The sequence below is a fragment of the Rhinopithecus roxellana genome, chromosome 1 (assembly GCF_007565055.1).
Source record: "Rhinopithecus roxellana isolate Shanxi Qingling chromosome 1, ASM756505v1, whole genome shotgun sequence".
Lineage (NCBI taxonomy): Eukaryota > Metazoa > Chordata > Mammalia > Primates > Cercopithecidae > Rhinopithecus > Rhinopithecus roxellana.
In genome coordinates, this window is record NC_044549.1 from 60,811,483 (window position 1) to 61,099,840 (window position 288,358).

General features: G+C 37.4%; 1 protein-coding gene and 1 pseudogene across 2 annotated transcripts; both read right to left on the reverse strand.

Annotated features, from left to right (window-relative positions):
* Positions 1–32,625: 32,625 nt before the first annotated feature.
* Positions 32,626–34,140, reverse strand: LOC104677456 (annotated as a pseudogene).
* An 80,052-nt stretch (positions 34,141–114,192) lies between these two features.
* On the reverse strand, positions 114,193–231,367 carry MDFIC2 (MyoD family inhibitor domain containing 2). 2 transcript variants are annotated; one of them, XM_030940467.1, is made up of 5 exons: positions 231,286–231,367; positions 230,627–230,714; positions 157,931–157,969; positions 126,348–126,569; positions 114,193–116,912 (listed from the first exon to the last, which is right to left on the reverse strand). In XM_030940467.1, the coding sequence occupies exons 2-5, from the start codon at positions 230,712–230,714 to the stop codon at positions 116,653–116,655; spliced, it is 609 nt and encodes a 202-aa protein (XP_030796327.1). In that variant the 5' UTR covers positions 231,286–231,367; the 3' UTR covers positions 114,193–116,652. The 2 variants fall into 2 exon arrangements, with proteins under 2 accessions (XP_030796327.1, XP_030796333.1); XM_030940473.1 differs by lacking the exon at positions 157,931–157,969.
* Between the last annotated feature and the right edge of the window lie 56,991 nt (positions 231,368–288,358).

Sequence of the window (288,358 nt, forward strand, 5' to 3'; positions counted from 1 at the left end):
CTCATTACATTGCTCAGCACATAGTCAGAGCTTAATAGACACTGGATGCTTAATTTTTTACTTACCTCTTCACTTGGCATCTCATTTTATCCTGTCATAAATGGAAATGTACTTTTGTGTATAGATGTGTGTGACCATGATTCCTTTTATTTGTGGAAGAGGTACCTGAGACAGACAAGTTTAGTGATTTGCTTGATAAAGTTCTAAGGGAGGGTCTCCAGATGTGTTGTCTAGTGTGTTTTGTTTTTGTTTTGTTTTGTTTTTGTTGTTGTTTTTTGCCACCAAATTAATATTCTCCATATTTTCTCCTGCAGATCAGTGCCAGAGATCCTCAGGGGGCTCTCCTGGGGTGGGAGTAGTGAGAACCATGGGAGGAGCAAGGGAGTGGAGTGATCTGAGGCATGGCTGGGTATCTTTGCTGATCCTCATATTACAAGCCCTTGCTTGTTTCATGTCTCTTCCACAGCTTTGTGAGCTTCCATAGCTAAAAGGTTGTCTTTTCTCTGCCTTCAATGTTCTTGCCTTCTTCTCCGAATAGCATGGGACAGGGCATAATCAGAATAATGAGCACTGACAGAGAGCACACTCTATGTCAGGCAGTGTGTCAAACATCTTTTATGATAAGTTGACTTAATTCCCACAGCAAGTTTATCGGCAACTGTTGTTATGCCCATTTTGTAGATAAGAAAATTGAGGCTACCAAAAACTAAACAAGAGCTGGAGAAATGATCTGGACCAGCTGTTAAGACTTTTGAGGATGATGCTATCTTAGATTGTCAATGGCTTGGATTGTAGATCTTTCTGCCTCAAGAAAAGGCAACTTGGTTGTTTGTAGATGACTAAATGACTTGCTCTGTGTTAGACCTCTGCCATAACCATCTTCTGAATTTAAAAAACTGTCTTTAAGATAATTTCTTATTTACATGGTGCACACGGGGCTCCTCTTTGGAGCCTTACATTTAGTAATGTCCTTCCAGCTGGATGCAAGGGTGGGGTTTGGGTATGGTGCACAGAGATCCCTGAATAGCTTTGCAAAGGAGTCGAGATTGTGAAATTCCATGTATCCCATGTGGCGGGGCAGAGTGGGCAGATCTCTTTGGTTCTTTAGTTTACAGATACAAACTGAGACTCAGAAATACTTCTGAAGAAAGTGTTTGAAATGATGCCTGGAGCAAAACCATATTGGCCCGTTCATTAAAAAAAATCTGTTTTCTAAAACCAAAGCTTTTTGATTCTTAAATGGGCGATTGAAGTCCTCAGTCAAAGCCCTTAGGTGCCTTTGGGGGATGTTTTGCAACCCCTAACCTTCTGTAGTAAGTTTTCAATGTTTTATGTTGTGATATATGGGAAACCACAAACCTGACTCTGGGGGCCAACTTTCCTGAGGCGCTGCCTTTGACTTTGGAAATCAGGAACCATCAGCCTGAAATTGGTGCAAATTATATAAAATTCAGATTGTGCACGGCTGAAATCTTTGAATCCTCCTTGAACTCTCTCCTCACCTTCCCTTACCCAATCACTGATTTCATCTCCAAAATATCTCTTGATCATGCCTGCTGCTCCCCATCCCTATCGGCTCCACCGTTTAGGCCACCACCAGGATCTCATCTAATAGCCTCATGACATCTGTTCTGAACTCATTAATAGCCTCAGACATCTGTTATTGACTCCTTACAGTGTATTCTACTCCAGAGTTCTGAGTGATGTTCTCAAAATGTAAATATGCTCATGTGAGCCTCCCACTCCCCCATCCCCACTAAATACCTTTGATGACATTCCACTCCATTGCTCTTAAGATAAAGACAAAATTACTCAATATGCTCTAAAATTCTCTGCATTGTCTGGCTCTTCTGATCTCTCTCACCTCTCCCCAGTGTCTCAGTCCCGCCCTAAATGGCCTTTTTCCATCCTGTCTGATTTAAATTGTCCCTTCCTGCCACAGAGCCTTTGTGTTTGCTATTCTCACAGCCTGCAATGCCTATCTCTCTTTAATAAAGTTTTACTTAAATTTCATATTTCAGCTTAAGTGGCCCTTACTCCCTACTTGGCTAAATGTTACCGAACTGAAGGTGGGTCCACCTATCCTGTGCAGCAAAGCCAGACACTGACATTGAGATGGCAGAAAGAGTGAGGCATTTATTGCAGGGTGCCAACCAAGGAGAATCAGCAGCTAATGCTGAAGTCTTGAGCTTTTTAAAGGGTTTTTAAAGGTGGGGAGTGAGAGGTTACAGGCAAAGTCATACATCAATACATAGAGGCTGTACATTTATTTCACCTAAAAAGGCAGGGCATCTTAAAGCAGGATCCCACAGGAGTCACAGGTGGATTCAAAGATTTTCTAATATGCAGTTGGTTAAGGAGGTGAAACTTTGTTTAAAATTTTGGGATCAGCAGAAAACAATGTTAACTCTGGCTGGTAAGCATCATCACCTCCAGGCCCCTCAGGAAGAGATTTAGAGCAAAGAATGGAGGTCAGCGTTCAGTCCTCAGTTTTCCCTTATCTTAGGTCTATGTGCCAGTGGATCCATTTAGTGGAGGTCCGGGTTTCTGAAAAACCACACGAGGATATACGTTAAGAGGTTATCTTTAGTTCCTGTAGGGAACAAGCCATCTCTTTACTCAAACTTCCTTGGCTGTGTTTTTAAGCTACTATTGCCTTCTTGCTTATCAAGCTGCTCATTTGCTTCTCAGGGCTAGCTAGGTGCGTGGAATTTCCCTTAAAGAAACTCAAGAATTACCTTTATTTCCATGCTTGATGGGAGAGGGAGGTGCCTGACAGGCTCCTAAGAGAGGTCCCTGCTCCATCTCAAATCCTCTATAAGAGACTCTTGTGGAATCGTAGACTTTTCTTTGTAGGACTCATCACAGTGTATATTTCACATTTGTTAGCATGATTTTAGCATTATGTTTAAAAAGTAGGCTCAGCACCCAGCTCTGCTAATTGCCAGGAAGGGGAACCTGAGCACTCAATTTCTCTTGGCCTCAGTTTCCTCACCTATGAAATATAGACAGTAATGGTTCTTAGGAGTTGTTTCGAGGGTTAAATAAGAAAATACATAGAAAGCGCTTAGACTATTTAATATGTGCCACAGATAAGTGCTATATAAGGTTAACTATAATATTCTTGTTAACTATAATATGTCAGTGCTTATCTACCCCACTGCACTAGAAGTTCTGTGGGGTCTGAGAAAGTAACTAATTTGATGTACGGCTGCATCTCAATGCATATCACTGACACATATAAGATTATTAATCAATAATTAACTACTTAATTGCACTAGTTATCTGTTGCTGCATTACCACAAACTTAGAGTCTGAATCTAACACATGTTTATTATTCCACAGTTTCTGTGGACATGAGTCCAGCATGACTGAGCTGAGCTTTCTGCCTTAGGGTCTCTGACAAGTGACCTTGTTACCAGAATGAAGAGCTACATGGACAGTAACAACATGTTGCTGTTAATTAACTGATTCTGTTAATTATCTCATGCCAGTAATCCCAGCACTTTGGGAGGCCAAGGTGGAAGGATAGCTTGAGGCCAGGAGTTTGAGATCAGCCTGGGCAACATAGTGGGACCTCCTCTCTATAAAAATTACAAAAGTTAGCTTGGTGCGGTAGTGCATACCTGTAGTTCTAGCTACTCAGGAGACTGAGATGAGAGGATTGTTGAGCCCAGGAAGTTGAAGCTGCAGTGAGCTATGATTGCACCACTGCACTCCAGCCTGGGCCACAGAGTGAGCCCTTCTCTCAAAGAGAGAGAGAGCCTGCTAACAAGACAAAAGTCACATCTATGAGTAATCCTGGAAGTGACATACTATGACTTTTTGGTTACAAGTAGGTTACAGGCCCTATTTATACTCAAAGGAAGGAGACTACACAAGGCCATAAATACCAAGAGATGAAGACCATTGGGGGATCATCTTAGAAGCTGCCCACAGAATCAGTTAATTAACAGCAACATGTTGTTATTGTCCACGTAGCTCCTCATTCTGGTAAGAAGGTCACAGAATGTATGTCTAGAACAGTGTTGATCAAACCCTGTTCTGTGTAACCCTAAAGTGCTATGAGATGTTGAGAGATGTCTATGGCCTGGTGAATTTGAGAAACACTGGATTGAACCATGTAAAACTAGCTTGTGAGATTTTCTGAATTGAAAATACAAATACGACCTGTGATCTTCCTGGAAGAAGACATGATCATATGACTAATGAATCATAAGAGTTGTTTTTCTCCCCTTGCAGATCACATATAAGCATCTCATAACATAATCTGGGAAATGCTGACCCAGGCACGAATGAGTATCGGGTGCCACCCCAAACACTTGTTTTAACAGCTGGTAAAAGAGAACTGTGAAAAGCCGTAACTCTGGTAGATAATTGTGAGATGAATGAATGAATTTGGAATTTACACAAAATAGTCAGAATTGTTGTTCAAACAAAGAAAAAACAAAGCCAAGGTCAGGAGAGATGTGGGCCCTAGATGGCACTCATGATTCTGTTTCTTGGCCATGAGGCCTACTGTCCTTTGAAAGCAGGACATCCTTATTCCAAGTGTTGGTTCTTTCTCCAAAGGAGGCGAGGCACAAAATTGTGGATGAACCGGTATAAACCATTACCTGCTATTAGGAAAACTACTTGAATAAACTTCTTTTGCTATTTTCATAAAGCCTATAGTCTACATATTTCCATTAAATTTTATAACTTGATATGTTGCCTCTAGCCCAAACCCTAGCTTATTCCTAAGAGGCCCCAAATCAGTATGTCTTTGTATTGGCAGACATTGGGTGCCAAGACTGAAGTCACTGACTCTAAAGGGCTCAGAATTATTATGGCAAATTGAAACTCCAATACGATTTGTATCATTAACCTTTTAGGGATTATATTTTTGACTTTCTCCTATGTGACATATATCTGGTCACATATTCATTGTGAATCAGTGCTTAAAATGCATAATCCTCAAAGGTTACTCACAATCATTTAAAAGACCCTATATTCATCTCAAAACCCAGAACTGGGAGATAAGGTTTGAGAAATGGCTGAATGGGATACTGGAATAAACAAACCATTTCATAGTTCTTAAAATAAAGCACTTATGGCGCATATTTTTATCTACAAAGTTTGAGAAATGAATGTATTAATCCTCACAACATTCTTCATATTATTCTCACCACATAATAAATAGGGAGCAAGGGGTTGAAAGGTTAAATTAGCTTTTTCCCCCCTCCTTGGGGAATGTGATATTACTTTTGAATTAGAATTAAGTCATTTGTGTTTTCCAGCTTTAAGTTTGTGCTGCCTTTGCCAAATTTACCCACTTGTGGGTTTTGGGGGGAGATATAGAAATTATTGCGGGGCAGTTTTGCCTCTAGAGTCCAGGGTTTTTTGAGACTAGAGTCCAGATAAAGTCAGCATCTTGTCCAAACCTTCTTGGGAAATACAGGGTTTGTGTGTGGTTTCATCAATGGCAGGAATCCCTGCAAATTGAAAGTGGTCTCACACATCTTGCCTCTCTCTCTTCCCTCCCATCCTGTTCCATTCTCCCTACTGCCACCTGAGTGAGCTGTCTTTTTCTTTCTTTCTTTTCTTTTCTTTTTTTTTTTTGAGATGGAGTCTTGCTCGTAGCCCAGGCTGGAGTGCAGTAGCACGATCTTGGCTCACTGCAACCTCCGCCTCCCGGGTTCAAGCACTTCTCCTGCCTCAGTCTCCCGAGTAGCTGGGACTACATGCGCCCGCCACCAGTCCAGGTTAATTTGTGTATTTTTAGTAGAGATGGGTTTTCACCATCTTGGCCAGGCTGGTCTTAAACTCCTGACCTTGTGATCCACCCACCTCGGCCTCCCAAAGTGCTGGGATTACAGGCATGAGCTACCGTGCCCGGTCTCCTTTTCATTTCTAAAATTTTACTTTGAAGTGTAAAGTGTACAAAAAGGTACAAAGGATAGTACAATGTATTCCTATGTCCCTATCACCCTGCTTAAGAAATAAAATATTATCAGAATGAGGAGAAACTCCCAGGGTTTTTGTGCCCCTGTAGTAAAAAACCCTTCTCTTAAGTGTGGCGATTGTTGTTTTCATTTACCTTGCTTTTCTTTCCGTTTTACTGTATCTATGTGTGTCTTGAAGCAATATAGATTATTACACCCCCTGTTTTCAGACTTTATATGACTGGCATGATAAGGTTTATAGCTTTCTGCAGCTAGTTTTTTCTCTATGTCACTTAATATTAAATTTAAGAGATTCACCTTTGGTATGTGCAGCTCTAGTTTATTTTTAATGCAATTTAATGTTTCGCTGTATGAATAGATCACGCTTTTTTGTGCTATTTCCTTTTGTTAGACATTTACGTTATTTATATATATTTCAAATATAAACACTACTTCTATTGAGATTTTTGCACACGTATATTTACACACACATATTATAGTTATTTCCAAGGTCTATTACAAAAAGGTGAATTGTTGGATCAAAGGTATTGGCATTTTAAACTTTTATTGACCATTGCCACATAGTTCTCTTGAGTGATTATACCAATTTGCTCTCCCATTAGCAGTGTATAGTAGTTCTGGTTGTTCCACATTTTGATTGCACTCAGTATTGTCAGATTTGTGTATCTGATGGGTTTTAAATGACACCTCATTGTGTTTTGACTTCCATTTTTTCCCATTCTTACCACAAGTATACGTCTTCTAAAATGTTTCTGTGGTCATTTAGGGTTTGTGTTCTAGAAATTTGTCTAAAATTTTTCATCCGTTTTTCAACTGGATAGGCTTTTTATTGATTTATAATTGTTGTTTATATATTCTGGATATCAATTGTTTGTCAATTATATGTTTTGCCAAAATTATTAATATTTTCTTAAAGCTTGTGCTTTGTTGCCTTCAGTTTGGCCTTGATTTCTCCTGCAGTCTTGTTTCTAAACATTCTCCATCTCCTACTTAAGTTTTGGCAAATATGTCTCATTCCTCCAAGTTCTTGCTCACATGGTCCCCTCTGCAGTTACCTGCTCTTTGCCTGGTTAACATAGATTACTCTTTCACAACCCAATCTTCTGGGGAGTTTTTGCTCCCCCGCACCATCCCTCTCTCTGTATTTGCGTGCTCATTGTGCACACCTGTGAAGACCTCTCAGCTTATCTCCTCCCAGAAGTAACTGTCCTGAAGAAGAACATAGTACCACATGAGTTTTGCCAACTTCACATATGGCTTTGGTGAAGCCTTCCCGAATGGCCTACCAGAAATGGCTGGTGAAATGGTCTTCTAAGGAAATTTTCAGCCAAGGCTCAGCTACAAAGTCCAGGTCCTATATCAACACTCTGATTAATTTAGTTTTGGCCGTATTTTCATCGGGAGTGCATATTGTCATCCTCTTTATTTTTTTGAGACACGGTCTTGCTCTATCACTCAGGCTGGAGTGCAGTGGCACCATCACAGCTCACTGCAGCCTCGACCTCCCAGGCTCAAGCAATCCTCCCACCTCAGCCCTCTGAGTAACTGGAACTACAGATACAAGCCATAACGTCTGGCTGATTTTTGTATTTTTTTGTAGAGACAAGGTTTCACCATATTGCTCAGGCTGGTCTCGAACTCTTGAGCTCAAGCAATCTGCTTATCTTGGCCTCCCAAAGTGCTGGGATTGCGGGCCTGAGCCACCACACCCGGCCCATCATCGTCTTTCAAACCAGCAGCATTTTATTCCAGTTTTCAAAGGCAGTTATCCACTTGAGAGAGTGAAAGAAAAAAAGACACCAAATGTAGTTTTCTGAAGTCTAGAAAAAAATTTCATAGAAAATTTTCCCTAATTCTTTCCCAAGACTCTCTTCCAAATGGAACTCATCGATGAACTTCCAATTTCCTGCCTAGAGTGAATGTGAATCTGAGCGATATGTTAATTTACTCTGTTATCTCGTGTGAGTGACAAGGACATGCATTGGGACATCTATTATTTTGAAGCTGGGATCTAGCCCAACTAAGGGGGGAAAAAATCAACATACCAAACTGTGTATTATTTACACATTTCAATATTTAATTTCCTGTCTCCATTACACATATTTTAGTATGCAGATTATTTGCCCAACATAATTTATCAGTTCCTTGTTAGATAATATTCTCCTCAGGGTACATATTGTTCATATTTAGAAATTCTTATTAATCTCGAGAATCACATTGTTTATCCAACAAAATTATTACAGCTTTGATGAAGCTTTTAAAGTGTAACATGTAAATCACTATTTTCTCACTTTCATAAGCAGCTGAATTTTTGATCTGGTGGATTATTATGGTTTAGAAGATATTTAGTCTTAGACAGGGAAAATGCACAAGATGGTGTAGTAATGTGTAGATGAGGCTATATAATTACAACTGCTGTTAATGACAAATTGCTATCACTGTAGCTACTCCCTCCTCCAAATTGCCTTTCTTCAACAGATAAATGAGTAGCGCTATCCAATGTTGTTATAAATAAGATGGGTCCAATATTTAAAACCGTACATGTTATAATAACAAATGACAGGATGGAAGAAGTAAACACATATTTAGGTACTTATAATTACTTATTTTCTAAATTTTATGTTGATTATTTTACCTGGAAAATATTAGGGACATTCTTTATGAAAAAAAAAAACTTAGAAGAATTGCATTATAAGAGGCATAATTATTATTTGATAATTTACCTCGTTGTTTACATATAGGTTTATTTTGATGCTGGATGAGGCCATCCCAAGTACATTAATTGTATAGATTAAAGAGTGAGAAAATAAACATGTCTTTTAATTTTGTAGTGTTTTTGAGAAAACAAAGTAACTTCTTTCATTGTGAATTATGATTTTACATGAGAGAATAAGCGCTATTTACATTACATGCTAATGTATTTAAAATACCTTACATCTGGAGAGCCTTTTACCTCTTGCAAGCATATTTATATCTATGGCTGCATTTTGTCCTTCCAGTATCCCTGGAATGATAGAATTCCTCATTTGACTCATAAGGAAAGAGACCAGAAAGATTAAGTGGCTTAAATAAAGCTGAAAAATCAATTAATAACAAAACTAAAATTATAATCCCCTGACTTCACAGATAATGGCTTCTTGCAAACATAGATGAAATATAGATGGTTGAACAATGATTATAAGTTATGAGGTTTTATAATACAAGTTATGAAGGTTTGGTGGAGTCCCAATATTGGAAACAAATGATCGATTCCCTGATTATATCCACTGGTTTCTGTCTTTAATATATTTTCAACATTTCCTTTGTGTTCTTGACTTAGGTCTTTTCCTTCATAGTTAACATATAGCTAAAGTCCGGTGAGCATTCAGCTGAGGAAACACGCTTGCCATTTTCAGGATGTTTAGAGATTCCATCTTAGTCTTATCTGAATAAAGTTTATAAGCTCTACACATTTTTTTTTTTTTACTAAAATCAGCAATTTCTTCTTTTCCTCCTTTTCTCTATTCTTAGCAATAATAATACAATTTTCAAACAAATTCCCATAAGCTGCTACCCAGATGAAATATAACAAAGCCATCATGAAACTGTGAGGAATATCTGTTCATCAGCTGATGTAAAAATACTTCAATTTGGCATCAAAAAACTGTTTTAACTGTGAACATATAACATACTGAAGTATGATTCTTATCAAATTTGAAGACCATCTGTAGTAATTTTTCTAGGGACGTCTGGGATCTTTCTGAGGATCCCACTTTGTAGTTGAATGGAAAGACCATTGGAGGAGCATCTCTAGTCTCTAGTTCAGGCCCCTTCTTTCCCAGATTTTTCATTTCTCTTTCACCAATGAGCTGGGTGGCAGGGGTGATATCAGGTCTATTCTGCAAGGTAAACTGGGTAAAGGAGGAAGAATTCATCACTGATCTTGTACGAACAGCTCCAAGTTCAAGCTCACAGTCAGTGAGCTTAGAGAGTCAGCTCCTGATTCAAAGAATTGCATCTTGTCCCTGGTCTCTAAATACATGCAAACTGGGTCTCTGTAGTCATTAGGAGAGAACGGACATAGAGAGCGAAAGTTAATGAATGTGTTTGGTTGTTCCTTGGGCTTTGATTGCTCTGCTCTGCTCTTTGCTTTGGCCCAGCTTAATCCCAAGCTGAACGGTTTCCTGCGATATAGACATGGCAGAGCGAACGTCTTATCCCAGTGTATGCAAAATTTGCACATCTATACATTTTTATGGTGAAAACGTCAATGGCTTTTATTAGATTCTCAAAAAGTATGTCACCCTAAAAGATTATGAATCTCTTCGGTTACATCCTTGACAAGTTGTCATCTAGTTTCTACTTGAATTCTCCTGGGAGCAGGAAACTTACTACTGCACAAGATAGCCCACTCCTAATTTCGACAGCTCTGAAGATAGAAAACTTCTTATTGGCGAAAATTCTTACTCAACTCTTTTGTTATTGGCAGCTAAAAAAGGCATGTAATCTTTAACTAGGAAAATGCACTTGAAACAATCATCTTAGAAATTAAGAGGTTGCTATAATTTCCTGTAACTATCACCCATTCTTACAAAAAATGAGTGTCATTAAATTGTGATAGTTACTAATGGAATTTCTAATTCTTTTACAATTAAGGTCATTGAATCTTTATGTCTTGCCCTTCATCCTGAGACTATTTGCATGAAAATAAAGTCTCCAAGTTTCAGCATGTTCTATTGATTCATTTAAGCTTTTTTTTTTTTTTTTTTTTTTTTTTTTTCCTATCATAGATTTCTAGAAATGTAGACTTGGAAATGATCTAGGCTTCTGTGGTAGAACGGAAAACCCAACGGTGTTCGAGTCAGAAGATCCTGGATTGTTTTTTCTGCTATTTATTAATTGTATGATGTTAAGCTGGGAGTCTTGGTTTCCTCTTCTGAATGTGAGAGTCCAATAAAGTCTTCACAGGACTTTTATATTTGTTAAAAGCAAATATGAATAGGCAGTTTAGTGTAGCAATGAGCAAAACCTCATTTTTTTTCTATGCTGCAATACTGTGAACTAGTAACTTAACTTCTCCAAGTCTCAGTTTCCACATCTGTAACATGGAGCTACCAGTTCCTGCCTCCAGGAATATTTTAACCAGTGAGTGAACTCATATATGCAAAGGATTCGCAGAGTGCCTGACAAGCAGTAGATGTGTAATTAATATTTGCTATTTGATGATGCTAATAGAAGTAAAAACCCTAGGTAATACGTAAAGTTTAAAACTATTATGGTCACTGGAACCCTTAATTCTGAACATGGAGAGGAGGATGCGAACACCCCCAAGGGAAAAGGAGCTGGATCAAGGTGTACCCCAAACCATGTCAGACCAGGAGCTTAAAACTCCTGAGTGACAGGAGCTTAAAACTATTTTAAAACATCTTTCAAATGAACATGCAAAACTGTTACAAATTTTTAGGACACCTCAAGAGATTCCACAGAAACTTGCTTTTGTGGCAGTCCATGTAAGCTGGGTGTCAAGGCTTGGGGTATGTATCTCTATGTATGGGTATGTTGGAAAGTTAGAAGCTCAATTACTTCCAGACCTTCGTTTTTCACATATGGATCTCCCATGGGAAATAATCTGACAAATTTTAGGATTCTGTTCCTTTCAATGTGAACTTCTGAACAGAAAGACTCCTTCTAATGTAGGTTCTCAGTAGCCTCAACTATTCTATTTAAAGTAGTAATTATGTGTAAATTCAGGGGGAAAGCAGTAAAAAAAAAAAAAAACAACATTGGGAAAGGAAACAAACATGCCTAACACAAGCACCTTTCTCAAAGATTGCCATAAGATATAGAACCTTATTCAGGGAGAGATTTTTTTTTTTTCTCCTTCCATAGTCTCCAGACAGAATCAAGGGAAATGTAACCCCAATTTTAAAGGACAGGCTGAAATTATAGGAAAGTAATCTTTCCATTGACTAATTCACTTTGCTTTCCTATTGTTAAAGAAAAAGTTGTTAGTTTTATACTTTGCTAAGAGCAAAAGAGACGTAAAATAGCAATTATTTTTCACCATTAGTCTGCTTTTCTTTGTGTTGGGGCATACCGCCACACAATAACCGTCTGTGATTCAGAAATAATGAGCAGGGAGAAGCTGGAGGTGGAGTTTATACATCAGTACTTTTACAGTGAGTACATAGAACAGTTTTATTTGGGAATTGAATATTTGAGGGCTAGGGGCCCCTCCCTCTGAAAGTGCAAAGACCCTGAAGCGTGACTGCTCCCTCCGTTTCAGTATTTGAGTGGCATGTCGAGATCTTTCCAGCACGAGGTGCATAATGTATTGTGCAGGCTGACTCCCATGTGGAAGAGAGCACAAAACTTCCTTATGCATGAGGCATTTTTAGCAAATTGGACCCCATTTCAATCTTGATGAAACTTGATGACATTTCCAACTTGCAAGTGCACAAAATGAAAAAGCAAATTTTTAGCTATTTATGTGTCAGAACATCAAAAGCTCAAAAGCCATAATTAAGGGTGTCAGCGTGGCAGGGAGACTATATTTCTAGTCTTCTCAGGGGTCTTTTGGGCCTCTCCTTAGAGGTGAGAGAAGCTCTGTTTCTCCTTGAAGACTCGACTCAAACAATTTGGATTTCATGAGCCCCACCTTGGAAACCTCCTCTTCATTCCAACCCTGTCATGTTGATATTTAGTGTTTTTCATTTCTTTCATGAAAAGAGAAATTTCAGGAATAACGATATAGTTGGTGCTCCCTACTCCTTAACACTTTCTCTTGGCTGCTTTCTGGAAGTCTGAGGGCAAAATGCAAGAAACAGTGATTTGAGATGTTATTTTAATTCCTTTTAATTCTTGTTTTCATATAATATGCAATTAACTTCTTGACTTTAAATTCTACTAAATATACTGAACAAGCTCTTCTGATATATCCACTGAATAAAATATATGGACAGAATATATTTGGACCCAAATATATGCCCAAATAAATGGACACTAAAAATTTAGTAAATTTCCTTTTAAACACTTAAACCAGAGCTTCTAAACTTTGTGTGTATTTGTTAAAATGCAGGCCTAATCCCACAGGTCTGGAGGGCAGCCTGAGAATCTGCCTTTTTTTTTTTTTTTTTTTTTTTTTTTTTAAAGAGAGAGGGTCTAGCTCTGTTTCCCAGGCTGGAGTGCAGTGGCATGATCATAGAACACTGTAGTTTCAAACTCCTGGGCTCAAGCATTCCTCCCACCCCAGTCTCCTGAGTAGCTGGGACCACAGGCACACGCCACCACACCTGGCTATTTTTTTTTTTTTTTTTTCTAGAGATAGGGTGTTGGTATGTTACCCAGGCTGGTCTCGAACTCCTGGCCTCAACCTATCCTCCCAACTCAGCCTCCCAAAGTATTGGATTACAAGTGTGAGCCACAGTGCCTAGCCAGATTTTGCATTTCTAACAAGCTCCCAGGTGGACCCCATGCTGACAGTCTCTGGACCACACTTGGGGAGGCAAGGCTTTACAAAGCTTTTAAACTAAGGGACGACTCTTAAAATTCAGCTGTGGTCATTGCAATCATCAACAGGTGCACTTGTCTGGGATATACATGTTTTGGTTAAGATAGCCTTTGAATTTTGTAACAGAAATATTATTAAAATTAATCCCCAGTACTGCTGCTGCCTGTTAATGATTCATAAAAGCCACTGCCTAATAAGAGCTATTTTCTGAAGAGCTCACATTGAATTGCAAATATTACTTCCAATTTGAGTGACATCCACAACTCACTTACATTGCTAGAGCTGGGGACAGAGCAGCTTCTGCAAGTATTGGACACCCAGTGTATGTAATGCATTGTCTTGAGAGCTATGTGGAAATAGAATGTTGAATAAGGCATAGATATGCCATCAAGAAGTTTAAACTACATAGAGGGGGACCGGGTAAAATGGAGACTAAAGTGATAAAAGACAGAACCAAATTAAATGTTATTTGGATTCAAAAGAAAGGAAGGGAAAGCTCATTTGATGGCAGAGCGCAAAGAGAGTCTTAACAGAGAAGACAGCATTTGAATTAGGCCTTGAATTAATTACCAGGATTGGGCATGTAGAAATGAGGCTGTAGGGTATGGAACAAGGTAAGAAAATATAAAAGGGAGGGAATGTTTGAGAAAATATATGAAATAGGAAAACTAGCTTATGTGTCAGAAATTGGGAGTGGTCTCGATTTGGCTGAAATGAAGATTTCATACAGGGAAATGGTTGCCAATAACCCTAGAAAGGAAAGTTGGGATTACAACAGGAATGACGTCAAGAGCTGGGGAAAGGTGTTGGGACTTAATTTAGTAGAGAGCAGGGAGCTGTTCTTTACTCAACCCTGTTGTTCTCAGTTCTACTTTCAGAATTTCTTCCTTAGTTTTTTTTTTTAATTTGAATTATTTGTGTGTAAATTGACATTTTAATCCTTCTCAAATTTCTTTTGGTAGTCTATAAAAGAGATCATAAAAGAAAAATGTATTTGTCACATGAATTAATAGGATATAGAGAATGAGGGGGAAAGAGGATTCTACATACCAACCTCTGAAAGGTGATTCTGTCTTACAAATTGCAATGAAGGGACCCAGATACATGGAGAATTTTACCTACCATGTATTTGGATTCATGCTTCTTAAATTGAAGTCATCCTGCAATGTGTTAGGTGAGATGGGAAGGATACACCTGGTACATCTTCCTAGATCATCAGTCTCATTCAATCATAGTTTCACTCTATGGTGTATAATTTAAAGACTTTAAAAATATAATTAGAAACAATTATATTTAATCTTCAAGTTAATTTACACAGTAATTAATAATCATCTAAAGTCAGTCAGAGGTACCATTTTGGATTTAGTTGTGTTTTCCCCTTGTTCTTTAAACATGAATGTTTAACCAATGTTGATTGTGTGGACTGGTTTCTTGAAGAGCTCTTTCTCATTTTTTTTTAAGAGCTATAATGAAATGTAAAAATCATATCTCTGTTAATGGGAAGCCCAGCTGCTCAAGCCACATGGCTCTAATAGCAACAAGGCACCCTGGTGGCCGCCTCTGGAATTGCAGGTATAAGAACATGGGGAAAAGGATGAATTGTGGAAGGCTGGATTTACGCAGGCAGGCAATGTAAGTGCTACAAATGAGGTCAGCCAATAGCAAGCCTGGCATAGCTTATCCATGTTAGTGTTTCACAACTCTTACGGGTTTTTTTTTTTTTTTTTTTATTATAACTCACCTAAGAAGCTGATTTAGACTTGTTTTTCCCTAATTGCTACTTTTCACCTATTATATTTTAAAACCACATCGTACAGGCTGAATGTTTGTGTTCCCCTCCACCACCCAAATTCATATGTTGAAGCTCCAATGTGATGATAGTTGGAGATGGGGCCTTTGGGATATAATTGGGGTTAGATGAGGTCTTGAGGGTGGGGCTTTCACAATGAGATTAGTGCTTTTGTAAGAAAGGACACTGGAGAGCTTGCTCACGCCCTCCCTGCATGCACACAAAGAAGACATCCTGTCAGCATGCAGTGAGATGATGGCTGCCCACAAGCCAAGAGAAGATGCTCCAGAATGAAACCCACATTGCTGGCATTTTGATCTTGAACTTTTCAGTTTCCAGACCAATGAAAAGCAATTTTTTGCTGTTTAAGCCATCCTTGCTATGGATGTTTGTTATGGCAGCCTGAATTGAATAATATACCACAGATATACTATGTATCTGCTTACGTTCTGTGGCCAATTGGATGGCTAAAAATCATTATAGTATCTAAGATTTTAAACCCTTAAGGAACAATTTTTGTCCCCTTGGAGTGATATTGGCCCCATTGATGATGCATGAACAAGAGTTTTGCAGCCTCTCTTTCTCTTAGGGTAAGATCTTATTCTCATACCCCTGTAGCAGTTCTAAATTGAATCCTCTGGAACCACCCTTCTATCAACCAGATATTTGTCAGAGTCACTTATTGAGACATCTGCTATTGAAATCACATGTTCCTTTACTGCGTACTCACATAAACACAAGTCTACCTGTGTCACCAAAATAACTTGTCCTGGTAATTGATTGACCCTTTAGTCACTCTCCTAGACTGGACTCCTACCATTCCCAGAGCTCTCCTTTAGTCATTTCCCGTAAGCCCCCAATTGTGTGGAACCCACTTCCATCCCGGCTACAAGTCCTTGAGTTCTGCATGCTAAAGTTGGCAAAGAGCAGATACAGAGGTGCTTAAAGCTGCATTCTTAATCCCACCAGTCAATTTAAAAATGGCACAGAGAGAACGTGCAGGAGAAGAGCTTGGCCTCTGAGGTTCTGCAGTTTCATCCTCTTTTCTTTCCCTGAAAACCAGACTCTACCTGGTATGAGTGTGTGTGTCCTTTTGGATACTCTCCTGTACATCATCTTCACAATAGCTCTGTGAGATATTGATCAAGAGCATCTCCACATTTCAGATGAAGAAAAGATCGTGTCGCTAATATACGTGGGATCCATTCCGTGCTTTCAGGCATCTCTGGCTCCAAAATCAGTGCTCTTATCTTGTACATTATACTGCCTCCTTGAAAGATCCTCTAAGTCCTTTCCAGATAAAATTAATTACTTATTCTTTCTTCTATCCTATTTGTGTACAGGTACCTTCATTTGTTTTTTCATGTAGTCATTTGTTTAGCAAATATTTATTGTGCAACTGCTATTTCATAGAAACTTTGCAATTTATTTGGAATACTGTGGTGAAAAGCACCATTTCTGTTTCCAAAGAGCTCACAGTTTACAAAAGAGGTGCTCCAGTGAATAGATAACTTATATACAGTGTCTGATATATTAGTGATCATGATAACCACAGGGTGCTGTAGGAGAGGCACCCAACCTAGTCTGGCTAGTGGTGTGGAAGTGGAGAAACACAGAAAACTTTCTTTGAGGTGGTGAATTATTTTGTATTGCATCATATGTTCATGTGTCTTTCTCTCTACTCTTTTACTCTGTAAGATACTCCAGGGCTGGAACTGTCTTTTTAGTATTTGATTTTTCAGCACCAGCCATTGTTTGGCACATTGTCAGTGCTGGACAAATGCTGGTTGTCCTAGAGCTCAGAGTATTTCCCTTGCTATCTGCCACAGATTCTATTTGTATCCCCAGGATAATGTCTTAGGATTTTTCTTGTTGCAAGACATGGCAGCCAATTCGATCTAACTCAAGTGAAAATGGGTGATTTATTATAAGGATGTAGTGTGGAAATCAGTGTAGAAATGCAGCTGGTCCTCAGGAGAAAACTAGAATCAGAAACTGGTCCAATGTCAGAATTCTGTTTCATCCCTATCTCTCTTTCAGAGCTGCTGTATCCTTCTCTCTCTCCATGGTGTGGAATCCAGTCACCTTACACCTTGCAGGTTTAGATACTGTAGGTCCAGCCACAACTTGAATTCTGTCTCAATTCTAAATACCCTGAAGGGAAAATGAGATTGGCCCAACTTGGGTTAGTGAAAATACGGCTGTGGGTGACCCACTGTTGTGGAGATGAGGGCGGTGGTAAAAAGCAGTTTCCAGAGAAAGGGTAAATTATTGTGAAGTGAGTAGACACCTGAAGGTATGCCGCCTACTTGAAAAATTGAGAAGACAGTCCTTAGGATGATCTTAAGTATGACAAGACACTTCTCCCAGGACACAAGAAATTAGAAACCAGGGAGAAATATTTCTCTGATCAAATTTAAGACCCTGTATCTAAAGTCATTTGCTCAAGATGCTCCAGGCTTGCCTGGGAGCCTCTGTTCCTCATTAGGTCAATTATTAGCCAAATGATGGGAAGGCCAGGTTATCAATAAAGGCATGCCTCTTGGTCCATTGAAAAATGATGTCCAAATCCATTGGTAAATGATGATTCTTCCCTAAGACTAGCATGTTATATTGTTCTTAAACATTCACATAATGACACGGTGGTGGGATGTCTAGCTCTTGCAATGCAATGAACAGTTAGTGAAGGTGCTTTCTGACCCTGCATAAGAACACATGGTAGACTAGATAAGAAAGAAACAAATAAAACACTTTTTAAAACCAATTTGTGGTTGGGTTCAAAGGAAATAAAAATAAATATCCAAGTGATTTATAAATACAGGGAATCATATCCAGAATAATTATCAGGATAGCAGACATATGCATAGTTTTTAAAGACAAAAGACTGAATTCTTTTTTTTTTTTTTTTTTTTTTTTTTTTGAGACGGAGTCTTGCTCTGCCGCCCAGGCTGGAGTGCAGTGGCCGGATCTCAGCTCACTGCAAGCTCCGCCTCCCGGGTTCACGCCATTCTCCTGTCTCAGCCTCCCGAGTAGCTGGGACTACAGGCGCCCGCCTCGTCGCCCGGCTGGTTTTTTGTATTTTTTAGTAGAGACGGGGTTTCACCGTATTAGCCAGGATGGTCTCGATCTCCTGACCTCGTGATCCACCCGTCTCGGCCTCCCAAAGTGCTGGGATTACAGGCTTGAGCCACCGCGCCCGGCAAAAGACTGAATTCTTAACACTGACGTGGAAACTTAAGACACAGGATAGATCACCTATCAGACCAAATAAAAAACTGTAAAATAGAATTGTTTCCGTAATTCATAGTGCATAGGACTCCCATATGAAAAAATAACCTCAGCTGATGATGTGTCCACAATATAAAAATTACAAAGTACGTGAGGAAGTGATTCACTATTAGGGAGAATCAACTAAGTTTACAAGTAAGAGAACTGATACTGAAATGAACTTGAGCTTATAAAGAGGATATTACGTAAGTAGTTTTAAATTTACTGAAGACTTCATAAATGAGGAAAGAGAGTATAAATAAAAGAACTGGCAATTTTGGTTCCAAAATCAGGAGTTCCAGAAACAAAAAACGTTGTAATATAAACCTCAATGGATAGGTCAAATAGCAGATTAGCTATACAGAGGGGAGAGAGGGAAGGGAGAGACAGAGAAAGAGAAAGAGAGACGATCTAAAGAAATAATATCGATTGCTGCCCAGAGTCATAGAGAATTGGAAAATAAGAAAGGGACATTAAAAGTCTTGAAAGGTAGAATGAGAAAGTCCAAATAATTTGCTAGATTTTTCCTGAAAGATAGAATGAATGACAGAAAAGCTATATTATAGTTGATAATGTGAACTATTAATGAAAGATACGAATCTTCAGATTGAAGAATTACATTGACTCTGAAGCAGGGTAAGCAAGAATAAATAAACAACTAGAAATACCACAAATAAACTGTAGAACACCAAAGATAAAGCAAAAACCTTAAAGACGGCTAGAGAAAAAAGACAGATTACATATAAAGGAGCAGTAATTCCTCCAAGAGTAGAATTCTCATTAGTAATAGCAGGTGTCAGAAGACAATGGAATATCTGTACAACGCTGGGAGAAATAACGATCAATGTACAGTTACATACCTTACAAATCTACTATGCGGCAGTAAAGGGTGAAGCCAGAGAGCGTGTTTCTCTCATAGAACCCTGCTAAAATAATCACTAAAGGAGGGGCTTCAGGGAAAGAGAAAAATGGAAACCTTGGAAGGAAAGAAAGATGGGACAGAAGAAGCAATTGTGAGTCAAGAAATTGGAAATTATATGAGTTAACCTGAAAGGATATTGATATGGGAGAAAAGACTAATGGCAGAAGGTAGAAAATAGGATAGAAGAGCAATAGTCCACCCTGGTGCCATGGATGTATAGGATGCAAGTGCTCTTGGGTACATGTAGAAGTTTTCTTTTTACATTGCTGAGAAAGCATGGTAAAAATCAATTAATAAATGCAAAATAAATTGAAATATTTAAATAATCACAGTAAATATGAATGAATAAACTTGCCACTTAGAAGTCTGATATTTAAATTCATTTTCAAAAATCCAATGACATACTCTTTCAAAAGACGGATTTTAAATACAAAGACACTTGCTGATATAGCAGACTTGGTTTTCTTTTTATCTCTTGAGAACCCAGAGTTCTTCAAATGAGGTCACTAAAACTCCATTCTCACAATAGATGCCAAAACTCACAGGAACATATTCTGGCGTATTGAGTGCTTTCTATGAACAAGATATAATAGCAATTGAACATGTCTGGATCTAGGATCCCAAGTATTTTAACGCTTTATAACATCAAATTGAAGAACTGCTGATCCATGTTTGCCACAGGATTAGTTTCACAGATGGCTGAGAATAAAACATATGAAAGGACATATATATATCTCCTTTCAGAATAAAATGGGCATATATAACAACATATGGTATAGTTATTTTAATTATGAAGTTTTATCACACCATAATTAATGATAAAATAGAAATTTAAAAGACATGAAAGCATTAATTTGCGTTGTAATGCTATGATATAAATCTCTTTCTCTCTTATTTTCCCCAAATCAATTTTTCCATGTTATTAGGCCATTGATATTTTGATCATGCACATAGTTTTTAAAAGCGAGAGTAAATAATGGGCTGGGTCATGTTCATGTAACCGCACGTAAACAAATGTTACAAATAATTATATACAAGCAGTCTATTTACAAAGGCAAAATTAGATGGCTTTAAAAATTTTAGATAATCAAATCTCACTACGTATTTGTCTAAAGACACTATTATTTATATTTTATTTGTCCACTGATTTAAATAGTAAAGGCAGAGCTTGCCTCAAGGGACTTAGTCCAGCATACTCATAAATGTAAAGTGATGTGTACAAGTTTATCTCCTGCTATGAATTTTGGAAGTCATATTTGGTACACTGACACATTGAAACAAGTATTGTGGACTGTATTTTTATGTTCCCTTGACCCCTGCCCCAAATTCATGTATTGAAGCCGTAACCCTCAGTTGATGGCATTTGGAGGTGGGACCTTTGGGAAATAATTAGGTTTAGATGAGGTCTTGCCAGTGGGACCCCCATGATGGGATTCCTGTCATTTTAAAAAGAGGATAAGACTAGGGCTGTCTCTCAGCCACATGAGTACACAGGGAGAAGTCAGCTGTCTGTAAGCAGGAAGAGGGCCCTCACTAGGAACCAAATCAAATGGCACCTGGATCTTGAACTTCCAGTCTCCATAACTGTGAGATATAAATATCTGTTGTTTAAGCCATCCAATCTGTAATATTTTGTTACAGGAGCCTGAGCTGACTAATGCAATAGGGTTCCCTGACAAGGTTGGAATTGACAAGTGGGTCAAATTGGAGACACGATTCATTCTTCTCAGTTTTGTGCCCTCCAGAGGAGCAGGTCAGAAGGAAGTTTGGACCTTGAGTAGCCTCTGAATCACATGAGCCTAAATCTCTGGTGTGTGCCAGTTTCCTTATGTGTGTTTATAATGAGAATGTTTAAAATCAAATCTTACTTTACGTTTTGTGGAACATTGCAATGAGTAGATTACCCTGTGTGTACAAGGGTCTAGATCTTGTACTCTTGCCAGATGTTTCTTTTGGCTTTTGGTAGAAAATATTTGATAAGTTTCTTCCTCAACGAAATCTCTTTGTCGATAGAGTAAAATATAAATCAACATTGAAAGTGAAGTAGACACACATAAGTTGTTTATGTAAATAGGCAATAAAACACACCACTCAAAGGCATTTTTAGTAAGTTTTCTATTTACAGTATTTGTCAGGAGACTCATTATGCTAAAGTAGGGTAGAAATCATTTAGTTTTACACAACAGTGCTTACATTTTGCTGCACCTTTGTGCCTCTCTCTTTTTTTTTTTTTTTTTTTTTGAGACGGAGTCTTGCTCTGTCGCCCAGGCTGGAGTGCAGTGGCCGGATCTCAGCTCACTGCAAGCTCTGCCTCCTGGGTTCACGCTATTCTCCTGCCTCAGCCTCTGGAGTAGCTGGGACTATAGGCGCCCACCACCTCGCCCGGCTAGTTTTTTGTATTTTTTAGCAGAGACGAGGTTTCACCATGTTAGCCAGGATGGTCTCGATCTCCTGACCTCGTGATCCGCCCGTCTCGGCCTCCCAAAGTGCTGGGATTACAGGCTTGAGCCACCGCGCCCGGCCTGTGCCTCTCTTTAGTCCATTCTTGTGATCTCTGGACCAAAAAATAAAATTATGGAAAAGTAGAATTTTTGAGAAATGAAGACTTTGGGGAAAGATTTTAAAGAAAACGTCTTCAACAAAGGCCAAGTAGAGATGATACACAGTGAATCTCTGTGAGAAAAATATCCCGTGATGATTCAATTATAATATAGGATTCAAAGTATTACTATATATGAAGATCTCAATTATTCAAGTGAGATTTCTAAACAAATTCAAGTTTTATTTAAGATATAGCTTCCATTGGGACATTCTTTTAGCAATGCAGGAAGTACTTATTTTCATTTTCTTTTGCTGAGCATTTTATAATCACTTGGAGGAAATTGTAGAATCATGTATATGATGCTGGATTTAAAAGGGACCAAATTTTACATCAGACCACAATTTCTCTTGACTTAGGTAAACTTTGACAAGATTGCAGAATACACCTTATTACTTCAGATTATTCATTAGAATAATTCACTATTCATTAGCACATATTCATTAAGTGCCTGGTCTGAAAATTTTGATGTTTATTTCCTTTGGCCATCTCAATAATCCATGAGGTAGCTATTATTATTGTCTCCATTTTCAAAAAAAAAAAAAAAAAGAAAGAAAGAAAAAAAGCAGAAGACTAGAGAGGTTAAGTTAAAGCTTTCTAGTAATTGGCTGAGTCAGAATTTGAACCCATGCCTCTTAGATCTTAAGGACTATGTGTATATTCACTACATGAGGCCTACTTTAATTTTCTCAGTAAAGAGATTTTCAAAAAGGATTCTAAAACAAAAGTTACCTCTTCAAAGATGTTTCATGAGTATTTTCACAGAAAAGATCATTTCCCCAATATTCATGTCTTAGACATACTTACCTATGTAGCTTAAATTAAGCTAATTAGGATACAAGCATTCACATCTTGTTTAGAGAGTCAGAGATACTGATTAAGGGCCAGTGTGGATTCTCTTTCTTTTGTTTTGTAATTAAAATCTTTGTCATTGTAATAAACTCAAAGTACTTTGTAAAGTGGAATGAGGGAAATTAGTAGATGAAGGCATTTGTAAGAATTTTCTTCTTGCCTCTATTCTATAAGTCTACAGATATAGGAATTTATTCCCTTATTCTTGTCCCAACCTAGTTTCTCATTGAAATGGATAAACAAATGCTTTCTTAAACAACATTTGAAAAAACAAACAAAAAGACACATTGACTCTAAAATAATATTCAAAAGAAATCACTGACTGAATTTGACCCCTCAGGGTCTTAAGTTGCCCATGGTGTTGACATCTCAACCATGTCAGCTTTGATTTGTGAGTTAAGTTGATGATATTTATTGGATGGGGACTTTCAGTTTATCTGTTACTGAACTCAGGAACACATCCCATAAGTCTTGTGTAAGTTTGGAATATGTACCAGAATTCTACATGTAAAGTCTTCCAGTCAAAAGTTTCATTGCAAAAGTTTTGCACAAATCTAATCACTAGGTTAAATTTGTGACACCCTCTTCAATTTTAAGGTTGGAAGATTTAACGAAAGTAACTAAATTCATGGCAAGAGAAAAGAGAGCAGGGAGATATAAAGAATCTAGCATTTCTCTGAGTACAAATACTGGAAATTATTGCAAAGGGGATATAGAAAATGACTAAGTTAATGACTTGTTTTCAAGTTCTAGGAGAAGGGCGATGCTTTCTTTTTTTTTTTTTAAAGGAAATAGTCTGCATTGCCCTTTTTCATTTTGTCGTATTTTATTTGGATTTAAAATATTTTCTGGGTTTCTATAGTTTTGCTGTATTCTGTACACTTTCCAATAAATGATCTATTTATTTACATGAAAGGCAAGATTCCGCAATGCAAAGGCAACACGAGAGACTTTTTCCTACCAATTTTCTAATGAAAGCCAATGACAGTTTTTTTTTTTATTTGGTTCTAAGTTTCATTTGGTTAAAATGAAAATGTATTCTTAAAACTAAATAAAAAAATATCATACTATCAGTATTTCTGGCTGCAAGTGAATTAATACTTATTCTGAATAGTCCCGGCTGAATGGCCACTCTATAACTACCGTGTTTTGTTAGAAAAGTATATTAAAAAGTAGAAACAGCATCATGAATGAAGAAAGGGGATAGAAACAAAGTATAAAATATGTAATCTTTTAAAAGGGCCTTATCAAGGAGAATCTTAGTGAAACTTTAAATGGGAGATTCATACAATCCCAAAGCTTTCTTATTTCCTATTCAATGAATAATTTACTTTTTAGATGAGATTCACTAACATTATTGCAGAATAACTGTAATTGAAAATTATTAAAGCTCTATCTTTATTGCATTTTAAAACTCGTGCATTTGGTGTTTGACCAGGTCTGCCTCATCATTAAGAGTTTTGAAGAAACGCAAAATCTCTGTCTCCCGAAGAATAAAGAGCAAAACCCTTAATTGCTTTCTTGTTTCCCACAAAGATGCTAATACGATGAACTGAATGTCAGGAATAATAAGATAAAATGATGGTGTACACCCTGGGAAGAGAAAATAAAACATCTTTTTATGTAAACTGTCACCAGAACCTCAAGGAAACTCTTTGCTCTTTCTCTGCCCTGATTTTGAACTGCTTCATTAAAAGTAATTTTGTTTTTCAGAAGGATAACACCCACATTATTCTATTAAAAATTTTAAGAGAAATCTTCAATTAAGACGTTATTGTTGTCTGAAAGATTTTTCCATAGTTGGTTGGTAGCTGAAAATGTGATCTTCCCAAATTTGAATGGAAATATGACATTCATCATAGTTTAAAATAGATAAATGTCTTGTCTGTTTGAAATGCCAATGAACTTGATATTATTTATCAGATCCTTTGAAAATGTTGTAATTTTCAGAGGAGAGAATTTTAAAAAGAAGAGAAATGAATCATCAATTCTTCTTGCCTTCAATTGATTGAAAAGTTAAATTATACAGAGATATTTATAGAGCCCTTGTTCCATGCAGTATTTTGGCTTTTAAGAGTTGAAAATAAATAAGAATCATGGGCCTCAGTATAACCCCTTGAAAATCTTCCTTGGGGTTGGTCTGGCGAGAAAGAACGTAAAACCCACCTAATTGGCCACCAATATCTTACCCAAGGCTGGTCCTGATCTCAACTTAGATACCTACTTGACATATGTTTAGGTACATAAATACATTTAAACCACTTATAATGAAATCTAATTTAAATAATTAACAAATTCTGTCTATGAAAAACATTTCTAGCCATTTATTTACCTAATACTTTTTTTTTTTTTGAGACGGAGTCTCGCGTCTCGCTCTGTTGCCCAGCCTATGGCGCGATCTCGGCGCACTGCAAGCTCCGCCTCCCGGGTTCACGTCCTTCTTCTGCCTCAGCCTCCCAAGTAGCTGGGCACTACAGGCGCCCTCCACCATGCCCAGCTAATTTTTATTTTTATTTTTAGTAGAGGTGGGGTTTCACCATGTGAGCCAAGATGGTCTCGATCTACTCACCTTGTGATCCGCCCGCCTTGGCCTACCAAAGTGATGGGATTACAGGCGTGAGCCACGGCGCCCAGCTAGATACTTTTTTTCTTAATATGCGCGGATAAATACACTTGGTTGCCAATTTAGACCATGAAAAGCCCTTTGCAACTGAGGCAATAGTGACCTGAATTACCAGATAGTTTCTCCATTGTTGTTACATTGTCTTTATGCCAGCAAGTTCAAATGTACCATTAAAAAGTTTCTGTTGACCTGAGATGTCTGTTAGAATCGTTTTTTTCCCCAACCTTTTATTTTGCACCCAAAATGTGTTCTGAGAAACATTAATCCCCAGAAACACTCATCATAAAAGGGTTTCAGGTCAAATAATTCTGTGGAAATCTGAATACTGAATTATATTTGTGACTAAAAGGATCTGTGAGCATGGCCCTGCATTATGTTCTGTAAAAGAGAAATCTGTTCTGCATTGTTCAATGTCCCACCTCTCAAATGGATTTAACCGTGGCACCCAGAGCCGTTTTTTGGCACCCAACATCTACTTGCTTCCTTTCAAACTCACGTTGTGGGGAGCTTGCTGTGGTAAATATGTCTCAATTAAACAATCTTTGTGAGGTAGCTGTTACCCCTGTTTTACAGGCGAAGAAACTGAGGCTCAGAAGTAACCTGCCCACAGACGTACAACTCTTAAATGATATAGCTAAGATGTGAAGCCTCAAGTCTGAAGCTTATCCTATAATCTGGCAATGTGACTGGAAAATATGAGGAGATAGATTTGTTTGAATATATGGACTATTTCCAGCTATGCTTAGCAATTTTATCGATTCTGCTTTTCTGTGCACTCCCTCCTAGATTTCTTTTCTCCTCATGTTCATGTCATGGGGTTTTGTAAGAAAACTACTCTTATTTATTTATTTATCTTTTGAGATGGAGTTTCACTCTTGTTGCCCAAGCTGGAGTGCAATGGCGCGATGACAGCTCACTGAAACCTTCGCCTCTTGGGTTCAAGCGATTCTCCTACCTCAGCCTCCTGAGTAGCTGGGATTACAGGTGCCTACCACCACACCTGGCTAATTTTTATAATTTTAGTAGAGGCAGGATTTCATCATGTTAGCCAGGCTGCTCTTGAACTCCTGACCTCAGGTGATCCACCTGCCTTGGCCTCCCAAAGTGCTGGGATTACAAGTGTGAGCCACCGCCCCCCGGCCACTACTCTTATTACATACAGTATATTTACTTAGAAAAAGATAATTGAATTCCATGTAATACAGTAATTAGGACTGGGCTGAAATAGCACATAGAACAGAAAATTTTATAATAAATATATAATGGCATAGAGGGAAGAAAAACATGTATGTATCTCAAAGCTGGGAATGACATTCAGGAAAATATTGTGAGTCCATTGAGCAACTGTGAAATGCAGGAATCCACTTTCCTGGACAGACCATTTAAGCAAATTTCAGAAATATTTAAAAGCTTCCATTTTACATGTAATACTAAAATAAAGTTTATGTCAAGAAAAAAGTTTAAACACATTAAAAGATTCCTCTCATAGTGAAAAAATGTTTTTAATTTGTGTGTAAACACATTATGTATATATCTTTATTCTCTATATATACATGTGTATTTTTGTGGTAAGAAAGCATGCACAGGAATATACAAATATGCATCTATATATGTAACTAATAAAAACAACCTTGTATTTGAATTGTTAAAATATCCATTTTGGTTATTTTAAATGTAATATAATTTTAGATTCCTTTAATAAATGCCCAGTGGATAGATTTATTATTATTATTATTTTTAATTTCCTGCATCAGATCTAGGTCTTTGATAAATACCACAGACAACCCCAGAACTGTAGGATGGGCTTGACAGTTCTTCAATAAAGGGCTGTGTGGTTTTTTTTGTCAGTGTCTTCCTTCCAGTGACAGCTGCTTTGTTCTTTTCTAGTCAGATTTTCTAGTTAACACATCAAAAGTGTATCTGTGTACACGAAGTACGAAGAAAACAGTTCAAAGAGGTAAGAGATTCACTTTTAACTCTTCACCACATTTTCCCCACACTTGTCACGAGAGACATTTCATATGGGGGCTTTGGAATAAGGTGAGGAGTTCAGAATGGAACCCAGGGATGTATGGCATTTGGTGATTAGCATTTTAGAAGGCGAGTTGGTCAGCCAATGCGCTGAGAGAACCCCAAATTAGTTAGAGCTAATCTAGGATGAAGAATTTGAATTTTTTTCAAGACAGTCAAGTCATGCATTTGATTGGATGCAGGTTTTTATATTCAATTCATGTCAAAGGTTGGTTTCTTCTTGCCATACCATGATGGCACGCCATGATGACAGAAGCTGCCTGCTTCACGCATGTACTCTGGAGTGTTGCTCTCACCTCTGCCAGCAGGAGGAGCTCTTGCACTCATGTGAGAACTGAAGTCAACCATGCCTGCATGCTCAAGCAAATGTCCCTGGAGGTGAGAATCCAAGATTGTTTTTGACTGAGGCGACTAAACCTGAATTGGTAGTGAAATATTAAAACCTTAGGAGAGTATCCTCTAGCACCCATTCTTCTCTTGCAGCTCTCTCAAGTGTCTGCTGAGTCAGGGATGCACTGAAGCAATGATCATGTAGAACAGTGGTCCCCAAACTTTCTGGCACCAGGGACTAGTTTTATGAAAGACAATTTTTCCACGGACTGGCAGTGTGGGGGGATGGTTTTGGGATGATTCAAGTGCATTATATGTATTGTGCAATTCATTTCTATTATTTCACTGTAATACACAATGAAATAATTATGCAACTCACTGTTATGTAGAATCAGAGGGTACTCTAAGCTTGTTTTCCTGCAACTGAATGGTCGGCCCCATGTGGGGGTGATGAGAGACAGTGACAGATCATCAGGCATTAGATTCTTATAAGGAGCACGCAATCTAGATCCCTTGCATGTGCAGTTCACAGTAGGGTTCACACTCCTATAAGAATCTAATGCCACTGCTGATCCGACAGGAGGCGGAGCTCAGGTGGTGATGGAAGCCATGGGGAGCAGCTGTAAACACAGATGAAGCTTCCCTTGCCAGCTTACCTCCTGCTGTGCAGCCCGATTCCTAACAGGTCACAGATCAGTACTGGTCCTGGCCCGCGGGTTGAGGACCCCTGATGTAGAAGGCAACCTTTCGTCTCCTCCTCTCAGTCATACCTAGCATAAGCTCTGAGTAGGGGGATGTCTAGAAAGAACCCTCCATCATTTGAAATTGGCCCACACTGTATTGTATCATGTGTATGTTTATAGTGCACTAAGCAAGGCCAAAAAAAAAAATACACATTTACTTTAAAGAATTTTTACATTTGACCTTTTAATAAAGCATCAGAAGAGTCATCATGAGAAAAAGACTTTGTTGGACTTTCTTCAGCTTCCTTTATAGTTGAGCATGGTTTTAAAATTTGAATTATGTGAGCTTTTCAGTAACTCGGGGCTTTGAAAGTCTTAAGCTGGCCCAAGCAAAAGCCAATACACACAGCAAACAAATAAAATAGTGCTGCATTTCCTGAGCATCCACTGTTGTTTCTAGTGCTGCCTTAGGCGTGATGGGGACAGGACAGTGACAGGGCAGGGACGAAGACTGGTGGCCGATTGCCTGGAGTCAGCCGAGTCAGCTACATGGCTTAACTACTTTACGCTTGCATTCTCCCATTTGAAAGTGTGGATTCTAAGGTTCCCACCTGCACAATGCTGTTGTTGTGTTTGAAGGAGGGTGTTACTTGGCACAGTCCAGGCACTTGGCATGAATCTCGTAAGAGACTCAGAGGGACAACACCATTGACCAGGGTCTCGACAGACCTGGGATATGATAACAAGTATCGATTTGGTGCCAAAAATTATCCTATTACAGTGTTTGTGTGGGACATTTACTTTGGAATTAATAATAAGAGAAAAAAAATTTTAGTTGTTGAGAATTTTATTTTCACTAATACTATGCAGTCTATAATCAGGAATGTGATGGTCTTTATCATTTTATCTCTTTCCTATTAATTTTCCTTTTTTCTCCTTTGTAAGACAAAATCTCTCTCTGTCACCCAGACTGGAGTGTAGTGGTGTAAGCCTGGCTCAGTGCAGCCTTTACCTCCTGGGTTCAAGCAATCCTCTTACCTCAGCCTCCTGAGTAGCTGGAACTACAGGCGTGTCCACTAGGCCCAGCTAATTATTATATATTTTCTTTGTGTGTCTGGAGACGGGGTTTGGGGTTTCACCATGTTGCCCAGGCTGGTCTCAAACTCCTGGGCTCCAGCAATCTACCTGCCTCGCCCTCCCAAATTGTTAGGATTACAGGCCTGTGCCATTGCACTCAGCCCAATTTTCAATTATTAAAGAACATAAAGAATATAGATATGCTTTTTTTTTTTTTTTTTTTTGAGACGGAGTCTTGCTCTGTCGCCCGGGCTGGAGTGCAGTGGCTGGATCTCAGCTCACTGCAAGCTCCGCCTCCCGGGTTTATGCCATTCTCCTGCCTCAGCCTCCGGAGTAGCTGGGACAACAGGTGTCCGCCACCTCGCCGGGCTAGTTTTTTGTATTTTTAGTAGAGACAGGGTTTCACCGGGTTAGCCAGGATGGTCTCGATCTCCTGACCTCGTGATCCGCCCATCTCGGCCTCCCAAAGTGCTGGGATTACAGGCTTGAGCCACTGCGCCCGGCCTAGATATGCTTATTAGCAAATATAAAATAACATTATGAACATTTAAAACAGCAATAATTGAAACTAACATTAACTGTCAATAGGAAAACAAATAGTGAAAAAAAAACCATGTTTTTTATTCAAGATAAAAACTGTGAAACAGAACATTTTTCTCTATTTCAGGAATGTGTTCCTTAAATTGTTTCTAGAGTAGATAACTTTGAAAGATTAGTTTTCTAGGTCTCAAAATAGGATTGTTTTGCAAAATAAGTTTTTTATCCTATAGTGTAACTTTTGCATGTACTGTAATTAATAGCAATGATTTTCAATTTTTAAATTGTCTGCCAAAGTTTTCCAACCTTACTGTTCTTGAAAGTTTTCTCCAATGTTTTCTTTTGTATAGCATTTACCACACTGCCCTAGGACATTCCAAAGTGTGTTTTTTTTTGCAGTGAGGAATGCTCTCCTTGTGGTTCCCAACTCTCTAGACTTCTAAATTACCTGAAATACTTAAAAATAGTCTCTAGCCCTTACCTGATAACTCCTAGATAAATAGTTACAGCCTCAGAACCATTCAGAGGGCTTGTTAGAGCACAGATGGTAGGGCTACCCACAGACTTCTCATTCGGTGGGGTTGGGGAAGGGGCCCAAGACTCTGCATTTCTACCAAGTTCAAAGATTCTACTGATGCTGCTGGACTGGGGGCATACTTTGGTAACCTCTATATTAGATCATGCCTTGCTGGTAAGCTAGTTTGTTTTGTTTTGCATTTTTTGAGATGAAGTCTTGCTCTGTTGCCTAGGTTAGAGTACAGTGGTTTGATCTTGGCTCACTGAAACCTCTGCCTCCCAAGCTCAAGCGACTGATTCTTGTGCCTCAGTCTCCCAAGTAGCGGGGATTACAGATGCCTGCCACCACACCTGGCTAATTTTTGTATTTTTGTGAAGATGAGGTTTTGCCATGTTGACCAGGCTGGTCTCGAACTCTTGAGCTTAAGTGATCCACTTGCCTCAGCCTCCCAAAGTGCTGGGATTACAGGCGTCAGCCTCCATGCCCAGCCTGGTAAGCTAGTTTTAAAGCACATTCCCTCTCCCCCCACCCCTGACCAGGTTATTATGGCATTCAGCCATGCTTGAAAACCAGTGTTCTGGGAATAGTTTCCATGGCTTTGTAACTGCTCACATGTCACCTGGGCAGGGAACTGAGCCAGGGAGCAGAAAGCCTTTAAGGCGCTTTCAAGTTTGTAGGGAGGAGTAGATCCCCTCTCAGAGATGTGCAGATGTGTTGGGGGCAGGGAGAATGCAGGAAGGTAAAGCCTTCAGGCTTTTGCAGGGCCTTTGAGGATTCCCTTTCCAGAATCATTTTAAGGTATCAGAATGAAATGGAGTCATCATGTGTGAGGATAAATGAGCACCCAGCACAGGAAGTAGCATAGCGGGAATGCAGGGAGTGACAGCCATTGTCAATGTTGTCACCTCTGAACAGATTGGGAGGATGCCTGGAAGACAGATTCTAGGTCCAGCTTCCTCTCTGACTAACTGGGTACCCTGGGAAAGTCACAATCTCTCCTGGCCTTGGTTTCCTGAACATTCTCTTGCCTCTTGAATTGGTCACTGTGATTATTTGATTGTCTATCTCCCAGGTTGTACTTTGTCTTATCCACTACCATATCTCTAGCATGTAGCACAGAGCCTACCTCACAGAATGTATTAGATGAATGAGTGAAGTTAATGAATATGTTTCCCTTCAATGTTCTATGAGAGTACTTGGCTCAGAGTAGGTATTCTATAAGTAACTACTGAATGAACTAATGAATAAACTTGCAAGTTACAGGTGTGACTAATCACAGGTTTTTTTAATCATTTGTGGGAGAAGCGTGTATTTTTTAAAAGCTTGTCCAGTAATTAGGTACTAGGGAATCACATATACAAAAAATTTCCAGATGTTCTAATTGTTAGTTGATAACATTTTTATCTGACATGTAAGCATTCTTTCATTATTAGACTTAAAATACTGTACCCGCGGCTGGGCCCAGTGGCTCACACCTGTAATCCCAGCACTTTGGGAGGCTGAGGTGGGCAGATCACGAGGTCAAGAGATCACGACCATCCTGGCTAACACGGTGAAACCCTGTCTCTACTAAAAATACAGAAAAAAAATTAGCCAGGCGTGGTGGTGGATGCCTGTAGTCCCAGCTACTTGGGAGGCTGGGGCAGGAAAATGGCATAAACTCAGGAGGCGAAGCTTGCAGTGAGCTGAGATGGTGCCACTGCACTCCAGTCTGGGCAACAGAGCAAGACTTCACCCCACCAAAAGAAAAAGAAAAAGAAAATAATTGATTATATTTGAAGAAAGTCATTAAAATACATGTAATATAGTTCCAATACACTGATTTAAAGGCATATATATTTAATTTTTAAATATACTTTCAAAGCTGTTATGCACAGTTCCATAGTCCAGGTAGTCAATTTCTTCCTATCCAAGTTGGAAAGCACTTGAAAGATACAGGATTCAAAAGAAACGTTTACTAATTTTTAACACTTTCTTTTTCCTTCCGTAGGATCTTGTTTTGGCCTAGGAGATTGAGCAAATTGAACCACCATGGGTTTTCCAAAAAGCATGTATCCATTACCTTCCTTTAAGGCTTTTGCTGCTGCTTTTTCCTTAGGAAGTCCAGTGAAAGCTTGTCCTTTCATATGATCTTCCTTCATCAAACGTATATCAAACGTGATTCACTGTGTTTCTGATGAAAAGTCAACATATCTTCCAAAAATATACTTAAGGTCCTTTTCTTGAACATGTCTAGCTAAATTCTTTACATAAATTCTACAGTTTGGTTCACCAGGTTCATAACTTCTGGAAACTGAAAGTGTTTTCATTTCTTCTCTGGAAATTCTGTCCTTTTCCAAATCCCTTCTAGAAACACATTCTGATGGCATTTCATCAGAGTCTTCTTTAATCTCCTCTGTGATGTTCAAATTAGGTTTGGGAAAGATTTTTCCAAATCCTGTATTGGATGCATCCACTTCAGTAGCAGGTAAATCATGGTTTTTTTCTCACAATTTTGTTTCTTCTCTAAATCTTTCTTAAATGCAGCTGGCATGTCGGTAGATATATGGAATTCAATTCTTTTATTACCTACAGGTTGTGGTTGGTCAAATACATCTGAAGGTAACAGCACTAGATGTAAACTGCTGTGTGAAGGCACAAAAGTGTGCTCAACATATCCTTTAATTTTCTCTTTTTTTCTCACATGGTGCTGCTTTATTGTTTTGGGTCTTTTGGGCTGAAGATTTGCTAGTTCCATTGGTTTGTTCATTCTCTGTCAGTCCTCATCATCACTGCTTTCATCTTCTAATTCTTCTCTAGATAATTCCTTATCATCATCTGGCCAAGGAGGTTCCTCAGGTGGCTGAGGAGATGTGGGTGGAAGAGGTGCATGCAATGGCATATGGTCTTCATACATGGGAGGTCGCACAGTAATTGGTCTCAAAGGTGTGGGCAAATTCATTTTATTCATAAGATGAAGGACCTGTACATAGAACTTAGGCATGCTTGCCAAAGCATTTACTCTGTTTGCTAGGATTGTGCTGGAAGGTAGTGGATACATATATCTGAGGCATGAATTAGGAAAAGTCAGCCCATGGTTTGGTGCAATTCCATTTTCTACTGTTAAATAACCAAGTTCATCTTTGACAGGGTCATCAGAATTTTTTTTTTTTTTTTTTTTTTTTGAGACTGAAGTGGGACATGGGGAGTGAGCTTGATCTTTCTCTTTTGCAAATTCAACGACTGATGGAGTCTTGTCAATGCCTTTATAGCTGCTTTTTAGAGAATGTGGCAAAAGCTGCATGTTTCAGCTGCCCCTTATCTGACAGGACATGCACCAACTGTGCCTTGAAGTACTTCAGCAAGTCCTCTTTCTCCTCAGTGGTCAGCTCAGCTGGCAGGTGCCTCACCAGAAGGGTTTGGTCGCCCCGAGGTAGGGAAAGTGAGGAGGAGCTTGTGCATCCCCTTGATATTGCAAACAGCTGCTAGAGGGCTGCCATTTTCAAGCAAAAATTGGCCCAGAGATGTGTGGGACTCACTGTTTTATATGTCAAGATTAATTGTGGAAAGCTGGGCAAAGCTAAAAAGTTAGGTTTTGTTTTGTTTTGTTTTTTTTTTGAGATGGAATCTTGCTCTGTTGCCTAGGCTGGAATGCAGTGGCACAGTCTCTGCTCACAGCAACCTCTGCCTCCTGGGTTCAAGTGATCCTCCCGCCTCAGCCTCCCTAGTAGCTGGGATTACAAGCATGTGCCAGAATGCTGACTAATTTTTGTATTTTTAGTAGAGACGAGGTTTCACCATGTTGGCCAGGCTGGTCTTGAACTCCTGACTTCACCTGATCCACCTGCCTCAGCCTTCCAAAGTACTGGGATTATAGAAGTTAGCCACTGTGCCTGGCCAAAATCAGGCTTTTAATCAAATAAAATTAAGTGTAACATTTTGAACTGTCCAAGATGGATAGCATATATTATACTTATGTGAATGAATGTTTTAAATTATGACAAAGGCTGTACCACTTAAGAGTGTGGGCTTCTGTGTTTCAGAGAAATTGATATCTAATGCAAAGCTTCCCAAATAATGATATAAGATGTCATTTATTTTTACTCCAAAAGGAAGAATAACATGTTTATATCCATACTTTATCGTCACTATTATTATTTTCAACTTTCAGGATCCTCTTACTACATTCTTCCTTCTAGGGAAGACATCGGTACAATCCCCAGCAAACAGCAGCCCAAGGGTTGCTTATCAGGGTCAGGATCATAAACTGTCAGAACTTAATGAGTCCCTGGTGCTGGATGGCAGACAAGAGGCCATATGTTTTCATTCTCCACACCTAAACTCTAGGCAGACCAGGGAAGTTGATAATGGCTCAATTTCCTATCCTACTACCAATGAGATATAGGATCTCATGTCTTCGAAAAAATTATTTTTATTAACAAATATGGATGGAAGCTACTAGGACTGATCAGCATCTGTAAGTGGAATGACTTCTATTTGCCATAACTAAATTAGTCCATGCTCCACATTTTGTTTTATTTTTTTGAGACAAAGTCTTGCTCTGTCGCCCAGGCTGGAATGCAGCGGTGTGATCTTGGCTCACTGCAACCTCTGCCTCCCGGGTTAAAGCTATTCTTGTGCCTCAGCCTCCCAAGTAGCTGGGACTACAGGCACATGCTGGCATGCTCGGCTAATTTTTGTATTTTTAGCAGAGATGAGATTTCACCATGTTGGCCAAACTGGTGGCTAACGCCTGACCTAAAGTAATCTGCCTGCCTTGGCGTCCCAAAGTGCTGGGATTACCTCATGAGCCACTGTGCCCAACCATGCCCCATATTTTGTAAATGATAGTTCATACTCTGGAGTACAAGGATTAGTAAGGACCAGAATAAGGATAACGTTCCTGGGTCGGGCATCATTTTACAGTTCACATGTTGAATGAATGGAATAGCCCGCAGAAGTTGGTAGCGTAAAGTGATTTAAATGTATCTGGGGGAACATCCCTCTTCCTGTTCCCAGTTTCTAGGCATTCTTGCCTTCCTGCTGATCCTGACATTTGGAGTGCTGCAGTAAGTCACTCCATCTAAGACTGTCTACCCAAGAAGTGCCTCAATTCCCCTTATTCCTCTCCCAAACCAAAACTACCATTTCTCTGTCAGAATAACTGCCAAGAATGTGTATATTACTGATAAGTTCACCTTGAAAGTCCCTGAATGTTCCAATAAATATAGTCCAATAAGAAAAATAAAAATGAGTTTCAAGGTTAAATATATACTTCACAGACCCTTCTTGGAGATTCCCAACAAATATTAGCTCTGAAAAGTACCAGGGCAAGTTGAGTATTTTAAACCATTTCATATTTTAAAAGGTAGCCTGATAATTCAAAAGACAACAATTGAAATAGGGACTCTCATGATTGGAATAAAGACATCATATGATTAGGGGAGATTTCCCTATCTCTCCTCTTTCAGGAATTTTTTTTCTCTTATTTTAGAAACTCTTATTTGAAAGGTTGCCCTTTCTTATTCATCTTTCGATTGTCCGACTCTTTAAGAAAGGGAACCAGTCAATCCTTGGCTATGCTTTGGGGGTGACATGAGGCTGAGAGGTCCAGACAAGGAATTCTTTTCAATTAGGAGCAAGATAAGAAGCATTTGGGGCATGAAATTAACATTGTGGTTTATTACTAATGATGTCTATTAATAACCCTCAGTATCTCTCAAATATTTTCGCCTGGTATATCTGGTAGTGCAGGAAAGTGAAAAGTATTAAAAATGTAGAGAATTCATAGCAGTGTAGAAAGTAATATTTCATGGGGTAGGTAAATATAGTAATTTTCAATTCTAAAAACTGCCTTATAAGGTTATGTAAGCATCAAATGCATATAAATCTGTAACACCCGGTCTGGCACCAATAAATATTTTCTATTAAAAATAACAGAAAAGAGCAATTTCTTTTCACATTTATTGGATACTGGGATTATATGTATCTGGCCTGTGTCTCTATCTACTGATTTAACATTTTGATAAAAGTAACCTCTTTTGTAACTGATAAGCTTTCCAGTGTTCAAACTGTGTGGTTATCAAATGTGACTGAATTTTCTGTTAAATAATGGACATTTATTAAGTACTTACTGTGTTCCAGGTTTCATTTTAAGCTTTTTGACATATATAATTTCATTTCCATAATGACCTTAAAAGATAAACATTGTTATGATTGTACTCATTTCCCAGATGAGGATACTGATGTTTAAGCAAAATTAAGTAAACATCAGATAAACAGCAATTGGTGGAAAACATCTGAGCATCTTTTAAAATAAATGAGTGATAGTATATTTTTGACATGGAAACAACCTTAGGGATGGCCTGTTTTAAATATATCTTTCATAAATAAGAGTAATGAGGCCTACAAAGGGATTGAATCTTATTCTTGATGACCCAGTTGGTGGTCAGACTCAGATCTTTCATCCAGCGAGTGCATTTTATGCAATGATCCTGGGACTGCTTATAGATTATAGTCTATAGATATGAAACTCACCCTAATTAAACATATCTCTGAGCTAGTTGCAGCAGATTGTATTTTCCATAATGAATGAATCTATAGCTATAGCTATATATTCCATCCCACATTCTCTTTTTAAAATATGATATGGACACTGTTCCATCAAGAGATGGGGTCTTTGTTCTGCCACTTTGAAAATGATTAGACTTTATTTTATTTTACTTTAAAACATTATTTATTTAATGTTACATATTTAAGCTGGACAACATGATGTTTTGATATACTTTATACATAGAGAAATGGTTACTATACTCTAGCAAATTAACGCATCCATTATGTTACAGAGAAGTAACCCTTTGTGTGTGTGTGGTAAGAGCCCCTCTAATCAATGGAATGGCAATATACACCTGTTTGAATTTTAGAACTGTGGTGAAACAGTGATGACAGTCTGTCTCCCATGCCCCCTCTTTATGAAGAGGGCTGTTCTTAGCAGGGAGTCTATGGCCATCCCACCATTAAATGTTGAATGTTTCTGAAATAGATAAATTGTCTCATTGATTAACAGTCTTAAGATGGAGAGGAATATAGTTGAGCAGCTATAAGTCAAAGAATTTCATCTGAAGAGCCACATCTGTACCTGGATTTGAGGTGATTGTGGCAACAAGATCGTGGACTTTGAGCTGATTCTGCAATAAGACTTGAGGGTTTCAAGAGAGGAATGGTATATTTTGCATGTGCTAGGGTTGTGAATTACTGTGGCCAGAAGCAAACTGTGGCAGATGGCATTTCCAAAGTTGGCCATACAAATATACATCCCATGCTGTATGCTATTCTTACAACGTGATAATGACATTTCTTTGTTCCCTCTGCTTGAAACTGGATGTAACTTGGTAACTGTCCTGAACTATAGAATGCAATGGAGGTGGCACTGGGTGACTTCTGAAGTTAGCACATCAAAGGTGATGTGGCTTCTGCTTGGCTCTCACTCCCTCTTGGGATGTAGACCTGTGGAACCAAACCCAGTTATCATGTTTTGAGGAAGCCCAGGCCACATGGAGAAGCTAGGTGAACATGTTCTAGCCAACACCTTCAACTAGGTTCTCAGCCAATAGCTAACAAAACCATGCGGGTAGATGAACTTTTAGATGATCAAGCCCTCAGTCTTCAAGGACTCTAAAGACTTCAAAGATTTTTAGGCCTCCATCTCAGACCTCAGATATCATGGAGCATAGACATGCTATTCTCTCTGGGCTCTGTCCAAGTTCCTGACCTACAGAACCTGTGAGTACAATAACTGGTTGTTTTATGCCACTAGGTTTGGGGATAGTTTATTACTCAACTATATTAAATGAAACTCTGGTCAGTTAAGAATGATATTGACTGCCCAAGTAAGTATATAACCATTGTTTGGTTAGCACTGGTATAAAATAGGGTCTTTTGACTGCAAGTAACAGAAACTTAACTCAAGGCAATTTTAAAGATAGAAGATATATTATCTCACTTAGCCCAGAAGTCAGAGCTTTATATCTGGTATTCTGAGTGGCTCAGCGATACCATTGAGGAAATCAGACTCTTTGAATTCATAGAGCATTCTCAGGATAGCATTATTTTAGTCTAAAAGCAGGATGCTTTTGAAAGTTGCAAGTTTCCTATACAGTCACAATTATGTCTAGAAGAAAGAGTCTTCTGTGGTTCTCTCTTAGGAGTAGGAAATTTGCTTAGAAGCAACCCCCCACCCCATGAGGTTTTCCCTGCTATCTCATTGTCAGCTTGAAAATTCTTATTTACTAGACTATGAAATGAACATGATTGGCTCAACCAGTTGTCTGGGGCAGGGTGAATACTGGGAAGTTACCTTCATATCCATTATTTCCTTCTCTTATTCATCTTACTCCAATCATGAACAGGAAGAACGGGGTTTGGTTAATGCAAGGCAATAGAATTTGCAATTAAAAAAATTAGAGAGAGGGTCTCGCTCTGTTGCTGGAGCTCAGTGGCATGATCATGGCTCATTGCAGCCTCAACCTCCTCAAAATGATTCTCCCACCTCTGCCTCCCGAGGACCTGGGACTATAGGCATACCCCACCACACCCAGCTAAGTTTTTTGATTTTATTTTTAGTAGAGGTAGGGTCTCACTAAATTGCTGGTCTCAAACTCCTGAGCCCAATTGATCCACCTACCTCAGCCTCCCGAAGTGTTGGGATTACAGGCATGAGACGCTATGCACGGTCAGGATTTGCAATTCTTGACCATGCTTACAAGTAGCCTACCTATAATCAGATCTAGAGAATAAATAGGAGATGACATTGAGAAATAAAAATAAAATTCCGAGCTTCCCAGCGAACTGAAAGGACCCCCTCTTGGCCAAGGGGACCCTAGAGAAATCTTAAAAACTGAGTTCTTAGCCATGGCAGGGTGGGAAGTCAGACACACCTCATTATATCCCCTCCCTCACTAAACACCATTAGGCTTTCTTCCCTAAGGGTTAAACAAAACCAGTCCTTTTGAAAGACTGGGTCCTACACTGATATCAACCAACTGCCTGATGCTGCCCCTCCTTTTTGTGACTTCAGTACAGCAGCCAACCAGCATTTCTTCCTGATAAAAGACCGTTGACCATGGGGTGGTTCTGGACAGTCTTTGAAGGCTATGCACAGAGGGCCTTTGTGTCCTCTGCTTCACATTTGGCTTTATAGGGCCTAACTGTAATACATTTAAATGTTAAGTCTCCACCCCAAAGTGAACATGAGCTACATGTTATATACATGTTAGCCTACTACACATGCCCATGCCTCCCCTTCACAAATGTTCACAGCTCCTCCTATAATCTGTGGAATATGTGTATTTGGCCACTCCTATCAACATATATCCTTGTCTTATTCCTCCCAACCTCAAGGTGCGTGTTTTTGGCTTCTGGTGGGAAGCTACATTTTCCAGCCTGTCAGAATGGTCATCCTGCAGGCTGCAACCCTTTATGAGAAACAAAACTCTTCTTTCCAAATATAGGAACCTTGGGTTGGGTGTGGTGGCTCATGCCTATAATTCCAGCACTTTCAGAGGCCAAGGCAGGTGGATCCATTGAGCTCAGGAGTTCGAGATCAGCCTGGGCAACATGATGAGACCCTGTCTCTAAAACAAACAAACAAACAAAGAAAAACAACAATGTATGAACCTTGTCATTCTTCAGTTGACAATGTGCAATGTTTGAAATTTCTTTAAAGATGAGCTTTGTAAGGCAGATCTTATAAAGGCAAATGTACATTCCCGTCGCTGACTTAGGCATGAGAGTTTGCTACCAGGTGAATGGTGTCTGTTAATGGTCTCACCTGTGAATAAGTGAGAGAAACAAGTATATAGGGCACTGTGATATTGTGATTACAATATTATATTATAAGAAATATATCCTCCCAACCCCCATTTTCTAGTACACAGCTTCTACAACCTCTGGAATCTCTGAAGTGATATGTCCTTTTACATGCTGATGAGATGACTAATGACTGGTGGCCCCTAGATAGCCTCAAAGTAGAGGCTGGTTTCTAGGGGAACCAATCATGTGATTAGAAAGTTGTAACTTTCAGCCCCACTTCCTGACTGAAGGTTGAGTTGATTACCGATGGCTGATGATTTAATCAATCGCACCTGCATAAGGAAGACTTGACAGGGTTCAGAGAGCTTCGGAGCTGCTGAACACATGCAGGATGACCTGCTGGAGAAGGTATGGACACTCTGCCCCCGTCTCCCATGTCTTGCCCTAAGTATCTCTTCTGTTTGGCTATTTCTGAGTTGCATCCTTTTATAATAGATCATAAATGTAAGTAACATGTTTCCCAGAGTTCAATGAGCCATCTGACAAATGATTGAGCCCAAGGGGAGGTTTTGGGAATCCTTCAATTTATAGCTGACCAGTTAGAAGCACAGGTCACAGTCTGGAGCTTGTGACTGGTATCTGAAGTGAGGGCAGTCTTGTGGGACTGAGCTTTTAACCTGTGGGGTCTGACACTGTCTCCATATAGATAGTCTCAAAATTGACTTAAGTTGTAGGGCACAATTGAGTTAAATTTTAGGCAGTTGGTGTCTGTCAAAGAATTGATGTGTACTGAGGGAGTGTGAGTAAAGAGAGGAAAAACAGTTGTTTTTTCCTTACTCAGTCATAAATATATGATCCACATGTTAATTGATTTTCTGAGATATAGCAGGTAGGAATCCAGGCTTTGGGTTCAGACCAATGTGAGTTTCCTCATCTGTAAAGTGAAGATAGTATTTTCCTACCTTGCTAGGTGGTTGTAAGATTAAATGAAATGGGCCAGGTGCAGGGGCTCACACCCAGCACTTTGTGAGGCTGAGGTGGGCGGATGACGAGGCCAGGAGTTCAAGACCAGTCTGGCCAACATGGCGAAACCTCGTCTCTACTAAAAATACACACACAAACACACACACACACACACACAGACACACACAATTAGCTGGGCATGGTGGCGGGTGCCTGTAATCCCAGCTACTTGGGAGGCTGAGGCAGGAGAATTGTTTGAATCCGGGAGGCGGAGGTTGCAGTGAACTGAGATTGTGCCATTGCACTCCAGCCTGGGTGACAGGGCGAGACTCCATCTCAAAAAAAAAAAGATTAAATGAAATGATGTATGTGAAGAAGTGTGTGCCCAGTAGTGTTCCTGATATGTAGAAAATACTCAATAAATAAATTTTTTTACCTTTTTTTTTTTTTAATAAAAAATACTCATCATTACCTATGAATTGGAAAAAAGTTTTAAGTACTACATGGAGGTGTCCTTGCATTTCAAGTGTTTTTGTTGACTGCAGTTGCAATGATACAATATTTGCCAACCAAATAAAATATTTCCCAATGGATATATACTGAAAGTAACAAACTAATAAAATGTAAACATATGACTTAACTTGCATGCTTTACATACAAGCATAGTTATATTTAGCTTAAGACATAATAAGGTATTTCATTCTTTAAATGTATATGACCTAACAATATATGACAGTGTATAATTTAATCTCAATAAAATAGAAAAGCATTTTTATGACATATTTCTAATTCATTGTTATTTTATTACTTATACATATGATACATATTTATTTCTAAAACAAATATATCTCTTTGGCCACCTATTTTATTTTCTTAGGATACAGGCGGTACATTACTCATGAATGGCAGTGTGTGTCAGTTATTTATCTTTCCAAAGTATCTAAAAGTGAATGAAGCTTGAATTGGGCAAGGAAGTATCATAAATTAAAAAGTGAATCTCTAAGAAATGCTGGAAAAAGGTTTGAATAAAATTAAAGTACATTTTGCCATAAAATGTAACTGTCAAAGTGGCATGAACCCAAATATGAATTAGAATTGAATTGAATTTGTATTTTTATCTGCACTAAAGAATCATTTTGAAATCATTGATCTTGGCCAGCTTAAATCTTTATTTTTCTGATAACATGTCAATCAGGTGTAAAGGTGGTGTTTAAGCCTGTGCATTTATTTGTCAATAAAATGTGTGCTCTATTGGTTTTTTCTCAGTTGCATTGTTTTATCATGTCAGTATTTCATAAGATTATATGATTGACTAATGGGAATAGCTATTACCACTGTTGATGTACTTTGAAAATAGCAATCTATATTTTATGGACCAGAAAGAGACAAAATCTGTATGTTTGACCTTATTGAGCATAAAAGTAAGTTAATGTAAATGAAATTTATCTATTATTTCACCTATTCACAATTAGCTTCTTATAGCCTCAGGAATAAACATTAGAATGGGTTACTTACCCTTTTTGGGTTTGTAAGGATGACTTATGAATCTCAAAATTCTTCGAAAGGCAATTTAGGGAACAGAAATACCTTAATGCAAGCCAGAAGAAAACAGACAATGGGCATTTTTGCATAAGTCTTTTTCTCATTAAAGTGACTGATTCATATTTGCTGTGGACATCCCAGATAAAAATACATAAGCCAAAGGAAAGCAATCCTGTTCAATCTAAATGTCCAGAGACACCCACGGTTAGTATCAGTGCATATCCTTCTAGTCTTTTTTCCATACCTAAAATTCCTTTTCCAAAAATAGATTCTATATGTTATGTAATAACCTGATATTTTACCAAATGAAATTCTGTACTTTCTATGTTATGTATACACTTTGTCAAGAAACTAATAAGTTAAAACAGTTCATTTTTACTATACCATTTTTCTCCATCTAATGCTTTGCTTCTTGTGTTTAATCACTTGAGCATGTGGCTTATGCAGCTAGGTAATTTGCTTTTATAAAATATCCTGTGTTCTCTAAGTGTTTTGTTTTTTTTTTTTGCACTGATTTGTCAGTTGTTATAGTTGAGTTGTAGTTTAAATATACTTTCAATATAATGTAAAGGTTTTTTCCTGCAATACATCTCCACACCAAATTGGAATATTTTAATCAGATTTTTATTTGTAAAATATGGTTAATTGTTAGATTTAAGGCCATGCCCATAGCTATCTTGGTGAATATGTCTGGGAACGTGTGCAGTAGCCAGCTTCCAAGATGGTGCCCAATGATTCTTGCTTCCTGGTATTCACACCCACGTGTAGTCCCCTCCCACGCTGAATAGAACTGAGCTGTTCACCAGAAAGTTATTGTGGATGTGTGACTCCCAAGTCTAGGCTATGAAAGGCATTATAGCTTGCTTCTACCTTCCTCTCTTTTGTACCCTCATCGTGGGGGAAGCCAGCTTCTATGACATGAGTACACTGAGTGGATCTATGGAGGGGTCCATGTGTCAAGGAACTGAGGCCTTTGCCAATAGCCATCTGAGTGAACTACTTGGAAATGAATCCTCTGGCCCCAGTCAAGCCTTCAAATGATTGCAGCCCTGGCTGACAGCTTGTCTGTGCCTCTTGAGAGACTGTGAGCCAGAACCAACAGCTGAACGGCTCCTGAATTCTTGATGTACAGAAATTGTGTGAGATAGTAAATGTTTACTTTTTGCTTCAGGCCTTTAAATTTTGGGGGAGTAATTGGCCATGCAGTAATAGATAGCTGGTATAAACTGAAAGTAGAGACATGTATTAAGTATTTTCTGAAATAAAAATAGCTTAGGAGAATATTGTATTTTATCAAGAGCTCAGATAAGGTTTAACTATTTATGCTTACTAATGCAAAGTGTAGAATTTGAAGGGTAACAAAAAATATCTTCAACTTAAGACATTTTATGTCATTGAAATTTTGTTTTGATCTAAGTTTTTCTCATTAGTTTTTATAGTTATGATAACAGAAATCATATTCAAAGGAAATAAACAATACTATCAATATTTCAGTAAGTCTTTATGTGTACATGATACAACTTTTTTGAAATTTATGTACCTTTTATTTCATCACAGTATTATGAGCCATACATAATTGCTGTGATCCAGGAAACCCATAGACAAAAAACCAAAAGCTACAAATTTTTATTTTTTGTCTCCCATCTTATGTCCATTGGTAACAGGTTAGATAAACAGTTTGGTGTGTATCCTTCCATAGCCCTTTGGTCATATAGAATTAGGTAAACATATAAACTTAATAATTTTGCCTTTTTTACAAATGCAAAATAATGCTCTACATACTACTCAGCAATATATTGTTTAGAGAAAGTATGTATAGTACAGATAGGTCTAATTTATTTTAAAATAACTCCTTGATAGTTTATAGCAGGGGTTAGCAAACTATGGCTTATGGACTGAGTTTGTCCTGTTGCCTATTTTTGTATATTATGAGCTAAGAATGGTGTTTACATTTTTGAATGATTGGGGGAAAATTAGAAGAATAGTATTTCTTGATGTGAAAATTATATGAAATTGAAATCACAGTGTCCATACAAAAAGTCTTATTGGGACACAATCATGCTCATTTTTTTACATACTGTCTCAACTGACTCGAGTAGCTGCAACAGGAATATTGCAAAACCTAAAATATTTCCTTTCTGGCTCTTTACAGAAAACATTTGCCAATTCCCAGTCTACACTTGCACTGTCCAATAGAAATACAATGCAAACCACAAGTGTAATTCTAAGTTCGCTAATGGCCACAGTTTTAAAAAAGTAAAATAAATAGGAATAATTAATTTTGACATTTTTGTTTTAGTTAACTAGAGCATTATCATTTCAGCATGTGCTTAATATAAAATATCATTGAAATTTTTTTTGCACACTTATTTTTTTACCATAAGTCTCTAATCTCCAGTATAGATTTTGCACTTCTAGCACATCTGGGATAGCTACATTTCAGATGTGACTAGTGACTACTGTATTGGGCACTGTAGTTCTGTAGTGCAGATATGTCACAACTTTTTAATATATAGCTTGCTAATATACATTCATGTTGTTCTGAGTTGCTGTTATCATTATAAGCATGGCTATCCTTATAAATATTTATTTCTAAGAAATATAGAGTCCCAGAAGAGGAGTTACTGAATAAAAGACATGCACTATTAATTTTAATAGATACAAGACATTTGTTTTGGGAATGAGATTCAAATGCAAAAGCATGCTGGCTGTAGTTTGTCATAAAAAGTTGTTTGTTTTGTGTTCTCTATAGAAGAAATAACATTTTCATTGGCACTTTAAAATCTGTATTAAATGAAATCCCCATTTTTTGTTTGTTTGTTTGGTAACTAGCTTAGTCTGTGCTGGCTGCTATAACAAAGATGTCATAAAACTGGGTAATGTATAAACAACAGAAATTGGTTTCTCACAGTTCTGGAGGCTGGGAAGTCCAAGATCAAGGCACTGGCAGATTCAGAGACCCACTTCTTAGGTAGCTGTTTTTTCCCTGTAACCTCACATGGCAGAAGGGGTGAGAGATGTCTCTAGAGTCTTTTTTGTAATCCCATTCATGAGGGCTTTGCTCTTATGTTCTAATCACTTAGCAAAGGCCCTATGTTTTAATACTATCACCTAGGTGGCTAGAATTTTAATATATGAAATCACAGGGGGAAATAAAAATTTAGTTCATTGCATTCTGCTCTTGTTCCCCCCAAATACATGTCTTTCTCACACACAAGATACATTCAGGTCATATCAATAGCCCCCAAAGTCTTATCTTATTCTAGCATCAACTTAAATGTTTAAAGTCCAAAGTCTTATCTAAATATCATCTAAATTAGATATGAGTGAGACTCAAGGTAAGTCTCATTCTGAATCATATTGCTCTTTGGCTGTGAATCCGTGAAATCAAACATATGATGTGCTTCCAAAATATAATGGTGGGAGAGCAAACAACATTAAACCTAGAGTCTTTTTAATTGAAAAAATTTTTTAGAGACAGGGTCTCACAGTGTCACCCAGGCTGGAGTGAAGTGGTGCAATCATAGCTCACTATAACTTCAAATTCCTAGGCTCAAGTGACCCTCCTGCCTTATTTGAAATTGTGTATATTAATACATTTTGATATATCTTCATTACAGAACTATGCTGTTCAATACAGTAGTCACTAATCACACTTGAAATGTGCTATTCCAGATGTTCTGTAAGTATAAAATCTATGCTGGATATCAGAGACTTAGTAAGAAAAATAAAATCTGAGTAGCTAGGACTACAGACACATGACACCACTAACTTTTAAATTTTTTGTAGAGATAGGGTGTTGCTATATTGTCCAGGCTGGTCTTGAACTCCTGGCCTCAAGTTATCCTCCCACCTTGGCCTCCTAAGGTGTTGGGATTATAGGTATGAGCTACCACACCCAACCAAACCTTGAGTCTTGAGAATAATTTTCTTTGGCTTAATACTCTGCACTCCAGAACCACTGAGACAGTGGTACTGTCTTCAGGACCCACTGTGGTTGCAGCCCCATGCCCATGACTCTAGGTATACCTACCCTGTGGCTTTGCTGGGCATTGTCCTTGTTGGGGCTCCTTGCAATGGCTTTTCCCCACAGACAGCCCTCTGTCTGGGTCCTGTGGCTCTTTGGGGCATAATTTGAAATCCAGGCGGAAGCAGCCATGCCTCTACAGCTTTGCTGGGTGCAGCACATGGAGTGATTGAGGAGCATGGTTATGGAGTTTGGGATAAGGAAGCCCGTGATGTGATGTGCTAAACAGTAGTGGCCCCTCATTTGAAATTGCTCGCCCCCCTGCGCATTTGAATTCTTGTCCTGTGATTGTAAGTATAGCCTTGATGTTCTCCAAAATGTCTTTGCGGTCATTCTTCCATTGTATTGGACGATAGAGTGTGCAATACATCTTATTTGGACTTCTATTTAGATGACTGACTAATCTCCCCGTTGTCGTGATGAATAGCACCTGGTTCCCATTGAGATAGCCGATCCGTGCTAATTTCTTTATCAGATTTGGTCACACCCTTCATGTTCTCTTCCATACAGGCTTTCTCATTTTTTTTCTAATATGGATAGGCTGAGAATTGTCTAAATCTTTAAGTTCTGCTTCCCTTTTGATTAATAATTGTTCTGTAAGTCATTTCTCTCTGCTCACACTTCACAAGAAGCAGTCAAGAGAAGCCAACTGCACTTTCAACACTGCTTAAAACTTTCCTCAGCTGACAAGTCCTTCCTGATTCTGAAGTGGATTAGGTGCCGCTGTTGTAGGTTGAGTGTGTTGAATTCAAAACCATAGCCAGACATGGAACTGGAAGATGAGTGAAAGATGCTGACCAGGTCCGAAGATCTCATGGAGGAGGAAGAGCAAGAGGAGGAATTACTGAATCCCCTAACAACAGAAAGAGAGCAGCTGGAGAAATGTGTAAAAGCCAGGAGTGGCTAGAGCTCTGTGATGAGTGTGTATCCTTTCAGTCACAAAGAAGAGGATGGTATGGAGGAGCTCTTGGACTTTTTGCATGCAAGGGACCACTGAGTGACCCACAAACCCTTTAACAGCTTGAAATAAATGTGCAGACATATTTACTTCAGCCTTCATCACCTCAGCATAAGGATCTTTCCTTATGGTTTTGAATATGCCATTTGCTTCTAATTTGTGTAACTGTAAGTTTATATGAACCTCATGGATTTTGGCTTAGACAAGTAACTTCTATGTAATTAGTAGTGATTCTATCTTAATAAAGTTCTGTGATCTACGAAAACAAGATTTCCTCAACCAAATATACAATTTCATTGCTCACAAATTCTACCTTCCACAAAACACTAGAACATGAACACAATTCAACCAAGTTGTCTTCCAGTTTATAATGAGAATTGCCTTTCCTCCATTGCCCAATAACACATTCCTCATTTCCATCTGAGTCCTCATCGGAATGGCCTTTATTGTCCGTATTTCAACCAACGTTCTGTTCATGACTACTTGGGAATTCTCTAAGAAGACTGAGGTTTTCTCTACAGCAAACTTTCCTCCTTTCTCTCTGGGACCTCATCAGAATTGCCTTTCATGGGACATTCATGGCAATGTAGGCTTTTTAAAATTTTTTTATTTTTAAATTTTTTTTCTAGCATGAACCTTGAAACTCTTCCAGCCTATACCCATTACCCAATTCCAAAGCTGCTTCCACATTTCTAGGCATTTGTTACAGCAACATGCCCACTTCTTGATACAAAAATCTGTATTAGGGTTCTTCAGAGAAAAAGAACTAATAAGATATATGTATATATAAAATATTTATTATGAAAATTGGCTCACACTATCATGAGGCTGAGGAGTCCCACGACCTGCCATCTGCAAGCTGTAGGCCCAAGGAAGTCAATGGTATAAGTCCCAGTTTGAGCCTGAGGGTCTGAGATCCCAGAGTACCAATGTCCAAGGGCAGGAGAAGATGAATGTCCCAGCTCTAACAAAGACAGCAAATTTGCCTTTCCCCCAGCTTTGTGTTCTATTTGGGCCCTCAACAGATTGGATGATGCCCACCCATGTTGATAAGTGATCTTTACTCATTCTAGTGATTCAAATGCTAATCTCTTCTGAAAACACTCTCCTAGATACCCCCAGAAATAATGTTTACCTGCCACCATTCATCCCTTATTAGTTCAGTCAAGTTGACACATAAAGTTAACCATCACAGTAACCGATTTCAGTAGTAAAAATAGTGTATATTTTTAAATGCCTTATGTTTCCCAAACAGTTTCAAACATATTATTTCCCATGATCTTTTGTCAACCTTGTGTAGGATTGTTTTCTGTTTTTTTCCCCTTATTTCATAGCTGAAGACACTGAAACTCAGAGATGTTAAGTGACCTCCCTGAAGACAATACACAGCTAAAAAGATAGAGCCAGGACACAGGATAAGTTCTGCATTAGAGTAAGATGTCCTTCCTAGTGATATGTTGCCTGTCTAGTTCATTTGTTAAACTATTAAAAAAGTAAACATATGAAAAAATGCTCAACATCACTAATGATCAGGGAAATGCAAATCAAAACCACAAGGTGATACCACCTTACTCCTGCAAGAATGGCCATAATAAAAAAATGAAAAAATAATAGATGTTGGTGCGGATGCTGTGAATAGGGAACACTTCTACACTGCTAGTGGGAATGTAAACCAGTACAACCACTATGGAAAACAGTGTGGAGGTTCCCTAAATAACTAAAAGTAGAACTACCATTTGATCCAGCAATCCCACTACTGGGCATCTACCCAGAAGAAAAGAAGTCATTATACGAAAAAGATACTTGCATATGCATGTTTGTAGCAGCACAATTCACAATTGCAAAAACGTGGAACCAACCCAAATGGCCATCAATCAACGAGTGGATAAAGAAACTGTGGTGTATATATATATGATGGAATACTACTCAGACATAAAAAGGAATGAATTAACGGCATTTGCAGTGACCTGAATGAGACTGGAGACTATCAATCTTTTTTTTTTTCTTCATTTTTTAATTATACTTTAAGTTCTAGGGTACATGTGCATAATGTGCAGGTTTGTTACATATGTATATTTGTGCCATGTTGGTGTGCTGCACCCATCAACTCGTCAGCACCCATCAATTCATCATTTATTCTAAGTGAAGTAACTCAGGAATGGAAAACCAAATATCGTACGTTCTCATTCATAAGTGGGAGCTAAACTATGAGGATGCAAAAGCATAAGAATGACACAATGGACTTTGAGGACTCAGGGAGAAAGGGTGGGAAAGGGGTGAAGGATAAAAGACTACAAATTGGGTGCAGTGTATACTGCTTGGGTGATGGGTGCACTAAAATCTCACAAATCACCACTAAAGAACTTACTCGTGTAACCAAACACCACCAGTTCCCCAATAACCTATGGGAAAAAATCTGATTAAAAAATAAATGTATTAATTTCATCAATCAAAAAATTTCTTCTTGGTATCTGTTGTGTGGGAAGCACTGTGCTCATTCTCAGGGTTTCAGAGTGAATAAGACCAGTGAGCTCCTGCCCCAGCCAAATCCTGAGGGATATAAAAGGTGGCAAATCTATGAAGCACCTGTACAAACGAAACATAATTCAATTGCTCTAAGCATACTTGAGTCCCTATTTCACAGAGAAGAAGCCTTTCATCTCATTAGAGGGATTGTGATCAAGTGATGATAAAAAAAGACAAGGACTCAGAATGATCTCAGTTTGCCTTCTGAATGAACCACTTAAAGTTTGAAGCACTTTAAATCATTGAGACATTTAGCTTCTTTCAGGGATGCATGGTCAGATGTATTTATGGGATTTCAGAATTTTAGACTTGTTGCTTGACCATTTGCTTTCCCAACTCCAAGCCCAATCAGTTAAAATAATGGTCAAATGCAAGTATAGTTCTTGTAACTATACTTGTTAGAAGGTAACATAATTTCTCCATATGATGAAACATCTGGGCTTGGAATGCTAATGTACAACATCAGTCTTTCAACTGGCACTAGGAGAATCAAAGGCTTGAATTTCAGTAAAAAAAAAAAAAAAAAAAAAAAAAAAAAAAAAAGCACACATGAGACTTATAACTATCTTCTCCATAAGAAGAATCAGGGTATATGTGTGTGTGATGGCCAGTGGAGGTGGAATTATTTCAATTATGAAATGCCCAATAAGAATTGTTTTTTTCATGTACCCATTCTCAATGCTTTCAGTTGTCTGGCCATCCCTCACCCTGCCAATCTACTCTCTATTCTTCTCTACCCTGTTCCTGGCTCCAGGAGGTTCACCTTTGTGGGTCAATGCATCTCATCCTGTTGGGTTTGGCCAATGGGGGTTGCCAGCAGAGAGTAAGAGGGTGGAAGGAGAGTGAAGTAACACCACAGAAGTTTGCTGGGTGAGAGAGTAGAGGGTGTTCTCTTCTTCAACTACAGCTACTTTGGAAATCATTCCTTCCCTGTAGTCCTTCAAGTCCAAGAGTGAGCTCCCTGCAGTTACTAGCATTGGTGTGTCTCACCATTCTTTGTTGATTTCCCTGAACCCTGACCACATCTTTGTAAATAATTTCTTTTCAACTCCTCTCAACATTCCTTTGATGTAGCAACTGCTTTCTGCTGTCCTGTCAGGACAGCATATGATAAATCTCTTATTTTGTGAGAAGTTATTGTTTATTATTATTTGTAGACCTTTATAAGTACACAAGTGGCAGACCATCATTATGACTCTTGGAAAACATTTTTGAAGACAACATTGGATTCCTATCAAAGTACACTTAGATATTCTTAAGCTGCTGGAGTATGCATTGTATGCTAACTATGCTTTCCTTGGTAGAAGAACTCATCAAAAAATATTTGGAAAGGGCAATGACCTTTTGTAAAGACATCCCATTTAAATGTTTTATATTTTTACCTTGACTTTTTTTTCATTAAACAATATGCATTATTTATTAATAAGGCCATTCACAGGGACAGGCAGCAAATTGGCAAATTGGCCTTTCCATCAAACTTTTAATGTTAACTTTATAATGAGTATGCTGAGCTGCTATATATAAAATAATTCTCTCTCCCCTCTTTACCCATACAAAGAAAAACTATAGTAGGTCCCAGTGCTAGTGTGTATATATAAGGTATATTTCTTTCTGAATGCTTTTCTCATCTAAATTAATAAAATTCACCCCTTCCAATGCTGCTGTCATCAGATTCCCAAGTCCATTCATTAGAATTATGTATTTATGTATTTCAAGTTCATGTCTCCCCCTGTGGAATCCTGAACTTTATCTACAATGTCCTCCAAAATATACTTAAGAAATAAAAATCTGATTATGTTACTGATATGGTTTGGCTCTGTGTCCCCACCCAAATCTCATCTTGTAGCTCCCATAATTCCCATGTGTTGTGGGAGGAACACAGTGGGAGATGACTGAATCATGGGGATAGGTCTTTCCCCTGCTGTTCCTGTGATAATGAATGGGTCTCACAAGATCTAAATGGTTTTTAAAATGGGAGTTTCCATGTACAAGCTCTCTCTTCGCCTGCTGCCATCCATGTAAGATGTGACTTGCTCCTTCTTGCCTCAGCCATGATTGTGAGACCTCCCCAGCTATGTGGAACTGTAAGTCCACTTAACCTCTTTCTTTTGTAAATTGCCCAGTCTCGGGTAAGTCTTTATCAGTAGTATGAAAACAGACTAATACAGTTACTGTCTGCTTAAATGTCTCTTTTTGCTCCCCATTGCCCACCAACTAATTCTTGGGGCCACACAAGTATGTTTAGAATCTGTTACCTATCTTTCTCCCTTTACCCCCTGCTTCGCTCCCTTCTTCTTCATTCTTACCCAGGACTGCTGCAGCCATAGAAAATCTCAGGTCACAGAAAATCCAGTGCTCTTATTATCCTCCAGATGCCCTCACATGCTGAATTCACCTAACAACAGAATTTCAAAATTCCTGAAACAAAAACTGACAGAAATGAAAGGTGACAGACAAGTCCACAATTGTAGCTGGAGATTTTAAACCTCCTCTTTAAGTAATTGACAGACCTAGCAGACAGCAAATCAGTAAGGCTGCAGAACTGAACAACACCATTAACCAACTGGAAACAAATTGATGTTTTTAAAACCCTCCATCAAAAATCAATGGAATAATAGCCTTTTCAAAGTATGTAGAGCATCTTCAGGACAGATCATATCCTGGGACATAAAACAAATCTTAGCACATTTAAAATAGTTGAAATCATTAAAAATGCTCTCTGAATACAATGTATAAAACCAGAAATCAATAAGATAAAGATAACAGAAAAAACTCCAAACGCTTGGAAATTAAGCAACACACTTCCAGATAATCCATGGGCCAAAGAGGAAATCTCAGGGAATTTGGAATATATTATGAACTAAACAAAAATAAAAACAAAACATAACAAAATTTGTGAGTTGTAGTTAAAACAGTACTTAAATGAAAATTTATAGCATTAGCTGCTTATGTTAGAAAAGAAGAAAGATCTCAAAGAAGTTATCTTACCTTCCACCTTAAGAAACTAGAAAAAAAAGAGAAATGTTAACGAAAATAAGCACGAATAAGGAAATAATAAAGATATGAGAAATCAATGAAATTTAAAAAAAGAAATAAAATTTAAAAATAAAAATATCAAATGAAACTAAAAGTGGATTCCTTGAAACTATCAATAAAATTGATAATCCTGTAACAAAATTGACAAAAAAAGAGAAAAGACACAAATTCTTAACACCAGGAGTAAAATAGAGAGCATCACTATAGACATTAAAAGGATAATAAAGGGGGAGCAAGATGGCCGAATAGGAACAGCTCCAGTCTCCAACTCCCAGTGCAAGTGACACAGAAGACCGGTGATTTCTGCATTTTCAACTGAGGTACTGGGGTCATCTCACTGGGGAGTGCTGGACAATCGGTGCTGGTCAGCTGCTGCAGCCGGACCAGCGAGAGCTGAAGCAGGGTGAGGCATCGCCTCACCTGGGAAGCGCAAGGGGGAGGGGAATCCCTTTTCCTAGCCAGGGGAACTGAGACACACAACACCTGGAAAATCGGGTAACTCCCACCCCAATACTGCGCTTTAAGCAAACGGGCACACCAGGAGAATATATCCCACACCTGGCCGGGAGGGTCCCACGCCCACGGAGCCTCCCTCATTGCTAACACAGCAGTCTGCGGCAATCTAACCGCAAGGCAGCAGTGAGGCTGGGGGAGGGGCGCCCGCCATTGCTGAGGCTTAAGTAGGTAAACAAAGCCGCTGGGAAGCTCGAACTGGGTGGAGCTCACAGCAGCTCAAGGAAACCTGCCTGTCTCTGTAGACTCCACCTCTGGGGACAGGGCACAGCTAAACAACAAAAGGGGAAGCAGCAGAGGCCTGTGCAGACGCGAACGACTCTGTCTGACAGCTTTGAAGAGAGCAGTGGATCTCCCAACACGGAGGTTGAGATCTGAGAATGGACAGACTGCCTGCTCAAGTGGGTCCCTGACCCCTGAATAGCCTAACTGGGAGACATCCCCCACTAGGGGCAGTCTGACACCCCACACCTCACAGGGTGGAGTACACCCCTGAGAGGAAGCTTCCAAAGGAAGAATCAGACAGGTACACTTGCTGTTCAGCAATATTCTATCTTCTGCAACCTCTGCTGCTGATACCCAGGCAAACAGGGTCTGGAGTGGACCTCAAGCAATCTCCAACAGACCTATAGCTGAGGGTCTTGACTGTCAGAAGGAAAACTATCAAACAGGAAGGACACCTATACCAAAACCCCATCAGTATGTCACCATCATCAAAGACCAGAGACAGATAAAACCATAAAGATGGGGAAAAAGCAGGGTAGAAAAGCTGGAAATTCAAAAAATAAGAGTGCATCTCCCCCTGCAAAGGAGCGCAGCCCATCGCCAGCAATGGATCAAAGCTGGTCGGAGAATGACTTTGATGAGATGAGAGAAGAAGGCTTCAGTCCATCAAACTTCTGAGAGCTAAAGGAGGAATTACGTACTCAGCGCAAAGAAATTAAAAATCTTGAAAAAAGAGTGGAAGAATTGACAGCTAGACTAATTAATGCAGAGAAGTTCATAAACGAAATGACAGAGATGAAAACCATGACATGAGAAATACGTGACAAATGCACAAGCTTCAGTAACCGACTCGATCAATTGGAAGAAAGAGTATCAGCGATTGAGGATCAAATGAATGAAATGAAGTGAGAAGAGAAACCAAAAGAAAAAAGAAGAAAAAGAAATGAACAAAGCCTGCAAGAAGTATGGGATTATGTAAAAAGACCAAATCTACGTCTGATTGGGGTGCCTGAAAGTGAGGGGGAAAATGGAACCAAGTTGGAAAACACTCTTCAGGATATCATCCAGGAGAACTTCCCCAACCTAGTAGGGCAGGCCAACATTCAAATTCAGGAAATACAGAGAACACCACAAAGATACTCCTCCAGAAGAGCAACTCCAAGACACATAATTGCCAGATTCACCAAAGTTGAAATGAAGGAAAAAGTCTTAAGGGCAGCCAGAGAGAAAGGTCGGGTTACCCACAAAGGGAAGCCCATCAGACTAATAGCAGATCTCTCGGCAGAAACTCTACAAGCCAGAAGAGAGTAGGGGCCAATATTCAACATTATTAAAGAAAAGAATTTTAAACCCAGAATTTCATATCCAGCCAAACTAAGTTTCATAAGTGAAGGAGAAATAAAATCCTTTACAGATAAGCAAATGCTTAGAGATTTTGTCACCACCAGGCCTGCCTTACAAGAGACCCTGAAGGAAGCCCTAAACATGGAAAGGAACAACCGGTAGCAGCCATTGCAAAAACATGCCAAAATGTAAAGACCATTGAGTCTAGGAAGAAACTGCATCAATAACGAGCAAAATAACCAGTTAATATCATAATGGCAGGATCAAGTTCACACATAACAATATTAACCTTAAATGTTAATGGACTAAATGCTCCAATTAAAAGACACAGACTGGCAAACTGGATAAAGAGTCAAGACCCATCAGTCTGCTGTATTCAGGAGACCCATCTCACATGCAGAGACATACATAGGCTCAAAATAAAGGGATGGAGAAAGATCTACCAAGCAAATGGAGAACAAAAAAAAGCAGGGGTTGCAATCCTCGTCTCTGATAAAACAGGCTTTAAACCATCAAAGATCAAAAGAGACAAAGAAGGCCATTACATAATGGTAAAGGGATCAATTCAACAGGAAGAGCTAACTATCCTAAATATATATACACCCAATACAGGAGCACCCAGATTCATAAAGCAAGTCCTTAGAGACTTACAAAGAGACTTAGATTCCCATACAATAATAATGGGAGACTTCAACACTCCACTGTCAACATTAGACAGATCAACGAGACAGAAAGTTAACAAGGATATCCAGGAATTGAACTCATCTCTGCACCAAGCGGACCTAATAGACATCTATAGAAATCTCCACCCCAAATCAACAGAATATACATTCTTCTCAGCACCACATCGCACTTATTTCAAAATTGACCACATAATTGGAAGTCAAGCACTCCTCAGCAAATGTAAAAGAACAGAAATTATAACAAACTGTCTCTCAGACCACAGTGCAATCAAACTAGAACTCAGGACTAAGAAACTCAATCAAAACCGCTCAACTACATGGAAACTGAACAACCTGCTCCTGAATGACTACTGGGTACATAACGAAATGAAAGCAGAAATAAAGATGTTCTTTGAAATCAATGAGAACAAAGATACAACATACCAGAATCTCTGGGTCACATTTAAAGCAGTGTGTAGAGGGAAATTTATAGCACTAAATGCCCACAAGAGAAAGCAGGAAAGATCTAAAATTGACACTCTAACATCACAATTAAAAGAACTAGAGAGGCAAGAGCAAACACATTCAAAAACTAGCAGAAGGCAAGAAATGACTAAGATCAGAGCAGAACTGAAGGAGATAGAGACACAAAAAACCCTCCAAAAAATCAATGAATCCAGGAGTTGGTTTTTTGAAAAGATCAACAAAATTGACAGACTGCTAGCAAGACTAATAAAGAAGAAAAGAGAGAGGAATCAAATAGATGCAATAAAAAATGATAAAGGGGATATCACCACCGCCCCAACAGAAATACAAACTACCATCAGAGAATACTATAAACACATCTACGCAAATCAACTAGAAAAAATGGATAATTTCCTGGACACTTACACTCTCCCAAGACTAAACCAGGAAGAAGTTGAATCCCTGAATAGACCAATAGCAGGCTCTGAAATTGAGGCAACAATTAATAGCCTACCCACCAAAAAAAGTCCAGGACCAGATGGATTCACAGCTGAATTCTACCAGAGGTACAAGGAGGAGCTGGTACCATTCCTTCTGAAACGATTCCAATCAATAGAAAAAGAGGGAATCCTCCCTAACTCATTTTATGAGGCCAACATCATCCTGATACCAAAGCCTGGCAGAGACACAACAAAAAAAGAGAATTTTAGACCAATATCCCTGATGAACATTGATGCAAAAATCCTCAATAAAATACTGGGAAACCAGATTCAGCAGCACATCAAAAAGCTTATCCACCATGATCAAGTGGGCTTCATCCCTGTGATGCAAGGCTGGTTCAACATTTGCAAATCAATAAACATAATCCAGCATATAAACAGAACCAAAGACAAGAACCACATGATTATCTCAATAGATGCAGAAAAGGCTTTTGACAACATTCAACAGCCCTTCATGCTAAAAACGCTCAATAAATTCGGTATTGATGGAACGTACCTCAAAATAATAAGAGCTATTTATGACAAACCCACAGCTAATATCATACTGAATGGGCAAAAACTGGAAAATTTCCCTTTGAAAACTGGCACAAGACAGTGATGCCCTCTCTCACCACTCCTATTCAACATAGTGTTGGAAGTTCTGGCTAGGGCAATCAGGCAAGAGAAAGAAATCAAGGGTATCCAGTTAGGAAAAGAAGAAGTCAAATTGTCCCTGTTTGCAGATGACATGATTGTATATTTAGAAAACCTCATTGTCTCAGCCCAGAATCTCCTTAAGCTGATAAGCAACTTCAGCAAAGTCTCAGGATACAAAATTAATGTGCAAAAATCACAAGCATTCTTATACACCAGTAACAGACAAGCAGAGAGCCAAATCATGAATGAACTTCCATTCACAATTGCTTCAAAGAGAATAAAATACCTAGGAATCCAACTTACAAGGGATGTCAAGGACCTCTTCAAGGAGAACTGCAAACCACTGCTCAGTGAAATAAAAGAGGACACAAACAAATGGAAGAACATACCATGCTCATGGATAGGAAGAATCAATATCGTGAAAATGGCCATACTGCCCAAGGTTATTTATAGATTCAATGCCATCCCCATCAAGCTACCAATGAGTTTCTTCACAGAATTGGAAAAAACTACTTTAAAGTTCATATGGAACCAAAAAAGAGCCCTCATTGCCAAGACAATCCTAAGTCAAAAGGACAAAGCTGGAGGCGTCACGTTACCTGACTTCAAACTATACTACAAGGCTACGGTAACCAAAACAGCATGGTACTGGTACCAAAACAGAGATATAGACCAATGGAACAGAACAGAGTCCTCAGAAATAATACCACACATCTACAGCCATCGGATCTTTGACAAACCTGAGAGAAACAAGAAATGGGGAAAGGATTCCCTATTTAATAAATGGTGCTGGGAAAACTGGCTAGCCATAAGTAGAAAGCTGAAACTGGATCCTTTCCTTACTCCTTATACGAAGATTAATTCAAGATGGATTAGAGACTTAAATGTTAGACCTAATACCATAAAAACCCTAGAAGAAAATCTAGGTAGTACCATTCAGGACATAGGCATGGGCAAGGACTTCATGTCTAAAACACCAAAAGCAACGGCAGCAAAAGCCAAAATTGACAAATGGGATCTAATTAAACTAAAGAGCTTCTGCACAGCAAAAGAAACTACCATCAGAGTGAACAGGCAACCTACAGAATGGGAGAAAATTTTTGCAATCTACTCATCTGACAAAGGGCTAATATCCAGAATCTACAAAGAACTCAAACAAATATACAAGAAAAAAACAAACAACCCCATCAAAAAGTGGGCAAAGGATATGAACAGACATTTCTCAAAAGAAGACATTCATACAGCCAACAGACACATGAAAAAATGCTCATCATCACTCGCCATCAGAGAAATGCAAATCAAAACCACAATGAGATACCATCTCACACCAGTTAGAACAGCAATCATTAAAAAATCAGGAAACAACAGGTGTTGGAGAGGATGTGGAGAAATAGGAACACTTTTACACTGTTGGTTGGTGTAAACTAGTTCAACCATTATGGAAAACAGTATGGCAATTCCTCAAGGATCTAGAACTAGATGTACCATATGACCCAGCCATCCCACTACTGGGTATATACCCAAAGGATTATAAATTATTCTACTACAAAGACGCATGCACACGTATGTTTATTGCGGCACTATTCACAATAGCAAAGACTTGGAATCAACCCAAATGTCCATCTGTGACAGACTGGATTAAGAAAATGTGGCACATATACACCATGGAATACTATGCAGCCATAAAAAAGGATGAGTTTGCGTCCTTTGTAGGGACATGGATGCAGCTGGAAACCATCATTCTTAGCAAACTATCACAAGAAGAGAAAACCAAACACCGCATGTTCTCACTCATAGGTGGGAACTGAACAATGAGATCACTTGGACTCGAGAAGGGGAGCATCACACACTGGGGCCTATTATGGGGAGGGGGCAGGGGGGAGGGATTGCATTGGGGAGTTATACATGATATAAATGATGAATTGATGGGTGCTGACGAGTTGATGGGTGCAGCACACCAACATGGCACATGTATACATATGTAACAAACCTGCACGTTATGCACATGTACCCTAGAACTTGAAGTATAATAAAAATAAATAAATAAAAAAGGATAATAAAGGATTACTACAAACAAAGCATACCAATTCAGCAAAATAATTTACCTTTTCCCCAAAAACTATAAACTGCCAAAGCTCACCCAGTACAAAGTGAGTAATTTCAATAATCTTCTACTATTAAAGATATTGAATTGATAGCTAAAAACTTTCTGAAAAAGAACTCTTCAGACCCAAATAATTTCACTGGATAATTCCACTAAACATTTAGAGGAGAAATAATCCTAATTATACCCAATCTTGAGAAGAGGAGAAAATACCTCCCAACATGTTTTGTGACACCAGAATACCCCAATGTTAAAATCAAAGACAGTACAAAAATAGAAAACAATAGGCAAATATCTGTCATGAACATAGACACAAAAATCCTCAGAAAATACTAGCTAATCATATCCAGCAGTTTATAAAAATTAATACACCATGACCAAGTGGGATTTATTCTGGTACTGCAAGGCTGGTTCAATATTTAAAAGCCAATCAATGTAATCCACTAAATTAATAGCCTAAATAAGAAAATCCACATGAATATATCAATTGATGCAGACAAATGATTCCACAAATTTCAAAACTATTAATGACAAAATCTCCCAGCAAACTAGAAATGTGAGAAAATTTCTTCAACCTGATAAAGAAAATATATTTTTTAAAAAACCTACAGCTAAAAACATACTTAACAGGTGGTCTTATAGAGGAATGTTGTCCCTTTAAGACGGGGAACAAAGCAAAGATGTACACTTTCCTCACTCTTATTCAACATCACACTGCAAACCAAGCTAGGAAAAGCCAGTAAAACCAAGCTAGAAAAAAGAAATAAAAGACACTCATATTGGAAAAGAAGAAATAAAACCGTCACCTATTCATAGACGATATAATTATTTATGTACAAAATCCCAAGGAATATTTAAGATATTCTCAGAAATGAATGAGTCTATCAAAGACAGGATCCACAATCAACACAAAAATTAATAGTATTTCTAGATACTATCATTGAAAAATAGGAAACCAAAATTTGAAAAATTACTATTTACGATAGCTGCTGCAAAATGAAGTACTTGGTTACAAATGTGACAAAACATCCTTGAAATCCATTTGCTGAAAATTATAAAACACTGATGAAAGAAATAAAAAATGAACTAAATAAATGGAGATACATCTGGTGTTCATGAATTGGAAGATCTATACATAGGGAAGATACCAGTTCTTTCCTAATTGATCTATAGATTTAATACAATTTCATTTGAAATTCAAGAATAATTTTTTTTTAAGAATAGAATATCTGATTCTAAAATTTGTATGACAAGACAAGAGATTTACAATGGTCAAAATCAATTTTGAAAAATGAATAAATCGAGAAGAATCGCTCTACTCAATTTTTGGACTTACTGTATAGCTACAGTCATCAAGACTGTGTGTTATTGTCAAGGGATCACTCATAGATGACTGGAATACAGTCCAGAAATAGACCCACATGAGTATACCAACTGAGTTTTTTAATAGATGAAGCAATTATTTGGAGAAAGGATAGTCTTTTCAACAAATAGTCTTGGAACAATGGAACATCCATATGCAAGAAAATAAACCTTGACCTAGTCTCACACCTTATATAAACATTAACTCAAAACAGATCTTTCATCTAAGCATAAAATTATAAAACTTTTAGAAGAAAACATGGAGGAAAACTTTGTGATCTGTGGTTAAGTGAAGAATTCTTAGGTATGGCACCAAAAGATAATCAGTCCCTAAAAGAAAATAATTTTATATTGAGCATCATCAAAATTAAAATCTTACGCTCTTCAAAACACATTGTTAAGAAAATGAAAATCAAACTGCAGCCTGGGATAAAAATAATTAAAAATTGCATTTCCAACAAAGGACTTATAACCTGAATTTATAAAAAACCCTCAGTGTGGCACCAAGATGGCCGAATAGGAACAGGTCTTCAGCTCCCAGCATGAGAGACACAGAAGACGGGTGATTTCTGCATTTCCAACTGAGGTACCGGGTTCATCTCACTGGGGCATGTTGGACAGTGGGCACAGGACAGTGGGTGCAGCCCAATGAGTGAGAGCCGAAGCAGGGCAAGGCATCGCCTCACCAGGGAAGTGCAAGGGGGAAGGGAATTCCCTTTCCTAGCCAAGGGAAACCATGACACACAACACCTGGAAAATCAGGTCACTCCCACCCTAATACTGTGCTTTACCAAGGGTCTTAGCAAACGGCACACCAGGAGATTATATCCCACTCCTGGCTTGGAGGGCCCTACGCCCACGGAGCCTCCCTCATTGCTAGCACAGCAGTCTGAGATTTAACTGCAAGGTGGCAGCGAGACTAGGGGAGGGGCGCCCACCATTGCTGAGGCTTACGTAGGTAAATAAAGCAGTCAAGAAGCTCGAACTGGGTGGAGCCCACCACAGCTCAAGGAGGCCTGCCTGCCTCTGTAGACTCCACCTCTGGGGACAGGGCATAGCCAAAGAAAAGGCAGCAGAAACCTCTACAGATGTAAATGTCCCTGTCTGACAGCTTTGAAGAGAGTGGTGGTTCTCCCAGCACAGAGTTTGAGATCTGAGAACGGACAGACTGTCTGCTCAAGTGGGTCCCTGACTCCTGAGTAGCCTAACTGGGACACATCCCCCACTAGGGACAGACTGACACGTCACACCTCACACGGCCAGGTACACCTCTGAGATGACGCTTCCAGAGGAACAATCAGACAACAACATTTGCTGTTCAGTAATATTCACTCTTCTGCAGCCTCCGTTGCTGATACCCAGGCAAACAGAGTCTGGAGTGGACCTCCAGCAAACTCCAACAGACCTGCAGCTGAGGGTCCTGACTGGTAGAAGGAAAAATAGCATACAGAAAGGACATCCACACCAAAACCCCATCTGTACGTCACCATTATCAAAGACCAAAGGTAGGTAAAACCACAAAGATAGGGAAAAAGCAGTGCAGAGAAGCTGGAAATTCTAAAAATCAGAGCGCCTCTCCCCCTCCAAAAGAACAGAGCTTCTCGTCAGCAGCGGAACAAAGCTGGATGGAGAATGACTTTGACAAGTTGAGAGAAGAAGGCTTCAGACAATCAAATTTCTCTGAGCTAAAGGAGGAACTACGAACCCAGCGCAAAGAAACTAAAACTCTTGAAAAAAGATTTAATGAATGGCTAACTAGAATAACCAAGGTAGAGAAGTCCTTAAATGACTTGATAGAGATGAAAACCATGACACAAGAACTACATGACAAATGCACAAGCTTCAGTAACTGACTCGATCAACTGGAAGAAAGGGTATCAGTGAGTGAAGATCAAATGAATGAAATGAAGTGAGAAGAGAAGCTTAGAGAAAAAAAGAGTAAAAAGAAATGAACAAAGCCTCCAAGAAATATGGGACTATGTGAAAAGGCCAAATCTACATCTGATTGGTGTACCTGAAAGTGACGGAGAGAATGGAACCAAGTTGGAAAACACTCTGCGGGATATTATCCAGGAGAACTTCCCCAACCTAGCAAGGCAGGCCAACATTCAAATTCAGAAAATACAGAGAATGCCATAAAGATACTCTTCGAGAAGAGCAACTCCAAGACACGTAATTGTCAGGTTCACCAAAGTTGAAATGAAGGAAAAAATGTTAAGGGTAGCCAGAGAGAAAGGTCGGGTTACCCACAAAGGGAAGCCCATCAGACTAACAGTGGATCTCTGGGCAGGAACTCTATAAGCCAGAAGAGAGTGGGGGCCAATATTCAACATTCTAAAGGAAAAGAATTCTCAACCCAGAATTTCATATCCAGCAAAACTAAGTTTCATAAGTGAAGGAGAAATAAAATCCTTTACAGACAAGCAAATGCTGAGAGATTTTGTCACCACCACGCCTGCCCTACAAGAGCTCCTGAAGGCACCACTAAACATGGAAAGGAACAACTGGTACCAGCTACTGCAAAAACATGCCAAAATGTAAAGACCATCGGTGCTAGGAAGAAACTGCATTGACTAATGAGCAAAATAATTAGCTTACATCATAATGACAGGATCAAGTTCACACATAACAATATTAACCTTAAATGTAAATGGACTAAATGCTCCAATTAAAAGACACAGACTGGCAAATTGGATAAAGAGTCAAGACGCATCACTTTGCTGTATTCAGGAGACCCATCTCATGTGCAGAGACACACATAGGCTCAAAATAAAGGGATGGAGGAAGATCTACCAAGCAAGTGGAAAACAAAAAAAGGCAGGGGTTACAATCCTACTCTCTGATAAAACAGACTTTAAACCAACAAAGATCAAAAGAGACAAAGAAGGTCATTACATAATGGTAAATGAATCAATTCAACAAGAAGAACTAACTATTCTAAATATATACGCACCCAATACAGGAACACCCAGATTCAAAAAGCAAGTCCTTAGAGACTTACAAAGAGACTTAGACTCCCACACAATGATAATGGGAGACTTTAATACCCCACTGTCAACATTAGACAGATCAACGAGACAGAAAGTTAACAAGGATATTCAGGAATTGACCTCAACTCTGCACCAAGTTGACCTAATAGACATCTACAGAACTCTCCACCCCAAATCAACAGAATATACATTCTTCTCAGCACCACATCACACTTATTCCAAAACTGACCACATACTTGGAAGTAAAGCACTCCTCAGCAAATGTAAAAGAACAGAAATTATAACAACCTGTCTCTCAGACCACAGTGCAATCAAACTAGAACTCAGGATTAAGAAACTCACTCAAAGCTGCTCAACTACATGGAAACTGAACAACCTGCTCCTGAATGACTACTGGGTACATAACGAAATGAAGGCAGAAATAAAGATGTTTTTTGAAACCAATGAGAATGAAGATACAACATACCAGAATCTCTGGGACACATTTAAAGCAGTGTGTAGAGGGAAATTTATAGCACTAAATGCCCACAAGAGAAAGCAGGAAAGATCTAAAATTGACACCCTAACATCACAATTAAAAGAACTAGAGAAGCAAGAGCAAACACATTCAAAAACTAGCAGAAGGCAAGAAATAACTAAGATCAGAGCAGAACTGAAGAAGATAGAGACACAAAAAACCCTTCAAAAAATCAATGAATCCAGAAGCTGGTTTTTTGAAAAAATCAACAAAATTGATAGACCACTAGCCAGATTAATAAAGAAGAAAAGGGAGAAGAATCAAGCAGATGCAATAAAAAATGAGAAAGGGGATATCACCAGCGACCCGACAGAAATACAAACTACCATCAGAGAATACTATAAACACCTCTGCACAAATAAACTAGAAAACCTTGAAGAAATGGATAAATTCCTGGACACGTACACTCTCCCAAGACTAAACCAGGAAGAACTTGAATCCTTGAATAGACCAATAACAGGCTCTGAAATCGAGGCAATAATTAATAGCCTACCAACCAAAAAAAAGTCCAGGACCAGATGGATTCACAGCCGAATTCTACCAGAGGTACAAGGAGGAGCTGGTACCATTCCTTCTGAAATTATTCTAATCAATAGAAAAAGAAGGAATCCTCCCTAACTCATTTTATGAGGCCAACATCATCCTGATACCAAAGCCTGGCAGAGATACAACAAAAAAGAATTTTAGACCAATGTCCCTGATGAACATCGATGCAAAAATCCTCAATAAAATACTGGCAAAACGAATCCAGCAGCACATCAAAAAGCTTATCCACCATGATCAAGTGGGCTTCATCCCTGGGATGCAAGGCTGGTTCAACATGCACAAATCAATAAATGTAATCCAGCATATAAACAGAACCAAAGACAAGAACCACATGATTATCTCAATAGATGCAGAAAAGGCCTTTGACAAAATTCAACAGACCTTCATGCTAAAAACTCTCAATAAATTCGGTATTGATGGAACATATCTCAAAATAATAAGAGCTATTTATGACAAACCCACAGCCAATATCATACTGAATGGGCAAAAACTGGAAACATTTCCCTTGAAAACTGGCACAAGACAGGGATGCCCTTTCTCACCACTCCTATTTATCATAGTGTTGGAAGTTCTGGCCAGGGCAATCAGGCAAGAGAAAGAAATAAAGGCTATTCAATTAGGAAAAGAGGAAGTCAAATTGTCCCTGTTTGCAGATGACATGATTGTATATTTATAAAATCCCATCGTCTCAGCCCCAAATCTCCTTAAGCTGATAAGCAACTTCAGCAAAGTCTCAGGATACAAAATCAATGTGCAAAAATCACAAGCATTCTTATACACCAATAACAGACAAGCAGAGAGCCAAATCATGAATGAACTCCCATTCACAATTGCTTCAAAAAGAGTAAAATACCTAGGACTCCAACTTACAAGGGATGTAAAGGACCTCTTCAAGAACTACAAACCACTGCTCAATGAAATAAAAGAGGACACAAACAAATGGAAGAACAGTCCATGCTCATGGATAGGAAGAATCAATATCGTGAAAATGGCCATACTGCCCAAGGTAGTTTATAGATTCAATGCCACCCCCATTAAGCTACCAATGACTTTCTTCACATAATTGGAAAAAACTACTTTAAAGTTCATATGGAACCAAAAAAGAGCCCGCATTGCCAAGATAATCCTAAGCCAAAAGAACAAACCTGGAGGCTCCACGCTACCTGACTTCAAACTATACTACAAGGCTACAGTAACCAAAACAGCACGGTACTGGTACCAAAACAGAGATGTAAACCAACGGAACAGAACAGAGCCCTCAGAAATAATACCACACATCTACAACCATCTGATCTTTGACAAACCTGACAAAAACAAGAAATGGGGAAAGGATTCCCTATTTAATAAATGGTGCTGGGAAAACTGGCTAGCCATAAGTAGAAAGCTGAAAATGTATCCCTTCCTTACACCTTATACAAAAATTAATTCAAGATGGATTAGAGACTTAAATGTTAGACCTAAAACCATAAAAACCCTTGAAGAAAACCTAGGCAATACCATTCAGGACATCGGCATGGGCAAGGACTTCATGTCTAAAACACCAAAAGCAATGGCAACAAAAGCCAAAATTGACAAATGGGTTCTAATTAAACTGAAGAGCTTCTGACAGCAAAAGAAACTACCATCAGAGTGAACAGGCAACCTACAGAATGGGAGAAAATTTTTGCAATCTACTCATCTGACAAAGGGCTAATATCCAGAACTTATGAAGAACTCAAACAAATATACAAGAAAAAAACAACCCCATCAAGAAGTGGGCAAAGTATATGAACAGACATTTCTCAAAAGAAGACATTTATGCAGCCAACAGACACATGAAAAAAATGCTCATCATCACTCACCATCAGAGAAATGCAAATCAAAACCACAATGAGATACCATCTCACACCAGTTAGAATGGCAATCATTCAAAAGTCAGGAAACAACAGATGCTGGAGAGAATGTGGAGAAATAGGAACACTTTTACACTGTTGGTGGGACTGTAAACTAGTTCAACCACTGTGGAAGACAGTGTGGCAATTCCTCAAGGATCTAAAACTAGAAATACCATTTGACCCAGCCATCCCATTACTGGGTATATACCCAAAGGTTTATAAATCATGCTGTTATAAAGACACATGTACACGTATGTTTACTGTGGCACTATTCACAATAGCAAAGACTTGGAACCAACCCAAATATCCATCAATGACAGACTGGATTAAGACAATGTGGCACACATACACCATGGAATACTATGCAGCCATAAAAAAGGATGAGTTCATGTCCTTTGTAAGGACATGGATGCAGCTGGAAACCATCATTCTCAGCAAACTATTGCAAGAACAGAAAACCAAACACTGCATGTTCTCACTCATAGGTGGAAATTGAACAATAAGAACACCTGGACACAGGAAGGGGAACATCATACACCAGGGCCTGTTGTGGGGTGTGGGGAGAGGGGAGGGATAGCATTAGGAGATATATCTAATGTAAATGATGAGTTAATGGATGCAGCACACCAACATGCGACATGTATACATATGTAACAAACCTGCACATTGTGCACATATACCCTAGAACATAAAGTATAATAAGAAAAAAAGAAAGGTTAAAAAAACCCCTCAAAACTCAATAGTGAGAAATTTTAAAATGGGCAAAATTTGGACAATTTACCAAAGAGGATACACAGAAGGCAGATAAGCACAATGAAAGAGGCTCAATATCATTAAGGAAATGCAAATCAAACCCAAGGTCAGATGCCAATATACACTTTTTGGAAAGACTATAATTAAATATACTAATTATACCAAGCACTGGTGAGAATGTGGAGCAACTGGAATTTTCAAACATTACTGATGTGAATGCCAAATTACATAGCCACTCTGGAAAATAGTTCAGTGGTTTCCAGTAAAGTTAAATACACACTTACATAACCTAGCTATTCCTTAGTAGGTATTTACCTTAGAGGAATAAAAAGAAGTTCACACAAAAATACTATACATGAATTATTACCCTCAGAATGAAAGTATGTTTTGTCATGAAAGGTAATTGGTTTCTTATTCTTGCAGATATTCAATTACAGAATTAAAAAACTTGTGCAATAGCTTGTAGAAGTAATTTGTCTTAGCCTGTTTGTCTTCCTATAAAGGAATACCTGAGACTGAGTAATTGATAAAGAAAAGAGATTTATTTGGCTCACTGTTCTGCAGACTGTGCAAGAAGCACAGTGCTGGTATCTTGTGAAGGCCTCAGGCTGCTTCCACTCATGGCAGAAGGTCAAGGGGAGCTGGTGTGTGCACAGATCGCATGGCCAGAGAGGAATCAAGAGACAGAGAAGGGAGAGGTACTAACCTCTTCTTAACAACCAGCTCTCAAGGGACCTAGTAAAGCAAAAACTCACTCACTACCTGGAGGGCAGCACCAAGTCATTCATGAGGGATTCATTTCCCTGACCCAAACACCTCCCACTAGAACCCATCTCCAACACTGGGTATCAAATTTCAACTTGAGGACGGGGGAACAAATATCCAAATGATAACATGATTCCTGCAGAAAGCGTGATGTTTTGGATTGGATTTCTGAGATTACGCGATCTGAGATTTGGTGAAGTACCAGGAGCCAGAGGGATGTGAATCCATCTATTATGGAAGGCGAGGAAGAATGCTGCTTGGCTAAGTTGTGCAGTACACTGGGTCTCTCACAAGGAACAAGTTCCATCAAAATTATTCTAAAGACACCAGTTTTGGACCTTGATCTATTAGGCTAGTAACTTCTGTCTGAAAATTGTTCCTCAGCAGAAGGTCAAATGTGGTGAAAAGAATGACTCCAGGTTTATTTTTAAAATCTTTCTTATAGCTATTTCTAATAGGTGTTTAGTTTACAAAGCATTTATGTTGATTTTGATGTAAAGCTGTTAGTCTCTTTACATTCCAGGAAATTCCTTAAGCTTGTCTGGTCTGTTAGGGGACAAAGCAGACCTAGTAACCCTGAAGCCCTTTTCTAGTTTGCTAATGTAAAGACGCACACCTGCTTCTACAGTTAGCAGTAGCTTAGAACAGTCCTTAACCATGCGTTTGAACCAGTGGTTCTTACTTGATGTCTCAGAACAGCAGCATCAGCTTCAGCTGGGAGCTCATTAAAGATGCAAATTCTCAAGACCCACCCCAGACCTACTGAATCAGAAACTTGGCAGGGGGTAGCAGGTGGGGCAGGCAGAGATCCATGTTTTAATAAGCTTTCTAGATGATTCTGATGCAAGCTAAGGTTTGGCTGATGGATGCTAAGATTTGACAACTATCATGCAGTTAACTTTGTTTTTGATTTATTTCAAGCAGGGCGCTGGACAAGCACCCACAGGTGATTTTTAAGCCACTGGGAATTTGCATTATGCTGTCCCAAGCTGTCTTGTGATAGAAGTTCCACTTGGCCCACTACTGGCTTACTTCAACATTAGGCATCAGAGAAATCAAAATTCCATCACAAGTCCGTCCATTTCCTACTTACAAGCTATCTTGGTTTGCAGCTCCAAATTACAACCCCTGATCAGAAAGAAGAAACCAAACATACACTACTCTTCAGCTTCTTATGTGATTGGCTCATTATTAGCCCATTTAAGAAGGCATACTCTCTAAATTGTATGTCCAGCTCTTTCTTTCCAAACTTAATCATTACACTCTCACCACTCCTTTTTTCCTTTTTTAAATTTCCAATTGGTAGTTATTGTCTCGTGGTGCTTGCCAGACTGAGTTTAAAACTTCACTGTCTGTTTTAATATCTCAGTTGGTTGCCATAATATGACTGTAGAGGTTTTTCGAACCAGAAGTATGTCTGCCAAGTAAAGCTTTCTGTCTGAAACTTGAATGTGACATGTTTCCTCATCATTTAAAGCACTGTTATAATTAAGGATTGGTGAACCCTTTTTCAGTTTCAGTTAGTTGAATGTCTAATGTTTATTCAAACATCCTGGTTTCAATAAAAGCTCTAAATGTGAGTTGCCAGCACTTTTTCCATTAACTTTTAAATCCCTGTGTGTTTCAAGAGAAATACAGTTCGTATGTTTCTGATTCATTTACACTTAACTCATCAGAATATTATTTTGCTAGAACTAGGTCTTATCCAAGTATCACGTACCTCTTGAAATCTTTAGAAATATGGTGTTAGTTAAAATACTGCAAAATACAGACCAAGCTGAAGCTTAAAGGTGTTGAACCATAGTTGGCTTTGTTTCTGAATTTGGCCCCAAATGCCATATGTTTAACTTTGAAATAGATGAGCAGAATTCATTCTATTATTCTAGAAAAAAAATATAGCTATTTACTTTGTACCCTGGATGTAATCACATGCAGAGTATTATTAGAGGTAACTGTAAGATTACATGAGTGACAATAAACTACATGTAATACCATTGTTTTAGCTTCAGTGATGAGGATGCCTCATTTTCTAAAATGTACATACGAAGAGAAGCCATGTGCCCATTTAACACTGGAGCCTGGGAAATGTGGAGGGAAAACAATTGGCTAGCTGGATCCCCTTAAAGGCTACAAATAACAAATATCCAGGAATGCAGTATTGTGTGAATAAATGTTCAGTTTTTTGAGTCAGGCTATACTAAAAAATGTGACATTCTGGGTTATCAGATTAACAGAACTGTACATATCTATATAGAGATATACACAAAAATAAATGTTTTTAAAAATATATTGTTTACATGTTTCTATTAGCGTCCAGACAGGAAAACAGACCCACTTTATTTCAACAGGGAGAATTTAATGGAGAGAACTCATTAAACAGGTATGAGAAGTCTCAAAAAGCAAAAGGAGAAAACTGAGGTAATGAAAAGCTAATGACTGCAGGAAGCAGCTATCATGCCTAAGAGTAGAAGAAAAAAGGGAAGAAGTTGGGGTTATCACACCAGGAAGTTGGGAAGAGACTGCTTGGTGCTGGAGCTCAGACCTCTGAGGATGGTGTGGGGGTGTTCAGCTGGTGGAAGTACTTTTGGGTTCTGCTCCATGAGGCTGGTTCTGGGAGTGCTGAACAAAGCTGATGCTAGAAATGATTCTTTGCTACTGCCAGCATAAAGAGCTCTATTATTATGAGTTACAATCCCATCTGGATTTCTGTTGATTTATGTGTATTTGTCATCCTTCAAGTTGAGATGCTATAAGGCTATGTTTTCCTCCTTTCTTTGCCTCAGTCTCTAAGAACATTATCCTTAACCATAAAACAGAACCAATAGTCTTTGCACTACCCCTCTTGATGGTGTCTTGGGAAAATAAAGAAATGTTAAAACACTTGGTAAATGATAAAACACTGATACATTTTAGCATTTTTTTACTTCAAAATACAGTATTCAAATAAGATAAATGTAAGACAAAAATTGCTTATAGTACCATCATCTTATCATGTAAATGGGTTGTTTTTCTTTTTTTACATAATCGTTCAGTTTTATTTACTTTCTGCTTTTATTGTCATTTTAAACTTGAAGCTCTAGAATTTTTGACTAAGTGAACTGTTTCTCAATCTCTCTAAAATAAGTCTAAAATTTTTAAACATAAGTTTGTTTTTTAATAGAAATACATGTATAGAGGAAGCAAGCAATTTTAAATAAAATCATATTATTAAAAAATTGTGTTAAGGATATTTTACAGCTGCAGATCACAGCACTGCAAGGAAAGCATAGCTGTGTTTATAAAATTCTAAACAGAAATATAATTCCATGTTCCTTGATCCTTTTTCTTAATTATGCTGCTTTTATGCAGGTTAGAGTAAAAATATTTATAAAATGAGATACAGTTCTGGCACCTGTTGCAGAAATATGTTTATCCTTCAAATTTTAAAATATTTCTCTATTGAAATTGAACACTCAGTTTGCAATACCATTAAGAAAAAAAATCATCAAACAATTGGGAGGATTTCAAGTCGCCATATCAAGTATATGGCTTTGAGCATTGACAGTCCTTAAAATATGAATAGGTGATATTTTCTGAATAACAAAATGTCATTTCGATGCCCCTTGCATTTTTGAATTTTCATTTAGTAAAGCAGTGTACAAATTGAGTGAAATGCCTATTACCAATGGATCTTTTTTAAACACTCTTCTAATCAAAAGTGACAGTGGGTACCTTCTTCTATATGTCCTAAACAAGTATGGTTTTTATGATTATGTTTTTTACTTTTTCCATCAAAACATATAGTATTGGCATGTTATTTTCTGCAGTCCCCAAGGTGCTTTATTCTCTAACCCTCTCTGTCACCATCACTAAAAGTGGGTGGCAATAGACTATTTTCCCCTTGAGATATTGTTGGAATAGACTGCCTTTATGTGTATTATTTTCTTAGTCAATGAGCTTTGGAAGACAAAAAGCTATCAGTCTGCTACTCAGTGACTTGCTTCAACACAAAAATACCCTTAGGGGAACCACAGTGACTGGTAGAGTAGAAGGTATTGCTTCATGTTTAGACTTTTCCATTGAAAATGAATTGGAAAGTTAGAGCCGTTGTAGCATGGGGGCGTTCCAGGGGGAGTGCCACAATCAATTGGAAAAGGGAAATGTGAATTCGAAATAGCTATTTGGTCTTCCCACTCCAGTAGCAGAAAATGTTAAAATTGTATCTGGTCTGAAACATTCACAGTCACAATTGAATTTCAGTAGAAGTGTCTCACGCGATGCGTAAATGTATGCAGTCGTCATTCCATTGGCCCTTTAATGAATCTGAAGGAATTGCAGAGCCAACACATTGTCCCTAGAAGGTATATATATTATACATACATATTTTTTTTCTCCCAAGGAAATGATCCCAAGGTGAGGGGCATTATTCTGTCAATATAAGAGCCCTTGGGATGTCAATGAAGTATTTTTTTTAATCCTCACCTCAGCCCCGCCTAAGTTTTTTAAATGACTTTACAAAGTCAAGAGCGGTCTCTAATATGGTTGCACTGACAGTATATAAGGTTTGAAAAAGCTGTCACAGCATCAATCAAATGTCAACTCTACAGAAACTTTACAATGTCAGTGAAATTTTCCCTATTAATGCTCAGGATTTTCTGTTTGGGGGAACCCTGCAAGTCACAGAGCATTCTCTATAGCTCCAGTTCACTGCAACGGATACCACTGAGGAATGTTTTTGTGGTTGGGTCAATTTCCCATTGTACCTATTAAAAGTGAGGTCATAAATTAAAAAAAAATATTATTGAAATGTGGCCTTCACCTGGGGAGCATGAAAGAGAAGAAAGAATACACGTGGGATTTTAATATACTGAAAGTAATCTTGTAATCAGGGAAAACTATATTTAACTACACCTAAACTATATTAAATATATTCTATAGTTATGTGATTTTTGAAAAACTCTCTTAACGTTCTTTTTACTGTGGTAAAATATCATAACATAAAGCATACCATTTTAATCGCACAGTTCTATGGCATTCAATACATTCACACTGTTGTGCATCCATCACCAACATTCATCTCCAGAGCTTTTTCTTTTTTCTTTTTTCTTTTTTTTTTTGAGATGGAGTCTCGCTCTGTCGCCCAGGCTGGAGTGCAGTGGCCAGATGTCGGCTCACTGCAAGCCCCAACTCCCGGGTTTACGCCATTCTCCTGCCTCAGCCTCCCGAGTAGCTGGGACTACAGGCGCCCGCCACTGCGCCCCGCTAGTTTTTTGTATTTTTAGTAGAGACGGGGTTTCACCGTGTTAGCCAGGATGGTCTCGATCTCCTGACCTCGTGATCCGCCCATCTCGGACCCCCAAAGTCCAGAGCTTTTTCATTGTCTCAAATTGAAACTGTGTACCCACTGTACTCATTGAACAATAACTCCCCATTCCCCTGAAACCCCCCATTTCAGAATACTTATTCTACTTTTTGAATTTGACTACTCTAGGTTCCTCATGTAAGTGGAATCAGACAAAATCAGTCCTTTCATGTCTGACTTATTTCACTTAGTATAATGTCATGAAGTTTCATTTATCCTGCTATTTTTTTCAGGATGTTTGTTCTCAGTATTAAATGCTAGAGCTTCTGTGATACCAAAATACTCCTTGAAACTGACTTTTTTTTTTTTTTTTCAGTGCAGTGTTAGGGACTATTTAAAGCAGCATTTAATTACATTTAAATCAGAAAAATGTATTAATCCCCATATACAAATCACTGTCCCACATCTTCAAGTATTATAATAATAGCAATACTATATAGGGCTTTCTATGTGCTAGACATAATTCTATATACTTTGCATGTACTAGTTTACTTAATTCACAGAATATTCTTACAAAAGTGGTCTATTATCTTCCTCATCTTATAGAGAGTAAACTGAGGCACAGGACGGGTAACTTGCCTATGACCATACAACAAGTAAGTGGCATAGCCAAGTTGTAAGGCCAGGCTGTCTGGTCCCAGAGGCTGTGCTCTTAAGCGCTGTATTACATTGCCTCTCATGTACCCCTCCCAGTAACAAGAGACTATACTTGAATTATTCTGAGTTTGGGTCTGAGCACTCATCAGCTCTTAAAGCTCCTCCAGTGATTCCAATTGTACAGTCAAATTGAGATTGCCTGGGCTAGAGCGTAGGCAAATAATAAAAGATGACTCTGGGTACTTGAACGAATGGCCTTGAATATCAGTTTCCTTAAAGAAGTTTGGCTTTGATTTAGTTAGCAATGGAGGAAGCCATGAAAGTTTAGGGTAGTTATATAAGCTGAAGTTGTTTTAAGAAAGTTAACCTGGTAAAGATTTTAGTAGTCACTTACAGTGGAATGTTATGGTAGGCCATGCTGCTCCTGTCGACTTTGGCTTTACCTTTGATCCCATGAAGAGAGGCATCCCCAGGGAAAATTTAAATATAAGCTGGAGAGAAAAATGCACTGGGGAGGCAATATCTAAAGGGTAGGGGTTCATGGCATGAAACAGAATAATGTTATAGAACAGCCAAGGAAAATATGAGAGGTATGGACCACTCAGATCAATTGATAACATTTCATTGTTTTTGTATTTGTTTATTTGTATGTTTAGCGGTCAATGGTTCTGGTGGATATCATATACCTATATTAGCTTACATATTGATAACATTTCATTTTTTTATATTTGTTTATTTGTATGTTTACAGTCAAATGGTTCTGCTGGATATCATATACCTATATTAGCTTACATATATTAGCTTTCTTTTCTCTCAAAATGCTATAATAGGTACCTATATCTACAACCTCAGTCATGTCACCTATCAGGGCCTCGTTTTCTTCATTTGTAAAATATGGTTTCAAGGGCCCCTAGGGGCCTTTGGGTATTGACATTATGACTCTGGGGGTTGGGGTTTATTTCTCTGGATTATGAAATCCCTCAGCCCGATGCAAAGTTCCAGGGGAGCCTAAGGCCTGAGGAAGGAAGCTCTTTCAGGAGATAATGTTATCACATTAGAATTGGGCCATAATGGAAGATGGAATCCTCATTCCTCTTCTTGTTGAGACAGTCACTGGTGATCCATCTTTTGCCTCTGTCACCCTAATTTAGGTCATTCCTATTGTGAGCCTTCTCAAACAGTACCTGTCTGGGTATAAAATTTATGTCGAAGAAGCATTAATGCAAGCTCTTAATAAGATGAAGAACTTAACAGTATGGTGTTATCTGGGGATGATATATTTTATATACTCAAGGCATGTTTAATTAGGTTTGCAGAAGTCAAATTGGCTGAGGCAGTAATGAAGCTTTCTTTTTACCCCTTTCTTTCAGATTCTGCTATAATAACATACAAAACATTTTTAACAATCTCCTTTTAGTTTTGGTGTGTTGGCAAATCAGTCTCTCTTTCTTTGTTCTTGCAAAACTGATTTGTTTTGAAAATCCAGTTTTTGCTAAGGGTGGAGGGCAGAAGAGGGAGCTTATTGAGAAATACACAATGGAACAAATAATAGAGCTAATAGGTGTTAGAGCTCCTCAAATATTGAACATGCATCTTTTTGAAATAGAGTTACTAAATATTTAATAAGCATTTACATCTGAGCAGCACTCAAGGGTTTCATAACCTTTGATCCTAGCTCCCATTTTGCAGATGAGGACACTGACTTCAGAGTTCAAGCAATTTGCTCAAAGCTTTATGTACTGGAGCCAAGACTCAAAACGAACCCTCTGCCCTGAATCCCTGCCTCCTTCCAAACAGAAAGACCCAAGTTTAATTTACTAAGTCTATTCCCCTACTTACTGAATAAAAGAAAAGATGAAATTGACTAACCCAGTGGTATCTTTGAACTTCAGGGGTCAGATGAGGATTTGTTTCGGGTGCACCCACCCAGTCAGAGCTGAAGAGGAAATATAATGAACATAATAATGAATTTGAATTTTGATCCCAATCACTGAAGTATTTTCATACTTGTGGTCTCAGTTATTCTTTCAACATGCCTGTGCAGTCAACCATTTTGAACCCAGTGTATATTTGAAAGTCTGTCTTATCCAAAGTCAGTCACACACACAGACAGTGTTCAGGCAAGGCCAGGAAAATGCTGCTCCCAGCCTCCAGCTAGAATAACCATGAAGTTTTATCAAAATTTTCAGTAACTCATATTTGATAGACACAAGACTAAAGAATAAATGAGAAAAGTGAAGACCTCATCTAAGGTGACAAATAATGGAAGGATGTAGGTCGTTATCTGTTGTAAATGTATTTTGAAAAAAAGAAGGGGACAATTTAAAAATCATTTGAAGAATGAAAACCTTAGCAAGAACAGTTACTTCCTGCGGTAAAGACAGGTCTTTTGGTTGAAATTTTGATGTCTAAACTTCTGGAAAATGTCTGATTTTTTTTTTCCTTTGGAAGAATTGTAGAAAGTGAAAGAAGGGGAATATTCTTACAAAGTATCCTTCTATTTTAAGAAATAGAATTTCTAAGTTGTTGCTAATAAGAAAGATTAATTGTATCAACTGTAGTCCATGGCTTCATTCACTAACGTGCTACTTAATGTTTGCAGTATTTTGAGAGAGTTCAATAGAGTTTAACTGAGGGGTCAGAATTTCTTTACAAGTTAGATATTTAACACACCTAAATTTATTTTCTTGCCTATTTTTACTGAGTTAATATCTACTAGTCTTGGATTCTTAACCCTTTTGAAAGCAGGGTAAAAAGATATAGTCATGGGCTTCTTTGTCTAGCAGCTAAGGAAGGATGTTAACATATACTTTACAAATAGCTTAACATGTCTTTTAAAGGACTTCTATCTTTTCCTAAACATTTTTATTTATTCCACAATCGCTGAGCATTGCTTGATGCAAATATACACCCATAAAGATTTTATCTAGATTCAGGGAGAGTAATTGTCAAATCACCTGCCACTCTGGCTATGAGAAACGGTGGTGAAGAAGGATTTAAAAGTTACACCTGAGCTGACTAGGCAAAAGTCTCATGATTTGATACGTTAGTGCCCTCAGGCAAGGGGGAGTGTGGTAGCACATGAATCAAAATATATGCTGAGGAGAAGGTAAATGGCAGTAGTGTGAGTGTGTGCTTATGATTCACATGAGTGATATGGATATAGTAATTTGCAAGAGTTTAGGAGAGAAACATCCCTAGTGGAATGAAATGCTTGGAAGGAACTTGAAAAATAAGTAGTTTTAGTGGCAGGAGAGGTAGAGACCCTTAGGTGAAGAGAGTGACAATACAATTGCCAGATTCAGAATGTCTAGGGATAATCACTGAACAAAAATGGCTGAAGCAGAATTTATTTTGCAAAAGCCTAGACATAATTTGAAAATATAGCTAATGATTTTAGCTACCAATCAGTAAGGATGTACTCTACACCTAGCATTTGCTAAATGTGTTATGAACCCTGCCTCCTTTAATTCTCATGACGATCTTGCAAGGAAACACCGTTTATTGACCCAGTTTTACAGATGAGTATTATAAATCTCAGAGAGGCAAAATCACTTGCTTCAGTCACATCACCGATCAGTAGAAGAGTCAGATTTGAAGTCCAATCTGTCTGACTCCAGACAGATTTGTACCCTCACAGTTTTTGTGTCTTGGGTAAGATAAAATCAGTGTGTATTTTATAGAACTTTCAGTTTAAATGTTAGATTGAACTTTGTATGTTTTTTATAATAACTTCATTCAGCATATTTAGCATATCAGATAATTTACCCTTTTGATGTGTACAATTCCAAATTTTTAAAGTAAATTTACCAAGTTGTGCAACCATCACTACAAACTAGTTTTAGAACATTTTTATCATCTTGGCATGATTCCTCATGTACATTTACTGTTAATCCCTCTCCCTTGTCCCTGCTCCCACCTCCAGCAACCACAAATCTATTTTCTGTGTTTATGCCTTTGCCTTTTCTGAGAATTTTATGTAAATGGAATCATACAATATATGGTCTTTTGTGTTAGACTTCTTTCACTGAGCATAATGTTTTTGAGGTTTGTCAGTGTTCTAACATGTGTCTATAGTTCATTCCTTTTTATTGTTGAATAGTATTCTATTATATGATTATACCACATTTTGAGTATTCTTTCACCAGTTGATGAATATTTAGGATGTTTCCAAATTTTAGCTATTATGGATAATGCTGCTAAGAACATTCATGTTCAAATCTTTGTATGGACACCTGTTTTCATCTCTTCAGTATATTCCTAAGAGCAGGATTGTTGGAGTTATGTGCCAACTATGTTTAGCATTTTGAGAAACTTCTAAACTGTTTTCCAAAATGATTGTACCATTTATACATTGATATCAGCAGTGTATGAGAGTACCAATTTCTCTAATCTTCGCTAGTATTTATTATTATCTGACTTTTTTTTGTTTGTTTCCTAGATAAAGTCTTGCTCTGTCACCCAGGCTGGAGTGCAGTTGTGAGATCTTGGCTCATGCAACCTCCACCTCTTGGGTGCAAGCAATTCTCCTCCCTCAGCCTCCCAAGTAGCTGGGACTACAGGCATGCACCACCACACCCAGTTAATTTTTGTATTTTTAGTAGAGACAGGGTTTCACCGTGTTGGCCAGGATGGTCTCAAACTCTTGACATTGTGATCTGCCCGCCTTGGCCTCCCAAAGTGCTGGGATTACAGATGTGAGCCACCGTGCTCAGCCCTGACTTTTTGAATTATAGCCATTCTAGTGAGTGTGAAACTGTCTCCTTGTGGTTTCTATTTTCATTTTTCTAGTAACTAACGATGTTAAAGAACTTTACAAGTGCTTCTTAGCCATCTGTCTTATTTTTTGATTAGATTGTTTGTCTTATTGAGGTGTAAGAGTGCTTTGTAAGTTCTGGATATAAATTCTTTGTTAGATACATATTTTGCAAATATTTTATCCCAATTTGTTGCTTTTATTTTTGTTTTCTTGATGTCTACTGAAGTACAAACATTTTGAATTTTGATGTGGTCCAAATTATAATGTTTTTCTTTTATGAATCAAGCTTTTCATGTTATATCTAAAAACAACTTTGCCTAATTCAAGGCCTTGAAGATTTTCTGTTTTCTTCCATAAGTTATATTGTTTTAGTTCCTACATTTAAGTCTATAGTCATATTGAGTTAATATTTGCATGTGTTGTGAGGTAAGGGCTTCCTTCTTTCCTTCCTCCCTCCCTCCCTCCCTCCCTCCTTTCCTTCCTTCCTTCCTTCCTTCCTTCCTTCCTTCCTTCCTTCCTTCCTTCTTCTTCCTTTTTTCCTTTTTTCCTTTTTTCCTTTTTTCCTTCCTTCCTTCCTTCCTTCCTTCCTTCCTTCCTTCCTTCCTTCCTTCCTTCCTTCCTTCCTTCCTTCCTTCCTTCCATCCTTCCCTCCTTCCTTCTTTGTAGCTTTTTGCAGGCAGATAGCTTATTGTACCAGTACAATTTGTTAAATCTCAAATTGTTTCTCCAGTGAATTTCTGAGGTAGGTTTGTGGAATATCGATGGACAATTGACCATTCATAGAAGGATATCTTTCTGGACTCAACTCTGTTCCTTTGATCCATATGTCTGTACTTATGACAGTATTATATTGTCTTGATGACTGTAGCTTGATAGTAAATTTTGATTTGAGGAAGTGAAAGTCCTCTAACTTGGTTCTTTTCTCAGACTCCTTTATCATTCTTGGTCTTTCCCTTTCCATGTAGATTTAATGATCAGCTTGTCAATTTCTGAAACCACCACAAGGAAAAGCCTGATGGAAATTTGAAAAGTACTGCATTGAATCCATAGATAAATTTGAGCATAATTACCATCTTAACAATTCTGACTCTTCCAATCCATAGATATAGAATATCTCTCCATTAGTTTAGATCTTCTCAGCAAAGTTTTATAATTTTCAGTATACTAGTCTAGAATTTTTAAATTTATTCATAAGTAGCTTATTCTTTTTGATGCTATTGTGAACATATCCTCAATTTTATTTTTGGATTTTGTATTCATATGTAGAAATACAATTTATTTTTGTATGTTGATCTTGTATCCTATGACCTTACTATACTTCTCAGTTCTAAACTTTGGTTTTGTTTGTGGATTTCTACACATGGTATCACGTTATCTTCAAATAAAGACAATTTTACCTCTTTTTTTCCAGTCTAGATATCTTTCTTTTATGTGCCTTTTATTTCTTCTTCCTATCTAATTGCACTGGCTTAAACTTCCAGTACATTGTTGAAAAGAAGTGGTGAGAGGGCATTCTTATCCTGTTCCCAATCTTAGGGGACTTCCTTCAGTCTTTTATGAGGAAGTATGATGTTCACTGCAGATTTTACATAGATGTGCTTTATCACATTAAAGAAATTCTTACCTATTCCAAGCTTGTTGGGAGCTTCTATCATGTATGAATGTTAGAATTTTTTTAATGCTTTTTCAGTATCTATTGAGATGATCATGTACTTTTTGTCCTTTCTCTGTTAATATGGTGTTTTATATTAATTGAGTTTTAGCTGTTAAACTATCTTTGCATTCCTAGCATAAATCCCACTTGGTTATGTTAATTATTTTTATATGTTGAATTTGGTTTGCTAATATTTTGTTGAGGATTTTTGTATCTATATTCATGAGGGATATTGGTCTGTGGTTTTTGCTTTTTTGGTGATATATTTGTTGGACTTTAGTATCAGCCTTCATAGAATGCCCTCATAAAATGATTTCAGAAATTTTTCTTCCTCCTCTATTTTCAGGGGAATTTGTAGAGTATTAACATTATTGCTCCTTTAAGTGATTTATAGGATTCACCAGTGAACCATCTTGACCTGGGCTCTTCTTCTGGCAATTACTTTATTTTCTTTATTTGTTATAGGTGTATTCAAATTTTCTATTTGAGTTAATTTGGGTAATTCATGTTTTCTTTTTTAAAGAATTTTTGTGATCTAAGTTATCCAATTTGGTGACATAATGTTGTTCTTAGTACTTTGTAATTATTTTAATTTCTAAAGATTCAGTGGTAATTCTCCTCTTTCATCTTTAATTTTTGTGATCTGTGTCATCCTTCTTTTTTTTCTTGGCTGACTTTTCGTTTTCCAATTTTGTTGGTGATTCCAAAAAACAAGGTTTTGGTTTCATTGATTTTATTTATTTATTTTTCTGTTTTCTAATTCAATGGTTTACCACTCTAATCTTTATTGTCTCCTTTCTTTTGACTGCCTTGGTCTTATTTTCTTCTTCTTTTTCAAGGATCTTAAGATGTAAGATTAGAAAATTGCTTTGAGATCATTCATCTTTTTAAATATAGACATTTAAAACTATAAATTTCTCTCCAAGTGTTGGTTTAGATGAAACCCACAAATTTTGGGATATGTGTTTTCATTTTCATTTTGCTCAAAATACTTTCTTATTTCCCTTGTGATTTCTTCTTTAACCCTTGGGTTATTAAGAAATATGTTGTTTAATTTCCAAATGTTTGTGGACTTTACTATTTTTTTCTGTTGCTGATTTCCAATTTACTTCCATTCGATTGAAGAATATACTTTGTGTGATTTCAGTTCTTTTAAATTCATTATGATTTGTAGTACGGCCTAGTTTATCTGTCTTGGAGAGTGTTCCATGTGCACTTGAAGCAAATATGTATTCTGCTGTTGTTGGGTGGAATGCTCTCTAGATGTATGATAGATCAAGTTGGTTGGCAATAGTGTCCAAGTCTTCTACATCCTTGCTGATTTTATGTCTCATTGTTCTACCAGTTTCTGAGAGTGTAATATGAAGTGACCAACTATTATTTTTGAATTGTCTCTTTTTCCTTTTATTTCTATCAGATTTCATTTAATGTATTTTGAGGCTCTGTTGTCAGATGCACATATGTTTATAATTGTTCTATATTTTCCTGTTGAATTGATTACTTTATCGTTATAAAATGTTCTTCCTCTTTGTCTCTAGAAATATTTTTTAATCTTGAAGTCTATTTTTTCTAATATTGGTATAGTTACTCCACTTGCTTTTTGGTTACTGTTTGTATGGTGTATCTATTTCTATCTTTTTACTTTTAACTTTATTTGTATCTTTGAATCTAAAGGGTATCTTTTATAGGAAGTATATAATTGAATCCTTTTTTTCATTATCTAGTCTGACAACCTCTATCTTTTGTTTGGATGCTTAATCTATTTACATTCAATGTAGTTATTGATATAGTATGATTTATTTCTATTTTGCTATTTGTTTTCTATATATCTTATGTCTTTTTTGTGTCCTTTGTGCCACCACTACTGCCTTTTTTGTGTTAAATATATATTTTTAAGTGTACCATTATATATATATAGAGAGAGAGTTATCTTTGGTTCCTCTGGGTATTACAATATGCATCTTAATTTTAAACAATCTAGTTTAGATTAATATTAGCTTACTTTCATTAGTATATAGAAACTTTCTTCCAGTATAGTTCCCTTCCCCCCTCCTCATTCGTGTTATTATTGTCATATAAATTACATAAAATACTTACTTTGTAGGATTTAAAATGCCAGATTAGGGTTTTAACTTACTCTCATAGGCACTGAGGAGACATTTTAAAGACCTTGGGCAAAAGAAAGAGAATCATAACAAAAAGCACATTTTAGGAATATTAGCCAGGCAGTGGCATGAATGCTGTGTTGGGGCTGGTGATGCGGGGAGGGATTGGAAATGAATAAAAAGAAGAAAGAGCAGTGACTTAGTAAAACAATGGCCTCTTAATTTTACTGAAGTTCCCAAATTGGGGTTGAAGTTATTCTGGAGAAAGTCAGAAAAAAATTGCCTCAAGCTTTTCCAGGGTTCCTAGCTACCAAACACTAGGTTTACTTGTGAAGGAATCCAATGGTTCAAAGCACAGATATGAAAGTTCCCAAAGTAATTGCCTTGTATAGTTTAGCCATGTGCCCTGTAAACCCATGAACCCTATTTTTAAGGGCAAATTTCTTGTGGTAACTGGCAAAGTAATCCCTTTAACTTATCCATAAGAGGTGATTAATTGGAGACACTGGTCCATTGGCCTTGCAGTGATTGTGCTGATGGATTTGGGTTCATAAAAAGCTTACTTTTTATTACTAATTCATGTGTTTGTCATTTGAGGGGGAAACAAGTAGAAAGAATCTGAGATTCTGATGCAGGCAGATGAAAGCTCATATTTTAGTTCTGCCTCTAACTAGCTGTGCCATTTTGAGACAATTGTCCAATTTTTTTTTTTTTTGAGATGGAGTCTCGCTCTGTTGCCCAGGCTGGAGTGCGATGACACGATCTCAGCTCACTGCAACTTCCACCTCCCAGGTTCAAGCGATTCTCCTGCCTCAGCTTCCAATTAGCTGGGATTACAGGCACCTGCCACCACGCCAGGCTAATTTTTGTATTTTTAGTAGAGACAGGGTTTCACCATGCTGGCCAGGCTGGTTTTGAACTCCTCACCTCAGGCAATTCACCCACCTCGGCCTCCCAAATTGCTGGGACTACAGGCGTGAGTGACCGAGCCTGGCCAACAATTGCCTAATTTTTGTGAACCACAATTTCCTCATCTACTCATGGTAATAATACTTATCCCTCTATGATGTAATATGTATAGACCCCCTAGCACAATGACAGGCATTGTTTAATTAATAATGGCTATCATCCAAAGAGGGCCCATCAGAGAATAATATAAGATTTCAAAAAAAGAGATCTCTTTTCTCTCTTTCTGTAACTTCAAGGGATTTACTGAGGTGACTAGTACTTATTGCATGAATTTTGTAAACCTTATGCCTGCACTTTTTCTGGTTAGATCATTTGAAGACCAGCAAAATTTTACCAGGTAGCTCTTGACCTCCCACCTGTGCAACAAATAAGGCTTCCAACTCAAGGTAGTATGCACAGTGTTCTGTCCATGAGCTCTGGAGCCAGACCATCTGGGCTCACTCACTCTGTGATCTTGGACAAGTTTTTTAATCTCTCTGTGGCTATACTTCCTCATCTATAAAATCCAGAGGATAATAATAGAACCTACCACAAAGAATTAAGTGAGTTATCACATATGAAGTTCTTGGAAGAGTGCTTGGCACAAAGCAAACTCTAGGTACATTTTAATGTTATTGTTCTTGGTGTTGTTATTTGAGCTTCACATAAAATTTCCTCCAGAAAAGATTTTGGGGCTTTAAAAAAGAAAACTTACAAACTGCTTCTTTGCATTATTGAATTTGGTGGCATAATATTTTGAAGACACAGTGCATTAGTATCTGCAGTTTCAAGATATGTTTCATGATATGTATAGATATATTTTCAAGATATATATAAGATATATTTTCAAGAGATGTTCTACTAAATGGTCAAGTTAACTGGAGAGCCCCAAGGAAATGAATTCTGTGGACATGTGGAGTAAGAGTTTGAGAATTTACTATGAACGATCCACCATGTGTCCAGAAAAACAAATCTCTTAATTAGGATGTAATTTGTATCAGTTATATAATCATTTTCTAGGTGATATGGAAAGAACAAGACTTGATGCAGACTTATCAGATAAGACAGGCTAATATAGTATTGCGGTCTGAATGTCTGTGTCCTCCCCAGATTCACGTTGAAAACCTATCTGTTGGTATTAGAGATGAGGCCTTTTGGAGGTGCTTAGGTCATGAGGGCAGGGCCCCATGAATGGAATTTGTATCCTTATAGAAGAGGCCCTAGAGAGCTGTCTTGGTTCTCCCACAATACAAAGACACAGAGAGAAGGCACATCTATGAACCAGATAGGCTGATGCTTTGATCTTGGACATTTCAGCCTCCAGAACCATGAGAAGCAAATTTCTGTTGTTTACAAGCTACCCATTTTATGGTATTTTGTCATAGTACTCCCAATGAACTAAGACATAGAGGAAGTTATTGTCCAGAAACACTATGGAAAGCTCATTCCTCAACACTCTGTCGTGGCTTTTCTACCAAGGATCAGAAGTTTCTCTTAGGTAAAGGATATGGAAGATGCTTCCCTGTCTATTCTTTTAAAGTTCTTGCTCATCAAATTTACCATTCTTGTAGGATGTGGTGTCATGGATATGTCTCCAAAATTCAATGCATCATATTTACAAAGTTATTGCCATGGGAAAATGTGCCATCCTGCTCTCTGGATATTTTATCCATGAGATACCATGAGGTATAAAGACTGGGAGTTGTGACGGTTCCAGATTTTGCACTAATTAATTAGGGGAAATTTAGGCAGGACATTTAATTCCTCTGAGCCTCACTTTCCTCATCTGTAAGACATGCAGACTGAATTAAAGGAACTTCAATTTTCCTTGTAGCTAGTATGGCTTCTTTATGAAGCTTCTAGAAATTTCAGGGGCAATAATTTTGATGGAACCATTGTTTTGTGTTCAATTGGTTAAGATTATAGGCCTTGGAGTCAGCCAGACCTGGGGTTGAATCCCAGCTCTGCACTATGATATTAGGAAGGTCACTTAACCTCTCTGAAACCATTTTAAAGCATATGTGAAAAAAATATCCTGACTGTTAGAGTTTTACAGTGAAAATGTATGTAGTGGAATTCTAAAAGGATGAGGCTTTATGATAACTATTGCTATAATGGTGGTTTGCCTTCTCTAGGTTGAAGAATTGCTTCCAATAGCTAGAAGAATAGCAGTTAGCCCTGGATAATTTTGCTTTCTCATATCCTATTTTAAATGTAGATCTCTAGAAGAGGTGTTCTTGAAGGTAGTATAACTTCTTCCAAAAAGAACAAGATAACAGATAACACAATAGTTTATAAACCATTTACAGCACCCATATCCTCCATGGCATTCTTTAGTAATTATTGCGCTCCTAGAAGCCACTGACCTTCAGCCTGCCCAAGAGTGGCCGGCTGCTTCCGTAGAGGTAGAGGGTGATTTAAGGAAGAGCAGAATTAAATTTGAATTCCTGTTTATAACCCCACAGGCCTATTTGGTTTTGAATACCAATGCTGAGTCCATACCTTCCAACTTAAAATTGCCTGTGACAATTTTCTTTTATAATATCAACACTGAATACTCACCTAGGACAAAAATTTAGTAAATTTGAATCATTGATGTCCACAATTGGTACAACAAGTTCAAGAGATTTTCCTTTCCTTGCCCTCCAGGGAAAGAGAATATTGGAGATAGGTGGGGCTAGACATTATTATATTTTATAGGTATTTTTCTCTTTAGTTCACCTTATTTTCTATATCAATGCTGTCCAATGGAAATATAAAGTAAGTCTCAAATGTAAGCTACACAAGGAATCTAAAATTTTCTAGTAGTTACAATAAAATGCTTTAAAAAAGGAAAAATTAATTTTAATAATACATTTCATTTAACTCATATATCCAACATATTATTCTTTCCACATGTAATCAGTATAACTCTTTTTTTAAACTTACTCTTTAAAATCCAATGTGCATTTTACACTTAAAGCACATTTCAGTTTGGGCTACCTGTATTTTAAGTGCTCATAGTCACATGTGGCTAGTGACTATGATATTGAAGAGGGAAGTTCTATATCCTTGCATGTTAAACTATAGTTGGCTAATAAAAATAAATAGATTGGTGGAAACACAAATGGCTTGTTATTTTCTACCTAGTAATGGGTACGGAATATATAGTGAGTGATTTTTGCATTTAAATAGCAGAATTCTAGCATCTTCTAATAGATGATCTTGTGAAATAATACATGTACATGAAAATAAAGATCATGCTTCAGATGCAGCATTTCTCTAAATGTAACATGATATATATTTTCACAGCCTTTGGACACATTGTATTTTGAGAAATACAAATCTAGTGATTTTTATCATTAGAAGGGAACATGGTGACTGAGAGGCTGAGCTGAGAAAAATATGGCCAGAGTACTCCTTTCAGCTGCCTCCTAAGAACTCCTGATTTCCTTCTACTGGGAGATCTTTATCTCCTGGAAATCTGGTCAAATAAATGCATCAGCTTTCTTGCTAGCACAAAGAGCGTTAGGGGAACAAATGGGCATCACAGACCCGATGAACATCAGCACCGATTGCATTATGACACCCTAGCTGCTAAATCTTTCATGGTAATGGGCCGCGCTGGAGATGACTACAGAGATAGACTTCATACTGAAGAAGCCTGTGGTCATCGCAGGTGGTGCTGATGCTGTCCTTATCACCGAATTTGAAGGATCGCTTGAACAGCTTGTAATGAGAGTGGCTAAAGTATTGATTTTGGACTACATCTGAATGTGGAAAAGGCAATGGTTTTGAATCTCAGAGAGCTGACCTCACAGGAAAAGTACCATCTTCACAGAAGCAATTTTTAGGGAGTGAAAAGTATAGCATTGTTTCCACGGCCAGAGACGTCTCCATGAAAGACCTGCATATTCTGAATTAAGGACAAAGAGTGTTTCTCCTCCAGTTTTCCTATTCCATCTTTGAGTATCTTGGTTGGAGCATTAGATAGCTGAGTTCACAAGTCAAGGGGACAGATTCAGTCATGGTGCAGACTAGTGAACTTCAATATTTTCCGGCTACAGATACCTGCCTTCTTCTAGCTGCTGTCTTGAGTGAGTGTGTAGTTGGTCCCAAGGGAATTAAGAGAGAAAGGGGTGACATATGAAAGCCATCTATCACCTCTATTGGCAAAACAACTCATAACCTATAGAGCATGGGTCAGTAGTGATGCCTTTTAAAGAAAATCAGCACATGGAGCTTATGCCACCAGGAAGAGTAATGTGCTTATAAACTGGATCATGGTAAATTTTCAATGAAAGTATGCATTGGTAGTAATGCTGAGAATGGATGCAAAGCCGGTCAACAAAGCAGCAGAAAAGATTAGCTCTTTGAAATACAGGGCTATCAGGAAAGCCTAAAAGAACACAAGCCAGTGAGATCAATGAGCACAGATAAGAATGCTGTTAGACATAGAATTGGTAGCCAACATCAGCACCAATGTTTCCATATCAATACTTATTTATGGCCCCACTTGTCAACATTAGGCTTATGTGGAGTGTTCTCAATAGATAACATCTTTTCTGCTTGTCCATCAATTTATTAGCATATATCTTGCTTATTATGTTTCTGATCATTGTAATTTCTTGTACTATTCTAAAGGGAGTTATTAGTTATTTTTTGCTAAGAAACAGTGTGTTACATGTGGAACCCACATCAATATGTTTGCTGACACTTGATTCAAATTCTCCCGCTGTTTTCTGTGTTTGTTAGTTTCCACCCAATTCAATAGCTATGTGTTGAATTACACTGACTATGCTAACGCTGCTCTCCTAGTAGAAACAAGGTGAAGACATCATGGTCGCTATCCAGAAAGGGTTCTGTATCTAGCGGGGCAGAAAGAATCATAAAACAACTGAAATATAAAAGGAAAGTTTCTATCATGGAAAGGGGTTTTGCACACGTGTGTTTAATGTCACAGATCTGGGAGAAAAAAAGATATTTTGGATAAACTTTGGTTTTGCTTATATTGCTACCTATGAATAATCTTTCAAAGCAAAAATCCTTCTCAGTTTTAAGATGGAAAATATCATTTGAAAAAGCTTAAAGTAAACATAAGTATCAAATACATTATGAAGTCATTGAGTGAAGGCTATTCAGCCACAGTTTTCAGGATATCAAAAAAGCATATGATGTTTTATCCAAGGAGAATTTGTGGCTTACGCTTCAAAACTTTATGGATCTAGGAAAATGTTTGTATTTCTTATTTGGTATGATTTAGGGTGATATTTCCTTAACATCTCCTTTTCATATTGTGCAGTTCACACTAGAAACATGTCTATGAAATATTTACACATGATTTTTATTTGAAAGGAAGTAGCTGGTTGCTGCATGAAAGCTTCATGGTGAAGATTCTTTGCTTTCAAAAGAAAATTGAAGCTAAATAAAAAGATTTCAAGGAGAGTTTAGAGGGGTTCTTTCTTTTTTCTTTTTTTTTTTTCTTCTCAAGAGGTAATTGATTTGCTCCCCAAAAGAGTCTTTCTAGAACTCTAGGTAGACAATGCTCTAACCTTGTCAGAAGAGGATAATAAATTTAGAGTTAGACTGGTTTGGAAGGAAGGACTTAGAATGAACTACATTTTATAGGAACAGAGCACCAAGGGTCTGTTGTTAGTTTATAGGCCCTTGATTAGATAGCTTATTGATTTTGGCTGCTGGTGATATGGTTCATGTTCAGAAGGTATCAAACTCATGCTGAATAAAATAGAAGCAAACGCTTTAGAAAAAATACTCCAGAAAGGAGGGGGACACTGGCTAGCAGTCTAGTTGTAGTTCTTCAAATGGAATGGGCAGCTGTGCCTTATTGCCTTTAGCCCTCTGGAAGCAGTTATGTGTATTAAATACTGGAATAACTTGATATTTTAAAAGCTCATATGCTCATCCAAGTAAAATGGTTTTAGAAGACTACCGGGAGTTTTATGATTTTATAGTTAAATCAATACCCAGATTTATGCCTTTTGGACAGAGAAACTTGAATTTAATTGAGAAAATGGATCTAATGAGGATAGACATATTTTGTGCAGATGTAGGAGAGGTTTTTTTTCACTTATTATCTGAAAAATGAAACAGGTACTTTTGTCATGAAGATGAATATAGCTTTACAGGAAAAGTGACAAATGTTCAAAAATTTTAAAAGAAGGTTTGTGATATAATATAGAGTTCCTGAATGTCTCGAATCTGGCAGAATAATTTTTTGTCTCTTAAATTCTTGAATTTAAAATTCATTAATTATAGAGAAAATCACATAATATTTTTACTTTGTACTGCACAATTAATGGCCATATGGTATTAAATTGGCAACCAGACTTTCAAGAATAACAATTTTAAACAGAATCACTTGCAGTCTAGATTTTCCATTTTTTTTTTTTGTATTTTATGATACTTTGAATAGAAATTTGTATTTTATTCACTGGCTAAATAGAGGTGAAAAATTTTAAAAAGGAAATTGTGAAGGACATTGTTAATTTTTTAAGAGATAGATATAAAGATTCTCTAGATATTATTTTCTATATTCTCGGAAGTCTTGGCATTTTCCAAATAGAAGTGAAAATCAAATAAGAAAAATTAGTGAGTGCAGAGATGTTTTGGTGATCTGCAATTTATTTTCCACTAACCCTAATTCTCCACAGTCTTTGACCACATTTTGCTGTAGGAAATATTCAAATACACTGTTCTTTCACAAACAAAATTCAATTTCATGGAGATTCTGCCTGTGTAATAACTGCGTGATTAGACCTTGAAATGCAATGAAGCAAATTCAGCTTCTAGAAACATATGGACTCAAGTAACTTTAAGAAAAATCATCGGAGGGCAGAATTTGGTTCTGTGATATTTTTATGCAATGAAAGACTTCCAGAAATAACTGACTGCTTTCCTGCTGTCCAGAAAACACTCTTAAGAAAAACACATACACAACATTTTTTTATTTTATTTTACTTTTTCCCCTAGACTTCATTTCTCACAAATTAAGAGCTCTCTTCTCTCAGGACACTTGATGAACATCAAAATTTTAAAAGTGGAATTTGTCTATCAAAGTGCCAGAGACAGGCTACCCTGTGTTTTTCATAAGTATAGAGAACTGATCACTAGTAAATCTGGGAGCACCTAAGAGTTATGTCTAGAAGGTTAGCTGAAGCTTAACTTCATTGCCATATATTTCTCCTGGAAGATGTTGTGAATATAAGTTTAAAAAAATCTTCAGACATATCAAACCCATACTGTTCAGAGAATTTATAGGTTTTATGTATAATGCTATAAATAAAAATACATTTTCAAAATGAGCACTGCAAAAAATAGAAAATCTGAGTATAGTTTTGGCTGAAATAATTTTGAAAATGCATGAAAAAAATGGACATTGATGTAACTTAAAAGGCACAGTCTTTGGGGGGGAGCTTGACTCCTAGTTTTTATTCAAATATGAATTATCCTCATTAATGAAAACATAAAAGATGTTTATACTCTTCAACTTCATTTTGTGTGTTTTGGAATTTATTCTCTTGTCCTTTAAACCTTCTCTACTCTTTTCAAAGGGCATACTCATTATCCCAGAAAATCAAAACAAGAATCACTGGATACTCAAAAATGAATGAATCTCCCACCCCTGCCACATATTTCAGGAAGACACCTGGCGTATTAGACTAGGAGAGGCATAGAATTCAGCTGAAAAAGCCTCAAGTTGCAGGTTTCTATATTTTAAGGCTATAGTGGAGTGATTTGGCTGGTGCTGATAAGTGATTTGAAAAGTAAGCAGTGATTCAGTCATTTTGTCTCTAGAAAGTAACCTGAAAAAGAGATGCTATCTGGGGAGAATCTGCTAAACAACAATGATTTTATCTAAATAGTTGATCTGATCCACTAGAACTACATTTCCTATTACAGAGAACTTTCTATTGAGCTTCGTTCAATTAAGTTTCATTTCTTACATCTTTTGCCTTTATTCAATTGGTAACCACAGGCCAGGTAAAATATTTTTAAAGGCTAGTTAGTTATTGGAACAGATTTTCCCCCCAAGTTGTTACTTTGTTTCATTAGTGGTCTTTTTCTTTTTTTTTTTTCTTTTTTAGGTGACAGTCTCATGTTGGCCATGGGGTACTCTCTGCGTCATGCTAGAAAGAGTTTATGGTCCCACCTGCATCCATGAGAAAGAGAAAACAAAGCTTCGATTTTAAGTCCTTGGAAATTCCATGCCATTAAGAAACTGCTACTGCCAGCTTTCTGGTGTTATTTAAAGGGGTAAAAAGTTCATTACACTGGTTTTTTTTATAAGCATTGGTTTTATTTCATATTATTTGAAGAGCTATTCTATTTAATAAGAATAAATTGCTTGGAAGATGTCAGACCTATGTTTGGGTTAGGGGTTGCTTTTAGCTGCAGGTAAGAACACTCACAAAAGAGGGGCTTAAATGCAACAAAAGGGGAAGGGCTAAGGGCAAAAGGCATGTGACTTCAGCATCTGTTCCTTATAGAGAAAACCCTATTTTCTCTAGATGCTCATTGAACCGAACTGTTTCTCATGGTCAATCACAACCAAAAGACAATCGGAGAAATTCAGGATTTTAACAGGGCACACTTGCTATGCTGAACAAAATCTGAGTTCTTAATTTTAAAAAAGAAGAAGGGAATGATAGAGAGATACATGTTCCATAGTAGTTATTTAACTGTTTGTGTTTAATAAACATCACTTCATATCAAATGTCAGCTTTACATCTGTTATTTTTTCTTTATTAGAACTTATCTAAGAATTTTCTACTCTTAGTCATTTGCTTCATAGCATTCTCATATTAGTTCTTTCCTACTGAGGATGCTGAAACCATTCACACAGGGTGATCCAGTGCTGTGCAGGGATTGGGAGGAGATGTAAATTATTGCTTGCATACTTGACCATTAAAAGCCCACTGCATTTTTCTTCTTGGATAAATATAAGCAGTTTAAATTTATACTGATAGAGATATCATTACCCTATCATATTAATGCATTGAGAGTTTAATAGATTGTAATACAAGTTACTGTTTCCTCAAACCATTTATTCTTCGGCAGACTATTTTACCTTTAAAATAGTCTCTGTTCTGTTTGTCGCAGGACCCATGGGAGGTACTGCATTAATCAATTCAGTTTAATTTAAAAACATTTGTTGAATGCCTACTATTTGCTGTGGCTTTTCAAAATCCATTAAAAAATAGCTTTTGGATATTTCAAATAATGATATGAAATTCATCCAAAAATTTCACAGCAGTAATAACCAAAATCTGCTTTAACTAAAAAAGCAAATATATGTTATATGTTTTGAATCCCCTCTCTGGGCATTATATTATCCTTGATCTTTACCTCATCTGCCCTCTCACGACTTTGCATGTGCTTCTCATAAGTAGGAGAATTTATATATGCTTACACTAGATAATTTTTGCAAAAATTTAAAAAACATTTTCCCCTGAACCACTAGTTGCTTACAATGACAACTATAAATAATGTTTTAGTTTTGCATACTGTGCTTTTACAGTCTTGTTAATCATATTTGCCAGGTAAAAATCATATCTCTAATTTTTTTCTATTTAATTTTTTCTATTTAATTTTTTAATCATATCTCTAACATTTTTATTAAGAGAATAAAAAATAGTATTAACAGCACTAATACTCATAAAGTTTTCTCTTTGAGATGATATTTTGTTACTTTTCATTATAAGAAACAGCTTAATGCATTTAAGTTGCAGGGAAATAATATAGATATACCAGAACATGTTACCAAGTTCCACATTTCTGCATCTGGGGAAGGTAGAATGGATAGGAATCTGAATGGCTGATAAGAAACAAGCAAACAAAACCAAAAAACCTCCCCAGGAGAGTTACTCAAGTTTGTAACTCCTAAATCACATCCTCCCTTTGGACATCTGGACATTCTTTTTACGAGGCATCTTGTCCAGCTTAATCTCTTATATAATTATTAGGTTATGAACAGATTTTGTTTTTGACTGGAATTTTATATTTTGGATAATTGCATTGATATGTATTCATCTTCAGGTTTAAACCACACCTCTGCATCTGAGTGTTTATTAAGGTGGTATGAAGCATGGTGAGAATAAAAGTTGTTCGTACTAGGAAACTGTATTATTTCATCTTTTGGAAAAAAAACTAAATGATAAACCTAATCACATATTGATATCTTTTTATGTACGCTTTAAGGGGGTATAAGTGGTTAAATAGGGAGTGAAGTGTTGGTTGCTTTATGAAGCAGTTGTATCTAAAATCCAGGCTCAGAGTCAAGCCAAAATAGAATGTGCATCATCAAACCATGCAGAAGAGCAAAGCTAAGCAAGGCATAACATAGTGATAAAGAATCCTGGAAGTGGTTGCAGATATTTAGTAACTCTAGATTTAGGTAAATTACCATTAATTATAAGAAAAAAAATATGCTAGTCAGAGGTACTTCATGGTGTCAAAGAAGAATTTTCAACTTTTCTCAATAGCATATCTATTTTTCTACAGAATTTAGTTTTATTGTATTCGTATGCCTACAAATGAAAAAATATTCTAGAAAAGGTTAATTTTCTATCCCTTCAATTATCTATTCAATTAGTGTCAATGAGGTCTAAGATTTTTTTTTAGGCTGCCGTCTATGAAGAAGTAGCCACTGAACTGGAACCACTTGTAATTATAGATCATGAATCCTAAGTGGACAATCTAATTTCAAAATCATGAACCAAGCCAATTCTAACATATTTTCATGTTACAGCTTATTTCCCAAATTCTAATAAGTATTTCCCCCCACCTTCCCACATACATTTTAATGTTTTCAAATTGAAATACATCTTAAAATCAATATGAACACTTAATGAGGTGGTTTTTCTTTTATATCACAAAAGCTGGTATTCAATTGGCTTAAGTAATAAGAAAATTTGTTATCGCAATTAATAGAAAGTCTGGAGATGAACAGGTGTGCTTTTTGATTGATACAGTAGTTTAACTATATTGGGGACTTTGGTTCTTTTCATCTGTCTTCTGCTAATGATATGAATATAGGTCTGGCATTGATTTAATCATGGCCATAAGTTGGCTGCCAATAGCAATCAAGATACCTTACTTTCTTGCTCATGCCATATGAAATAGAGAAAGAGTACTTCTCCCACTAGTCTAATATGTATGTCCTTCCTTTCAGTCTGATTGGGTCAGTTTAGGCATCTTTCAGACCAATCAGTTACCAAAGAAATGCCTTGGACTGACTGGTTTATTCTCATCAAGCCCTACCAGAGAAATGCCTGAGTCTCATGAATCACTTGAACTGTATGAGAGACAGGAAGTATAGGATTCACGTTAGGGCTCTATTAGGAGAGAAGCAGGAGTAGATCTAGATAGACAACTTGTCATGTCCACTTTTGAGAAGTGTACATATGTGAGCTGATTCAGAACCACAAATCTACTGTGCTTTAAAAAAAAGTGTTTCTGAGACTTTATAGATATCATCCAAGAATTTGGATGCATCCTTTCTCTTACCCCACTTGCTCTACAATCTCCTCCAGAAACTCTGCCAAATGACTAAATAATGAATTCCTGATAAGGTGATAATGGCTTAGAATGATTTAACGTGGTAAGATTCTCAGGACTATTGCATTATAACAAGACACTCCTAGCATAAAATTTCTCTCTAATGATGGTAAAAAGTTGAGTCCTGGGTTTCACTAGGAGAAAGCTAGTTTGAAGATGAGTTGTCTTGACCACTCATGGTTGGCTTTACATGGGGCCACCAAAACATCTTTGCACATAGTAATTAGGCTTACATTTTTATTGCTTGCCATTCAAGAGCAAACTTCATCTAGAGATATTTCTGCCTCTGCTCCAAGTCTCAGATTCAGCATACCCATGATATCTCCATGCCTTAGGGATTCATACTTCAGGTCAGAATTTGAGGTCACTAAATTCACTAAGACATGAAATATTTACAAGTGGGATGTAAAAATCCCACTTGCTCACTGTCTTCTTCATGCTTTAATATATTTCTTTTGGTGGAATTGAGGACCAGGCAAATCATGGACGTAGTGTCGAGGACCAGGAGAACTCAATTTATTTGTAGTTCACAGGGTTATACCTGCAAGAAGCCATTTAGTAAAACTGATTGGTCAGGCGAAACCCAAGAAATGTGCTTGAAGGAAACCCCATAAGCCTCTGTTATACAAAATAATTAGAGGAATTAAGAAAAACAGAAGAAGCTTCTGTGGGTGAGATAGACCCTTTTTATGAGATGACGTCACTATTTGAGAGTTTAGCTTCATCAACTTTTCATCAATGTCTTGACCTGACATGGATTACAAAATATTCTTTTGTATTGTGAAATTTGGAATTTTCTTCTTTTTCCAATGCCCCTCAAAATGATGTTCTATGAGTTGTTATTAATACAATGATAATTCAATAGGAGCTTTCATATCTGACCCCCTACTTAAACAACTTTTCAAAAGAATATTTTCTACACGGAAACAAACTCTGGTCACTTGCAATGACAAAACTACTCTAATACACCTGTCATTTAATTTGTATACTAAAAAGATAAGACTAGGTGTTCAAATTTGTTAATGCCTAATGTACTTGTTATATACATAAATGATTAAATATTATATAAACTGATTAAATAAGAGTATAAAAAGATAATCTTTTTTTCCTGAAAACTAAGTTACCTATTATGGAAATACTTGATAAAGGCTTACATTTAAAATTTCTCTTCAACCGGGTGGAGAATAGATCAAAGTCTGAAGGGTGTGAGTATCACAATTAACTAGAATTCTTCACACAGGATTTTTATTAAAGGTCTATGAGAGGTTTGCTTTAAGAGCTAAGGATGAAAACTTTGCATGGTGCATTAAAGAGTTGGTATATACAAGAAAAATGATGCAGGGTGTTGAAGATCAGATGTCCACCTATCCTTTGATGTTAATACAAATAATGAGAGAATATATATACATCTGTATGTTCTCAGTGAAAGAAAATACAGAAAGAAAGTATGTGTCTTTTTTAGGATCTTTTGCTTTATCTGCACTTTTTTGTTTAAGAGATCAGCTTTTACTGGAACAATTTACACTGGTACATACCCCTGCCTGACAAATCTGACACATCCCTGTGTGCTGAAAGATCTGCCCAGGGTGTGCCATCCATTCATAATAATCTGTTCAATCAATATTTATTGAGCACCTACCATGAACTGGTCTCTGGTCCAGAAGGTAGAAAACAAAGATAAAATATACTCTCCCTGACTTCAAGGTCATAGTCAAATGAAAGGAGAGAGATACGACAGGTTAAGTACATATGTCTGGGGTGTGGTGAGAAGCAGAGGAGAGACATTCAGTTGTGAAGGATCTAGATGGACAATGTAGAATACGCTGCCATTCATTTTGACCTCTCTTGTTTTCAAAGACCTTGGGTGGTCAAAACCTGGTATGACACCTCGTATTAATAATACTAAAATTTATTGAGAATTTACCTTGCACTGGACAATATGCTAATTGCTTTACATGCACAATCCTATGGTGTCCTCACAGCTATCCCATGAGGAAGATCCTATTATTATTCCCATTTTATAGAAGAAGTTGCACCACTGAAAAGGGTAAAACTGAAATTCAAACTGAGTTCTGTCCATCTTTAAAATATGCCTTCTCAAGTGTCCACTTATGGTACCGCCAGCAACTTTTAGTGTAAGGAGATCCTTATTCGTTCATGATATAGTTTAAAAATTGTTTGAACATATGGACAATATATGTGCGTGTTTGTATGTCTGCAAAATATACAGTTGGATGTTCTCTATATGTACTTGCTGTGAAAATGTATGGTGTATGTATATATCTATAAACACTCCCTGCCCATATGCCGAGCGTTATAGTTAGCAAGATGAACCAGTTGGCCGTTACACATGCTGGCAGGACCATCCTAGGAGCAGTTGCTGGGGATGTATATCACCCCCCTTCCCCCAGGAGGGCTGTCCTATTGTCTTATGAGGACTCTTCAAAACAGTTCCAGGCTCTTCTCTAATGCCAGCATTTCTGTAGCCAATGGATATTTTCTGCTTTTCTCTTTTGCTGGGGATGTGTGGAGGAAGGAGGGGGCATTAAAATAATTTTCTGCTCTAGGCTCTGATACACTTAAGACAGCCCTCTTCCTGGAATATATAAATGCCAGCAAATCAGCATTTCTTAAACTGCAGTATCCTTCCTGGAAATCCTGTTAAAGGACATACCCTGGCTGCTTGTCTCGGACCGAACGAGAATATAGCAAGCCTCATAATTTCCACTGCTGAGATATTAGCATAAATCTCCCACTAATGCACCTCTGTCTGTTAGTGGAAGAGTCACTGCAACCTAAGAAAATGCGTTAAATTGAGAAGGGACTAATGTTTTGCAACTGAGGCATGGCACTACGAAGGAGGCATTTGCTGGGAGTTTCCAGCCCAGCAAATACCACTTGGGAGGCGTTTAGAACTTTTTCTTGTTTGGCCCATGAAAAATGATTAGCTGCCTCACTATCAAAAATGATTTTTGAACTGCTTATGGAGCAATAATAAGAACTTTGTGCTGGGCGCAGTAGCTCATGCCTGTAATCGCAACACTCTGGGAGGCTAAGGAGGGAGGACCACTTCAAGCCAGGAGTTAGAGACCAGCTTGGGCAACATAGTGAAACCCTGTCTTTAGCAAAAATACAAGAAAATTAGCTGGGCAGATGGTATTTGCCTGTAGCCCCAGCTACTAGGGAGGCTGAGGTAGGAGAATCACTTGGGCCCAGGAGGTCGAGGCTGTATTGAGCCATGATCGTGCCACTGCACTCCAGCCTGAGTGGTAAAGCGAGGCCCTGTCTCAAAATAATAGTAATAATAATAAGAAGAACTTTACAACTGATCAGTTTCATTTTATATTTTTGCCTCTAACATCACAATAACCTCATGAGGGAGGCAAGATAATTAGTCCCATCTTAAAGACGTGGCAATTGAGACTTAAGAGGTTAAGTGACTCTGAGACTTAGAATGTCAAACTGGAAGGGCTCTCAGAATTATTCTGGGCAGCTGGAGCTCTCTTCTGTGGGTGCTGTCTCTTTTTCCGCCTCTCACTTCTTAAACCTTTGTTCCCCTTCTTTTTGAGAAGTGAAAGTTTTAGGCACTTCCACACTGCTTGGAGCATGGTGCTCAATACAGACATTTTTGGTCTTTGTTGAATGCATGTTAGGTGACTTTACACAGAATCCTATGTGGGACTGCAGTAACCAAGACAGACAGGAGCAGAGTTGCAAAGGCTGAAGGGGAAGAGAAGCCCAACACCCTGCTCACTCAGCTGCTCTTGGCTCCCACCTTGTCCTGTTGACCAGTCCAAGCACTGCACAGGGTACACCCCTAATAGAGTTCAAGATCTCATTTTACTGAGGCCTCCTTATTTGCTGAAAGCCAGTAAGTTTCTTTATGGCAGAGGTGGGTCTTAACACTAGGATCTTTATCTACCAGCCCAACACTTTGCTTCTAAGCATGTCTCTACTTGTACATGAGAATGGCTGACTGTGGCTTAGAGTTGGAAGAGAATTTAAGAGTTTTTTTAAATTGCCTCTGAACATTGGAATATCCTCTGTTCTATCTCTGAATGAGGTCAATGAACTTCTGCTTGAACTCTTGGATTATAGTGACAGGCTTATGTCCAAAGGACATTAAGGAAAAGTTCAACTGCTAAGAAGGATGTGCTTCCTGAGTGGGTGGATGTATGGGGAAAGATGCCCAGTGGATAGTGTCAACAGTCCTGTGGCCTTTATTCTCCTGCGATTCTTTTCCTCTCATCATAGGATAGGTTTTTATTATTTTACCTATGCTTCGTGTGTGTGTGTGTGTGTGTGTGTGTGTGTGTTTGAAGAGAAAAGATAGGTAGAAAGGAAGGAGTTTGTTTTCAGTTTTGAGTGATGGCATAATAAACTGAAATTCAGTTGTCCTTAAAGAATAAATGATTTTTAGTCAACTTACGTTTTAGTCTTGGGTCTGAGAAACCTCAGACAGATATAAGCAGTATTTCTTCATAGATAAAATGAGTATAGTAATATCTTTTTATGGGGTTTTGTGAAGATTGAACTAAATAATGTATATAAATTGCTTTGGCCAATGTCTAACACACAGCAAGTTTTCAGGCCAATAGAGGCTACTCTAATAATAAAAACAACATTAATACAATTATAGTCATGCTGACAGTTACTCATATATGTGTAATTGTATATACTACCTACATATATTAGATATATGTAGCATATATAATACCTAATATAGGCTTATATAGGTACACATACAAATATGTATGTATGCTTAATACTGAGGCCTTAGAAAACAGAAATCTAAGAACTGAAACCCTTTTACAAGCCTAGGTCTCTTTTATACACTGACATAAACCAGAATCTCCTTGAATTACATTACCACCCAATCAAGCAAATGTTCAAGTTCTTTGAGTCTTCAGATATGCTATACTTCACTGAGCAATCGGGACTTACAGAAGTAGACCGTGCTGCTCCGAATCCATTCAGTCTTCCAAAAATATTAAATCTGGGCCAACCATGGGCTATACAGCGGTGCACAACAGACAGACTGCTCCTGCCTTGGCCATGGAGTTACAGATTCAATTAAGTGCCGTGAAGGCAAAGAAAGATTCTATGAGTCAGAGAATAACAAAGGCCCCCTAAATTTAAATTGAGGTTTCAGTGGGGAAAGAGAACAAAGCTTTAGGCCTGAAGGGTGAAGCAAAGTTAGCCAGATGAAAGAACAGCAACAGCAAATGGACTCGGTCAGGAAAGAGCTGCTTATGCTGGGGACTAGCTGTGATAGCCAAGGCATTGCACAGGCTCAGATCTTCCTGGCCTGGAAAGTCATAGGAGCTTGGAATTTATCATGGTAACAGTGGCTCAATGTTGAGAGTATCAAGCGTGGAAGTGATAAGCTGCAGTTTGCATTCTAAAGAGACTTCTTCAGGACCATCTTCCCAGCAGTATTGCTCCTTTCCTCTCTGCAGTGGCTGAGTTTATTGCGTGAAACATGTCCACAGAAAAGGATCCAATTTTCTCACTCTTGAAAGGCAAAGTGGCCAATGAAGCTGCATATGTGGTCTTGAGAGGACATTTATATTTTAACAGAGGTTCAAGTTTTAAGCTAAAGGAATGAATCTCTAAGTGTGATATTTCTTGCATCAACAAACTCATGAGTTGAAGGGGTTTCTTTTGGAGAGGGATGTGGCCTAATAATGTGTGGCAACTCAGAGACAAGCAGACCAGGGATAAAGTCCAAGCCCTGCTTCCTACAAGTGTGACTTGTTTATACTCATTCTTCTTAACCCGCAGTTTCCTTATCTGCAAATTGGGAAGAGTCCCCACCTCATAGAGTTGTTGAACTGAGTAGAATAATGCGTGGGAATAAATACACCATTGTGAGACTGTTTATATTAAAGCCTACCGTGCAGGATGGGAAAAGGACCTCCCTTCCTTGAATTCTTCTTTTGAAAACATGATCACAAGATTCCAGGGTAATTTCAAATTGACTTTCTCATGATCTGTATCACATCATCTATGTTTAGACATTTTCACACTTTCATCTGAAAACATTTTGGGTGTTCTTCCTTTAAGAAACATATACTTACTTCCACACATATTTTTGCATGTTACAAACTGTGTCAACGTGCAAATTATTTCCTTGAAATAATTGGCAATTTGGTATCGGTGATGGGCAGGGGTGAGTCAACTGGAAGCTCAAGAAAGAGATTTCAGAAGGACTGCAGGGAAGTAGCACTGGGGAGGGAGTACTCTTCAGAATCACAGGGTTTAGAATCCTATGAGACACTGGCAGGATGAAATGAATGTCCAGGATACTCCAGTGCTCTGATTCCAGGCCCGAGATGGGCTGGAGGTCCTCATTTTGCCTTCAGAAAGGGGCCTGGATAGGAAGCAGGTGTCTAATGGTGCTAAGGAGTTTTTTTTAATTCCTATGGCATATGCCCTCAGAAAGCTTGCTTATCTCCCCAACCCCCGCCCCCACCTTCGAAAGAAAGGGGTGGGGGAGCTGAAAAACACTTGGCACAGGTGCAAGAAAGCTGAAAACGTCTGGCAGAGCTCACAGACGTCGTTTTCCACTCGGCACCAAATGTTTTACAGTCTTCGTGAGCCCATATAGATTCTGGCTTCTGCCCAGTCGTTTGTTTGAAACTGTAGGCTCTGAGAAAAGGCTCCACGCTGCAGCTGGCCTTTAAACTGTGTTTTATGGGGGAGAGTGTTCAGGGTACAATTGGAATTAGGAGAGCTTGCCTTTGACGTTGGACATAAAAGTAACAGATTGGAGCGGGGTGGAGCTCATGCTAAGGAATTGTTGGTCTGTTCGTTCCCCCCCCCCCGCCCGAAGACGAAGCTTTTGGAAATTTTACCTCAATCTCAATGATTTCACGGGCTAATTTATAGCGAGGCCCCCAAATGTGACTTTAGCCCAATTTGGCTCAATTTGACTCCAACATAAATCTAACAGTTCCAAGTAATGGAGATGGCAGAACCGTTCTTAGTGATGTAAATTTCTCACTAATTTAGGGCAATTGTGGCTTAGTTCCCACCTACATGCATGTTCATTATGAATGAACATTTAATAGTTAACTATTCGTCTTTCTCTTTCTTTGTAGCCCTTTCTGGTTCCTTATCATGCTTATGGCTCATAATTTCAAAGGACTAATGACTAATTAGATTTTTTTTGTAACCGTATATTAATGATGCAAAAGAAAAAGACTTCAACAAGAGAGTTAACGCTGAAATCTGAGCATTAAAAAGTCTTTCTTGCTCTGAAAATTTAGGGAAAAGTAGGCATTTGGGTCCTTCTCAGGTCTCTGGATTCAAATAATAACTATTCTTTGTTGAACACTCGCTACATGCCAGCTACAGGCCTAGGTGCTTCCCATGAACTGTCTCATTTTTTCTTCACTGTAACTGTGAAGTATGAAGATGAAATCTATGTTTCGGCAGAGGAAATTGAAGCTTAGAAAATTTAAGTGACTTTTCCAAAGAGATGATTATGAATGTGCATTATGGATTTACTTATTTGATCCTTTTCAGTTTTCAGGAACCATGAAGAACAAAATAGTTCACAGTTCCCAGAGTAAATATTACACCCACTTCTCTGTTCTCAGTGGTTCGTGTGGAATGACTTATCCTGGAATTTAGAGTTGAAGATAATCCTGCTGCTTCAAAGAGCAGAGTTTGAACACAGTCCTTTTTCTAAACAGAAGAATTGTTGAATATGCGACTGAACCTCTGACTTAACTAATTAGTTAATTTGGAGCAGAGTTTGAACATAGTCCTTTTTCTAAATAGAGGAATTACTGAATATGCAACTGATCCTCTGACTTAACTAATTAGTTAATTTTTTATTACTTGAGGAGCAGCTTTCTCTGAACATCAGCAAGTACAGTGTCCCCTGGGGTGTGCAAATTGTGATGGAAAAGTAGCTCCAGCTTGAAATTAGTTAGTCATCACATAGGTGGTATCATGTGAATGAAGACTCCCCCAAATCTGTGACTCTGTTCTATCCTTATGAACTAATTCAGTAAATAAATGAGCACTTTCTCAGTTCCCAAACTGAGAGCAGTTTAAAAAAATAATGAGAACACAGATATCTATTTAGAGAGATGGCGAGACAGAGGAGAGAGCAAGTTGCACACCACGAAACAAAGGGAAAGATAAGAAGAGAGAGTGTGTCACTACTTCCCCGTGGCAGAATCACAGTCTTCTTTTGGATGTCATGTTGAAAAGATTCCCAATTCGTAGTTCTGTGAGCTAAAGCAGATGGATGCTCCATGTTGGTACAAATTCCTATTTGAAGCAGTGTGGTTGCAAAGATGGGGTTTGGGTCATTTGATTTTTTCTGAAAAACAATCTTGTGTAACTGTTAAAAGAATTTATAATACCCAATGCAATGTATCATCCATGATGCTTCTTCAAAAATGTTAAATAAATGCTGAAACCAGTGATTCAAATATCTTTGCCCAGATTAATAGACAGGGTTACTTTGATTAACATATGTTTGGGAAATGCTGAATTTAACATAAATAGACAGGTTTGTTTTTCCCCTGCAGGACTTCTCAGAGCCTTTACTATTGCCCTATGATTCTCTAAGAAGGGATAATATTATACCACTTGATCTTAGAATGCTTTTTCCATAAAGTATCGGCTTGGTACTATTGTGCTGCCAAGCAACCTTAGGAAGACGCTGAAATGTTATCACTTAGGTAAAGAAGGGTTTAACTTTTTCACCCGATTTTGGGTCATTATGGCTAAGCCTCCACTTACATAGAAGTTTGTTACGAAAATTTTTAATAGTTAACACATCTCTTTAGTCCTCTTTGGTTTCTTATATGTTTGTTAGCACATAATTCCTAAAGATTGATAACTGATTAGATTGATTTTTGATAATCAGAAATTAAAGACATACACGAAGAGGTTAAAGCAGTAAGGTAAATCAGAACAGAAATTTGGAGTCTCGGTTCCCATTGAATAATTTCGTTGCCAGCCCTTGCTAAGCTAACCACATGAGGTTATGTCACCTTTCTGGGGAATCTTTGGGAAGAATGCTGAAACAGAAGGCGAGATAGCTCTCAGCACACCACATTTTACCTCTCAGGTTGTCAGGTGGAACTGATGGACTGTGTACTGTTCTTAGCATGGTGGACCAGGTTTGCAGTGACCTTTCCCTGTAAAACAGGACTATCTCCACCAAGGAGAAAGCCAGCATATGCAAAGTCCCTGCTGCAGTCCTTTCTGATTAGGTGTAAACTTAACTTATCCTATTGATGTCTAGGTCTCCATCAGTAGATTGCAGAGAAACTTGCTGTATTGTATCCCAAACAGAAGCCTTGCAACATATCCATATGTTTTTGGAAAATTACAAAATTAAGGTATTTTTGAAGTCTTGACCTTAGAGATTCTCTGAAGTTTTAAGCATCAAACCCCACAGAACACAGATCTACTCCCATCACCAAAGAAAGCCTTAACTGGATTTTGCCAGAAAAGGATAAACCATATTAAAATTTCCTCCATGGCATATATCTTATTCCATGGAAATAAGAAAAAGGCTCAGAATAACCCTTCCACTATGAAATGTGGTTGAAATGTCCACCAAAAGTTTCATATGGGTGCTCAGATGTAGCTGGGTGCTCCTTCTGTCTTTCCTTTGCTGTAATTAAGGGGGCATGTCATCTCTGGGGCACAGAACTCTCCCATGATTAAAGTTTCCTGCCCTCTTGTAGGCAGAGGATTGAAAGCCTGACATAGCATATTTGGATACTGTATAAGCTTTACAGGACAACAGAGAGCATGAATAACCCTTGGGTTGTCTTTGGCAATTGCTTTCTAGAAATTCCCTTTTCATGATGAGTAAAAGAATCAAAAACATCACCCCCAAGATTGGCAGATCCAGAAGTATCACCTAAAGTCGACTTCTACCTTCTAAACTCTTCCATGGGTCATTCAAAGAGGTTGTGCCAGTGAGGTGTGGTGGCACATGCCTGTAGATCCAGCTACCAGGAGGCTAAGGTGGGAGGATTGCTTGGGCCCAGGAGTTCAAGAGTAGCCAAAGCAGCGTAACAAGACCTTGTCTCTACAAAAATAAAAGAAAAAATTAGCTGGGCATGATGGTGTGTACCTGTAGTCCCAGCTACTTGAGAAGCTGAGGTGGGAGGATCACTTGAGTCTAGGAGATTGAGGCTGCAGTGAACCATGATTGTGCCTCTGCACTCCAGCCTGGGCAACAAAGTGAGACCTTGTCTCATAAACCGCACCCCCCCCCCCCAAAAAAAAAAAAAAAAAAAACCAACAGTTTATGCCATAGTCCTGACCCACTACTGCTAGGAGCTTCCAGTGTGACCTACAGAGATCTACTTATTCCATCTTCACCTCAACATCCTCACTTGAAACACAGAAAGAGATCCTTTCCTCATCACAATGCATGTCACACAAAGCTTTGCATACTCTAGGAACTGGAGGACTTATTAAGTTTTCTCTACTGCAGATGACTATATATGCATTCATTGTGTTTAAAAAAAAAAAAAAAATCCCAGTAATGTTCTTCTCATTTTCAATAATGGGATTTTTTTTTTTTTTTTTTGAGACAGATTATGCTCTGTTACCTGGACTCTAGTGCAGTGGCATGATCTTGGCTCACTGCAGCCTTGATCTCCTGGGCTTAAGGATCCTCCCAGCTCAGGCTGCCAAATAGTTGGGACTACAAGTGCACGCCACCATGCCTGGCTAATTTTAATTTTAATTTTTTGGTATTTTTTTTTTTTGTAGAAATGAGGTCTCAGTCTGTTGCCCAAGCTGATCTTAAACTACTGGGCTCAAGTGACCCTCCTGCCTCTGCCCCCCAAAGTTCTGGGATTACAGGCGTGAGCTACCACACTCAACCCCAGGAATTTTTATTTTGAAAGGTTACCTAATAGTTGAAAGGGATTTCATTGATGGCACCAAATTGAGGGGTGGTTAGTAGGAGAATGAGAAAAACTTTGGACCTTTCTTAGCTGAAAAAGGAGCCCCCAAGAAGCTTCCACAGTGTGATGGGAAACAAATATCACTAGCATGTAAAACAATCAGTGTTCATAAAGTGTCATTATAAAAGCAACTTCGCATTTGTCTCTTGCCATTCTTTTTTATTTGTCAGAGGGAGTCTTTTCCTAGCTCTTGGAAGTAAACTCAGGGAAGCCCCAGAACATGTCTGTTTACACTTCAGTTATAGACAGCTTTTAAGTCATAAACAGTCTCAATTCATAACATAGTTTGAGTATTAAGAATTGTAGTTCTGAATTTGATTCGGTCAATGTCTCCTCCTGTTGTAGCTGGGGACTACTGTGTGGACTGGCTGCTGGAAGAAAGGTCTGTCATGGGCCTTTCTTCCTCTCTAGCTACCATGTTTCCTTCTTGACAGGCACTGTAGCTCCTGACCCTGCCAAGGCCAAATGGGGAGTAGAGGGTTAGGAAGAGGATAAAGAGGATAGAAAGCTCCTAATTTGATTGGTATCTTTATAACATGGTGGCATATTCTCTGGATCTTGCATATGTTTAAGGCACCAATTTTATTAAGGGGTGCCTTTTGTGGTTCATCAGAGTACCCATCATGGAGAAGGGTCTCCAACGTGTATTCCTTTGACCTGGGAATACAAGCCCTATTTCTCCAGGGCTTGGTGTTGCACACATAATTTCCTTTTGCTGAAGTCTCATAGACACTTTTGGTGGCCTTACGAGACAGGGCATGAGACAGCTCTGGGACCAACTCTTTCTCAGGCCCCTCACCCATATGTAGTCCATTGGATCACACAATTCCCTGCCTGTGCTTGCTCTGCAGTGTGGTGCTTTCTTTTCTGGGCAAAAGCAACTCTCCCTCACTCTGCTGCCAAAGTAGCTCAACCCTCTGATTTCCTGGGTGGGAGTCAATGTGGTTTACCTTGTCTCCCCATAAAAAGAGGCCATGTAGCAAGCTCTCTGAGTGTTCACTTGGATATCCCTCTCACCACATTAAGGAGAAGGGCAACCACCCCACCTTTCCCCTGGGGAGGCATCACAGAGAAGGATCTCTAAGGAAATCAACACCATAAACTCATCTCTATCTGTCTGCCACTGTCCTGGGTTGGCCAACCTTGCCTTCAACCATGGCCATCTTACAGCTCTCTTTATTGTCTTTATAGTAAAGTGATGAAGAGCATGGGTTCTGAAGTCAGACAAACTCCAAAGTTCAAATATCTACTATGCCATTGTGTTGTCTTGGTGTTAGAAAACTATTTCAAGTCTCCAAGACTCACTTTTCCTCATCAGTAAAATGGGGGTCATAATACCTTTCTCAGAGATTGTTGAGGTAGTTCAGTGAGATAATGCATTAATGGCTATTCATACAGCACTGACACATAAGTGTTTATTGAAATTACCTACTACAGTAGGTATTTTCCTAATTTTGGGAGAAAAATGTACAGTATCTAAGAGAAGAAAAAATAAAGAGATGTGGGAATTAGAAGTACTCATTTCCTGGAGGAGTGAACAGGAACAATGAAAGGGATGTTATATGGAATAAGTCTCAAAAAATTGATATGATGTGGGATAATGCAGAAATAAAGAATAGACATCTCTCATATGTTATGGAAACAAATGAACTAGGTAGTGATAACAATAGTTATAACTGAAATTTAGTGAGTTTGCCATATGTACTAAGCCTACACTAAAGACTTGGCTGAATTATCTCTTTTACTCCTCACAATGACCCAGTAGGGTAGGTATTATTAACCACACTTTATCATCTAGGAACCTGAGGCTCAGAGAGGTTTAGTTACCAACTCAATGCATTTAACTGGTAAATGGTGTCGATGACTAGAACCAATGTTTGTCCGTAGTCTGCAACCTTTTCTTCTACTATTACAAAGCTAACATGACAACTTTTCATGAAATATACTTAAATTATAATGGGGCATTCTAGAGCAGGAATCTCCTAATGGTCCAAACAACCCAAAAATCAGAAGAGAGGGTGCTTGAGACCATGAACCTTTAGAATGTTTCTCCAATTTTGAGTGCCTAAATAATATACCATCCCCCAGCACAAAGAAGTATAATCCTTCTAAGATGGTTTTAAACTCAAGGATGACCTCTATTCTCTTACTTTCTTTACCCCCAGGAGGAATCTTGAATTACTAATAATTGCTGTGTTCACAAAGGATAAAGCCAGGAGAATTGACAGGGATTTTTTCGCATAGATGGTATTAGTTATAAAATTTGTGCTAGTTCTAGAGTTTCATAGGGCATCCTGGTAGCTCTCTCCCTCACGCAGAAAGCCCCAGTGAGGGCAGAGAGAAGTACATTTCAGGCATGACCAATAATATACACACTAAGTTCTAAGCCATGCAAATGTGCTGAAAGTTCATCAGTTGAGTGTTCACTGATTATTCCTACAGGACCAATCCAGCTATTGAGAAGTCAGTTTCCATTATTTTCTCCATGAAGCAGAACTTGCCAGGGCCCTGGAATACAATATAGAGTATAGTCAGATGGATTTTGCACTTCGTCCAGCCTAGCAAAGTCACTCCTTGGCTATTATTTTTCACTCTATTGTAAATAGCAAGAGGCAGATGAAAAGGTAAAAAATATGTTGCTTGGAAGATACTTATTCTCGCCTACCTAGGGTAATCAAGAATAGACATCAGCTCCAGATTTGGTAAGTAATAACTCACATTTGACTTTAATACACCATGATAAACTTTGAGGAATATATCTTTTAAAACATAAAATGCTTTACCTCTGATTTAAAGTTTGGGGGATTGGTCTTGCACCGTAGGCAGGTTAGATTTAGCATCTCTGGAAATTCCAGAGCAATTTTAAACTACTCTTTTTGATCACTTGCTGCAGCTCCAGCTTTCAAAGAGAATGAGATGTTTTGGGAATGAATTGTGATGGACTTATATGAAAATTTATATGACCAAGAATTGGATTTGTTCCCCTGGAATATTATAGATTATGTTTTATGTTGGAATTACATCAGTGTGCAGAGCAGCAGAAGGCTGGCTTAATGTAGCTAAAAATGTACCTTGACTTTCCACTTGGAATAGAACTCCCCCCTCCCCAACCCGTTTCTTCCCTAATGAAAATAATGGCTTCATGACTCATATATGTGATAGACAGTAGGGAATATTTGAGTTTTAAAATAAGAAGAGTTTGAGAAAGGACTAATGGTCCTTTTCTAATTTCTTTCCCATCCATCTCTTCCCTCCTGTTTCCCTGTCACCATCCTATTTCAAGCCTTCATCACCCCTTGCCTTATTGCAATTGCACCTTTCTCAGTCTCTACTCTCCTGGCTTTAATCTGTCCTGCATGCTGCCGCCTGGTCAATCTTCCTCCTCCACCACTTTAGTCATGTAATTCCTGCTATTCTTCAGTGGTTTTTCATTTGCTCCTTAATAAATTGCGAGCTCACTTCACAATCACCATCTTAGTCAGGTCTTACCTGAAGTTGGGCAGTAGCCTCCTACCTGGCCATCTAATTGGTCTCACTATTGCTTTGATTTGACCTAATGTTTTCCAAAAATATTATTCAAGTACCTTTTGTTACATGCAGGATGATTTTGGTGCCACACAGATACTTTTATGCACAGAATTACTTATAAATCATTGCTAATATAATATTATAAAAGTGTAACTAGGAATTTATGTATATTGTTGCTTAGAATGAAAGGTGTCAACAAAGTGAGCTAATAAATCACTTCATGGGGTGTGTACAGTCCAGGCTTTTCTACAGCCCTTAGAATACCACCTTCACCTCACCTCTCAGGGTGCAGTTTTACAAACTCACTTTATGTGCCAGGTGATTTACTGTCATGCCCACATTGGCAAGGAGAGGATCACAACAATGGCAGAGTGGCGACAACGGGACCATCCTGGCCTCTTGCCTTCATCCCTGATTACAGGGACCTGACCCTAGTATTGCAAACTACACAGCAGTGATTGGACCCATTAAAGGAGCTTTCTGAAGTCTCAACTTCAAATGATGAGTAGCTTAGCTACTGAGAGAATCTTCTTCAATATTCTTATTTTATTTTTTAAATTTTACGGGAACTCAATATTAAATGAGGAACCATAGGCAGAAAGTGCTGAAAGAGGAAACAAAGAGGATGTTGGGGAGTGCTGAATTTAATGAAAGCTCTGTATCCACAAAATAAGTTGTGGCTTTGTAAATTCACTCTAAGTACCTTTGAGGAACAATAAACCGTAAAAGAGGTTGCTGTGACCTTGGATTCTGTATAGCTTTTGAGATAAAAGGTCTAAGTATCAGAATGCATTTTTTGAGCATAGTGTTGTTGACTGATTAAAAACAATCCATGCTCCTAGAACCCTCTGGTGGAATGCTGATGAGGGGCTGGCCTGGGTGCATTGTGCATGATTGACTCTCTTAGAGCAAAGATCAAAGTTGCTTTTCTAAAATGGAACACTAAAAGGTAAGTCTTTGTAACCATAGATAAATGAAGCAAAACTACTGACATAAGGATTACATTGCAATACATTGACTTTGCGTTTATTACTTATTGGGTACGTATCTTAAAAGCATTTTGAAGATGTTCCAAATTCTAATCATTGTACAGGATAACAACTCTTAAAACATTTTCCATCAGTGAATGCTTTTCTTTGAATATAGCCATTGTATTTTTCTGAATGCTTTAAAAGGGACTACTTGAACTTTATCTTGGTTTCATAATTTTTCACACGTATAACTTTTTAGGTTTAGTGATTAAAAGCATGGGTTTTGGAATGAACAGACTTGGGCTCAAACCTTGTGATAATTGCTTATTTGCTGTGTAACCTGGGACAATTTACTTAACCTCTTTAAGACTCTTTCCCTAAAAAAAAGAAATGGAAATAATAATAAAATCTATTTTGTAGGGCTGTTTAGAGAATGTGATAATATACAAAAATACTTAAATATTTTCTATATAATATTTTTTATCATCTGTAAAATAAATTAATAAAAATAAAAGCTATGTAGAGAAGACATCCATCTTTCTGGTCCACCCCTAACTATATACTAAGAGTGTAAGGTGAAATTTGGATTTTAGTTGATGGTATTGCAATCCATGACCAAAACTTGTCTCCATCTCGCCCTCCCACTTACCCCCTTTCCCCCAAAGTGCCCTAATAGCAAAATATGGAAAGGAAAATATCTAGAGAGGAGAAAATACTCCTTTATAGCTCTTCTAGCACCTCTAATACAGGTCTTTCTGGCCAAGGATTGAATCAGAAAATGTGTTTTAGATCTGCAGACTTAAGTGGTTCTGCTTCCCACCCTTTGAATCAAGATAATCCTTTGACTGAGGATCCTCCTCAGCTGCCAATCAAGATGTGAAGCAGAGGAGATTTGGCCAGGGTAGACCAAGGCCATGGACCCTGTGTAAGCTGCGGACAGGAAGGAAAATGCCATGGAGGTGATCTTTAAGCCAAACTCCCCAAACCTGTCTTAAATTACACCACATTGTAAAATGTGGCCCAACAAATGTCCTGGTCTTCCACCAAAGAGATAAACAACCCCTACTCTCTTGGAGGCTGGGAGAAAGCTGAAGGTTCATGACTTCTGTTGACCCCTTCTCAAAATGTGGAGTCTTTAGAACTAGGGTTACCAGATTTAACAATTAGAAATAAGGAGCACCCAGCTACGTTTGCATCTCAGATAAATAAGGAATCATATTTGTAGTATAAGTAGGTCGCATGTAATGTTTGGGACATGCTTGTTTGTTGTTTTTCTGAAATTCAAAGCTGACTCAGCATCCTGTACTTTGTCTGGCAACTCTATTTTCAACAGTTTCTAAAGGTGAATTGGTGATGGATAATTGAGACTGACAGAATGCTTCAGTGAAATGCTGTTGACATTTAGATATTTGTTAGTGGGAGTCAGGGGTGGTGGCAGTCCTGTGCCTTACGGATGTTTAGCAACATTTCTGGCTTCTACCCACAAGATTCTAGTAGCAGACTCCTGCCCTCCATTGTGACATCAATTATCTCTCCAGGCTTTGCCAAATTGGGAGGGAGGGAATTGAGAACCACTGCTTTAGATGCAGTGGAAAAAGCAGAGCTGTGAAGCATATCAAGATGGTAGATCAGAAGGTGGCAAATTTATCCAAATAATGGAGCTGCTCCGGCCCCCACCTGCATTTCTTGCCCTCTCCCTACATTCTGGGTTCCTTCCCTGTAATATTTGGAGCTGTTCGGACTTCTGTTGGAGAAGCCCCACAATATAATTTTAGTCCCATATTAATTAATTAATTATTTTGAGGACAAGGTTTTGCTCTGTCACCCAGGCTGGAATGCAGTGGCGTAATCATGGCTCTCTGTATCCTCGAATTCCTGGGCTCATGCCATCCTTCCACCTCAGCCTCCTGAATAGCTAAGACTACAGGAACGTGCAACTATGCCAGTGAATTTTTTAATTTTTATTTTTTGTAGAGACGGGGTCTCACTGTGTTACCCAGGCTGGTCTCAAAGTCCTGGCCTTAAGTGATCCTCCCACCCTGGCCTCCTGAAGTGCTAGGAGCCACCACGTCCAGCCCCATGTTGATTATCACTAGAAATTTGTTGGACTCTATTCACTTTGCCTTTCTGCACAGCTCACCTGAAGATACATGTGGCAACTGTTTAGGTTTTACCCAGATCTTCTTCAAAGAACACCCAATAAACTCTTAAATCAAATATTTATATTTTATCAGAGTCTATAATTTGTGTGGACTGAGGGAGCTTAGTATTTGATGGGCAAAATTCTTAGTCAAACAATCTTAAGTGTACATATTAATATTTTTCTCCATTTTGTTGAGAGAGAGAAACTTAGAGGCACTGGGTCATGAATTCTGCCTATCAAATATTTCCATCTCTACATTTATCCTTGAAAAAATGCTAATACACCCTTCCACAGTGTTTCCTATTTGTAAAGTTTCTCTGCCTGGATGTTTTCTTACTCCTTTGGAAAAAAACTGAAGCAGCTTTTGCTCTATTACCTTTGATTGTCCAGCATTGATAATTAATTTTGTAGGCCTATCAGCTTATGTCGTGGGAAAATTTCATTAGCAAGTTAAATGTAACTTCATATCTTCATTGCTTTCCATATTTTGTCGACTTTTACAGACGCGATGGTTTTATAAAAAATCCCTTGAGCAGAGCAAAGACAATGTAGGTATGTGGTTATAATGCTGTAGGAAAAATGCTGTTCTTCATTCTATATAAAGATTGTATGTTCTTAAATCTCTTTTATTCTAGCGTCCTTCCTTAAATCAGAATACTCTGTTCCCTGAGAAGTCCCATCTTAAAGAACAACATTATCTTTATTTGTAATCACAGGCCTTCATCATTGCAGAAAATATCTGAGCCTTCTCAGATTCTGATATTTGTATTTAATCAATAACCACATCCCTTTTTGATCTGCCTTACTTCTGCAATTGTATTTTCCCAGTTGCGTATGTTTCATTGTGTAAGAATTCAATTGAAAGAGCCATTCATGTTTGCAAAAAGGATGATGTTTTATTATTGGTTATAAAGAAAAGAAATTTCACACTTTGTATAACCGACCCTTTCTGTTGTAGCACGGTGAATTCTGAAAGTGAGGAACAAAGTTAACAAACCATGGAAAGCAAGGCCACAGAAAGATCTTGTAGTGTTCTGACCACATTATCACATAAGAACTGGTGATTTTTATGTCTCTAATTGACAAGCATTCAATTCACATTTGAAATGCACAATCTTTTCATAATTTGAGGGTATGTAGAGTAGAAAGAATAAGGGAATGATAATTGAAATATTTAACACCAATATGGCATGGCCTCACCAATGATACCAGGTACCATATTATAAGAATAGGGTTCCAGAGACCCCTAGGTATTCCTCCTTTAGTGACTAGACCACGGGTAGAGGGGTAGGTGCTCAGAGAGGAGCCAGGAGGGATGGGACATAAGGAAGCACTAGGAGGTACAAGGGAACAACTGTTGATGAGTCGGTCTGCTAGTGTTTTAGTATTTTAATAACTTAACACCTGTGCCACTGTGTACCAGCTGGACTAAGAATTGAGTAGTGCAGGTAGTCAGAAAATTAGAACCCATGTTAGAGTTCCTGGCACTGCCAATAATTCACTGTGTGGTCTTGAATAAGTCAGTTCATGGGGCCTCTGTTTTCCCCTATGAAATATAAGAAGGTTGCATAAGAACAACCTTATGTTCCCTTCCTGTTCTAGGAATCTATTTTTTTTTTCTTCTAATGATCTACAAGTTCTATGCATTGAGTATAGAGCTGTTTCTTCAAGCTTCTGAAAAGCAGAAATACTGTTTCATAGAAGGTGTGGGGCACTTTCATGCTCTGTGGTTTGTGAATAACATGATCATCAAACAGGAATGAAGCCAGCATTAACCATGGATGCACTGCACTGCCAGGAGCAAGTTGAGAGTGGTTAAATGCCTTTTTAGAGGCAGTTTACAAATATTTTTAAAAGATGAATAGTTTTCAATGTTTGGGAGAATTTACTTCAAATTGGAAAAATGTGCTAATTTGCTGCAGAAATAAAGCAAATGGTGATTTTTCCTGAAATTTCCTAAGTCAGGAAAAAACAGGTATTTTGGAGTTTTCTTTTGTTATTGCTGTTGCCTTAAATCACAGACAAAAAATTCCCTCAACTCTCCATTTCACTTTTGTGTTCTTTGTTTGGTTACTCATGCATGATGCTTTTTTATATTCAATGAAAATATTAAGATATATCCATTGAAATTTAGCACAAAGTAATGAGCAATGTATTTGCCCAAGGACTATGGAATTGTTTATACAGAAAGTAAAGAAGATTCCAAACTAACTTTAACTTAGATGTGTTTTCACCACAAACTGTTTAAACTTATTTGAGACGAACATCACTTTCCAGTCTATATCACATCTTTTTCTTAAAAAAAAATAAGTAAAAGAAGTACTTGACATAATTATTGATCACTTTAATTATCAGACAAGGAAAAACATATGGTTTCTGATGCACATGCCATATTAAGAAGCTTGGTGCTGAATAAGTACCCTCAATGTGTATTTCTTTCTGGTATCTATACAAATGATAGTTTTGTAAAATGAACTGAATCTGTTTTAATATCCTGTTGCTTATTGGACCTGACAAATAAAAATGAAGAAAGTGAAGAATTGATTGGGATCTTTTTTTTTTGAAACTTGCACATAATTCTCATTTATGCTTGTTAGAATAACTAACAGCCTTTCTGTAACAAATTAAGAATATGAATAACCTGTTATGACATAGTCATAGACATACAATAATATGGTCTAGAATTATAGTACTCTCTTGAAGTACACCATATTCAAAATTCACTGGAGATGTTTTAGAGACATCTGTTGTAATTACATGAACATGGTTTCTAATTCATTTAATTCCCTTTCCTACCTAAACTGTACATATAAGTGAATTTTAAGAGACTGTATAAATAAATTTTTAATTACAAAATGATGTTATACAATACATTATTAATAATAACCAACAATACATAATGTTTATGCATGAGTCCATTAGAAAGACGAGCTAATATATGTCAATTCTAAAAGAATGCACTAATTTGTCCTGAATTTGTGAATGAGGTTGAATCCGTGATGCAAGCTGATGAGTACAATAACGCAGTGGCTTAACATGCTATTTTATAGTCAAGAAACATCTTGTACCTACGGCATTTAAGAGGTATTTAAGATTTGTTCATCACATGTGATCAAGAATCTTATTTTTCAGTCAGCCATGCGGTTGTGAAATTTGGAATAAGACCACTGAGTTGACAATACTAGCTTTCCTAGACAGGTGCAGAATAAAATGGCCTATAGCATCCAAGAAATGTGTACAGTCCTTACATCTCAGCACATGGAAATCAGTCTTGTTGTAATGGAATTTCCCACTGTGGCCAAAAGGACTGCCGGAATGTGGTTACTTCCCTGTACTAGCGGTAACAGATTTCTGAAATCTCCATGGCCAGTTCCAGACACTCGCTGGTCTCGTGGCAAGATTCAAAAAGGCTGCAGTCCATGTCACAATTGCAGTTGCAATCATTCCGAGAGTGATTTTCATCCGAGGTGTGGTGATACCGGTGAGAGGGGCAGCACACTTTGATACACACTGTTTCGCACGTGCCGGGGAGCATCAGGAGACAGTCCCAAAACTGGCAAAACAGACAGGCGAGGATAAGGGAGGCACACTCCTCTGTTTAAAGAAGAAGACCAATTAATAGTGGCACATCTGGGGGTGTCTATGAAGGGCGGGCATGTGTGCTGGGATACCTGATAACTTGATAGCCAACTCTTAATTATTTATCCACATTAGAGGTAATGTACACCGTTCTTCTCTCAAGCTCCCCCACCCCCATGCCAGTGCTGACTCTACTTAAGTAATTGCTTTATTAACTTCCTGAACATTTCCTATTGATTCGACATAATCTGGTTATTTAAAGTGCTGTCACTTTTCTAAACTCCTTTATTTACTTTGCCTGCAAGGCTCTGGGAAGCCACACAATTAGCTACCTCTTTGGAAACCTTGCAACTGTCTGAAAAATTGCAGGGACTCCCCAAATACTTGGGGCTTAAGAAGCAATTAGGACTGGGGACAAGGAGAGACTGTACAAATGCCCTGTTTCTTATCATCAGGCTTTGTTATTTTTCAACATGGATTCCCATAAATCTGCCACACCCATATTCCAGTGCAAGCAAAAAGCACATTTCAAAACTTAATATAAATGCTTTTTAAAATAATCACAGCTTTTGGGTTGTGTTTTATTTTTAATCTCTGTTTCCGTTTCCCTCCAGTTATGTAAAGCCTTGATTTTATATTCAAGTTGTTTAAGTGTAATACGTCATGATATGCCTAAAAGGTTTTAAATCTTATCAATCCTCTTTAAGAAAATTGGTTTAAAAATTTACTACGCAGACTTGTAAAAATCTGGAAAGTATCTCTAAGGCATTGAAGGCAATTGGTAATTCTAGCCAAACAGCTGTGATGGGTTATAGATTATTATGTTTTTTGTTTCCATAAAGGGAATTAGTTAGAAGATGTAGCAGTTCTCTTGTTAAAACTATAACTTTTCTTTCTTTTAAGTTAAAAAAGTCTAAAAAATGTGTGAGTGTTTTGTAAAAGGGTAGGTAAGTGTTCATGTGATATATTATCTAATTAATTAAAATCAGTAATCTGAAGATTATTGATAATTGAAAGTAACATTCTAGCATGAATTGGAGAAAAATTTCTCCTCTAGATAGGCTTATTAATTGATTTAAGTTTGACTTTCATAAGGATCTATATTTGTCCCAATAAGAATGCTAATAACTTTGGTTTCCAGACTTTAGTCAATGGGGAGTGTATAAGCATAAGGAAGAGATTTTGCCTATAGTATCAGTACTCTTATCGCCCTATTCATTTACTTTTCATTTTCCAGAAAACTCTTTTCTTTCATTATTCGTATAATTATTAGTCTGTAAGTGAAAGAAAAATATGGAAACATCTTATGAAAAGGAACAAATATTTTAAAGAAAGCCACTTTGGTTTCTTGTAAAAACACTATATAAAGTTATAAGGTGAGTCTTGAATACAGGTAAACAAAAATCTTTCTTCTTTCCTCTTTTTCTCTCCATCCCTCTTTCTCTTACCTTCCCTTCCTTTCTTCCCAGAAAGATGGTGGTAAAGAACCACATCATGACTGTTATGACTACTTTAATTGTCATATATTGTTGCAGGTGCTGTGGCCATTACTCAGTATTTATAGTTTAGGCAGCAGATTCCACAATACCTCTACAGTGTACATACTCATCTCTTTGCCAAATATGCTGCATTTTTCTTCACCTAGAGCCAGCTTTTAGCATGTGACCAACTCTCCCATATCTCATAAGTCACCACAAGCCGCCCACAAAAATGCAAGAGTAAGTTAGTAATAGTACATAGACAGTTTCAACTAAGCTTTTCTGAAAAGGAAAAGATGGTCAAAGATGAGGGACATACAACCTCACCGAGTTTCACCAATATGAAGACAGCTGCTATAGCAGCCACTGGAAAAGAAGAGGCTGTCAGCAGATCATATTCCAAGTGAATACTCTGTGATCCCTCAGGCTGAATGCTCAAGAAACTTACTCAAGCTTATGATCATATAAAAATGAGTCCACTGGATCCTGTCCTTTATACATGCAAGGTTTAAAGTTTGCTTTGGAGCTAAGTAGGGTGGGAATGCAGGTGACCTTAAGGATAGGAGCTGGTGTTTCCTATCAGAGTGTGAAGGACCTGTTTGTAAAGTGGTCTTGTAATTTCCTGAGAGTGTACAACCTTTTGGTTCAATTGCTCTTGCCAATGTCTCCTCAAGTTGGCAGACTCTGGAGGTCTCGTCTTCTGATGTATACTGTAGATTTTATTTACAAAAGAAAAAAAAACCTTTGGCTTAATCCTTTGGCCAAATTGGCACTTGTTTCCTTCTACCCACCTATTTTGCACTTGAGAATAGAGCCCATTTTTTTTTTTTTTTTTTTTTTTCTGTTTCTAAGTCAGTCCTTTTTATTTGGTTTTAAAAGGCAGAGTCTCTTGCCCAAAAACAACATGGTAACATTAATGAATTGAAAACAGATTTTTCCGAACTTTCAAGTGTGTTCCACACTTTTCCTAAAAGGCATGTTAAATAGTTCTACATGAGCAGGTAAAACTGTTTTGCATATGGCCAATTTTTGTTTGCACAAGCAGTTCAGGGGAAAATTTGCAACTGTTTGAAAAGAGTGTTGGATTTCCTCTTGTCCTGAATGAGTATATTTTTCTTTGCCTGCACTATTTCCTGGGGATTTAATGTTTAATAAATGTGATATTCAAAGTCATATCCTGTGATTTGCACCCCTTCTCAGCCCATCCAAAAATGTGTACCATATAGGCTATTGCCTGCCACACATCCCTTCTGCAACGTCTTCAAAACGTCTCACTTACCAAGGCCAAACTGCATTTTGGATCTCTCACTCCCCGGTCCTACGAATCTGTTCCTCCTCCTATTTTCTTTTATGGATGGCTCCTGAACACCCAGATGAATTCGGCAGAAACCTGGTAGTCATTCTTTGTCATTTTGCTTTTCCTCATCATACCTTTCCCATGCAATTCATTGCTGAGTGCTGCTGATTCCACCTCAAATTCGTATTCAAAATCCACAAGCTGCTCACCACCTGCAGGGCCACCATCTTAGCTCTGGCCGCCATCAGCCACCAGCAGGTCAACAGCAATAGCCTCCTGGCAAGGACACTCTGCTTCCACACCAGCCCACTTCAAATTCATCAGCTCCTTCGATAGTTTTAATTCTGAATGTAAACAACTCACTCTCCCCTTAGAGAAAAGTGCCAAATCCTTGCCTTAGCCTACAAGCCCTTGCATGATTGGATTCCTGCCTGTTTCTCTGACTTCTTGACCTACTCTACTTACTTCATACTCACAGCACTCCAGCCACACTGACTAAATTGCAGTATTTGGAATGCACCTGGCTCAGGGTCTTTGCACAAGCCCTGTTTTTGCCTGCATTGCACACCCTCCTGTTCCCCAACTTCACCCAACTCCTATTCAAACCTTTAAGTTTTTAGCTTCAAACACCTTCCCTCTAAATCACATCCTTGCTGAAACTCTCACAGCAATCTGTTTTATTTTTTCTTCATAGCACTGACCATAGGATGGCATGAAATTAGTTTGTTACCTCCTCCTACTAGAATCTACGTTGCAAGAGGCAAAAAACCATATCTCTCTCTGGTTGACTGACTAAATCAATGAATGATTCTAACAAGTAAATATTGTAGTCCTCATTTTTTAGATGCAAGGACTAAGGTTCAGAGATTGTTTCTGACTGTACTAAATCCTCCCAACTGTAAGATTGTAGAGCAGAGATTCAAATCTAAGTCTTTCTGGATCCAAAGCCTTTGGTCTCTATCCCACTGTTATATGTGTCAACTATTTTGCCAAAAGCCAGTCTATAGCCCTCTATACTTTTTTGGGGGGTGTTTATTTCTCTTCTCCTTCTTTATTTAGAACCTTTGTTTTGTAACTTTTTAAAAACTTATTTAAATTCTTTTTTTTAAAACATTTATTAAGTTCAGGGGTCATGTGCTGGTTTGCTATATAGGTAACCTTGTGTCATGGAGGTTTATTAGACAGGTTATTTCATCACCCAGGTATTAAGTCTAGTACCCAATAGTTATTTTTGCTGATCCTCTCCCTCCTCTCACCCTCCACCCTCCAATAAGCCCCAGTGTGTGTCGTTCCCCTCTCTGTGTTTATGTGTTCTCATCATTTAGCTCCCACTTATAGGTGAGAACATGTGGTATTTGGTTTTCTGTTTCTGTGCTAGTTTGCTAAGGATAATGGCATCCAGCTCCATCCATGTTCCTGCAAAGGATGTGATCTTGTTTTTGTTTACAGCTGTGTAGTTCTCTATGGTGTATATGTAGCACATTTTCTTTAACTAGTCTATCATTGATGGACATTTAGTTTGATTCCATGTCTTCACTATTACAAATTTTGTGCAGGCCTCCACATACAGCTTACGCAGGTCTCCAAATAACCCTGAGTTGAGTACTATTATGATCCCTGTTTATGGATGAGGAAACTGAGATAAAGAGTGTTTAAAGGCATGCCCCAGGAAACACAGGCTATTGTGGCACTGTAATTTGAATCCAGACTGACTCCTCCATAGTTTTTAACTAGGAAGCCAACCTGTCTTCCATAATATGCTCCCAGTTTCCTTCTGACACACTTGAGCATGGCACAGGCCACTGCCGGCTTCTTGATGGCCTGCTTCCCTCTCCATTCCCTCCTCTTGCCCTCCTCTGTGCTGGATTCCCAAGACTGGCAAAGAACATTTTCCAGTTGCCCTTAGTGGTTTCTGTCTAGATTCAGCCAATAGAAGGCAGTAAGTGGAACCTGCAAGATGGGAGGAAGAGAAAATTCAGGGTACTTCTCTTGCTCTTTGCTTTGGGTGGTGTCTTAGGCAGTGGTTTTATCTTCTCTCTGCTTTCATCTCTCTCTGAATGTATATCTTCCCTCTGTGGCTCTGGCTAATGGCAGTGACTGTGGTCTAATAGTAGTTAGTGACTAGTGGTCTATCTGATAGTGGTTAGTGACTAGTGGTCTAACAGTGGTTAGTGATTAGTGGTCTATCTGACAGTGATTGGTGACTGACTAGTAGTTTATCTGGTAATGGTTAGTGACTAGTAGTGTACTTGATAACAGTTAGTGACTAGTGGTCTATCTGCTAACGGTTAGTGACTAGTGGCCTATTTGATAGTGGTTAGTGACTAGTGGTCTTTCCAATAACGGTTAGTAACTAGTGCTCTATCTGATAGTGGTTATGACTCGTAGTCTATCTGATAACGGTTAGTAACTAGTGCTCTATCTGATAGTGGTTAGTGACTAGTAGTCTGTCTGACAACAATTAGTACTAGTGGTCTCCAAGTTCATACCAGTGCACTAGGAGTCCGGTGGGACGAAAGGAAGAGGTGGGAGAGGCTTCTTGTTGTTGCTAATGTCTGGATGGCTTACTGTTCACTGTATTTGACTTTTCTGCTCTTTGTCACAAGTTCTTTGCATATTAAATCTCCTCTATAGAACACCTGGCATCCTGGCAGAGGCTCTAATCACTGCTATTGAAGTGCCTACCTGGCTTTGCTTCCTTAAACCTGAATTAAAGAAGGTTTAAGATGGATCAGAGACCTGCAGGCTGCACAGTCAACAGTGGTGTTTCGCTGGGAGCAAAAAGCCATGACAAAAACCCCCTTGGGGTTCATTTCCTTTCTACACCCCGGGGCACCTTTAGGACATGGAGGCCATGATGTGCAGAGTGATACCCTAATGACACTGAAGAATTAACACAGCTTCCAGAGGTGTTAAATATACAACTGGGGACTGGCTAATTAGGAGGGAGAATCTCTCTCACTAGAAAGCATCATCTTTAATTAGACTGGAAAAGATGGCAATGCAATGAGGTTCCACAAGTGTATTTGAGGGGCGCCTTATGGCTGCGGTCCTGCACTCCCTGATTCTGCCCTCCCAACTTTGGATCTTGCCATCATGGTGCCCATGGTTAGGAGGTGGGAGGGATAAGAGCAACCACAGTAGTTCCAGTAGTTCCTGAAGCATTTCTGAGCTGCTGAAGCACACCTCCTGCTACCCCAGGACTCCTTATCCTAAGCGGCAAGAATCGTTCTCCCGGAAGTGACCCCAGACAAATCACAATCCTTCCTCTTCCTCCTCAAAGCAAAGAAAAAGAAAAGAGCCAACATTATACCAGCCGAAAGCCAGTATTTTAATACACTAATATGCTATCACAGAGAATTCAGCATCATAATGAGATTCATGACACAATGAATCCACTGATTACTAAAAGTTTCCAAAAGTATAAAAATCGGTTCCCACTCCCCCACATTGAGTTCTTTAAAAAAATGTCTGTAATGTAGAATGGGAATAAATAAAGAGTGATTGAATGCCTTTCTCTAGCTGGGGTATCATCCCTGATGTTATCAATTTTAATAGCTACTTAAATATGTCAAGATCTATTTAAGTTCAGACAAGCACAACTAACACTCAAGTCAGTTCTTTAGAACTAGAATGACTAGATTTCGGTGATACTAAGTAAATTTGTGCTTATGTTTTTTTCTGAGCAAATGAACTGAAATAATTATAAAATTGAAACATTTTATAAGGTGACACTAGTGCATTTAATTGTATGAAATTTACAGTGTAGAAAATGCAATCATTTTATTCAGTAGTCCATGGTGTAATTAAGACTATTCTTTTGAGGTATCTTGTATTTATGATTTTCCTCTTCCACCTGGATGAGATGCCTCAAATTCAAAATTATACATCAATTAGGTATATTCTCAGGATTATTTTTAAGGGGACTGTTTTCTAATATCATGTATATTTCTGGTTTTCTTATCCACAGAGAAGCTTTCACAATCAGAAGATTGCAGAAACAGAAGTGGGGACACGGATAGTCCTCTGGACACTTTCCATTTTATTCAGGAAAGGGACCACACATGATGAACCACAATTTAGTAATAAAGTAATGTTTCAGCACACAGTGTGTGATGTGCAGTAAAGATCCTTTTAAATTCCCATCAGAGCACACACCATGAACTGTGCTAATGGATGTAACACATTTTACAAAATCTGCATGTGTGAGGCTTTTCCATCCTGTTTTAAGTGGGGCAATGTATATAAATAATAGATATTAGCAATTAAGCATCTATTCCTATGCACTCATTTATACATTCGAAAATAAATTAGCCACAAACTACATGAAAGTGGATGCAATATTCTCTTTTCCCTTCTGTTTTCCCTGCTGTTCCTGAAAGATATTTCTGTATTTATCTCGGTACGAACAATGACCCCAGCTCTCAATTTCTGCATCCTTAAATTAATTACAATTACTATCAAAAATTCTCTAAAATGGAGTGAGTCTGACTTAACTCTTGATTTCCTTGATGTTTGCTGTTTAGGATAATAAGAGTTTTTTATCACTCTTTGGGGGTCTTAGGCTGACTTCTTTTCCTTTCTCTTTCATCCGGGTGCCAAAAGCTCTTACTTCACTGGGGAGATTTTTCACACGGGAGGAAAAAGACAAGTGGACTATCACCTATGTGGTCAGCTTACAACCTGAATTTCCTGGAAATAATCTAATTTAATTATCTTCATGGATCTCCTTTGCTCTTTGAATGAAGAGTAGTCAGCTATCTTTTTTTTTTTTTTTTTTTTTTTTTTTTTTTTTTTTTTTTTTTTTTTTTTTTGCGTGAGGCTCTTGGGTGTCAGTTGCCATTTTAATGAAGTAGTGATTTGGACCCTTTCCTGAGAATACAAGAGTTCGGGTGTCATGCTAGTTGGCTTGGCCCCTCTTATTCCTCCAGTATCCCTGATAGGTCAGATCACAGTGATTGTGGGGGGAAAGTATGTTTCACTGTAGGGATATGTACAATGGCAATTCCCAGTTCTGGGATTTAACTTAATTCAATTATTCACATGATAAGCAGCATCCACACATTCCTGGTAAAATTTGATAAAATTCTGTAGCATCAAGATGCTTTTAAAGAGGCCTCTCTGCTGTTACGTTTTCTTGACTGGGATTAATCTCTACCAAAGCTAGAGACTTGAGTATCATCCTGAATTCAGAGTCATAATCTGATAGCTACAGGTCAAAGTTGGCCCAATGATGTGTTGTTGGGAGTATCTTGAGCTTTGTAAAATAAATACAAGTAATGATCAACACTGGAAAACTTAGAAATTTTACATAACACTTCTGGTCTCTGGAATTTCTTGGAAACTTCAATATCTGGCAACTCTGGCCCTGTATTTCCTTCTGGCAACAATCAGCTGATACTGTGTTGAGGTAGTGACCTTTAGATGAGCCATGCGCTCTCCAGCTTGCCATAGTCCTCACCAATTCCTATTGTTTACTTCCAGCCTACTTAGTATCATATTATCTGCAGGCAACTACAGGCAATTAAGCCTGTAGTTTCTGTCCTAAAGCATTCATGACAACATGTGCACAAGATACCACATACATAGCATGTGTTAGAAACCTTCCTTACTTTCCAAAATTGTAATCACAATTATGGCTGAAATTGAGTACCTACTGTGTACCAACTTTTGTACTAGGTACTTTATACATGTTATTTTATTTGATCCCCAACATATCCCATGGGGGTATCATATAATCAGAGACTGAAATTCAGAGATGGTAAATTTAAAAAACATGCCCAGTACTATACAGTTAACAGACTTCAGAGGCAGAAGTGAAACTGGTGTGATTCCAAAGGTGCTGTTGTTATTCAAAGTTTATTTAATCTTTTTTCTTATTTTCAAAAAGTAAATATGAATTTAAATGTAGACCAGAAACCATACCTTATTACATTTTCCTTTGAGAAACTCCAGACTTTCTTTAAATGCAAATGTAGATACTGAACACTACAAAATTATTGAATGGTTTGTCTCCTGTAAAGGTCATTGCAAAGTTAACCTGAGTAAAATTCCATATCTTGGTGTGGAGTCCACAATTTTGAACTTTGTTTGGCTGATTGTTTATTTATCACCTAATCAATTTGAAATTGGCTTTGCAAATGAAACTTACCCTTTATATCATATATAGGGATGGTTGGGTCTAGGTTTGCACTGATCAGAATGTCTAGGGATAATACCCAGGGGAACCACTCCTTTCTCATAGATTGCTGAGGTAAGCATCTTAATTTTTTATGCTGTCTATACTTATATATTTTCAGCATTTTAATACTATTTCTCTCTGCCTTCTTCTCTCTGACTACAGGTATAGACTGAATAGTTCCATATCTGAGGAGAGAAAGAAGTTTTCCATTTTTCTTTATCCGCCTCATAGCCCCATAGCAAGAAGATTATGTCCCACCCCAGCTATTTAAAACATGCTGCCTCCGATTCCCAGCTTTGAGAGCAAACAATCTGCCAAGCGCCTCATAACTGCAAAGTGACCTTGACATATGTCATTCACCAGAGTTTTCAAATCAGTCTTCCTGTTTAATATTCATAAAGACTTTTTTTTTCCTAACAGCATATGTGATGATTTTACAGGGGATGGGGGTTGGGAGCTTTATTTAGAGATGGTTTGAATTCTGAGAAACATACCATCAGTGTCTCTGTGATGAACTGAAGTATCAGTTTGGAGGTAAGAAAATGTTGTTTGGCATTCTTCAAGGGAGGACAGTGATGTGCTGGATTCTGACAGTTTTTTCTCATTGGGGTTTTCCTTGGCTGGTCCATCTGTGATATTGAATTCAGATACTGAATTTATAATGATAGCATTAATGGGTTTCTCATCTGCATGCTTTTCATTTGTGAGTTGCGTATCTAGACGAAAAAAGAAAAAACACATACAGAAACCCACTATATGTGACCTAGTGACCTAAGAATGGACATTTGCAGAAATTTTCACATTTGACTTTTCTAAGATTAGAGTCTTAAGAAAAAGAATAAAATATTATTGAGCAAGACAATTTTGAATAAAAATATAAGAAAGAAGAGTGCAATCATTATAAAATTTTATAGACATTGCAAACTTTACTTATCATGGTAATTTGTGACACTTATTTCTACTTTTTTTTTTTTTGGTGATAAATAGGGAGAATCAAGCAATTCATTCACTTGGATCAACAAAATCTCATAGTACATTGCCAGGCTCCTCTCATAGTGTATTATTAATCTGAAGAGCAGGATAAGGATCTCATATGGTGGGCAATACTGCTGAGTTATTCATATGATCTCAATCAAGTCACTTTATTACTTTGTTTTTACAAACCTCATTTTCCTCCTCTCTAAAAAGAAAAATGCATATGAATGAATAGTCTATAAGCTCATTCCTGCTTCTGTCCTCATAACCTCACGGTGGCTTTCTCTGCCTTGGTATTTAAGTTCCTATTCAGGTGGTAACTTGTATGGCTTTGGGGGTATGCTTCTTGGGAACATGCTTTATTTCCACGTAACTGTCTGGCACAATAGTTAGAGATGTTCAGGGAATTTCCAGCAAAGTTCTTGACTGAGATTCTGGTTTGGGGAGCCATAGAGAAGGCTGAGAAACCCCAAGTGTTCCATGTATTTTACATCTCCTGTACAGTTGGCCCTCCATATCTGTGGGTTTCACATCCCCGATGCAACAAATCCTAGATACACAGATAGAAAATATTCAGAAAAATCTCCCCAAATAACAATGTAACAACAAAAATGACACAAATAAAAAACAATACAGTATAACAACCACTTACATAGCGTTTACATAGTATTAGGTATGATAAATAATCTAAAGGTCAAGTAAAGTATATGGGAGGATATGCATACGTTATATGCAAATACCACATCATTTTATGTTAGGGACTTGAGCATCTGAAAATTTCGATATCTGTAGAGTCCGGGAACCAAGTCCCCTCAGACACTGAGGGACAACTGTATGCATTCTCCTGCCACGTAATGATTGGGAGTCTGCTCTGCAACAGGCGCTGGGCTGTATACTGGGGATAGACGGATGACTAAGACAGGCACGGACCTTGACCTTCATGAGCATCAAACAAATCATCAAAGAAATAACTGTAAGTTACAGGATTGAGAAGTGTAAGCATATCATAAAATCATGTCAGAGAGGACCAGACGGGGTCATGGTGCAGTTAATTTATAACTTCCTTACAGGCTCATGCTGCCCAGGAACAACTTAAAACCTGAACAAGCAACAGTCCTCATGGTTTGGTGGCACAATTGGGAGGTGGTCAAGAGGTGTCTTTGGGAATTGCATTACCATTGTTAACACAATGCCTTGTTGGTTCGGTAATGCTCATTGAGTGACTGAAATTAATAATACAGTTGGCAACCTGGTTTGATTTTACCGTGCTTATGCAGCTCAGTGCAAGAAACATATTCTTGCCAAGTCCATCTTTATTTCCCTTCCAAGGTTGTTTCTTAGTTTAGGGCCAATGGAAATGTCTACTGTGTTCTGCCTTCTAAGGCAATGGGTTCTAGACTTTTCTGCAGAGTAGAATCACCCGGGAAATCTTTTAAAAATTCAGAATTTTTAAAGCTCTTGTATTCTCCTCTTCAGGAGACCAATTAAATCACAATCCTTGGTGGGACGGGAGAATTTTTGAAGCTCCTCAGGTGATTCTAACATGTAGACAAGTTTGGGAATCACGATGCCAGGGATCTTCTGCATTTGAGACTAGAGAAAGAGAGAGAACAGCCCGCTGACCTGTGCATCAGTGATTTTCAGAAACCGATCTTAAGATGGTTGCTTTCCGAAGACTCCTAACTGGCACCAGAACTATCAGTCTAGTATACACAACTGTCTTAGGTCATTTTTGTCTCTTTCTGATCCTCCAAACAGCCTTGGTTTTCAACAATGTTTAATTTCTATTCTCTTCCTTTTATGTGCTGGCTTTAAATTTCTTGGTTGTGGTTTCATCCACCATAAAAAGGATTGGCAGAAATAGGGATTCAAGAAAACATCTATTGTTGAAAGCAATTAATGTAGTATTGAATATTGAAGTGGAATCAGCCTTACGGATGAGAGAACACTAGGCTTCCTCTAACCCCAGAGGGATTCACCAAATTAATGATATAATGATGATGATGACGGTGATGATGAAAATCATAATTAGTTTATTTTTCTTACTTGGGTATCAAAGCATCCAGTAATCAGTTAATATTGGAGATAGATGGACATTCAAATGATGTCTTAGAACACTAAGAGCAGCATCCATATTTTGGGCCAGATATTTTTCTGGTATGGAGAGATTGTAGGATGTTTAGTGGTATCATAGTCTTTTATCCACAAGATGCTAGTAGCACCTGACCCTTTAGCTCATGACAATGAAAAATGTTTGTAGATATCGCTGCATTTCCCCTGTGGGACAAAAATCATCCTGGTTGAAAACCACTGCTTTACACACACACACACGAACACACACAGCGTGGCATGTATCTTATGTCAAGTTCTATGTTACCACTTATATGCCTTATTGAACTTAAGCATCACAAAGACTCTAGGAGGTAGATATTGTTAGCCTCCTTGAACAGATGGGAAATGTATGAATGGGTATCCCCAGTTAGCAGATGAATGAAGGTAACCAAGGCTTACAGAGTTTATTTAGGTAAATTGTCCAAGGCCTCCTCCTTATTCAGTAGTAGAACTGAGATTCAAATCTAGGCCTGGTGGATTCCAAAAGCTTTGTGCTTGTCCTTTTCCCTTTTATATTATGCAATATTTTCTCTAATCTATTCTTAGCTTTTATCCCTCCTTCCTAACTACTGAGAATGCACATCAGCAAAACCTTCTCACCCTAAATACTGCGATGTGTCACCTGCCCAAAATCGAGCCTTGCAAATAGCTGAGTTTTACACACTCGCCTTTCCCTAAGCAGTCTTTGCAAAGCAAAACTACCTTCTTTGCACACTCAGGGAATCCTGCTTGTTCTGTTACAGCTGCTTTATCCCATACATTAGAGAGCAGCTCAGAAAGAGCTGATAGATAACGAGACCTTGATGAGTATGGAGATTGCAGCAGCTATTTACTTAACAGAATTAATTAACAATCAGTTCAAATTATCACACGTAGTCAGGCTGCATGTAATTTAAATTGCTTTTGCACAAAGTAATTCAGTAACAAAAAAAAGTTGGATAGAGGTTACTGGAATGTAAGAACATGCGGAGAATACAGTATACAGCCAAGTGGTATATGATTCTCTTTTTAATTTTGTGACAATTTTAAGTATAGCATTTTCAATGTAAGTAGTGTGCTACATTAAGCAACCATTTGGAGCACACTAGGCTTGTACTGAGAGAATTTTATGGAGAAGTTAAACTGCCATTCATAAAGTTATTTTAATTCTATATCTCTGTTTATATTTTTATTTTTTTTCATTCCTCAGTGGGAACTATCTGTTGCTCATTAGAAAGTCATCTGACATGCACACATTTGAGAACCCAGTCTGTTCAAACCAGAATTCTGACATCTGAAGTGAGTCACAATTTTTGGGTGAATGTTACTGACATCTTCCATCTCTTATAGATGATGCTAACAATAATTTCATCACATTCAGATTCCTTCCTTTATGGTATCATTTGACATCGCACCCAAAGTACTACAAAGTAGCATAAGCTCAAAGGAGAAACATAAAAAAGTAGTATCACTTCTTCTGTAGAGAAAATTATTTTAGAGTTAAATAAGGAACTTGTGAAACTATATTTGGGATGTTATTCATAGTTCTTGACATTAACTTAGAGAAAATAATTTTTTTACCAATAGTTAAAAACAAACCAAAATTAGGACAAAAATAGAAGCTCATCTATATTTCTTAGAAAAAAATTAAAGTGAATCTTAAACATCAGTGAAATAGAAAATTCATGTTTGGGCTACAGGTAATTGCAAGAACGAATGGACATAAACTTAAGTCAGAGAAGAGAGAGAGAGAGACAGTTAATTAAGTTTTTATTACTGTTGAGCAAATGTTATTACTTTAATTCAGTTAACATTTATTGAGTACCCACATGCAACGGATGAATCAATGTGACAGGAGCTATTAATTTATTTACTCTAAGTTATTAAGAAAACGTTTTAATGATTTTCATTTTTGATCACTAAATGTGACTTTGTAATTTTTGCGTCCGTGTTTTCTCTCATTTGAGTCTTTATAGATAAAAGCATTCAAATGATAAATAACCACTATGTCCTCTTCTCTAGGTCCGCTGATTCTATTCTTGTTTTTTCCTTTCTTTTCCCATTTTCCTTTCCCTTCTTTTTTCTTTTCCTTTTCCTTTCTCCCTTCCCTTCCTTTCCTTTCCCTTTTTCCTTTCCCTTCCTTTCTGCCTTTCCCTTCCCTTCCCTCCCCTTTGCCCTTCCCTCCCCTTTGCCCTTCCCTTCCCTTTGCCCTTCCCTTCCCTTTGCCCTTCCCTTCCCTTCCTTTCCTTCCCTTCCCTTCCTTTCCTTCCCTTCCCTTCCTTTCCTTCCCTTCCCTTCCTTTCCTTCCCTTCCCTTCCTTTCCTTCCCTTCCCTTCCTTTCCTTTCCTTTCCTTTCCCTTTTTCCTTTTCCTTCCTTTCTGCTTTTCTTTTTCCTTTCCTTCCCTTCCCTTCCCTTTCCTTCCCTTCCCTTCCCTTCCCTTCCCTTCCCTTCCCTTCCCTTTCCTTTCCTTTCCTTTCCTTTCCTTTTCTTCCCTTCCCTTCCCTTCCCTTCCCTTCCCTTCCCTTCCCTTCCCTTTCCTTTCCCTTCCTTTTTTCCTTTTCTTTCCTTTCTGCTTTTCTTTCTCCCTTCCCTTCCCTTTGTCTTTTCTTTTACTTTGTCCTTTCCTTCTCCCTCTCTGGTGTAATTCCTTGACTGACCATTATCAGCTTCTGTTTTCTTCCAGCTCCTTCCACGTATTTGTTCCTTAAGACTTTGTCCTCTTAGTTTCTTTCTTCCTACACTACCCTTAAAGGCCATATTTGTCCACACTCACAACATCATTGATTTCTTTATGAAGTTGGCCCCTAAATCTTTAGCCAGCCAGAGATGCAGGCAATATTTGCCAAGCATAAACTACATGCCTGGCACTGCACTAACCACTGCAGAATTCAGAGAAGAACAACAAATGGTTTCAGTCCTCAAGAAGCTCATAGTCATCACAAATTACAGTTTCACACTTGTAACTGTCTATTGGACATTTTATGTGGGTAACTAGCAAAATCGTTTCAATTATTATGTCTCTTTCTACTAAGCCCCTCATATCCCCAAACTGGATAACTCTGGCTATCCCTGGAGAATTCATAATTCAATTTGTCTTTATTGTATTGTCATTTTTCCAGTTCCCTGGGCTTAAAACTATTCTTTGGCCCTATCCCTCCATCCTATCATTTACAAGTTCTTATTTATTCCTCCTACTAAACATCTCTCAAGTCCATGTCTGCTTTTTCATTTCCATTACTACCACTCAGATTTAATCCTCTCTGCCCTCACATCTGGACTCTTTTTCTGAAGTCATTGGCTCTGAATATAGTGACAACTTTCTTCAAGATATCTTATGCATTATAATCAAAATTATACTTTGGACAATATTCTTCTGATAATATTAGTCATAAAGAAAGCAAAACACACACATCATGAACACACACACACACACACACACAAATATTAATGGCTCACTATTACCTGAATATTTTCCCATTTTCTCTCTCTTTTTTTGAGACAGTGTCTCACTCTGTCACCTGTGCTGGAGTGCAGTGGTGGTGGTGCAATCACAGTTTACTGCAGCCTCAACCTCCCAGGCTCAGGTGATCCTCCCACCTCAGCCTCCTGAGTAGTTAGCACTAAAGGCATGTACCAACACGGCAAGCTTATTCTATTATTATTATTATTATTATTATTATTATTAATTTGTATTTTGTGCAGAGACTCAGTTTCACCATGCTGCCTGGGCTGGTCTTGAACTCCTGGGCTCAAGGGATTCATCCACCTTGGCCTCCCAAAGAGCTATGATTACAGGGGTGAGCCACCATGTCTGGCCTCCATTCTCTCTCCCTCCTCTCTCTCTATTTATTTTGTTTTTCTTTTTAGAGACAGATTCTTGATATGTTCCCAGGCTGGACTAGAGCTCCTGGGCTCAAATGATCCTTTCACCTCAGCCTCCTGAGTAGATCTTTTTATTCTCATTTAACCTACAAATTCTATTGCCAAGTTGCCTATGGAAACAGGTAGCTTGTTGCTAAGTTTTTCTTGTGAGCAGTAAACTCCAGAAGCCTACATGGAAATTATTACATAAGACTTTAAGGTAGGGTGATTTTAATTTTAGTTCTAGGCCAAAACATTTAAAGTGAGTGTATATTTCAAATGTATAGACCATTTTTTTAAGCTATAATGGTGAATTATGTTTTCCCTTGGATTTAAACTATACTCCAGCTTAGAATTTAGTACTGTAATTATCCGTGGCTGAAATCAGACCAAGGCAGACAAGTGACATTTCAAGGTATAAGCTACCAAACCATTAACAAATTATTGTGGTTAGTAAAAGGAGTTAATTGAAGTGACACTGTATAGAGAAAAAAAGTTTTTTCCTTTGTATGAAAATTTTGTAAAGTTCATTCAAATGTTAGAAGTGATTTTTGTTGTTAAAATATATGATTATACTCTCCACAGCTTGGTAGGTAATAATACAATATATAAAATATAGGAAATCATTCAACATGATCAAACATGGTGAAAAGTATCAGCCAGGGTCAGAATCATCATTTTTTAGATGTGTAGATCACTATTATTTTTATATTGAGTAAAATTTGAAAACATACAATGGCTGAAAACAGAACAAAATTAGGAAGATGAAGATTTCTTGACATTGAGAAAAGCATAATAAAAGGTGATTGATACTCAAAGAAGCTATGTTTTCAAGAAAAACATATTTTCTTCTTTGAAAGCTGAGTAATAAAGCTGAGTGGATAATTTTCTCCAGTTGAGGAATGAAGCCTTCTAAAATTTCCTCACCTTTTTGAAATGAATGGAAATAAGTAACTATGGAGTATTCAATTGCTACATCCTGACAGATTGGATAAGACAAAACCTTGGGTTCATTAAATCTAATTTGGGAGGGAGGATAAATAAGATAAAATATATTTGACACTTTTTCTTTAATTTTCAAATGGCAGCTCTGGTTGGAAGATGTCCTTTAAAAACTTTCAAGTTAAAGTCATAGTTGTACAAATCATTGTTTTGATTTGTCTTCTGTAGCACTTCAGCTAAAATCCTGCCTCAAGAAACGTTAGATGAAATGTTTATCAAGGGCTATGAGAAGAGGACATTTTAAGCCTTTTCAATCAGCCTTAGTAAATCTTTTTTAAAAAGAGAGAAAAGGCTAAAGTATATTATTCCTCCAGAAATAATAGAAGTGAGTGTTCAAGGTGAAAAGGATTAAAGAGTACAAAAGAACGAGGGAAGAAGGCTGAGCATGGCCCCCTCCCCACGCTTCCCTGACACCTGCAAAGCAACTTCAATTTTTGGGGGCTGAAGTGGGCTTTTTTTTTTTTTTTTTTTTTTTTGGTCTAACTATTGTGGATAATTACTTCAGTTTTCTGCCCGCCACTATACTTTGCACCTGTAGACAGACATAGGCTAAGTGATATACTTTTATAGCTGGATCATAAGCTGATAACAAGGAACAATTGACTCCTAAGAGATAGTTGAATCTTCTTCAGACATGAAAGCAGTTTGCAATTATGAGTCTCCATTTCATTTTTATGCAGTTACCTTCAGTTTAATGTTTGTAAAAAGTGTCTCAAGAAATAAAGGTTATGTTATCCGAGAAAAAAAATGGTTAGCAGTTTTTATAGTTTGATGCACTTGGATTAGTAATAGGTTTAAGGCTCTGAAAAAATAAATGAAGCCAATCAGGCTATAAACTCATGCATGATTGGTATTACATATACAGTCAATTTTTTACTATCAGTGTTTAAATATAAATGTTAAAAATAAACCATAATTATTCAAAATATTCTCTATTATGTTAAAACCATCACAATTTATTCATCCGAACTATTTGAATGTCACTTAAAGTCTCTTATGTGCATTATCACATTTGAAGCTCACAACAGTTTTGCAAAGTATTATTATCATTATTACATGAATGAGGAAACGGATAGAGGGTCAGAGATTTTAGTGGTTTGCCCAAGATTACCCCGCTGGTAAGGGGCACAGCTAGTACTTGAACTTATGTCTTCTAATTCCTACAGCAGTCAGACTTTGCATTTCCAAACTGCTTCAGAAACCAAGCACTCTGATACGAGCTTGAGATACTTTCTGAAATAAAACTGCTTTGTCCCTTCTGACTTACTCCTCTCCAGGTTAATTGATCCTGCTGGTATTTGATTAGCAGGTACTTTGTATGTAGGTTCAAACCCAGAATTCCTATTTGATAACTAATAACTGCTTTTTCCAAACTTACCCCTCAAAGCCCACTGTAAGAAGCCTCCTACAACTGTCCCCTGCATCTCCAATCAAAATTGTTTCCTTTGGGAGCCCCCAGAAATCCAGGTTGATATCCTCACTAGAGCCCTTAGTTTAGTTTATAATACTGTGGTTAATTGTGAATGTATTTCTCCTCTCCTTTCTGTTGGGAACTCCTTGAGGAAATACATAAGCCATGTAGCTCAATTTCTCAGAACTTAGCATAGTGCCTGGCAGAAACAAACAAACAAACAAACAAACAAATTTCAGCCAACTGATGACCTGACAGACCAAAGGTGGGGTGTCTTGGTTTTCGGTTGACAATGGACCCAGCCTTAGGGGAGGTTTTCTGAGCACATCCCAGTGGTCCTCCTTCCACATTCTCTGTAGACCAACTGATCCTAGTAAAAGTCTATAAATTTCTGTCTTTTGTGGTAAAACACATCTTGGTATTTTATTTTGATTTGAATGCAACATTTGCATTGATATCTGTAAAACTGTGAAGAATACAAAATGATACAAATAAATTAAAATCTATAAAGCTACCATTTTTAACACATTGTTGTATTTGTTTCACAAAAATGTAAATATCTGGTATATATGTATTTTATATTTATAGATTTATATGTATGTATCTACATATTTGTATTTATGTTTCATATTTGCATATTAGGATATATATTCTAATTCTAATTTATATATAAATAAATATACAATTATAATATATCAACATAATTAGATTAATAATAAATATACTATTTCAATTACATATCTGATTAATACTACATATTCTAATTATAATTTATATATATATAAACTTACAGTGCTTCCCAGATGCCATTCATTTTTCTAAGAGCTTTGCCTATATTAACCCATTTAATACTCCCGGCAACCCTTTGTGGTAGGTACTACTAGTGTCATTGCTATTTTTCACATGAGGACACAGAAAACACAGGGATATCAAATAACTTACCCAGAGTCACATAACCAGTAAGTGATGGAGCTAGAATTTTAACTAAGGCAGCCTGGCTCCAAGTCCATGTTCCTAACAGGCTAGACTGTCTGTCTAGATAGAATTTTTTTAAAGTGGAATTTTATTGAATATAATGTATTATAGATGCTACCATTGTATTGTAACCATTTCCCTTCATCCTAAAGATTATTGAAAAACATACTCAGGTCTCTGCTCAAATGTCACCTCCTGGGTGAGGCAGGCCTTCCCTTACATTACATCAAAAACAGTGCTTCCCAATCAGGGCAGATTTTGCCCCCAAGGGAATGGAAATTTGGCAATGTCTGGAGATAATGTTTATTGTTATGACTGGGCTAGGTACACTAGCATTTTGTGGGTCAAGGCCAGGGATGCTGCTGAACAATCTATTATGCACAGGGACCTCTCCCCCTCACCACCAAAACCCATAAAAAATGTGGTTTCAAATGTCAATTGTGCCAAGACTCAGAAATCCTTTAATCTCATAGTCCTGATCACCAGCCATTGCTATCACATCACTCTGTTTCATTTTTCTGCACAGTGATTTTAAAAAATATCTTATTTGTTTATTTGCTAATGGTGGGCATGGATTTCCCACCCTTGACTAAAATGCCGCCTAATGAAAGTTTGTCTGTGTCAATTAACTGCTATATCCTAGAAGAGGACCTGGCATACAGCAGGTACTCAGTATATAGGGAATTAAAGAACGCTTAGCATTTCTTACATGGTGAATAATAAACTAACAGTTCCCCCATTCAACACAAATGTAGACAGTTTCTATTTTTTGCTACCATGAATACTCTTGAAAGAAATATTGTTGTCATGATTATAAAATACTTATTTATTTGTGTAGATTGAATTAAGAGAAAAGGACCTATTGAATTAATGGTTGAATTTCTCAAGCTTTTAATATCATTTGCTAATTGCCTTCCAGAAAGATTGTGTCCATTTAGACTTGTACCAACAGGGATTGGGAGAAGTTTTGTCTATTCTCTGATCTTTCTAGGTTTTACCACTAAAATATTTTATTTTTATCAATTTAAAAGGAACTTTGATTTAAGTGTCCAATTTTTCCTACAGCTGAAAGAACGGTTTTTCACTATAAGAGGTAGAAGGTGTTTTCGTATCCACCACCTTTCTGTGGACATTTTGTTTCACAACTAGATTCATTGGTAATCTGAAATCTCTTGCATGATATGGAATTGGCAGTTAAAGACATCCAATCTGTATTTATAAATCAGTAAATTGTTGTTGAAAAATACTTACTGAATGATCATTGAGCCTGGTTTATTTAGCTAGTTCTGTCTCTGAGTTATGAGGACTTGGGGGTGACATACTGTTGGATGGACTTTAGGAGGCTCCCTATCAGCATCTATCAGGTTAAAACATTTGTACTGTACCTGTATAAATGTAGGATGGAAATAAGATCTATACAGAGGCCTTGGAGAAGCCAGAAGTCAAGCCACATTGTTGGAAGGACAAGAAATCATGGGAGCAAGGGAACAGAGGATCAAACCATATGCTTATTTATAACTCCTTTTGCCCAACTCTGTGTGCCCAATGAACTATGGAATCTTTCAAAAGGCCTCACTGGGGATTTAAGATCTATTTTCTTGATAGTCCACTTGGTGGAAATTTAGCCCAGTGATCTCCAAAGTGGTATATGTATACCTGGAGGAGGCGCAAATCTATCCAATGGGGTTAGAACACTTATTTCTATTTTTAAATCCTAATATAATAACTATTTTTGCATGTTTTATAATGTTTAGTACCGTGAATATGGTAGCATATGCCTCCATTGTGTATGCATGTGGACATGGATGTATACAGATGCATATATGCATGCATTAGGTGGGCTTGCTATTTTTCCCTTTTTTACTATTAAAGGTTTATAAGCCTTACAATAAAAAGTCTGGAGACCGCTGGTCTGAGTAATAGACTGAGGTCAGCACTCTACATCCCTCTTCTACTGAAAAAATTCAATTTTCTTTTGCTTCATTTTGGTACCCAGGGTGTGGTTGCTGGAACGTTTACAGCCACAGCAGCTGCAGTAGTGGCCTGAGTAGACTTTTCCTCTGAGTTTCTATAGTGGTAACAGGATTAACAGACTCTATTCTGGAAGTACTTGGGTGGCATAACACCTCCCAGCAGAACTATTCCTGACAAGGATGTGCAGATGGAAATGCATATTTATGTCACTTAAAGCCTACAAGAGACACAAGGATTTGAGCTATAACAATAAATAGAAAAAAAAAAATTCTTCAGCATTTTTGGTAACCCATACTCAAGTGCATTGACTGTGCTTGGCGAAAGACCTACAGTTTGCTCTTTGTCCAAGCATAAAATATTCAGCATTCAAGCATGTTGAGGTGAACTATTCTGAATATATTTTAGAGTGTTAAAATAAGCTACCACAAAGTTAGTTTAAAATTTCAGGTCTTAAAAATAACAGGACAATTTTATGAAGTGTTTGGGCCATTTCAAGAAAAAAAAAAAGTCCCCTTTAAAAAAGAATGTTCATTTGTTCCAATTGTTAGTAAAGGCAGGTTTAAAAAAATTATTTCTAAACACCAAATAGTCATTATAGTCAAGGCTTTCAAGTTTAAGGTATTGTCTGCATCACAGCCTCTCCTAGCCTTCTTCTAAAACACCTTTAAAAATATGGAAAAACAAGAATGCTCACATCTGCAAATTTGGGTTTGATAGTATTGGGAAAGGAGAGATTTACACTAAATATCAACCCATTAGAATTGAACTGAATAATCCAATCAGTCTGGCACTTACGGAGCTCTGCTGAAAGTAAAATGGAATTAGTGTTGTTTTCTGCATGCTCCTGATTCACAAACCATATTTTGTGTCAACAAGAAAATTAGGCTGTTATGATTTTTTAGAGGTGTTGATTTTTGATGTGACCAAGAGAGCTATAGTTCTTTGTCACTTTAACTGATCCAGGAATAATTTGTTACCATAAACAGAAGAAATTTTTCAAAAATTGTATAAGGCTCTCATTAGGTTGCAAGAATAACTTTGTAAAGAAGAGACATACTGAGATATAATCTTAAGGATCAAACAAATTGGGATGAAAAGCCAACAGAATGGATTCAAAGGGACATGTGTGAACCAAGAGAGATACTGAAGAATTCAAAATTGAAATGACAGAATTAAAATCGACATCAGAAGCAGTAAAATACAGAATTGACACTGCAGAAAGTATCATTAGTAACATAGAGATTAAAAGCAAATCTGAAAAACTCTCCCACAGTTCAAAAGTGAAGGACAAAGAATTCAAGTTATTATGACAAAATGTCAAACTCAAAGGTCAGAACATATAGATCTCACCTAAGAGATACAGTTTCCTAGAGGAGAAACCAAAACAATCCAAGCATAAGCTATGTTCAAAGATGGTACCATAATGTATTTCCTGAGCAGAAACACTTTTTGAAAGTGTACTCCACTGCCTAAAATTTAGTAAAAAGAGACCCACAGTTCTAAAAAATATTTTGAATTACAAAAATAAAGAAAAGATCTTTCAAGTACTCAGGCAAGGAAAACTAGATCAAATGAGAAATAACTGTTCCTGAAGTTGGCCTCAAATTGTTCTTGTACAAAACTGAACATCAGAAAACAGTGGTGTGACGTATTAAAATTTTGAGAGAATAAGATTATATTTCATGAATTTTATCTTCAGTTTGTCTTTTCTGTGTGAGAGTCCAATAGTCAGAAGAAAATTGTATTATCTTCATTATCAGAAGAAAATATGCTACGTTAAAAAAACTTCCTTAAGGCTAGGCTCAGTGTCTCATGCCTGTAATCCCAGTGCTTTGGGAGGGCGAGGTGACAGGATAACTTGGCTCCAGGAGTTTGAAGCTGCAGTGAGCTATGATGGCACCCCTGCACTCCACCCTGGGTGACAGAGCAAGACCTTATCTCTTTAAAAAAACAAAAAACAAAAAACAAAAAAAATCAAAGCTTTTAAAAAGAATTACTTCAAGTTATATTTTTGCTGACTGACAGCAAAAATTAAGAACTGGTACACAATTTGTAACTGGTTCAAAACTGAATTTACTACCAAAGCACTGAAGTAAATTTCAACATACAAAACTAACCCTGGTTGGAAACACAGTCGGGACGCAGGAAGTATGTTGAGGTGTTTGTTCTCCCTTTAGAATGGCATCTGGGTATAATGTATAAGGAAACCTTCAACAATTAATTTTTATTCAACAAATATTTGCTGACTGCTAGTGTATCAGGCAGTGAAAATATGGGGATGAGTAAAATCCTTTGTCCTCCCTTATGGAGATTTCAGTCTCTCTGAAACTTTCCTCGACTTGCATAAAAGAAGGTCATTTCCTTTTTTGTACTTCCATGACATTCAGTTGTAAGTGTGTCTTTCCCACCATCAGGGAGGGGAATCATGCCTTGGCATTCCTGAGCTTAGCACAGGGCTTGGCGTAAAGGGTGAATGAATGTAGTAGCTATGCATCAACTTACTAAGTGGTAGGTAATGACATGTTTTAAATCTGGTTCTAGGACTGCTAGTCTATTTGCTTTTTCCCATATTATATTGCATCTAAACCAGGTACAATAATAACCACCACTGGTGAAATATTTTCAGATAAGACGTTTTCAGACATGAAGTTCTTTGGAAACTGAATAGAAGTATAAAATGTTAGCTGTGGAATAAACCATAGATGTCAGTTAGTTTCCTCTCCCATGTACCCATTCATCCATTCACGTATTCATTAGTGCCTGCTATAATAATAAAAATAATGATAGCTAACATTCACTTCACACTATGAGAAGCTTTGCCTAAGTGCTTTAAATGAATTCTCATTTAATCTTCACAATAACCCAATGAGGAAGTTATTATAAGTTCAATTTTCCTAGTGAGGAGAATACATCTTAGAGAAGAAGGGCGCTGTGCCTTATTCATTGCTTTATTACTAAACTAGTAAAGATTATGAGGAAGAATTTGAATTTAGGCATTTGGATTCTACAGACTTTCCTCTTAACCACTGTGATATATGCAGGAGACACAAAGATGACTGAGGCCTGGTTGTGCCCTTGGGAGCTTTATGGCCTATTTAAAGGAGATACACATGTCAACAGATAGCTTGTCTACAGGCATTCCTTCTGTGCCATCTCTAACCTGATTTTGAAAACCAATATAATTCCCCTGAATGACTAGTGACTGGTCAATGATGTCAAGGTTCAAATGGAAGGGGAAAAAGGATAATGAGGTAGATCTTGGATGATAAGGCAATTTGACTGTTGTCCCAATCCTTGGGACCCTGATTATATCAAGCATCATTGTTAAGGTGGTCTTGCCATTTACAGGACATTGCTACATTTTTTGACTGGGGCAAAAGCAATTGAGGTTTTTGCCATTACTTTCAATTGCAAAAACCACAATTACTTTCGTGCCAACCCAATAGATAATGAGTGTTAGTACTCATCCTATCAGTTGGGTAGATCAGTCACCTCATTCCCTTTTAAGCATCTTGATCAATTAGGTTGTCATAGAAAAATTTCAAGCATTCCATAGGCAAGTGCTTTGGCTCTATCCCATTTAGTAAATAACAACAACAATATTAACCGTTGGCACACCCACCCTTTATGCTTTAGGTTTGTCACAGTGCTTTTACGTTCCACAACTTCTCCCCGTCTCCCAGGCTTACAGAGACAAAGATGTTCTGCTGGTTTCTTTCTCTGAAAATCTAAGGCAGGTGAACAGTCAGAGCCTTGGAGAATTGTGGGTTTGGATAAAATTCGTGCTTGCTTTTGGCAACTGGAGATGAAGACTCTTCAAAACTTCAGGTCCTCTACTTTGGAAATTCTATGTTATCATGAAGATAAAACTACTCATTTTAGCTCATTGCTAAGAGCTCATTGGCATTTTTATTTTTGTCAAATGAGTTATAGAAAAGTATGCATTTTAAACCTATTTTAATAATTGATATTTATGGATTTGTTTGTGTCTATGTACTTACAAGTTACTACTTTGGATAGGTTGGTTTTCAGTAAAGCAATTCTTTACTTATGCTAGATCTGATTTGGGCTAATCTCACTTAAATTGAATTCTGAATAAATTCGAAGAGACTCAAAAGGTTGAAAACAGTAACAGAAATTCTAAAGGAATCATATTTAAGATGGAACCATAGGGCCTCCTAGGTTACTCAGACGTTCTTACCACTTAGCTAATGGACTATTCAAACCTGAAGTGAGCCAGTCATACTTTGTACAAAGTTGTCTCTTGGTGATAGAAACCAGGGTAAATATACCAGGTGACTCCTATTCAATAATTGTGGTAGGCTGGCAAGAGTACTTCCTCCCTACAAGAGCTCCATAAGTCATTAGAAGATACTGCTGATGTTTTAAAGGAATATCATTTGCTATTGTCAAGGTCACTCTGACAGGAATGCCTTTTCAGGTGATCAGCTTGGTAAGCCCAAATGGTATACCATAATTTATATATCAGGACCTGTAGTGCTTGTTGAAACACATATTGCTATGTTATACTCTCAGAATGTCTGATTCTGTGAGTATGAGTTCTGTGAGTATGAGTTAGGCTCAGGCTTCAAATTTCAGATACATTATATTAAACAAAGAGTCATGGAAAACGTGGCAAGTCTTATGGTCAACCCTCTGACACCTGTTTCTGATGATTGTCATTGTTCTATGCTATCCTTTATGTCTATTTGTAACAGGATGCTAACACGTGAAAGTGACACTTTTTGTCTAGGTTTTCCCTTATTGTGCTCTTATTTGTGAGCCACAAAGCAATTAAAACTCAGAGAGATGAAGTTATTTAGCCAAGGTCACACAGTCAAGACTCAACTCAATTTTTTTTCTGACTCCCAAGCCCTATCTCTTACCACCACCTATCTCTGCACAGATTCCTTAAAAATCAACTGAGATGAGTGCAGAACACTGATATAAACATTCATATCCAGTATTTTGAGCCTACATATGTTTAAGAAAATGAGATAGAATTAAAAATGATTCCATTTTTTCCTTTCTGAGCAAAAGTTACTCTTCTAGATTTCAAGGAAACTAGTGCAGTGCCTCAATTCAGAAAAGCTGAAGTTGTCTCCCCCACCGAAAATGAGAAATCTATTGACAAATTATTGTCCTTTGGGCAGACACAACGAGTCTTACAGGCTATTTCCTGGTGCTTTGTCACAGGTTCATTCCCAAAACTTAAGTCTGAAAAATTTCTTTTCCCAACATATTTCCCAGTTTTAAGAGCATCCTTAGAACAGGACCAGGTCAATTCCAAGCTGGTTGCATGCAATCAATTTAATTCACATACAAATGAACGTTAGCTGCTTTGGATTTCTTTTAATAGTTTTTCTCAGAGGTGAGTTTGCTTTTAGCCACTCTTTTAATCTTTTTTTCTCCCCTTATTGTGCTCTTTCTCTTACTCTGTTTCATCAATCTAACTTTTGTACTGTCCTCTTCCCCCACCCTTTTGGTTTTCTTTCTTTCTTGACTATAACCTGATATGTTCTCTCTATTGGAAATATACAAGACTGCAGTTATCTGCAGTCTTTATATATTTCCCCATGTATCTTAATCTCTATTCATTATCACAGTAGATATTGTAACAAACACCAGGTTAGTGTAAAACCCAAATCCCTGTGTGTATCTTTATCACTAACAAGCGGAGGGAAAATAATTGAATGTGGATGAAACTGGATTCATAGACTTTGGTAAATAGCCAAAATATATTTTCTTCTCGGTTTATAAGTAGGCTGATTCTAAGTCCCAGCCAAGGTTTCTACATGAACCCAGCATGTTGCACTCTTCCTCAATCCTCCAAGCACACTGCAATGGTGGATAAATCCAATACGTTTGGAGAGATGACTCCGTGCTGCAGCAGATGTTACAAACTTCCATGGCTGAGCTGCTTTATTTCATTATGTTCTCCTACCTATTCTAGAAGCCCTTTGGATGGGCTCCAGATGTTCTATAAAAGGTGGCCCTTTTTGTAAAGAAAAGCGCTTCATTCTCTTGTTGGCAGCACTTAATGAGTGTGTTCTCTGAAGATAGGAAAGCACCCTGCAGAGGATACATTTAACACAACACTATAATTTCCACAATGCTCACTAAGTGTCTGACTTTACAACTGCCCCTTTGGCTTCTCAAGTGCCAGAGGCAGTAATGGGTTCAGTTAGAGAGCTTCCTGCAATACTTGGGAATCCACCCTCTGAGACCAGTGGAGTTAAATATCAGGAGAAAATTCACCCTTGTTTTTTATTAAATTCATTTAACCATTGCACTCGGCAAAATGCTATTTCCAGTTCTGCGCTCTATTAAAACACTGCAGTTGATAATATCACTGTAATTTTTGCAATTCCCCCACCACCTCACCCATCCAACAAAGAAAGGAGATGGCTGAAAATGTATGTTAAGTGAAAACATAATATTATATCCTCTTTTACTTTTTCAAAGTGTGGTGAAACAGATTCATTAGTTTTGACTAAATACAAGGTTTTCATGAGGATTTTGGATAGGTGACATGACAATGTTGATAGGTGTACTCAAGACAATGGAGGTTAAAAGTGTTTGGAAAATATATTTCTCTACTACATCTTGGGTGCTGGAAAGTTACAGAATAAATACACGGTAGATCTTTCTCAATATAAGAAAGGAATTTTCAAAGCAGGGACATCCTTTCATGAAACACCTTTTGTGCCATGATGAACTAGTCCACAAAAGAAATTTTATTTTTTGGTTTAATAAGAGAAATTTATAATACTAATATGTCAATATGTTTTTCAATAAACTTTTCCCCAGATTTTCTTGAATTCTCGTCAGTGTGAGAATTATAATTATATGTCGTCCTCCCACTTGGAAAGTGGCACAAGGTGCTCATTTGCAGAGTTCTGCCGTTCAAGTCGCTAGAATAGAAATGTCATGACTCAGTTAACAATGCTTTATTATTCACATTGATCTTTTTTTATAGTGTTCTTTATCTCAAAAACATTGTAAATCAGATATCTACCTCCCACTCTTTTGTTCATTTGCAAATTTTTATTATTCTAGTTTAAGAAAGCAACAGTGTGTCAAGAGTCAGTGTATACTGTTTATATTCTCCCTGCTTCAAAATCCTTTTCTCTGTAAAAGTGAAGATGCCAGAAGCATGCCTAATTCCAAGTTCTCTGAACACCTTCACAAGAAACACTGTTTCTCTTCTAGATCAAAAGCAGTTTAGTGTTTCTTGAATACCCCCAAGATGAAACAATAAAATAGAACTATAGTTTGGTGATAAGAACAAAAACACTTAAGATTTATGTATTTTAAAATAATGTCATTTGTCAGTTAAAGATACATGGTGGTGCCATTGTTAAAATAATGTTATAATGAGCTTTGTTTAGACAAACGTTGCTAGTGGAAAGAGTTCTGGCCTCTGAGGGCTTAAGAATTATGTTATCAAATCTTTGTTCCCTCGCCATCTACCAAGTGGTCTTTTGATGATGCTTACATCATTAACAATGTAGAGAGGATGAGACATATTGCCTTAATTTTTTAATTCCTCTCTATATTGAAGAGTATGGTAGGTATTTTCCAGGATGGATTAATCAGCATTCACTTAAAAAAATAAAAGACAACAGTGGATTACATCCCTCAGAAAACACATACGACATCCCCACCTAATAGATAAATTTTGAAACAGGACAGTAATCAGCATTTCCTTCACTCATTCTATAAACATTTATGAATGTTCGTAAAGTACCAGGCAATATAAACTGCACTGGCAGATATATAAAGATGAGTAAGACCTGGCCCCTGCCTTCAGAATTCACTCTTCCATGTGTGAGAGGCACTCAGGTCATTTTAATAGCATATGATGAGCCATATAACAGAGGCACACACACAACTTTGTGGATGCAAAGCCCAGGAATTTCCTGTTCTGTTGGGTATAATATGCAGAAGCGTGTCTCAGAGGAGATGAAATTTTCACTGGATCTTTAAAAATTAGTGTTCAAGGCCAGGAGCAGTGGCTCATGCCTGCAATTCCAGCACTTTGGGAGGCCGAGGCATGCATATTACCTGAGGTCAGGAGTTCGAGACCAGTCTTGCCAACATGGTGAAATCCTGTCTCTATTAAAGATACAAAATTAGCCAGGTATGGTGGGGTGTGCCTGTAATCCCAGCTTCTCAGGAGGCTGAGGCAGGAGAATTGCTTGAGCCTGTGAGGAGGAGGTTGCAGTGAGCCAATATTGTGCCACTGCACTCCAGCCTGGGCAACAGAGCGAGACTCTGTCTTAAAAAAAGAAAAAATTAGTGTTCAATTTCCAGGTGGCAATTAAAAGCAAGGATATTCAGAAGAGAAGAAAAAGTTTGTAGAATATGGAAGTGTAAAAAAATAGTGCTTAGCAGAGCATGGTAAGAAGTGGGGATGGGAAAGGAGAGAAGAGGTACTGGTAGGAATTCTGATGAAGCTTTTGATCTTTACCCATAGATTATTTTTATTTCAGCCTATAGACAACAGAGAGGCACTGGAGAAGTGGCTCTTGAATGACAGGGGATGGACCTCAAAAAAATACATGCATCTTTTTTCCTGGGAAAATGCACCATATGCAGACATATGATATAGATTCCTTCATTCCCCAGCACACAAATTATATCCAAGTTCCCTTAACACCTGTGTAAGATACCTGAAATACAGGTTAAAGCAGGAATACAACAAGATGATATTTTTGTCTTAGAAATGCCATGATGGAGGATGAATTAGAAAGGAAATAGACTGGATTCTAGTCATTCTCATCTCACTGTTCTCTTTTAAATTAATCTCCAAACCTATTATAGTCTCCTCCTTATACTATATTTTCCTGGACAACTGTGATAACAGTCTCTCTAGTTTGTTCTTGTTTTTTCCATACCACTTCTTCTTACTCAAGAGATGAGAATATGTCAAGAAAACAATGTGATTCAAAATATGAAGTGCTGCAAAGAAGGCAAGTATACTTTGACGGGAAAAACAGACCACTGACTTTGGCAATATGGAGGTCATTGGAGACTTTTGCTAGAACAATTTCGATAGAGGGACAAGGCTAGAAGACAAAGTGAGGGGGCTGAATGAAGGAAATAAAAAATAAGAAAGTGGAAAGTTGAACATAGATTACTCTTTCAAAAGGTATTAGGTTTTTGCCACTGAAACTGCAATTACTTTTGCACCAACCTAATAATAGTACTTAACTATTTCTACAGGCTTTTGAGATGCCAGATAGTGTTCTGAGGCTTTCAATGAATAAGCTCTGATAATTCTCCCAATAACTCCATGGGATAAGCACTATTACCTTCCATGTTTTACAAGTGAGGAGGCTGAGGCATAGAAAGGTAATACAAATTGTGAATTATAAATGCAGATAGTAGTAAGTGGCAGAGCTGGAATTTGAACACAGGAAGTCTGATTCCAGAAAAGAGCATGAGCTTTTAACTACCAAGGTGCACTGCTTCTGCTAAAGCAAACTTAATAGGTAAAGAGTCTAACATTCTTAGTAGGTATAATATAATAAATAATAATGATAATATAGTAAAATAATATTAATATAATAAACAAGCAATATAAATAATGTGCAAAAGAGAATCTTAATGATATCAGATTAAATAGGTCACTTCTATTGTTAAAATAACATGTACTAAATAGTTCAACATTTAGAACTGAAAAAGGTGCTAACTGTTGTCTTTACTATCCTTAATTTTTAGAGGTTTTGTTATCAAGAAAGGCATGTTAGAGCTAATATCCACTATACTATCTACTAAAGCATTGCAAGCATGCCAAGATGCTGAAGAAAACATAACACTATATTATATATTTTATGTTTCACTATGAATTGAAAATATTAACCAAAAAATATTTTCTTTAATCAAAGTTTAATTTGACAGGTAACTCATCTTCAGGATAGCTTTTCTTTCCTCTCAGAAGAAATTGTTGTCTTATGACTGACGTTAGGCTGCCAAAAAAAATAATGCTTCACTGATAGAGATTCAGAAATAGACTCTGTATTTTAATGTAGCACAGTTTTGGGAAAAGGACCCCGATGTAATTTTTCTAAGTTGTTTGTCTTTTTTCTAATTTCTAGATTAAGTAAATGAAAGGAAAATATTTCAGAGTCAACTTACTGGAACCTGGTGAAACATGTAAGTTTTCTTACTTTTTTTTTTTTGGTATGGGGCTAAATGTTAAAAATTGAAAACAAAATAACAGTTTTGTATTTGATGAAGGAAAATGTATGTTCTTCTCATTAATTTTTTTCATGAATCATTTTTTTTTTTACTAACAACAATCAAGTTTCATTTGTACTCTCCTTTTCTCTACCTATTAAGATGGATAGCTGGGTTACACCTCAAAATTCCTTAATTCCTTTAGCTAATGCTACCAAGTGTCTATTATGTGGCAGACACTGTAGTACATGAGGAGAAACTCAGCTAAAAGGCATAAGTTAGCTTTCAAATAGCTGCTAGTCCAAGAGTAGAGTCCAGCGAAGAAACACTGAGAATACCCTGTAATAAATGCTACAACAGAGGCTAATGGGATACCAATGCAGGGCACCCCACTTAGCCTCCACAGCTAACGAGGTCTTCCCAGAGAAGATGAACCAATAACTGAAATTTCAGGAAGAATAGAAAGGATGTACCTTCTCTTTTATCAAAAGCATAACACTTTCTGTAAACTTTACTACGATTTTTAGTTATCAGCATCTTACACATGTAAGAAGAGAAAAGGGGTCAGGGGATGAATGATCAGGAAGCAGGAGAAAATTCCAGAGATAGCTGAGGAGGGTGAGTGTGTGAAAGAATTTAGTGGGCAACCATGTCCGTGCATATAATTAGGAATATTCTGTATTCAGATGCTCCTTATTTGCATATATTGGTATATCCAATCCTTCAAATATGGCTAAAGAAGATCATTTTAATTACCCTCTCTTTAGCTCATAAAGATCTATGTTGGTGACACAGACTGGCTAGATGCTACATAGCAGAACTTGCTTCCTCTTTCTGGGCACACGGTTAAATTATATTTTTCCTGTTTTCTTGCATCTCAGCAGGACATACAAATAGTTCTGGCCGAAGGGACATGGGCAGAAATGATGTATCTCCCTTGCATGTTTGGCCCCTAAAATATATCATATGATTCTCCACATTTTATTCTCTACTTATTGGCCAGCTGAAAACAGAAAATACGGTAGACAACTCGGAGGAGCCCCCTGAAAATGACAGAGACACAAAATAGAAAAAGCCTGGATCCCTGAGTCACCACATGATGGAAAGCAACCCAGGGATATCTATCCGCATTGAGCTTTTGGTGGCTAAGAATTCACTTTTATTAAATTCGGATACTAAAATTTGGGGGTCACTATTTGTAACAGCTACTGTCAATCAGCCTAGCTAATAACATGTTAATTTGGAATACAACTTATATGTGAATTAATCAAGAATATTTTGGGGTATTTATTATGGAATTATAATGATACAAATATTTAATATTTATTGAATTCTAAGATTTGTACAAAATATAATATATTATTATCTAATTTTATCATATTAAAAATGCTATGTCTTAAATGCTATTGCTGCCATCCCCATTAAAATGGTTAAGAAATTGAGCTCAGGAAGTTGGAAATATTTACTTAAGCTTACAGAATTAAAAACAGTCAGGCCGAAATTGGAATCCATGCTGTCAGACACAAGAGCCATCCATTTAACAGCACATTGTCTCTTACTGGTAGATACCATAATTTACATTGGACAACGAATGCCCTTTTAAGAAAGTAAACATAGTTTAACACCACCCAGTGCAGTTCCCTTCATTCTGTAGGCAGACGTAGGAGATTCATTTCACTGACATGAAATTTCACTGCACAGCAATAGAAATTTTTTTCACCAGGATATCCTTTCATAAAAATCTGTATGTATTTGTGGGCTGGTGTCAAATGCTTATTTTTTGACCACTAGGACTTTTACTTGGTTCTCAAAATGTCTATGAAATTATTGTTACATTAGACAAATTTGAGATGAATCACACACACACACACACACACACACACACACACACACACACACATATATATATACAGGTTTTCAATCCCAGCCAAATAGATGTTTGAATAATGGAACTCTTTCTTGAAATTGGCTGGCAGAAGTTGTCTACTTATTGTTTATTATTTAATAACTGGTTTCATTTAACAACAGCAAAAATAGTTGAGCTGCTATGACAGCAAATGGTAATTTGATAATCAATTCTAGGTTTCTTTGGTGGATTCTTCTGTAAGTGGTGGTTTGTCTGTGGAAGAATTCATCCCATGCCTTCACCCTCCTTGAGTTTTAAAGGCAACGCTTCATGGTGAGACCAAGGTCCAAATATGTCTTCAAATCTAAGGATGTTCATGCCCACGCCACACCTGCTGTGTTACTATCTTCCTCCCAAGTCAGAAAAGAGAATCTTAACAAACCCAGCTCTATTGAAAAGGCAAATTTGCACTTCTCAATTTGGATGACAAGACCACAACCTAATCCCATTTTGCAGTGATTCCCTGCTCCAGGATGCTGCACTGACCCTCCAGGGCCTAGCAGCCCTGGAATACCGTTGTCTTACCATTGCTCTGCATTTGCAACAAATACTTTTCTACCATTCCTGACAAAACAGCTCTATTGTTATCAACTGTAAATGTATTAAAAACACACAAGGGCATTTTCGTACATGTACGTGAAAAACATTGCCTGACAGGCTCCAATCAGCAAGTGCAAAGAGGTTTTATTGAAGGAAACAGCAGCAGCAAACAGCTAGCCATGTATAAGGAAGGGAATTGTTCCTTTAACGTTGGCGGCACACGTTCGCTTAAGACGACGCTCCTGCCCCTGCCTTTTCCCACCCAGAGGACCTGCTAGACAAGCAGCCCGCCATCTCTCTCTGGGATCAAGCTGTCAACGCAAACTTGCGTTTTTTTCTCTTTTTCTGAGCTAAGCTCTACCCCCAGAGCTCCCGATGCCTTCCTGAGTGAAAGCTCTAAAAGAGCTCCCTTCTAAATTGCATCACACGTGCCGCCGTACTCTTCAAACTGACAGAACAAAAGAGCCAACTTCCAAAATTCTGGTCTGAGTGACTTGTTAGTTGTGCTGGATGATTACCCCTTAATGGGCTTGGTGAGCAGGCTGGGGTGTCCTTCCCTGGTTAGTGACCAATTAAGGCTGATTTGCTTAATCAGAGAAACACACGCTAAGGAGAGAGAGAGAGAGGGGAAGAAAGACACACACACAAAGACAAACAGAGATACAAGGAGAGAAGAAAGGGGACAAAAGGAAGTCCCACTGCTGTCCCCTTGCCCCTACTAATTAGGTGGCAATGAAATTACTTGGACTAGAAGTCACAAAAATAAATTCTCATCTGGAAGATACTAAATAGGCCTGCTGTGATGTGTGCAGGTGTGTGTGTGTGCATGTGTGTCTGTCTTTCCTTTCCAGAGCTGATGCTACACCAAATAACAGTCGTGTATTCTGGACAGTTGTTTAGTGTTGGAAGCCCCCAAAGCATCGTTGTCTGCTCCTTCCACCCTTCTTCCCCTTAGCCATTAATAAGTATATTCAACTGCTGAGGGTCACTTTGTTATTCTGACATAATGAACTGGAAGATGTGCTTTCCAAGTGCTGAGGCTGACATGGTGACACTGGCACTGTGATGTTTTCACCTCGAGGTACCCCAACCATACACTCGACACACTTGGAAGAATAAATATTGATCTGCTCTGTGAGGATGTGCACCATGTGAAATGTTAATGCTTTTAAACAGCTTTGGACACACCAAGTAGCTATCATTACTACTGTTATTATAAGGTAGAGAATCTCAGCAAGTGTCTCGTCTTCAACCTGTATCCTCATGATCAGTGCACGTGAGTCGAATGCCCACAATATTCACGCCTCCACTCATGAGGCTGAACACAATGATGATGTTACTTGTTTTTTTTTTTTTTTGAGACAGAGTCTCACTCTGTCACCAGGCTGGAGTGCAGTGGTGATCTTGGCTCACTGCAACCTCCGACTCCCAGGTTCAAGCGATTCTCCTGCCTCAGCCTCCCAAGCAGCTGGGATTACAGGCGCCCGCCACCACGCCCGGCTAATTTTTGTATTTTTAATAGAGACAGGGTTTCACCATGTTGGCCAGGACGGTCTCAATCTCCTGAGCTCGTGATCAGCCCGCCTCAGACTCTCAAAGTGGTTAGGATGAAGACATCAATCCTGAAACCCCGCAGCAAGAGAGGTAATTATTCACAATAATAATGTAAATATGTATTGTTTTTACCAATAATAAATGTTTATTCCCGCACAGGGACTGACTTCTTGCTGGGTTGGAGATTTTTTGCTTGTCTTTCCAGGGTGATTCTCTCCTTTGTACAGAGAGAAGGAGAAAAGCTCACCATTTCTAAAATCATAAGTGCTTGTGAAAGTTTGAAGCCCTATGCTAGGCGTGGGGGTTCACACTTGTAATCTCAGCACTTTGGGAGGCCGAGGGAGGCGGATTGCTTGAGGCCAGAAGTTCAAGACCAGCCTGGCTAACATGGTGAAAACCAGTCTCTACTGAAAATACAAAAATTAGCTGGACCTGGTGGCATGTGCCTGTGGTCGCAGCTACTTGGGAGGCTGAGGCACAAGAATCGCTTAAACCTGGGAGGCAGAGTTTGCAGTGAGCCGAGATCGTGCCACTGCATTCCAGCCTGGGCAACAGAGTCTCAGAGTTTGGGTGCTAAAAGTGAGGTCTCCCAAAACCCTGGTGTAGGAAAGAGTCTTAGTTAAACTGCTCTGTAAAAGATACAAGCTGAAATCTGTGAAGTGGGTGGCACTGTCGATGTTTGAGGGAGATAGGAGTGCAGCAAGATGACAGGAGCAAGATTTCAGCGTGGAATAATGGCCAGTGACAATAAGCAAGTGACACAGTTCACATTACAGATATCTAATATCTCATTTTAAATCATTTGCCAGCTGACATTTTGATGATAAAACTTCCCTTTTCATTGTTTGCTGTTTAAAACTTTTTTATAGATTTAAGATATATTACATACAACAATTGACAAGCCTTTAAAGCATAGCATTCGATGACTTTTGACATATGTGTGCACCATGAAGCCAAATCAAAACAACAAACATTTCTATCACACCCTCCGCCAGAGTTTCCCTATGTCCTTTTGTAATCCATCCATCCCCCCACTTCCTTTAGTAGGCAACCTCCAACCCATTCCTCTTACTATAGATTGACTCAACTTCTAAAATTTCATGTAAACTGAATCACTCAGTTTGTACCTTTTTTTGGTCAAGATTTCACAGAGCATAATTATTTTGAAAGTTATTCAGATTGTTGCATATCTAAACAATTTTTTTAGCTGAGTAATATTCAGTTGCACGAATATACCTTAATTCAGTTTGTCTATCCACCCAACTGAAGGATATTTGTATTGTTTTCAGTTGTTGGCTGTTACAAATAAAGCTGCTATGAAAATTCCTGTGCAAGTTTTTGTGTGGATATTTCTATTGGCTAAAATCCTAGGAGTAAAATGCTGAGTCATATGATAGATGTGTGCCTTCCCTATTGTTTTCTCATTTTTGACAAACTTTAATAAAAATCTGATACATTAAGAATAAAAAGACTGGAGTCATAGCTAATGAGACCTAGAAATATCTGAGTGGGATGTGGACAAGAACTTATAATGAATGACTTGGGTTTGGGTATGAGACAATTCCACTTTTCAAGTATTCTAGACACTTAAAGAGAGGGCTGGGTTGACACCTAAAAAATACATTTGTTTATTTATTAAGCTATTTATTCAACTCATGTTTATTGAACATCTACTATATGCTAGGCACTCTGATGAGGTTTGGGGATAAAAAGTAAACAGTACTGATAAAATTCCAGTGCTAGGCTAGGCACAGTGGCTCATGCCTGTAATCCTAGTACTTTGGGAGGCTGAGGTAGGTGGATTTCTTGAGCCCAGGAGTTTGAGACCAGCCTGGGAAACATAGAAAAACCCTATCTCTACAAAAAATAGAAAAATCAGCCAGGCATGGTGGCATGCACCTGTAGTCACAGCTACTTGGGAGGCTGAGGTAGGAGGATCACTTGAGCTTGGGAAGTCGAGGCTGCAGTGACCCATGATTGTGCCACTGTACTCCAGCCTGGGTGACAAAGTCAGACCCTGGCTCAAAAAAAAAAAAAAGTTTCTGGTGCTTAATAGAGCTATGGTCACAAGCAATAGGGCACACATACATCTACTTTGCAGCAATTTGAAATCTTTGTGAGCTACTCACAGACCAGCTTTTCTATTTCATCCCTCACTTCTTCCTTGCTTCCTTTGTTTTAAGCAAATTAATTTTTTAATTGGTGCTGCTTAAGTTGTCATCACATGGAATGCCTCCTCTTCTCCTCACTTATTCAAGTCTTGCCTGTCACTCTTTAAACCCTGCCTTGGACATCTTCAGCCTGAAGAAACCTCACAGTTTCCTGATTTATTTGGTCTGGAGTGCAGTCTGGGCATCACAATTTTTAGCAACTGTGAAGATGATTCTAATGTGTAGCCAGGCTTGAGAACCTCTGTCCCAAAGAGATTTTATCAGCACAGTTTCCTACAATTGCACTTTGCTGCAGAATATCTTTATTCCTTTTTATCCATCCTCTATAGGAGAAGAAGGGGCCCTCTGTCTTTTAAAGGTGAACCTTTGCATGAGGGGTTTACATCCCTGTCTCTTTTACCATCCACAGAAGATGTGTCTTTATCAACCATCATCCTCTTTCTTTGCATCCTCAGTCTTACTCTACTGATTGGTTCCTTCCTCTGGATGCATGCTTAGGTGAACCAGAGCCTATAAATCCTAGGTGCACTATTTTTTTCTATTGTCAAATTCCTCCAGGTAGCCCTTAATACATACTGTTTCATCACCCACTCACTCCTTAATCCCTCACAATTGGCTTCTGTCTTCCCGTGAATTAAACTGACCTTTCAAAGCTCATGTGATAATACATGCTAGGGGCTTAATAAATGATCGTTGAATGAATATTAAACACATGGATACATGGCTCTTATCACCAAATCAATGATCTTTAATCAGTTCCCATCCTTGACACATGGTCAGTCAGGCTCATGACTCTGTCCTTGTCTTCTTTAATGTAGAATCCTGGTTTTCCTCCTATTTTAGAGGTTTCTCTATGACCCTTTTGCTGGCCACTGTTGAATATGTTAGGTTGCACAATGTGTAAGGGTTCTAGTGGCAGACAAAGTTGGCATTCGAATCAGGCCATTGACAATTTATTGCTGTATGACTTAGGACAAATTGTCCCTCATCACTAAGCCTCATTTCTGTATCCATAGAAAGAAAATAATTATAGCATTATTTCAAAGGCTGATGTGCTACTTAAATGCCATAGCAAAGACAATACATGCTCATTAAATGTGCATATTAGTGGTTCAATGGACGTAAGCTTCCCATGGGCAGTCACCATGCCATTTTTCCCACCATCGTGATTCTGTCTTCAAAACCTGCACAGGATTTGTCACAGGTACTTGAAAAATATTAGCGGAGAATGAATGAGCAAATGCATTATTCTACTTCTCTTAATGAATAATCTTTCCCAAGACATTGGCTTTAGCTCTCTTCACTCTTTCCCTTGCTAATCTAACTTATTCCCTAATGATCTGTTGACCTTATTCATTCTTGAACTATCTCCTTCGCATAGATGACTGCTAAATCCAAACTAAAATCAACTTGGCCCCTTGTGATCTACAGATCCAAACGTGTTGTCTTTTAGACAGTTCCCAAAAGAACTTTCCCAAAGACATTACTTTGAGACCTTAACTCCCAATACTTAAAAAAGAATGATTGTCTCCCCTTAATCTGTATTATTCACTCATATGTATTCACTTATTGTATATTTTATGTATTTTATTATACATATATATTTGGAATGACCTCTAAAGAGTTCTACCTGCCTATTGTTTATTAGCCTTAAAATATTCCCACTTGCAACACGTTCTTCTTCTTCTTTTTTTTTTTTTTTTTTGAGACGGAGTCTCGCTCTGTTGCCCAGGCTGGAGTGCTGTGGCCGGATCTCAGCTCACTGCAAGCTCCGCTTCCTGGATTCATGCCATTCTCCTGCCTCAGCCTCCCGAGTAGCTGGGACTACAAGCGCCCGCCACCTCGCCCGGCTAGATTTTTGTATTTTTTTTTTTTTTAGTAGAGACGGGGTTTCACCATGTTAGCCAGGATGGTCTCGATCTTCTGACCTCGCGATCTGCCCATCTCAGCCTCCCAAAGTGCTAGGATTACAGGCTTGAGTCACCGCGCCCGGCCAACACGTTCTTCTTACTAATGTGTAAACCTTAATGTTTTAGCAACCTCCACATTGCAACCAAAAATAATTATAATATTAATTTTTTTAAGTCCACACTCCTTCTGGGGCCTGTAAATTGACCCTTATTTTACTAGAAAACTTTTTTTTTGAGGCAGGGTCTTGCTCTGTCACCCAGGCTGGAGTGCAGTGGCACAATCATGGCTCACTGCAGTCTCGACCTCCTGGGTTCAAGCAATCCTCCTGTCTCTGCCTCCTGAGTAGCTGGGATCACAGGTGCATGCCACCATGCCTGGCTAATTAAAACATTTTTTGTAGGAATGGGGTCTTGGTATGTCGCCCAGGCTGGTCTCAAAGTCCTAGCCTCAAGTTGTCCTCCCTGCCTCAGCCTCCCAAGGTGTTAGGATTCCAGGTAACAGTCACCATGCCTAGCAGAAAACTTTCATTTATGTAAAAAATATTTCTTTATTAAGCAAGTAACATGTAGGTAAGTTTCTATTGTGAAAAATCATAGCTTAAGCAATACAGATGTATCAATGTCAAGGCAACATCTCCACTTCATTACTGCAGCTTTCCCCATTCTCACTGCTCTTTGACAAATTTATTTGGTTCCTATGATCAGTTTGGGATAAAGCTTTCCAGATCTTTTGCATACATTCACGAACATTTGCATATTTGATTTTTACTTAATGTAAATGGGGCCAAGCTGTATTTATTAATAGGAAGCTATATTTTTCCCCGTTATTAGTATATCCTGAAGGTGTGCTCATTTAGATCTTCCTCATCTAAAGAATTACTGCATCATATTCTCCAGTGTGGATACACCACAGCATGGACAGACCTCTATTAATGAATGCTTAAACACTACCTTGCTATGTTTATTTCCCATCCCTCTCATATGTGTGATCTCTTAACCAAATAAAAAAGCACATTTCAAACTTTTCTATCTTGACCTCTTTGTGCACGCCGTTCTTTTCCTATTCCTTTCAGTGAAACTTCTACTTATCCTCCAAAACTCAGCTCAAATGTTAACTCCATGTGCTGTCCATCGTGTTATGCTAAAAGTGATGTCTTACACCTCTTACTCTTCTTCCTTAATCATTCAAGGACAGACACTAAGGATTTTATACTCCCACAGAGCTAAACCTAGTGTCCTACATACAGTAAACTTGGAATCCGTGTATTGCCTAAATAAGGAAATGATTGCTAACCTTTTCTTATCTAATATGTATACACACACAGATTATAAGCACCTCCAAGGTGAAACATACTCCAATGAGCTTTGAATAATGTGCATGTGTTATGATTTGTATGCTGGTGCCATGGCAGCCATATTGTGGGCACGGACAAAGGCGGAGTATTTTTCCTTAAATATTGCACCGAAAGTGCCCGTTAGTCACTATAGGAAGCTACCACAAGGAAAGGAGGATGAACTTACCAGGATCTCCAAGAGGATTTAGAATTGGTGTGGATAATCCTAAAAGAGAAGGGAAAAGAAACTAATTGAGTGTTATCCTTTTTTTTTTTTTTTTTTTTTTTTTTTTTTTTTTTTTTGCCTGTCCAGGATCCCTTTTTCAGGAAAGAGAACTCTACTTTACAGTGAAGAACCTATTCCTTACCCCTTGAGTGGAATTGGCTTGCCCTATCCTGCTCCTCACGCAGACTATATGATAGCCAGAGTCCTCCATCTCCTAGCCACAGCAGCTTGTTCTAGGATGGTTATGAGACTCACATAGTACCAATCCAGGTGTTCCCTGAGACTTGAAATTAGCATACTGGGAGTAACAGTTCTCTCCTTTGATATAAGGTGTAAACACTATTTGGGCTTTGGATAGACACAAGCCATTTTTTCTGCAATGTGTAAAAAGTCTATCTGAGGCTGGGCATGGTGGCTCACACCTGTAATTACAACATTTTGGGAAGGCCGAGGCAAGAGGATCATTTGAGCCCAGGAGTTCAAGACTAGCTTGGCAACATGTAGAAATCATATCTCTACATAAATAAATAAATAAATAAATAAATAAATAAATAAATAAATAACCAGGTATGGTGATGCATGCCTGTGGTCTCAACTACTTGGAAAGCAGATGTAGGAGATCTACTAAGCCTGGGTGGTGAAGGCTGCAGTGAGCCATGATCACACCACTGCACTCCAGCCTGGATGAGAGTGAGAACTTCTCTCAAAAAAGAAAAAACAAAAAAGTCTATCTGAGAATAAACCCCAAAAAGGGGCCCAAGAAAAGAAGGTAAAGGCAGGGCACTTTAGCCACACGGAAAAATTCCAAATCTATTGTTTGGATCTCCATATTTAGTTGCTCCTTAAGCTTGTCTCCATCTGGACATCCTAGATATGTGAGTCTACAAATTCCCTCTTTATCTAAACTGGTTAGGTTTCTATGACCTGTAATGGAAAGAGACTCACAGAATTGCATAGGAGGTTTAATTAATTTTATATATTTCTTCTGACTCTATTTTCTTCCCATCTCTTTTTAGAGGATGCATGCTGATTAAATTCTCTAAATCTAATTGTTTAATCTCTGCTTTCTAACTCCCAAAATATTCACAGAGTGGAAATGTTTAATTTTGTGAAGGTATGCCAAAAATGATCTACAAAAATGGCTTAAAATTGGAGGCTGAATCTTATGCTAAAATGAATGGAAAGGAATAAAGAAACTGAGATGTGGTTTCTGCTGAACTGGTCTTTCGTCAGTTCTATTCAATTTGCAATAGTGAGAAGTGGGGCTAGGAATTTACGTATGTTGTGTTGAGTACCTACTCAGTTCAACTATGTCATGAAATTTACCTGTATCTTGTAGATATTGTTATCCTGATTTGAAAGATTGTTTTAAAAAAGCAAATGATTTTCAGAGTTTCATTCTTGCCCAAGGATTAGTCTTACCCTAGCTGTTAGGTATAGAAATGCAAGATTAGACCCCAGCTGTCTGAGTTCTCAACACTTCTCCACCATTCAGGATGTTATGCAATTAGGTTGGATATCGACTCTGTTCCCGAAGAGAACATTTCCAACTTTAGTCAACTGTCTTGAAGTTCATGGTTTGATCATTATTGTTTTGGAGGAAAACAAAGGCAATCACTTTCTAGGGAGTACATTGCTATAAAGAGAGTATAAAATTTGAATTTGGAGACATAAATTCTAGTTTCACTTTCACTAAAGAGCTCTGTGATTCTGAAGCTTAACTTTTCTATACCTCAGTTTCCTCCTTGGTCAAATAAAGGGAATGAGGGCCGATCATCTCTCAAGTCTGTTTCATCATTTTTCTCCTGGTAAGTGCTTTCCCAGCACCCTGTATTTTTCCTGTAGGAGATCATATCGTCCTATATTATGATTATATGCTAAATACAGTGATGTCTCGTTCAACTCAGTATTTCCCAATAGTGAGTCCAGTGTCTGGCAGATAGATCATCAATGAACATTTGTTGAATAAATAAATGAGACAATGAAGTCTATTTACTCTTGTGGACAAAATATTACTTCTGTGTATGTGTATTCTTTTTCTTTCACTGACCAAAGGAGTAAGCTTTGAAATTGAAGAAAATATCTAATTTTCTAATTTTGCTGATGAGAAGTAAAAATAGGTTAATGATAGTTTTGAGTGCTTCAACGTTCAATACATCAGTATGGATTTTACACAGGACATTTCTTTAACTAGAAGCGCAAGATAAGCAAGGAGTTAATGTAAATTTTAAAATAAGAGATGTATTTTAAAGTATAAAATGGTCATTTTAGATAACCTTTGTAATTCAACTTTTAAGGCTTGGTAACAGAGCCATCCTGGTGAACTTTCTATGTGAATGAAGTTTCCTTCATCAGCTTTTCCTATATTATTTCATCTTGGGGGGAAAAAGCAGTAGCTAAGCCAGAAACAAGCAGAATAACAACAACAAAAAAGTCTGTGGCGAAAGCAACAGAATTACTTTTTAATCTCTCCACTTGTGTTTGTGAAGGAGAAGTGAGCTATGTGGTTTTTTGTCTTTGTTTAGACATTGGACAATAAAAATCATAAAAACATATATTTTTGACATACTATTTTTTGGTGTTCTTTGGAATTTGGACCCTAATTAAAAAATATGTGTTTCCTAGCCCTTCTTACTGTGAAAATCCTTGGCAATATAAACAGATGCACTGGTTGGCTTTTAATTCTGACACCAGACTGTCTGAAATAATAGCACTAAGAAAGTGTGAATTCTTTCATTCCTGTAGCATCAATTATAAGTACTTAATTTCTTTATCTTCCTACTATGGACTATAGTACCAATCTGGTTTATTTTTACCTGGCTAAACATGGTGCACTTCAGAACCCCCTAGTTTATTCTGCACAAGAAGACAGAAACAAGCCACAAGTTTGAGTTATTTTCATACTCTGGGGCACATCACTGTAATTTAATAATTAAGATATTAAGCAGTGTTCTGAAAATTTCAATAATATAGACCCATAAGATGACAGAATTAGGATACTTGATAAGCAGTTTGAAAACACTGAATATTTCTCATAAAAGTTGATTCATCATTTGATAAATGAGCCAAGTTAATAGCTTACTAGCTCATCTTGGCCTTTCACAGTCAAGGATATTCATTTTTTTGTGTCCATCATTTTTTACACCTTGTAACCAATTTGCTGTCAGTGTTTTTAGCCTGTGACGTGACTGTGGTGACACTGACTTCTGTACATGGATGGGGTACCAAAAATGACATATAGGCCAAAAAATTTATCACTTCCTGGGAGTTGAGGTATTTTGGAAGAATTGCTAGAACGGATCTTCATAAATATTGCCATATTTCTACTTTAAAACTTCACTCTTTAGAGGTGTGTCTTTATATACTAGAGGCAAACATAAAATCAAAGAAAGGCAAATTATTGCTGGAACTCATGATAAACATAATGAAGAATGTGCTATGCTTCTCCAATTGTTTTCTTTCAAAGTCTGTCTTTGTATATGCATTCGTATTTTGAGATGTTTTCACCAGTCATTTTGATGCCTAACACTAAAGACGTTTATATCTCATTTGAAAATATGATGAAAAGAATTATTAGGGCTAAAATGTAATGGGATATGTGGTAGGAATTGTTAAGCCCTTTATTTCTATTATCACACTTGAATCCCCATAACATTGCTAAAGCTATTGTTGTTAGTATTTTTCTCATTTTAGAGGTAAGGAAGTTGAAATTTAATGACACCAAGTACCTGACCCAAGTTCACAGAGTCAGGAAGTGGTGGAAGCAAGGGCTTTAACCAAGTAGGGCCAGAGTGTTCAATCATGTCCTGCTGTTCCTAAACATTGTGGCTACTAAGGTACCTAATGGCTTACACACATGAGTCCATTTAATCCTTCCTAAAAACCATTAATGTTGAAAATATTATACCTATTTTACAAATGGAGAAACCGAAACTCTGATGAAGTAATTTGTTCAAGCTCACACAGTGTGTAAGTAGTAGAGATGGGCTTATAGCCAACATTTGCCTGATTCCAATAACCTGTGCTCAAAAGTTTCATTCTAAACTGTATAATAACATTTGTTTAGGCAATTAGAGTTTATTATCTTATCCTAGTAGGTGTCACTAACACAGTTCTTCTGTGTGCAATGGCTGACTACACTATCTTTGATGCCAGAAAGACTAGAGACAATTTCCTCATAAGGGTAAGGGCCAATGATGTGTACTGCTATCGTGACACATGTATAATAGGGATGAAAAGGAGTCTTGGAGGATATGTATTTCTACGGGTAAAAGCAGAGGCTGGGGATTGAGCTTCTGGAGTATCTTTCCAATCTTTTTTATATGACACATCATTTCATTCATATGCCTACAATTAATCTCCCCTAAAATCAAGTTGGCTCTGATAACATCTCTTTGGAAATGGTGGGAAAAACACATAGTGACATCCTCTTGATCTTTTTGCAAAAACACAGCTACGATTTTGTCAGTTTTTAAACTTTTTTTCCGATTTGTAGAAAATTTGTTTTTGTGGAACTAGATAATTGAGAATATGAAATCTCAGTGGCGCACAGGTCCCATGACCATGCTTTGGGGCAATTACTTGGACAAGCGTGATAGCTTCTAAGTTGTTTCCTGTTGTTCTTGGCCTCACCGCAATCCTTTCCAAAACTTCCCTCCTTCTCTGCTGCATTAGTAATGCAAAATGAAATTCATTGTGCCCATTATATCTGTTAAATGGTTTCCATTTTAACTTGAGAAAAATGTATTGACGTTCATGTGTTTGGCATGAAAAATGTGTATATCTATCGAAGATAGCAACTTGTCTGTTGGAATTACAGTGCATTATGTATAATGCTGCTTTTAGCTGTGCATGTACATTTCCTGGAATCTTATTGTGTCAGAGCTTGGAAAGTTTACACAAGCATTGGTAATCTAATTTTTGTCTGGTGGGTGGCTGTGGAAATATGGAGTATTTGAAAAAGCAAATGTCTTGGCCATCTGTGCCAGGGAGGGGTTTGGTGGCAGGGGTGTCTAGGCAGGTGGGTAAAAAACAACCATCAAAAAAAGGCTTTAAAAATTGCCCCAGGCCTAACCTAAATACTAATTTCCCAAGAGCAGAACGATATAACCGTTTTGTGACATGGTTTTTAGCACATTTCTGGTTATTCTTTTTAGGAGTTCTAATTGTAAGGTTGAGGAATCTGTTTTATCTTTCTCCTGCCTCTTAACGATAATCCTTCTCTAGACTATATTGTTTCCTGTGCCTTTTGTCTTCTGCAGACAAGAGTGTTTGGCTCATGAACATCTTGTTAAGGTCTGTTGAGGATTAGGGGCTGTGACACAATTTTCTTGCTGAGTCTTTTCATTGGGGATTTTTCAGCTGGTTTGTCTTGGAGGCCTTTGAAATGTCTTCTATCAAGCAATAATTTTCATTTTTCTTTGTTTTCCTTAAAATTGGGGTTGTATTTGGCTCAACTGTTCCTGGGGTCTAGGTAATGAATTGTATTATTTAATAGGCCAGTGTGAAATTCTGTGTGCAGCAGCTGCACTGCTCTCTGTCTTTCAGAGCTGCTTAAATCCCACTCACTGTGCTGCTGCTGAACTGTGATGTAGTTTTCGTTTTTTGGCTTTAAGTGTATTTCAGCCACACATCTAAAGCAAGGTTTCTTAATTTCTGCACTATCGTCATTTTGGACTGGAGAATTCTTTGTCGTGGGGGGCTGTGCTATGCATTCTGGGTTGGGTGGCAGCGTCCCTGGCCTCTGCCCACTTGATGTCAGCAGCAGCTTCTCCAATGTCTCCAGGTATTCCTAATGTCCCCTGGGGAGTGAAATCACCCTCAGTTGGGGATCACTGATCTAAAGCAAGGTTGAAAGACAAGGCTGGCATGATGTAAAGGAATTTCCATAAAAAGCACTGAACTCAAGCAATACAATGACAATTCTGAGAGAGCTTTGTGTCTTGGAGGACACGTGGAGGAACTGTATCACACATCCCTGGAGAAAATACTGTAATAATTGTCTATAGTTTCCTAGACTGAGTAACAGAGGAGGTAAGGGTCACCTTTTAACTGCTTTGCTTCTGATCTGCTAATTATCTCCTCACCCTGTGATGCCTTTCATCTCCCCTCTACGCAACTTGACTCACATATGGAAGATTCTAATTCTTCACAGACTTTCCACCTTAACTACTTTCCTAGCCTAACCTCCCTGCTCTTCGGTTTCCCCCACTGTTTTTCTTTGGCTCAAATGGGAACAAGGTGCCCATTATTTCTTTAATCCACTTCACCACCTAATAATTGCTGAGGACCAATTTTAACAAGATGCTTCCTTACTCTGTAATGCACTCCAGTAAGGAACTAATGTTTACCATGATGAGTATTCTCTGTTCCAAGTGAAAAGCTGAAACGCTGCCGACCACTGCAGTGTAGACTTTTTCATGTTTAATATTTTCTCAATGCCTCTTTGAGCGAGTTACATCTATTATATTTAATGGCAGTCTTATGGGCCTGTCAAAAGGGCATTCTATTTGCAACCAAAATATCAATTAAAATAACATGTAAATGAATGAAGTAATCAAATGCATCTGATGATAATATCAAGATTATTTTTAATTTTTTAATGCTGTGAAAGCTGTGGAGTAGACTAACAAATCTATTTGATCAATACATGGGATGTAAAAAGAAGAAGAGACAAGATTGACTGATGAATAAAATGAAACTGACACAAACAGGCTGACAGCCAGCTGTAAGTCTCTTTAGGGCAAATGCAATTAACTTAGAATAATAGACTCAAATTTGATGGTTAGAAATGCATTTTTATTAACAATCACAGGCTGAATCATTATGCTCTTATGAATAAAATGGTACTTATATTTTGTGCATGTGTGTGCATGCATATATAAATACATACACATATGTCTCTATGTATATATCCATGCCTCTCACGTTCCTATGTGCTCTGCTTACAATTTGGGTGGAAAAGTTGATTTTTAGAATAATGTACTTTAAAAAGGAAATTCATTCATAAATTGTCTTCAGGACTATAAATTCTGAATATTCCCCCAAATTATATATATAAAAATCATACTACTTATCTGGTGCTATTAGACATAAAGCCAGTGAGCCCTGGTCCCAGAACTGCTGGTCCTTAGGGGATTTGGAATTGCAATCAGGGATTTACAGATTTCATTTTGAAGAGGAGAAGTCATTACTAGAAACCTAAGCTCATTTCCTCTCCTTTAATAGCTATTTTAAATCATTCATTTAGAAAATACATTAACTATTTAGGGTGCTTGCAATGCGTTTCTCTTGGCGTTAAGTCTGCATTTTTAAAAGATTTTTTTTTCTAAAATTATTTCAAAAGAAGATGAGAATTAGAAAAAAACCAAATGAAATTTTGGTGATATAAAATTACTTTTGGATAGCATTTTCCTCTCTCATTGCCTAAGAGAAAACAACTTAAAACTTTAACAAAATATTAGACTATTAACAAACTCTTAATGTTTTAATGCTATGTAGAGTTAAAAAGTACATGATTCTTGGAAAATCACAAACTCGAATTTGAATATGATTAAGAAATAGCATATGGTCGATGGCCTCTTTAAATGAATTTGTTAATAACTTAAATAGAAAGCAGTTTTAATTCTGTACTACTTACTTAATATTGATGCCAACCTTAACTAGTAACTGGGTAATAAAGGGAAACGGTATTATAGTAAAAAATAAGTAACTTTAATTTCTACAAAGAATTCAGAATATGGATTCTTGCATAACATTTTTGCACACTGCTTTGTGTGTGTGTGTGTGTGTGTGTATATATATATATATATATATTCAAATGCAAAATAAAGCTCCCTGAGTTATGTAATTGCTATTCTTCAAAAGGACATCATGAAGGTTGACAATTTAAAATGTGCTCTTCCTGTCACCATCCAATTCTTTTGAATGTCTACTGATGGTGTTAAAAACAATCTCCGCAGAAGAGGGCTGCCATTGCCAATTTAGGACACTGGCTTTGTTATTAGCGTAGGCATATTAGATCATACTCTTGCTCTTCCTGCCCGCTTTGTTCTTTTGATATGGTAGGGAACTGAAATTGACAACAGTCTACATTTATATAATAACTTGCATTGTTAAATATATATATGCAGATAGACAGATAGAGAGTTCTTTTATCCCCAAAAGATATCAAAGTTCACTACACACCATAAAAAAAAAAAAACCCACAGATATATGCAGATGCTTCTGGGGTGAACCATAGCAACTATTTAAAAGCATAAAGTATTGACAGCCTTAAGATTCTTGGAATAGTACATCACCATTTTTAATTTTTGATATTTTTATCTCCTTAGAAAATTTCTGTTTTGTTCACCAGGAGGAAAGGATAAAGGTCACACTTCGTTACTTGAGCAACATGTCAGAAGCAGTTTGAACATAAGCTGGAAAGAAACTGTCTAAGTCTAAATGCTTGAACAACATTGCTGTTGTAAACACAAGACCAAGCATGCTGCTTGGTATCTCATCATTGTTCAATCCACTGGTCCACTGAAAAAACATAGAGTGAACTCAAAGTGGGGAGTGTGATCATTGGATGGGCATCACTATACACAGGGTTATCAGACTTGTCAAATAAAAACACGAGATGCGCAATTTAATTTGAAGTTCAGTTAAATAACGAATCAGTTGATAGTATAAGGATGTTCCATTGAAATACGAGGAACAATCTTGATAACTGAAACATATTTAAGGGGTTGTTGACAACAACCTACATTTATATAGCAATATGTGGGACACAATACTAAAAAAATTGTGGGCACTCTGTATTTAATCTGGCAATCCAAACTATGAAAGGAAGGCTTTGTGTATTCTTTACAAAGTAGACTATCATTGGGATAAAAAACATTTTTAGAGGGAAAAAAAACCAATAGAACTTTATTTTTTGTCACCCTTAAAATAACCCTACCATCTTAAATATTTGTAAATACGTTTTCTTCTTCACAGAATAGAAATAATATTATATTTAGACATGACTCTTTTTTCAATAATCCATAATTATAGGTTCTGGATGGAATATTCATGAACAATACAAGGCTCAGGGCATATCATAATAATCAGTGAGTGGTCGCCTATCTGTTTCCATGACTACCATGAAGGATAGTTACTTTTCTTTCTTTAGTTTATTTTCCTGAATGCCAATCATAGTACCAAGCACATGGTATGTTGTTTGAATGAATTTATTCTTGGCCATTGGATTGATTTTTCTTCTTTTTTCTAACTTTGGATGACTTCCCTCTTTTTTCAGACATAATGGTAGTTTTTCCTCTTTGGTTTTATTTCTATTTTGAGATATTCTTCAGGATATGCAGGGTGAAATTTGACACCCTCCTATCAGTAAGTTATAGGCAGTGTTTCTCTGGCAGTATTTCTTACAAGGATGAAAACAGAGGAGTTCTGAATGGCTGATGATGAGTCTTCTGGAGATGGAGAGAGTTAGTGAATAATTTTTTCAAAGCCCACGAGGAAAGCTGTATTATAGAAAGTTAACTGTGCTCTTGAGCACTTCATATGTATTCTTTATCATATAATATATATTATCTATTATATGAATTAGTTGAAAATTTTCTAGAGGAGTTTAAACATACAGGAATTTTTCTATATTATACCAATTTTTAAATCACATATCAATGTCACAACTCAATTCTATTAGAATTTTAACATATAACATTATATCTCTTTTAATCTTCAGAATTTATGACTCTAATAGAAAAAGGTAACTATTTTTACCCCAATCATCATTATTGTTGGTTTTGTTTCTACTGTATACATGCTATGAGCATTTGCCAATGCAATATAAAGCAAGTGGGACCAAGGTAAAAAAGAGAGTGAGAGAGAACCTAAAGGAAGATTCAAGGTTTCAAACACACAAAATAGGGTTATGGTCATCAAAAAATAAAATAGATATAAAAATATTCATGAAGCACTAAAATAATATTATAAGTTATTTTTTCTAAGTTTCTGTTTTCTGTAGTAAAGAGATGTGTATTCTTTTAGATGAGATCAATCATTTTATTAACAAATAAAGTATAATTTGATGCTACAATGATCAAAATAAAAGTCTAAACAGGTCAAATCAATCTATCTTTGTATTATTTGAAGGATAGGAAGGAGAGTGGTAAAGGAGATATGCTAACATTTATTGAGTATGTATTAAATTCAGACACTGTGCTAGACAATGAGAATAATGAACCATATTATTCTCTGTTCTGAAGTCTCTGACTCACAGTCTAATGGGAGAGACACGCGAGCAAGTAAATAATTGTAAAGCATGGTAATTATGTGCTGTAAAGACATAGTATATTGTATAGATATGATCCTATGTAGAATATCATCAACCTTCTAAATAGATTGCAAGAATGTCTTCACTGGAGAAATAATGTTCCAGTTCTGAAGGAGTTTATAAATGGAGTAAAAAAGTTTGAAAAGCATGCAATGTTGAGAGCAAAATTGCCAAAAAGTGTTAGGTTATGAAGCAGAATTAGAAGCACACTGGTTTGAACTGGAGTGAAGGGTTCAGGGTAGAAAGAATGCCAGGAAATGGAACTTGAAAAGTAGGCATAGCTCAGAACTTGGAGGCTCATACATTAAACAAAGGAGAATTTAAAACAGGGAAAATACGTAGTCAAATTTAGAAAGAGAATGCTGGCAGCAGATTGGAAGGGACAAGACTGGATTGGAAGAGCAATATTTAAGCTATTACAATCAATAGTAAAGACAAGAGTTAATTAAAGCTTAAACAAGATTTTCACTTGCTGTTGGAAATGGACAGGATAACCAGATTCAAGAGTTAATGAACAAAGGAACTCAGCAGCTCAACATATTGAAAAGTGGTGTTTAACCTGGTTAGTATAAAACAAGATAGTATTGAGTAGGCTACCATGTGTGATATGTTTGCCAATGGTGGCCTACATGACTCAACTGAAAGGAAATCAATTGAAAGGACTCACTGGATGGTAAATTTACTTACCAGGAAATGGGCTAAGAAGCTTTAAGACTGTTCCAATTGTCAACTTCACTGTCGTTTTATTTCCTAGGGAGTTATATCCCATTTGGCTAAAGAAAAACCAGAAGATCAGAGATATTAAATGTAGTATCGTAAGTTCATAGTGCTAGGAAATGATGGAGTGGAGGTCCCTACTCAAGTCCTTCTAACCACAAAGTCCCCGATCTTTTCTTTAAGGTATGCTTCCTGAGGTTGACTTCAGATAGATGTGGATGTACACTTGGACCAAGTTCTACATTAGGAACACTTTTAAGTGATTGATCTAGAAGTATGAAGTGAATCAAGAGCTTTGTGTCCTTAATATTTACTAACTAGTTTGAAGGGACAGAACTGGATTCATTCATTTATTCACAATTTATGTAGTGCCTTCTTTCTGATGGTAGTTATAATTTGAATTTGGAGCTACCTCAGGCTATAGTGTCTCGGGGGGGAACTATCATATTGTGCAAATGTGAGTATTGATTGGAATGCAGTTTAGGAGACAACTAACAGACGCTACCATTGCTGTGATCTCCGCATCATAAGAAAAAAAAAATAAGCACGATATAATTTTAATTTTTTCCTCACATCTTTCTCTTCTGATTAATCATTCTTTCCCCTCTCTCTTTTATGCCTGCCCCTTTAGGTCTAAGTAAAATTTTTTTTTTCTTAAAATATATCATTGCAGGTGCCCCTACTGTGAAAATGGAAAGAAATGTAATGTTTTGGTCACGGGAGAGCTGCCAATTCCACAGTACCAGCACAGTGAGAGTCATCCTTCATTTATTTCCCCCCTTCCCCTTTTTTAGATGTTGATGAGACATTAGTATGGCGCGAAGCCTGTTTGCTCCTTGCTGCATTTATTTTGTTAAGATTAGAGTTGCTAAGATACGGTAGTTATTTCAAATTGTAATCACCGATGCCAGTGGTCATAAAATAAAGTACTGAAATTCCTTTATTGCTAACATTAATAAAAAAAATTCTTGAGGGGGCAAGGGAATTTTCTGGCAAAAAAGGAACAGTACTCCAAGTGGCCTCTGTTATAGCACATAATTAGATCCACTAGCCTAGCTGGTATTGAGCTATTTTTGGTGTAAAATCCAGAGAGAAGTTCTGGCTTTGAGTTGTTTATTAAGTTATTCTTTTAAAATAAAGGGTGTGGTCAGGTTGTGCAAATTTTACATCCATTCTTCTATTTAGTTGTTTAAGCCAGGGGATTTATTTTTCAGCCTGTTGCTAGATATTGTTCTCTGTTCAATAAATATTTTGAAGGATTTGGAGTTTTTAACATTTTCTCACAACTTCTTGAGTTGGGCCTATTAATTCTTCTCATCTTGTGCTGCTGAAGCACCAAATCTCTCTTGTTCCATTGATTAATTCTACTTTCTTAGGATATAAGTTGTAACTTGTAATTTTACTGTTGCCAGTGACATTTTTTTAGGTAATTGAGAAGTCATGCCCTGTGTTTTTATTGTTATTGACAATATTCTATATTTTTCTTTATAATGAATCACACACATACACACACACACACAAAACCTCAGAATGATTTCCAACTAGATTTAAATCAACTCCAGGACATTTCTTTGAGCTTGTAGGTAAATATTTTCAACTAATACTTAAAAGAAAAACCATTAAACTATTTGGGTGGAAAAATAGTCTCTGAGCAGCCAGTTTGGCAAAGGTTTGTTCAGCGAATGTGTGTAATTTCAAATTACACTATGTTTTTATTTCATAAAAATTTCCAGCTTCCCTAGAACACTTCAAATACTAATATCCAGAGTTTCCACTGGCAATTCTTTTGTTTGTCCTGGAAGCATCTTGCAATTTGGGACTAAAAAAATATTGTGTTCTCTTTGGATTTATAGACATAAACATATGCATTTCTTCTTCAGCACACAGTTCTTTTCAGGGGAAGCCAGGTTGAATGGGCAGATTGTCAAATAATAAGAAGGCTTCATCAAAAATATATAGTACATTTGGCTGAAAAAAATGGTCTCCAATAAAATTTAATCTATTTAGAGAACGATAAACTATTAAATAATGACATCCCAATGTGATTTGATTAAAAGTAATATTTTGTGAAATCACCATTTAAACGCCTTTCCAGAGAGACTCAGAGAATATGCTGTACACTGTTGAATCATATTCATTAAGTCAAACTCATAATACCCAGTGGAGCCTTATTCCACAACAGGCCTGTGGTTAATTGTAATTCCATTAGAGAAATTGCAAAAAGGTGGTTTCTGCCCACATCTTTGGAGACAAAGCTACTCCTCATGTTCTGTGGTTATTACTGTCTCAGAATTTTGAGATGCCAATGCTTTGTAGAGTTTCGGTTCTAACATCTGCGTTCTTAGAACTCAATGTCCAGAAGGTAAAGTGATTTGCTGCAGTTTTCAGTCTTCATTTTCTATGTTCATTGTTCACCTATGCCATAGTAAGAGGACTATCTGATTTTTTTCCCTGACTATGCATCCCAAGATTTAAGATTACAGATATATCAGGTATCTGTCTACTTGCATAATAGTGGGTATATATTAGATCAATTTATTGGTCTAAACTTTTTCATTTCCCTAAATAGTATTTTATAGGTATAGCCTTGCTCTGGCCTCATGATGGCGGAGTGTACATTCCTGCTCCTTTCTGGAGGGCTTAGTGGCTTGACTTGACCAACATAAAGGATATTATGACAGCAATATACCTGCAAATTTAGGTTCTGCTTTTGCATCGAGAGTATTAGGTTGGTGCAAAAGTAATTTCGAATTTTGCCATTAAAAGTAATGGCAAAGCGGCAATTACTTTTGCACCAGCCTGATACCATGCCTAAGTAGTTGCTGGTCTAAGGAAGATGAGGAACATGTAGAACAGACCTAGGCACACCTGCAGCTTTGAGCCAAACCCTACTGCACCTTATTCAGATTAGCCAAACTGCAGCTGACTCACAGATAAGTAAGCAAGGAATAAATGCTTGTTGTTATTTGCCATTGAAATTTGAGATGTCTTATTACACTGTAATTATGGCAATATCTAACTGATAGTGTGCCAATTTTACTTCCTTAACAAGTGTCTCCAAAACACGTGTTAAGGAACTAAAATCGAAGGCAAAACAAGTGCCTTCAATTCTGCATATATGAGGAGGCAAAAAGAGTTTCTCCTGTGTTATTATTAAGTCTTCAGGTTCTATGCTAACTCTGAAGCTACAGCTTGAATTCAGCTCATATAGACCTGAAAATTTTTAATAAAGTTATGAGTCATGTGTAATTGATCAATGCCCCGAACCTGTGAGTTGGCAAAATTGAACAAAATGGGGGAATTCTGCAAACCCATAGTTTCAGTGAAATTCTTATCCAATATGTGACTTAGGCTTGAAGTATATGTATTGTATGCTGTGATTTTTCCATTGGTGTATGGTGTGGCATATCTTTGTCCCATAAGCCTTTCATAGGTGTCACCCCATTTGCTTCAATGTATGACTTTTTTAGACAATTGGGTGTTGGGGAGTGGGTCTTAACTGAGTACATAAACTATTGTGATAATAACTGTCGATGGAGTATTGAGTCAAGTGGGTTCAATTAAGATGGGTCAGAGAGAATAATAAGTTAAAAACGTGATTCAAGGGTTACAATTTCAAAAGCTAAGTGAGGCTAGGCAGACAATACAAATGAATAAAGTGGGCCCGATAACAGGAATGAGAAATCCATGGTAACCTGGAGAAGATGTGCCCCGTTTATAGGAGATAACTATTTGGTTCCAACTACTTCTGTCATTCAGGCACTGTATTGCCCTATATTTATTTATTTATTTATTTTTAATTTGAATGCCTCTACATGTCAGGAACTGGTTCTGTGGATACAGCAGTGAACAAAACAAACTAAATCATTTAAAAAAATCAAAAAGGAGGCCAGGCACGGTGGCTCACGCCTGTCATCCCAGCACTTTGGGAGGCCGAGGCGGGCGGATCACCTGAGATCAGGAGTTCGAGCCAGCATGGCCAACATAGTGAAACCCCCGTCTCTACTAAAAAGACAAAAATTAGCCAGGCATGATGGCAGGCGCCTATAATTCCAGCTACTAGGGAGGCTGAGGCAAGAGAATCTCTTGAACCTGGGAGGTGGAGGTTGCAGTGAGCCGAGATCATACCATTGCACTCCAGCCTGGGGGACAACAGCGAGACTTCGTCTCAAAGGGAAAAAAAATAAAAAAGAAACTAATACCTAAAATAAAAAGTATTTTGGATTGTGATAAGTGCTAAACAGAAAAACATGCAGCAGGTGAATGAGATGTAACATTTTGGAAAATATGGTAGGGTCAGTCCTTACTGAGAAGGTGCCTTCTAGTAAAGTCCTGAGAGAAGCAATAGAGGGAGCCATGTGGATAGGGAAGACCATTTTATTTATGGGGAATGGCAAGTACAAGGATACAGAGGCAGGGGTGTGCATGGAGTCCAAGGTGGGGGATAAATGTGGAATGGGCTGAGTGGATAAAGGAGAAAGTGGATGAAGAGTTGTAGAATACCAGAGCCTTGGATGCTTTAGGTGGGGCACTTTATTTCCACATTGGAAATGTTTCATCCAACTGGCCATAGTGGCTCATGCCTGTCATCCCAGCACTTTGGGAGGCCAAGATAGGAAGCCTGAGCAACATAGCAAGACCTCACTTACAAAATACAAAATAATTAGCCAGGTATGGTGATGCACCCCTGTAGTCCTAGCTAGTCAGGAGGCTAAGAGAGGAGGATGGCTTGAGCCCAGGAGTTCAATGCTGCAGTGAGCTATGATAGCACCACTGTACTGCAGTCTGGGCTACAGCGCAAAACCCTTACTCTAAAAAAAGTAAAAATAAAAATAAAAAAATAAAATATTTTATCTAGATCTTGAAATCTGAACATAAATACTCAATAAGACTATGCCATAAGCCATTTAGAGAGGTTTGAAACTCTTGTATTAAATAAGCTTAAGTGAAAAAAATTCTTTTCCAGGAGATAAAAATTTTTAAATATACTAAAAATGTGTAATCTCTTTTAAAAACAAAACAAAGTCCAGAAGTTTTCCTACTATGCACTGTGGCATAATATAGGTAGCTCAGGAGATTCAAAAAAAAGGGTTAACAAATGCAGAGATAAGATTAATTATGAATCTGTACAGTTTGATTCAGATAACCGTTATTTAGTAGGCATATTTATATTTTTAATATTCTTTTCAGAGCATTAAAATTTTTTGGTAATTGTACATAACAAAACCCGGTTCCAATTACAAAAAAAAATTGTATGCTAACTAGTAATGATAAAACATTAGTGTCAATTGCATGATTTTAACAGCTGTGAAGTCTGTATTTGAATTCTGTTAAATTTAATGGATAAATTAAAGTCATATTTCAAGACTACTTAAGGGAATCTTTTTTCAAAAAAGCTCAACCCCAAACATTCTAAAATTGCTTATTTTTATTCAATCCGTGCAATTATTCTCAATTATTATTTTGTTTTGTACAAGTTGTACATTATTATAAACAGATGTGAGCATGAACTGAAATAACATAATCCATCTTAGAAACAAAGGGCATAAAAGCAAAACTAGACCTTCTTTTGGGCTTTCCTTCCACTAAACGTTGGGTAAAATTAGTTATCACTTAGAGAGCTTTCGGAACAATAAATACAAATCTATTTTTCCTAGTGGTGAGGTGGCAGAGGTTGTCATACTTAGCAAACCGAAAGTGGAAAACAATTTTCCACTACAAAATCAGGGATTACTGAGAAGTTTACTATTTAAGTTTATCACAGTGGTAGATAAAGATAATCTTTTTCTTAAGATTATAAAATGAAAAGTAGAAGTCCTGTCATGATGCACTCTACTCAATAGAGATATTCTTCTATTGCCTCTCCAAAGTAACTAAACAGTTGGTCGTTTCTTGTGCATTCTTCTATACAAGATTTATGCATACATGTCTTTATGCATTCCTTATTTTTATTTTTAAAAAATGAGAGCATATTATAGAAAATTGTCATTGTATTTCCTTTTCCCACTGTAATATTCCTTTTTAATGTTTTCCTAATATTCCTATTATGAATATGCAATAATGTGTTTGATCAGTAATAGAATGATGGACATTTAGATTGTTCCTTATAATTTTACAACAATACTTTTTGAAATGAGTGGAAAATCAGCTTGAGAAAGAGAGAAACGCAGGTAAGACCTGTGGAACAATTGAAAGTTCAACTAATGAAACAGTGAACTAGCGAAATTCTTAAACCATACCGATACTTTGGTATCAAAGAACTTAATTTGTTTTATGTTATCTAAAAAAAGAAAAGTAAAAAATTAAAATATTAGTAAACTATAAGATGAATAATAGATTAGTGGACCAATGACAGATAAATTTTTCTAAAACAAAACTTCTATGAAAAAACATACATACTATAATTTTATAGTCAGTGAAAGTGCAGAAATAAAAGGACCAAAGAAGAGGCTTGGCTGTTCTTGACATTTGGTTCATAATAAGCAGATATGGAATAAGCATATTGGTTCTGTGATTGAGGAATTTTTCTTTTCTTCTTTATTTTAGAGACAGAGTCTTGCTCTGTTGCCCAGGCAGTGGTATGAGCACAGCTCACTGTAGCCTTGACCACCTGGGCTCAAGTGATCTTCCTGTCTCAGACTCCTGAGTAGCTGCGACAGCAGGCATGCACCACCAAGCCTGGCTATTTTATTTTCCTGGCTATTTTTATTTTGGAGGTGGCGTCTCATTATGTTGCACAGCTTGGTCTTGAACTGCTGGGCTCAAGTGTTCCCCTGACCTTGGCCTCCCAAGGGGAGGATTACAGGTATGAATCCCTGCACCCAGCCAGGAGGCTATTTTTCAACTGCAGCTTATGTGCCCTCTGAACATTAGGAATTGGGAAATGATCAGTGCACACCAATTGATGGAAGCCTCCATAACTTTAGAAAATGCTTTAACTTCTTGGTTAGGTGCAAGTTGTGTGGATCCTGAGCATTTTACAGGAAAAAACTTCTAATTACACGGAGAAATGGTAAAAATTTTTACAATACATAATTGAAAATCAGGATCTACCCTCTTTTCTTTCTCTGCTAGCATTGAACCAATTTATAGGTGTAATAATACCATCCCAAATTACTTTTTTTTTTGGTACACATAGTAACAATATACTTAGAAATTCAGGGTTTTACGTAATGGAGCAAGAACCAAAGAGGTCAAATGATTTTTATCTATTGGTTTCCCCATGGTTACGAATGACTCTTTAAGATGGATTCTTTTTATTCAGATGGAAACATTAAAACTTTAGTTGTAAAGTTTTTGTTGCTAATAAAAATGAAGCCACTTTCTGGGAATCAAGATGACACCTTTGTTATGGATTTTCTGAGTCAGACAGAGAGAAATATACTCGTTATGTGAAAGACATAGTTTGGCCTTTTTAGCAATCTTCCCTATGATGATCTATGGTACAAACTAATCTCTAAGTTTCCTTTAAAATGTCATGCTGACTGTTAACTGCAATTAATAAAAGCTTATGCTCTCAATTCTAATTTAAGGAAGTATATTAACTCTTTGAGGATCTCAGGACCTCATTTAGTTCATTTAGTTCTTCTTAAGTGCTATGTATTGAAACCCTAGTGACTTTAAAGAAATTAATACAATATTGGAAAACCTATGCTATGCCACTTTCTACTCCATCAGTAAAGTAAATAATGGGAAAGTAAAGTAAAGAATGGGGAAGGAAATCCTTGGGCCGTGAGATGTGTCCCTTCTTTTCTAGAAGTATGGGGAAGCAATGGAAAGGGTCAGATGGCATTATTGGTCTTCTAGGTCATTCTAACTGTCAGAAAGTCCCCTATTAATCATTTACTTCCAAGTTAAGAGTTCTCTAAACATATGTAACATACTAATACTGGAATTCAAAGTAGATGGGCTGTTTCACCTATGTCTGCAACTAGAAGCTTAAATAAATTTCTGTAGATGGATGCTTGGGATTTCAGCACATGTTCTCAGTTCCCTGGGAAATGGACTAAAATTGCTCCACCCCTTGAAGCACAAGGAAAAGTCAGACTATGGGCTGAGTGAAGGAGAGGAGGGCAAGACCAGTGGTGGAGAGAATATCATAATAATTCAGAGATCTGATGGCGAAAAGCAGTATTAGAGCATAGACTATAAAAAATGAGAAAGGATATTTATACACTGTTTAAAACCAGCGCTACTTTTCTAGAAAATGATTGAATAATACATGTCATGATTATCGTAGGAAATTTTGTGAACTATCCATTTGGTCTTCCTAGTACTTGGGACAGGTTTCTTTGGCAAACTCTTCCATATTCCTTAAAACCTGGCACATCTGGCCATTCAAAGAAGTTCAAGAATAGACTTCTTTGGTAATTTGGTAATGGAGATATTGGGGAAGAATCTTCCCTTTTTGGATCATGGGTTTTAAGGGATTAGGTTTAGGAATGTCAGTAGCCATCATTTCTTTTGCAGATAACCTGTTCATGGCAGGAGAAAATGTGGCCAAGAAGCAAAGAAGAATCATAAATGAGCAGAGCTATAAGATAGAGAAAGAGAGGAAGGGAGGAAGGGAAAGAAGGGAAGAAGGAAGGAAGGGAGGGAGAGGGATAGAGAATAGGAAAATTAATTAGAAGAAGATACCATTTGCAATGCCATCAAAACCCATGAAATACTGGGAAGAGATTTAAGGAATTATATATGAGGCCTGAACACTAAAAGCTATGAAACATTGCTTAGAGAAGCTAAAGACTACCTAAATTAATGGAGATACATACTTTATTCATGCATTGGAAGACTCAATACTGTTAAGATGACAATCCTCTGCAAATTGACTTATGGATTGAGTGCAATCCCAATAAAAATCCCAGCAGCAGACATTTGTCGGAATGTAATAGATCTAAGTAAGCCCTAACCACTTTGAAACAGAACACAACAGAAAGGATTTTACTATTTGATTTCAAAAGTTACAATAAAGCTGTAATAATCATGACAGCATGGTATTGGTGTAAGGATAGACATATACATCAATAAGACTCAACGAAGAGTTCAGAAATAAACCTATGTAACTATGGTCAATTGATTTTTGACAAAGATGCCAAGGTAATTAAATGGGGGAAATGGAGAGTCTTTTCAACAAATGGTGCTAGAAGAACATCTGGATATTCATAAGGAAAAGTTAAATGAATCCCAACTTTCATTTCACATCATAGACAAAAAATTAATTTGACATGGATCATCGATCTAAACATAAAGGCAAAAACTATCATCTTCTAGAATAAAACATAGGAGAAAATCTTTGCAACTTTGAGCCATAGGGTGTGCAACAATTTCTTAGATCAGACACCAAAAGCATGAGCCATAAAAATTAATAAATTGGCTTTCATCAAAACTATAAATATTTGCTCTTTGAAAAATAACATCAAGAAAATAAAAAGCAAGTATATATGGAAAGAATATTTACAGTTAATTTATTGGACAAATAACTTCAATTGAGAATACACAAGCATGTATTTGCAGAGAGTGAGACAGAGAGAGAGAGATTTACTGACATTGTTATAACCTCTAGGTTCAACCATAACTGAAGATAGATCCGTTCCTAGACTATCCAGTCATACGAGCTAGTAGAGTCTCATTTTTTAAAATTAGTATGATCTGAATTTCTATCGATTGCAAATAGGGAATACTGATTGGCACAATCTTTTAAAATATTCATATGCTCTAACTTAGCTCTCACACTACTGGAAATTTATAGAAAGTAAAAAGAAACTATGTAGTCAAAACTTTATGTATAAGAATGTGAACTGAAGCATCTTTTCTATAGTGAAAACTTTAAAATTATAAAAATAACCAACGATAGGGAAATGGAACCTTGTAAAAAGTGTTATTTAGCCAAAAAATATAACCCTAGAACGAGGCACACAAAAATGCTGAGAGCAGGTAATGACCGTATGATTGAATTTTTTCTTTAATTTTTTAAATTAAATTTAATTTTTCTTCAATTTCTTTAATTTTTTAACAGTGAATCTCTTATTTTTATCATTAAAATTTAAATATGTATTTGAAAAACAGCTAAAAAGATAAAGAAGCGTGCAAGATATGTAATAAAGGTACTGAAGTTAGTGCTAACTAGAGAAAGATACAGTTGATGTGCTTATCAGGTCAGTTTGCTACTTAAAATTATATGGTACCTCCTGCTAGCACTCAGTTTATATTCTGAATTTCTCAGGATGGCAGACAAGGCCCTTTTTCATATGTGGTCCTTTTTCCAGTTACAACCTCAGCTCTAGCCATTTCCCAGAATACATTCTATTCATAGTCTATACTAAAAACCTATAAGAAAGAGGTAAGGGTTGGAATTTCACATTACTTTGGGAGAAAACTGACATTTATCCATTTAAAGAAAGTAAGCACCAAGCCTTACACTCAGGTCTGGGAGGTGTTAGAAGTAGCACGCAAGCACTTCAATGGCAGGGAGCCTGTCTGCTCTATTCATGGCTGTTTCAGCAATCAGAGCCATGCAGGCTTTCTGGATTACCCCTCTGCGAAACATTTTTAATTTACTCCTCCAAATTCACTTTCTGCTTTCTTTTAGCTATCTCTACACCCTGAACGTCTGACGTGTAAGGACTTCATCAGTGGGCTCCCATATTAGTTTCCCATGGCTACTGTAACAAAGTGCTACAAACTGGGTGGCATAAAAGAACAGAAATGTATTGTTGTATTAGTCCGTTTTCATACTGGTATAAAAACTGCCCAAGACTGGGTAATTTATAAAGGAAAGAGGTTTAATTGACTCACAGTTCAGCATGGCTGGGGAGGTCTCAGGAAATTTACCATCATGGTGGAAGGTGGAGGGGAAGCAAGGCACCTTCTTCACGAGGAAGCAGGAAGAAGTGCCACGTGAAGGGGAAAGAGGCCCTTATAAAACCATTAGATCTCATGAGAACTCACTCACTATCACGAGAACAGTATGATCTAATTATCTCCATCTGATCTCTCCCTTGACACACGGGAATTACAGGTTACAATTCACGATGATATTTGGGTCGGCGGGGGGGACACAAAACCCAATCGTATCAATTGGTTTACAGTTCTGAAGGCTAGAGTCTGAAATTAAGGTGTTGGCAGAACCATGTTCCCTCTGAAACCTAGAGGAATATCCATCCTGGCCTCTTCCTAATTTCTAGTGGTTTGCCAGCAATCACAGGCATTCCTTAGTTTGCAGCTGCCTAACTCTAATCTCTGCCTTTGTCATCATATGGCATTTCCCCTGTGTGTGTCTGTGTCTTCCCATCACCACTTCTTATAAGGATGCCAGTCATATTGGATTTAGGGGCCCACCCTACTCCAGTATGACTTTATCTTAAGTTAGCTAATTACATCTGCAACAATCCTATTTCCAAATAAAGTCTCATTATGAGGTAATGGGGGTTAGTACCTCAACATATTTTTTACGTCTCCTCAGTTCAACGCATAACAGCCCCATTCCCTATCATCTTCCGATTGTGTTAAGTGAAGGGCTAGGAGTCCCTATCATGAGATCAGAGGATGGTAGGAAGGGAAGGTCTGCGTATTTTATTTATTTATTAATCTTTCCTTTCAGGTTCCCTGGTGGCTGCATCATTCCATGAAAGGTTACAACTTCTGTCAGACTGCCCGCTTTATACAGCTGTTCTCTCCAGATTCAGCACCTGGGATACCTATAGCTCATCCCTTTCACTTTCAGATTTAGGAATGGTAATGAACTCTCTTCTCAATTATTGCTAGCTCCAAGGTACTATTGTCCCTCTTGGTGGGTTCCCAGACATCTGCCCACCCTTTTGAAAGCAGTCCCTTTATAATCACTCCTCCAGTTAGAGAATGTATCATCTTTTCCTGCTGAGATGAGGAACAATATACTTCTAGCTGATGAAGAAACTGATTCCAGGGAAGAGAAGTGATTTTCTCAAGTTCATAATATTTGCAGAACTTGTGGGCCCCAGGTCTCTTGAAAAATTCCCCTTGACGTGAAACAGACCTTGCACAAATTATTCAAACAGTAAGAATATAAGCACTTCAAAGTTTATTTAAAGTTCAATTCCATTAATGTTAGAAAAAAGGCACAAAAATCAGATGTCCATTAGCAGATAATATTGTATTTCAGTTTAGTTCCCTTATGCATTGCTTGAAATTTACTCAAAGACATTTGGTGGTCAAAGCTTTGAATCATTCACAAGAGTCAATCTTGAATTCTTAAAATCAAAGCCATGCTATTTCTTTTAAGAGTTAGTGCAGTGTAGCTTTCTCCTTATTGCTCTCTTGGCTTGTCCCTTCATCATACTCTAACAACTATGCTTCAAAAAAAGTTGATGTGAACATGCATATGTTTAATCTGAAACCTCAGCAGCTTCACTCTCACTGTATCAGCTACAGCCATCTAGCACTTCAGAAGCAACTTCCCTCCATGGTTGTGTTTGTACTTTCCTTGTTTCATTCTCTATATCCTGATTAATAATTACATTTCAATTTCCATTGTAATGACTCACTTCAATATCATTGCTAGTTCCAAGGTACCAAGCTCTCCCTTGTTGGTTTCCCTAACATCCCTGAATGGGTTTTCTTCACTTTCAACAATTTCTACCATAAGCGCAGGACCAGCCAAAACTGACCTTATTTTGTTGATAACAGAATATCAAGTTATCTTGCAGATGTAGCAAAGCCAAAACTGCAAGTCATATAACCTGGGCATGTGCAGAGGAGGAAAGCCTTAACCTCACATAGCATTTGAAACCAACATTTCCTCCCCGTGGAACAAGAAGACTAGGATGTAACTGGAATCTGAATGCCGGAAACCTTTTAGAAACAAGGAGTTTGCTATCCTAGAAGATCCGGGGCTGAAATCCACCTCTTCATACCTTACCATAAATGGCCAAGTTTAAAGGCCTTGAACTCTGCCCTGCCAGCACTTCTGCTTACCAATCTGTCCTTCCTTACACATAAGAGTTTGATCTAACCCCAGATAGAGGAGACAGATTTGAGCCATGCCTCCTGTGTTCTTGCTGGTCAACCTCACAATAAAGCCATTTCTTTTCTCAAAAGCTGGTGCCACAGTATTGTCTTCCATATGTGTTGAGCAACAAGGCCATTGCTTGGTAACAATACTTTCAATAGAACCATCAAATAAAGATGAAAGAACAAAAATCACATGATGAAAGGATGAAAATGCATGAATAATTAAACCAATAACCGAGACTGAAAACAGGCAGTGAAGCTTCAAACAAAATTTAACTGAGTTTCCAAGGAGCCAACGCAAAATAGAAAATGATGCATTGCTGAACCTCACCATCTGATACCATAAGTTTTGATGAGAAAAATATAATGGACAATAACTTCAATCTATGTTCTTTAAAAGATGCAGATCCATTCTTAATAAGACTGTAGAAATGAAATAAGACCAGTTATAGTAAATGCAGAGCTCTTCAGTGTTTATTATGGGGATGGCTTGGGGGCTCTGGAATGCCATTTCATGTGGGCCTTATTTACTGTCATAATAAAGGAATTTTGAAGTTATTTCCAAATGAAGTTGCATGTAATATTATATTACAGAAATATTCTGCTAGGTTCAAAGCGAGTACTCATTGACTCTGAAACTTTACACTTGTGTCACATAACAGGGTTGGCGCATGCACCATGTTTGCCTTGCTTGGGGTTATTGGAGATTCTGGGATCTGTACGTTTACAGTTTTCATCAAATTTGGAAAATCTTTAGTTGTCATTTCTTCAAATATTTTTCTATGTCCCATCTCTCTCCTCTCCTTCAAAACTATGCTAGATGACATGATATTGTCTCACGGGTCAATAAGGTTGGGTTTTATTTCCCCCAATATTTTTGTCTCTGTGTTTTGCTTTGGATAGTTTCTATCGCTACATTTTCATGTTCACTGCTCTTCCTATCTGTATTGTCTAACCTGCTGTTAATACTATCCAAGGAAATTTTAATTTTAGGTATTGCATTTCTCTAAAAATTTTATTTCATTTATTTCTATGTAATTCATCTCTATGTTTGTCTTCCCTTTACATCTTTGAACATATAAAACAGATTTATAATAGTTGTTATGATACCCTTGACTATAAATTCTTTATTTGAGAACCAACTGATTTTTCCTTTTGGTTATGGATCATATTTTCCTGCTTCTTCTTTGTTTAGTAATTTTTATTGTATGCTGAGTATTGTAAATTTTATGTTATTGAGTACTGAGTTAAAAAATATTCTTTTAAGTGTATTTGACTTTGTTCTAGTGACAATTGTGATCAATATAATTCTTTTCTATTTTATTTTAAAACTCTTTTAGGGTAGGTCTATACCAATATTTACTCTAGAGCTAATTTAGCCCTTCTAGGGTGTGATCCTTCTGAAGTTGTGCCCCTGAAAGCTACTATATTCACAGAGATTTCTCCTCTTGGGCTGTTGGGAATTCAAGTAATTTTCAGCCCTGAATGATCTCTGGAAAACGTTTGGTTGACAGATCTCTAGTAGTTGTTCTTTCCCAGAAAGTTTGTCGTGTCTAGCCTCATGGGATTTCACTTCACACATATAGATGGTATTCAGCAAAAAATTCAAGGGAGCCCTATGCAAATTTATAAAATACTTATCTCCATAGCTCCCTTCTCTTGGGTTCTCTGCCCTACAAATTTCTAACCTCTCTGCCTCCCCAAATTTCAACTTGCCTTTTCTTCAACTCAGTAACATTGCCTGGCTTCGACTGGGTTCCCATCGCTATATCACAGTCCAGAAATTACTCCTAGGCAGAAGGTCTGGGCAATGGTAGAACTCACTTTGTTTCCTCTCTCTCAGGGATCACAACCCTGCAATTGCTGTTGTCCAGTATCTAAAATGGTTGTTGAATACATTATTTCTAGTTCTTTAGGTGTTAACAGCAGAAGGATGATTCAGGCTCTCCTACTCTGTCATGACTGGAAGCAGTTAACTTTACTATGGATTATCATTATATTATAAATTCTGTAATCATCTTGTGGCTAGCACAATCACATTGCATTTAATATTTTTGCAGAAAGCATACTTTTTAAATGATTACAAAACATACATGTTTAAAATGTAGCGTACATTTTGCATTTCTTCATTTTAAAATATATACAGATGGTGTAAATAAAAATGGCAATGGCAATGACTTGAGCATCTCTTGACCTTAAAAAGGCCTTTGTGCTATCTGCTATCTCTCTAGTTAAGTATACTTTTGCAATTTTCCATAATGCAGGCATTTATCATCTTTACATATTTAGAAATCTGCTCTTGTGTAGTCTTCTAACAGTGGATTTAGTTTTGGAGGGCTAACACAGCAACAAGGATCATCCAATGGATGTCTAAGAACTGAATATCAGTTTGCTAATTTACAGATCACAAGGATCAATGTGCCTGAGTCCACATGACTAGCATATTCTCTCCCTGTTAGAGAATAACCACGAGAATTTGTTGGTAAGCATGGACTTTGAACAAAGTGAGTTGGGTGAGTCAAACAGTTGCTGGCATCAGGCCATACACTAAGTCACTCATCTAATCAACAAATATTTACTGAGCACTTAAAATATGCCATTTGCTTTGCTAAAGACTCACTTTGCTAAACACAGTGAACATGGCAGATGCAGTCCCATAATAACAGAATTCTTGGACAAATATTAAACAGGGAATAATAGCAGTGTGATGAATCTCATGATAGGGAAAATACAGGAAGCTATGGAAACTCTTGGGTACGTGTGGGGGGACATTGAGAATGTATTAGTCTGTTCTCACACTGCTAATAAAGACATACCCTAGACTGGATAATTTATACAGTAAAGAGGTTTAATTGACTCACAGTTTCACATGGCTGGAGAGGCCTCAGAATCATGGTGGAAGGTGAATAAGGAGCAAAGTCCTGTCTCACATGGTGTCAGCAAGAGAGGGTGTGCAGGGGAACTCCCCTTTATAAAACCATCAGATGTCGTGAGACTTATTCACTATCACAAGCACAGCACAGGAAAGACCTGCCCCCATGATTCAGTTACGTCCCACCGGGGCCCTCCCATGACATGTGGGAATTATGGGAGCTACCACTCAAGATGGAATTTGGGTGGGGACACAGCCACATCATATCAGGGGGAGAATGTAAAGTAGGCTAGTGTTCACGTAAGGCTCTCTGGATAAGTCATATTTAAGTTGAGATATAGGGTATTGAAAATAATCATCCAGGTGAAGAAGGGAGAAAAAACTAACCTAGTGAGATATCCTCCAAAGGGTGATATTCTTTTCACTAATGGAATGCAAAAGCGGGAAAGGCATCAATTTTGGAGCAAATGTAAAGGAAGATGGAGATTGCAGAGAAGGCAGGAAATCTCTTGATTTTAGGATGTGATGACCACTACCCCAACCCACCCCACCGTGCTCCATGCAACCTCCATACTCCCTGCACGCACACTCATACTAACACACAGGTTCATGAATGAACCTTCCCAGCCATCTCAGGACTTTTAGGGTGGGGTTATTCATTAATATTTTTTCAAACTGATTGGCAAAGGTAAGCAGATAAGGGACATTTTCTCCATGTGTTTTGCACCTTACCAAATGTATTAGTCCATTCTCACACTGCTGTAAAGACCTGCCCAAGACTGGGTAATTTACAAAGAAAAGAGGTTTAATTGACTCACAGTTCAGTATGGCTGGGGAAGCCTCAGGAAACTTATAATCATGATGGGAGGCACCTCTTCACAGGGTGGCAGGAGAGAGAATGAGTGCCAATAGGGGAAATGCCAGACGCTTATAAAACCATCAGATCTCAAGTAAGACTCACTCACTGTCAGGAGAGCAGCATAGGGGAAGCCGCCCCCATGATCCAATTACCTCCACCTGGTCTCTCCTGTGACACATGGAAATTATGGAGATTACAGTTCAACATGAGATTTAGGTGGGGACACAAAGCCTAATCATATCACCAAATAAGTTTGCTTATTCAGAAAAGAGAATGTGAAATCTCTTTGTCTTTCGAACCAAGTTTATTGAACCAGTCTCTCACACTATTTTGGTTACTATATCTTTTTCTTCAGTTTAGTAACCTTAAGCAGAACGTTGCTTTATTAAAAATATTTACAAACATTTCTGTCTTTTTACTGAAGGAGGAACTTATTTTTAGCTATGTATTTTTGTGAGTTGATTTGATCTATTATGACTTATATTTAATTATGTACTTCTAATGTCAAATTTTTAATTTATATAGTTCAACACGGTTTTGATTAAACTGTAATCATTATTAAATATAAACATTTTAGGGCAACTGTAACTGCTTTGCTTCTCTACTTATCATAGAGATATATATTTTTATATTATATTATTATTTATTTATTTAGAGACAGGGTCTCATTTCTGTCACCCAGGCTGGAGAGCAGGGGCACAATCATGGCTCACTGCAGCCTGGATTCCCCTAGGCTAACGTGATCCAGAGTCCTGCCTCAGCCTCCCGAGTAGCTGGGACTACAGGCACCCGTCACCAAGCCCAGCTAATTTTTTGTAATTTTTTTAGTAGAGACGGGGTTTCACTGTGTTAGCCAGGATGGTCTCGATCTCCTGACCTCGTGATCCGCCCGCCTCGGCCTTCCAAAGTGCTAGGATTACAGGCGACAGGCACGGCGCCCAGCCTAAAATAGCATTTTTTAAATGGTAGCTTCACAGTAAACGATTTAAGATAAAGCGTCTTCAGTGGGTGAGAGTGAAGTTGTTTTTAGGAAACAAGTTTTGTTAAATAAAAAATGGAAATTTAATATGAGTCCCAATGTATCCAGATAACTTTTTGAAAAGTGGACTTGAAAATTTGAGTCAAGGGCCCAATTTCCTTTCCTTTTCTTCCCTTCCCCTTCCCTTCCTTTCCTTTTCTCCTCCCCTTTCTCCTCCCTTTTCTCCTCCCCCCACTCTTTTTTCTTCTTCTGCAATATTTAAGGACTTCATTGTTTTTAGAGTAGTTTTAGGTTCACTGCAAAATTGGGCGGAAGGTGCAGAGATATCGCATATACTCCTGCCCCCACGCATGCACGGCGACCTTATTATCAAAACTGCCCGGCCGGGCACAGTAGCTCACACCTGTAATCCCAGCACTTTGGAAGGCCACTGCAGGCGAATTGCCTGAGTGCAGGAGTTCGCGACCAGCCTGGGCAACACGGAGAAACACCGTCTCTACTAAAACACAAAAAATTAGCTAGGCGTGGTTGTGTGCACCTGTAGTCCCAGCTACTTGGGAGGCTGAGGCAGGAGAATCACTTGAACCCGGGAGGCGGAGGTGGCAGTGAGCCGAGATCGCGTCACTGCACTCCAGCCTGGGTGACAGAGCAAGACTCCGTCTCAAAAAAAAAAAAAAAAAAAAAAAAAAAAATCCTTACCAGAATGTTGCATTTGTTACAATTGATAAACTTGCACTGACACATCATCACTCCAAGGCCATAGTTCACATTTGGGTTCACTATGGGTTTGGACAAATGTATATTGACATGTAGCTTTCTTTGTCAAACCATTAAATTTTCAGTATCTCCCTTCTTTTGTTTTTGCAGCTGATTTTTAAAAGCTTCTCTTTAAAATCTATTGATTTTGGCAACTGCTTTAGAGAAATACTTCAATAAAGTATCTACTTTATATCTGATTATGTGCTTCATAAATATTTTTCCTTCATTTATAAAATAATCAAACTATTCTTACTAAATATTTTATATCAATAAATTTATAAAATCTCAATTCATAAGAATTATTTTTTCTGGAGCACATGTTATGTATGGCCACTATTAATAATTGACAACGGAAGCAATTAAAATTTAGTGCTCTCCTTTGAGCCAGGAAAAATCTTAACCTTCTTGTATATTACAAAGGTTAAATAAAAAAAGAAATAGAAAAAAATTATATTGTGATAAGATATATTATTGTCCCTTTATCAACCTATCAAAAGTTAAAAAAATATATACATATATAAAGACTAAAGAGTGGAATAATAATATTTACAAGGCTGACATATCAGATAAATAGGTATTAATTTTAAACATCTATGGAATATATTTATTTGGAATATCCACACTTAATACTCACAAAAATTAATAACTATCAATTACAGGCTAGGTCATAAAAAGAAATAAATTCCAAAAAGCAGTGTTACATTTTCATTTAATTCAATTACTTTAATTACTGAAACTTTCTCAAGTAAGTACATACATGGCCGCTTTCTTAGTTCAAGTTCAGTGTTTGCAGAAGGTTGGCTGGAATTTCACAGTTGGCCAGTGTTTTCTCTATGTATATACATGAGTGAGTGACTTCCTGGGATGGATTTTTAGTATATTAAAATTTTATTTTTAAAATGCACCATGGAATACTATGCAGCCATAAAATGGACGAGTTCATGTCCTTTGCCGGGACATGGATGAAGCTGAAAACCATCATTCTCAGCAAACTAACACAGGAACTAAAAACCAAAAACACACGTTCTCACTCATAAGTGGGAGTTGAACAATTAGAACACATGGACACAGGGAGGGGAACACCATACACCGGGCCCTGTCAGGGGATGGGGGACTAGGGAAGGGTTAGCATTTGGAGAAATACCTAATGTAGATGATGGGTTGATGGGTGCAGCAAACCACCATGGCACATGTATACCTATGTAACAAACCTGCACGTTCTGCACATGTATCCCAGAACTTAAAGTAGAATAGTAAAAAAGAAATATTGAAAATAAAGAAAAACAATAAATTAAATAATAGGCCATTTATCAAAGCTGGGAAGTTGTTTATACTAAATTGGTGCAAAAGTCATTGTGGTTTTTGCCATTTAAAAGTATGGCATAAGCAGCAATGACTTTTGCACCAACCTAATTATCTTCAGGATCTGTTATTTATCATTGATCTATTTTAGGGTTTGTAAACTCAAAATGACCAGGACTAGGCAGGTATGTAAATCATGAAAAGGACCTGGTAGGAAGCAGAGTAAACTGGAGAGCATTATGCACAAATAAACTGTGTTGTGGCTAATCACCTCCAGCTCACTGGAACCGTTTGGGATGCAGATTCAGTATCATCAAATTTGTTTTTCAGAGAAGCCAGAAGTCTGGAATTTCTATGATAAATGTCTGATTTTTAAATGTCAATTTACTTAACTATTTAATGAACATCACCCTGGCCTTGCAAATGTTGAGCAAATTTGACTCATAGGCCACCAGTTGGCAAATTCTGGTTGATCCATTACTTTCATCTTATAGCCAAAACAATAGACCCAGGCAAGTGACTGATTCATGTAAGGAGGTCTCTGGAGTTAGGGGTATAGCGGAGCCTTGAATCTGAGCATCTGAAAGAATGAAAAGGTAGCACTAAATCACAGTGGCCAAAATTGCTATGGCTCACACTTTTTCTTTTTTTTCCAGACGAGTCTTGCTCTGTCACCTAAGCTGGAGTGGAATGGCGTGATCTTGGCTCACTGCAACCTCCGCCTCCCGGGTTCAAGTGATTCTCTCACCTCAGCCTCCCAAATAGCTAGGATTACAAGCACCTGCCATCATGCCTAGCAAATTTTTGTATTTTTATAGAGACAGGGTTTCACCGTGTTGAGCAGGTTGATCTTGAACTCCTAACTTCAGGTGATCCGTTAGCCACGGTGCCTGGCTATGGCTTACACTTTTTTAAGGAAATACAACAATCCCTAAATATCACATGCAAAGAGTTGCTCAGCACATTTATTTTGTCCGAAGTATATGTAATGTACGTACAATAAAATGTACCCATTCCAAATGCATAGTGGGGGTTTGACAAAAGGGCACACCATCACAATTAAAATGAAAAATATTTCTATCTCCCCAAGATGCTCCTTTACACTCCTTTGCAATCATCACACCCTTACCAGCCAGCCCCAGGCAACCACTTTCTGCTACTATAGATTACATTTGCCTTTTCTAGGATTTCATACACTATGTACTCTTTTGTGTCTGGCTTCCTTCCCTCCATATAATGCTTTTGAGGTTCATCCGTGTTGTTGAGTTCATTCATTTGCAATGCTTGGGCATAATTCATTGTATGAATAAACCACAATTTGTTTATCTGTCTCTGATGGATGTTTGGATGTTTCCTGTTTTTAGGTAATATGAATAAAGCTGCTATAAACATTCCCGTGCAGGTCTTTATGTGGACATATGTTTTTATTTCTCTTGGGTAAATACCTAGGAGTAGAATTGCCCAGTCGAATGGCAAGTGCATGTTTAACTTTATAAAAAACTGTTCAGCACATTTTGAATTTTGAGTTTAGATAGAATACATTGCATTGTTGGAATGTACAGACACTAGTATCCCTCCTCTAAATCCCCCATGCTTTCCTCCAGGTTCCCATTGGAAAGGATAAATGAATATTGCTTGTTTCACGAAGTTAGAATTTTCTTTCGGCAAGACTTTGGGAAGAAAAAGAAATAAAAAAGAGATCAGAGGAAATCACTGAAACAAAATTCTAAGGAGACAGCTAGCAACTAACATTCTGCAAAAACTCTGAGGAGTCATTTATGGCCCTGTGCATTCTAACTGGCATCCTTTCGGCCTCAGTCCAGGTCAAATCACTTCCTCCGTTATCACTCCACCTCCAAATATCCTTCTCACTCTCCTGCCTACCTGTTGTCAAGGGAAGTCCAGCCAGTGACCCAAGTTTTGTCTGGGAAAGGCTGCCGTACAAGAAAGATGAATACAATCCTAAAAGGACTGACAAATCTAAGATTCATCCCGGTGATCACTGAGACTTGAAAGGTATGCATGAGGTTTCATGCAGATGTAAATGTTTGTCCCCAGAGATGGAATAGCAAGTGTGCTAAGCCCAGTGAGTTCATTAAATCTTAGTCGACTCAACAATTTCTCTGAAGACTACTCTAAAGAAAATATGTGTTTATATAGTACTTATCACCTCTTTTTTTCTTCATAAAAATGAGATGCTAAGACCTTTAATCCAAAGGGAAGTCTTAAAAGCTTCAGGATGAGATCACAGAATTGTTTCTCTCCAGGAGTTTTTGGGATCATTGCCATCACCCAGGAGATCGTCCAGAAAAATCCTCCCTAAAACAGTAAACTCCAGATAATACAGTTATATCACCTAATTGGGAAAAGGTCAAGCTTAGTGAAACACTTGAGCTATGAGGACATTAAAAAAAAAAGAAATGCAGATCTTGTGTTTGGTTTATAAGAGCATTTTGACAGTATCAAAGGAGAAAAAGGCAAGGTACAGATGGACTTGGCACACATAGGCTGCCATTCCTCAGGCCTGTGCCAATGGCAGGCATTATTAATCAATCCCAGTTTTTAAAGAGTAGCTTTTTCAGATTTTCAGATTTGTTTAGCAGTCAAATGTAGAAAGAGGTTCAGAATTAGCTTTATTTTTCTGGTTTTTTTTTTTTTTTTTTTTTTTTTTTTTTCCTCCAAGGCAGAATCTCACTGTATTACCTAGGCTGGAGTGCAGTGGCACAATTATGGCTTATTGAAGACTCAAACTCCTGGGCTCAAGTCATTCTCCCTCCTTGGCCCCCAGAGCAACCACAGGCACACACCACTGAACCCGGCCCAGAATTTTCTTTTTGACGCTAAAATTTATTGGCTGCTCTCAAAACAAAGATGCCATTATTAATACTATAAATAAAAGTAATAAATTAAGCCTCCTTGTGTGTGTGTGTTTGTGTGTGTGTGCCTGGGCTAAAGAAATACCTTTAGAAAATAATGTGAAATTATACTTTCATATATATGTGTGGGGGATGGGGGATGTGAGTGTTTGTGTGTGTGTAGAGTAAGACAATTGATATTTTTAAATAATCTCAGGTAGTTAAACCAGGCAACTCAAATTTTAATATTTTGGAGCTTTCAATTGCATATACATTATCACTTATGGAAATGAAACAAGGTTGAGAATCATCATATTCAACAAAATAAGCTTAATTGTCTTGAAATATGGAATGACTATGTGACAGAAATGAGCACTGATATATAATTTTTTAATGACATTGTTCATCAACGTAGTGTTACAAGATATATTTGAAAAGTGTTTTTCTTCAAATAAATAATGTTACGTTCATTGAAGAACTTAGTAAGAAACTTCCAAATTGAACAGAAAACCAAACACTGCATGTTCTCACTTGTAAGTGGGAGCTGAACAATGAGAACACATGGACACAGGGTGGGAAACAACACATACTGGGACCTGTTGGGGATGGAGTGGTGGGGAGGGAGAGCATCAGGATAAATAGCTAACGCCTGCGGGGCTTAATACCTAGGTGATGGATTGTTAGGTGCAGCCAATCACCATAGCACACGTTCACCTATGTAACAAACCTGCACATCCTGCACATGTACGTTGGAACTTAAAATAAATATAAAAATATTTTAAAAAGGAAACTTCCAAATTGAATACATATTAAGGAATATTATAAAAACTACTAGATATTGCTAGTGATGTAACTTTAAAACCCAAATGTCCTATTCTTTCTGTAAACTCTGGATTTGTTCTGTTAAAGATCTTTACCAGTTTGTCAAAATGAGTTATATAAAAAGGGGAAATAAAATCTATTACTGTTTGAAACTATTTATCTGTGAGAATGAAGATTCTCAGTGTCTTGTCTCTCAAAGGAAACTACAGAAACTCAAAGGAAACCACCACTTCAGGTGATATAAGCCTGCAGCTGTTATTTATAACCTCCAAACAGAAGTTCTTGTAGTCACCATTCTCACTGACTTTACAGTTATTTAAATATTAGAATTTTAACTTACAAAGAAGTTAATAAACTATTGCCTGTTTTATGTATTATGCTTCTGAATAGTATTCATGATGATTAAGAATAATCTTAATTATTCTTAATTTTTTTAATAATTATTCTTAATTTTTACAGGTGCAGTGACTTACACCTGTAATCTCAGCACTTTGGCAGGCTTAGGCAGGAGGATCACTTGAGCCCAGCCTGGGCAACATAGTAAGACCTCGTCTCTTCAAAAAATAAAAATAAAAAAATTAGTTGGGTGTGGTGGCGTGCACCTGTAGTCCCAGCTACTTGGGAGGCTGAGGTGGGAGGATCGTTTGAGCCCAGGAGGTCAAGGCTGCACTGAGCTGTGATCATGACACTGCATTCCAGAGCCTAGGTGACAAAGCAAGACCCTGTTGCAAAAAATAAAAACAGGGAATACAGTCCTTGGCACTGCACTGCCTAGGTTTAAATCCTGGACTTGTCACTCATTAGCTCTCTGACTTGGGCAAGTCATTTACTCAACCTCCCATGCCTCAGCTTCCTCATCTGTTCATCAGAGATAATAATACTTACCTTAAAGGGTTGTTGAAAGGATTAAATAAATTGTGAAGTACAATTAAATAAGTTGTGAAGTGCTTTGAGAAGTTTATAGCATATAATAAGTGCTATATGAGGACCTGGTAAATAAATTTCATTTAAAATAAGAACTTTTCTGCTAAAATATGCTAAAACTCAAGTTGCACCCTGTGTTTAATTAGGCAGTAATTACTTAAAATCAGACTGCTCATTGTTGATGCAAATCATGGGAACTAATCAGCTTTGATTAATATTCTTAATCAAAATAAATGGAATTACCCATGATTTTATTCTCCCACAATAAACTTTTTAAAATATTTTGATGAAGAACATTTCAAACTTAAAAAAAAACATGTATATATACTCTTTTTAACAAAAATACAATTATAATTAAGATAATATGATAATATGACTTATGTGGACAGGAGTTTTGCCAGTTTTTTTCTTGCTGAATTCCAATGTCTAGAATAATGTTTGGTACATAGTGGGTGTTCAATAAATATTTGGTCAGTGAAAAATACTTTCTTTTAGTATAATTTTTCACTCAGTGTATTTAAAGCTATTTTAAAAGTATTAATTATTATTCTTCCAATTTTGCATACTGTCATTTTAAATAACTGCATATTATTCCATCTTATGAACATGCTTTCTTCATCCACTTTCCTACTTCTGGAAATGTTTGCTAATTCTATTGTCTTGTGATTATAAATAAACATTGCAACAAACACCCATAACAAATCTTTGCATATGCCTCTCATTATTTTTTTAAGATAATATCTAGAAGCAACTGGCCAATGAATTATATGAACTTTTAAGAATTATGATTCACTCAGTGTTTATTTATTTAGTAAATATTTGTCCAATATCTAATCTGTGCTTTGTGTTAGACACTTACCTGAGGATACCATGGTGGATTTGCCTTCATTTGCTTTCTAATAATCTAATGTAGAGGTCGGTAAACTCTGACCCACGGTCTATGTATGGCCTACTGCATTGTTTTTTTAAGTCAAGTTTTGTTGGAACACAGTCGTGCTCATTAATTTAGGTATTATCTGTGTTGTCACACTATAATGGCAGAATTGAATAGTTGTGACAAAGACTACATGACCCACAAAGCCAAAAATATTTACTATCTGCCCCAACACAGAAAAAAATGGACAAATCCTTCAAAATAGATTGCAGTTTTGTCAAATGACACTCCAGAAAGTTTATGTTCTCAACCATAATCAATGAGAAATCCTCACATTAATAAGGTAAACATGCATTGGTTTTTCACTGGATTTTTTTTATTATTTCTTAAGGAACTCCTCATACACACATAATTTTTAGCATGGCATTCATGGATAATTACCAAATTTGAAACGAGTGAAATCAGAATTATTGAGATTTATTTTCAATGAGACGTGAGAAACATTGGCTGAGTCTGTGTGATTAGCTGAGACCTCAGTAGTTTTATCAAACTTTCCTAATATGTTCCTAAGGACTGAGAAGGCTGGAACAATGAACAGCCCTTATCTCCAGCTGCCTGGAAATACAATACAAAAAATGCTGGAATTGTTGAAAGTGGTAGTATATCGTTTTACATATGAAATCCACTTTGTTTTTTCTGAAACTAACCAACAATACCTTAATGACTTATGTAAATGGAAATATCTGTTATTTGACTTTTTTCCCCCAGCACTGGCCTCACACAGGCACGCTAATGATTATTTGTCAAAGTCACACTGTTTGCTTACAAGGTATGAAGGCTTTTTAGACACTATAATGACGGCTCTTGATTCACTTGATAATATTTAGAATAAGCCATAAAAGCTGATCTCTGAACGAACAGACCGCTTTTATTGGCTTTTAGTGCTATTACTGCTGTCATAAGTGGAAAATTGGCCTAATGCAAGCAATACTGCTGTGTCATACTGCAAAACTGCTACTTGGTTTTACCGTTTATTTCTTCTAATGAAAGTATGGTCAAGTACTTTGATCCCACCACCTCCTGAGCTTCAGGGCATGATGCCACCCCAGTCTAAGATTCACTTAAGAAACAGGGAGGGGCCAGGCGCGGTGGCTCACGCCTGTAGTCCCAGCACTTTGGGAGGCCGAGACGGGTGGATCATGAGGTCAGGAGATCAAGACCATCCTGGCTAACACGATGAAACCCTGTCTCTACTAAAAACACAAAAAAGTTAGCTGGGTGTGGTGGCGGGCGCCTGTAGTCCCAGCTACTTGGGAGGCTGAGGCAGGAGAATGGCGTGAACCCGGGAGATGGAGCTTGCAGTGAGCCGAGATCACGCCACTGCACTCCAGCCTGGGTGACAGAGCGGACCATCTCAAAAAAAAAAAAAAAAAAAAAAACAAGAAACAGGGAGGGATGTGCTTGAGGATGTGTGGGAACTTGCTTAATACCACAGGTGTGTGTCCATTTTTTATATAAATGGTTGTTGAGATCTATGTGCCAGGTACAGGAGATAAAAGGACAAGACAGATCTGATTAAGATAAAACTCAATCTTATCAGCGGAAGATGATTGAGCGCCTACTGGCCAGATTTCATTAGCCCTCTCAATGTTTTAAATTTTTGTTGAGATACAACTTACATAAAATAAAGTGCGCAAATCTTAAGTATATACACTGATCAATTTTTACAAATGTGTACACCTATCTAACCACCACCCCAAGACAAAAAACATTTCAGCACCACAGACAGCTCTCATCACCCCCTCCCACTCAGCAGCACCTTCGCCCCCAACTTCTTCTATTACTATTATTTTGCCTGTTCTTACCATAAATGGGCTCATAGTGTATATTCTTATATTTATATCTAACTTTATTTGTCCAACATTTTGTCTGAAAGATTCATTTACATTTTTGTGTGTACCAGTAGTTCAAAAATTGCTTTGTAGTACTCCATGCCAGGACTACACATGTGTATGTACCCAACCTATGGTTGAGGGACATTTAGGCTGTTTCCCGCAGTTGAATATTATGACTAAAGCTGATCTGAACATTTTTTGGTGGACATAAACACTGGGGAAGAAGCCCAGAAGTAGAAATAATTGTAGAACGGGAAGACTTCTAGCTATAGGTGGATACTGCCTAGCAGTTTTCCAGAATGGTCCCAATTTATACCTCCATCAGCAGTGTATGAGAGTTCCAGTTACTCTGTGCTGTTGTCAGCATTTGGTGTTTTGAGGTGCAATATTGTTTTAATAGATTTGAATGCCTTTATTGACTACTTGACTCTAGAATATGTCTTTTATGTACAATTGAGCCTGTATGATGGATATGCTGGGCATATCCAACCTGGTTGGAACCCAGGTTTTGAAATCAGAGACATCTAGGTTGTTGCTCTATTTCTACTAAGTATTAACTAGGAGACCTTAACAAAGTCATTTATGTTCCTATGCCTCAGATTCTTCTTCTATAAAGGATAGCAAGCCACCTCAAACCAAAGGGTTGTTGTAAAAACAAATGAAATAACAATTGTAACGTAGAGAGCTAGTGTTTGACATGTGTCTGGGGCTCAGTGAATAGTTCCTTTCTCCTCTTCATAGTGGTCTAGGTGGTCAAGGAAAACAGTGAAGTTGCTCTGAGAAAATCCATCTGTGTGTAGATGCCTACCAGTTTCTAATTTTCTCCCTTGTCAAGCTTTCTCCCTTTCCTAACATCCTCTCATTTGCCCAAGCCTGACTTCCAAACGACATACTAGATAGATTCTTTTCTCTGCTTCACTCACTACATGCAATCATGACAACAATAAGTGTCATTCCATGTTTTTATTTAGCAAGTGCTATGTGCCAAACACTGTGATAAATGCTTTGCATGTAGTGTTTCACTAGAACCCTGCAAAGTACATATTATTATTTTCATTTTACAGATGGTAAGAAACCAAGACTCTGAGAGATCAAACAAATCATCCTTGATCACATATGGAGTGGGTCATACAGCTAAGACTTGAAACCAAATAAGTTCAATTCCAATGGTCATTTGATTAACTACAATTCTGTACATCACACTCATCAGAAAGACCTCTGGACTTTATCTCCTTCACGTCTCTGAGTACATTGTCATTTTCACTTCATCCTGTGTACCACATACAAATCTTGTGCACCTTCTCAGGTTTCCTCGACTACTTTCTTCTTGCCAAATGTGTCACCCCATCATCATCTTTCCTGGCACTCTTGGTGAGCTCCCAGTCCAGACGGAATCTGGGTTGAAGGCTCAGCTTTGCATGGCTCTCTTGCACCACATACTGAGTCCTATTGGCATTAAGAAGCTCCTCCATTTCTGCGTTTGCAGATGCAAACACACACCCTGGGGTGTGGAATCAGGCTTCCTAAGTAGTTGCCAAGGAGCTGGATGGCATAAATGCTTTTCCTCTTTTCCTTCCATGGGCTGTTCTGGGGCATGGCTTCTCCTTGCGTATCTTCTAGAGAAGTCTCTTGGGCTGCACAACTACACCTGCCAACCCACCTGCTGTGTCGTGTCCTGGTTCTTTGTCAAATGGTGGCCAGAATAGGAAGACATCATATTGCTTGAGATCCTGTCTTTGCTCCATTACTGTATTTGTTTTTTAAGGTTGCTATAACAAAGTACAACCTTGGTGGTTTAAAAATCTCTGAGTTCTTAAGACCAGAAGTGTGAAGTCAGGCTCACTGGAGCAAAATCAAGGTGTCAGCAAGGCTGCACTCCCTCTGGAGCCTCTAGCAGATAGTCTATTTTTTGCCTCTTCCAGCTTCTGGGGCTGCCAGCATTTCCTGACTTGTGACTGCTGCACTCCAATTTCTGTCCCCATGGTTGCATCATCATATCCTCTTCTGTGTGCGTCAAATCTCCCTCCTCCTCTCCCTTAAAAACATGTTTGTGATTCAATTTAGGTGCCACTCACGTGATACACGTAATCTCCCCATGTCAGGATCCTTAACTCAATCACATCTACAAAGGCTCTTTTTCCTTACGAGGTAATATTTACAGGTTCCAGGAATCAGGACTCGACATTTTGAGTGGCCATTATTCAACCTCCTACACTTACCTTATTTCTTCACCCTTACCACCTTAGGCATGCAACTCTCAAATGAGACATCAATATTTTTCTTTTTTTTTTTTTGAGACCGAGTCTCGCTCTATCGCTGGGGCTGGAGTGCAGTGGCCGGATCTCAGCTCACTGCAAGCTCCGCCTGCCGGGTTCCCGCCATTCTCCTGCCTCAGCCTCCCGAGTAGCTGGGACTACAGGCGCCCGCCACCTCGCCCGGCTAGTTTTTTTTTTTTTGTATTTTTAGTAGAGACAGGGTTTCACCGTGTTAGCCAGGATGGTCTCGATCTCCTGACCTCGTGATCCGCCCGTCTCGGCCTCCCAAAGTGCTGGGATTACAGGCTTGAGCCACCGCGCCCGGCCTGCATCAATACTTTCACCGTTGTCTCAAGTCTTGCTTTCTAGAGGAGCTGAGCTGAAGCATTATCTTTACTTTTGTCTGTATTGAATGTTGGGACTCAGAAAATTATATCCTAAAATGAAGGCCTCAGAAGCAGCCTCAGAAGCAAAGGTTCTTCCCTGCCCTCCTGTCTCTCAGTCTCATTCTTCTCTGAGGCTAGCCATAGAAACTAGAATACCTCTTCCCCAAGGCAGGTCTCCAAAGTCAGCCATAAAACCTAAAAACATTACTCTTACTTTTGCCCCGCCTTTCTGTGTAAAAACCGGCCACAGAGACATGATCTGACCTACCTTGTTTGACTGTAGGTCATGAAATCCCCATCCCAGAGTCTACTACTCCACACCCAGAAGAAAGGGACGCTGCACAGAAAGTCCAAGAAGAATCTAAATAGACAGGCCTTGCTGGGTTTCCCCACTGAGTCTATTAGCATTAGATCATACCCTTTTAGTGTGATCATATTTCTACACAGCCGTACATAGTTTGTTAAAACTACGTATAAAAAGTGACAATTTCCCTTGTATCTTTGGGTCTTCATGCTGAAGGATCTCATGTACATGTTAGTAAATTTTGTGTGCCTTTTCTCCTATTAATCAGCCTTCTATGAATTGATTTTTCAAGGATGTTTCAGAGGATAAAGAGGAAATTTTCTCTTGGCCTCTACAATTTTGGTGTAGTTGTCAGGATACCAGAAGGATCATACTAAAGTTCACTTCTGATCATGTCACTCCTTTGCATAAATTTCTTCAAGGTAACCTCCCCAGATTTGTGTCAATGCTCTAACTTCTTGGTTTACAGGAAGACATTCAAGGACCTCCTGATCTTATCCATTCTCTCTCAGACTTCATTATTTGACTCTCCTCTGTCTAATGGGTAAGACCATAAGCTTCAGAATTAAACCCTGTTTTCTAGACTTCTGTCTTTAGCATTTTCTAGCTAAGTAATCTTGAACAGGCCATTTAGTTTCTTTGGTTTCTCTGACAGGCATTTTTCCTTAAAGTCTCTTTAATAGTAATGGAGGTGATCAAATGAGATCATATAAGTGTCTAGCACAGGGTAAAAGCTCAAAACAAACAAACTGCTCTAGTTATGTCAAATCATACACAGGAATCTAAATGTCTGATATTTTATGTCTCTCGGTATTTATGCATGATGATTCTTCTCCCTGAGGAATCCTCACCATCATTGCTTTTTGCCCCACCTCAAGTGAACTCCTTCTGGTCTTTGGAATTCAGATAGAGAATCCCATTCTCTTCAAAGTTTTCCCTGATTCCGGTAGTTCAACATTCTTGCACATATGAATCATGTGTGCACCTTGTTTACAATGCAAATTCTTTAGCCTCAGCCACAGAAATTCTAGTTCATCACACCTTGGGCGAGGCCCATGAAATCTTCAGTTTTAAAAAGCATCTTGGGTAATTTTTGATTGTACAGTAACACCCTGTGTACTGCACAAGGCTAGTCCTGGCTTATGATGGAAGCCCACCTGGACAGACACATTACCAGAACACAAGGGGTTCAGTCTAGGTCCCTTTGCTTGCTGCATAGAAAGCCAATCACTGAGACAAGAACTGCCAGGGAAGAGGCTTTTTTATTCAGGTGTTTCAGCTGGGGAACCAGAATCTGTTACCGAACAGATTGCTCCCATCTCCTGGGACGCAGTAACGAAAAAAGCCTTCTTTCCTGGCAGTATTTGCTGTCTCAGGAACTGGCTTTCTGTGCAGTGAGCAATGGGACCTAGAAGGAACTCCTGTTGTTTCAGCAACAGACACACCACTTAAGAAGATGTACCCACCACATGAAATCTGATGTGCTCCCCTATCAAATGCTAATGTGTCTTAACCCTACCACTTAAACTTTGTAAATCAGATCATGTTACTTACAGAAGCTAATGATTTTCCCTATCTCTCAAATTGAAATTTAAAGTCATATCATGGCCTGCAAGGCCTGCTATGATTGGGCCCTGAGCCTCTGGTCTTAGCTCTTATCACTCAGCCTGGCTCATTCTATTTTGTTGGCTTTGAACATGCCTAGCATTCTCCTGAATCAGGAACTTTGCACTTGCTATTTTCTATGCTGGAAATCTTTTCCTTCTAGATCTAAACATGGTTCTTGCCCTCATTTCATTCTGCTTCTGCCAGGATGCTGCCAAATCAGAGAGACCTTCCTCAACTACCCTATCTATGCCCTTCCTGCTTATTTGTCACCAGACATACTACACACTTGTTAGTTTACTTATTGCCTCCTATTCCTGACTAAAATACAAATATCTATGACTGTTCGGCTTATTCCTTATGAAGGATGCCCATAGCAGTGCCTGGAAAAGAGAGGTATAAATATTTGTAGAATTCATGAAACTGCCAACATTCTCTCCCCAGAATGAAATAGTAAAAGGGATGATAAAAAATGAATGTTATAACCATTGAGTGTCCAGGCAGGCCTGTCACTCAGAATAAGAAAAATATGGAGCAGGAGACTGAAAAAACAGTTGATTACATCTCAATCATCAAGACGTTGAGGCTAGTGACTCAGGAACCTCAGTATGATTCTCTCTACCAATAGATCTTGGGTATATTAATAATAAAGTTAAAAAAATGCATTTATCTCGGCATCAACAGCAGCACTAGGTGGTTGTGAGCTTAAGCAGTCCTGTGGCAGGAGATGCCTGTGAATCCCAGCTTCATCAGGAATGAAGACACTGAAATAGATTTGTAGGAGCCTTGTAAACTCATGCAGTCCTCTGATTGATTGCTTTTTCATTGGTCTGTGTTTTCAGTGCACTGTGCCTTGCAGATAGTAAATGCTCAATAGTGGCTGAATGAATAGGGTCTGGACTTTGCAGAACCTGAAACTGGATGGTTACTCTTCGGGCTGATGAATACTGAAATTCTTCCTGCATACTATAGAATGGTTCAAAGAGCAACGGCCTTGAAGAGAGGATTTGAATCCCACATACAGGATCACATTACTTTGAGGAGGTCAGTATCAGAACTAGACAGAACTGGGTTCAAATCACATATGTCAGCCTCCCCTAGCCTCTGTTATCTCGTCTATACAATGAGCTTGGTTGTGTCCACCACCTACCTGGTTCTTGGGCAGATTAAAGGGATTCATACTGGGGTCAGGCTTTTGGAGCTATTACCACAATAACATTTGGGTTCGGATGATTGTATTTCAAAAGTCTTCAAGTTAGAATCTTGATTTCATACAAAGTAACTGAATAAAGAGTATGTAATGCTTATTTTTTGTTAAAAAAAAAGAGAGAGAGAGAAGAAAAAGAAAAAGGCAAATATGGCCAAATGTTAACATCTGTTAAATCTGGATGGTGAGTACATAATGTATTTTTAAGAGAATGTGTAAAATGTCAAAAATCAAGTATTTAATATATGTGCTATTAATAAGCTTAAGATTATTAACTATGCTTTACTTCTGATCCCTGATCTCTAGTTTTCCCACCACCCTTCTGTCATACAGAAGGGGTTTCCATGCCTTTGGGCAGCAGAGGTATTGGCTTCTGGCTTTTTAAAATCCTGGAATGAACTTGGTTTTAAAGCTCAGTTTGAATGGTTTTCATGAGTGCAACTCTTAAAACTGTTACATCGTTCTAGTTAAAGTTTCATGAAAGCAAAAGTCATGGTGTATTTCATTTATAGGTTTTATCTAATTAGAGAGACTTAATGAATATTAACTACCAAGAAGTGTGTTAATAGCAATTTGGACAAGACCAAGAAATGTGTACTTGCTAATCCCTATGATTTATTTCTGTAAACTGCTCTACAATTTTATAGAGTGAAGTTAGTCTGGTTCCAAGTTGTAAACTAATAAAGTTTGCATTTGAGTTTTCATATTTCCAGAAAGACTCTGTTAAACTTTCTAAAAACAAAAGCAAAAACAAAAAGAGAACCTTTGACTTTGAAGAATGACAAGAGATTGGAACCCATTTATTCACAATAGCAAAGACATGGAATCAACCTAAATGCCCATCAGTGATAGACTGGATAAAGAAAATGTGGTACATATACACCATGGGATACTATGCAGCTATAAAAAAGAATAAGATCATGTCCTTTGCAGGGATTGGATGGGGCCAGAGGACATCATCCTTAGAAACTAACGCAGGAACAGAAAACTAAACACTGCATGTTCTCGCTTATAAGTGGGAGCTAAACAATGAGAACACATGGCCACAGGGAGGGAAGCAACACACACTGGGGCCTACTGGGCGGTGAAGGGTAGGAGGACACAGAGGATCAGGGAAAATAACTAATGAGTACTAGTCTTAAAACCTAGGTCATGAAATAGTCTGTATAACAAACCCTCATGACACAAGTTTACCTATGTAACAAACTTGCACATGTACCCCTGAACTGAAAATAAAAGTTAAACAAAAAAGAGTAAGTGTCATTGGTGTAACTGATTCATGTGCTTTTGAAGTTTCATTAACAATGTTACATGGGTTAAACTTAAATCACTGCAGTTCCAAATTACTTATTTTTTTACTAAGGAAAAGAATATTATTGAAAACAGTTTTACCATAAAAAGTATGTTTCACATATTTGCATGTTTAACATCCAGGGCCCTGAAGCCAGACTATCTGGGGTTTGAAATCAGCTCCTCCACCTACCAGGTATTGACCTCAGGCAAGTTACATTATTTAGGACTCTATTTTCTCACCTGTAAAATGGGAATAATAATAGCAGTCAACTCATATTATTTGTTGAGACAATTCAGTGAATTCATACACATAACTGCTTAGGACAGTGTTATATGTATACTGTTATCATTATGATTATAACTAATATATCGTATTACTAATTTATCTAAGTAGAACTTTTAACTACCTTCTCCAGATGAACCTAGAATCTTGTTTATAGCTCTGTTCTTCTACTTCTCACATTGTATTGTACTGTACTTTTTCTGTTTATTTGGTTTTATCTCTCATCACATTCTGAGATTCTCAGGAGAAGGGACAATATATAAAAACTTAGCACAGTGCTGGGAATGTCGGATCCACAAATGACAAACCCTTGGCTGTCACTTTCCCCTGTGGCTTCACTCATGACAGATTTGCTAGCTTTTTCCCACTCAGAATCCTCTTCAACACAGAACTCCTGTGAGTCACTGACAACAGATTAGAAACAGACAGCTCAAGATGACATGTCTTTTCTCTTCATGTAATAGATGCTCACTAAATTTTGAATAATACATTGTCGTTTTAATACTCTTCTTCCAAGATATGCTGTCTGGTGATCTTATCTTTGGCTTCCTGGAAGAATGTAGGAGTCTAATATTTTCTGCTCTCTCATCTTTCGCCTCTTACTTAAATTGTATCCAACCTCTTGCAATGGTTCTCCTTTATTTCTCAGATCCATTCATTCATTAAGTATTACTATCATATACAAGACACGACGGTTTCAAAGCTGAATAAATAGTCTCTTCCTTCAAGAAGGTAAACATGATTATTGTATAAAGCTATTCCTTTATGAATACTTTATGTATTTAAGTCTCTCCTGATATACTGGTAGCTCTGTGTTTCCCTTATAGTAGTGTGGCACTGGTCAAATTACTCCATGTCTCTGAATTCAAGCTTCCTTTTATGAATTGGAGATAATAATACCACACAGAGTTGTTGTACAGATTAAGTGATTAAATAATACATCTTGTAATTTTTACTCATTGATAACAATTATATTTATTTATTTATAATATAGAGTATCTATCTATTAGAATGGAGCCTCTGAGAGCCATTGCTAGATATATCTTTTTGGTCTTGATATCTTCAGCTAAATCCACTATGCCCGACACATAGTAAACTCAATTGTTGTCACTTACTATTATTAAGCATGGTATCACTAGTAATACTAGCAAAGGTCAATCAGGAAACAATCATAAAGATGAAGCTTGAATTCAAGCCATGTGGTTCTGAGTCCTTTGGTTTGAGAGACATTCAAAAAGGATAGTTTATGAACTTGTAATTATTTTTTATGCCAAACGATTTTTTATCTATCTAGCTTTGGAATGAGTTTTCCTCTGTGAAAAATAACTATTTAAACTCCCTAATGATTGATAAAAACAATTCATTTCCAAATGTTTTCTGTTTTATGATGTACAAATACTTAAAACTAGATCTTTGATCACACACACACATGCACACGCACACACACTGCAGATAAAGAAAAGAATTATTTTCTTTTTTCTTCTTCTTCTTCTTCTTTTTTTTTTTTTTTTTGAGAGGGCGTCTCATTCTGTTGCCCAGGCTGGAGTGCGGTGGCCCAGTCTCGGCTCCCTGCAAGCTCCGCCTCCCGGGTTCACGCCATTCTCCTGCCTCAGCCTCCCAAATAGCTGGGACTACAGGCGCCCGCCACTACGCCAGATTTTTTTGTATTTTTAGTAGAGATGGGGTTTCACCGTGTTAGCCAGGATGGTCTCGATCTCCTGACCTCGTGATCCGCCCTTCTTGGCCTCCCAAAGTGCTGGGATTATAGGCGTGAGCCACCGCGCCCGGCCAGAATTATTTTCTCTTCATGGTTACACAATGAAATTGTAATAAGAAATTGTAGTTATGTTCAAAAATTTCTCTTTGAAGGTAGAATCACCTTGATAGAAATACTATATAATGAACTTTCAATAATAGCCTTAGAATATTTATGATTCAAAATTATCTAACAAGAAAAACATATATACAATTAATAACAGTTTAAATGTTTCATCTTTTCAGAATAAAGGCTATTTGTAGGTAGTACAGTGCAGGACTTTGATTTCTGTGCTTTGAAGCAAAAAAAAAAAAAAAAAAAAAAAAAAAAGTAACATATTATATGATGAAAAGAAAGAAAATTTGACGTTCACCAACTGCTGCTCTCCCTCCAGCTTTTTAGATTTCTGGAAGTATTCAGCTCCCATCAGTTCAATTCCTTAATATTTTCTGTCATGTAAGTCTGGTGAAGCCTACAGACTCCTTTCAGAATAATGTTCTTAAATGCATAAAATAAAGTACACAGTATTACAAAGAAAAACAATTACATGCAATTATCAAAATATATAAAAAGCTGTGATATAGTTGTATATGTGCATCCTTCTCAATACATTACATAAGACTTAGAAGTGGAATAACTAATTTGGGGATGGGAGCCAAGGATACTTTCTAATATCAGCAACAATAGAAATGAAATAGATATGAAAATATCTTTTATTTCTATTAGTGACAAAATCACAGACGACGCTGATCCTACTATTGTGATGTTGCCTATATTTCTGATTGAAGGAAATTTTAAATTTTAGTTAGAGGTTGTGAAAACAAAACATCTGTGCCTTACTTGGGTGCCACAGTGATATAAAATGGTGTTAGCTTGTTTTTTGCCACCAAATAAGACATTTTTTTGTAGGCCTGTTCCTTTCCTTTCCATTTTCTCTTTCCAGAAAAACATTCTATTTCACTAGAAGTAACAGGATTTTTAAAATTGCATTAATATTCTTCTAGATGGTCTTAACAACAAAAAAAATAACAATGAGTATCTGAACCTTACTGAAAGGAAAGAAAAAAGGCCTTAGGAGCCTGGTTATATTTATTAGTCGGTAGAATCAACTTACCACTTTCAATTTCATCACTTTGTTTTTGTGTTACATGTTGAAGCCTAAAGAGACTCTTGGAGTCGGAAAAAAAGAGCAAAGTTATCTGATGACAGAGGGAACATACAAGCAGAAGCGCAAGCTATCGCCCAAGAGTATGAGTGCACTTTGGGCAACAGCTGGGTGCATTTTAATATTTATCAATTTTTATTAAGGATACAGCTTGGCTTTATAAAGACATTGCCATGTTTTAAGTTGTCTCATCTAAGTCTCCTTTTCTCAGTGTTTTAGAAATGTCAGTTGTTCAAAATAATACTACCCCAGCATTTAAAAACTAGTGTATAGAAATTTACAGTTTTCTGTAGAACTAAAAACATATCCTTTAGAGTAAAAATTACATTAATTAAATTGATTTTTTGAATAGTGCTCTTTATAAAACATTTTCTTTTTTTGCTAATGAAACCTCTTCACCCTAGGTCATGAATAGACCTTGTAGCACAAGCAGTAATGATACTTAGATTTGATTCTATTTCAATTTAGCGTATATTTATAAGCATTCACTGCTGACAAGACACTACTGTAGGTATGTAGGAGAATATAGAAAGGAATAAGAAACCATATATTCCCTGATAGTTTCAAAAAAGTCAGAAAAAATGAGAAAGAGTTCCCAAAAATGACTATGAGAAAAAACGTAGAATAATAATAGTAGTCATTATTGGGTGTGAAGTGCTCTTCATTCATTATTGCTCATTCTGCGAGGCAGCCGGGTCACTTAGCATGCTTTCAGCTGCAAATAACAGAAAATTTCAACTCAAACTGGCTTAAAAAATAAAGTAATTTATGACTCACATATCAATTTTAAAGGTAGAATGGCTCAAAGTTTGATTAAATCAATGGTACAACAACACTTTTAAGAATTCAGATGTTTTTTTCCATGTCATTTTAGATTAGACGTGTGGCTTTTTGCTCAGTCTGGCTTCTCTTATAAGATGGTTTCTGAAGTTTCAAGCATCACGTAGCAATCTGATAGTATCGAAAATAGGAGACTACCTTTTTTTCTGAACCGTCTTAAAGGAGCCAATGATCCAAAAACAAAGCAAAGTAAAACAACCAACTCACCTCTCCTGAAGCAAACAAACAAAAACCCCCAAAACCTTTACTAGAAGCCCCTAGTAGATGGGCTGTCATGTCTCATTGTCCAAAATTATTTGTTGCCTAAAGCAATCAATGATCTATTGCCTAAAATGATCATTGGCAAGGGCAGTAGGACCACCATTATTGGGTTAAACCAGTCAGAAATCTTCCAACTGCTGAGACTGGTGATGGAGTCACTCTGGAAATGCATGACTGCCCTGAGTGTGGATTCCTGAACAAAACGGAGATTTCTTAGGAGAATGGATGATGGGGAAGCAGCCAAAGGAGCCATCATGATTTTTTATTTATAGCTTTGGAAACTGAGTTTCAGTAATGTTAAGCAATTGACCAAGATTAACATCAGATGAATCCAGATTTCAAATACAGGTATGTGTGCTTCCAAAGACTCAACTCTGACTGAATTATTCCCAATGGCTTACATACCATAATGGAAGACCAGATATAGTGGCTTATTACTGTAATCCTAGCACTTTGGGAGGTCAAGTGAGATAACCACTTGAGGCCAGGAGTTCGAGACTGGCCTGGGAAACATAGTGAGATCCCGTCTCTACAAAAAAGTTAAACATGAGCCAGGCTTGGTGGTGCACACCTGTAGTCCTATTCCTAAGTACTTGGAAGACTTGAACCCAAGAGGTTGAGGCTGCAGTGAGCTGTGATTGTGTCATTGCCCTCCAGCTTGGGTGACATAGTGAGACTCTATCTCAGAAATCAATCAATAAATAAACAAATAAATATACAAATACTACAATGCAAATATTTTAAAGTGCTGTATCTTTTGATTCGTGATATCTTTTGATTCATGTTGAGTCTCTTAGCAAAGATGTTGCATTTTGGTATATAATACATTATTTTTTATGAAACTGAATGTGGTTTAATAGAAATGTGCCTCCCACTTGATCTTTGCCTTGTTTCTCATACTTGCTCATTACAGTCCTTCAGGAAAATAATAAAGCTAAATTACCTGTAGAAATAGAACCAGTCCTGACTTGCAAACCTTACTGCTTTTTGTACACCCATTTAAAACTGTGGCTAATATGTATTAACTTGTTAAAGACATCAACAGGATTCTGAATCTGTTTTACATCTTACAATTCATTCAGTGAGCAGCAGTTTTAGTGGTAGGGAAAGGGTGAAAGCCTTTTTTATCAGTACATTTTCTTTACTTTGTAATAAAGCAAACATAAAACAAATGAGTCTTTTACCCATATCACTAACCATAGACATCCTTTGGCCATGAGCCCCCAAATAAGTTGTAGTTTGAAACATGAGATGCAGTGACATTTAATTTAAATCCTGTGTTTTGTTTCCCTTTCCAAATCAGTTTATTGTCTCCCTAAGAAAGAGACTGTAACAAACTCTTAACATGATACTTTCTTACTATTAACTATGGGTTCCAGAGCCTACCAGAAAATGGACCTAATTTTAGATAACCAGAATTCAAGAAACACTGAGTCCCAGTTTATAGAACCCATCACCTCTCACACCATGACACTGATTAATATAATTTTCCAAATAAGATAATAAAAAAAATCATTTAGTTACTTAATTCACACCAGGTGGAATCTACCCTACGTTTCTCCCTGTGTTTCCAATGGAATAAAAAGCATGATCATTTACCCAGCTACTAGGACCTTGTCCTTGATGTTTTCTTTTCTTCCATCCCCACAACCAATTACCAGGAAGTTTTGACAATTCTAACTTTCAACAAGCTCTTAAAACTTCTCTTTTCTTCATTCACAGTGCCATTTCTTTAACTCCTGCTTGGGCTACTGTAAGCCTGCCTATCAGCTTTCCGCCAATCTGCTTTTTCTACTCTTCAGCCCACACTGTAGCCACAGTGGTCTTTTTAAAAGGCATATCTAATAACGGCCTCTCTGTGCTTAGTGCCATTTAATGTTTTCCCATTGCCCTTAGAGTAAACTTTCACATGGCTAAGAAATCCCATGTGACCTGACTCTCTGGTCTACTTTATTGTCAATATCTGATCTAATACTGTCATGCTCCCCAACTGCCGCCCCCACCACACACACACACATACAATGGCTTAATCAAGGTGTGCTGATTGATGAACTAAGTAATATATTATTTCTTATCAAAATGTTTTTCTGAAATGCTAGACACCTATTTCTCTCTGAATCTTGCTTACTTAAAAAAATATGTTTATGCACAGTACACTGTTTGTCAAATTTACTATTGGATGATTTAAATAAGTGTATGAATTATTTTGCCTAGCTCTTACTAATTAGTTATTGTAAAATGAGTCCTTACAAAAATAAAGCAAAAGAACCAAAGAGCCTATCTGCTTACTTAAATAAGCTGGGGAAAGTTCAAATAGATAGAGATTGTGAGATGCTTGCTCTAGACCACAACAAGAACTGGAGATCTTGGTGGAAATTAAGAGTTCAGATATTTGAGCCACTCAAAGGTTGTAATTAGACTATGCTTCTGTTTAACCCTCACATTGTTTATTTAGCTTCTCTGGTTACTAATGACAAATTTATATAATCTCTGTAGTTTCAGTTGGTTAGACAGAAATATGAAGGCTTATTATTGCTTATGTCTGGGTACCCTGTAGAGTAATGTGTATATTTGTGTTATCAGAATTCTCTAAAATGAAGTGCATTAAATTCTTTCTTCAAGGATGGAAAAATATTTGACTTAGTTTCCTCCCTTATGTAAAACGAGGAGTTAAAATATTTTCTTCCTTAAGCATTTGGTTATTATTACTATTTTCCTTTTGTGGGGTATGTGTTAAGAAGTCAGGTAATTTGTAAAGTATCATTTGATTACCTAAAGAAAATGCTGAAACTAAAAAGTGTTATTATCATGAACTCACAGGCTTCTGATCACCAAAGTACAGTTGAATTTAATTCATGATTGTAAAGTACAGTTGATGTATAATAGCTATCTGAAAAATGTTACATTTGTTTATGGTTTAAAGCTTTTAGAGAGTGGTCTCTTATTCTTTGCTAATTCCTGCTATTTAAAGATTCAGGGGACAAATTTTTAAAAATTCTAAATATAACAAGGAAAATCAGGGTCACTTCTAGGTTTGACAATCGGGTGCTATTTGCTGAATATGAGAAAACAGGACTGTGTATATAATTTTATTGTTGGAGAGATGGTTTGCCGAGATAAGGATATTTGAAAATTAAAGTTAGATTTGGCATCTAAATATCCTTAGGTTTTGGGGGCGGAGCAAGATGGCCGAATAGGAACAGCTCCAGTCTCCAACTCCCAGCAGGAGCGACACAGAAGACCTGTGATTTCTGCATTTTCAACTGAGGTACTGGGGTCATCTCACTAGGGAGTGCCGGACAATCGGTGCTGGTCAGCTGCTGCAGCCTGACCAGCGAGAGCTGAAGCAGGGCGAGGCATCGCCTCACCTGGAAGCGCGAGGGGGAAGGGAATCCCTTTTCCTAGCCAGGGGAACTGAGACACACAACACCTGGAAAATCGGGTAACTCTCACCCCAATACCGCGTTTTAAACAAACGGGCAAACCAGAAGAATATATCCCTCACCTGGCCAGGAGGGTCCCACGCCCACGGACCTCCTTCATTGCTAACACAGCAGTCTGTGGCGATCTAACCGCAAGGCAGCAGTGAGGCTGGGGGAGGGGCGCCCACCATTGCTGAGGCTTAAGTAGGTAAACAAAGCCGCTGGGAAGCTGGAACTGGGTGGAGCTCACAGCAGCTCAAGGAAACCTGCCTGTCTCTATAGACTCCACCTCTGGGGGCAGGGCTCAGCTAAAAAAAAACAGGGGAAGCAGCAGAGGCCTGAGCAGACGCGAATGACTCTGTCTGACAGCTTTGAAGAGAGCAGTGGATCTCCCAACACGGAGGTTGAGATCTGAGAATGGACAGACTGCCTGCTCAAGTGGGTCCCTGACCCCTGAGTAGCCTAACTGGGAGACATCCCCCACTAGGGGCAGTCTGACACCCCACACCTCACAGGGTGGAGTACACCCCTGACAGGAAGCTTCCAAAGGAAGAATCAGACAGGTACACTCGCTGTTCAGCAATATTCTATCTTCTGCAACCTCTGCTGCTGATACCCAGGCAAACAGGGTCTGGAGTGGACCTCAAGCAATCTTCAACAGACCTATAGCTGAGGGTCCTGACTGTCAGAAGGAAAACTATCAAACAGGAAGGACACCTATACCAAAACCCCATCAGTACGTCACCATCATCAAAGACCAGAGACAGATAAAACCACAAAGATGGGGGAAAATGCAGGGCAGAAAAGCTGGAAATTCAAAAAATAAGAGCGCATCTCCCCCTGCAAAGGAGCACAGCCCATCGCCAGCAATGGATCGAAGCTGGTCAGAGAATGACTTTGACGAGATGAGAGAAGAAGGCTTCAGTCCATCAAACTTCTCAGAGCTAAAGGAGGAATTACATACCCAGTGCAAAGAAACTAAAAATCTTGAAAAAAGAGTGGAAGAATTGACAGCTAGACTAATTAATGCAGAGAAGGTCATAAACGAAATGACAGAGATGAAAACCATGACACGAGAAATACGTGACAAATGCACAAGCTTCAGTAACCGACTGGATCAACTGGAAGAAAGAGTATCAGCGATTGAGGATCAAATGAATGAAATGAAGCGAGAAGAGAAGCCAAAAGAAAAAAGAAGAAAAAGAAATGAACAAAGCCTGCAAGAAGTATGGGATTATGTAAAAAGACCAAATCTACGTCTGATTGGGGTGCCTGAAAGTGAGGGGGAAAATGGAACCAAGTTGGAAAACACTCTTCAGGATGTCATCCAGGAGAACTTCCCCAAACTAGTAGGGCAGGCCAACATTCAAATTCAGGAAATACAGAGAATGCCACAAAGATACTCCTTGAGAAGAGCAACTCCAAGACACATAATTGCCAGATTCACCAAAGTTGAAATGAAGGAAAAAATCTTAAGGGCAGCCAGAGAGAAAGGTCGGGTTACCCACAAAGGGAAGCCCATCAGACTAACAGCAGATCTCTCGGCAGAAACTCTACAAGCCAGAAGAGAGTGGGGGCCAATATTCAACGTTCTTAAAGAAAAGAATTTTAAACCCAGAATTTCATATCCAGCCAAACTAAGTTTTATAAGTGAAGGAGAAATAAAATCCTTTACAGATAAGCAAATGCTTAGAGATTTTGTCACCACCAGGCCTGCCTTACAAGAAACCCTGAAGGAAGCCCTAAACATGGAAAGGAACAACCGGTACCAGCCATTGCAAAAACATGCCAAAATGTAAAGACCATCGAGGCTAGGAAGAAACTGCATCAACTAACGAGCAAAATAACCAGTTAATATCATAATGGCAGGATCAAGTTCACACATAACAATATTAACCTTAAATGTAAATGGACTGAATGCTCCAATTAAAAGACACAGACTGGCAAACTGGATAAAGAGTCAAGACCCATCAGTCTGCTGTATTCAGGAGACCCATCTCACATGCAGAGACATACACAGGCTCAAAATAAAGGGTTGGAGGAAGATCTACCAAGCAAATGGAGAACAAAAAAAAGCAGGGGTTGCAATCCTAGTCTCTGATAAAACAGGCTTTAAACCATCAAAGATCAAAAGAGACAAAGAAGGCCATTACATAATGGTAAAGGGATCCATTCAACAGGAAGAGCTAACTCTCCTAAATATATATGCACCCAATACAGGAGCACCCAGATTCATAAAGCAAGTCCTTAGAGACTTACAAAGAGACTTAGACTCCCATACAATAATAATGGGAGACTTCAACACTCCACTGTCAACATTAGACAGATCAACGAGACAGAAAGTTAACAAGGATATCCAGGAATTGAACTCATCTCTGCACCAAGCGGACCTGATAGACATCTGTAGAACTCTCCACCCCAAATCAACAGAATATACATTCTTCTCAGCACCACATCGCACTTATTCCAAAATTGACCACATAATTGGAAGTAAAGCACTCCTCAGCAAATGTAAAAGAACAGAAATTATAACAAACTGTCTCTCAGACCACAGTGCAATCAAACTAGAACTCAGGACTAAGAAACTCAATCAAAACCTCTCAACTACATGGAAACTGAACAACCTGCTCCTGAATGACTACTGGGTACATAACGAAATGAAAGGAGAAATAAAGATGTTCTTTGAAACCAATGAGAACAAAGATACAACATACCAGAATCTCTGGGACACATTTAAAGCAGTGTGTAGAGGGAAATTTATAGCACTAACTGCCCACAAGAGAAAGCAGGAAAGATCTAAAATTGACAGTCTAACATCACAATTAAAAGAACTAGAGAGGCAAGAGCAAACACATTCAAAAGCTAGCAGAAGGCAAGAAATAACTGAGATCAGAGCAGAACTGAAGGAGATAGAGACACAAAAAACCCTCCAAAAAATCAATGAATCCAGGAGTTGGTCTTTTGAAAAGATCAACAAAATTGACAGACCACTAGCAAGACTAATAAAGAAGAAAAGAGAGAGGAATCAAATAGACGCAATAAAAAATGATAAAGGGGATATCACCACCGACCCCACAGAAATACAAACTACCATCAGAGAATACTATAAACACCTCTATGCAAATCAACTAGAAAATCTAGAAGAAATGGATAATTTCCTGGACACTTACACTCTCCCAAGACTAAACCAGGAAGAAGTTGAATCCCTGAATAGACCAATAGCAGGCTCTGAAATTGAGGCAACAATCAATAGCCTACCCACCAAAAAAAGTCCAGGACCAGATGGATTCACAGCTGAATTCTACCAGAGGTACAAGGAGGAGCTGGTACCATTCCTTCTGAAACTATTCCAATCAATAGAAAAAGAGGGAATCCTCCCTAACTCATTTTATGAGGCCAACATCATCCTGATACCAAAGCCTGGCAGAGACACAACAAAAAAAGAGAATTTTAGACCAATATCCCTGATGAACATCAGTGCAAAAATCCTCAATAAAATACTGGCAAACCAAATTCACCAGCACATCAAAAAGCTTATCCACCATGATCAAGTGGGCTTCATCCCTGGGATGCAAGGCTGGTTCAACATTCGCAAATCAATAAACATAATCCAGCATATAAACAGAACCAAAGTCAAGAACCACATGATTATCTCAATAGATGCAGAAAAGGCTTTTGACAAAATTCAACAGCCCTTCATGCTAAAAACACTCAATAAATTCAGTATTGATGGAACGTACCTCAAAATAATAAGAGCTATTTATGACAAACCCACAGCCAATATCATACTGAATGGGCAAAAACTGGAAAAATTCCCTTTGAAAACTGGCACAAGACAGGGATGCCCTCTCTCACCACTCCTATTCAACATAGTGTTGGAAGTTCTGGCTAGGGCAATCAGGCAAGAGAAAGAAATCAAGGGTATCCAGTTAGGAAAAGAAGAAGTCAAATTGTCCCTGTTTGCAGATGACATGATTGTATATTTAGAAAACCCCATCGCCTCAGCCCAAAATCTCCTTAAGCTGATAAGCAACTTCAGCAAAGTCTCAGGATACAAAATTAATGTGCAAAAATCACAAGCATTGTTATACACCAATAACAGACAAGCAGAGAGCCAAATCAGGAATGAACTTCCATTCACAATTGCTTCAAAGAGAATAAAATACCTAGGAATCCAACTTACAAGGGATGTAAAGGACCTCTTCAAGGAGAACTACAAACCACTGCTCAGTGAAATCAAAGAGGACACAAACAAATGGAAGAACATACTATGCTCATGGATAGGAAGAATCAATATCGTGAAAATGGCCATACTGCCCAAGGTTATTTATAGATTCAATGCCATCCGCATCGAGCTACCAATGAGTTTCTTCACAGAATTGGAAAAAACTGCTTTAAAGTTCATATGGAACCAAAAAAGAGCCCGCATTGCCAAGACAATCCTAAGTCAAAAGGACAAAGCTGGAGGCGTCACGCTACCTGACTTCAAACTATACTACAAGGCTACAGTAACCAAAACAGCATGGTACTGGTACCAAAACAGAGCTATAGACCAATGGAACAGAACAGAGTCCTCAGAAATAATACCACACATCTACAGCCATCGGATCTTTGACAAACCTGAGAGAAACAAGAAATGGGGAAAGGATTCCCTATTTAATAAATGGTGCTGGGAAAATTGGCTAGCCATAAGTAGAAAGCTGAAACTGGATCCTTTCCTTACTCCTTATACGAAGATTAATTCAAGATGGATTAGAGACTTAAATGCTAGACCTAATACCATAAAAACCCTAGAAGAAAATCTAGGTAGTACCATTCAGGACATAGGCATGCACAAGGACTTCATGTCTAAAACACCAAAAGCAACGGCAGCAAAAGCAAAAATTGACAAATGGGATCTAATTAAACTAAAGAGAACTAAAGAGCTTCTGCACAGCAAAAGAAACTACCATCAGAGTGAACAGGCAACCTACAGAATGGGAGAAAATTTTTGCAATCTACTCATCTGACAAAGGGCTAATATCCAGAATCTACAAAGAACTCAAACAAATATACAAGAAAAAAACAAACAACCCCATCGAAAAGTGGGCAAAGGATATGAACAGACATTTCTCAAAAGAAGACATTCATACAGCCAACAGACACATGAAAAAATGCTCATCATCACTCGCCATCAGAGAAATGCAAATCAAAACCACAATGAGATACCATCTCACACCAGTTAGAACGGCAATCATTAAAAAATCAGGAAACAACAGGTGTTGGAGAGGATGTGGAGAAATAGGAACACTTTTACACTGTTGGTGGGATTGTAAACTAGTTCAACCATTATGGAAAACAGTATGGCAATTCCTCAAGGATCTAGAACTAGATGTACCATATGACCCAGCCATCCTACTACTGGGTATATACCCAAAGGATTATAAATTATTCTACTACAAAGACACATGCACACGTATGTTTATTGCGGCACTATTCACAATAGCAAAGACTTGGAATCAACCCAAATGTCCATCTGTGACAGACTGGATTAAGAAAATGTGGCACATATACACCATGGAATACTATGCAGCCATAAAAAAGGATGAGTTTGCGTCCTTTGTAGGGACATGGATGCAGCTGGAAACCATCATTCTTAGCAAACTATCACAAGAAGAGAAAACCAAACACCGCATGTTCTCACTCATAGGTGGGAACTGAACAATGAGATCACTTGGACTCGAGAAGGGGAACATCACACACTGGGGCCTATTATGGGGAGGGGGGAGGGGGGAGGGATTGCATTGGGGAGTTATACATGATATAAATGATGAATTGATGGGTGCTGACGAGTTGATGGGTGCAGCACACCAACATGGCACAAATATACATATGTAACAAACCTGCACGTTATGCACATAGAACTTAAAGTATAATAAAAAAAAGAAAAAAAAAGAAAAAAAATATCCTTAGGTTTGCAGGTTTTTGATCTGTTTATTAGCCATGCAAAAATATATTGCTGTTTCTTAATCTGATCATAGCTGATTCTGCCTCTGGAGTTATTTTCCCCACACTTTGATGTGATATGTTTTATTTTCAAGTGCTTGTTTCACAAAGATAAGCAAACAAAATAAGATTTCCACTACTCTCTTCCACCAGCCATGTTTTTGTTTAGTTAGCCAACATCAATGGGAAGATATTAAAATGATTAATCCTTATAATTCATTTGTGTCTTAAATGACTGGATATTATGGGAGCTGAACTCCAACTTCCATCTTGTAAATATGAATGCAGCAATATTACTAAGTTGCAATTCATTTTGAACTATTTAATCACTGTGATCTACAAATAAGTTGGCTTCTGAATCTTTGCCTAATTTCATAACTAAGTCCTCTTTCTCGTTAAAATCACCATGACTGTGCTGAAGCTATGTGTTTAGGGAATCCAACTGAATGAGTAATAGGTTTAAAAATACGCCAGCTATATTGACTTCTCCAAACTTTTCCAGTCTTCTTTAATTTTAGCTGTTGTAATGAGCGCAAATGAGGGGCTCTTGGTTAGCCATCTTTAAGTATATTTCAAAGCAGAGACTATGATAGAAGATGTACTGGATTTAGGATCAGAATACTTGGCTTGGGACCTGCTCCTGTTGTTTACTACCTGGGTGACTTTGGACCCAATTATCTAAACTTCTCTGACCTTTATTTTCCTCATTTGTAAAAAAGCTTGATAATACTTCTGCACATATATTTTATGTAACTAAGCTGAGGCATCGATGTGCAATAGATTGTAAAGTGCCATCCAAAGGCCAAAAGTAAGGTGTGAGGATCTCACATGGTGTTTTGGGTTAGCCAGATTATAAGGAAATACCAAAACACATTGTAATGAATTCCTTTGAGATTTAAAAGCAGAAAATGTGAAACAGGCTGAATATTCAAAAATGGGTAATTAATTACCTATATTTTGTTACTTCATAGAATACTATATGTAGAGCCATTGAAATTATGCCATAAATCTGTGTTTATTGCCCTAGAAAGGTGTTCACATTAATTCATGAATCATCAAAACATGCTATTAAAATATTGCATTATCATATTTTATTAAAATTATAAATTTGTGTGTGTTTGTATACATACACATACACAAATATAAAGCATATAATATGTACAGTAGCTATGCATGTTGGGATTGAGAATAATTTTTGCCATTTTCATTTTTTAATTTTTCTAAAAAATAGATAACTTACATAAAGCCACACACAAGCACATACCCATAAAGACATATATTAAAAATTCCCATTGAATCCAGAGGTTTCTATAATCTCTGACAACTCCTGTCTCTCTGATCCCTTAATATCCAGTCCATGGCCAATGCTCGTTGGGGTCAGCGTTCTCCTGGGTGCCAGCCCTTTGTTTTCATTCCTGGAAACCAGTATCTCAAATTCAGAATTCATGTCTTCGCATTTGTGGATGCAACAAGCTTCTAACTAGTCACTCTGGTTTCAGTCTCTACCCTTCCAATCCGTCTTCATAATATCCTCAAAACACAAATCTTTTCTAAAGCACAGAGCTGATTCTGTTATCATTAGGTCTTCTCTGCCTTCCTGAACCCAACCTCACATATATTTTATGGCTTCCCTTTGTCTAATAACATTCAGTTTACACTCTTCAACCTAATGTTAAAAGTCCTTCATAATATAGTTAAGATTTATTTCACACTCCCACACATGCCCTTTCTCCAGTCAAACATAGCTATTGTTCTCTGAAAAGAACATACCCCAGACTTTTCTGCCTCCACACTTTGGGCCATTGTATTCCATCAGTTTGTATTGTTACTGCCTATTGAAACACTATCCATGATGTATAGTCCAGCGGAATTCCCCATTTGTCTGAATTCTAGATGTGCTGCTTCCTACCTCTGAATCTCATACCTTCTTTGAAATTTATCCTTCCATTTATTCATGTCATTTTTGAGCATCTGCTTTACTTCAGGGGCTATTGTACCTCAAATATAGAGGTAAACAAGCCAGACACGCCCTTGCCCTTGAGTAAACAACAATCTCATACTTAACATTTCTCCTTGATTTAAATCTATTGAGTTAGAGATAAACTTTCCTTACCTACCACCGTCTCTTACAATTATAATACATTATAATACAACAACTATATATATCTTACAGCAACTATAATCAATGTCTATTGATTATAGGCACATCAAGTGTTATCTTACAAATAGAAGATATTCAATAAAAATATAGTTAGAAGGACACAGAGACAGATAGAGTTAAATATGTGTATTTTTCCAGCAATGTAGTTATATACATGCATATATATTATATATATTATATGTATATTAGCTTTTAACCATGTTACTTTCCCCTGTTGAGTGTTTTCAAAAATTAGATTTGATTCCTAATTAGCATTATTACTTCATCTCTAAAATAAAAAGAACTAGTTCTTTCTCCCAGTTGTATCTAGGGGAATCCAAGATGAGACTGACATTTGTTAAGTAACATTGAAGCAAAAAGTACTTTCTTCTATCATAGAACAAGTGATGTTACAAAACCCAAACTTGGCTATTTGTCCTAGAGTTCAGAGTGTGGCTTTTTAATTAATGGATGTCGGCCCACATAATGTAGAGGTTTAAATCTATACCAAATTTGGACACTACAATGTATTCATGTCCTATAAACACACTACATCTCCAAGTTATGTTGCTATTTAAAAAAAAAAAAAAGTCAAGAAAGCCCTTAGTGCAATTGTCTCCTCTTCTTTTGTTCCCAAATAAATGATTCATTTAGCAATTTCCCTTGGAAAAGTGAACTTCTTACTATCTATTAAGTACCTTCCTCTCTTTATGTTATAGTTTTTCCTCATTTAAAAAGACGATGTTAGTTATTTTCTTTTTTTTTAAGAAAAGAGGCTGGGTGATAAAGAATTATTTACACAAAAGTTCTTTTCTTTTGAGACACAGCTGTAAAAAATGTGTTACTATTTTAAAATTAATTATGTTGTTTCAAGTGACTATTTAGCCCAAACCTACTGAGTCCATTAAAAACAAAACAAACAAAAACACTTTTTTAATTTTAAGGTAAATCTGCATCTAAGGAATTGGGTATGTTCATATGGTTTGGTGTGTGAGAGATTTCATACTGCAAAATCCACCCAAATTGTTTTTCCATGTTCTATTATATTTCAAATACAGCTGAATAGTTTGTGCTTATCTGAGTCCCGTGGTAAACAGGATGTGTTGCTGATATTTTATTTTCCCAACTGAATTATAAGTTTCTTGATTGGGCATGGGAATCATTGTGTATTCCTTGTGTAAGTACGTATCTTGCAGGAAATGAAAACACTTGTTAATTTCATTTACTTAATTTTATATTATTTTGTAAAACAAATGCTTCTTTTACAGTAGGAATGGTTTGTTTTATCAATCTGCATTTGCACATATTGGTCTAATAGTTATAAGACACATGTGAAGTGTGCAATCTTATCTTAATTTATGGCCTGAATTTTTGATACATTCTTAATTCTCAAGAAGATTTATTTATATAAACTTTTCATATTTTATGGAATTTATATTCAAGATATTGAACAAAAATATTAGCAGATATCTTTTGGTAACTCTAGAGGAAGTTTATTTTCTATCTATAATGCTGAATTTTCTAAATACAAAAAGTGAAATACATTAGATATGTGAAAGAGGGGCTAAAAATGCAGATTTTCTTCTGTTGTCTGTTGTTTGAGATTAGAAATCATGAAGCACTTTTCTTTACTTTCTACAGGGTAGCTATTGCATTTCAGATCCATATCGGTGTGGAAATGTAGCTCAAGAAGAAGAATTGCCTGATGTCTTATTTAATACTATGCTTCTATGAGTTGTCCTCTCTACTTTTTCTTGAAGTATACACTGGCAAAACTACTGTCATTGCCCTTGCTTTTCATCTTTGCTACACATTTACTTCTCGACAGGCTTAAATAATGGTTTAAATGGTTGAAATGATTTATGCCTGTAGAGTGATGTCTTTATTTTCTCTATTCACATTCCTTTTTTTCTTTTTTCTTTTTTTTTTTTTTTTCACTAATGGTCTGGTGAACACCTAGTGTAGGTGCATTTTATTAGCGAGTATATTCCCTCTAAATGCGGTTCCTAAGCTGAAAGAAATGGGCCATAATCATATAAAAGTAAAGTATCTCTTTGTAGAATTTACAAGAAATGGAATGTCCTTATTCCTGAGGCATAGAACATAAGAGACTTTTTTCCTCTCACTGTAAGACTGTTCTTTGTACTAATGTTGATTAAGTGTATCACATCAATAGCTATTGTGACATGTAGGAAAATGAATGATTCTACTGAAAATCTCTATTAAAAGGTGTAACTTGCTTGAAATTTCTAGTTATCTACAATTGTCTTCTTCCTACTGGGGCAGGACGATTGGTTCCTGGTCTCTACAGATTGCTTCACTCCTAGTTCATAAAACTGTAATTAATAATGGTGAGCTAAGAGCATTCTGGATTTGATGTACTGCCTTATCATCACTGAATGAGAGTCTCTAAATCTGCTATTTAACAACTTATCGGGACTTTGCACTGATTAATTCATCTGGTCAGAGTCTGAAGGCTGACATGGCATCTTGTAGGCCTTTCATTCCGTTGGGATCAACATCATCATTTTATATGAAATGAACTTACTACTTTATAGGCTTAGTTGGAAAGAAATTTTAACCATCAGCAGTAGGATGTGACACTGGAATTTAATTTGTTGGCCTATGAGAACAGAGAAGATCTCGTCTTTTGCTGAACTTTCTAAATATAAATTAAAGTTATCAGAGAATCAAAATGATTTTGACATTTGAACTTCAGTAGAAGGCCAATACATTTAGAGTAAGTACTCTCCTTCCTGAAACATTCAGCACTTCATCAACAGCACATATCAGGTTCTTAAGAAAATATTATTCCCTGTGGAGAAGAGCATGGGTCACTGCTACTGGCTCTGACCAGAATAGACATTATGTTGGGGCCACACAGCATCTATTCTCCCTTTATTCTGATGCTCAAACCCTGAATTCCCTCTGAAGAAGCATCTACCTCTCATTGTGTGTAACATTATGGTGCTGTCAGTCAAGTTTTCTTGGCTTGCTAACCCAGGAGTTAGACTCATGGCCAAAGTTTTTGAGTTTTCTTCCTTGGGACTTGGAGTCTTAAGGAAGGGAATAGGAGGAACAAAAAATTATATGGCGCTAATTTATTCCAGAAGTGGTGATCTGAATGCATTATATCCTGCTCCTAGGCTCACCAGAGCTAGATTAGTTCCTGATTCTCCTGACCCTAGATTTCCCTTTTTGATTGTGAGCTACTCTTGCATTTTCCAGTAAATTACCTTTATCATTAATGTAGCCAGAATCAGTATCTGTTATTTTCCTCTCAAAAACTGATAAAGCTCCCTTTTAATATCGCTGAATTTTGAAAGTAATGTGCCACTATTTGATAGTTCTTTATTTTATTTTTCTGAGATGGAGTCTTACTCTGTCGCCCAGGCTGAAGTGCAGTGGTGCGATCCTGGCTCACTGCAACCTCCGCCTCCTGGGTTCCAGAGATTATCTTGCCTCAGCCTCCTGAGTAGCTGGAATTACAGGCATGTGCCACCACACCCCAGTAATTTTTTGTACTTTTAGTAGAGATGGAGTTTCACCATGTAGGCCAGGTTAGTCTCAAATTCCTGAACTCAAGTGATCCATCCTCGGCTTCCCAAAATGCTGGAATTACAGGCGTGAACCATTGCGCCCAGCTTGATAGTTCTTTAGAGAATAAAATGCAGTAGGATAGAGTTTACTACTACAGTATAAGCTATATGTTTAATAGGCATTCCCAGGGTTAGGAGTTTTTTGCACTCCCAAATGTCAACCAGGGTCTATGAAAGGCTCTAGGGCCTGTTTCCAGGCAAGCTCTCCGCACTCATGGAATCTCAGCCTTCTCTTTGGTCAAGATGCCCCAGTCACTCCTATTTTCTTTCACTTCTTGGAGCATGACACGTTCTTTCCTGGCCCAGTGCCTGTATACTTGCCATTCTTTCTACCAGAAATATTATTTAATTTCCATTTCTCTCCCCATAAACAGATGCCATCTCATCCTTCAGATCTAAGCAAAATCTCAATACTTCTCTTGTTAACATTTCTCAAAATAGAACAACTCATGTCATATATCCTATTGCCCAATTGACAGTTTCCATGAGGGTACCTCAGAGGCATTTAACAAGTAATCTGCTCCACCCAGATCCTTGACTCCTCCCTTTTCTAGCCAATTTCTCTCTCCCACTTCACCCTTCATCATTACCACTTCACAGTGTCAAAAGCCAGGGGTCAGCCTTTGACTCCTTTCTTTGTATCACCCCACATCAAGGCACAAGCCAGTCCTGTTGGTTCTAACTTCGCATAGACCTCAAATTCAATTATTTCTATTTCATCTTCAAAGTTGTATCCTATCCCAGTTACCATCTTTTGCATGGCCAACAGCAATATTCTCCTACTTTATTTCTGTTTCTTCTCTTTACCTCATGCAATATAAATGACTGCATATGTTACCCTGTGTAGAATCTCCAGTGGCTTCTAATTCCAAATAGGGGAAAAAGTATCCAAATTCCTGACTGGTCAACAAGGTCCTGCATTATTTCCAACTTAAGCACCTTCTTTTCCCTCTTTCCCCTTTTTCTTCATTCCCTTTTCCTTTTCCTTCCTCCCTTCCTTTCTATCCAGCTATTCTGAGCTGTACTGTCTGCACAGGCTGTTCTCCCCAATGGAATGCTTTTCCCAGATTTTTGCAGCACTGGCTCATTCTTGTTATTTAAGTCTCAGCTCAAATAACTTTCCCACAGAGAGAACTTCCTTGACCACTGATTCTAAAGAATAGTCCTCATGCCAATCTCTGTCACAACATCTTGTTTCAAAGCTTCGAAACAATTACCCTTGTGAAATTATCTACTTCATGGCCTTGTTTTTTATATGACTTACAAGGGCGTATTTTCACATCTATTTTTTTCTGTTGGCTATGCTTAAAAACAAAACAACATTCCATTTGGCTGTTACCTTTTCTTCACCGCTATTTTTGTTATTAGGTAACGCACTTTCATGAGTTAATGACAACTACAGAAATAAGAGCTAATAATTCCATTACCTGTGTTTACATGTAAAAAGAGTCTCAAAATATGCTATTTGTGGAAATTAACAATTTAAAGTAAGCATTAGTGTGGCTTAATATTTAAGCTAGATACAAAAAATATCCCTTTTAGAAATGAGAATTATCTGAGTGAGAGAATTAGCATGGATTAATATTGAGTCATTATAATAAAGCACTTAAGTACATAAGTTCCTTGAGGGCAGGAACTGTGACATTTTCATTTTTTGGCATCTTTGTTTCTTTGTCTCACATGTTTTCTCTGAGTTAAAGAGGAGCCACATCAAATGGTTGCTGAATTGAATAAAATGCATATTTCAGAATTATATTAATGTTCATGATCCAAAATTATTTTCTGAGGAAATGAAGTAAGTTGTTTTCACTTAGAGTTAAAGAGAAGTCCAGTGAATTTACGAATGTCAGTAAATGTGGGAAAGATTCTCAGTTTCTTCATCTCATTTGAAAACAAACATGAAAGTTCAGGAATGAGATGATATTTTTGTATTATGCATTTGAGATTTTGCATTATACTGAAAAGGGAATTTTTGGAACCTGGATTTTTTGGACTTCTAGGCTCTTTTCTAGTATTTTGGATTATTAGTCTCTAATATTGGTTAATTCTGATAACCAGTGTATTCAAGGTGCCAAAACACTGGCGACGTAACTTCTATGCCAACACTAAATAAGTTTAGAGGCATTTCCTCCAAATTGCACCTAAATAATGGGGTTTATTTATTTATTTATTTATTTATTTATTTATTGAGATGGAGTCTTGCTCTGTTACCCAGGCTGGAGTGCAGTGGCATGGTCTCAGCTCACTGCAATCGCTGCCTCCCGGGTTCAAGCGATTCTCCTCCCTCAGCCTCCCGAGTAGCTGGGATTACAGGCACCCGCCACCACGCCTGGTTAGCCTGGCTCATTTCTGTATTTTTAGTAAAGACGGGGTTTCGTCATGTTGACCAGGCTGGTCTCAAACTCCTGACTTCGTGTCTGCCTGCCTCGGCCTCCCAAAGTGCTGGGATTATAGGCATGAGCCACCTCTCCTGGCCAATAATAGTTTTTATATCACCAAAGATTGCGGTCATCATGTGACTGCTTACAGAAAAGAAGCTATACTTAATTCAAAATAACTATACAATTCTCATCTTTCATACTCTTTCCTTCCTGACATGTATGGAAGGAGAGAAGAAAGCTTGTTTATTGCCCATTCCCCCCCCCTATATTTTTTATCATTTTTTTTTCTCTCTCATGAATTTTTCCATTTGGGTACAACACAAATTAATAGTCATTGGATAGCACCAACATCTGGGTAGAAGATTTTGCAAAACTACTGCTTTGGTGCACTGAAGGTGCACTTGGAACTTGGAATGATTTGTTTTTCCCCTATTGGTGACAACAGTGAATAAAATGCCCCACTAAAACAATTACAGGTAGCTAGTTTTCTGAAGGACAAAAAATGGATTTCAATATTCTTAGCTTCACATTTTTTAGGTCACATGATTGGTGTCTTGACTTTGCTCATATGTATAAATATGTATGTATATGCATGTATGTGTACAAATATACACATTGACTTTGACTTTGCTCATACAAATAAATATACATAAATATGTATATGTATGTGTGTATATATTTATATATAGAGAGAGAGAGACAAATAGAGAGATAGAGAGAAAATCTCTGCCAATGCAGCAATGTTTATGGAAAACCAGTTTTCAGAAAATTATATTAGGTTTTGTTTAGAGATACACCCTCCTAGAACAGAAGCTGCAAACTGGCAGTCTATGGCCTGAAATAGACCACAGAGCCTGGTTTCATTTGTCCTCCTTGGTATTTTATTGTTGTTGTTGTTGTTGTGTTGTTATTGTTATTGTTGTTGTTATTACTCAACCTTTAACAATCTGGAGATTTCACAAAGAAATCCAGATTTCCAGTTTTTCCTGAAAAATCAGGAGACAATATAAGAAATTGTGTGCAGTTCAAATGCTGGCAATGCTGTGATTTTAAACTGCAAATGGCAACAATTTAAGGGCTTCCATCCCTTCATCTTGATGTTTCTCTTCCGTATCAAATGGTGTAAGCTACAAGCACTGAAATGCTTACCCAGAATGCTCCTTGGTTTAATGGGGTATTACATGATATCCTATTCCACCTGTAATTTTTCCCCCCAATTTCTATGTTATAACAATTTTTCCTCCATAAAGTTTTTCACATTTGGGCCTATTTTCTCCTTCTCTTTGATATGACTTTCATTCAGGTCATATTTTTCTCACTTCAAGGCTGCTAAATGTAGCTGTCTGTATTAGCCATCACCACCCCCTTCCCTTAACCTTTCCTCTGCTGACTCCACCCCATTTTGCACACCAGTTACATATTTACAGGCTCATATCACACAAGCCTTGCCTCAGTTTCTTAGTTCTTGTCCTCAGGCCTCCAGTGACAACAAAGAATCAATGTCCACTACTTAACCAAAAGTCAGCACTCAGTCTGTTTTCTCACTTCATTTTGCATTATTCCATATGTGAATAATTAGCCAATATGCACATTTCCCTAGCACTGAAATAGGCATCTTCCAGCCTCTGATGCCTTTGCTCCCAGCATCACCTCCTTCTCTCCACTGTGCAAAGAGACTGTGACTGCCTTCAAGACTGGACTTCCTAGACCACCTTGGCCCACAGTTTGCATAATGCAGCTCATCCTGCCTGGTGCATATATTTTATTTTGTTTTGAATCAGAGTCTTGCTCTGTTGCCCAGGCTGTAGTACAGTGGTGTGATCATAGCTCACTGCAGCCTCAACCTCCCAGGCTCAAGCAATCTCTGGCCTAAGTCTCTCTAGTAGCTGGGACTATAGGGGTATGCCATTACACTCAGCTAATTTTATTTTATTTTATTTATTTTTTTGTAGAGATGGTATCTTACCATGTTGCCCAGGCTGGTCTCAAACTCCTGGGCTCAAGGGATCTTCTCATCTTCTCCCAAGGTGCTGGGATTATAGGCATGAGTCACTAAGCTGAGCAATGCTGCATATTTTTAAATCATGCCTTGTTTCTCTGATTATCTTAAAACAGGGTTTCTCCAAACATGGTTTAAAAATGAGTGCTTTTTTGGGTCTGTCAATGGTGTTTCTCAAACAAAATTTAGTCTAATTTTTTTGTAATAGCTCTGGTTGTGGCTTTCCTAGATCTCTTTGACACCACCACTGATGTGAACAGACCCATGACCCATTTGGGGAAAGTCAAGGGCAATTAGGAGCCTCTTTGCTTTCCTGGCAAAAGCAAGACGATTGAATGAGATGAATGAATAATAAGGTCCTTGAGTGCAGGAGCATATTTCTTTTTTGTATTGTTCTCTGTCACACTTATACCTTGTCTCTAGTCTCTCCAGTTAATAACATTGAATTGAATTGGATAAATGATATGCATGTTTGAAGTTGAGAAGTTAGAAATAATAGCAGTACTCATAATGGTGATGATGGTAGTAACTCCTGTTGCTTGCATGTTCACTGTGAAATCAAGCACTTCACTCAGCGCTTTGTGTCAGTGACTCCAGTGAAGAGCTTGCTCCAACCCGAATAAGGCATTGCTGTGATTACCCACATCTTAACAGTGAGCAGTATTCAGCTGGAGTTCCAGAGGGAGGCAGCAGAGTCACTGTCATGTGAGATATGACCACTTTGTCATTAATGAAAAAAACACTTTTTTGAACAACTGAAAGTATCTGTATTGCTTTTTAAGGGGGAGTGAGGGAGGGTGGAGGTAGACACATTTAAAATTCTGATTGATAACTGTTGTGGAAGTCACTGTAATAAAGTGGTTTAATGAAATGAATAGAATTTGGACCTCAAAGACTGAGGTTGGAGATTCAATTTGCCACTTAACAGCCCTGCAAATTTGAGCAAGATCTAAAGTCTTTCCAAGCCTACGTCCCTTAATTTGTAAAATGGGGACAGTACTACTGCATACCACCTTGTTGTAGGGGTTAAAAGGAGGAATTTATATAAAATACTATAAAAAGTGTTGTTGCTATTACCAATGGTTCAGAAAATATAGTTATATTATTCTGAGTAATATATTACTCAGTAATATTTTACTCAGTAATATATTACTGAGTAATGTTTTTAAAGAGGGGAAAAAAACAGAGAAATAATGAAATCATAGTCCTATAATCTCATAAAGCAAGCATTCTAGTCCCCAGCTAGGAAACTGAGGCTCAGGGAGGTAACGTAACACGGCACAATCACCCAGCTAGTAGGTGGCTGAGCTGAGATTTAAAAACCATGCCTGCCTGATTCCAAATGCCATGCTCTTTTTACTGCACCACTTTGCCTTTTTAAAAAAATAAGCCAATCCATATGCTTTTCCTTAACATTGAAAAAAAAAGACATTTATGTTTGAAAACCAACTCATCCTGATAATTCCCAATTAAGATGTTGTCATCTAGCATCTGGCTCAATTTCCTTTTATGAAATATAGTAAACATAATTTGAGTGTAGCTTAAATGAAGTGTCCAAATGAGATAAAACAGGTCACCTGGGAAATTAGATTTTATAGATTACAAGAATTCAAGGCCTAAGTTGTACTTAATGGACACAATTCTTTTTTTAAAGAAAATTCTTCAGGAAACAATTGATTGGTCTATCAATTTCATTATTATTTCTGTATGAGACTTCCGTAGCACGAAGTAATTAAAGTAAAAATAAATAATATGAACTTCATCGCAATTGTAGTGAAGAACATCTCTATCTTCATGAATTTGAGATTCATAAGAAAAACACAGGGGATCTTTGATGCATGCTCTATTTTTTTCCCTTCCACATTGTTTTTAAAGGATTCTATTTAAAAGACCTTTTCAAAAAAAGAAGTTAGAGAATTTTCAAGCTTTTAACAGAAATGATTCTGGCAACACTTTATGTCTGTATCAACTTTAGTCCTGAAGTAGAGTCTCTTAAAGAGATGATGTCCTACTATTAAAATTGCTTGGTGGGGAATTGGACAGAGAGAATTACCTTTTATTCTTTTTTAAAGAAGTGTATTTTTATTATTTTTAATTTTATTTATTATTATTATTTTTGAGACAGAGTCTTGCTCAGGCACCCAGGCTGGAGTGCAGTGGTGTGATCTCGGCTCACTGCAACCTCCGCCTCCCAAGTTCAGGCGATTCTCCTGCCTCAGTCTCCTGAGCAGCTGGGACTACAGGCGTGTGCCACCACACCCGACTGATTTTTGTATTTTTAGTACAGACAGGATTTCATCATTTTGGCCAGGCTGGTCTCAGTCTCCTGACTTCAACTGATCCACTTGCCTTGGCCTCCCAAAGTGCTGGGATTACAGGTGTGAGCCACCGCACCCGGCCATAAGTGCATTTTTAAACTAGGTTTGGGGGTAGGGTGAGATTAAGGACAAGAGTGGATGTGAGGGTATGATGAAGTTGGAGGTGTTGATTTCAACACTGTAGGAAAACATTTTTGAGCACAGATCATGTTCTGACAAGTAATTTAAACATTTTTTTTTCTTTGGAACATGATGAGGTGGTGGTTAAATTCACATGCTGTAGAATCACACAAAGTGGCATTGAATCTCAGCTCTGGCACTTCCCAATTTTGTACTTTTCGGCAAGTTACTAGAACTCTTTAAGGCTCTATTTTCTTACTGGCAAATCAAGGATAATAACTGCTTTGTAGGGTTGTCATGATGATTCAGCAAAATCATCAATAAATGTCAATAAACATTGTCAATATTGACATTATTATTATTATTTTGGTCTGTCTAATTAACTTGACATATTTATTAGAGTTTCCTATGACCTTATAAAGCAAATTTTAAGAATGTCAACTACTTAAGTAAGAGCTGTCCTTTTACAATTTAATAGATTCATTAAATGCTGAAAAAGACAGAGCATACCTATTTAAATATCAAATGTTTCTTTTATGAGACATTAAAAGTGATCATAAAATCAAAAAATTATAAAACCCTGCCTTCTAGTAAATAATCACAGGTTTAGACGTATTTTCAAAAGTGCACGAATCTGTACTCATTAGGAGAACGTATTGATTTGTGTGTGTATTTCAAGCAACCATTTTACGCATGTGGTGCCCATGGCCGACTGCATTCTCTCCTGGGAAGGTGGCTTCTCTAATTGCAGTGAATGGTGATTCTATTTGTAGACATATTTTTCTATAGCAAGCATTCCTTTCTGTGATTATTATTTAAAAATACCTGCCCTTAAATTATTTAGTCTTCTTGGCTATGAAGGAGAAAAATCTACAGCACTGCAAAGACCTCACAGATAATATACATCTGAGTAGAAAATGCATATTAAGTCTTATCAACAAAGTAATCTGTTTCCTGCAATACAGGGACCACGAGAAGCATTTTAATAATAAAGATCGTCAAACAACCACTGAAGCCACATGAGAATCCAAAAAAGAAAAAAAAAAGTGAAAATCAGAAGTAATACTATTTGAACAATCAGGACATCTTTTTCCTCCTTCTCCCACACTATTCCTTGCTTATAAACAAAAGCAAAATTTTCACACCAATAGAAAATCAAGAGCAAGAAGACTTACCTTCTTTCAACCAAGAAATGTTATTTTTATCATTTTCTAAGTGCTCAGCTGTTCTTACTTTTATCTTTTCCAGCTCAGTTTCTGACATCTAAGTGGAAACAGAATTTGTGATATAAAAAATTCATTAAGAACCCAAATTTATAACATTGAGTTTTATATTTAGAAACTACTGCCATATTATGGGAAAATTTTATCTCTATAGTTTTTCAGTTCACTGTCCAATGTTAAGTCTTAACATTTTATTCGTGTTATTTTAAAACAGACATTGAAAACTAAACTTTATATGATACTTCCTTGCCCAGCAACAAAGATTGGTATAAGACCTTACAATTTCTGAATGTGAAAGAATAACAAATTAACAACTAGCCATGGATTTGTAACAAACAAACAAACATTCAGTGGCTGTTTTAGTATTTTTTATAGCCTATAGAAAAGCATGCTGCAAAGTGGTATGCAAAGAGGCAAATAGCAATAAAACACAAAAGCATCTTTTCAGGAATTTATTGGGTGGGAATAAGAACCTTATGACCTAAGCCAGGCCAAGTTGAGCTCCCTGAAGCTGTTGACGAGACCTATTATGCACCTTCAGTGCAGTGCACTTGACTTTCATGGCTTGCTCGCAATGAGCTCTGCTTGAATCAACACTGCAAAGTACTTACCTGTGTGTTCCAAACAGAGGCCCAAGGTGTGGGACTGGGGAGCAGCGAGCTGCAGCCTCCCTTGTCTCTGGATGTCCAGCATTCCTCTATCCTGACAGAAATGAGCGAAGAAGCAAATACGCTCCCTCCCGGGGTGGTGCTAGATTTGTATTGCTGCCAGAAGCATCCAACTTGCGGCTGAGCGTTTTTTTTTTTTTTTTTTTTTTTTTTTTTAAGGTAATATAAAGCCTGTGGTTGAAAACAATAAAAACCTTCTCCAGGCTAGTACTTATTTTAAATGACACTCTGCAAAACAGGGAAAAAATAATAAACTCTTTTCAAGTGGACCAAGTTTCTTCCATCCCTGCCATTCATTACTTCAGGTTAATATCAAAAGATGTAGAAAAAAATGTATTGAAAAATATACACAAGCTATTTTGGTTAAAAGAAAAGAAAGGGAAACCTTTAAAGCTACATTCTGGAAATTCATCCTGTAGTTGATAGTTTGAAAAGCGAGTGTTTTTTCCACCTAATATTTTATAAACAACAAGAAAACTTTTCAGGCTTTTTTGATCATCTGTAGATATTCCAAAGGAAGTTTGGAATAACATTCCAAAGATGATATGTCATTAAATTCTTGAGTAAGGATAATACTAATTTTGCCAGACATGGTGGCTCACATCTGTAGTCCCAGCACTTTGAGGAGGCTGAGGCAGGAAATGGATTGCTTGAGGCAAGGAGTTCCAGACCAACCTGGGCAACACGGTGAGACTCCATTTCTACAAAATTTTTTTTAAAAATTAGCTGGGTGCTGCTATATGTCTATAGTCCTAGCTATGTGAGAGGTTAAGGTGGGAGAATCCCTTGAGCCTGGGAGGTCGAGGCTGCAGTGAGCCATGATTGCACCACTGCACTTCAGCCTGGGCAATAGAGCAAGACCCTGTCTGAAAGGAAAAAATAAAAAGGAAAAGAAAAAAGGATAATCATATTTTCAATGGAAGATTATAAACAGAAAGCATAACTCTTGGGTACACCTCATGATGAATAGCCCACCATTTCTAAAAGTTGTCATTTTTCTCATCAAGGAAAATAATATTTATTTTTTGTCGCAAGGTGGCTTGCTTCCTCCAGTGTCTTTACCTGGACAATTGTCCATTATCAGATTCCCTTATCCATTTCACCTCGTTTCCCAACTTCATTTCTTTTTGTACATTGCTCCCACTATATAATCTTTAAAGACTACTTTCATCAGCCAATTTCCATACTAAAATAGCTTTTTTTCCCACTTTTATCAATAAGATACATTTCAGATTCCTCAGATGGATAAGGAAGACCTTGACTAGTCAGATTCTATACCACAATTTTAAAACTGTGGCCCACAAAGTCTTAAGATTTCTTGGAGGTTCCTAACATTTTGCTCCAACCTAATTGCATTGTGGCTGTTCCTTGAAGGGACTTGCTTCTGTTATCAATATTCCTAGAACTGTTTCCATTTCCACCCCCATCTTGAAGGCTTCCTGATCTCTCTCATCTGGAGATGACCTTACCTTTCTCTGATCTTACTTGGGACTTTTGATATGATCAGTCTCTACTCTAATCTTCTGTAAACCTTTCTCATCTTCCTGACAAAACTATAACCACCCCTCCCCCTAGCACAACCAAGGGCTCAGCCTCTATCTCAGTATTGTATGCATCTGTCTCAGTGTTTAACATCATGCCCACAAATTGATAATCATTAGATAAACTAAAACAGCATATCAAAAACTGGCGATAGTGTTTTCCTTTGTTCCAAAGTTGTGGAATACATATAATTACCAAATTCCTTAATTTGTCTCTTTTCTATGGATAGTTATAATGTTTTACGTCACTTCCTCATGCATTTGGAAACCTAATCTGATTTCCTTAATAATTTAATAACTGTCTTTTGGAAAAGCAAATTATCTAAACTTTATGTATTAGTGGGGCCAGAAAGACAATTGAAAAACAATAATCACAGTGATCTTTAAGCAATGAGCAGAGACAACACAAGCGATAAAGGAAATCTAAGGCAAAGGTATCTAGATGAGAAAAGACAATTAAGAACCTGGAGAGAACGAGCCAGGGACACGGCTGGAGCTACTAGTCCTCCTAGTTTATTTTCACTTTTATTTTAATATTTGACCGTATGATTATCAATATTATTCCTCAAGAGAAATATATATATTTTAAAATTCCAAAATAGATTTGGATCTTTGTAAGGTTACAAGTCATGTAATCTCTTCTTTTCATGTGCTTTCTAAGGCAGAGAACCCATTCCTACCCACAAACCTGTAATGCTTCCAGGTTCATTTTGAAGCCTTTCTAAGATTCTGTATTCATTTTTATGTACTCGTATACTTATGTCCAACTAAACAGTTTTTAAATTTTTCTGTCCCAAAAGCAATCCATTACTTAAATCCTTGTCTGAATTTCTCACTTTGGAGAGTATGGACTATTCTTTGATTACAGTTTATCCTTTGATAATTCTTGACTTATAAATGCTTTCCACTTGCCTGACTTTTCCAAGTACTATGATATAATTATTTAAGTCCAAATATTAGAATAGAATCCCTGTGCAAGAGTTTGTTCTGAGGAGGAAAGATTTGTGAAGATAGTGCGGTGACTAATTTGGACACAATATCCAATTTGGCTGATGTATTTTCAATATGTGGTCAGTCCTAACTCTTGGAATTTTTCTGTTGTTTTTCTTTATCATTTTTCTCTGCTTGGCCTCTAACTGCCGTTTGATTTTTGCCTTTGCCCTTTGAACTGTTTTTTGTTCTTAAGAGAGTATAACATTCCTCAAATTTTCTATATAGAATTTTCTTTCATTCTGAACAACGCCATTTTTCAAAGTTAGGCAAACTTACTTTGAATTTTATTGCTGCAATCATTCCTTATAAGAGCTGTAGATATTAATTAGCATAATATTCCATTTTTGTCATCCACTTCATTAGAAGGCTGGTAAGAACAGACACCAAGTACTTTTTCCTGGATCAACTTTATATCACTTGTCCTTGTTGGACATTAAGTATATTCCATAATGATGCCAACATTTAACCCATTTATTCATACACCTAGTGATATCCTTGTGTCCCCCAAAATTCTCATCTGGGTAACGGAGTCTGGTTTGGACTAACATTTTAGTCTCTTGAGCTGGGCTGGGCCTTGGAATGAATGAAGTGAACCCACAGTTGATGGCTGGGAGTAAAGAGAACCCAGTCTGATGAACTCCGCGCAAGACAGACTGGGAAACCACAGTGGCCCAACCTAAAGCTCAAAAGTGACAAGCCAGCCTAGGACATCAGGCAAATCTGATTAGAATCCAAGAAGAGTAAATAAATCTTTAAATAATTCCCTGTACAAAGAGTGTTCATTGAGCCCGTTTAAAATAATGAACTAAACAATTAATAATCAGGGATGTGGTCTCAAGGCTCAAGGTTTCTTCTTACAGTCTGCTTTCTTTTTAAAATGGAAATACTGTGAATGTACACTTCTTTTTATAATTCTGTTCCTTTTATTTTGACTCAAGCCTTAGTATCCCTAATTCCGAATCAAAATCTGATCCAGAAATAGAATCTTTAAGGGCAAACTGTCCAGCAGAAGATAATCTTTGCTAACAGAGTAACCTGCAAGATTATCACACATTTTATGTTCTTTTTCCTGTTAAAATAGAATTAAATGCATGAAGCTAGAGCCTTTTGAACAAACAACCAGTTGCTATCATATGAGTCTTTTTGCCTTAAAAATATCACATGATCACTTTTCAGTGTTTTTAAAACAATAAAATTATGTATGTAATGTAAGAACATGAAATTAATCAATGTGTAAGTATGCCACCACCTCAAATTACTAGATTTGAGGACTATTGTTTATAGAGCTCTATGAAAGATTTGTGGATTAGATCCAATATAAATGATAAAAGAAGGTATACTAATCCTTTGAAAGTATGTTTTCTGCTACAGAATGGAATCTCTGCTATTCAGTATACTTAGTTAAAAAATTTAAATAGCCATTCTAATGACCAATATATACCATGAAATATTTTACATGAAAAAATTCATTTTGTAACTTTTCGGCCTTGATACAAAAATAAACATGTTATAAATCAACACTGGTCTAAGGTATCAAAGGTAAAGGTAAATAAACCAAGAAGAAAATTCCATATTTGTAACACAGGTTCTCCCAGGAGAAGGTTACAGCTAACACCACAAGACATACCAATTCAAGGATTTATGAGATGTTAGATCTCACCAAAAGTTTAGGTATGAAAAATAACCTCAGTGTTATAAAATGCATTAAATTTTATCCTTGCTTCATGCCAGGTCATTTAAAAGGGTGCTTATCTTGATCAAATTATTTTTATACCTGCTCTTTCTAACTGAGACCTTCGCTGGCATTGAGAAATCGTGTAAGGATAAACATGTGAATAACAGTTGCTAGTAGGTGTATTACGAATATTCTTGGTTCCTCTAGGGGTTACAATATGCATCCTTAATATAGTTCACATAGTATAAATATTGCTTCACTTCATGTTATGGGTAATAGCTTTTTAACTATATAATTTCATTTACATGCTCTCTTCTTTGCACTGTTATTTTCATATATTTCACATCTACACGTTATAATCCCACAAGCATTGTATGTGTGTGTATATATGCACAGGCTTACAGGCATACCTCATTTTATTGCATTTTGCTGTACTGTGCTTTGCAAATGTTGCATTTTTTTCCTATAAATTGAAGGTTTGTGTCAGCCTCGCATTAGTCAAGTCTATTGGTATCATTTTTTTCCAACAGTATGTGTTCACTTTGTGTGTTAGTAATTTTTACCAATAAAATATTTTTAATTAAGTACAGTTTTTTAAACATAATGCTATTGTACATTTAATAGACTGCAATATAGTGTAAACATAAATTTTATACACACTGGTTTTTTGTTTAACCAAAAAATTGGTGTGACTTGCTTTATTGTGATATTCACTCTATTGCAGCAGTCTGAAATTGAACCTGCAATATCTTGAAAATATGTCTATCTGTATATGTATATATATGAATATATACACACATATATGAACACACGGTTCAGTTTACTGTCTTAAAAATAAATTAGAAGGAAAAAAATTGTTTAATGTTTACTTTCAAAGTTACCATTTCTGGTTTTCTTCATTACTTCTAGTAGACCTGAATTTTCATCTGATATCGTTCCTCTCTAGCCTAAAGAACTTTTCAGCACTTCTTGAAATGTGGGTATGCTGGTGACAAACTCTCTTAAGCTTTAATTTGTCTAAAAGTGTCTTTAGTTCACTATAATTTGTGAAGGATATTTACGCTGAATATAGAATTCTTGATTGACAGGTCTTTTTGTTCTCTCTCTCTCTCTCTCTTTCTTTCTCTTTTTAAAAAACATCATCTTATCATTGTTCCTCTATATCTAATGTGTCTTTTTCTCCTCTTTGGCCTCCTTGACTGTTTTTTCTTTTTCTCTCTTTCAGCAATTTGACTAGGATGTACGTAGATGTAATTTTCTCTGTATTTTTAGTCTGCTTGGGTTTTACTGAAATTCTGGGTTTGGTAAGTTGATGTTTTTCACCAAATTTAGAACATTTGGTCCATCATTTCTTCAGATATTGTTTTTCTGTATTTCTCCCTCTAGGATTCCAATTACACATGTATTAGACCACTTGATATTTTCACACAGTTCATAGAGGCTCTGCTCATTTTTTTCCCCAGTCCCTTTTCTCTGTTCTTCAGTTTGAATAATTCCTATAGATTTGTCTTCAAGGTCACTAACCCTTTCTTTTGCAGTTGCCAATCTACTATTAAGGCAACCTGGCATAGTTTTCATTTTAAATACACTTTCAGTATGAGAACTGACATGTTTTTGTGTGTGTAATTCTTACTTCTTAGATGATACTACCTATCTCCCATCCATTATCACTATCTTTTCCTTTAATTCCTTCGTCTTATTTATTACACCTAGTTTAAAGTCACTTTCTGGCAACTCCAACATCTGGGTCTTCTATTGACTTCTTGTTTTCTTGTTAGAGGGTTACATTTTCTTGTTTCTTCAAACATCTAATATTTTTAGTTATATGCTAGACATTATGAATGATACATGGTAGAGAGTCTGGACAATGCTGTAGTATTTGTAGAGGATGTTGAATTTTGTCATAGCAAGTAATTAAATTACTGGTATAACCTTTTGATTCTTCCAGGTTTTATTTTATTTTTTCTGATAATGGGTCATTTTCATCTTTTTGCTTAGTCTTAGGATGTAGTGTTCATGCTTTAGGACCTGGTAATTGTGTCCAAGGCATGTTCTTTTTTAGGTGTCAACTAAATGCCCAAAGTGCATAAAGAAATATCTCCTTTTTGGTTGAGGCAGAGTGTCTCCTAGCACTGTATTAACTGTGGTACCTATGTTCAGTGCTTAGTCTCACAAAAGCTACTTTTTGCCAGATTTATTCAAGTCTCATCCTTTGTATGCACAGCTTAGCCCTTAGCCAAGACTATCTGTGACTGAACCCTGTCTCTTGTCTACCTTATAGAGTTCCCTCTTCTCCATAATCCTGCACTGCAAATTCTAGTCACTTCAACAACCCAAACTCCTGTCTTTGCTGCCTTAGCTCAGCAAGTCTGCCATTAATTTGGGTTCCACCTTCCTGCACTATATTAGGGAAAGAACAGCCAAGTCGAGAGCTGGAGGAAACATGTAGCTCATCTTTTGTGTTTCCCTATTCTTAAGAATCACAGTCTTGTTCTGCCTGTAGACTTATGCTTGAAATAGCTTCTTCCAATATTTTGTCTGGTTTTATAATTATGTATGAATAATGCAAGTCCAGTGCATTCCATCATGACCAAAAGCAGAAGGAATTTTTGAAATTCTTTTACCCCTATCTTTCCAATCAATCATACAGTAGAGATAGTCTTCTCTTTCTGTCCTCCTGTGAAGGGCAGACACAGCCTAGAACAAAGAGTAGCTAAGCTTTGAGATTCAAATTTCACTTTATTTTAAGTTTTAGAAGGATCAGTAGTTTTTAATGTAAGTCTTTTTTATGATAAGTAGCAAAGAGTTGAGATTCCATTTAAGCCATAAATCATATGATAGGTAAGAATACAAATTTGCTTAAAAGTATTGTTTGAGCTTATCATCCCATTAAGTTAAATTTTTACAAATCAGTGGGAAGGAAATTTGAAAGGGATGTGTGACTATAGTTTAGATACTGGATGCGTATTTTAGAAAAGACTTGGTGTATTATTGCCTCAGTTAATCCTGGAAAAATTGGGACACTAAAATCCCCAGATAACCTGGGGAAATGCTAGAACAGAATAGACTGTTGTCTAGTTTCCTAGAAATACATTAGTAAATTTCAAGACTTATAGAAAATCTCTGCTTCCAATATGGTGTCTGAGTACCAATGGTAGATGGAGGCATACAGATGGAAAGATTTGAGGTCAATATATTATAAGTACTCAAGCAGAGAATCCCAAACTTTCTTCAAGCTTGAGAGAAGTACTGAGGGCTGGCAAACAGGAACAGGGGTCCTGATGATTATTAGAGATGCCATTAGTGGATACTACAGACCTGATATAAGCTATAGGCAATGCAAGGTTTTAGACATTGGGAGAAGAAGCAGTGGGGAAAGGGATCTTTGCAAAGGCTAGCAGAAAGTGCTCTACTTAAGTAAAGACCACCAGCAATGACAGTGGGTTACCATGTTGTAGGTGTGCTACCCAGGAGCAAAACAAGGGGAAATTATTTTGCCCCAAAAGCCTCTTTTTTAAGCTAGAAAAGATTGGGAGATTGGATTTGCAAGTTTGTTTTCTACCATCAGCAGAAATGTGGGGTCAAATGCTAAATTAAAATCAGTTATGGAAAAATAATGACATCATATATTTTGTTGATCTGAACACATAGCCTTACCCTACACTTTCATTTCAAGTCCCTTCTTTTCTCCCAAGACCCGCATTATGAGTTTGCCAATGTAGTCAGCACCTAAACAATCCTATTTAGAATTGAATTCTTCTTAGACGATGACCATCATTACTGACAGAGGTGATTCAGCACCACCAGGCCACCCTGTATCTTCACAGACTGTGTCATAAATGGGTCATTCAAGCTAGCCAATCCAATCCTCTCCCCAAATTTGGAATTGGGATGCAATCAGTTAGCATTTACTTACTTAGGTTAACTGTAGAGTCTAAGTCAGCTAGGGTGGCCTGTTTGGGATGTGGGAAAATAGACAAATTTTGCATGTGGGGGAAAGCAAAGTAGGCAACTTCATTGTGTCAGTTTCATTATCTGTAAAGTGGAGATAATAATGGTATCTACTTCAGAGTTGCTGGGGAGGAAGGCAGTGTTAAATAAGTTAATGAAAGTAAAGAGCTTGGAAAAAAAACCTGGGCAAGTCAGAGACACCCAGTAAAGACTTAGCAGTTATGGTTATTATGAGTGATTTTTGATTTTGCAACTTTATTGAGGTATAACTGAAGTAGAAATGACACAGGATCCAGGCCAATAAATGACATAAGGCATGTGTTGTGATCAGTTTTGACATACCTATACATCCACAAAATGATCACTATAATCAAGATAAGCATCTGCATCACCCCAAAGTTTCCTCATCCCTTTGTAATCCAGCCCTCCCTCCATCCCCATTCCCAGGCAAACATTAACCTTTTTGTCTTTTCCTATGAATTCATTTGCATTTTCTAGATTGAATATAAATGGAATTATACAGTATGTATTCTTTTTGCCTAAGTTCTTTTATTCAGCACAATGATCTGGAGATTCATCCACACTGTTGTGTGAGTCAATAGTTCACTTATTTTTATTGTATTCCATTGTATTAATATACCACAATTTCATCATCCATTCCCCTGTTAATGGATATTTGAGTGGCTTCCCATTGTGACCATTACAAATGAAGCTTTATGAACATTTGTGTATAAGTTTGTAATTTTATGTTTTTATCGTTTTAGTATTTTTCAAATTAAAAATTTTGAAGAGAAAATTCCCAGAATAAATAAAACTGTCATTAGAAAATGCAATTGAAAAAATAGTCTTCATTATCCTATAAAGTTAATTTTATCCTAGAGGATCATCAACTTTACCTTTAAAAAACTAGCTGACATCCAGATAGAGTTTTTTTAGTATTTGATTATTACAAGGTCTTTGCTTAACTAAAATGTGATAGAAAACTCTCTAAAGGGAAAAAAATATGATATAAAATTAGAGACAGTAGACCAGATACTATTTCTTACCCTCCCAAAATTGTAGTGTAGAGATGAAAGTATATCATCTTCTTGTAAATGTGCAGTATTATTTTGTTAAAGATATTGAGCTTTTAGTACATTTGCAAACTCAATTTATTTTATTTTACAAACAAATTACAGAAATAACAGCATTGCTTTCTCATTAAAAACCTAGGTGTTTTGGAATATTTAGATGATAGTGACTGCAGCAATATAAAATATTGTTTATCCTTCAAAAATTTGCTTTACTAAGTTTATATTAGAAATTACTTTAAAAGTATTTACTAATAAGAAAATATTGATTTATTGGATCTTCACAGTACAGCACCTATTGCTAAATTCTTAATAATTTTGTGAAATAATTATGTAAACAAATAGATATTATTGACAGAGGTATGATTATGCTTAAGGCAAAGTTCTCTTTAACCAATACAATATGTCAATTAAATTTATACTAAATCTTAGCATCTGTAAATGTCTTTCTCTTGAGGGAAAGGGCATCGTTTGTCTATATGTAGTCATTTTCCTCTTCATCTCATAATTGTCGAGTTCTTTGTCATCTTCTTGACTGTGTCTTTGCTTTTGTAGTTCCAAGATCTCCTCCACCAAATAGGACAGACAACCATGATTTCTTTCGTATAGTACTTGGTCTTCTACCTACATCAGTGAAAAGTACATTTTTCTTTTAACCCAGGAGGGAAAGAAAAAAATATGTTATCTTGATCAGTTTTTTCTCTAGACCACCTCTCATGGGTCAGTCTTAAAGCAGGATATTTAAATAAATTGAACTTCAAATACAATCTCAGCATAACAGGACTTTTGGGTCCAAAAAGAAATTCTAACATTTGATCAGCTATTCACAAATGATGTCTTTGTATCCTTTAAAGAACTATAAAGCAAATAAAAAACTGTAAGCAGTTTTATTTGATGTTATCTGAGATAAAATAATTCTTTGAAGAGCCATAGAGACTAATTAGAAAAGAATATCAGTGCGTCCCTAAATTATAAAATTAATAAAGTTAAAAACCACACAGGACCTACAAGGTAATGCTACAGTAATCTAAGAATACACAGTTGTTAATGTTATACAAATTCTAAGGGGAAAAAATGAGATTTCTGGAGAAGTCTTGAGAAAATTTTGGGGAGCAAAGATTAAGAAAAAGAAGACAATGGTTGAATGTGGGGGAAGGATAAATGGAGATGATAAAAGAAAAAATTTATCCTTCCACAAATTAGATTGAAAATGGCATCTCTTTGCTTCTCTGATAAATAAAAGGTACAAAGTTCTTTTTCTTGAATTATGAATCTCCTCTAAAATGCATAGGAGGTAAGAAGAAGAAAAAGAAAAGCTATCCTTTCTCTCATTAATCTTGCTTGAAGTTAAGGAAAATATAAAATTAATCCAAGATTTTTTGTCGTCGTGAAAGGTAAAATGAATGTGTTCGTTTCATAGTAAGTGGCAGGCCTTAGTGATCCCAAGTTCATACCACTAAAAGGAAAATTTTCTACATTGCTAACCCATTTCTCCGAATTGTCAACTTCTCTGAATTAGCATGGTGACACCAGGATGTTCTCTTACATCACTGTGTGCTTCCTCTTTGCAGACCTTACCTAAGTGGGAATGTTGCAGTGGTTGCCCGATCCATGTCGTAAGCTGGTACATGCAGCCATGCAGGTTGCGCACTGCAGCAGAACTCCAGGGTGTGTGAGATAGCTTTGAAACATGGCAACTTGGCAAGGCTGCACTGTTTCCTGGAATTTCTTTCCTTGTATGTTTCCAGTTAGGGAGGGCTACAAAATATATTTTTGTGGGAGATTTGCAAGACAAGTGTAGCAGCTGCTATGTTGTTTTATTACACTAGGAAGATTGCGGCAGCCCTTTTTGTAGCTCCTTCACCTTGTTCCTTTTCTACTGGCATACCTTATTGTTGTGAGGCCACAGTTCATCTGCAACTGCCCGTTTTCCTCCTGGAGCCTGGTTCAGCTTCTCGGTCTCTTGAGCTCGCCATGTGCTTATCTCCAGGATGAAGGGCACCAGCTTCTCCTGCAGGATGCCTGCTTCATAAGGGCTGGAGGCAGGAAGAACTGACACAGCTCCAGTTCAAACTCATGGGTTCTAGCTCAGGCTCATGGATTCCAGCCCGTCCATGCCATTCTCCACTTTACATTCATTCTTCCCTTCCTGACCCCCTTCTTTGCCAGCTTGAAGCTCCAGAATCAGAAAGAAAGATGACAAGCCTACAGGCACTGTTTAACCAGCTCCCCAAATTGTGTAAGGTCAAATCCCTGTAACAGACCCCTTTACATCTATCTATCTATCTACCTATCTATCTATCCCTCCACACACACAAAAAGGGAGAGAGAGAGAGAGAGAGAGAGAGAGAGAGAGAGAGAGAGAGAGAGAGAGAGAGATCTCCCAGTGGTTGTATGATTGCTAGAGTGCCCATTCACACTGCAGTTCACACAAGTAGCACTACCCACCTGAAAGTTATATACTGCCTGGGGACCAGATCGGTGGCCCTGAAGGTCTGTATTACCGTAGCTTAAGTAGCCTGAAGACCAGAATCTTTAGTTTCTTGTTTGTTGTTCTAGTTATAGGTGAGAAATTTGATTCTGTGGTCAAATATATCTGAGAAACACTGAAATCATCCCCTCCTCCTGCACTGAGATCCTAATACATATTCACATAGTAAAGGCTTTTGTAAAGCTCTGTGCTAAAGTAATCTGTTCAGTCCAGCTTTCTCCAAACTTGTTTGACTATTTCCAGGTGCTGTTGAAGTACAGAGTTAATGTAACTTAAAATTCCCATTTAGTCAGTCAAAAATTGAATGCAACCCTTTTATTGTGATGTGATAATAAGCATGTGATGAAGAACAATGCTTACTGATGCGCAGTGTAATTCATTCCAGTACTTTTCAGAAGATCTTGAACAAGAGAAAGGCCAGTGGCAGAAACTGCATCCTGATGTAGGGAAAGCACAGCGTAATGCATCATGATATATAAACAGGTGATAGAGGGAATATTTCTCCTCTCCTCCACTCTCCATTCCTTTTCTTTCTTCTCCATGATGAGTTGGAAGGTGAATATGTAAATGGCCAAAAAAAAAAAAAAAAAAAAAGTGATACGATTGGGAAAAAAAGGCATTGGATATTGAAAGCTGGAACCAGGTTAGCCTTGAGTGAAATGCAGGAAAACTGGGCTTAGAGTGATTCTTAACTCTGGTGTTTACATGCAGATTACATAGTTCCATACGTTAGTTGTGGAAGAGCCAATTCTGGCAAAATTGTAAAATAAGGTGATTTTTGATGCTCTTGGTTTCTCTTGGTGATGCAAGCAGTGATTCTCAGAAAGAGTATTTTATGTTGCATAGTGACTGGGAAACATTACTAGTATATTTGGGACAGAAACCTGGGGCATTAACCATTCTGTTATGCAAGAAACATCCTGCACAATAAAGAACTGACCTGCCCCAAGTGAGTTGCTTCTCTGTTGAGATACACTGTAAGTATGAACGTGTATTTCATTTTCTGTTCCAGTCACCTCACCCATGTGGGCTGTGAGTGTCTCAGGTAGGTGTGGATCTGATTAGCTGACAAAAGTTACTGTAGAAAGATTGGATAAGGCTCAACTTTCAAGTGTTCATTTACATTTCAAAAGAGGAAATAATCAACTCAAAAGCATCTCTAATTGTGCTGTGAGAGAGGAAAAAATATTAAAACATTTTATTAGAACAGTAATATAGTCCCTTATATGGTGAGAAATTGTGAGACATTTACTTCCTTTGCAATTTACTCATTTCAAATTCTACTATTACTCTATCTGTCCCTCCACCTACAACACCCTCTTTCAAAGGAATAAAATATGTGTGGCTAATACTGCACCTGCATATCAAAACCTTTACCCTTTATAAATAGATATTTATAAAAACAAAGGGCCAGTCCTTGAGGAAAACTGGTAGGTATATCAGATTGTAAATCACATCTCTGTTAGAATAAAGGAAGTCTTGTCTGAACTACCAGGCTACCATTGCCACCCAGCATAGCCTGGATAGCCTTAACATAACTGATAAACCCCTTCTAGATCTCGACACCTTTTCTCCATTGAACTGTGTTTCTTCACATATTTACAATCCAGTTGATTGTTACAACTTTATTTTATCTCATCCTTCACTCTTTCTTTCCTAGAACCACTCTCAGAACTCTAGTAAAATTGATTTTATTTCAGTCAAAGCCTGATCTTGAGATCAGCACAACTGCTGAGTATTTCTGACTTTGGGAAATTTCTATTTTCATTTTTAATGTGCTGTCTTTCCTCCCTCCTTTCCTCCCTTCCTCCTTTCCTCCCTCCTTCCCTTCCTTCTGCCATTCTTTCTGTCTTCCTTATTTACTCTCAGAGTGTGACAACTGCAAATTGGTGCAGATTCCTAATATAGCCTGCAAATGATGAGTTTGACATTCCAGCTATGCCACTTATCAATTGTCTGATTTGGGGGCAAGTTATTCAACCATTCTGTGCTGTACTTTTTCAATCTATTAAATGGGAATTAATAATAATATCCATCTCATAGTATTATTGTAGGAATAAATGAGTAGTAAATGTTAAGTGGTTAGAACAATTGCTAGGACAAAGTAAATATTTAAGTGTGGGCAGTTATTACTGTTGCTGTGCAGCCTTCTTTCCCAGTCTTTGGTAAAGTGAACTTTCATTTTGACTTAACAGCACTGAGGTCTATAGCCCTAGGCATGAATTTCAGTCCAGTGGCCATCTCTTATATTCTGAGCAGACACTTGGAAGAGCTAAAGAATATTATTAGAGTTTTTATCCTTCCATGTAGTCTTCCTCCCTTTTTTCCCAAATTTTGAATATATTTTTCTTTCATATATGATTACCTTTCCTTTATTCTTATTAATCAATTACCCATAAATAGATATTCTATGGACATGAGGATTACGTGATGATAGCAAGACTGTCATGGATAAGGTTTTATTCCTTTCAGGTATCACTGTACATATTTGATGATGATGATGATGATGATGATGATGATAATTTTTTTTTTTTTTTTTTTTTTTTGAGATGGAGTGCAGTGGTGCGATCTTGGCTCACTGCAATCTCTGCCTCCTGGGTTTAAGAGATTCTCCTGCCTAAGCCTCCTGAGTAGCTAGGCTGATAGGCATGTGCCACCACACCTGGCTAATCTTTGTATTTTCAGTAGAGATGGGGTTTTGCCATGTTGACCAGGCTGGTCTCGAACTATTGACCGCAAGTTATCCAACCTCTTTGGCCTCCCGGAGAGCTGGGATTACAGGAGTGAGCCACTGTGTCCAGCTGGATGATGATAATAATTAATACTAATATTCACATCTATCAAATATGTTATAAGGGACTTCTGCTTCTAGACACAATGGAGTAAGAAGAACCAGATTTGCTTTTCCACCATAAACAACTTAAAACAAATAGACAAACAAGCATATAATCCACAGTAATTAAACTTTAGACCACAAGCTGTGCAGGACAGTGATCCCTGAGGAAGGAAAACAAGAGGAGCCCTATGATTGCCCAGCTTGCTGCCCAGAGAGATTTTAGAGGGTTGGGGAACCTAGACAGAGTCTGGTAGTCTTCCTGAGTGGAGGAGACAGAATTCAGAATTCAGGGATGCCAAGGCAGGTAGAATTCACATGTCTGTGTCCTGGAGAGAAGGCTGCAAGGAGAGCAAACAATCAACTCTTCAACAAAATATGGATCACTCCATCCATGTGAGGAAACTTCAGAGTCCAGGAAAGACTACCTGAAAGGAAAAGGGAGAACCATAGCCAGAGCTCACATAGGGTCCAGAAGAACTTGTGTTTCCACCTGGAAGAATAAAAAGGCTTCACCACTGGGCATCCAGTAAGCCCTCAGATATCATCCTAGGCCGGGCGCGGTGGCTCAAGCCTGTAATCCCAGCACTTTGGGAGGCCAAGACGGGCGGATCACGAGGTCAGGAGATCGAGACCATCCTGGCTAACATGGTGAAACCCCGTCTCTACTAAAAATACAAAAAACTAGCCGGGCGAGGTGGCGGGCGCCTGTAGTCCCAGCTACTCCGGAGGCTGAGGCAGGAGAATGGCGTAAACCCGGGAGGCGGAGCTTGCAGTGAGCTGAGATCTGGCCACTGCACTCCAGCCCAGGCGACAGAGCAAGACTCCATCTCAAAAAAAAAAAAAAAAAAAAAAAAAAAAAAAAAAAAAAAAAAAAAAAAAGATATCATCCTAGTAGTGGGAGAAAATTCACCTTTGAATCAGCCTAATCAAGCTTGGAAGCAAGTCATGAAAGGAGCAAAAATTTTGCAATTAACACTGTTCCAGAACAAAGGTAAAACATGTTTAAAGGAATAAACAAATCCTCCAGAACAAGACAATATAAAATGACAATGTCTGTGTATTAGTCCATTTTCACACTGCTGATAAATACGTACCTGAGACTGGGCAATTTACAAAAGAAAGAGGTTTAATACATTCACAGTTCCGCATGGCTGGTGAGTTCTCATAATTATGGTGGAAGGTGAAAGGCATATCTCACACTGTGGCAGACAAGAGAAGAGAGCTTGTGCAGGGAAACTCCCCTTTATAAAATTATCAAATCTTGTGAGACTTACTCACTATCACGAGAATAAAATGGGAAAGGCCTGCCCCCATGATTTATATCTCCCACTGTGTCCCCTCCACAACACGTGGGAATTATGGGAGCTACAATTCAAGATGAGATTTGGGTGGGGACACAGCCCAACTATATCAGTCTGACATCCAATCAAAAATTACCAGGTACCCAAAGAAGTTAGACAACACAATCTATAGTAAGTAGGGGGAAAAATCGATCATTAGAAATATACACAGAAATGACATAGGTGATAGAATTAGTAGACAGGAGCCTAAAGACAGCAAATAGAACTATGTATGTCCCAAAAGGCAGAAGAAAGCCTGGGCATGGGGAGAAACATGGAAGATCTAGAAAAACACCAATTTGAACTTGTAGAGATGACAATACAATTTCTAAGACACAAAACAAAAAGGAATTGGATAAGAAAGAACAGATTAAGGACTGCAGAAGAAAATATGAGTGACTCTGGAAACCTTGCAATAGACATTATCCAAAATAAAACACAAATTTTAAAAACAACTGAAAAATAAGGAATTGGGCATCGGTGAGTGGTGAACAACTTAAAACAGTCTAATATATGAGTAACTGAGGCCCAGAGGGAGATGCAGTGAGGAGACAGGGAAAACAGTGTATCTGAAGAAATAATGGTTGAATTGTTTTCCAAATTTGATGAAAATTATAAACCCACAGATGGAAGAAGCTCAATGAAATGCAAGCACAAGAAGCAGAAAGAAAACTACACCAACAATTATCAAATTACTTAAAGCTCATACCAAAGAGAAAAATCTTAAAAGTAGCTTGAGAGAAAATGACACATTACACATAGAATAAAAAAGATAAATGACAACAGACAGTAGCCATCTCATCAGAAATCATACAAACTGGAAGACAGTTGTGCAACTTTTTTAAATATTGAAAGAAAAGAAGTCAACCGGCTAGCAATACAGTACCAAATTTTAGTCATTCAGTTACTTCACGTAGTTAATCATGGCCATTCATCATACAAAAATAAGAGTAGCAGTAAACTTTCTGAAGCATTTAGAATTAAGGTAAAAAAAAAGTATAGAACTCAAGTGTCACAGTAGAAACTTTCTGAATAAAAGTGAAGGATTAACCATATATCTTTAATAAGTTCTTAGTTTTTAGAAGCTCTGTTAATATTTGCCTTTATGGTTTTTTTAATTCCAAAATCTCTAAAATACTATCTGTGAGACAATTGTTGGCAAAGCTGTTTTGCTGCTATTTCACTTCATTTTTCAAAACACTTTTGAATTGGTGAGCAACGTGAGAGAGGTGTAGAGCTCAGTTTATGTCTGGTTGCATTAATCAATTAGTAGCAACTCAATCATGTATATCAAAACTACGAATTTGTGCATGATCATTATAAAAATACTATATTATAGAAAAATTCAGGGGCTTAAGTTATTGAAAATGTAACTTCCACACAGAAATTTTTCTGTTTTAACAGAAAATGTTCAAGTGATTACAATATCCTAGAGAAATTAGAAAATACTGCCTATCAGAGAAAAATGAGAATATGAATTCTGGCATATTTCATAAAATTCGTTTGTAGACATATTATCTGGGAATAAACAAAAATTACACAATAGAATCTTAAAGATTTTCCTTTAAAAAATTTTTTAAAGGCTTAAAAAGTCATTTTATCTCTGGTTTGCTTAATTGATGTTTCTCAAAACTTTATTGAAATAAAATGTTTCTAATTGAATAAGCAGAAATATTTTGGTTAAAGTTTTTCATCTTTTTGTTTTGTAAATTATCAGAAACACACCTATATGTACTTCATACATCCACCAAGTATTGGTATGGTAGAATTTGAAATAATTTACAAAAAAAATTACTAGATACTTAAAGGTTAAAAATTCAGGAAGAAACATAATCTAAGTATTAAAAGACAGCCAGAAAACTTGATTCCAATGTAAAAGACTATTAACTCTGTCTCAGAAAAGAGAATGAATAATTTTAAATAAGTGCATAAATTATCTAGTTAAAATTAACTGATCACACACCTAATTTGGAAAAAATGTATAAACTTTAAGAGAAACTTCAAAAGTGATCAAAGAAATAATCAGTAATATTAATATCTACAAATATTTTTTCATTTTTAAAGTCATATTTTAAAATCTTAATTATGAACTTATAGCTGATATAAACCTTTCAAAACCCACATATCTTTTTCTATAATTAGTTATAAAACTTTGAGAACATATCAGTAATCTGATGTACATGAAAAGAGAAATGAGCTACTAATATTAAATGGCATATTCAGACAAGCTATCTTTATCTTTATTGTATATCTATATTTGTCTTTATATAATACCACTTAATACAGTTTTAGGTTTTCTGAGGTCTTTTATAGGTAAGAGACGTTACCAGAAAATAATGAAAGGAGAGGAAAAACTCAGTATTTGCTTATCTATTAATTCAACCATTCTTTCATTTATATTTCCAACATAAAAATTGTTGTTTATATACCCTGTTTGATAATTATGTCCTATAATATTGTGCTATTGAGTCAGTGCTGTTGGTTTAAAAGTACCCAAGTCAAGTATAAGGGAGAAGATGTTTTTAGTTTTTAATTAAATACAAAAAATAGTAAATTATAGTGAGTGGTTATTTCAATGTGTAATTGCCTCACATCTCAATAAAACATTCCAAATGAATCTGAACAAATCATTTAAATTTGTATACAAAATAATATAAATAGACATTTGTTATGTAGAATCTGAATGATTGAAGTGAATGAAAATACATTATAGACAACTCATTAAATATAATTTTATACACTTATAAGTGAAAGGAGAAGGCAATTACTTTTAAAGTAGGACAAGTGAACATTTCACACCTTTTCAATAATTTCACTTTATTTCTATTGATAACAATATGCATAACAACCCTATGGTGATACTAAGCCTGAGATGATTAAGATCCCCAAATTAAAGCTCTTCTCCTCTTAGACAAAACATGAATCCTTCAAAGCATGAGTTCTGAAGATTATTTAAGTGTGCCCACGAATCTCATCCTATTTTTCAGAAATCTCTTCTGTAATATAATGTTTATTTCCATCACTCTTCTATATATTTTTTCTCTCCAGTTCATGATTTCCTGCTGATGTCAACCTACCTACCTGGCCCAGTCAAAACTTCATCCCGTGAAGTAATTGGCACTAGTGGATGAGCTAACACTGGTGTATCGCTAGGGCTTATGTACGGCTTATCACATTCTGGGACTCCAAAGGGAGAAATGTGTGTTTTCTGTTTCTTTCTTATCAGAATAAGACTCGAGGCCACCTGATAATCAGACCCTGGATTCTCCCACCCCCACAAATCCAATTTATTCAATCTGTTCTAGACTTAAGCATTCCACATAGCTCTTGACACCTCACTGTACTTTATGATAGATAAGGAAGAAAATTCAAGGTACTATTGATGAAAATAAAACAACAAAGTCTGCACACACAAATCTTGTCAGAGATGTGCATTTTTGCCATGTTAAAATACATAATTCACCTATGTAACCTTTCTAAGCAGCGTGTTTACATAAGTGATAGAATAAAGCACAGCAGTTTTTGTTTCTAAAAATTGTCAGATAATTTGCACCCCTGCCCTTTATCTAGACTATTAGTGAGATATTAAAGAAATCAAGTTCCATTTGATTCTATTCACAGAAGACTGTCATATTCAGATAATGGCACAATTCAGAATTTATCAAGTGCCAGGAGATTATAAAAGTTAATGGAACAAAATGGCATTAGTGTAAGATTTTGGGGAAACCTCATGAGATTTGGTACAATAACTTCACAATTAAATTACTATGGCACTACTGTATGTGCAGACAAAGGGAAGTGTGGCATTAGTGAATTCAGTATTGATAGATCTGATGAATGATCTAAAAATGGAAACTGCCATTGTTTAGATAAACGTGAATTTTTTTGAGTGTGGCTTTCTCTTTCATTGCACGAATACTCAAAGCAAAGGACGTGGCAATGTAAGACAACTAAGCAGAAATTTTAGAATGACTTTCTTCTTTAACTTAAACACACAGCATTCAAAAGAGAAAAAAAATGTGTTTGGGGACATGAGGACTATTACCAGAAGCTCACTTCAGATTTGTGTTATTTGTGTTTTGTTTTCTCTTCGTTAGAACTCTCACATAAACAGGCTGACTATCGTAGGATTAGTTCACGATGTTGAAAGGACTCCCCGGCTCCTGGTGTTTCAGGCTAGTAAGCCATTCCTAGGTTAAGTCCCTTGTGAATGACTCCAAGACATCTCCCTCCATCCTCATTCTGGTTGCAAGGTGCAGTTCCTGTCCACTCTTCTTGTGGATGTCTAGGTGTCATCTCAGACCCAGTGCCTCAAACTGAGCTCAGTTCTTGGAAGAAGTTACTTAAAATAGATCATTAGTAGCATTAGAATGAGAATTAAATGAGGTAATGGGGCATGTAGCAGTGTCTGGCACCAGGAAATTTTTTTTTTTTTTTTTCGTTTGTTTGTTTGTTTGAGACCAGTCTCGCTCTGTCCCTCAGGCTGGGGTGCATAGGCGCGATCTCAGCTGACTGCAAGCTCCGCCTCCTGGGTTCGCGCCATTCTTCTGCCTCAGCCTCCTGAGTAGCTGGGACTACAGGTGTCCTCCCCCATGCCCGGCTCATCTTTTGTATTTTTAGTAGAGACGGGGTTTCACCGTGTTAGCCAGGATAGTCGCTATCTCCTGACCTCGTGATCTGCCCGCCTCGACCTCCCAAAGTGCTGGGATTACAGGCGTGAGCTACCGCGCCCGGTTGGCACCAGGTAAGTTCTTAACAAATGTTAGTTGATGTTACTATGAGTAATAGAGTCTCCTACGTTCTCTAGTTTATCAATGTTATCTTTCCTTGACCATTCAGCCTGAAAAACTTAAAGCCATTTTTATTCTTCTCTCAGTCTCACTCAGCCTGTCTTACTTGGTCACAAATTCCTTTATGTTCTGTCTTTGTAGGATTTTTTTTTTTTCTCTTGTTGCTGCAGCTACCATTCTTTAACCTCTTGTTTCCAATATTGCCAGACTAATAGCCATTCCCCACTCGTTCTTCCTTGTGGACAGAGCCTGTTTCACACTTCGGAGGCTGAAATGCCACATACTCATTTCCCATCCTCCTTTGCACCCAGAGCAGAAACGTGTGACCTGATCCTGCCAATGAGATGTGAGGGGAACGTCTAGGGAGGGTATTCTTCGCTTTAAACATTAAATTAAAAATATTAAATAGTAAGTAAATTAAAGTAATAAAAATATTTAAATATTCAAATGGTTATACACACACATATATAAAACATATACTTTTTTAAAGACATAAATGGGAACTTTCATTGTTTTCTTCACTGGATACTGTTTTGTCTACATGTTGTGCCTGGAACTACCACAGTCATACTGATACTATGCAAGAAAACATAACCTTTTACAGAATACTGGGTTGAAAGATGAAAACCATCCGGGCCTTGATTTTATTTTGTTTTCTTTTCACACTTTTACATAGAGCCTAGCATCTAAGTACCCAAAGTGGTCTTCTAATTTGCCTGCAAATTTCTTCTCTATTTCTCCAAATTACCCTACATGTTGCTGCTGTATAGCATTCCTCCAACTTACCTTTTATCATGTCTTAGTCCTGCTTAAACACCTTTAACACTTTTCGGTTTGGAGACCATAGTAATGGTCTCCAAATGGAGTGGAGTGACAGGACAACTCAATGAAGCATGTGAAGAAACTGCTAGAAATTGTAAGTACATGAGAGAAATTAAACTTGCCCAATTTCTTATATTTTGGTTGACAATGACTTTCTCACTTGGTTCAGTTATCTGATGGTCACCTATTACACAAGGTGGGGAATCTTCCCTGAAAATCAATTGGGAAAGCTTCCTCACTTGTTCAATGGCTTTCAGAATATTTTGACATATGGAAGGCTGTCTGTGCCTAGTTAAGCAGATTGACAGATTATATATTTTAATTATTTTCTAAACTAACTTTCAAAAGTGGCTTGAAGAGATTTTTGTTAAGGAATCATAGTTGAAGATAACACAGTTATGCAAGCAGCTTTCTGCTATTTAGGGAATGAGCTCTTTGTCAGCCTCATGATAAGACCTAAAAAACAATAACCTCATCATATTTGACATGAATCAGCCAAAAATATCAGAATTATTAAGGAGAAAATTTAAAATATGTATTTAAATCCGCTATTATTAGTGGTGACACTATCCCTTGGGAATAGAATACCTTGAGATAAAAGTATATGTGATATATACATGTAATATATATGTACATAATATACAAATGTATATAATATATAAATAAATATATGTATATTAGGGGCACAAGCTCAAAATTATATTTCACTAGTAAGGATTTTAATGAGAAAATTAGACACCTGTGACCTATAGGACAATGTTTTCCTTCTTGCTACCTAGTGAAATTCTGCCCCGCTTTAATATGATAATAATTATTATAAATAAGTGCTTCCCTTTACTGAATGCTTAATCGCATGTCTGGCACCGTACTAGGCTCTATGCCTGATAACATTTATTTTGTTCAATACTCACAACAACCCTGTAAGCTAAATATGATTCTCTCATTTTTACAGATGAAGAAGCTGAGAATTGAAAAACTTGCCCAGAGCTACACTGCTAATGAGTTAAAGAGCTGGGATTCAGGTGATGTTTAAACCTTAACTACTATACTGAACTATCTCTTTAGCTCATCTCAATTCCCATGTTCCTCTAGGGTTGACAATCAATGGACAAACAAAAGAAATATGTCTACTACTATTTATCTGGCACTTAATTGTATCCTTCCTTGTGACTTTTTTTTTTTTTTTTTTCTGGACACCTGATTTTATTAATCAAAGCCAGTGTAATGTTATGGGAAAAAAGTTGATTTGCTTCCAGGTTGATCTGGAATTTCGTCGCAACCCTCACCCATAAACCTACCGCTTTGGGAAAAACAAAAAAACAAACAAACAAGCTCTATAGTTTCATTATATGTAGAATGGGTATAAAAGACGTTCTTTAGATAAGTAAACATGTAGCACAGTGCTTAACACATGAGCAGTGAATTAATGCTATTTTCTCAGCTGGTGGGTATATTTCATCTCCAAGCACACTGCAAATTCCTTGAGAGCAAAGTGTGGATGTTTTACTATTTTGTTTCCTTCACAAAGTTATGTACATAGTACCTGCACCTTATGGCTAGCCCTTAGATTCCTCAAATATCCATCAGTTTGTTTTGTTGGAGGATTTATAGTGTTAAGTAGAACAAAATATATATGCTTAGGTTTTGTTACTTTATAATATACCAGCACACGGTCATAATTTTCAAGATTTTTCATAAAAAATTTATCTAAGTATTTTTTTGTAATACCATAGACAATATTTGTAAGAGAGAAAGCGCACAATTATAATTGAACACTCTGAGGTTGAATAACTAAAGTAGCTGCTTTGAAATAAAGACAGCCTATTTACTTTGCCACTGCGGGATTGTCCTGCTATAATTGTGAGTGGCATTGATGTACTGTAGGTATCCTGGACTTGTGCCCACTCCTGTCTGGGTAATTTTTAGTCAGTATCCTGGGTTCATATCATGGTTGCGAAGTATAGAAGTTAAATTCAATTTACCACCACCACCAACAAAACAGTTTCATTATGGCATTGACAAAGGGTAAATCTGCTTATTCTGATGTTTAAAAAGAGTGATCTCAGTCTTCAAACTCTTCAAAGGATAGATTGAAATATGATATTAATCTCAAATTAATCTTTCCCACTATGCTGTTATAGCTGTATCCAACCAGGAGACCCCATCTTGGAAAACAAAAGACGATTCAATGGCTGTAGGGAATCACAGTCCAGGCACTCTGCCAATATAACAATTTCAGGCTGAAGTTAGGAATTGACATCAGCAACAGGACTGAAAGTTCTTCCTAAAAAGGAACCTCATATTCTAAATGAATAGACTTCCACTCAAGGTCAAATTTATATTTTAAAGAATCACTGTACCAAATAGCACTCAGCACCCGGAAAAATCTATGAGCTTGGACATCTCCTAATCTTGTAGTTTGATTCGGTAATATATATTATGGCTTTAGCTTGAAAATTGTGAGCAGTTTATTTGACTCTCTAAGAACTACATATTAAGTTCTATGAAAGAGAACAAGTAAGCAGACCCCAGGTGTTTTGAGACAAGGACCAATTTGAGGGCATTATATATTTTTAACATAGTTTCCTTGGAAATTGTATGCTTCACAAGTACTCTTTTATACTGGTGATTGTAGGACAAGAGTAATCAATGTCACGGTGGGTATCTCTAAAGTTTCACAAGAATTTACTTCCTTTCCTGAGATTTCCATGTTACACAGAGTTCCCCTTTCCCACTCAAAGACATATCTGTCAATCTTGGAGGTTTGTGGGAGAAACTTGTGGGAGTCAGAAAAAGTCAAGCGTCAGGAAACTAACATTTTCTGTTCTTTGGATTGGTAAGGACATCTCCTACTTAGGAGCGGATTTTGCTCTTCATTAGTCTTGTAAAACATAAGTAAACCACAGCAGTTTGATGTCTGAGATGGGCCTTGGTAGAATAATTCAGTAGTTGAACTTATTAGCAACATTTTATTTTCATCAATGTCCATACTTAATGTGTCCTCTCTTTAGAGAGAATCATCATCTTTCCTTTTTGTTAGAAGAGTTAGACGTAATGGAAAGTGCGTGTGTGTGTGTGTGTAGAGAAAGAGAGAGAGAGAAAACATTCTATGGAAGAATAGAGCTCCTACCAGGAGTTCATCTATCACTAGCTGTTCCTGGACCACCACCAGAGAATCAAATATTATCCCTCATGTTGCAGAAAATCAGAATGATTTAATAATAATATCTAACTTAATATGTCTCCTGCTCTTAGGTAGTTAATTTTAAAATAATTGCTCTGGTGGTCCAAGATTTAGAATCATAAACAGAGAACCAGCTCCTCTTCTAGTCAAAGCTTCCTGAGAGTGGGCTGGCAAAGTTGGAATATAGCTACCCTGTTAAGTGCTTGTTTTCCCTGTTGTATATTCTGCTTGATGGCTACATTTCAGCTGTTAGTTTTCTCTAGGGAAAAGCAGCAAGCAAAGAATATGAATAAATAAATGCTCAACATCTTGCATGCCCAAGATTCATTATAATTTCTTGCAATGACAATGATAGATATTTTGCAATCTTTATTTAGGGAGATCTTGCATCACTTGGCATAATCATATGCCATAACTGATAGTTGAAGTTGTATCTACTCCTCTTCCTAGGGTATGGACTTACACGCTAACTTAAATAATAATAGAGCATTTTATACATTGATCATAAAAATATGATTCTTTAAATGAAATCCACTACTCATGCACTCAAAGAAAATTTACATAAAATTAAATACGATGTTTATCACTTTATCTTTTATCTAATAATTACTTTTGATTTTATATTTTCTCTACTGATCACATATACCATAGCTTTAATTAAGCACTTGATACTAAATATTTAAAATTTCATTTCCTTTCTCTAGTTTATTTGAAATATTTTAATTTACAGATCCCAAAATTCTCATTAAAGAATTAAACCCTTTCGATTCCTACTTCCCAATATGTAAAGATTATAGTTATATATTTTTACTATTTATTGACCAAGATTTATAATATATTTCAAATATATTTGTTATATAATTGATTTTAAAAAGCAGTGTGTTTTTACAGAGGGAAATTTGACTTCAGCATTTGAACAAGCCTTTGCTAGAATCCTAGTTCTCTCTCTCCAAATGTTGACTTGTGATTTGGGGCAACATATGTAAACTCTCTGATTCTCATAATCATAATTAGATACAGATATCTTTATTCTTTCTTTTCTTTTTAATGTTATAAATTCCCTTTACCATATTCAAAAGCAAACAGGGGGATAATGAAATATAGAATCAGAAGACCCAGATTCAAGTCCAGGTTTTGGTATGCTCTAGATAGATGATTGTGCAGAAGAGTTAACAGCAGGCTATCCTTAGAAAGCCCTGCTTAAAATGTTGGCCTTTGGCTGGAATATGGGAACTTGGATTTTTGGAGGGTTCCTACTACCTTAACTGATAAGAGTAGTTCACTGCACCTAAACTGTTTGGACAAACAATATGATTTATGCTGTATGCCCGCTTTCCTTCAGGGAACGTGGGATTTTAGTGTGTGCTAGGTAGACGGTGCTTATGTAAACAGCTCCCAATAAAACCTCTGGACATTGAATGTCTAATGAGCACCCTGGAAGACAACGTTCCATACCTGTTGTCACAATTCATTATTGGGGGAATTAAATACATACTGCATTATTCCACTGGGAGAGGACTCTTGGAAGCTTGCAGCTGGTCTCCTCCTGATTTTGCCCCTTGCACCTTTTACTTGGCTGATTTTGCTTGTATCCTTTCACTGTAAGAAATCATAGTACAGCTATATCAGCATATAGTTGAATCCTGTGAGTTCTCGGTGAATAATCAAAGCTGGGGTCATTTGGTGGACCCCAACATAGTGATCTTGAATGAGTTAATAAGCCTTTCTGAGTCTGTTCCCTCTACTGTAAAATATGCATAATGCTGAAAACACCTGCCTCTCAGGGTGGCTGTGTAATTAAAATGTGATTTTGTACATCAGACAAAGTGCCATACATATGTGAGTCATTGCCATTATGTTTATTGTTGTTACTATTTGCACCATCATCACCATATCCCTCTTTCTGGTGCTTTGGGATATAGTTTCTTGATAGAGTAAGGGAATGGGAGAGTCATCCAAGTCACCCCCCTTCTTCAGCTTGGCTCTGCTATGATTCCATAATTAGCCCACAAGAGACCATGGAAGAGCCAGAAGGATTCGTGCATAAAGTGACCAATTCTCTCCCACTAGCATCTAGGACTGTGAGGCAGACCCTGTTTTTTGGTCTGCTTTAAAGACAACCAAGAATACTCTTATTTCCACCAATCAAAACTCTGATTTTTTTCATGATGAAAGAAAGATTGCATAGTCTCAGTAAGGGTACATTTCTACCCCAGGCCAGAGGATGAATCCTAGTTGGTCAAAACAAATCAGGATAACATAATCTTCTTCCCCTTGACCACTGATGGTTTAAGATTGGGCAGGTGACAATGTTCTGGTTTATGAGACGGGAGACTAACACTGATAGGGAGTGTTTTCCTTCTTATATAAGAAGACAAAACCTCAAGAGGCAAACACTTTTTTCCACTTGATTATTCCCTCCCTCTTGTCAAGAATATAAATGTGATGCCTGGAAGTGCAGGTGGTCATTTCTTGTTCATGAGGACACAAGCCAACAGTATATTAGAGCAGAAGGGCAGAAAGAAATTTGTCCTTAATGGCATTATGCAGCAGCAAAGTATTTCCTTGTTAAGACACAGGTTCTAGCACATGATAGGCACTCCAATAAAAAGAAACTTTAAAAATATTATTTATTGATATTGGATATATGAAAGAATATTTACAATAGATCAGTAATATGTAAAGCCTGTTGATAGATACCCCTGGGAATCAAAGAAAGTATCAAATCCAAAGTAAATATTTGCACACATGGTTATTGGAGCCTTGACGTAAAACTGTCCTTGTACTCTCAATCCTCAGATCCTCTTGTTGGATTACTACAAGAAAAATGAGCACTTTTACAGCAAGAGTAACAAAGCGTAGTCTGAATATAGCTTTTAATAGCAATGTCTTATTCTGTTTACACCATTTCTGGTTGTAAAACGCTATTACCATTGAGTGTTTGGGGTCATTTTGTTTGAGGCAGAAATTAAATAGTGATGACAGAATGCACTGTTTTTTTCTTTGCGAAAACTGAGGAGTGATCACATGGTGTCTATAATAAGAAACTTTAGGGGACTCACTTCAAACTTATATCTTCAGTAGCTGCAGTAAACACCTGCTGTCATATTTGACACCACTTGTTAATAAGTGGAAAATTTTGAAAGTATCTGTATCTTAGCATAACTGCTTAGCTGGCTTAGAATTCGTGAATAATTGATGACAACTTTGAGTTGAGATATATTGATGGTGTACACCAGTGTAGTTGGCTTTACACTATCTGCATTCCAAAGCATTTGTCTTAGTGTCTGATTAACTTCCGAAGAACCCAATTGCACTTTTTTTTTCACTAAATTGATTGATTAATGGCTAACTGCAAGCTACATTTTCCAAAGGAATCCTAAGTGTCTTTTAGGAATTCTACTGAAGCATGTAACAGGGAGTTTATGAGATATACACCCTTTATTTCCAGAAACATTATCTTTTGGCAGAAATATTCAACCAATGGCTGAGGGACAGTCAGTATTGCCTAAAGTCATTATTGGTGACTCTGGCATTTCCAATGTAAGTGTGATTATGTTTCTTTTTGTCTAGGTCTCTTTCATCTTCGAATTTCTCTCCCTTTCCCTTTTTCTTTGGCCAGTGTTTGTATATTGTGGCAGTTAAGAGTAAAGAGGTGGCTTGTTCCTATATTATAGTTAAGTCATTCAGCATTGGCAAACATGAGTAGTAGGTACTAAAAGTTAGTAGTGGGTGTAAAATGCTCTGAAGAGTTACAAGTGCCAAGGAAGATAGAATTGGAGATGTTACTCTTTTAAAGAAGACAGTTTTGTACTTGAAGCCAATTCCTCATTACATTTTTAAAATAAGCTTTTTATTTTAGAATTGCATTCGATTTACAGAAAAATTGGGAAGACAGTACAGAGTTCCCAAATATGTCACACTCGATTTTCCCTACTATTAAAATCTTTGCATTAATATGGTATATTTATCACAATTAATGAACCAATATTGGTATATTATTATTAAATAAAATTTATACTTTATTCATTTTTCATACTTTGTTCATTTTTTGTAGTTTTAATATTAACCAAAGGCTCTTTTTCTGTTCCAAGATCTCATATAGGATACCTCATTACCTTTAGTATTAATAGTTATGCCTCCTTTGGCTCCTCTTTACTGTGAGTGTTTTCAAATTTTTCTTGCTTTTGATGACTTTGATAATTTCAAGGAGTTCTGGTTAGGCATTTTGTAGAATATCCATCAATGGGGAGTTGGCTGAAGTTTTTCTTATGAGCAGATTGGAGTCCTGAGTTTTGGGAGGAGACCAAAGAGGCACAGTGTGATTCTTCTCACATTATATCAAGGCTATATACTTGTAGTATGGCTTTTCATTGTTGACATTAGCCTTGATCACCTCGATAAAGGGAGGTTTGTCAAGTTTTCATTGTAAAATTATTTTTTCCTTCTTTCATTACTGTACTCTGCGGAAGGAAGTCATTATGCCCAGCCTACTCTTGAGGAATGGTCAGTTGTACTCTTCCCCCTTGAGGGTAGAGTATCTAAATAAATTATTTGGAATTGTTCTGCACGTGGGATTTGTTCTTTCTCCTCCATATATTTATGTATTCATATTAAACCATGGACTTTTATTTTGTATTTTACATTATAATCCAATACTATTTTATTTTGTTGTTCAAATTGTTCTATCTTTGGTCACTGAGAGCTTTTTCAGTTGGCTCCCATGTTCCTTTGACAGAGCTCCATTATTGAGGGTGTTTTGAGCATAGCCTCTACTTTGTAGCACTACTGATATGGACAGGAGATAGGGAAATACTGGGTAGAAGAGAGCGGTTAACCAGCAAGGACTCTGCCCTCAAGCCTGGAAACTTGTGGCCCTAAATAAGAACAGGCATTCCTGTCTTCACACCCAAAAGTTGCCTTTCGGGCTGGCACACCTCCCTATCCCATACCTGTTTAACCCGCAAACTCCCAGCTCTATGAGGAGATGAACAAAATTGCAGAAGAACGGCAGAATGGCAGGGCAGAGAAAGAGAAAAGAGGAGTGTCTGAACACCAAGAGGAGTTTGGCTCGGGATGATCGGAGAGGAGATCGGCCACTGGACGGTCAAACTCCAGGAGCAGATCATCTTCCCACTCCATCCCCCTTCCTGTTCCGCATCCATCCCACTGAGAATCACCTCCACCACTCAATAAAACCCTGGCATTCACCATCCTTCAAGTCTCTGTGCAACCTGATTCTTCCTGGACACCAGACAAGGACCTGGGTACCAAGAGGGCACTGAGCTGGTTAACACTTAAGCCATCTGCAGACAACAAGGCTAAAAGAATGCACTCTAATACTTGCCCATTTGGGCTTCAGGAGTCACAGACACCCACCCCTGGATGCTACCATGGGGCCAGAGCCAAGGAGCACCCTCCCTGGCTCCTGCACCTGCCCATCTGCTTGCTCCCCTTCCTGTAATGGGTTTGAGTGTGCACGGCTGAACAGATGAGCCACACCTCTGTCACAAGTCCTGCAAGAGGGGTCAGAGAACTCTCCCGTTTCATTACAAGATGCTCCAGACTAATCTTCTAAATTTGTTGCCCCAGCCCTAGAATAAGCCATTCCTCCAAGGATGTATTCCGCTTCCTTTTATTAGTGAATGATATAAAAAACCAATATATGAATGTTAATTGTATTAATTGTTACTTGGATATCATCAGTTCTAGACCTTCTTAGCTGACAGAGCAAAGAAATACATGTATGTATACTAACTCGTATAAATATAAATGTATGTGCATTCTACATGTAGCAATCTGTATCTATATTAAATTAAATATGAGTTTATACTGATGTCTCCATCTCTAATCCATTACCACATAGACCATACTAATTTTCTCCCCTTGCTTATCTCTAACCTGCTCCAACAGAGAAATCTAGTTCCCAATATTTTTCACCAATTTTCATTTTTTCCATTCCAGCGTGCATGTCGAGTGGTTTCAGAAGTGCTAGCCCATATTACCATAGGAACTAACTTTATCAAGTGGAGTCTGTTCTTACATACAGTTCCTTTTGCCCTTAGTCTTGCAGATTCCAGTTATTTTCAGTGTTACTTAGATCAGAACCTTTCTCTCTGAACACCTTCAAGTGAGACTGCTTTATACATTTGTAATTCAGTCAGATAGTTTTGTCCCATTTTGCATTTTATCATTTGATTCTCTAACTTCCTAAATTATTTTTTAAATTTCATACATTAAAGCTCACTCTTTGTGCTGTAAATTTCTATGGCTTTTAACTAATACATTGTGTCATCTATCCACCATTACAGTGTCATACAGAAAAGGTCCACAGCACTAAATCCTTTGTGTTTTAGTTATTGAACCCTCCCCTCATCCTCTCCAAAACCCTTGGCAACCATTAATCAGTTTACTATTTCTATTCTTTTGCCTATTCCAGAATATCATGCAATTGGAATCATATAGGATGTAGCCTTTTCAGACTGTTTTTTTTTAACTTAGCAACAGCATTTAATACTGATCCGTATCTTCACATGGCTTGATAGCTCATTCCTTTTTATCACTGAATAATATTCTACTATATGCTTGTACCACAGTTTGATTATACATTCATCTATTCAAGAGCATATGAGTTTTGTTGATTATGAATAATGTTGCAATAAATATTTGTGTGCAAGTTTCTACATGGACATGTTTTTTCAAATAAGTTTGATAAATACCGAAGAGCACAATTGCTGGATCATAGGACAAGGCTTTGTTTAGCTTTGTAATAAACTGCAAAACTGTGGTTGAAAGTGGTTGAATCACTCTGTGTTCTCACTAGGACTGAAGAAAAGTTCCTTTTGCTCTTCACGCTCACCATTAATTGATATCGTTAATTTTTTTGGATTTTAGCCATTATGATTGGTGTGGCATTTCTTATTGTTGTTTTAATTTGCCTTTCCCTAATGATAACTGATGGGTATCTTTTCATATGTTTGTTTGACATCTGTTTATCTTCTATACTGAAATATATATTCAGATCTTTTGCTCATTGTTTTAATTTTTTTTTTTTTTTTTTTTTTTTTTTTTACTTTTGGTGTTGTATATAAAAACTCATCACCTAATCCAGGGTCAGACAGATTTTCTCCTATATCCTTTCCTAGAAGTTTTATAATTTTGCATTTTACATTCAGGTGTATGATACATTTTGATTAACTGTGGTTAAGGTCTGGGTTTAGGTTTACTTATTTGCATACAAATATCCAATTGTTCCAGCACAACTCCTTTGAAACTTTCTTCCCTACTATGTGCTTTGAAAGAAAAAGAAAGAGTTGTCTTAAATGTTTACTTAAGGGGAAAAATCTTCTCAAACAGAAATACCTGAAGAGAAAATGAAAACTTAGGGAAGATGTTCTAACACTTTCTGAGTTGATCTGGGTCCTTCCAAATCCTCATCTTTGATAGACTAAGTAACATTTGTATTTTATAATATAATTTCTAATTCTAAAATTCTTATAAAAGATGTATTACAGTTTTTGTTTTCAAGAATGAAATTGGGCATTACACATATAATGTTAGTATTTTATATATTTGTAATCCAGTCTTAGAAAATTTCCTATTCAAGGATGCAGCACCATCTCTGAGGTGTTACGCTTTAGCTTCGAGTTGTTGACTCTTTTCTGAAATGCACAAGCAGATCTTGCAGTGAAACTGATGCTAAACCATTATGCAAAGACATGCGCTGATTACCCACTGATGATATATTGATTACAGATCTTAGCGGAAGAGAAATGGAGATCACCACCCAACACATGAATTGGGTCATTAGGTGGATTGCAACATGCTAAAATAAGATCCACAAACACTGACCTGCAATGTACAGAAATCAATTTAATAGCAAACTAGACTAAGATAACACAGGCAAGTAAATACATCATCAGGGTGATTTCCTGACTATAAGCAGTGGCAGTACAAAAATTCCTTAGTGTGAAGCAAATATCTTAGTAAGTTAGATTTTATTTAAGCAAAGCTGCATTCATTCACTTAACTTAAATATATGCATTGTATGCAAGGCATTGCAACAAATCAAGGGAGGGCAATTGAAAGATAGAAATAAACAAACTTGGCTCTTGGCTTTTGCCTTCTTAAATGTATTAGAGTCTTAGTTCAAGCCATAGTAATTTTTCGGAACTGGCCTACGTAGAGGAGGGAGTTTATATTATAAACACAGCAGAGATAGAGAAGAGCCCGAGGAAATATATGCATATACTTTATGTTTCTCTATAGCTTCAGACCTACTTTTTCTGCTTCTCTCATCATACACTAGGATGTGGCTGCATATTTACTTATTCAACAGATATTTATGGATGTTCATGATATCAAACATTGTTCTAGGTACTTGGATACAGACAGCAGTGAAGACAAGTCAAAAAGACCTGGCCTTACCAAGCTTATACCATAGTATGTGGAAACAGACAGCAAACAGTAGACATCAGAAATAAGATATATGGAAAATGTTAGGGCCGGGAGCAGTGACTGACTCCGGTAATCCCAGCACTTTGGGAGACTAAAACGGGTAGATCACTTGAGGCTGGGAAATTGAGACCAGCTTGGCCAACATGGCAAAGCCCCATCTCTACCCAAAATACAAAAATTAGCCAGGCGTGGTGGTGTATGCCTATAATCCCAACTACTTGGGAGACTGAGGCATGAGAATTGCTTGAACCCAGGAGGCGGTGGTTGCAGTGAGACAAGATCATGCCACTACACTTTAGCCTGGGCAACAGAGCAAGACTCTGTCTTAAAAAGGAAAACGAAAAGAACAATGTTAAAAAGTGTTAAGTGCTAAAGGTATAAATGATTGGAATAGACTGAAGGGGACTGAGTATGCTATAAATAGGGGAGGGGAGAGAAGGGAGGTTGTGATTTTAAACACAATGTCAGAATAGGCCTCATTGATAGGACAACACTTGCAGAAAGGCTTGAATCAGAAATGAGAGATTCGATCTTGCCAGTGCATCAGTGAAGATGGTCACGGACAGAGGGAATAACCAGGGCAAAGGTTCTGTGTTAGCCTATTCAGGCTGCTATAGCAAACTACACAAACTGGGTAGCTTAAACAACAGTTTTCACAGTTGTGTAGGCTGAATGTCCAAGGTCTGGGTGCCAGCATGCTTGGTTCCTGGTAAGGGCCTGCTCTCTTTTCATCCCTTTTTAAGAGCCCCAATCCAATCCTAGGGGCTCCACCCGAAACCTAGTCACCTCCCAAAGGCCCAACCTCCAAATACCATCACATTGGAGACTAGCGTTCAACATATGAATTTTAGGGGGACACAAACATTTAGTCTATAGTAGGTCTCAGGTTCCAATTCCAGGGGTATTGGAACAGCGTAGAAGCCAGCATGCCTAGAGCAGATAGTGTGATAACTAAGAGGTGAGAAGTGAGAATTAATGGGGACACAGGTCACAGAGGACTTTGCAGGCTGTTTGAAGAACTGTATGTTTTTTTCCAAGGATCATGGGAGCTCTGAGAGGGTTTTGATCAGATGAATGATGTGATTCACTTTCAACACTAGATCTTACAGTCTGAGCTACATGAAGAGAGACAATCAATCTCTCTCTCTTTTTCTTTTCAGACCCTGTTACCCAGGGAGCAGGTCAAGCATCCACCCATCACTAAACATTGTTTCCCAAGATGCTGCTGCTTGGTATGTGATCCTGGTTGCTGGAGCACATTTGCTTCTTCACAGGTCATGCACATGAGAAATGGAGGAGTGGAATGGAAGATCAGGCTGGGCACAGTGGCTCATACCTGTAATCCTAGCATTTTGGGAGGCTGAGGTGGGCAGATCGCCTGAGGTCGGGATTTGAGACCAGCCTGGCCAACATGGTGAAACCCCATCTCTACTAAAAATACAGAAATTAGCCAAGCGTGGTGGCGGGTGCCTGTAATCCCAGCTACTCAGGAGGCTGATGCAGGAAAATCGCTTGAACCCAGGAGGCAGAGGTTGCAGTGAGCTGAGATCGTGCCACTGTACTCCAGCCTGGGCAACAGAGTGAGACTCGGTCTTAAAAAAAAAAAAAAAAGAATGGAAGGTCAGCTATCGGAAAGTGGGGAGCAGTTGGCAGAGCATGTAAGGCAGCCAGCAACTCATTAGTTGCTCACCTCATTACAGTTAGAATCGAATAGGATAAAATGTGTTCATAAATATTGTCTCACCTGTATTATACTTAACTATAATGAGGGGTATTGATAAAGTCTCAGGGGTTGTGAGAGAAGGAAAAATAGCTTTCTATGTGGTCATTAAAAGCACTTGAGCTTTTAATGCTGAAAGACAGTTTGAATTTGGCTATAGAGAGATGAAGGTAGGATTGGGAAAAGAGGTCATTTAGTGTAGAAGGAAACAGTATGAGCAAGAAGTCCCAAATGTTTCCTCCCCACCAGCAGGGGTAGGTACAGTACTGTAGACAGTATATTATGCACAAACAGATTACGCAGAGTTTACTCAGGGGACTGCTAGACCACTCAACAATAATGGGTAATTGCCTTAGCAAACACATCCTTCTATCACTTATTCACCCCAATGAACACTAAAAGAAAAAGGTATTAAGAACAAATGTCAATGTGAAATATGTTATTTTTATGAACATGATTGTTACACTGAGCTCTTGCACAGCACTCTTCTATTAGAAAGTCTATAGATACATTGGTTAAAGAATAAGGAAAATTTCCACTTAAACTTCTTCCTTTTGGATACTTAAACTTGAACATGAGTGCTGGTGACACACTATGATCCAAATTCTAAAAAAGACACTAGAGGCACTTAAACCAAATTATCTATTTTAAGTTAAAAACAAATTCTGTGGGTGACTAAAGTCTCCAGAACACAAAAAGTGTTCCTCAAAGTTATTATTTCAAAATACAGTCTGTTTACTTGCTCTAACATTTTTTAATCTCCCAAATATTCTGTACCAATGCTACATTTTCTGGCTAAAAAGTAACATTTTTTTCCGTGTAGGTACATTGAAATTCCAAAGAGCAATTATCTTCTATTTTGAATAAAATATGTAAAATGATTTACCTTAGAATTTACTGCTAAAATTATACAGGAACTCCCCCTTTTTAAAGTATAGTATTGGTATCTAAAATCTGAGTTTGTTTCTTGATGTGTATTTAATAAATTATCATACTGGAAACATCATAAACCCTTTATGATACAATTAGATAAGGACCATCAATGAAAGATAATTCCACATATAATATTTTTCATCACTTCTTCACCCATATTCAAAATTTCAAAACTGGTTGTAAATATAGAACTGTTTTATGTATGTGTCATACTAGCTATTTCATTCATTCATTCAAATTCTAAGTTACTTCCTTATTAAACTTATGTTCTATAGGAAGAAGATAAAATGAATATAATGCATGCAAATCACCTAATAAGGTAATTTCAAATATTAAGACATGCTATGAAGAAAATAATTTAGGATCAGAAATACCATACTGTGGATGGCTTAATTTAGACTGGGAAGTCAGTAACAACATTTCTAAGGAGGTGACATTGAGTTGAGACTTAAATGAGGAGCAAAAGCCAGTCTAGCAAAAATTTAGGTAAAAAGCACTTCAGACAAAGGGAATAGTCAGTCAAGACAATTCCTAAATATGAAATGAGCTTAATGTGTTATATGGTAGGAAAGAAGCCTTGAGCAGTGGTTCCATAGTACTCATACTATGTACCTGAAATATATCCTATTTCAGATATTATGAGTAATTTGTGATATCCCGTTTTATTAGGCCACCTTACAAAATCATATCATTGAGACAGATCTGAATTTCACAGATAAAGAAATATTCCCTATATAAAAGAGAAAAGCATAGGAAAATTGGCCAGGTGCAGTTCATGTTAACCATTCCCCAATTCAAAAACAAAAGGAAGGATTCTAAGAAAAAGTAAGTTGATACTTAAGGGATAAGGAAAACCTCCAAATTTTATGAATAAATACCTGGATAGAGCCTGCTTTCTTTAGTGATAAGTATTGGTGGGGAAAAGTATGGGATTTTTGCAAGGTTCTATAGTAAAAAAGATAAAGAACATGGTATTTGAGGCAGAGAAGAAAAATGTTTCAAATATATATATATATAAATTAATAAAATAGTTCTATTTCCAGGAATATGGAGGAGATGTAATTTTCCCTATTCCTCTTGCTAAGTCCAGCTAAATCCTCTAAATATTATATATTTAAAATGCCCAAAAACCAACATGCTAGTTGTTGAGAAACGACATGGTAGTGAATTCCCTGGGATATCTTTTTACCTCATATATCACATACTAGCAGCTGAAGAAGTTGGTTGCTCAGAAATGCTAATGAGCACAGATAAAACAAACAACAACAAAATCCCAAAAGCCTCCTCTCTCTAAACAAATAACCAAGAACAAGGCACCCTAGCAAGACAAAAACGTTTAGACAATAATCACTCTTCTCTAGTCAAACAGCATGGACAACTGTGACTCTACTCCACCATGACAGCAAAGGCCCACTGGGGACGCTACCTCCTCACTGATTAGGTTCGTAGTAAGTCACCCCAGTGGAATTGTAGGACAATATAAATGATTTCATCTGAACAACAGAAAGAAAAAAGATTTTTAAAAACTAACAAGTCCTTGAGGATTTGGGGTATGATGAAAAGGATATAACATTTATGTTTTTGGAGTCCTGATAGGACAGAAGAAAGATGGCAGGGCTGAAAAAGTAGTAAAAGAAATAATGACCCAACTTCTCAATCTGATGAAAAAATGATGAAACTATACATTCCAGAAGCTAAGCAAACCTTCAAAAGATAAACATAAATAAATTCACCCCAAGAGACATCATAGCCAAGTTTTAGTGTTCTGAAAACTTAGGAGAAAGAAAAAAATCTTGAACGGAGTGAAAGAGAAATGAGACCTTACTTTAGGGGTGGGTACTAATTAAAATGACGGTAGATTTCTCATCAGAGAGACCATGGAAGCCAGCAGAAAATGACACAACATTTTCCATACTGAAAGAAAAGAACTAACAACTCAGAAGTCTGTATCCAGTAACATATCCTACAGGAGTGAAGGAAAAATCATGACATCATCAGATGAAGGAAAACTAAAAGAATTTGTCACAAGAAGACTAATCCTAAAATGCTTAAAATAAGTTCTCTAAACAGAAAGAAAACAATGAAAATTCCAACCTTGGAACGTAAGGAAGAAATGAAAAGCATGCTAAGCAACAATATAGGTAAATCCAATAGATTTTCTATCTCTTCTTAAGTTTTAAAAATTATCCTTGAGAGTTGAGCAAAAAATCTCAACACTGTCTGCTGTGATCTTAAATGAATATAGAATAAATATTTCAGAAATGTATAAAGACAATTTTATAGAAATAGACAAGCATATTTTAATTATTTTCCAAAGGAAAAAAAGGAGGATAACTAAGACAATTTTTAGAATAATGAGTTTACCCAATTTCAAGACCTATTTTATAGCTATAGAAATCAAAACTGTGTGGTATTGGTTGAGAAATACATAGATTAATGAAACAGAATAGAAAGCAAAAATAGATCCACAAAAATATACTTAACTGACTTTTGACAAAGATAAATAAACAATTCAATGGAACAAAAAGATAAGTTCTTTCAACAAATGATACTAGAGCAATCAGACATCCGTAAGTTAAGAAACAAACAAAAGAACTACTAAGTTTCACTTTATATTAAAATTTATCTTATAATGTATCAATGGACTTAAATGTGGAACACCCATTTAAAACTGGGCAAAAAATCCTTAGACTTGACATCAAAATCATGATTCATAAAAGGAAAAATTTATACATTGGATCTCATTCGTGTAAAACAAAAAACTTTTCTCTGTAAAAGAATAAAACTTCTCTCTGTAAAATAAAAAAAAAACTTTTATCTGTAAAAGAAGAAAAATAGAAGCTACGTACTGAGAGATAATGTTTGCAAATCGATTATCTGAGAAAGGACTAGCAACTAGAATATATAAAGAACTCAGAAAACTGCATTAAATAAGCAATTTAGTAGAAAATGGGTAAAAGAAATAAAGAAGACATTTCACTGAAAAGGATGTACAGATGGCAAATTATCACAAGAAAAGAGGTTCATTATTCATTAGTTAGTGAAATCCCAATGAAAACCACAATGAAATATTACTACACTACATGTCAGAATGGCTAAAATAAAAAAATAGTGACAACACTAAATGATGTAGAAGTTCTGGAAAACCAGATCAGCCATATGTTGCTGATGAGAATGTAAAATAGTAGAGCCACTCTGAAAAACAGTTTGGTAGTTTCCTTAAAAACAAAATATGCAATTATCATACAACTCTGGAATTCTTGGGCATTTATCCCAGAGAAATAAAAACTTATGTTCACACAAAAACCTGTGCATAAATGTTTATAGCAGCTTCATTCATAATAACCCCAAAACTGAAGATAACCCAGATGTCCTTCAATGGGTGAATGGTTAAACAAACTGTGGTACATCTATTCCCTGGAATACAACTCAACAATAAAAAGTAACAATCTTAATCAATTTCCAGGGATATATGCTAAGTGATAAAAGTCAATTTGAAAGGTTACCTACTATGTGACTCCATGGATATGACATTCTGAAAATGACAAAATTATAGAAATGGAGAACAGATTATGGTTGCCAGGGATCAGGAAGAGAATGAGAGTCAGTCGTAGGTAACCTCAGCTGTAAAAAGACCAAGTGGTGGCTCCCTATGATGATTAAAATGCTCTGCATCGTTAATGTATCAATGTAATATCTTGGTGGTGATATTGTGTTACAGTTTTGCAAGATGTTATCACCAGAGGAAGCTGCATTGAAAGTACCCTTCTCTGCAGTATGTCTTACAACTGCAGGTGAATCTACAGTTCCCTCAAAACAAAAAGATTAGTTAAAAAATTAACAGAAGTATAATTTAGCAAGCATTGACTCTATAATCAAAATTTAGGAAAACCAGCTATTTTAGAAAAAAAAAAAGATGAGATCAAATGAAGAATAAATTGAACACTGGATGAAGCAAGTCACAAAGACTGGAAATAGTTTAAAGATAAAATGTGATTATAGAATTAAAATCATCAGAAGAAGCAATAAATAAGAAAATCAACACTTCATTCTATAAAACCAGGAATGAGGAGGAGCATGACAAAAATGGTGGTGGTGCTGAGGATGTACCTTTCAGACTTCTGGCTGCAGGGAGTGTAATTGTGTCACTTACCCAAAGCTTCAGCTGCTGGGCTAGGAACCCAGTGGTACATTATGTGAGCCTATGCTTCCCACATGCAGCCTCAAGCTGGACAGCATGTCAGGAAGGCCCAAGCTCCTAAATTTGGCTTGAGGACTCCACAACAGCCTTGTCAAACTTCTTAAGACTGCGTCCATTCTGGGATGCTTTCACCCAACGTTCCTTCCCTCTGTCCTTCACTGGGCGTAAGACGTACATTGTGGTTGGATTGCCTTTCCAGCCTTTCCTAGGTCCTTCTCTGTTTCCTCTTATGTGGGTATTTTTCTTAATAAAATCTTTGAACTTTTAATCGCATCTTGGTTTTTGCTTCTTGGAGGACCTAAACTAACTCAAAGATTTACCAGGACTCAGCAATAGTACACTAAAGATAGAGATTAAAAACAAGGGATAAATTGAAATTTGATAGTTGGAAATAAGCCACCTACTCCTGGCCAGTGCAAAGAACACCAGCAACCAGGTGCCTCAGTCTCAGGTAGGAGACTTTAGGTCTCTTCTGAAATAATAGAACAGCTGCTAAGAGAAGATCCCCACATACTGATGTTGGAGATCTGGTTAGGAATACAACATCCCATGCAACCAATAAACAAATTCTACTAAGTTCAGTTTTCTCATCACTCATTCTTGCATACAAATGGATCAAGGACCACTAGCTCTTGAGGAAATCTTGCAACAAGGAAGCGTGATGTCGAAATGAATACATGCAAAGAGCCAACTGAAACACGCACAAATAAAGTAGGAATAAGAAAAAAAAAATCACCTTAAAAACCAATTAGAATCCTCATTCATTCCTGACATTACTTCCATGAAACAAAAACAGGGTGTTATTTTTAAAAATAAATAGCTAGAGATCAAAAGAGAGTTCTGGAGAATTTTTTAAAACGCTTGCAAAGAAATCAGTTTTAAAATTGGAAGATGAAGTCATGGATACTTTCCAGAAAGTGGAACCAAAAGAAGGAAAGGAAGTGAAAAAAGGAGAGGGAAAAAAATCTTTGGATTGAGCTAAAAGTATCTTTTAAAAAGAAAAGAGAGAAAATAGAGGGCAAGAAATTATTAAATAAGTAATGCAAGCATAACTTTTCAGAACCTATAGACGTACTCTACAGATTAAAAGTATCCACTGAACACGCAGCATAAGGAGTAGAAGTGGAGAGGTAAACGGCACACTCAGGCACATTGCTGTGAAATTCCAAACGAAGGAACTATTTCACTTGTTCCTTCAACAATCTTTTGAGCGTGTAATCCAGGTTTTCTTATCACATTTGATTTATGATTCTTCACATATTCTTAAAAAAACTCATCAGAAAACAACCTAGCAAACTAGGAGAGACAAAAAGACATATATTTGTCATAATAATTAAAATGAAGTTTAAATCAATATACATCAATGGGATTAGTTCTGAAATGATTTGTTCCTTAAGTTTATACGAATATGAATTCCTAACACTTGATTGAAGATCTAACGGTAATGACTCAATGACATTCATCAAAGCAGGTATTAATTTTTATTCGGTTTCTGAAAAAGTGAAATTGTTCCCCTTCATTAATTTTTTTACAAAATCATTGGTTTTTTACAGATTATTAAATAGTATACATTCATTTCAGAAAACTTAGAAATTATCACACAAAATAACATAAAAATTACCTATTACCCCAAATCCAGCAATGGCAACCATTAAGATTTTGGCATATATTTTTCTAGTTTTTTTCTATGCCTACAAAACAAAACCATCAAATTATATAATTTAACCACCTTTAAGAAACTTAGGTATACTAATAAAAATATTTCCAAACTGTGCTATACCCTAACCAGCCTAAATAAATAAATACTTGAATATATTTTAAATTTTTCTTGATAACCCTGAGTTCTGGTTACAAGTCCCAATAGTCATTTAATGACATTCTCAAGATCCACTAAGCGATGTCAGCTCCTTGTTCTGGTCTTCCATGGTTCCTCACTATTCTTACTTTTAAAATACTTGTCCTTTTGTTTTTTTAAACAAAACACTTGTATTAAAAACTCTTAAACTTTTAAAATACCTATCCTTTTTGTTTTTTTGTAGGCTGTGTTTTCACGAATGAGCAGAAGTTAAATTGATGTTTCTCTCTGCCGTAAGAATGCCAATCCCAGACTGTCTCTGCTTCTAATTTGCTGTGGGCTGGGAAACCACATAGCTACATTTATTGATAATCATGACACCACCCAGAGCAGTATTTACAGCAGGCACTTTTTTTGAGCACTGATTTTATCCCAGGCAATTACTGTGATAAGTACTTTTAATCTTCATAATAACTAAGAAGGAAACTTGGGATTAGCAGAGATTAAATAATTTGCCAAAATGCATACAGTAAGTCACCTACTTTTGAAGTAGAATTAGTAGAGCCTGTAATCTAGAGAAGAAAAATTATACTCTGTGGATTTTAACCAACTGGTGGGATGGTGGTGCTATTACACACTTGGAACATGAACCCCCAGTGGTAGGTAAGATGATTTTAGGATGCAGTCTAATGGATTGTATATACAAGACCTGGACATGAAAATAAACAACATTGAATTGCATAGCAAGAATCTCCATTTAATTCAGCTTCCATTTTCCTGATGATGTAAAGGAAAAAGTCTCAATGAGTGCTAATGTGTTTTTAATATTTTATTAAACTCAGGAAAGCATCTTTCTGGCAAAAAGAGAGCAGGCCTCAGATACAAAGCTTTTGGTAAGCAGTGGTTTCTAGACAGAATTTACTAACAGTGCTTTTATCATTTATATTTAGGGTTAATGCCTATTTATAAAATATGTTAATGATTTTCCCTTTATGAATGTGATTTCTTAAATACAATTTTTTAATTTTAAAAGTTGAGCTGATATTTTAAAAGTTAAATAATTACATGTTAAAATGAGAGCACATGGACACAGGCTGGGGAACAACACACCCCAGGGCCTGTTGGGGGCTGGGAGGCTAGGGGAGGAAATTTAGAAGATGGGTCAATGGGTGTGGTAAACCTCCACGGCACATGTGTACGTACCTACGGAACAAACCTGCACATTCTGCACATGTATTCCAGAGCTTAAAATAAAATTAAAAAAAAAGAAAGAAACATTTAAGAATGAAAATACTAATAATAAATAATAATAATAACATGTTCACAGGGCAAAAAAAAGCATGAAAGTGACACATACATGATTAATAGGACAAAATGTGTCAAAATTATGTCCCTTTTATTTTAAAAGTAAGTAGTATTTTCTATTAATGGGATATTATTTTTCCTGCCTAGAAAACTGAGTGTAAAGGATGATGAAGTGCTTTAAACAACATGGACAACTTCTCCATCTTGACTCTCATTGTGTTTTGTTGTACTACTTCCCTTAAGATTAAGTACCAGAAGGTCTGGTGTATTTGTGGTGTGCTGGAGTCATTTCATACAGTTCCCAAGAAATCATTGTTAAATTTGCAGTGGTTTTGTGAGCCAATTGTTAAACATAGCCATTATCAAAAAATAAAGTATATCAACTTATAATACATAAATTACCTCAAAAAACAAAAGTAGTATGTATTTGAAACTTACCATTTCATAATTATTTTACTACATTTTTGCTATTATCTTTACTTTTGTGGCTATGTCCACTCTATCTGTAGGTTGGGAACATGACCTAATGGTGTCCCATTCAGCTCTTTACAACTCCATGTTCAGTGACTTCATATTGGTAAGTTGAAATCTACTATGGCACAAGAATTTACACTACAGAAATTGGCAAAAGCTGTGATTTAGTGCTTTTTCCTCCTGAAAAGCTGGCCGTTGAACATTTACCAGCATATGACAGGGTATAAGAGTTAAAGGAACAGAACTTCTGTATCTCTGGCCAGGTGATCCCTAGTGCAATGCTTCTAGTTGTTGGCTCATGGAAGGCCTCTTTGAAAAGAAACAGATGGCAAGTAATTGAGAGCTCATTGGCCAGAAGTGGCATATAGGAGTTGTTAATCATGTTAGAAATGAGCATTCTGTGGATTGGAAACTCCACCTGTCATCTCCTAAATAGGGATAGAAAATGTATCTTCTGTTTTTTTTCTTGTGAAAACTGAAGCCAACTTACTTTTGTTTATTGCATTGGTTTGTAGTTAAAATGTATTTATTTCAATAATTTCCTGGCAAGAAGTATTATTCTTCAAAACTTTGATTACTTTCTTCAATGATGTGAACTTATTCTTAAAATCCATATAATGTAAAAGAAGCCAAAGTAGAGAGTGATGAAAATGTCAGTTGTCGTAACAGAATTTATGGCTTTGGTTTTAATACTAGGAGTGTTTTGCAAATATCTTGTCTCTTATCTTGTGCACACAGTGGCTCTTATTCAGCTGAGAGAGAGGTTAAGTGAGAAATGAGTTGGCTCACCAAGGATAGATTTGTTCCACCCACCCCCAGCCCCCAACACACATATACACTCACACACACATACTCTGATGTTAATTTGATTTGAAAAAATATCAGAAAACATCATCATCAATTTCTCCTCTTGCAAAAATGATTATTCTTGCTTGACTGCCCTCTGCTGGAATTCCTGAAATATACACTTTGCCTCTACTTACAGGGACAAGTTGTAGGTGGTACGTAACTTAATGTGAGCAATCTTTTCAAGACAGTATGTGCAGAAGTCCAAGTACTCAAGAATAGAAATAAAACTGAGTTAAGCATTAAATGCTGTGGTCAAGTGTTGATTTAATTAACCATGAAAAATAGCCAGGTTTTGAATGGATCAAAGAAAACAATTATACATAATGGGTGAACTGAAAACAATTGACTATTACTGAAAGAGAAGAATGCTTTAATTAAACTAAAAGTTATACCTAATGTTAAATGAGGTGGTTAGAAAAGCTCCACAAAAAAGCTGCTTAACTGCTGAGTATAATATGAGAGATCAGAAAGAGTGCTTAAATGTACGTAATAAAAAATGCAACCTTATTAAAACTGTATCACTATTATTTTAAACTATCGCGAGCCTTTTCTGTTCTGTAGCTAAGTCATCACACTTAAGACTATTCATTTACTTGTTTAAAATATATTTAGATTTTTCATTTATTGGTAATAACAATTTATTGCTTATTGCTGATACAGAGATACTACTTTTTTCTACTTAGATTATATTTCTTGTTTTATTTAGAGAAAATTATTTTAGAGAGAATAATGGTTGTAATATCTCAGACTTTTATAACGTACTAGGTTAGCATATACTTATCTCCATACTTGTAAGGCTCTCTGGAGTTAGAAGAATAGAGAATAATTGTCGAGCAGGTTGAGTTGGTGGCGAATTGGTGCTGTGAGACTCACACTTGAAGAGTATCACGGTGGAATATTTTTTACTGTAAAGATCAAATCCTTCATCTGAGGAATTTGAGCTAGTAAATGGAACAGACTTCCATCGGCGCATTTGCTGATCAAAGTCTAAACTTTTATTTTATTCACCATCTCCTTTTTATGTGATTGTCTGTGTAAGAAATGAACAAGGGGATTAGAGAGGAAGGGAGGGAGGGGGAAGATAAAGAAAAGCCAAAGATTTAATAGAAATGAGAAGCAAAAGATCTCCCGCCACCATTTTGTTTCATTCTTATGCCTCATATGGATTAAAACCTGTAAAGTTAAACTTGTAAAAACCCAAGTTTTCCTAATTCAAGACATGGATTCTGCATCATTGAACATTACAACTTAAGTACACAATAAGGACGGGACCTTCTTAGAAACAATGTTAATTAAGTGGTTATGGACATTAATTCTTTTGCAGTAAAAGCTGATAACTATATAAGTAAGTCACTTTTCCTACTGTAAAAATTACTGTTATATATTTTAAACTGAGGCACCAGGGGAAAGTAACGGGATTATAGAGACTTCCTTACTTCACCAGACTAAATGCACTGTATTCCAGCACCATCTCCCAGACCAGCAAACCTACAGCTATCAAGTTTCCTATACTAATTTGAAAGGAAAATCTGAAGGCAGACTAGGATGGTAGACATAGAATTTGATTTAACATTGTGAGTGTCATAAGATGAATGCTTAATCATTGAATTTTTGAATGAGATACAACAATTGAACACTTCTCAGAGTAAGGTATGATAAAACATCATAATATGAATGAAAAAAATTCATATTTTGGAAAAGTTTGTATGTGCTAAGCTTTTTGTAATTATGCATTTGTACTTCAGAGTGAGAATATTAAAGCATTATTTAGTCGAATGTAATTCTAAATGAAGAAGCCCTATTTTGTTAAAGGAGAAATATTAGCAGAGCATAAATGTAATGAATAGCTATCATGTTTTGCATTTTGAATTATACCGTCACTGTGCTAATTATTTTACCAGCATTCTACCATTTAATTTTTTAAAACTCTATATGAGGTAGGTACTTAATCATCCCTGTATTACAGATAAGAAAACTCAGCCTCAGAGGCCCAAGGTCAGAGAGACACAAAGTGCTAAAATGGTAACTGTAATCCTGGGTTTTCTGACTTTAAGGGCAAAGCCCTTAAAGACATATTGCATCAGTGATATCATCACTTTCTCTTTGTAAACCTCTGTATTCTCCTTATGAGTCACTATCCTGGTTGTAGACAAGGCATAAGCAGAACTCTGATCTCTTTAAGTACTTGGTAAATGGGAGTGCTTGGGTTCTTTTAATACATTGGCTAATTGAAAGCAATCACATCTGACATTTCTAGATTACCAATTTTCAAAGAATTATAAGAAATTATACATACTACTGAACCACTATGGAAAGGAATTTTTATCCTCTTTGGATAAATTTCTGTTGTCTCTGGGCCATCATCTTTGTTCATGTTTCCAGAAACCTATTCTGGGGAAATGATCTGACAGACAGCCTGCTCCCAGAGCAACAAGCCCCTTCCCCACTCTCATCTCGCTGCAGCATCTGCATTGGGCATGAGCCCGGATCCATATTTACGAGACATATGTAGACACTTTTCCCTTTCTTGGCAAATGCATAAATAGAATCCTAATGTCTACATGTAGGTACTATATAAATACAAAGTTGTGCATACTCTGTGGATGTCATGCATCATTTATCCATGTATTTTTAGTGTCACCAACACATTTACATATGCTGTCACGTTTCAAACCGCACCTCAATATAGTGCCTTTTTCAACATGAACAGGCAACATGCAGGCAACATCATTCTTTTAACATTTTCACCACAAATGAAGATCAAAGAGCAAGAACATAAATCCAAAAATAGGAGACAAATTTAAAATAGGTAACACTTTTCCGAGATGCTCTGAGGATACTATAGGATTACCTAGAGCAGAGGACTGAGTCTTTTGCTCTATAAATAGATCCATGTAATTATTTTAATGTACCTATTATGCTTGGATTTCCCGAGATGAATGTTTACACCTTGGCTGTTGTCTACAGGGGATAAAGATATGCAAACCATCATTTACAATTCTGTGTTAAATGCCTGTAAAGTGTGGTAGAAAAAAGGGAAGGATTCTTTAAATATACTTGAAGAAGTCAAAGTCTTCACTTGGGGAAATAACATTTGGATTGACTCTCAGATGATAAGTAGTGGTTTAGATTTTCTTTTGTATCAAACATTTAAAAAGTTAGACATAAGTTGACCTAACAGATCAAGTCCAAGATTAAACATTAGAAATTAATGGATCTAACAGATAAAGTCAAAGATGTTTGAATTTCTCAACAGGGATCAGTCTTAGGGAAAACTAGAAGTAGTAGATGATTTGCTTTTCTTTCCCTTGTAGAGCCCAGAACACGTATGTCTTTGACCTTATGTTTCTGTGTTCTGCATGTGTAGCAAGTCAGTTTAATAGGTTTATGGTAGAACCACACCAATAATTTTTAAAGCCTTTTCTCTTGAGAAGCAGAACAATTTATTAAACAAAACCCTTCGTTGAATTCTAAGTACTAAACAGATAAAGGCAGAGAGTGAGTCTGATAGAAGCGAAGAATAGAAATAGAGACCTACAAAGTACTTTTTGACAATCCCTGGACTTGGTAAAAAGTGTGTATGTGTGTATGTATGTATACACATGTGTATCTTTTTTTTACGTCCCTGAATTGCTTTTTACCTACATATTGTGTATAAATAACTGTTACTAACACAATAAGCTTACTCTGATCTATGAAATTTTGGCCACCCAGGAAAGATCTGTTTTTTTTTTTTTTTTTTTTTTTTTGAACTCTTTTCTCCAGTGGCTGCTTCAGTAACAAGTGTTATGTATGGGATTCAACAGTGACTCTCAGAGTATAGAAAACATGTTAGATAGAGTTTACCAGGCCCATCTCCAGTAACATTGATAGCATGGGGTCTGCGATAGAGCCCAGGTATCTATCTCTATGGTTGACATTGCACTCCAGGCAATTCTGATGCAAGGGTCTATAAGAGGCATGGACTAACAGATAGACCATAGTGAAGACAAAGGGGAATGAAAAAATAAAATAATAGATTAAAAGGAAAAGAAGAATAGAAAACAGAGAAATAAAAACATATGGTAATTGCAGAAAGCCAACAAAAATTGCCTAGTGGCAGAGAAGGAATGTACCTCAAAATAATGAAGGCCGTATACAACAAACCCACAGCTAACATCATACTGAATGGGCAAAACTGGAAAGCCTTTCTGTTAAGAACTGGAACAAGACAAGGATGCTCACTTTCACCACTCTTATTCAACATAGTACTGGAAATCCTAGCCAGAAAATGAGGAAAGAGAAAGAAAGAAGAGGCATCCAAATGGAAGAAGAGAAAGTAAATTGGTCCCCTTTGCTGATAACATAATCTTATACCTAGAAAAACCTAGACTCCACTAAAAACAAAAAAAACCTCTTAAAACTGATAAAGGAATTCAGTAATGTTTCAGGGTATGACATCTACAGTCAAAAATCAGTAGCATTTCTATACACCAGAAAGAAATCGAAGAGGTGATCCCATTTACAATAACTATTAAAATAGAAGAGGACTATGTATGTGCATGAATATTTTTTGGGTGAACATTTTAAGGTTTTAGCACAAATTAGCTTAGATATTTGATACAGTGCTTTTCAAGAGTCATTTTAATTTGCAATGTCACTAGCACTGTTTGAGAATGTCCTTTTCCATGACCCTCATTAGCATATGTGATTTATCTTTTTTAAAGCTGTTTTTTTAGTTGTGTTATTACACTGTGTGTGTGTGTGTGTGTGCATGAGAGAGAGAGAGTGTGAATTATCTGTTTATGACATTTTCCACATATTTGTTGATTTTTTTTTTTATTTTACATGGGGATTTTATATAGTGTGAGCTACAGATATATTTCTAGCCTTTTTGTCTATTTAGTTTGGTTACGGACTTTTAAAAAATGTATATGTGGGGGCGGAGCAAGATGGCCGAATAGGAACAGCTCCAGTCTCCAACTCCCAACACGAGTGACACAAAAGACCGGTGATTTCTGCATTTTCAACTGAGGTACTGGGGTCATCTCACTAGGGAGTGCCGGACAATCGGTGCTGGTCAGCTGCTGCAGCCTGACCAGCGAGAGCTGAAGCAGGGCGAGGCATCGCCTCACCTGGAAGTGCGAGGGGGAAGGGAATCCCTTTTCCTAGCCATGGGAACTGAGACACAACACCTGGAAAATCGGGTAACTCCCACCCCAATACTGCGCTTTAAGCAAACAGGCATACCAGGAGAATATACCCCACACCTGGCCGGGAGGGTCCCACGCCCACGGAGCCTCCCTCATTGCTAACACAGCAGTCTGCGGCGATCTATCCGCAAGGCAGCAGCGAGGCTGGGGGAGGGGCGCCCGCCATTGCTGAGACTTAAGTAGGTAAACAAAGCTGCTGGGAAGCTCGAACTGGGTGGAGCTCACAGCAGCTCAAAGAACCCTGCCTGTCTCTGTAGACTCCACCTCTGGGGACAGCGCACAGCTGAAGACCAACAGGGGAAGCAGCGGGGGCCTGTGCAGACGCGAACGACTCTGTCTGACAGCTTTGGGGGGAGCTGTGGATCTCCCAATGCGGAGGTTGAGATCTGAGAACGGACAGACTGCCTGCTCAGGTGGGTCCCTGACCCCTGAGTAGCCTAGCTGGGAGACATCCCCCACTAGGGGCAGTCTGACACCCCACACCTCACAGGGTGGAGTACACCCCTGACAGGAAGCTTCCAAAGGAAGAATCAGACAGGTACACTCGCTGTTCAGCACTATTCTATCTTCTGCAACCTCTGCTGCTGATACCCAGGCAAACAGGGTCGGGAGTGGACCTCAAGCAATCTCCAACAGACCTATAGCTGAGGGTCCTGACTGTCAGAAGGAAAACTATCAAACAGGAAGGACACCTATACCAAAACCCCATCAGTACGTCACCATCATCAAAGACCAAAGACAGATAAAACCACAAAGATGGGGAAAAAGCAGGGCAGAAAAGCTGGAAATTCAAAAAATAAGAGCGCATCTCCCCCTGCAAAGGAGCGCAGCCCATCGCCAGCAACGGATCAAAGCTGGTCAGAGAATGACTTTGACGAGATGAGAGAAGAAGGCTTCAGTCCATCAAACTTCTCAGAGCTAAAGGAGGAATTACGTACCCAGCACAAAGAAACTAAAAATCTTGAAAAAAGAGTGGAAGAATTGACAGCTAGACTAATTAATGCAGAGAAGGTCATAAACGAAATGACAGAGATGAAAACCATGACACGAGAAATACGTGACAAATGCACAAGCTTCAGTAACTGACTCGATCAACTGGAAGAAAGAGTATCAGCAATTGAGGATCAAATGAATGAAATGAAGCGAGAAGAGAAGCCAAAAGAAAAAAGAAGAAAAAGAAATGAACAAAGCCTGCAAGAAGTATGGGATTATGTAAAAAGACCAAATCTACGTCTGATTGGGGTGCCTGAAAGTGAGGGGGAAAATGGAACCAAGTTGGAAAACACTCTTCAGGATATCATCCAGGAGAACTTCCCCAAACTAGTAGGGCAGGCAACATTCAAATTCAGGAAATACAGAGAACGCCACAAAGATACTCCTCCAGAAGAGCAACTCCAAGACACATAATTGCCAGATTCACCGAAGTTGAAATGAAGGAAAAAATCTTAAGGGCAGCCAGAGAGAAAGGTTGGGATACCCACAAAGGGAAGCCCATCAGACTAACAGCAGATCTCTCGGCAGAAACTCTACAAGCCAGAAGAGAGTGGGGGCCAATATTCAACGTTCTTAAAGAAAAGAATTTTAAACCCAGAATTTCATATCCAGCCAAACTAAGTTTCATAAGTGAAGGAGAAATAAAATCCTTCACAGATAAGCAAATGCTTAGAGATTTTGTCACCACCAGGCCTGCCTTACAAGAGACCCTGAAGGAAGCCCTAAACATGGAAAGGAACAACCGGTACCAGCCATTGCAAAAACATGCCAAAATGTAAAGATCATCGAGGCTAGGAAGAAACTGCATCAACTAACGAGCAAAATAACCAGTTAATATCATAATGGCAGGATCAAGTTCACACATAACAATACTAACCTTAAATGTAAATGGACTCAATGCTCCAATTAAAAGACACAGACTGGCAAACTGGATCAAGAGTCAAGACCCATCAGTCTGCTGTATTCAGGAGACCCATCTCACATGCAGAGACATACATAGGCTCAAAATAAAGGGATGGAGGAAGATCTACCAAGCAAATGGAGAACAAAAAAAAGCAGGGGTTGCAATCCTAGTCTCTGATAAAACAGGCTTTAAACCATCAAAGATCAAAAGAGACAAAGAAGGCCATTACATAATGGTAAAGGGATCCATTCAACAGGAAGAGCTAACTCTCCTAAATATATATGCACCCAATACAGGAGCACCCAGATTCATAAAGCAAGTCCTTAGAGACTTACAAAGAGACTTAGACTCCCATACAATAATAATGGGAGACTTCAACACTCCACTGTCAACATTAGACAGATCAACGAGACAGAAAGTTAACAAGGATATCCAGGAATTGAACTCATCTCTGCACCAAGCGGACCTAATAGACATCTATAGAACTCTCCACCCCAAATCAACAGAATATACATTCTTCTCAGCACCACATCGCACTTATTCCAAAATTGACCACATAATTGGAAGTCAAGCACTCCTCAGCAAATGTAAAAGAACAGAAATTATAACAAACTGTCTCTCAGACCACAGTGCAATCAAACTAGAACTCAGGACTAAGAAACTCAATCAAAACCGCTCAACTACATGGAAACTGAACAACCTACTCCTGAATGACTACTGGGTACATAACGAAATGAAAGGAGAAATAAAGATGTTCTTTGAAACCAATGAGAACAAAGATACAACATACCAGAATCTCTGGGACACATTGAAAGCAGTGTGTAGAGGGAAATTTATAGCACTAACTGCCCACAAGAGAAAGCAGGAAAGATCTAAAATTGACAGTCTAACATCACAATTAAAAGAACTAGAGAGGCAAGAGCAAACACATTCAAAAGCTAGCAGAAGGCAAGAAATAACTGAGATCAGAGCAGAACTGAAGGAGATAGAGACACAAAAAACCCTCCAAAAAATCAATGAATCCAGGAGTTGGTTTTTTGAAAAGATCAACAAAATTGACAGACCGCTAGCAAGACTAATAAAGAAGAAAAGAGAGAGGAATCAAATAGACACAATAAAAAATGATAAAGGGGATATCACCACCGACCCCACAGAAATACAAACAACTGTCAGAGAATACTATAAATGCCTTTACGCAAATCAACTAGAAAATCTAGAAGAAATGGATAATTTCCTGGACACTTACACTCTCCCAAGACTAAACCAGGAAAAAGTTGAATCCCTGAATAGACCAATAGCAGGCTCTGAAATTGAGGCAACAATCAATAGCCTACCCACCAAAAAAAGTCCAGGACCAGATGGATTCACAGCTGAATTCTACCAGAGGTACAAGGAGGAGCTGGTACCATTCCTTCTGAAACGATTCCAATCAATAGAAAAAGAGGGAATCCTCCCTAACTCATTTTATGAGGCCAACATCGTCCTGATACCAAAGCCTGGCAGAGACACAACAAAAAAAGAGAATTTTAGACCAATATCCCTGATGAACATCGATGCAAAAATTCTCAAAAAAATACTGGCAAACCGGATTCAGCAGCACATCAAAAAGCTTATCCACCATGACCAAGTGGGCTTCATCCCTGGGATGCAAGGCTGGTTCAACATTCACAAATCAATAAACGTAATCCAGCATATAAACAGAACCAAAGACAAGAACCACATGATTATCTCAATAGATGCGGAAAAGGCTTTTGACAAAATTCAACAGCCCTTCATGCTAAAAACGCTCAAGAAATTCGGTATTGATGGAACATACCTCAAAATAATAAGAGCTATTTATGACAAACCCACAGCTAATATCATACTGAATGGGCAAAAACTGGAAAAATTCCCTTTGAAAACTGGCACAAGACAGGGATGCCCTCTCTCACCACTCCTATTCAACATAGTCTTGGAAGTTCTGGCTAGGGCAATCAGGCAAGAGAAAGAAATCAAGGGTATCCAGTTAGGAAAAGAAGAAGTCAAATTGTCCCTGTTTGCAGATGACATGATTGTATATTTAGAAAACCCCATCGCCTCAGCCCCAAATCTCCTTAAGCTGATAAGCAACTTCAGCAAAGTCTCAGGATACAAAATTAATGGGCAAAAATCACAAGCATTCTTATACACCAGTAACAGACAAGCAGAGAGCCAAATCAGGAATGAACTTCCATTCACAATTGCTTCAAAGAGAATCAGATACCTAGGAATCCAACTTACAAGGGATGTTAAGGACCTCTTCAAGGAGAACTACAAACCACTGCTCAGTGAAATAAAAGAGGACACAAACAAATGGAAGAACATACCATGCTCATGGATAGGAAGAATCAATATCGTGAAAATGGCCATACTGCCCAAGGTTATTTATAGATTCAATGCCATCCGCATCAAGCTACCAATGAGTTTCTTCACAGAATTGGAAAAAACTACTTTCAAGTTCATATGGAGCCAAAAAAGAGCCCGCATTGCCAAGACAATCCTAAGTCAAAAGGACAAAGCTGGAGGCGTCATGCTACCTGACTTCAAACTATACTACAAGGCTACAGTAACCAAAACAGCATGGTACTGGTACCAAAACAGAGCTATAGACCAATGGAACAGAACAGAGTCCTCAGAAATAATACCACACCTCTACAGCCATCTGATCTTTGACAAACCTGAGAGAAACAAGAAATGGGGAAAGGATTCCCTATTTAACAAATGGTGTTGGGAAAATTGGCTAGCCATAAGTAGAAAGCTGAAACTGGATCCTTTCCTTACCTCTTATACGAAGATTAATTCAAGATGGATTAGAGACTTAAATGTCAGACCTAATACCATAGAAACCCTAGAAGAAAATCTAGGTAGTACCATTCAGGACATAGGCATGGGCAAGGACTTCATATCTAAAACACCAAAAGCAACGGCAGCAAAAGCCAAAATTGACAAATGGGATCTAATTAAACTAAAGAGCTTCTGCACAGCAAAAGAAACTACCATCAGAGTGAACAGGCAACCTACAGAATGGGAGAAAATTTTTGCAACCTACTCATCTGACAAAGGGCTAATATCCAGAATCTACAAAGAACTCAAACAAATATACAAGAAAAAAACAACCCCATCCAAAAGTGGGCAAAGGATATGAACAGACATTTCTCAAAAGAAGACATCTATACAGCCAACAGACACATGAAAAAATGCTCATCATCACTCACCATCAGAGAAATGCAAATCAAAACCACAATGAGATACCATCTCACACCAGTTAGAATGGCAATCATTAAGAAGTCAGGAAACAACAGGTGTTGGAGAGGATGTGGAGAAATAGGAACACTTTTACACTGTTGGTGGGATTGTAAACTAGTTCAACCATTATGGAAAACAGTATGGCAATTCCTCAAGGATCTAGAACTAGATGTACCATATGACCCAGCCATCCCACTACTGGGTATATACCCAAAGGATTATAAATTATTCTACTACAAAGACACATGCACACGTATGTTTATTGCGGCACTATTCACAATAGCAAAGACTTGGAATCAACCCAAATGTCCATCTGTGACAGACTGGATTAAGAAAATGTGGCACATATACACCATGGAATACTATGCAGCCATAAAAAAAGATGAGTTTGCGTCCTTTGTAGGGACATGGATGCAGCTGGAAACCATCATTCTTAGCAAACTATCACAAGAAGAGAAAACCAAACACCGCAATGTTCTCACTCATAGGTGGGAACTGAACAATGAGATCACTTGGACTCGGGAAGGGGAACATCACACACTGGGGCCTATCATGGGGAGGGGGGAGGTGGGAGGGATTGCAGTGGGGAGTTATACATGATATAAATGATGAATTGATGGGTGCTGACGAGTTGATGGGTGCAGCACACCAACATGGCATAAGTATACATATGTAACAAACCTGCATGTTATGCACATGTACCCTAGAACTCAAAGTATAATAAAAAAATAAAAAAATAAAATAAAAAACATAAAAAAATTTAAAATGTATAAGTGTTTTTAATTTTCTTGAGATCTTATCTGTTGACATTCTCATTCCTTCCTGCCCCCTTCCCTCCTAATACTTACTATTTCTATCATTCCTACAGTGTACAGCATGTATAGTTTATGTTTTGTTCTTTGCACATAATTCCTGCATTTATTTCAGTTTTATTTCTACAGTTAAACCTTTCCAGTGCCCACTAGTTGTCCTTTTACCATAGTTTTCCCAGTTATCTGTTGGGAGAAGTTAATCCTCTGGTAGTTTCATCAATAAAGGCTCATGAGAAAAATAAACCATAGTTATTGATTGTCCAAAACTGTGTGTGTATGCGTGCATTTTAACAGCCTTATCCTTGAAGAGCAGTTTGGCTGGATATAAAAATCTTTGGATTACACTTTATTTCCTTGAGTATTTTGTAGATGCTGCTTAACAAAGTGTTCTGTTTTGTTTTGTAGTTAAAAGTGAAGAAATTCAAGGCTAACTTTGTATATTCCCCCTTTAACAAGCGGCTTGAACTTTTTCTCTTACTACCCCAAAGATTCCTTTTTAAAAATTTTATCTTTAAAATGCAAGAAATTCACTAAGATTTATGTTGGTGTAAGCTGGTTCTGGCTAGTGTTCTGTGGTATACGGCATGTCCTTCTTTTAAGGAGGTTCAAGTCCTATTTTCTCCAGGACATTTTTCTTGCATTAAATCTTTACCTTTATTTCCTATTGCTGTAATCTTCTTCTTTTGCAGGACTCTGATAGTGCAGATGTTACATCTCGTTTTCCTACATTCTACAGCTTTTATGTTTTTAATCTGAGCTCTATTTCCCCTTACTGTAGTTTGTTTTCTCTCTATCTTCCATGTCTCTTACTATTTTTTTCACAGTGCCTGTTTTCCCTTATATTCCTTCTAATTTTATGCTCATTTCTACTATCATTCCCCCATCTCTTTCAATGAGATTGTGTTATCTATTTGTAATGCACTCAGATTGTTTTGTCACATTCTTGACATTTTTTCTGGGATATCTTGACCTCACAAATGTGTTTTTAAAAATTTACATGTATTGGCTGGGTGCGGTGGCTCAAGCCTGTAATCCCAGCACTTTGGGAGGCCGAGATGGGTGGATCACGAGGTCAGGAGATCGAGACCATCCTGGCTAACACGGTGAAACCTCGTCTCTACTAAAAAAATACAAAAAACTAGCCGGGCGTCGCGGCAGGCACCTGTAGTCCCAGCTACTCGGGAGGCTGAGGCGGGAGAATGACGTAAACCCAGGAGGCGGAGCTTGCAGTGAGCTGAGATCCGGCCACTGCGCTCCAGCCTGGGCGACAGAGTGAGACTCCGTCTCAAAAAAAAAAAAAAAAAAAAAAAAAAAAAAAAAAAATTACATGTATTAAGGTTCATTCTTTGTGCTGTAAAGTTCTATGGGTTTTCAAAAATACAATGTGTCGTATATCCACCACTGCAATATCATACAGAATATTT

What these genes read in the sequence shown, in the direction of transcription:
- MDFIC2 (XM_030940467.1), bottom strand. Translation starts at nt 230,714, where the DNA reads ATGTCAGAAACTGAGCTGGAAAAGATAAAAGTAAGAACAGCTGAGCAC. An exon ending in AAATCCTCTTGGAGATCCTG is followed by an intron (nt 126,570 to 157,930) that starts GTAAGTTCATCC and finishes TTTTTCGTCTAG; the next exon opens with ATACGCAACTCACAAATGAA. An exon ending in TCATCACAGAGACACTGATG is followed by an intron (nt 116,913 to 126,347) that starts GTATGTTTCTCA and finishes TTCTTTAAACAG; the next exon opens with AGGAGTGTGCCTCCCTTATC.